The following is a 224,843-nucleotide window of genomic DNA, read 5'->3' as shown; positions in this document are numbered from 1 at the left end:
TTATTATTCTGCTTTTTATTAAGCTGTAAAGTTCATTTTTTACCGTGTTATTTTATGTCTTATGTTTTTATTTCTCACCTGAAGAAGTCGGATCACCGATGAAACTAGTTGTGATGTATTAAAGGTTTTTGTTATATTTTCTCGGGTTCTAGTCAGTTAAATTTATTTTTATAAATGTATACATCCCGAGTAAATCCTAATTTCAACAATATATATATATATATATATATATACACACACAATCAGTTATACATATATTTTCATACTATATCATAATTTGCAATTTAGTTAATATATTATTAGTTCAACTTAATTCAAATACACAGCTTATTCTGGACACAAACAATGCTTGTTTCTGAAGATACATTTAGAATTACATATATTTTATTATTATTATTATTATTATTCAGGCCTCCAAGGAGTCAAAAGAATCATCGAGGGAGGTCCTTCCTAAGACATAAAGTCTGTCAAGACTCATCGAGGGGAGGTCCCCCCCCCTGAGAAATACAAAGTCTATCATACCATTCTCGCTCCCACCACTCCATCAGGCAATGCATTCCACGGCTCAACCACCCTCCACACAAAGAAACCACTCCTTACCCTCTTGCTCACAGTTTCCTTTCGTAACTTCCAGGGATGGCCTCTTGTCATCACTCCTTCCTGCTGTTCAACCAAGCGAAAGAAATCCCCAGTGTCAACCCTGTAACCACCTCTCAACAGTTTAAAAGTCTCAATCATATCACCTCTCCTTCTTCTATCCACCAAACTCTGCAGTCCACATTCTCTCAGCCGATCCTCATAACTATCCTTGTACAGTCCTGAAACCATCTTTGTCATCCGTCTTTGTATCCTTTCCACAGTTAATTTATCCCCTTCAAATCCTGGGGACCAAATCTGAGAACAATTGTCCAAGTGTGGTCTGATCAGAGACTTATACAACGGAATGATAACCCTCTTATCTCTGCAGGTCAGTGTCCTTCTCATAATTGCAGCAATCCTCTGTGTTACCTTCACCACCTTTGCAGTATGTCCTCTAAACTTCAGGTTTCTATCAATCATCAACCCCAGATCTCTTGTCTCCAATACTTCCTCTGGTATAACTCCTCCCATAGAGTATGCAGCATCCCATCGATATTTCCCAAACCTCAAGACCTTACATTTTGCTGCATTAAACTGAAACCCCCATTCATTTGCCCATCTATCTAGCTTATTTAAATCCTCTTGCAGGGCTACCACATCTGCACTATTACTAATAATCCTTCCCAGCTTCGCATCATCCGCAAACAACTGAATATCCTCCTGCAATCCACTGGCTATGTCATTGATATAAAGGTTAAACAATATAGGTCCTAGTACTGAGCCCAGTGGGACCCCACTTGTAACCCTCTGCCTTATGGAAACTGCTCCACCATACACAACTCTCTGATACCTATCAGACAGCCAATCCTGAATCCAGTTGACCAATCTGACATCCAGACCCATGTGCTGCAACTTAAATATCAGCTTATCATGTGGCACCCTGTCAAATGCCTTCGCCAAGTCTAAGAAAATTGCAGTATATGCCTTTCCCTCATCTAATGTTCTTGTAACTTTATTATAAAAGGCTAGCATATTGCTAAAACAAGAGCGTCCTTTCACAAATCCATGTTGATTCTCACAGATAACATTACCCTCATCTGCCCAATGCTGTATGTATACGGTCCCTCACTACTTTCTCCAAGATCTTAACTACTGATGACACACAGACTGGCCTATAATTAGACACTTCCAGTCTGCTACCACCCTTATGCAATGGCACTATCTTACCTTCCTTCCATTCCCTGGGCACCTTTTCTGCAGCCAGACTTTCCTTGAAAAGCCACGTTAAAGGCACTGTGAATTCCCTAGCACATTCTCTCAAAATTCATGGTGAAATCACATCCCACAGCTTTACTGACATCCAGAGTACTCAGTATCTGAAACACACTCTCCTCCTGTACCTCCAGACCTCGAACCAGTCCTATCCCTCTAGCATTAAAACTGACTCCTCTAGGATGAAATACTCCAATAAAGTGTTCATTGAACAATTCCACTATGTCCTCTGCATCAGTCACTTTATTCCCATTTTTATACCACAATATCATTCTTCCACAGTCATTTCTCCTCCTACTGGCCACATAGCTAAAAAATTCCCTAGGATTTTCTTTGGATCTTAGGGCCAATCTCCTCTCATATTCCAGTTTCGCTTTCCTTACCACACTAGTCACTCTTCTGGCCTGTGTCTTATATTTCTCATGCATCTCTTCACCTGTCTCCTTATATCTCTTCCATAGCCTCTTTTTCGCATGCAATTCCTGTTTAATATTGTTTGTCATCCACTTTACTCCAAATTGCGTCCTCTTCTTCACTTGTGGTATACAACTTACCATTGCTGATAACAAATATTCTTTTACAATTTCCCACGCACTAGTGATATCCCGGCCTTCCAATTCCTCCCTCCATGAACCTTTCCGAAGTTGACGTCTAAGACTATTATAATCACCTGCTTTATAATTCCACATAAGTTCCTGTCTCTTTGATACTCCTGCATGTCTATTCATTTTCCAAGTCAACACCATATGGTCACTCTCTCCAACTGGTGGGAGAGACGTCAACTCAGTTATTATCAACTCTTCTGATTCTATAACCAAATCCAAAACTTTTGAACCTCTTGTTCCCTCTGTTACATGTTGCCTAAGACATTTGTCCCTCAAGAATTCTAGAAATTCCATTCCCGTATTGCTACATGCATCTTCCTCTCTCCAATTTATACTACTGAAGTTAAAATCTCCCATAACAATCATTCTTCTTGCACTTGCCAAACTTAGCTGTCTAAACATCTCCTGGTCCCCATCCTCTGTGCTCCTGGGTCTGTAGCAACACCCCACTAAATATCCTGTCTTGCCTACCTCTACCTCACACCATACGCTCTCAAAATCATTTGTCTCACTTCCTTCCAAATTCTCCACTCTTAGAGGACATAGGTCATCACTTATCATAAGCAGTACCCCACCACCACGCTTTCCCCTCCTATCCTGACGAAAAATGCTATACCCAGCGACTTCTATTCCTGTTGTTATATCCCCTTCTGTCAACCACGTCTCAGTGATCGCAATAATTTTTGGCCAGGCTGATGCTATCTGCACCACCAATTCCTCTCCCTTATTCCAGATACTCCTGGCATTAGTATACAGCATATAAATGCCATTGTTTCTATACCCAGCATTATCCCTTGTAGACTCCACTGGGCTCAGTGTTACTTGACATTGTCTCCCTTCTCCCAAGTATCCATTCCCACAAGAGGCCACCCCTGCTATCATCCTTACTCATTCAAATGTAAACGGTCTCTCGCATACAATTCCTCTCTTTCCTCAAACGCACTCCAAGCATCCACATATACCAGTCCTCTCTTGTCACGCATTCTCGCTATTATGCCATTCAATATCACCGCTCTTCTGCTCAGCTCATCATTATCATACCTAGGCAACACGCACACTATTTTTCCCCTCTCTGTCTTCTTCTGTACAGTCTCAAGCAAAAATCTCATATCTCTCGCTGCCCGACTTACATTACCACTCAAGTCATTCGTTCCTACCATCACAATCATCTCATCCACCCTTTCACCTCTCTTAATTGCCATAGCCACCCTTTCTATTGTTCCTCCTGGCAAACACTCCTCGCATCCTATCTTGAACACCACGGATCATTGAGTCGCCATACATTATACCTCTTACCATTCCCTCGCTCCTAGTGTTTCCATTCTCTCCTCTTCTTTCATTCCCATACCTCTCTCTCTTCTACTGTTTCCATTTTCTCCTCTTCTAGCACTCCCATACATCTCTCTCATTCCCTCTCTACTACTGTTTCCATTTTCTCCACTTCTAGCACTTCCATATCCCTCTCTTATTCTGTCTCTCCTACTACTGTTTCCATCCTCTTGTCTGCTAGCATTCCCATACCTCTCTCTCATTCCCTCTCTTCTACTGTTTCCATTCTCTCCTCTTCTAGCACCCCCCCATACCTCTCACTTATACTCCCTAAATTCTCTCTCTCTCTCTCTCCTACTCTGATTAGCCTTGCATTTATCTCTTCCATTCTCCTAATCTTATCTTTCATACTTCTGCTCTCATTCACAAGACATTCCACCTCCTCTTTCAACTCATCTATCTCCCTCTGCAGGTCAGTCACTCTTAATCTAAATTCACTCTCCCAAACAAAACCATCTCCTAAACTTTCACAGTCACTCACACCTTCCACACTATCAACTATTATTTTCTCATTCTCACCTATCACACTACTTGTCTTCCTACATTCATTCTCCGTTCCTGGAGCAACAAAGTCGGATATCGATATATCTAATGTACTTATTTCCTCCAACTGCCCGCATTTTGCGCACATACGCTCTCCACTCTCTTTAACAAGCCACATATGTATGTAATTCCCGAGACGTATACATGCCGCAAGTACTGCATGCCACAAAGTCCCTTATGATATTGCTAATAATTGAGTTCTTAAATGGCGGAGGACTTGGCGTTACGCCACTTGCGACTGCTGCTGAATCCACCATCATTCCTTACTGCCGAGTAGCGTAATCTTTAATAATTATTCAATTAATAAATAAGAGGGGAAAAAAATACAAACATCAGAACATTTAAGTACTAAATATAATTAAATAAAATGAAATATAACTAAATACAGTAACTTGCTTCGTTTTGTCTTCCACCGTTACGCGTTCGATTCCGACGGTACCAAAATATATTATATCGCGACAGCAACTCTGTTATTATCTATCAAGAAAACATACATGTATCTTGGCAATATATGTCTTAAACTACATATATATATATATATATATATATATATATATATATATATATATATATATATATATATATATATATATATATATATATATATATATCTGTTTAATGCAATATCTTATATATATTCATTTAATCATTCTTATGTTGCTATTTATTCACAATATTTTTATTACATATATACATTTAGATGTATGTATATGTAGCATACTTATACCCTTATATATATGTATGTTTACCTAGTTTGTAGCTTTGAATTTTTTTTTTTTTTGTTTTCTGATTGTAGTGGATGGGTTTGATTTTGTTTCTCATGGTGGGTCTTTTATTTCTTGTATACATATCTGTTCATCCACATCTTCCGATATGAGTCGTGTTTTGCGCCATTGGTTTCTTGTAATCTTTTTTCTGTGTATGGTGTCTGTAATGATTTCTTTTAAATATGTGTTCAGCTTTGTAATTATATCTGGACCTTCTTCTCTTCCATAAATTTTATCGCATCTGTAGGTCCAGATAGCATACATCGCTGATATGATGATTATTGCTGTAGTGTTGTTGATGTGTCCTTGTAACCAGAAGAGTGTGTGTTCTGTGATAGGTAATTACACTTGTATCCTTCCGATGATGACCTCGATACAGGGGTCGAAACGTCAAGTTTTAATCTATTAGTAATTAATAAAATAATCTGTTCAACACGTGTATTTTTGCGTCCCTAAATTTACAAATATGAATCTTTACTATAATTTTTTACGAAATCCCTTGAGCGGTTTTCTAGTTCATTTTTTGTCTAATGTTTTTATATCAATGATTAATTTAAAATAATAAATAACATTGGGTATATTTTTAAATCTCTCATCTATTTGTACAATAACAGTATCAATCACAACGTTGAAAAAGTGACATCTAAATTCCTCTACCGGGTTTAGTAAAACCTCATCTTCTGCTAGTTCGGAAAATAATCTTTTTCTTTTTCGAATTCTTTTTTTAGGGAAATCTTCGGAAATATTCAAGTTTCGTGCTTTCATTTTTAATTTTATTCACTAAATTAAAAGCAGAGTCAAGAACAATTGTTTTTGCTTGAAATAGAGTGTTGACACTATTAATTTATGACAATATTGTAAACCACACCGATAAGCTTAAAATAAATGGCATTTCTTGTAATGAATCTAGTAGACTTTTAGCTTCGAATACTGCTGTGTTATCGTTAATTGCACCAATAAATTCTTCTAAGGCATTATAAGTTTGTTCAAACTGTGTATATGTTACCGCTAAAGTGCAGAAATCGGTTATTCTGCAGATTATCTAGGTATTGTGCAGATTAACTACGGTGATCCGTTAATGTGCGGAAAATTGTTTCATTTCTCAAATTACCTAGGTAATCTGCACATTACCTACTAGGCACTCGTTAAAGTGAAAATAAGATCTTTGCTGGAACAACAGCAACGTTTCTGTATGTTTAAATTAAGATAATGTTATTTATTTTTCGATATCTACAGAATCAAGTTAATACAATCAACAAATTAGTTGATAGAATCAATCATCAATCAATTAATATAATACAAGGAATCAAACGGTTTAAAATATTATTACAATTAAGAAAAAAAACATGATAAAATTATGTTTAGTTATTAAAAAACCAATGTGCAAACGCCACATCCACTGAGCTACACAGGCTCCCTTAATTAACTCTGCTGGGATTTCATCTGCACCTGGGGCCTTATTGCTGTTGAACTGCTTAACTGCTCTTTCAACTTCATGCCTAAGTGGAGAAGGTTCCAAACCAAAATTTTCTTGGTGGGAGGACTCCACATTTTCTTTATCCACTCTGCTGTACAGTTCCTCACAGTATTCTTTCCATCTATTTTTGATTTCCAACTCTTCTGTTAGTAATGATCCATTATTAACAGAAGAGTTAGTAATGATCCTGTCTTTGATGACATTCAATTTAGGCTTGAACTTGTGCTTTAAGTCACAAACTAAATAAAACATCCTTTTTAATAATTCTTGCCACGCAATAAAAGAATTAAAGTGACCAACAGAAAGCTCATGATCTCGAATTACAGATGACAGTTTTCTCCATTTATTAAAACCATATATAAATCGTGTTGATTGATCTTTTCCTCTTCTTTTGAAAAATAATACATAACAAAAGCAAAATACTGAGTCTTCAGTAAACTAACCAGCTGTGAAGCTTAGTTTCACCATTTGTCATTTTTTTGTAAATAGTACAATGTAGAAAATGATCTACCTTCAACATTCTTAACGAATGCGTCTTGATGATGTTGTTTATGTCCGGTTTTAACACAGAATAATCTAAATTTATCAATTATAATATTTGGCCACAAACCTGGATCATTTATATTCACTTGATCACCATCGTTATTGTTGTATTCATCATTATTTGTATCCAAAACGTTTGTATAATCAGACGAATCTTTTTCAACGAATTCCAGTTTCTACATTTTCGTTGAAAGGTTGTGTAGCTTGTTTGGAGTTTTCTTCTTCAGTTGAAGTTTTAATCGCAATTGCTGAAGTCGTAGCAATTTCGTTGTCAGATTTATTTTGCAGTCATGAAAACAAATCTACTTGTGACTTTTTGAGATTTTGCTTTTCTTTTTTCTTTTCTGCTGATTTCCTTTATTGACACCCAGAGGGATACTTTCTTGGCATGGACATTATGGTTTAGGCTTTGCCTTTCGAATAAGTAAATACAGGGGTCCTCGCGTATAACTCGCACCCCTGATTTTACTTTGCGAAAGAAAGAAATTTAAAAGTTCCGCGTAACCTCGCACAATAAAAACAAGTAATAACGTTCACCTTATGACAATAGTGACTCGCTTCCCGTGGCAAACCGCACGCCCTCACTCTAACACAATAAAAATCAACAGAAAGTGTTAAAATTCACAAACGTGTTAAAGCTAGGAAATATATAGTGAATATTGTTATGGCACTTTCAGATATTGAATTTGGTTGAAGAGAATTAGCATTTCAATTCAAAAATTGTCTGCTTACTTTTATCTTTGACTCGCATGATCTTTTGTTAATACAGCACCAATCATATGCACAGGAGCCTGTGTAGCTCAGTGGATGTGGCGTTTGCACCACACGGCGCTTGGCCGCACGAAGGAAGACTTGGTTTCGAGTCTAGTCGGCGACTAGAGGCCTCTTTTCGACTGGTTCCCGAGTTAGTTGATCTCTGGCACGAGCAAGCGAGTTTTTCCTCCCGGAAACTCGGATTTTTCGTCCCGTAAACTCAAGAAAATCGACCGTAGAACCCACATTATTTCAGACATTATATATTGTGTTAGAGTTAGGGACCACGAGATGGCGGCATATTTGAGCCGTCTCCACTGTGTACCGCTTAATTAGTGATAGCCTTGGGCCATATATCTCTGATTGGTACCAGTGGAGATTGAACTGCCCACTCAGTCTCCAAAAGTTTTGGATACAAATAATGGGAAAGCAGATGGTGCTATTTGGGTAGGATGCACTCAAGGAAACTGCTTTCTAGGCAGGAAATAGCAATTGCAATATATGCGAGGATTTTACGAAAAAAACACATTATATCTTTAGTTTCCGAAAAACAATAAAGGAAATTTGCTTTTATATCTAATAAGTTAAACATGTTGACAATAAATACTTGCAATCCATATTTTATATGGTATATCACGGAGATATATCGATGGCTTGGAAATAGGATATTTATTTCTAATTTTCTTATTAATTATTATGAAGCAGTTGGTAGAGTTTAATTAATTATTGCATTTTTATTTGGAATAGCTGTACTTAATAAAATTATATTATGTTAAGTTAAGGGAGCCTGTGTAGCTCAGTGGATGTGGAGTTTGCACACCACGGCGCTTAGCCGTACGAAGGAAGACTTGATTTCGAGTCTAGTCGGCGACTAGAGGAAATTGTTCTAAGCCTTTTTTCGACTGGTTCCCGAGTAAGTCGATCTCTGGCGTGGGTTTTTTCTCCCGGAAACTGGGATTTTTCGTCCCGTAAACTCAAGAAAATCGACCGTGGAACCCACATTATTTCAGACATTAAAAAAGCGAGTGTTAGGGACCACGGCACTTGTTGAGCCGTCACTCTTCACTGCATGCCACTTAATTAGTGATAGCCTTCGGCCAGCTATCTCTGATTGGGTAGCAGTGGAGATTGAACTGCCCACTCAGTCTCCAAAAGTTAGATAGGACTAAAAACGGCCTCGCCTACTCCCTATATATATGGGAATAAAACGGCGTTAGCTGATTTTTTTTATAGCTGATATGTTAAGTTAAAATATGTGTTAGCAAAGATGTTTGAAATGTATTTTTTTTATTTAATTATTTTTTAAGATGAGCCCTGGGTTGTGTGCCAGAAAAAAAGTCATTGGTGTGCCACATTTGGCAGGCCTGTTAAGGGTCGTCCACCCCTGCTCTAGACTAACCATATATAAATATAATAAATATTTTTTCGACGGCTTCGATAACGAGACAAATGATATAAATGTGTAACAGATTAGAAAAAAACATGATGAATCAGGCATTTTAGGGTAAAAACGAAATCATGTTTGTTAATTTTTATACACTGCATAAACTCATCAAAAGAAACAAAAACCCTAATATAATAGAGAAACACAGAGATATTATTATTATTACCGGGGGCCCTAAAATCCTGTCGATGAAATCCCGTTATAAGCAAAATTAGAAGAAAAAATAAAATAAAAATACGTTTCCGCAAATGTGTACCGACTGTGCCTACTCGATCATAGGGCCCGGATTCATTGCACCCCTGAGATGGCCGGCCCTGCCTATACCATTCATTAAAAGCATCTCTGAACATTTGGCAAAAATTATGAAAAAATATCAACTCTGCCACTTACAAACCCATCAATCAAATTCACAACTTGCTACCCTCTCCAAACTTCTTCCAAACCAATGATGCTATCTAGTGTATACGAAGTACCATGTTTGTGAAACTTGTCTTACTTTGGACAAACAGGAAGATCTATAAATAAATGTATCTCTGAACATCAAGACCACATCTGCCTTATCAAACCTCACAAATTTGGCCTTGCACATGGAATCAAAAACGCTAACCACAGGATCTAATTGCAAAACGTTAAGCTACTACATAGATCCTTTACATAAAGACTAGGGGACTCCACCCCCCCCCCTGGTACCTACGGCTCCCAACCGCCGAGTTCCGGGCTGGTAAAACAAAAAAAAAATGACACAAAAGCGTTTTAAATTTAGGCTTATCTTTTTATACACAGGGGTTCTGAGTTACGTTGGAGATCCATTCCTATGGACCGACGTAGGGCGATTTTCGATGCAAGTCGGAATTACCATAGCCTAAGTTACTTCCCTAACCTAAAACACCCTAAAGTCATACGTATATATCAAGAAACAGAACTAGGCTATAGGAAAATGAAAGGGAGAACATAATTACTGTATAGTACAGAAAAATGACAAAAATGAAACTGTAATAAAAAAACAAACAAACATAAAAATGAGAACAATCCCCAAAATGACAAGTGAAACTGTACATTCTGTACAGGTGATTTAAAAAAAAAAAATGAAAACAATTATGTAAATTGCCCCGAGCCTTAAACCGCATAAACCAATCTTTACTAGCATTAAACTCTTCACCTACACTCGTTTCCCCCATTTCACTTTTCAATGCCTCAAACAATCTTTTCGCCTTTTCTTGAATTATCATGAGGCTAATTGGGGTACGGCATTGATGCTGGTCTTCCAGCCAAAGAACAAGAAGCCTTTCCACCTCAATCATGAGCCTACTACGTTTTTTCGTAATCACAGTCAATTTCATGGGCGCCAATCCTTTCACGTGTTCAAGGATGCGAACTTTATCCTTGATAATAGTCCCGACTGCGGTACGACTTAAGTTCAACGCGCGGCTGATGTTCGTTGGCGTTTCTCCCTTTTTTGCTCTTTTTATAATGTCTAATTTCACTTCTAATGTAATGGCTTTCCTTTTCTTCGACACACTGCCATCAGAAGAGTCTTCCTTACGTTTGGGAGCCATATTGAAGGGTAAAAAGTCACAAAAAAAAACCACTAAAGTGAGAGAGCGGATGTAAACAAAGCACGCAGTACCAAAGAGTGTATGCTGGGACCCAAGCGACGCCACCTCTCCCAAATAAACGGCGCGTAACAGGTATTCTTCCGCCGCGCTCACAAACAAGTTCGCCTGCTACATCTGAATTTTACGTCGCGCTGCTTCAAGTCGAAATTTATTTTTAAAATTATTTATGGGATTACCGCCGTAAAGTTGAAACGACGCATGTCGAGGACCCCCTGTAGATAGAAAGAAAGTGCTGAAGCCTTACTTCATAGACTTAGTATTGATTGGAATGACTGCCTCACTATTCCAAAAGTTTGGGAAATTATTCTCAGTTGTATTAAATAATTATCTGCTATATTTTAATTAAATTGAATTAATTTTAGCGCAGTAATTAAATGAACACGTGACTGTATATGTAGAGTGATTTCAACAAAAGGAACCGAATTCAATTCAATTCCTTTTGTTGTTCGATGACATCTGATGATGTCTTATGATCCATAAGACAAAATATTTACCTAATAAAAAAGTTATTTACTGTGGCATACATGTTATTCTATAGTTATGGATACCCCACAGGTTTCACTATTTAAAAAATTATACATAAACTGTAATACCCCCCCCCCCCCTTCATCAACCCTAATTACAAACAAACAGAACCTGGATAGAGTTAGTGAAACTGGCTTTTGCGAAAAATTCTGTAATGTATATATTATTGACCAGGTGATCTTTAGAATCGCCTAACCAATAATATATAAATTTGAGAATTTTTTAGAGGTTCCTAAGGGAGGGAGGTCCCTGATGCTTTATGTAAAGATGGTTTACATAATGCATGACGGTTTAGAGATCACCTGCTGACTGATGATTTAAAATAAGAACAATTATTATTTATTATTATTATTTTTTTGACACCTCCAGGGAGTCCAAAGACTCATCGATGGAGAGTGTGCCGACAGCATCGAACGATTGGTCCTCTTCCAACTACTAACCGCGCTCAAACTTACTTAACTGAGCCATTAGTAGCAGAGGCTCTACCAATCGACCAACCTTCCCCGGCATTGAAACTCAAAATAGGTTATGAAAAATCATTTCGTACTTTGGATTCATGGTAAAACAAACTACTACTCTGAGCACTTTTGATAAACGAAGAATAATGACTTAGGCACAGGGAAGAAGAATGCAATTTGATGTTACATTAATACATATACACTTTTTCAGGTTATCTTGGAAGTAAAGAAATATACTACAGGCCATACAACTTCCGAAGGTAGGGGAATGTTAGTTCTCTGTTACTAGGCAACAGTGAAGCGCATTGCATTTGTAACTAAGAACATGCGTAAAAAATCCCCTAAAAGCCGCCACTGCCCAAATCACACCATCTAATTATAACATTACATTATGATTGCTAATATGAAATTGCACTGCCAAGAGGCAGGCAGGTGGCATCTGTGAGTAAGTTGCTTCTATAGACCAGGGGATATAAAGAACGACGAGGATAGTATGCATCAGCAATTATGAGCAGAGGACAATTAATTATTATGGGGGACCTCAACTATAGAATTTATGCAGTTTAGGCAGCATGTGATGGAATGTACTAGGAGTTTTAGTGCGCTAGATCTGGTAATTAGGAACTTCAACTATAGAATATGAAATCGCACTGCCAAGAGTCAGGCAGGTGGCATCTTTGAGTAAGTTACTATAAACTAGTGCTCCAGCATTTTATCGCTACTGCAAAAGGAAATCTGAACAGCGGGTACCAAGACGCAGATAACCTCAGCACAAGCTGTAAGTACTTTTCGTGCATTAAACCAGTTAATTTCGATCTAAAAATCAGCTACGTGCAAGCGCCTCTATGACCACCGTACGAAGCAAAGATGGCGGCAACAAAAGCCAACGACAAACATGCACCCCGTGTCTCGCCAGCATAGTGCTGTTAATTGCTGACAAACCCACAACGTGCCGCAGCTGCAAAATCGATATCAGAGATTAAAAAAAAAAAAAAGTATAATGTGCGAGTTCTGCTGCCACTGGTTACACGCTTCCTGCGCAAAACTGGACGGAATGGTGCACAAGTTATATATCGACCTTAACCAGCCCTATTTCTGTTCGCTGTGACTCCCGTCTGAAAAACAGCTCCTGACTTAGGCAAACGACTAGAAAACCTCGAGCAACACATCAGTGTTATGAGCGAAACTCTTTCCTCCAAAATACATGCTTTAGAAACCAAGCTCGAATCACCTGATGATCAGCAGTGTAACGCAAGTTCGCTCTTCCCCACGAATGAACTCCGTGAAATAATCGCATCAACGGTGCACGACTCGATGGAGGCCAAAAACAACAAATTCGATGCCGTCATTTTGAAGTTTCCAAAAGAAAGCGAAAAAGCACTAAAAGAAGACATCATCAAACTAGCTAAAGAATGCGACATTGACCCTAAAAATATCGTCAGGTGCCATCGTTTCAGACTTATAAATAAAAGAAAGGCTGGAACGAACTTTCCACGCCTCGTAAAAAGTTTTTGTGCTTGTGCGACACGCCGACAAGCACATAAAAACTAATGGTAGCAATCAACAAGTTCAAATACACTTGTCCCAAGTCGTGCTCGACCAGATCTGTCATTGCACAAAGGGAACAAGGCCGCCATCTTCGAAGACAACTTGCAGAAAAACGTCAAAATGGCGACTACAGTTGGACCATCGACTTAAATTGGTTCAAAAACCAAGAGACGTTACTATGGTGACCAGTATGCAGGCATTGCATAGGAAACGTGCAGGCTCCCTGCAGTCAAACATATGACTCACAAAACCCTACAAATCCACTTTACCAAATAACCTAGACCTCTTCCTGACCAATGACCCATCCAAATACAGTGAATGTAGAGGGTCCACTAGGCAATTCTGACCACAACCTAGTGCTCATCTCCTCCCCCATGCAACAATAATTACACAGCCACTCCCATACAAGAGTATTTTGGCATATAACAGTGCCAAGTGGGAGAGCCTCTGCAACTTCTATGCCTCATTCCCATGGTTACACTATTGCTTCTGACCTCCCAACCCAAACACATGCACTGAACTCATAAGCCAAAGTAATCCTCATTGGCATGGAATCATACATTCCCCACAGTACTCTGACCTCCCATTCCCTAACTAAACCCTGGTTTTCCAAAAGATGCACCAAGGCAGTACAAATAAAAAACCAAACACCATCACTAGCTCAGATCAAGAACCCCGTCTCCCCTTAGAACTTATAACCCAAGCCCGAAATAAATGCAAAAAAAACAATCGATGCTTCCAAAACAGAGTTCAAAAAGCAGGAAATTAGCAGCCTGGCATGGAACTTTGCTTCCAATGCATGCATTATCGACAATGGCAAATGTCCCCCAACCATTCCAGATGCCCACCATATCCTTTTGCCAGAAAGAGATCAGCAAAATACTGTCTAAATTAGACACAAGTCTCCTGGCCCTGATGGCATTCCTTCAATTGTCCTGAAGGTTTGCGCACAAGACTGTCTCGTGCCCTATGTCGCTTATATATACCGTCTTACTCCACTGGTATCTATCCCACAGCCTGGAAATTGGCCTATATTTCAAACCATTCCCAAAAAGGGCAACAAGTAACTGTCCAGTCCAACTACTGCGCCATCTCACTCACCTGTCCTGTCTAAAGTAATGGAAAAAATCATCAATTCCCAACTACTACATTATGTTGAAGCTACCTGTCTAATAAAACAACTGCCAGTATGGATTCCATTGCTGCTGATCAACAGATTTACTCACGTCACCATCTCTGGTCAAATGCCATGGAGAAGTTCGGCGGATCCCAAGCAGTTGGACTTGATATTTCCAAGGCGTTTGACCGGGTCTAGCAAAAGGGCATACTAAGCAAGCTGCCATCGTTTGGTCTATCTCAAGACCTCTGTAATTGGATTGCCAGTTTTCTGTCTGGATGCTCACTATGTGTGGTGGTGGTGGTGGATGGCTCCTTATCCTCACCAACCCTCTTCCTACTATATACAGGGTGTTCGGGATAAATTTGACAGTTTCGTAAGGAAAAAGAAAATCTTCTTTGTATCTATTAAATTTAATGAATTGACAAAAGAACATTACAGGCAGAGTTAATTACAATACTATCAACAAGATTTACTCAAAATAACCACCATTAGCATCGATCACAGCTTCAATTCTGCTTCGGAACCTCGAACAAGCTGATGCTACAGTCTCCCTGGGAAGGGCCGCAAAAACTGTTTTAATTTTATCCATTAACTGGGCTTTTGTATTACTGGAAGTGCGATTGGTGTCTTTTTCAACTGCGCCCCATACAAAATAATCCATGGGGTTAAGGTCTGGGGAGTTTGGAGGCCAAACATTTGGACTGGTGAAGTCGTAGAAATTTTCAGACAACCATTTTTGACTTTTCCCAGAGGTGTGGCAAGGGGCCGAATCCTGCTGCCATACATACGGCCTACCATTGGCTACCCTTGTTATCCAGGGCTTGACTACAGTTAGCAACTCCACGAACAAAGCCCGAATTCCAATGCCAGGGTTCTTCAACACCTGTTCCTGCAGATTTGCGAGGAATTCTGCTGTACGAACGCAATCAGATCGTCTGCTAGGGATCTTTCTTCTTGCTACATCCTCGTAGTCACCATTGCAAGTCTCTAGTTCATGCCTGATTGTTTTTACTGTATTCAGGGAGCATTGGGCAGCAGTCGTAATATCCTTATTTTGATGGCGGGCACGAATCATCATGATACAAGTTATTCTCTTCCATGATTCAGGTGGGTTCCAGCTATCCATCCTTTCTGACATCTTGTATATGAATGAAGAAGGGTCCAAACTTTTAAATGAAGAGAAGTGTGTGTTAATACATGTAACTTACGGAAAAATATAATTAATTATAAATATGTCAAATTTATCCCGAACACCCTGTATATATATATATACACACACACACACATCAATGACCTACTTCAGTTTACCTCCAACCCAATACAGTTTTGCAGACAGCACATTGCACTCCTCCCTTTCTTTTGATAAACCTTATTCCACACAACTCACCTCAACCTACAGAACAGCATACCACTGCCCTCAATTCAGACCTCCAAGCTATTCTCCAATGGGGTTGATAACCTAGTCAATTTCAATGCCATAAAACCCAGTACTCTCTCATTTCTCATAAAAAAAGAACCATTTTCTCCCAGTATTATTTTTGACAACACACCCAAATTTCCAGACAATCTGAGATTTCTCTTCTTGGAATTACCCTGACATCAAGCCTCTCCTGGCATAAACACATAACCATTGCATCCTCAGCTTCTAAAAATCTAGGATTTCTTTTTCACTCAAGATGTTACTTCACCCCTGAATAACTATTAACCTTATACAAATCACAAATCAGCCCAACCATCAAATACTGCTCCCACATATGGGATGGAGCCCTCAAATTGCTTGACTCCATACAGAGGAGAGCAATCAGACTTATTAATGACCCATCTCTTACCAACCGATAAGTTGTTGTTAATGAAATGTGAAGATCTTCATTGTTTACAGCAGTCATTACCTTATATATCGTAGGAATTTCATTCATTTGGAAGAAATCTTGCACTTTCTGACGAATTGATGACAGTGTAAAGTTGTTGTATTTCACTGAGCGTGTGTGTGCAATTCTGTGACACTAGGCGTGATAGACGATTGCATTTACTTCCCCAGTGTACGCAGTCGTCCCGTGATGGTCCATTCCTTCTTCATGCGGCATACTGCTGTCTTGCTTACACCTGTCAGTTGTTGTCTGCTTCCCTATGATTTCTCGTCTGTAAACCAGCATAAACATTTAGTATGATGCACTAAAGAAACACTTTCAGAGCTTCTCAGAGGTTTGTCTTTAGGATTACCGCAAGTGGGAATACAAGAGTGAACACCACTAGTCATCTCTGCCATGTTTAGGGTAAAGTTGGCAGTCATCAGAGACCACATGATAGATAATTGCATTTTCCGAAAATAAGTTCCCTGCAACATTTTAATGATATGAAACATAATTCTAGCATTGGCAAGTAAGGAAGTAGTAAAATAATTATATAATTATAAAATAAGTACCACACGATGTGATAACGTAAAAAATTTAAGGAACTATTTTATGCAGCATAAGCCTATAGTGTGAATGGCAAGAAAAGCTGGAAATGTAGCTCATTCTGCTACTTCCAAGATAACCTGAAAAAGAGTATCGTTGCCTTAACAGTAGCTTGTGAAATCAGACTTGCAAGGTAAATTGATGTGACATATAGATGCTGCAGTGCATTTAGAAATGTGCAATATTCTATAATTTTTACATGTTTACTTAGTATTAAAAAAAAAAAGGCTAGTTATTTAATGAAATTTGCATTTTGCACTATGTCTATTGTTAAGATATTTGGGATATAAAACTTTAGAACGATTTTAAGAATTTTAAATTTCATGATTATATATTTCTTTCACATTATATATTAACACATTCATGGCTACAATAAAACTTACTTTGGTTTAAGACTGCACAGTTTAGTATATAGGTTGGAAACTGTTTTTCACCACAGGGTCAAAGCTGTATAACTGAGAGGAGATCTCCACATAGCCTTTAAAGGAATGTGGAGAACCGACCAGGGCTTCTGACCTAATGTCCAATCCTCACCTTCTCGTGGTGCACCCTGTTGGGTATCTACCTAGATAATGAATGAACGACGATGGCCTGGCAGTTTGGGATTTAGCCAACCAAATTGTATTCTTATTGGTTCAAACCAAAATACAAAATGATGGAACAACATGACAGAATTTCATGCCAGCTGAGGCGTCGCCCGGTTAAACAAGGCCCCCGTTGTTTTCGCCAGGAAACCAAGGCAAACAGCGACGAGTCAGCTACTAGAACAAATCCTAAAACACACCCCAACTCAACATCACAAGAGTTCAAGATCAGTACTATCAACATAAGAAGCCTGAATGACAAAGAAATGGAGCTAGCTGAGGGAAACAAAAACGACAAAAACTGGTGAGATCTTTCTGAGCAATAAATACAAAATGTTATATTCAGGCAATGACAATAAAGGAAAAGGAGTAGCCATAGTATTCAACACTAAATATGAGGCTAATCTTCTTGAATGGCAGGCAGTCTCAAGTAGAGTGATGTGGGCAAATATCAGAATGGGGAACTGGATAATGAGACTTATTTGTGCCTATGGTCCCACAGAAGGTTCTACTAAAGTAGAAGTGGAGGAATATTTTGAGGCTGCAGAGAAAGCCACTGACACAATGAAAAAGGAAAAGTTGGTCTTTGCTGGGGATCTAAATAGCAGAGTAGGAAATGATTGTCAGACATACAAAAATGTTTTGGGAAAAATTGGAGAAAAGAGCAAAGCTAATAATAATGGCAAATATCTGTTGGATTTCTGCTGAGGACATGGACTGGTTATTACTAACACCATGTTCCAACATAAAAATGTGGCACAAATTCACATGGAGAGAAGAGGCTAGGTATAAGAAAAGTCTCATTGATTATGTTATTTGTTGATAGTGATGTTTTCCACCTGGTGCAGGACACCAGAGTGTACAAAGGATTTGAAATTGGAAGTGATCACTATTTAGTCTTGAGCAGGATAAAATTGAAATTCATATTGAAAAGAATAACATGTAAGAAAGTTTTAAAGCAAATAAAAGTTGAGCAGCTCTCAGAGGTGAACTGTAGACTAAAATACACAAAGATTATTGAAGAAAAAAAATGAAAGAGTTTGAGAACAGGAACCAAACCTTGGAGATTCAGTGGCAAGCCTTGAAGAAAACCCTGATTGATTCATCCAGAGAGGCATGTTGTGAGGTTGTCTGCAAGGATAGAAAAATCAAAACCCCATGGTGGACACAGGAAGTTAAGGAGGCAGTGAAGGAAAAGAAGAAACCATATCAAAAGTTCCTGACACATAAGTTAGCTTGTGCTCTTAGAGAATACAGAGACAAATGTAAGAACATAGAAAATAAATATCAAGAAGGTGGCAAGATATTCTAGGTTGTTGAAGAAGCTCAGAAATGGAGGAAAGAGTGTTGTAGAAGAAATTAGAGATGATAAGGGGGACATGAAAACTGGAGAAAAAGATATTCTTGACGTATGCCTTTCCCTCATCTATAGGGCACCCTGTCAAAGGCATTTGATCATGTGGCACCCTGTCAAAGGCATTTGACAGGGTGCCACATGATAAGCTGATATTTAAGTTGCAGCACATGGGTCTGAGTGTCAGATTGGTCAACTGGATTCAGGATTGGCTGTCTGATAGGTATCAGAGAGTTGTGTATGGTGGAGCAGTTTGAAGGAGGCAGAGGGTTACAAGTGGGTTCCCACAGGGCTCAGTACTACGACCTATATTGTTTAACCTTTATATCAATGACATTGCCAGTGGATTGCAAGGGAATATTCAGTTGTTTGCGGATGATGCGAAGCTGGGAAGGATTATTAGTAATAGTACAGATGTGGTAGCCCTGCAAGAGGATTTGCATAAGCTAGATAGATGGGCAAATGAATGGGGGTTTCAGTTTAATGCAGCAAAATGTAAGGTCTTGAGGTTTGGGAAACATCGATGGGATGCTGCATTCTCTATGGGAGGAGTTATAATGGAGGAAGTAGAGGAGACAAGAGATCTGGGGTTGATGATTGATAGAAACCTGAAATTTAGGGGACATATTGCAAAAGGTGGTGAAGGTAAGAATTATGTTTCATACCATTCAGGACTGTACAAGGATAGTTATGAGGATCGGCTGAGGGAATGTGGACTGCAGAGTTTGGTGGATAGGAGGAGGAGAGATGATATGATTGAGACTTTTAAACTGTTGAGAGGTGGTTACAGGGTTGACACTGGGGAGTTCTTTCACTTGGTTGAACATTGGAAAGGAGTGATGACAAGAAGCCATCCCTGTAAGTTACAAAAGGAAACTGTGAGCAAGAAGGTGGTTTCTTTGCATGGAAGGTGGTTGAACCATGGAATACATTGCCTGATGGAGTGGTGAGAGCGAGAACGCTCAATGAGTTTAAGGAGTGGTATGATAGACTTTGTGTTTCTTAGGGGGGAACTCTCCTCGATGAGTCTTAAAAGACTGTTTCTTAGGAAGGACCTCCCATGATGATTCTTTTGACTCCATGGAGGCCTGAATAATAATAATAATTACTTCGAAAAATTGTTAAATGAAACGTCAGGAACACATATCCATACTTGAAGTAGAAAAAGCCATCAAAGGCTTGAAATGTGGAAAAGCAGCAGGAATAGATGATATTCAACCAGAAATGCTGAAGTATGGAGGTATAAAAGTCTTACAGTGGCTGCACTGCATAGTTCAGAAGATCTGGACGGAGGGACGAATTTTAGGTGTAGAGTAGAGCTCTCATAGCACCCATATATAAAAAGGGAAATAAAACTGAATGTGAGAATTACAAAGGTATTTCCCTACTGAGTGTTCCTGGTAAGATTTATGCAAGTATACTTGAGAAATGGTTGCAAAGATTGTGGAAGAAAAGCTCGGTGAAGAACAAGCTGGTTTCAGGCCAAATAGAGGCTGTTAGGATCAGATCTTCACTTTCCGACAATGGAAAAATCATGGGAATATAACAAAGATCTGTTATATTCTATTCAAAACGCTACAGTTGTATGGTGTCGATGGGGCATTATATCAAGCAATACTTAGTGTTTATTTGAGTTGTAAGTCAGCAGTTAGAATTGGAGGAAGTACAGGAAGGTGATTTAATGTTAAATCTGGTGTGAGACAAGGATGTACATTATCCCCTCTGTTATTCATTATCTATATGGATCACATTATGAAGGAAAGTGTGGCATTAAACCTGATATCAAAATTGGAGATGTTAATGTCAGCTCTTTGCTTTATGTGGACGATGTTATGCTTCTAAATAAATCTGCTACAAGTCTGCATGATTCCCTGACTAAATTGAATAACTGTTGTAATAGATATGGTATGAAGGTCAGCAATAACAAGACAAAGACAATCAGCAGAATCATTGAAAATGTCAAGTGCATTGTGAACGGAGAACCTGTGGAACAAGTAAAATATTTCAGCTACTTAGGCACGATTTTTAGTGAAGATAGTAAATTAAATATGGAAATAGACAACAGAATCAACAAAGCTGGTATGGAATAAGAGAGAAATTAGTCGGAACACTAAATTAGCTGTATACAAGACAATGTTCAAACCAGTTTTAACTTATGGATCTGAGAGCTGGGTCAGAAGTAAAACACTTGACCAAAGACTCAAGACTGTAGATATGAGAGAGTCCTGAGAAAGATTAGGGGCACAAATAGATGGCATCAATGGCAATGTCATATTAAAAATGAGGATATTAGGAAAGAACTTGACATTGTCAGCATCCAGGAATGTGTTAGTAGATCTATTCTCAAGTGGTATGGTCACTTAAACAGAATGGGCGAGGAAAGATTAGCAAAACAAGTGTTCTCTTCCAGGTTTGCAGGAAAATGACCCAAAGGAAGACCAAGATAGGTGGATTGATAAGGTAAAAAGTGCCTTAGACGACAGAAATATAAGATCTGATAATGTTGGAGTCTTGACAAGTAATAGATTGATTTGGAGGAAAATTGTAGTTAGGAAGTTAGTAATGATGTAAAATTTTCATGTAGTACTATCATATCCTGTACACCCCATGAGGGTACATGGCAGGAATTCTGATGAGGATGAGTTATTTTCATTCCACTTTTCTCTAATTACAGTAAATAATACTTCTAATATTATTACTCCATTTTTCACTGAATTGAATATACATTGCCTATCTCTATGTACTATTTTTAGTGCTACAATGAAATTTTACTTTGTTTTGCTTGCATCTGTGCAGTATGGTTTCTGTAGGGGATGGGTTGTTTTTTTACTATATACTGACATTATTCTAGTACTAAGCTACCAATATACAATATATTGGATATGCAAACAGAAAGCATGCTACAAATTCTTGTGTCCTGCCTCAAAGTCAAGTACAGCACATGATGATTTTGTCCTTATTCCCTTGTGAACATGTTAAATAGATCATTTTACTAGGTTTTATCTTGCTTTTGCAGATGTTCTGTTCATGTGAGAAGTAATACAAATGTTACACATAATCTTGAACATAAAGTAAAACATGAAAATATTTACTAGTTTCTTTTCCCATTATTTCTTTTCTATTTTCCACAGTTAAGAAATTAAAAAAAGTGATAAAATGAGTGAAGACTTAACTATAGAGAGTCTCAAAAACTATTTTTTTTTGCTGATAGTATTTGTGTCCAACAGTAAGGGATGACTGGCTAGGTTGCTAGCTGTTGATCAAAAAACTGACTTCTGTGCAAAGTATACTGGCTAAACCGTCAGAATGCATATAAACTGACTTGGATGTGCATTATGTCAGTGAACTGGAAATCTTGGAGTGAAAAAGAAAATGGGAATGAAGATTTCTAGAGAATGGGCAAACAATGAATTCACCTATTGTGGCAATGGGAAACAATGCTGGGACATAAAACTGCATACAGAAGTTGAGAAAAAACCCCTTGAAAATATGTTTAAAAAGTTTATATTGTGAAAAATTAATGACAGCAACAATTTTGTGCACTGCATATAAGTGGTCAAAGAAAATCAGAGATTGACCTACAAGAATTAAATAGGATTAGGAGGATCATATTCTTCATTCAGCTAACACTTCTTAACATCTTGAACCACATTAGTGAATAAATGCAGAAAAAATTGGCTAAAAAAAATCATTATCTTGAACAGTAAAATTTCATTGGTGATTGATGAATCACTGTTGTTGAATAACAAATCCACTTTCACTGTGCACATTTGAATTGTATATTGGATAGTAGAATGAGCTTAGCCATAAATTTATTTATGGACTTCAATGCACTGGAAGGTGTTACTGTAAAAAGGGATATTTGATTCTCTACTTAATTGACTTCAATTGTTTGGTGTGACATACATAAAAATTATTTAAAATCTCACATAATTTGTATCACATAGGATGGTGCATCTGTTATGATGGCTTGCAAATGTGGGGTTATCAAACTAAAGGAAGAAAAACTCCATTCATTAATTGTGTGAACTGTACTAATCACCATTTTAATTATCAGTTGATGATGCTGTAAAATCCATTGCAGGTATCAGTAGACTTAAAGCATTATTGACAAACCTTATATAATGTATAGCATGTGGCCATAAAATATCAGAGAATTATAAGTATGCACAAACTAATTTGATATTAACTATTAAAAATAGTTAGAGATAGAGACCAGCAGAACAAAATATACAGTTGGTTGCTTAGACCAGAGGATGTAAAGAATGACGGGGATAGTATGCATCAGCAATTATGAGCAGAGGACAATTAATTATTATGGGGAACTTCAACTATAGAATTTATGCAGTTTGGGCAGCCTGTGATGGAATGTACTAGGAGTTTTAGTGCGCTAGATCTGGTAATTGAATCAGAGAATTTGTCTATAACCACTGACTTCCTTGCCACCAAGGAAGTCATATTGGTGAGAGTACGATCACTCTCACCTTGGATCACCAAGATGAGAGTGATCATATGATCTTGACTTGGGAGGTGGCTAAATTCATGAAAATTCAGCTTTGTTTAAGGGTAGAATGCAAGTAGCACCAATTTGTTCACATAAAAGGATGAAGCTGGTGCATTTGTATATGTGGAGAGTCTTTGGCAAACTAAAGTGGTGTCTCAATTAACACAGTTAGGGCTGACATTATCCTGACAATGTTTTAGAAAGGCTAATCAGTTTGGTTGTCTTGAAAGCTTCAGTTTCAGCTTACTGTAATGATGGGCTTTGCATACTATGGAATCTTCGTGGATTATAGTAAGTCTGGTGTAATAAATTTAGTTTAATCCTTTATCCAAGTGTGAGCAACATAAAGTTTGTGCCTGAAGGTATCTTCAGGACTGGGGTAAGATACTACAACACCGGGCAACTCATTGCAAAGGTGGAGCAAGCTAACATCACTCCTATCTCAGTATCTCCCATAATGCAAAACACATCTCCTTGCAGATGTTTATAATGTTATGCATTAAGGGAAGGGCCACTACCCAGACTAGTTTCGACCTTTATTGAGGTCTCTTCAGTGGGAGTCAGGCCCAGAGTTGGAGATAACCAGGCAGAAGCAGTAGCAAGGTCATCTTTACCTATAGGAGTTGCCAAAAGGTTTGCCACCTTTTTTTTTATTAAATTACTCTGGATTTAGAGAAAGATGTTGAAAGTTTATTTTTCACTAGGTTAGAATATAATAAATTTAGTTTAATCCTTTATTTGTAAGCAAACAAAGTTTGCACCTGAAAATATCTTCAGGACTGGGGTAAGGTAGTACAACACTGGGCAACTCATAGCAAAGGTGGACCAAGCTAACATCACTCCTATCTCAGTATCTCCCATAATGCAAAACACATCTCCTTGCAGATGTATATAATGTTATGCATTAAGGGAAGGGCCACTACCCAGACTAGTTTCGACCTTTATTGAGGTCTCTTCAGTGGGAGCCAGGCCCAAATGGAGGTACTAGGTAGAAGCATTAGTAAGGTCATCTCTACCTATAGGAGTTGCCAAATGGTGTGCCACCTTTTTATTAAATTACTCTGGATTTAGAGAAAGATGTTGGAAGTTTATTTTTCACTTGGTTAGACTATAATAAATTTAGTTTAATCCTTTATCCAAGTGTGAGCAACACAAAGTTTGCTCCTGAAAGTATCTTCAGGACTGGGGTAAGGTAGTACAACACCGGGAAACTCGTTGCAAAGGTGGAGCAAGCTAACACCAGTCCTATATCAGTATCTCCCATAATGCAAAACACATCTCCTTGCGAAGGATTATACATTGGCTATTCATAACTTTGAAACCCACAAAGGATTTGTGAGCATGGTCAATTTCACTAGAGAGAATACTGTTATCTGACCAATTAATTTAGATCTGCTATATAGATTTTTAATAATTCCAAATTTTGGGGAGGAAGGAGGGTAACTGTTTGTGACTGTTTCTACCAGTGTGTGTGTGTAGGTTTTCTGTAAACAGAAAATGCCCGAGATCCATCAGGCTGACGTTAATTAAAGCATCTAGGAAGGTGTCTATTTAAAGTGTCTGTTGTTAATTTTTCTTTTCTAAGTGAACTGGATCCTGGGATGTTGATTGTTTAGAGATGTGTTAAAAAAATAATGAGAGCATCCTGACTGGAGAACACATCAACAAACATAGCCAAACAGTAGAGCAGAGTTTATGGGTTTCTCTTCAAAGTTGTCTACAAAGTAAGTAATTAGCTGGGGAGGGGGGATCAGAGAGAGCCAGTGACTATCCCCTCTATTTTTTTCCCAAACGAATAATCCAAGTTCCTTTTAAAAGTTAAACATGGCTGAAATATCAGGAGAAAATTCTGCATTTTAAAAGCATTTCAGATTTTAAAAACTTATTATTTATATACTTGTACAATAAATATATACTTAATAAACTTTGTCATATACTTTGTGTTAAGGCTTAAGTGCTGGGAGGATATCATGTTGGAGGTTTAATGGAGTATAGACAGCACTAGGAAAGGATTAAAAACTAATTTTAATGCTTCCAATATTTTGTCTCAGTCACTGAGACATCTTCAGTACAATTAACACTTGTAAACACATACACAAAGACAACACTATACTAAACGAAACACAAGTGAACCTAAAGTCATATCAAGGTGGTCTGCCCTCTATGGGCGTTTGTAGGTAGCCTAAGATCTAAACTCGGACCTCTAACAATTATTGTTTCCTAAATTTTGGGATGTTTAATACATCCATATTTGTTTAAGTTACTTTGACTTGTGAGTGCCACTGCAGATTCCAAAAACAGCATAACACAGAATTTCTTTTTTGAATTTACTATGGTGGAGCATGGTGGTTTTTTTTTCCAGGAGATCCTGTGAGTTATATCCAATACATGGTCTGCAAGGCTGGATTGACCAGTCATGATTACAAATGTTAGATTTGTGTTCTAACTGGATCGTGGCTACTCTACCTGTCTGTCCAAAGTAAGCCAACTTGCAAGAACAGGATATTTTGTATACTCCAGGCACTGAGAGAGGAGGGAGCTGATCTTTGGTAGAACTGATAAGGATAGCAAGTTTCTGGTGGGGCTTAAAAGCTGTGTAGAGGTTGTAATTTTTCAAAGACCTGGCAATTTTTTTGGAAGTTCCCCTGACAAAGGGATGGTGATGGCATTTCTGAATCCCTTCTGAAGGAAAGGCCAAGGAATGGGAGAAGAACTGATTATTTTTTGAATTGTGAGAATTGTATCCATTGGATAGCAAGGTGTTATTATATGGTTGAGTTCAGTTGAAAGAGAGGTTCCACTGTAAAAGATTATAGACTGTATTGGTTCGAGTTTTAATGATGCTGTATTGTTGAGCAGGGTAGTGGTGGGAGAGTTTGTGAATGTATGTCTGTGTGAGTGGGTTTTCTATATATAGTTACCATTACGAAGGCGTGTTACTAAGGTGTCTAGGAAGGGTAAACTATTGTTATTTTCCTTTTTCATCATAAACTGGATTCTTGGATGTAGACTGTTCAGGTAACTGAGAGGAGTCTAATGTGTCTGGGCCATGAGGCCAAATAGAGAACACGTCATCTACATATCTTAGCTCTTAGCTAGATAGAAGATTTGAGATGGGCTTAGTTTATGGCTTGTTTTTAGAAGGATTTCAGAAATGCTATCACCATTCCCTATGTCTGGGGCATAGGGAATCTGAAAAATATAGCCAGGTCTTTGAAAAAGTACAACCTCTACACGACCTTTTTAAGCCCCACCAGAAACTTGTTACTCTTATCTGTTCTACCAAAGTACCCTGTATCTGCAAGTTGGCTTACTTTGGACAGACAGGTAGAGCAACCACGATGCAGTTAGAAGAACACAAATCTTATATCTGCAACCATGACTATGGTCACTCCAGCCTTGCAGACCATGTATTGGATACAACTTACAGGTTCTCCTGAAAAAACCACCATAGTAATTCAAAAAAGAAAGACTTTGGAATCTGCAGCAGCATTCACAAGTCAGTCTAACTTAAACAAACATGGATGCATTAAACTTCCCAAAATTTGGGAAATAATAATTGTTAGAGGTCCCAGTTTACATCATAGGCCATTTACAAATGCCCATAGAGGACACACCACCTAGGTAGGTTTCATTTAGTATTGTGTTGTCTTTGTGTGTGTTACAAGTGTTAATTGTACTCCTGAAGATGTCTCAGTGACTGAGATGAAATATCAGAAGCATTAAAATTAGTTTTTAATCCTATATTACTAAAATAATGAGGGATTTATTATCCCCTTAACTTAATTTATGCTGCCGGAAAAATAGCCTCTTGGCTCTTTATCGTAGTAATAATAATATATGGGTACACCAGTCTGGCAATTCATTAGTAGGGGTATACGTAAGTTCGGTTCACTTAAACCTTGGTATTATCCAGGTTTATCTACTCACTGACAAGACCTCAATAAAGGTCGAAACCGGTCTGGGTAGTGACCTCTCCTCATAACGTAAAACAGTAATACATCTCCTAGGAGCCACGTTTTACATTATGAGAAAAATATTAAGGATAGCGATGCAGCTTGCTCCACCTTTGCTCCGAGTTGTATACTACCCAGGTGTTGACTTATGCTTGGACTCGCCGATAGTTCTTTGGCATGAAATGCTTAGATTTCAATCTCCGAATTTCGTATCCAGCTTTAAAATAATGAGAGATTTATTATCCCCTTAACTTAATTTACGCCACCGTAAAAATAGCCTCTTGGCTCTTTATCATAGTTTTTAATCCTTTTCTAGTGCTGTCTATACTCTATTAGACTTAATTTGTTCTTATTCCAAAAACATTATCATACCATTAAGTAACAAATATCAGTTTTTTTTCCTTAAACAAAAATAAAGCACTTATTATTATTGTGCGGGGCCCCTCCATGGTGCCCAAAGACTCATTATGAGATGTTCAAACCATTCACTCAATATGCCATACACTCCTTGAACAAGAGCCACCACACGAAGTTCAGGTTGTGCACAGCACAAAAGTACTACATCCAAGGAGTTGCTGAAAATTTTTTGTCTCTATTATAGCTTTGATGGCCCCAAATATGGACAAAGTGTATATTCACAAATTTAAAGGAATACTCTGTGTATTCTCCAAACCAATCTGTCCCCCCCCCCAAAAAAAAAATCCATTGCCATTCCTAACAACCACTGATTGCAACCAAGGAATCTCAGGAAAAAGTTAATGCATTTTAAAAAAGCATGATATTTGGTATGGCTTAAAGACTTCCCCTTAAGCCATACCAAAAATAGCTACTCTTATCTGCTCATAAAATATCTTCTCCATCATCTAGCCCATCCTGGAATGTATAGCATCCCTTGTTCCTGCAAGTCATGGGAGGACTTTGGCAAGAATATAGAATATATAAATATCAAGAAGGTGGCAAAATATTCTGGAGGTTGTTGAAGAAGCTTAGGAATGGAGGAAAGAGTGCTGTAAAAGGAGTTAGAGATCATAAAGGTGACATGAAAACAGGAGAAAATGATATCATTGAAGTATGGAGTAATTACTTTGAAAAACTGCTAAATGAAACATGCAGTGATGACAGCACAGTGGTAAAAAACACTGACCAGGCATGCAGTCAGGAATATATATCCATACTTGAAGTAGAAATAGCCATCAAAGGCTTGAAATGTGGAAAGGCAGCAGGAGTAGATGATATTCGACCAGAAATGCTGAAGTATGGTGGTATAAGAGTCTTACAGTGGCTGCACTGCATAGTTCAGAAGGCCTGGATAGAGGGACGAATTCCCGATGATTGGAGTAGAGCACTCATAATACCCATATATAAAAAGGGAAATAAAACTGAATGTGAGAATTACAGAGGTATTTCCCTACTGAGTGTTCCTGGCAAGATCTATGCAAGTATACTTGAGAAACGGTTGAGAAGAATTGTGGAAGAAAAGCTTGGTGAAGAACAAGCTGGATTCAGGCCAAATAGAGACTGTCAGGATCAGATCTTCACTTTACGACAAATAGTCGAGAAAGCATGGGAATATAACAGAGATCTGTAATTAAGTTTTGTCAATTTGAAAAAGGCATATGACAAGGTGCCAAGAGAGAAGCTAATCAATACGCTACAGTTATATGGTGTCAGTGGGGCATTATATCAAGCAATAATTAGTCTTTATTTGAGTTGTAAGTCAGCAGTTAGAATTGAAGGAAGTACAGGAAGATGGTTTAATGTTATACATTAAACCATCTTCCTGTACTTATCTTAAATCTGGTGTGAGACAAGGATGTACATTATCCCCTCTGTTATTCATTATCTATATGGATCACATTATGAAGCAAAGTGGTATTAAACATGATATCAAAATTGGAGATGTTAATGTTAGCTCTTTGCTTTATGCAGATGATGTTATACTTCTAAATAAATCCGCTACAAGTCTGCAAGATTCTCTGACTAAATTGAACAGCTGTTGTAATAGATATGGTATGAAGGTTAGCAATAAAAAGACAATGAAAATAGGCAGAATCATTGAAAATGTCAACTGTGTTGTGAATGGAGAACCTGTGGAACAAGTAAAACATTTCAGCTACTTAGGCATGATTTTTACTGAAGATGGTAAATTAAATATAGAAATAGACAACAGAATCAGCAAAGCTGGTGTGGTGGGAAGTCAATTGAATAAATTCATATGGAATAAGAGAGAAATTAGTCGGAACACTAAATTAGCTGTATACAAGACAGTGTTCAAACCAGTTTTAACTTATGGATCTGAGAGTTGGGTCAGAAGTAAAACACTTGACCAAAGACTAGAGACCACAGATATGAGAGTCCTGAGAAAGATTATAGGCGTGAACAGATGGCATCAATGGCAATATCATATTAAAAACGAGGATATTAGGAAAGAACTTGACATTGTCAGCATCCAGGAATGTGTTAGCAGAGCTAATCTGAGGTGGTATGGTCACTTAAACAGAATGGGCGAAGAAAGATTAGCAAAACAAGTGTTCTCTGCCAGATTGGCAGGAAAATGACCGAGAGGAAGACCAAGATATAGGTGGATTGATAAGGTACAAAGTGCCTTAGACGATAGAAATATAAGATCTGATAATGTTGGAGTCTTGACAAGTAACAGACTGATTTGAAGGAAAATTGTAGATAGGAAGTTAGTAATGATGTAATTTTTTTCATGTAGTACTATCATATCCTGTACACCCCCTTGAGGGTACATGGCAGGAATTTGATGATGATGATGTTCCTGCAAGTTATCTCATTTTGGAAAAACATGTAATATCTGTCTGGAGGAATGCAGAAACTATGTCCATTACCTGCATTACAGCCATTCTTGAGTGACAAATCATGTCATGCCAAGGATACAAATTACCAGATACAATGGAACAAAATTCCCCTTTTATATAAAGAAACAGTTATAAGTTGAAGAGACGATTTCTAGAATCCACGACAATCACCAAATATGAATAAATTTGGCTGTCTTACTTTATGAAAAATCTGAGAGACCGTTATCTTGAGACCTTCGGCAAGATTTGATCACTGCACCTGAAAAGCTTGCCAGTTAGGAATGTAGTTCTTCCTTTCACACTCTGTATTTGCCTTTCTGTAGTGTGCCTGTATGCATATGCTTAGTTGTAGTTGTATTTCTTTGTGCCCATAAAGAAGCCTTGGTGACCAAGGCTCACCTGTTATCGATGCTTCTTCAAAGCATCCATAACAGATTGTTTTGTGTATATATACTGTTTGTCAGCTTGGCTTGAAATACTGTATAATTTACCGATTGATATTTTTTTTTCAAATCTTAAACAAAATTAAACTTGCCAAGAAATTATATTCTTGTTTAATCCTTTATCCAAGTGTAAGCATACAGTTGGTGTATGAATTATCTTCACAACTGGGTTACTTACATATAGAAGTGTTGAACATCTGTATATGCATATACTAATGTTCTATACATTACTGTTCTACAGTATTTTAATTTAATTAAATAAATGAAAACTTAAATATTCTGTTTCAAATTACCAGTTTCTGTTGTTAATGAATTTATATTGTGAGAAAGCATGAAGTAATCAATATTTTTGTTTGTGTAGTTGTGTATTGTTTATGTACATTCATATGTAGCGTTAATTTTTAATGAAGTGATCTGCGTGATTGTAAGGTAGTTTATCCGGAATAAGTATTATAGTTTAATGTTTGGCTATTTTTAATATAGAAGTTGAAAAGACTTGCTTAGTTCACTGAAAGTGTGAGATTTTACTGCTTTCAAACAAAGCGCTGGGAAGACAACATATAATGATGATGGCTTGCCTCACTTCACGACTAATCGGAAATTGAAAGTATTGTGTGTACTGGAGTATGCACGAGTGGGAAGAATATGATAACTAGTCAACAGAGAGAGAAGATATGTAGAGATATGGAAGAATTTTTGGAACAAGTCAGTAAAAGTCCTATTGGTAAGTCTTTCATAAAGAAAGAAGCTTAAAAAATATTTAGCTGTTATGTTACAAGGTAACTGGAATAACAGTTGTGGAAGAAATTTATAGGACTTTGGAACTTGATAAATGAAGTTTTTCATATAGAAGGAGAAATGCTTATCAGATATATAGCAAAGTAGAGTTGTGTGCCCTCCCACGATGAGTCCTTGGACTCCCTGGAGGTGTCACATAATAATAATAATAAAAGATATTAAAAGTTCCATCAGAACAGTAATTATGTGTTTGATTAATTTTCCTTGGAAATCCTTTGTAGAGAAAGAGGAAAAAGGTGAATCTCGAAAGGAGAAAATAATGAAAATATAAAGAAGAAACATTTGTGTGTGACTTTTCTAGAAAGCATTAAAGGAAGAACACTGGACAATGTTTGAAATTGAGCATTTTATTGTCCAGTCTGAATGTTTCGTGTCTATGAATAGGAAATACACAGTTAGTTGCAAGAGATTCTTAAGAGAAAAGTGGTTTTAATGATAAGGAATTGTTTCTCCTGAAGAGATAAAGAAACAATGTTATTTTTAGCTGGCACAATTTTCGTCCCTGACAAGATGTAATTTCTTTAGATTTTAAGATGAGTTACTGTAGTTAAAGTTCAAAATAATGTATACATCTTTTAATGTATCTTAGTATTATTAAATTGTTTTCCCTTTTTATATATAGAGGCATGTAGACTCAGTTTGCTTAATTATTGAGGAAGTTAAGATTAAATTTCAGCAATAGAAGAGAATTATCATAGCAATATATACAACAGACAAAACATTAGACATGCCTACCTAATAGCATGTCAGTCTTCCTCTATCGTGAATAACAGCCTGTACTCTCTGAGGCATTAACTCCACTAAATTTTTTACTTAGGTTAAGCGATTTTTGGTTGGTCTCTTGTGTATTCCTCCTTACTTACAAATTTAATTAAAACTGAAAACATAATATTTTATTTATCATTATTTTGTATTATTTTTAATTCGCTTTAAGTTTATTGCCATTGTTTGTTTATTTTTTTGTTAAAATTGTCAAATCAGTAATTTTCGTATAAGTCCAGGTAAATGAATTAATTGGGATCAGTGGAAGTCAAACAGTGAGCCGAGTGAATACGATTATAAGCAAAGTGTAAAAACTCGATTGTAGCTTAAATATTAAATATTCCAAAGCACATTACTTAGATTTTTTACTTAGGTTAAACCCCATGTGAATATTGTAAAAAAATAAACTTTGTTTGTCTTGGTATAGTTTGTATTAGATGTTTTTGTAAATAACTCTTTTCAAGCTAACTGTATATACTGCTTTAATAAGAATATGTTAGAGTGTTAAAAACAAAGGCAATGTTTTTGTCGCCGAAGCTGTACATAGCGGCATTAGAAAGATTGTTATTGAAACTTGTATGCATGAGAAAGGCTTGCAGGCTCTAAGTGTAAACATCTCCGAAGTCAGTCAGAAAGAGTTCAAACAACTTTCCGATGGCCGGCAACTTACAATCAAAAGAAAGCGGAGGAGAACAAAAGGCGTGCCGAACTTGAAACCTAAGATGAAAGACTCATACCGATTCTTCGGGGGTTGCCAAACTTCATGCGAGGTCTCAGAGGAAGCCTAATAAAAAGGGACTGAAGCAAGCAGAAGGAGTCCCGGTTCCAGAATTGCTGTCAGAGGGGAGGCCGCCCGGTCCAGAGTCACCATCAGAGAGACTGCACGGATCCACGTTGCTCAAGAGTGGAGTTTCCCGCTTCCAGAAAGGAGCTTCTCGGTTCGAGATGTCACTAGAGAGAGACTACTTCTAGGCCGCAGACAAGGTTTCAAATTGCCGAAAGGAAGAGTTCCAATTGCTGGAGAAAAGTTTCCAGGCCTAATGCCCAACATTCACCAGTGTGTTGCGTTTTCATTACAATTTGATGAATCAAACGACTTCACTGATATTGCTCAGTTAATGGTATTTATTCGCATGGTATTTCAAGATTATTCAAGTAAAGAAAACTTTTGAAAATTTATACCATTATTGGGAAGGACTAGGGGAGAAGACATTTTTCCGGCATTTGATGAATTTGTGAAACAACACGAACTTCCGCTTTTTAAACTTGTGTCTATTACTACTGATGGTGCTCCTGCAATGATAGGTTATAAATCAGACTTCATTTCATTATGTAAAAACGATGACAAATATCCAATTTTTTAATGTAACACTGTATTATTCATCAACAAGTACTGCATAGTAAAAGATTAAACACAAAAGATGTTTTGAATATTACATTTAAAATTGTAAATTCTTCGAGGAAAAGCCCTGCAATGGCGGTTATTTAAATTACAGGCAGATGATGATAGGAAACGTCTGTTGTACAATAATGTTTGCTGGCTCAGCAGAAGTCAATTTTTAGAAAGATTTCTTGTATTAATTAACGATATAAAAATTTTCTTGATGAAAAAGGAGATATTTATCCACAATTGAGTGATAAAAGATGGTTGTTACACTTATCATTTTTAGTAGATTTCTGTATGAAATTAAGCAATTTAAATTTAGAGTTACAAGGTAGAGATAAAAATTTAATTGACATGTTAAGTTCAATAAAAACTTTCCAACAACACTTACTTTTATTAAAGAAAAATATAAATGACCGCGAATTTAGACATCTCCCATATTTATTAAAATTTTTTGAACAAAATCAAGAAATGCTTTGCTATGATTTAAAAGAATTTATTCGTGAAATAGAATTAGTTGAGGAAGAAATAAATTCAAGATTTAAAGATTTTAATAAAACTAAAATGATTGTATCTTTTATCAATAATCCATTTCAAGAAAACTTGAACATCACAGAAATTTCAAATAAAATTAGTGGGCTGTTTGATATAAACCAAGCTGAAGTAGAACTTGAGATAATAAATATTCACAATAATTTACATTTAAAATCAATAAACAATGAAGTCTCATTTGGAATATGCACAGGAAAAATTACCAATATCAACTGATATTGCACGAAAAATTCTGTCATGTTTCGGATTGACATACTTGTCAGACTCCACTTTTTCAAATATGACCATCATAAAAAATCAATTAAGAAACCAAATTACAAATGATAATTTGGATGATTGTCTGCGATTGGCCACTTCTTCATATCAACTTGACTATGAAAATATTGCGAGGTCCAAACAATGCCAAATTTCACATTAACTTTTTTTTTTTTTTTTTTAAATCAACCAGCATTTCCTGTAACTTGTGAGTTTGTAATCAATCTGTTGTTTTTTCTAACTTTGGTTTTCCAAAACAGAGAAATAAATATTTTATTTCAATATATTTGTTTTTTTTTGTTGTATTAAAATAATTAAAAGTGATAAATTTTTTAAATACAAAGTTTTTAGTTGTGTATTTTTTTAGTTGTTTATTTGTGCATAATCAGATATCAGGTTCAGGGAACGTGATTTATATAAGAGAGTAGATCGGCGAATAACTTTTTATAGAAAAGTAGCTCGCGTAGTAAAAAAGGTTGAACACCACTGCCCTATGGCATCCCAGAGAGATTTGATCAGATTTAAATCCAGGGACCTTGGAGGTCAATGGATGGTCCCAAACTCAAATGAGTGTTCCTCAAGCCATTCCTGGGTAGTTGTAGCCCAGTGGGGCAAACATTGTCCTGCTGAAACAGACTGTCGGCTGCATGAAGGCCATGAAAGTGTGTAGGTAATCAGCCAACACATTCTGGTAGCGTGCAGCATTTTAAAGACTTCTCCAGACACACTAAGGACCTAATATGCCACATGTGAAAGTTCCCCAAACCATCACAGAGCTGGGGGCCATGGCTGCATGCAGTTGACACCACACCCGCAGCCTCCAGTCAGCTTGGTACAACTGAAAATGGGATTCATCAGCCCACACAAATTTTGATGGCCCCGACACCAGGCGAGGCACAACGACGAGCTGTCAACAGTGGTACATAATTAAGGCATCGACTCCCATAGCCAATGGTATGCAGGGTATGCCTTACCGTTTGCTTGCTCTTGCTGATGTAGCTTGGATCTCCAACATTGAAACTGAATGTGATTTGTGCTGCAGTTGATCTGTATGAGCATGGATAGTCTACATCAACCCGGGTCATCAATGGTGTGTTGTCAGTCACCATTTGCTCATTGTTAGGTCCACTGATGGTATACTCATGGTAGACCCTCGATACAGTTGCCCTCGAGAATCCTAGGGTTCTTACCACTTGGGCAATAGAATGACCCATCTGTCTTACTCCAATAATATGTCCACAATCAAAGTTGCTGAGATTGCCACATTTACCCATGCTTATTGATTGTGATACACTGTTGGGAAGCCTTGATGTCTGCCTATTATCACCTGCATTTGGTTTGGGTATGTTTCACTCTGAACGGGAGACGCCAGTGTCAACTTCCCATAACCCCTATCTAATATTTTGTCCACTTAGTGTACATATATCTAGGATCTCACTTGTGTGCTTAGATTTCAGTATTGAAATTTGATATCACTTACAACTTACTTCTACAAATGGTGCAATAGATAACAGGATTTAATTAAACTAAAAACTGACCTTCCTACAGAGGCCAATGACTTCACATCATTTGCCTCAGTATCCCATAATGCAAAGCACACATCCTTTCGGATGTGTGCTTTGCATTATGGGATACTGAGGCAATCGATGTCCTATGTCTGTAGATGCGTGTGTTCATGGAGCCAGCTTGCCTGTGTTTTGCCTTATGACACTTCACATGCAAACTTTCTTTGTTTACATTTGGATAAAGGATTAACCAAGAATATAATTTCTTGCAAGTTTAGTTATAAATTACAGGAAGTGTGGGGAGGAAAAAAAAATAATCTGTAATCCAGAATATTTTAATAATAAGGTGATACACCTTTTCACTATTTGTATATAGGAAATATATGATTTCTGCATTAATTTAACTGCAGCGTTCTGGATCTGGCTAACTCTCTCAGGTCATGAGTGATGAGTCTAGTTAGTGATCCTTTAGGGTCACTCAGTGAGACTTAGAGTGATCTTGTAGACCACTCAGTTTTTGGAAAGTTACCTCTGCACCTGAACATTACCTCAATAAAGATCAGAATTGGTCTGGATGGTGGCCCTTCCTATAATGCACAGTGTTATACACATCTGAAAGGAAGTGTGCTTTGCATTATCGGATACTAAGGCAATCACCATGAAGTAATTGGCCTCTATATACAAGTAGCCTAGTCATGACAATACTTCATGGGCATACTTTGCTTACAATTGGATAGGGATTAAACAAGAATATAATTTCTTGCTAAGTTTAATTTAATTTATTACTGGGAGTGGGAAGGGGGGAATACTTTCTATGGTCTTAAATAACTTTGGCATATTTGTTAAATGACAAAGAATAAACGTTTTTATCATCATCATCATCATCATCATCATCAGTGGTCCTAGCAGACACTCAAGCACCCACAACCTTCCAACTATTCTTGGACTTTGCAACCGCAACTTGAGGATAAGGTGATTAGCCATATGCCTCCCGGAGTGTCCTATGTCTGTAGATGCGTGTGTTCACGGGGCCAGTCTGCCTGTTCTTGGAGACAAAAAACCTGAGTTTCTGGGTGAAAAAACCCCCCCTACCTTGGTATGAGACTAGCTAACTCACTTTCATCAAAAGAGGCCAAATAAAGGTTCCTCATGTCACTAATAGGAATCGAACCCAGGTCTTTCCGACCAACGGGCTTTGTCTATATCAACTGTGCTACGGAGGCTAAATGTTTTATACCTATAGGATTTGTGTTAGTGATGCAATCAGTGCAACTGTTTGAATAGGTGACTGAAAGCAATCACCTATTCAAGGAAATGAAGACTGAAAATTTGGATTAGAAAAGAAACCAAGTGTTAAAAGAAAAAGAAAAAAAAACGGATGATCTGAACTTCTTAGAAGACAGTGAACATCTGCAGAAGGTCATGTTGAAGAAAAGATCCAGTATTTGGAGAGTGAATAGGATTATGTGGTATTCTGGTAAGTATTTGTGCAGTTAAGTTCATTTATGATATCGAATACCTCAAAATGTTTATCTGCAAGAGCTGAGTGTAACCGAGGAGAAAGAAACAAAAAGTTGAAGCTGTGAATGTTAAAATCATTAAGGAAAATGACATTGCTATCAGGAATGTCAACACCAGCAAAGTTCATATTTAAAGAAAGAAAATAAAAAAAAAATCAGAAAGATAGGTGGCAGTAGAAAAGCAGCAGAGCCAGTAAAAATGAGAGAGGACATTTACCAATAAAGATCAGAAAGAGTAGATTCTAGACTGGAAATGTTCTAGTATTCGAATAACAGAATGAACATGTGCACAAATACTGATCTATGAGATGGAAAGCAGAAAATTGAGATGTGTAGTAATCAAGACAAATGATAATTGAGTTCTGGTTAAGGATAGATGTGGCTTTGAAGATTGGAATTGGACATCATTGCGGTTTCAACTAAAATCATGTATATTTGTGATATGGATCAGGAAGTTCATGAGTTGGAGAGAACATGAAATATATGGTGATGGATTCTTTGATACATGAACTTCTTCAGTGACTACAACCTATCAGTATCACTCATTGCTTAGAAATAATGAAATTATTCACTAGCTGAGCCTGAAGTCTTCTAAAGTTAATTTTCATTTGGTTTGCCCGAGTGTACTATGTGGAACTGCTTAATGATCCTTATGATATATTAATTACCTGGTGGAATTCTTTCAATTTATTTTATCTCCTAAGTAGGGAAGAAAATAAACAACTGTAAGAATGTTCTGGAGGCCAAACATGACTTTGGCAAATATAAGCTGTAAAGAGATAGCATTACACTTGATGAAATTCATCTAATACCTAGTGGTATATTGTACCAAATACTTACTATTTTCTCTGTGGGAAGAGAGAATTACACTTCAACTTCTGCCTATACTTTTTCACTCTAAGGTAGTTTCCTCTAGAATATGGTTTAATATGAGTTCACTGAGAATATATGCAAAGTTGCTAATAGGCATATCAATATATAAAATTGTATGTTGAGAATGTAGTTGCAACAGATCTAAATTGCTTTCCAAGTTATTGTGCTATTATTTTCTTTGATGATTCAAAAGAAAATAAACTGTAATGTGTACATTTTAAAACCAGTTATTTTAGTGTTATTCTCCATAGTTAATATTTTTTAGAATTCTTGAAAAATTAATGTGCATACAATGTGCAAAAGAATTAAACGAAATTTATTTTTGAATACTAATTATCAAACATATGGAAAAAGTCTTTATAATGTAATTTATTTTGAATAATTCTTGTAAAACTCATTTACATGAGATGGAAGTGGCTTCCAGTCACTAACAACCAGTTCTAGTGTCCTTAATAATATAGTCTGAGATTCGGTATTGCAAGAAGAATCTATTATTTTTTTCCTCAGTTTAAGAATTACGTCTTGCAAGCAGTTGGTGTCACAGATTTCCAGTTCCTTTCCATGGAGTGTCAACTGCAAATACAATCATATGCAATGGGTGTCATTTTAAAGTAAATAATTATTTTATGGAATAAAATATGTATACTATATTATTTATAATTAAATTTAAGAGTCACATAAAAATTATAAAATAATATGATCATGTTTGTATACTGATTGAACCATTTAGTAGATAAACTGCATTATGGATTAATGTGCACATAGCTAGAGGATAATTTGCATGCATTTCAACAATATAATGGGATAATAAAGTGATCTAAGTAGCTAGTAGTGAAACAGTTACACAGTGAGAATAGAAATTAGCTTAATTTCCATTCATTATACATTTTACCAAGCATCAGTATAAAGGAACCAAAACTGTGAGCATTCAAAATTAAGTGAATAGCACTGCTGGCAAAGAATGCCTATCATCTAAGAATAAAACAATATACTATTAAGAAATATAAAAAAGTATTAGTATAATTCCAATAGAATTTTTATACTGCATTAAAGTAATCAAGTTTTATTAATTATATTAATATTATTATAGGTAAATTAAATATTTTAAAGAATTTAATATAACAATTTCCCAGACTGTGGATGAAGAAAGTTTATTATTATTATGGCTGAGATTTAGTGGTATATTATATAAGGCTCCTGAACTTTTTGTTTAAGTAAATATTTAGATTTAAATGTTCTTCTGTGTAGTAGTTTGGTATTTAACCAAAGGAGCCCATGACTTGCATCCATTCCATGTTGTGCAAGACCAAATTGATGTAGCTTAATAAGCGTGATAAAAGTGGCTGTTAAATTGATTTTTTTAGAATATAAGTAACACATTCAGAAATACCTTTAGCATCCACGTGGAACTGAAAATTGGGCGGAGGGGCTATAGAACGTACTAAAGTGAACACTATAACAAAATGATGCACTATTAATGAACTATGGAAAAGTCACTGCCTAAGTCCCATGGAAACATTGCTCACTAACTGCAAACAGAAAAAGCTGAAAAACTTCATTATAGCAAACTGAATTTCCTAGCAAATGTTACAAGAGAAAATTGTAAAATTTGCTAGGAAATATAATAAAGGAAGTGGGAAAAGTAAATGGCAAGAAATTATGCATTGAGGACACAAGAGAAACTATACACAAATCACACAAAATGACAAGATGAAAAAAAAAGTACAAATGCAAACAATAATACAAGACATAAAACTAGAAGAGCGTGGAATATATAAAAATCTAGTAAATTTCAAAGGGTATTACATTATTTTAAATTAAAGTCACTTACCTAAAATCATAATGAACTATTATCAATACACATACTGATTATAAAAATTTAGGTTTTACAATTAAAATTGAAAATTTAGGTAAAAAATTCGAAATCAGAAATTTAGAATTTTTTATAATTTTGATTATAAAGAATTATAATATATCTTATAAAGAATCTTCAAAACACAAATGAGCTGCTACCCAAACAAATGTCATAACTAACTTTGAATTAAAGAAATACTATATATTGTACTATATTTCTTTAATTTATAGCTCTAAGAGAACAGTATCGATTTATGCCAGCTACACATCATTGGGTCTGTGTTCAATCACGCAGACATTCACAACAGCTATGTATCACTTTTCCTCTCAGGCTGACTAATATTCATCATTTCTGTTCCGTTCCTCATTGTAAATGGAGATGACAAGGGACCAACTACTGAAGTTTTCAGGTTATTTTTGATTTTAAGGTACAGACTGTATAGATTTACTTTATTATGAAGTTTTTAGGTAAGTGACATTAAGCTAGCATAACATTTTGAAATTTAAATATTAAATCTGGATTATCATTTTTCATACTTCTAGTTCTTTCCTTTGGCCTACTATTATTGTTTGCATTTTTACTTTTTCATGTTGTCACTTTGTATGCCTCTATCTATAGTTCATGCTATTGCTTCGTTCTGTCATTACTGAACTAATGTATGATTTCCCATCATTTCCTTTGTTCTGTTTCCTCTGATTTCTTTTGTTCTACTTCTCATGACTCTTTTTTTTTTTTTTTTCAATTTCCTTTGTTATATTTTTCTCGATTGTGTCGTGACGTTCTATTTTCATGTTGTGTTATAATCTGCCATCTTGTTTCAAGTCACTCTTATTAATAAAACAACTAATTGCAAATTGATCACCGATCCAAAAGTAGGGAAATTTATAATTATACTGCGCCACCCTATTTTTAGATTAGTCTATATAAAACAGTAGGATCAATTCTTAATTAAGTTAGCAGTCTTCTCAATTATTGTGGGTGATTATTATGGGAGATTTCAACTATGGTCGCATTGATTGGAGTGAGGAGAGGACACACGGGAGGAAGGAACTGGATTTTATGCGGTTATTAAGGGATAACTATCTGCGACAGCATGTAATGGAAAATACTAGGGGTCAGAGAGGGCTTGACCTAGTAATTACATCTAAGGATTTGGCTGTAACAAATATGACCACATTGCCACCAATCGGTGAGAGTGATCATAGGGTCTTAACTTGGGAGGTGGCTAAAGGTGTAGAATTTTCAATTAAGACAGGGTACATGTGGAATTATCGGGCTGGAAAGTATGACAAACTTAGGAGTTTGATTGGTTCAGTGCCATGGCATGTACAACTGCAAGGACCAGAAGTTGATAGTGCATGGGAGGTAGTTAAGAAGTGCTTGCATGAAACAATGGCTGACTATATACCTAGAGTCCGAATAATAAATCAAGTAGGGGTTAAATGGATGAATAACACCATTAAGCTTGAGTTGCAAAAAAAGAAACAACTATGGAGGGAATTTAAGGAGAAGGGTGACCGGCAGGCACATGAACGGTATAAAGCGCAGGCCAGAAGGGTGACGAGTGTGGTAAGAAAAGCAAAAAAGGATTACGAAAGAACATTGGCCATGCAGGCTAAAGAGAATCCTAAACAGTTTTTTAGATATGTAGCAAGTAAAAGGAAAAATGTACATGACAGATTGATTTTAAAGAATGCCGATGGTAGGGAGGTAACTGAATCAGTTGAGATAGTTGAGTTACTGAGTGAGCACTTTGCAAAAGTATATCATCCAGGTGGTGACATTGCAGAAACGAATAAACCAGTAGATTATACGGGAATTGTGGTTAATGAAGTGGAGGTGAGTAGTCTATTGCATAACCTCAATACATCTGTGGGATTGGATGGTATACCAGCTCGTGTTGTACGAGAAGCAGCTAAAGAATTGTCAGTACCCTTGACCATTTTGTTTAATTTGAGTCTCGGGTCTGGGTTAGTCCCGAGCGGGTGGAAAGAGGGGAAAATAGTTCCACTGCATAAAGGTGGTTCCAAGACTGCTGTTGTAAATTACCGACCGATTAGCATATCAGGAATCATTGTCAAGGTCTTAGAGAAAATAGTCAAGAGGAAAATACAAGATTGGATAGAAGAAAATGGGATACTGTATCGGGGACAGCATGGTTTTGTGACGGGTAGGTCATGCCTCAGTAACTTGCTCACATATTATAACACAGTGACAGCTGAACTGGATAAGGGTAATGGGTTTACGGTGATTCTACTGGACCTTGCCAAGGCCTTTGACAGGATTCCACATGGAATTCTAATCAGTAAATTGCAGCATATGGGAATGGACATAGGGTTGGTGAGATGGATAGGAGGGTGGTTGACGGAGAGATATCAGAGAGTGGTTTACTCGGGAGTAGAGTCCACAAGACGGCCTGTGACTAGTGGTGTGCCACAAGGATCTGTTCTTGGACCACTGCTGTTTAATTTGTTCATAAATGATATAGGAAATGATCTGAGAGGAACAGTTCATTTGTTTGCGGATGATGCGAAGTTGGGTAGGGCAATAGTGAATGCAGATGACGTCAAAATTTTGCAGGATGATTTGGATAGATTGGAGGTCTGGGCTAAGGAGAATGGATGTCAGTTTAATGTGGCAAAATGTAAGGTTATGCATTTTGGGGTGAAAAGATTGGCGGCAGTTTACTGCATTGGTGGAACCCTGCTCCAGGAAATTGATGAGGCACGAGATTTAGGAGTGTTGGTAGATAAGGAATTGAAATTTAGGGGACACATTGCAAAAGTGACCAAAACAACTCATCAAATCACTTGGTTGCTGAAGAATACGTTGACAAGCAGAGACAAGCAGGTTATTGTTCCTCTGTATCGAGCCTTGATAAGACCCCATCTAGACTACTGTGCTCAGATTTGGTCACCTAGGTTTCTTCTTGATGGGGAGGAGGTGGAGAGGATCCAGAGGCGAGTGACCAAGATGATAGCAGGTCTGTGGAATGAACCGTATGAGAACAGGTTGAGGATTTGAGGGTTGCAAAAATTGGTTGATAGGCAGAGGAGGGGAGATATGATTGAGACATTCAAATTACTGAAGGGTTTCTATAAAATTAATTCAGAAGATATTTTTGAGAACAGGGCTGGTTGTGGGAGGACTAGGGGACATCCATGGAAACTGGGCAATAGTGTGGTTAATAAAGGTGTTAGAGCTGGGTTGTTTACTTTTAGAGTAGTGAATGAGTGGAATGCGCTCCCTGAGTCTGTGGTGGATGCTGTGACAGTGAATGAGTTTAAGGCGAGGTATGATAGATACTGTATGAATGTCAAATAGTTGTGATGAATATGATTTGGGGCCTCCCTCGATGAGTCTAATGACTCCCTGGAGTTGCCCGTAATAATAGTAATAATAATAATTAGGCCGAATTATTTACTATTCTACTTGGGGCACCCACAAGATCCGAATTTTTTATGAACGGTGCAATAAAAGGGAATTCAGGCAAACACAATATTTAGATTAACAAAATAAAACATTTAACATATGATATATAACAAATACAAGAATTCTACTTTTAAATGAAACAATACAAATAACTTAATACATCTTGCTAAGTCACTCATTCCAGTTCAATGTTCTAAACTTTAACATACAATTCACAGCTTCAAAATTACAAGCTTTCTTAACTCAAGTTAATAAAACAAAAACTTCTCATTTGATCAGTCTGCACATATCTATCAGTTGTACTTAATGTTTAAATTCACAGCAGGCACTAATCAAGGTAGACAATATTCCAAGCAATCTTATTTCGGACCTTGAACTTCGAAGATACGTTATAGTTAATGTTAGAATAAACAAACATGTATGACTACTCTTACCAGATACAATCTTCAATCCATCAATTTATTGTGAGCACACTTATGAATTAACTTATTTAAGCTAGCGGAACACATTAAATAAAATTCTCCAACGCTTTAACTGAACTACTGTTAATCGTGCTTCACTACTCTAAACAACAGCAATAAGGTACTGATATCTTTCCTTGTTTACTTTTCTCCAACTAGTTAAATTCATTATAATTCTTCCCAGGGCAACATAGAATTAAGACGTAATCCTAGACTAACTGGAACTAATCAGAATTTCCCATTGAATGTCCAGTTCTTTATTTATCCGATTACGACATCAATTTTCCTCTGCAACAACAGCTGATTTCACTTAGAGCTGAGTATATGATTCACTACGTTTTTGCTCACTTCTAAAGACTATTCTCATGAATTTCTGCCCTAAAGAATTTATAATTTTCTTTCACTTCTTTGCTTGTATCCTACCTTCCTTCAGGCTTCGCAAAACTCTCCCCTTTTCTCTCATTAAAATTCTTATTGTCCCTCCTTTCTCCTTTTGGTTCCAAGGTCACGCACTCTTCGACTCGTGCTTGTTTATTTCATGCGTGTCCATGACAACCAATGAACGCAAACATTTCGCTAATGTAATACAACGCTCTACTACTATATAAGTGATTACATAACGTTAAATTTTTTACAAATAAGAATAAACAGAATATTTGAGCTACTTAATCAGCTTTTTCATTACGTATACAATTATTTATAATAACACTTTTCGTTACTTTATATATATATTTTAGTTATCATAAATTCTAGACATATTATTATTTAATAAATTAATAGTAGGTTAAGTTTAGAATAAACATTTAAATAGTAATCCTTAATTAAGGAACAATAAATAATTTTTATACAAATCATGATTAATATATAACAAGCAATGTTAAATGTGAATGAAAAAAATAAATTACACAACATAGTTTCATTCACAATTTAACAATTGCTTTTGTGTTATTTTTCATCTTTTATTTCTGGCAATTTCCTTTGTTTTCCCACAATTTTCTTTGTTATGTTTCTTGTAATTGCTTTTATTATTATTATAATCATCGAACCTCCATGGAATGACACGCATTCACTCTATGGAGTTGAATGTGTGTGAGAAAGTCAACTTTCTCACATACATCTTCATACCATGACTTAAACACATTTACTGTCTCTGCACTCACCACACTTTTAGGCAATGCATTCCAATTAACCTATTACTCTATGAAAGAAACCTACTCCTCCTTCTTATACAGTTTCCACAGATGGCTTTTTGTTCTCCCCATCTGCATCCATTCTATGAAAAATCTCATCCACATTAATCTCTTAAAAATTCCTTAGTAACTTTTTCTCCAGCATGTTTCCCTCACATGCATGCCTCCTATATCTATTAGACTCTGCAATTTGCATTCACTCAGCCTATCTTCCATACTCAACATTCCAGAGTAAAAGCCACCTTGGTCAATTATCGAGACCATTTCCAACATCTCTTCGTATTTTTGAAAATCAGGTGACCAAATCTGTATGTGGATGAGATTTTTCATAGAATGGATGCAGATGGGGAGAAGAAAAAGCCATCTGTGGAAGCTGATTAAGGAGGAGGAGTAAGCTTCTTTCATAGAGTAATAGGTTAATTGGAATGCATTGCCTAAAAGTGTGGTGAGTGCAGAGACAGTAAATGTGTTTAAGGCATGGTATGATGAGATGTGTGAGAGAAAGTCTTGACTCCATGTGCAGTCTGATCAAAGCCTTATTCAATGGAATCACATTCACGTCATTGCCATAAACTATTCTGTTGTCCACACAAATTTTAGCAAAAATTGTCCCCGAAATTTCAAGTCCCTATCCACCATCATCCCAAGATCCCTCATCTCCACTGAGATGAGGGATCCTCTTCTAAGATATCTCCACTAATCTTAAACTCTGTATCCCATCTTTGCTTTCCAAATTTTAAAACCTTACACTTTGTAGCCATGAACTGGTAACCCTATGCACTTACCCATTCATCAAGTCTTTTCAAGCTACAACTTCTGTTCTATTTCTCAACTGCATCTCACCATGCAAACCTTCATCAATATCATTAATATGGTGGTTACACAGCAACAGTCCCAAAGAAGATCCTTGGGGCACACTATTAGTGAACTTTCCTCACCTGGGATATTGCACCCTCATACACAAATTGCTGATACCTATTGGACAGTTAGTCTCACATCCAATACACTCATCTAATATCTAATCCCATCCATTCTACTTTAAGTACCAACTTATCATGTGGCAATGTATCAAAGGCATTTGAAAAATCTAAATATACCACTGTGTATGTATCTTCCCTGTCCAATGCACTTGTCATCTTGTTATAATGAATAAGTAGATCACTGAAACACAATCTTCCTTAAGTAGGCCCATTATGTCCATCAAAGAGAATGTTGCTGATAACCCAATTCTGAATCTTAGTCATCACTAACTTCTCTAACACTTTAGCCACAACTCCCAACAAACAGACTGGCACCATTTGAAACCTTAGTCCTATCACATGCCTTATGAAGTAGAACAATTTTGTTCTCTTTCCACTCCTTAAGAACTTGGCACAATCAAACCCATGTTAAAAAAGATACCGGTTGTTCAGGAGTTAACAATAGATGTTTACTCCCTGGAACATTCCCTTAAAACTCATCATGATATATCATCAAGTGCTACAGTCTTGTTAACATCAGGTTTATTTAGTTCCTCATATACTCACTCACCATCAGTGGTACCACCCTCTCCACTGCTCTCAAGTTCTACATTAAGTTTCTTTTGCAAGGATGAATTATCTTTAGGAATTGCTTATTTAACATCTCAATTATATCCTCCTTAGTGGTTATCATTCTACCATTTCCGTCCATAATCATTCTTTCTTCTACTGGCCACATTATCGAAAGAACCTGTTAGCTAACTGCTGCACATACTGCAATTTGCTAAGATGCATAAAGAGTAGGTGAGTCACCTTTCTTACCTACCCTTTATACATCTCATGCAACCTTCTTTCATCCATTTCCCATTTACCATATGTAATCTCCTGACCTTTGGTGCATTCAGACACTGCATCTGCCACATAGTTCCTGAGCTGGACACAAGCAACACTGACCTCCTTTCCATCTAATTCTCATTCCATGATATAGCTACAAGCCATCAACTGAGTTTGTCATAATCACCACACATATATCCCTTTCTCACATAAGTCCTTATATGGCTGGCCCTATAAAGACGTGTAAGAATGGGATCATCAAACTGGAGGAAGATATGATTGATTGATTTTTTTCAGAGGATGTTATTGTAACATCCTCTGAAGAGAATCAAATCCTATGATCCTTGCATATCCTCTGTTATGTGCTACCTAAGGTAGTTCTCTCAAAAGATCAAGAAATTCATTCTCTTTGTCCCCAGATGCTGTCTCTTCATTTCAAATTATATTATCATAATTAAAAATTCCTTTTATTTTGATTACTTTGGGTATTTGTAAACAAGCATAATAGCTCATTTCAGTTTTATAACAAGTCCCACCACCTCTCAGATGTAATTCCTCCATACCATGACCCTTCCAGCCATTCCTCTCCATTCCTGCTGATCCTACATCCCTCCAAGGCCTAAATGTTTCTCTCACCTCCCTGGCCATCTCAATATTTTCTTGTCCATGTGTACATCCACTTCTCATACAGTGGCTTCCTGATCCCCCCCCCCATTTCAATCTTGTGTTCTTGCATTCCTTCTCTCTCCCCTTCACTCATGCCACTCACAACTCTCCTACTCTACTTTCCTATTCTTCCACATCACCTCTTGCTAGTCATTACTCTGCCTTCCAGCAAAAGTCTCTCTCACATAAAATCCATGTACTACCAACTCTCACATGTACTACCAACTCTTTTGTCCACTTACTCCTCATATCCAATGCTTCAATCATTCTGCTCATTCTATCTCCAGGAAAATAAGCCTTATGCATCTTCTCATTCACCACATCTCTAATAATTGAATCCCCATACAGAACAACTCTTGAATCATTTGTTCCCTCTTTCACTATCTTTTATTCCAATCTTCCTCGCTCTTCTTTTCATGCATGCTCCACTAACATACCATTCATAATCTTTGTTTGCCGTCTCAATTCATCACTACCATACTCAGACAACACATTACCTTTCACTCAACAACCTCCTGATATCCAATTCTTATATTCTCCTTGTTACAAACCAAATCATTTGTTCATACTACCATCTCATTTGTTCACTTAGTCCTCATATCCAATGCTTCAATCATTCTATCTCCACGAAAACAAACCTTATGCACCTCCTCATTCACACACATCTCTAATAATTGAATCCCCATACAGAACAGCTCTTGAATTTGTTCCCTCTTTCACTGGCTATCTTTTATTCCAGTCTTCCTTGCTCTTCTTTTCATGCATATCTAATAATTCTCTTCATTTCACTATGCATTTGCTTCATCCCTTGCCTCATCTTCACCAACTCTGCTTTCAGTCTTGAATTACTTTCTCACTGACATTCACACTCTGTACCTTGTCAGCCACACTCTCTTGTTGTCTTTTGCACGCTGCCCTACTGTTTCTTTCAAACGCCTCTTTCATACTCTCATTCATGTTTCTTTTGCCATTGTTCACTTCTTCAACTCTATTATCTACAACACTCTCAATTTCATGCCTTTCACAATTAACATTTTCCAAATGTTAATTGTGAAAGGCATTTTATTTCACATTCACTTAATTTTCCCACTTCCAGCACATTTCACATATCATGTACTTGCACATAAAACACACATTCTGGACATCCTCTTGCTTCCATGCCACAATTCATTCTTCCTTGGTAGAGAATCCACACACACACACACACACACACACACACACACACACACACACACACACACACACTACATCTCGTGTAATCTCTCATGTAAAATCCTGAACAATGTCTCTTGGCCACCACTATTCTTGTTTGCATTGGTGCAAGAATGCTACCATTTATGCAATGTACCCTTTACATATCCAGCAAAATCTTTAGAGCTATCAACCAATCTCGCATTTGGTTGATGGCACAATCACATTTCAACTATGTGGTTCGAACAGTTTGCATTAAACTTTAAATTTGAATAGTTTGAACCATGTGGGTCAGAATGCTCCTAAATTTCATTAAATATCTCTATTAAATCTACTGTATTCATATTATATTCATATAACTAAAAAAAAAGTTTCATCATCATCATCATCATCATCAAATTCCTGCCATGTACCCTCAAGGGGTGTACAGGATATGACAGTACTACATGAAAAAAATTACATCATTACTAACTTCCTATCTACAATTTTCCTCCAAATCAGTCTGTTACTTGTCAAGACTCCAACATTATCAGATCTTATATTTCTATCGTCTAAGGCACTTTGTACCGTATCAATCCACCTATATCTTGGTCATCCTCTGGGTCGTTTTCCTGCCAACCTGGCAGAGAACACTTGTTTTGCTAATCTTTCCTCTCCCATTCTATTTAAGTGACCATACCATCTGAGATTAGCTCTGCTAACGCATTCCTGGATGCTGACAATGTCAAGTTCTTTCCTAATATCCTCATTTTTAATATGATATTGCCATTGATGCCATCTGTTCACGCCTCTAATCTTTCTCAGGACTCTCATATCTGCAGACTCTAGTCTTTGGTCAAGTGTTTTACTTCTGACCCAGCTCTCAGATCCATAAGTTAAAATTGGTTTGAACACAGTCTTGTATACAGCTAATTTAGTGTTCCGACTAATTTCTTTCTTATTCCATATGAATTTATTCAATTGACTTCCCACGATACCAGCTTTGCTGATTCTGTTGTCTATTTCTATATTTAGTTTACCATCTTCAGTAAAAATTGTGCCTAAGTAGCTGAAATGTTTTACTTGTTCCACAGGTTCTCCATTCACAACACAGTTGACATTTTCAATGATTCTGCCTATTTTCATTGTCTTTGTCTTTTTATTGCTGACCTTCATACCATATCTATTACAACAGCTATTCAATTTAGTCAGAGAATCCTGCAGACTTGTAGCGGATTTATTTAGAAGTATAACATCATCCGCATAAAGCAAAGAGCTGACATTAACATCTCCAATTTTGATATCAGGTTTAATACCACATTCCTTCATAATGTGATCCATATAGATAATGAATAACAGAGGGGATAATGTACATCCTTGTCTCACACCAGATTTAACATTAAACCATCTTCCTGTACTTCCTTCAATTCTAACTGCTGACTTAGAACTCAAATAAAGACTAAGTATTGCTTGATATAATGCCCCATTGACACCATATAACTGCAGCGTATTGAATAGCTTCTCTCTTGGCACCTTGTCATATGCCTTTTCCAAATCGACAAAACTTAAATACAGATCTTTGTTATATTCCCATGCTTTCTCGACTATTTGTCGTAAAGTGAAGATCTGATCCTGACAGCCTCTATTCGGCCTGAATCCAGCTTGTTCTTCACCAAGTTTTTCTTCCACAATTCTTCTCAACCGTTTCTCAAGTATACTTGCATAGATCTTGCCAGGAACACTCAGTAGGGAAATACCTCTGTAATTCTCACATTCAGTTTTATTTCCCTTTTTATATATGGGTACTATGAGAGCTCTACTCCAATCATCGGGAATTCGTCCCTCTGTCCAAGCTTTCTGAACTATGCAGTGCAGCCACTGTAAGACTCTTATACCACCATACTTCAGCATTTCTGGTCGAATATCATCTACTCCTGCTGCCTTTCCACATTTCAAGCCTTTGATGGCTTTTTCTACTTCAAGTATGGATATGTATTCCTGACTGCATGCCTGGTCAGTGTTTTTTATCACTGTGCTGTCATCACTGCTTGTTTCATTTAGCAGTTTTTCAAAGTAATTACTCCATACTTCAAGGATATCTTTTTCTCCTGTTTTCATTTCACCTTTATCATCTCTAATTCCTTTTACGGCACTCTTTCCTCCATTCCTAAGCTTCTTCAACAACCTCCAGAATATTTTGCCACCTTCTTGATATTTATTTTCTATATTCTTGCCAAAGTCCTCCCATGACTTTTGTTTAGCTAGTTTTACACACTGTTTAGCTTTCTTACATTTGTCTCTGTATTCTGTAAGAGTAAAAGCTGACTTATTTGCCAGGAACTTTTGATATGCTTTCTTCTTTTCCTTCACTGCCTCTTTAACTTCCTGTGTCCACCAGGGAGTTCTGATTTTTCTATCCTTGCACACAACCTCACCACATGCCTCTCTGGCAGAATCAATCAATGTTTCCTTCAGAGTTTGCCACCGAATCTCCAAGGTTTGATTCCTGTTCTCAAACTCTTTCATTTTCTTTTCAATAATCTTTCTGTATTTTAGTCTACAGTTCACATCTGAGAGCTGCTCAACTTTTATTCGCTTTAAAACTTTCTTACATGTTATTCTTTTCAATATGAAATTCAATTTTATCCTGCTCAAGACTAAATAGTGATCACTTCCAATTTCAAATCCTCTGTACACTCTGGTGTCCTGCACCAGGGAGAAAACATCACTATAACATAGTCAATGAGACTTTTCTTATTCCTAGCCTCTTCTCTCCATGTGAATTTGTGCACATTTTTATGTTGGAACATGGTGTTAGTAATAACCAGTCCATGTCCTGAGCAGAAATCCAACAGATATTTGCCATTATTATTAGCTTTGCTCTTTTCTCCAAATTTTCCCAAAATATTTTTGTATGTCTCACAATCATTTCCTACTCTACTATAAAAAAAGTTTCATGTGTCTGTAATTTATTACAATGTTTGAATGACATTGTAATAAATTAAAATAAATTAAAATTAAATTCAAACTTGAAATAAATTACAATTTATTTCAAGTTTGAATGACATACTGTAAAATCTCTCATGATATGTAACTATGTAACTTATCATGTTTGCTTTTACATGTTTTTACAAGGAGATTGCACTTAGAGAAATGTTACTTTCGTCTATAATAATCTTTTATTTGTAATAACTTAACCATGAGCCTTTATTAAAATGATGTGCCGAATGACGTCATCATGTAACGCTGTTAACTCATGTTTAATCTGTAAGTAATGCTAAGAATTGACATATATGGCAATTTCAAAAGATGCATGAAGTATGACGTCATCATATCTGAAAGTCAATACGACCATATATGAAAATTTCAAGAAACGCATGCATGCATGCATACATACAATGGAAGTCCTGTCGTATATAAGGCAACATGTCAAGAAGGAATGGGGTTTAGGGTTTTCACCTTCTCTTACCTGAGTCTGCTGTCACATTAGGTCCATTGTTAGTCATTGAAAGAGAAGTGTCACTTGTCTTAGAATTTTCACCTTATACTATTATGGGAAAACTAAAGGACAATACAAAGTAGGATTCCTAATTAAGAAAACAATTACACACCTTATAGAAGAATTTAATTATACAGATGAAAGAATAATAGAAATCACACACTTAAAATAAACTCCAAACTTACAATCAGGATCATCCAAATATATGCTCCCACCTCATCCCACTATGGTGAGGAGATAGAAGTATTTTATGACTCAATGCAGCACACTAGAAAAAAAAAAAAAAAAAAAAAAATAGAAATAGCAGAACAAGCAGGATTCCGTAAAGGCTTTAACATGATTGTTCATATTCATGCAAGTAAAACAAATAATACAAAAATAAGAAGAAAACCAATCGCCTCTCTGTTTAGCATTCATTATGAAAAAGCATTTGACTCCATCAAAACTAATGCAATAATCAAAGCACTCCAGAATCAGGGAGTTCCTGGAGAATATATAGATCTCCTACATGAAATATACCACACTGCAACAGCAACAATCCAACTTCACACGAGTAGCAATAAAATATCAATTGAAAAAAGGTGTCTGACAAGGAGCCTTTCTATCACCCAAAATCTTTACAGCAGCTTCAATAAATATTTCATAATATAAACTGGACAAATCTTAGTATAAAAATTAATAACAGAAACTTAACACACCTAAGATATGCAGATGAGATCATAATTTTTGCAAATACTCCAGTAGACCTTAATATAATGATAGAAAACCTATATCATGAAAGCAGAAAAGTTGGTCTAAAAATAAACAGAGAAAAAACTAAAATCATTTTGCAACACCAAAAAACATAATAATAGAAAACAATTTCTTGGAAAGAGTCTCTTCATATACATACTTAAGTCATCTTATTGATCTAAACTGTGGAATCCAAAAGGAAATAAATTGTAGAGTTCAACTTGCCTGGAGTGCATTTAGAAAATGGAAAAGCATTTTTCAACACAATAATGTCTTACTTTGTTTAAAAAGGAAGGCATTTAACCAGTGTATACTTCCAGTCATCACATAAATCTTTAATGCTAGGCATTACATAAAAAGCAAAACACCTGACATCATTGACATCATTCTTCACCACAAGTGACTAAAATGGAAATGGGCTGGACATCTATCCAGAAGAGAAGATGAGTGATGGACCATCATACTAACGAAGTGGATTCCAAAAGAAGAGAAATGAGGCCGAGGACATCCTAAAAGAAGGTGAAGTGATGAATCGTCAAATTTTGTTGGGAAAAATTAGTCAACTATTGCCAAGAACAGAGAAAGGTGGAAGGAACTGGAGAAGGCCTTTGTCCAACAGTGGACAGAAAATAGCCGAGAAGAAATGTTCATGTGAATCAAACTGTAAATATTCCTTTTTGATTTAATTAAACAGTTTGTGACCAGCATATTGGACTGATTCTGTCAATGCACTATCCTGAAAATTTCCAACCTGCATAAGATAAAGTTTAGGTGTTCAATAATCAAGCCACAGCTAATTAACGGTAAAGCTTAACAGAAGTGGGGAATGCTAAATAAATCTGCTTTGTCTTTAGTTTAAAATCTTATAATCTTGTACTCAGTGTATAGTCTAACTGGCACAGTCATAAAACAAGTAAATTTGTTAGACTATAGAGCATGAAAACATAAGATCTAGTAGAAATAAACAAGTGAGGCAGTCGATCATTCACACATTTTAAAAATACATCTAGTTTCCAGAGGGCAAAAATGAAAAATATGACAAATGTAATTGAAAAGCAAAAAAGAAAAGTAAAAGAGATGGTTGTTCTGGTAGGTACTAATAATTTAAGTAATGACAAATATAGTATGAAAGAAGATATGAAAGGTCTGTTGGAAGAAGCAAAAAAGAAATGTGAGAGAGTAAAAATTATAGGTTAACCCAGATATGACAGTAATAACAAATGGTGTCATGTGCAAGCTGTGTAGAAGTAATGGATGCGAGTTTTTAGATGTGTGGAGTGTGTTTGATGGCAGAAAAGACTTGTATAATGCACTTGAATGGCCTGCACTTGAATTCATTTGGCATCAAGAGCCTAGAGAAATTACTTTTTGGTATGAGATCTAATGCAGAGTCAGAGAAACTACATCATCAAGGGAGGAATGGGAAAAATGTGTGTGAAAGTTCAGCTGTGGTATGCAGACATGAATGTCTTTGAACACGGTTATGTATGTGGAAAAGTGGTGGGAAAATATGCTTTGGGTTTGAACCTTTTAAGTATGTCTGGAGAGGGAAAAAAGAAAATTCTAGAGCAAGACCAAATAGATTGCATATCTAATTATAAGAATAGGCCAGATGGTAATTTATTATGTCTATACACAAATGCCAGGAGCATTAGAAACAAAGGGATTGAGTTTGTTGCTTTATTAAATACGATGTGGCCTAAGATTGTTAGCATTAGTGAAACCTGGCTATCAGAATCAGATATGATAAGTGAGTTCGAGTGTAATGGGTATACTATTTTTAGGAATGGCATAAGATGAGGAGTAGTACTAATGATATTAGATGACTTAAGTCCTTCTACCAGTTGGTAGAATCACAAGAAAACAATGTCCCATGTAGCAGTAGTTTATGTCTATCTTATGTGAAGTGGAGGTTAACAGAATGAAATATATGGTGGTGTCTTGCTACAGACCTGGTGGCTCAGTTGCAGGGGATGAAGAAATGCATCACCAATTTAGCCTTATGGGTACCAAACGAATGATCATTATGGGTGACTTTAATTTTCCAAACATTGATTGGGTAGAGGAGAAATCTCAGGATAAGAATGAAGCAGAATCTCTGTAATTATTTTCCACCACCAGTTGATTACAGTGATCATGCCATTTTTTCCTGGGAAGTAGCTAATTATATTGATGTTCCAATTAGAACTGGTTACATGCTGAACTACAAAGATGGAAATTATGATTAACTTAGCAGAATACCATCTTTGGTCACATGGTATCAGTTACTGAATGGGTGAAATGTCAGCAATGCATGGGAATCTTTGAAAAAGGGCTTAAATGTGATACCTGAATGTAGTGTTCGAAGAATGAATAGGTTGGAAGTGAAATGGATGTGCAACCTTATTAAGCTAGAGACCCACAAGAAGATGATATGAAAAGAATATTGTAAGAATAAGGGTGAATAAGTTATGAAATATATAAAGCTCAGGCCAGAAAAAGTAATGAGTATTGTGCAGAAAGCTAAAAAAAAAAAAAAGATGAAAAGAAATTGGCCGTGCAAGCTAAAGGCAACCCAAAAGAATTTTATCATGATGCCTATGCAAAAGAAAGAATGAATGTCAAAGAATAACCTTATTAAATGCAGATAGTGCTGAGTGTCAGACGCTAATGAGATTGTTCAGTTAATGAGTGCTCACTTTGCTAAGATATATCAACCAGGTGTATGTAACATGGTGCACAGTGCTATTGCTACATTGGTTGAAGAGTTAGAGGTTCATGAAAATGAGTTAAAGAGTTGTTGCATAACCTGGATAAGAATTTGTGTGTAGGGACAGATGGAATATCAGCCCATTTCCTAAAGGAATGTTCAGCGAAATTGCCTAGGCCTTTCACATGTTTGCATAACTTGAGTATTAGCTCAGGAATGATACCACAGGAATGTATGATAGCTCCATTGTACAAGGGTGGTGCAAAAACTGATGCATCTAACTACTGACCTATCAGTATCTCTGGTGTGGTAGTGAATATTTTATAACAAAGTTACGGCCGAGTTGGATAAAGATAATGGATTTTTCTAAGGCATTTGATAAGATACCACACAAAAGACTGTTGCATAAACTGGAGAATATGGGATTGGAAAATAAACGCTTGACTTGGATACAGAGTGTGAATCTGCCAGATTTAAGGTGACCAGTGGTATACCTCAGGGTTCAGTCCTTGGGTCATTATTGTTCAATCTTTACATTAATGGCATCAGGCAGGGTTTAACATCAGATGTGCAATTGTTTGCCAATGATGCGAAGATAGATAGGGCAATCAGGGATGGCACTGATAGTCAGCACTTACAAAATGATTTGAATAGGCTAGAAATTCGGACAAACAAAACTGGCTATCAGTTTAATGTTAGTAAGTGTAATCACTCCCAAGTCATGGACTTTGGAGTGATTAGAGTTCTAGCAGCATATTATATTAGTGGGATTATGCTACAAGAAACTGAGGAGGCAAGGGATCTTTGTGCATTGGTGGATAGGAATTTGAAGTGCAGCGGTCACATAGCAAAAGTTGCAAATACAACTCACAGGATAATTGCGATGTTGAAGCAAACCTTGACATGTAAGGATAAGGAAATCATGTTGCCTCTTTATAAGGCTTTTTGCACAGCCTTATAAAGAGGCTTCGACTCGTTATAAGGCTGTGCACAGATTTGGTCTCCTGGGTTCCAGGGGGATAAAGAAGGTATGGAAAGGGTGCAACGATTATATCTGGATTATGGGATTTAGATTATGAGGACAGATTGCGAGCATGTGGATTGCAGACTCTGGTTAGCAGAGTTAACAGAAGAAAGAGGGGTGATATGATAGAGGGCTATAAATTTTTGAATGGGTGTTATAGGATATCATCTGATGAAATTTTTCGTTATATGGAAGGTGGGGAGAGAATACGGGGCATTCATAGAAGTTAAATTTATTTGCAGTCTAGAAAGGGGTAAGGGTTAAGTTTTTCTCCCAGCGAGTAGTGAGTGAGTGGAATAGCTTGCCTTTAGGGGTAGTGAGCGCATCTAGTGCGAATGAATTTAAGGGAAGGTATGACAGCTGGCTTGGGTGATTTATAGCCTCCCTCGATGAATCCTTGACTCCCTGGAGGTCTCATAATAATAATAATAGTAATATTATTATAACTTCTCCCAAATTGCCTCTGCCTAAAAGGAATATGCTGGTGTTACTAAACTTTTGAAAGGGATACGAGGATATTTTTTGGAAAACTGTGCTAGAGTAATAGTAATTAAAAGGAGTGCTTTCAAAGAAACTTGGATTTAGATTCTTGATTTGAGATGAAATAAGAGAATGATTAGATACAAAAAACATCAGCAAAATTGGCTACACCACATAGAAAGGATGAATAATAATAGGATCCCCAAATTAGCATATAAATATAAACCTACAGGAAGAAGAGACTGCGGACGTCCAAGATTAAGGTGGAAAGATCAACTTTACCTTAATCTTGGACGTCCGCAGAGCAGGAACAGGACATAAAAAGCCTATACCTGGATTGGTCAGACGACGACGAAAACAAATAAAACAAATTTTCACTATAGGGACCATTAATTTTTTTAAAAATTTTTTTAAAGTAACATTTAACACAGTGTCATACCATTAGTTTTTGTCTGGACTTTTTTTTTTCAGTTTTTTTTTTCTTTTTTAATAGAGGTCACCTTGGAATGAATGCACCTTGCTTCCCATGGGCAAGAACGAGTCACGTTTGTAGCCATATAAATTGAAGAAATATGATGCTCCCAAGCTTGTGGAAGCTTGGAAAGTTGTGTTTTGGAGTGATGAATCATGCTACACTCTACCAAGCAGATTTGGTTGTGGGTGTAGTAGATGCCTGGTGAACATCTCTTACCAGTGTGATAGTGCCATCCTGGTCTTCTCGGTTTGGCCTCGGACCTCTGTGGTGCCACAAACAGTGAACTCTGAGAGGTATCTGAGCGTTTTGGACAAAGCAATGCTTCCTACTTTGTGGTGTTTCAACAGAAATGACCACTGTCTCTTTCAGCAAAACAATGTATTGTGTCATAAAGCTGCTTCTGCTATAACTGTGTGGTTTGTGGACATTAACATCACCACACTTGACTGGCTGCCACAGAGTCCTAATCTCAACCCTATTGATCATCTTGGGATGAACTCTAACTTCAGGTGAAATTAAGGGACCTCCATCCCATAACAGTCCTCATTACATGCCTACAGGAAAAATGGCCCAAAATTCCCACAGATCGCTATTGTACTTGTGGAAAGTATGCCCTGTAGGATTGTTACAATCATTCATTGCAGCAAAAGGAGGTCCTACATCTATTCAAGTGAGTGCCATGGCTGTTTTTTTCTTACACTATGGTGTCCATTGATTCCGTTCCAAGCAGTGTATATATTAAGGTTTAATTTTTTTTTATTTTATGTAGCCGTAATTTCATGGGTAGGTTTTTTTTACATAATCCAGAAATCCTCCTCTAGAGACCAAACATAAGGTTTTTCAGGCTCTCAGAAAGTGGGACCCCAATCAGATGATGAAATTTATCTTCCATGTTCATGTCGTGAGCTAGTTTCAAATCTATAGCCTGTTTTTTTTTTTTTTTTTTTTGGAGAGTGGGTATGCTAACCACTTGGCTGACCAAGCCAGCAATGTTGCATTAATTTGAATCATGATGGGAAGTTCAGTTTTCAAGAAATCTCTACCAAAGTTCACTAGGTCTAGTGGGAAAGAATTCATTATAGCAAATGTCCACTATAACTATTTCAGTGGTCTGATGGGCTTACTATATTGAGACCAACTATACTTAACAAACAAAAAAAAAAGTGAATTAATTCTCATTGAAAGGAGAACACCATTAGTTAATTCTCTCTTAAAATGTTGGACAGTGTACAGCGATCGTTCTGAATGGAATAAATGTGATTAACAGTTCATAATGAATTATTACACTTGATCTTTCGGCCTGTGTTACATCCACACACAAAAGAATACATTTAAAAATACATAAGCTCATAAAGTGCAATTCCATGAGACTTTGCCTATTGATGCACTAGCAAGCAGGCCCATCATCATTCTCGCTTAACTGTTCTGAATAGGAATTGAGCAAGTTTCTCATATCTTCATTATCAAGGTCATTAAATCCAAGTTCTTTTCCAATTGTATTTCTTCAATAATGTCAGATCTTGGATTTTGTAAATGATAAACTAACAAAGACTTGAGTTTAAAGTCGCCTTCTGGTTGAGATGCTTCAGGTTTAGCTAGGGAAGTTTTTGTCAGCATACGCTTCCAAAAGAGATCAATTTTGTCTACGTTGAATATTTGCTGATCATCATAATCACCCTCCTGAATTATGCTTTGCAATTCTTCAGGAAACTTGGCCGCAGAATCTTTATCAGCACTAGCAGATTCCCCAGTTATTCTTACGTTATGCAGTCCAGTTCGATTTTTAAAACAGTCAAACTAAACTCAGAGTAAAGCTTTCACATTCCTCTTGAAATTTGGTGTCTTTTAAACGAGGTAAAAATATTGAGACCTTTTGCCTGAATATTCCCTGTACTAAGAGGTATTCTTTTTGGTTATAATCCTCAATCCAGAATGATAGAAGACGCTCCATCTCAATCAGTCAATGGCTTCTATTTTGGGTGATCTGCATGCTTACAGAAGCAGTAGCAACTTTGTATTCTTTGCTCTTATTTAATATAATCCAAACTGTAGACTCACTGTATCCCAGGTCTTGCACAATCATTGAATTACTAGCACCACTTTCATGTCTCTTAATGGCTTCCAGCTTTTCCACTCACTGCAGATTGGTGAAAAAAATCTCACCTAATTTAAAATTTCTCATAATGTAAAAATTTCATGTTAACTGATTAATCACTCGCTTAAAGCGGGAAATAGTATCATTTCACTCAATCGTGCTAACTTATTATCGTGCATATCGAATTCGTGTTAAGCGAGATTTTCCTGTACTTCAATTTCAAAACCTCATGAAGGAAATTACAGACTGCTGAATAAGCAGTTAGCTAAGTAGTGTTTTCTACCATATGTAAGTGATCCTTACAAAATTTTGAAAACAAGTGCTTGATAAGTTCATCTCTTGATATTAGAAACATAGCTAGAAAAAAAAAAAGGAAGAGAATGACTATACTCCCTCTGTCCAAAAAGAAACCGAACGTTTGATAGAAAATAAAACACAGGCCATTATAATTATTCAAATCATTTATTTCAATCAACATACTCTCTCTCAGCTTTGATACAGCGTTTGGCAGGATCAATAAATTTGTTAAATGAGTTTTTTATATTGGTTTTTGGGATACTGTTGAGGGTCGTGGTTACTGCCGCTTGAACGTTTTCAGTAGTGTCATATCACTTTCCTTTCATCAGCATATAAAGTTGGGGGAAGAGAAAGAAGTCACAAGGTGCTAAATCAGGTGAATACGGCAAGTGATCCAACACACAAACTTGATTTTTGCTCAAAAACTGTCTCACAATATTCTAACGATGAGATGGTGCATTATTGAGCAAAAGTCACCAGCTGACTGCATCACAATATTCATGCCATACGCAACGAATTCTCGCTATCAATCGCTTAAAAACTTCGAGATAAAACTCACCATTGACTGATTGGCCAGGCAGAACAAATTCTTTGTGGATAATGCCCTTGGAATCGTAGAAACAAATCAGCATTGTCTTTACTTTTGACTTCTCCAAGCGACTTTTTTTTTCAGATGCCTCTCTTCTGGTGATCTCCACTCAGCAATCTGGAGCTTTGTTTCGGGCTCATACTCAAAACACCACGTTCTGTCACCAGTAACGATCGTTTCAAGGAAGTCTGAATCCTTATGAGCAGTTTTAATGAGGTCCTTGCAGTGTTCAATTCGATACATTTTTTGGTTGTCGGTCAACTTGTGGGGAATAAATTGCGAATTCAATTTAGGAAGGCCCAAACTATCAGTCAAAATATTGTGCACAGTTGATTTTGGAATCCCCAATTCATCTTCAATCAATCTCACAGACGATTTCGGGTTTTCTTTGATGAAATCATGCACTTTTTGGTTGTTAACTTCGCTCAGTCCAGTTTTTGGACTGAGCGAAGTTAACTTCAATGAAGTGAACCTCAGGCTTCACTACATTGATGATGTGTTCGCTATTTGGCCACATGGCTCTGATACACTCCTCTCCTTAACACACTTAAACAACCAACACCCCAGAATCAAGTTCACCCTGGAAAAAGAAGAAAACAACAGCCTCCCTTTCCTAGACACACTAGTCACCCACCAGCCTGATGGAGCCTTGGGTTTTCTCAGTTTATAGAAAACCCAGCCAAACAGGCAGATACATTCACCGACAACCCCCCCCTCTCAACAATATGGAGTTATTAAGACACTACACAACAGAGATAAACTAATCTGTTCAAATGACAATGCCCTAACCACTGAACTAAATCACATCCTCAACACTTTTTCAGCCAATGGCTACTACCCAAAAAATATTGAAACCAGTAAACCACAACCCTCCTCCCCTTCATAACAAGGATTACTCTAAATCCATCACCATTCCCTACATCCGAGGCACCTCGGAAAAAATTACCAAAATCTTAAAAAAACATGACTTGACCTCTTGTTACAGACCATATAGAAAATTGGCATCCCTTATCCGCTCCACTGAAAACCAACCACTTCCCCTAGACCTACCTGGTGTATACCAGGTCACTTGCAGCTGTAAGCTATCCTACTTTGGCCAAACAGGCAGGACAGCGAATATCAGAATTTCAGAACATAAGGACTACATCTGTTTTCACCAGTATAGCCACTCTGGTCTTGTAGACCATGCTCTGGATACACGCCACAGAATACGGCAGAAGAAAGCCACAATAATACACCGTAGCAAGTTCAAATTTGAAAGACTTTTCATGGAATCAGCCTCAGCCCTAAGAAACATGCCAAACCTCAACAAATTTGGTTGCATGAGACTGCCCCAAATTTGGGAGACTTACATCAGGAGACCTTCAGCCCAACAGCCAAGAATACCTACATAGCCCGGTGGGGGCACCACGAGGACTTTTAGGAGAAATGATAGCTTCCTCGCTTCATCCTCATTTACTGTGTATAGTGCCTGAGTGCACGTCTTTATTTTAAGTTAGTTCCTTTGAAGAGATGGCAACGTGATGCTGCCGAAATATTGGAAATATATATTAAAGTTTAATTTAATTTATATTCTAGTGTACGTTGTGATTTCCTTAAGTTAATTAATAATCATACACTGTACTTTGCTATATTTATTTTCTACTTTAAATTTCGTTTGTAACCTTAATTCTTGGTGAAGCAGAATACCTTACTTTATCAATGTAAAACCATATGAACTGAAATTTCCAATAAACATGGACTAAATATGATTTCCATTATAGGATGATGAGCAATTTATGAGATTAGAATATACCCAATTCTCCATATATACGGTAGATTGGTTCTGAAAAAATCCGTGTAAAAAAAGAATACAATGCCTATGAAAAAATAGAAGAATGGTTCCAAATGTGAAAACCCGATACGAAATTTTAATGGAATATTTTTTTTTATTTTAAATCATTATTTAAAGTATATACATATGTATCTTTCTTAAAGAAAATAGTGTGCCACTAATAAAACAGAAATTCAAAAAGGTCCAAATACACCCACGCATATAGTTATTAGTTAAATTTTATTCACCGCACTTTCTGATAGTAGCTGCATTCTTTTGTGTGAGACTGGAATTAAATCACGTCCATCACTTGAAACACTTTCGCTGTCCTGTTCATACTGCAATAGCGAAATATTTTCTTCGGTAAAAGGAACTAAATTAGCACTAATTTTCAATAATTCTGAAGGTTGATTTTTTTTATATTTTTTTATCATGAACTCTGTAATTAATCGTTGATATCCTGTTTTGACCAGATCTTTGTATAATTCATCATATCGCACCATATATGACTTCAATTCACGTTTAAACTGTTCAGCTCGTTCAATATTTAGATCATGTGTAAGAAAATGACTTTGCAATTTACTAACCATTTGAAGCCCTTCTTTAACCCTGCGGAGGTCGCTGATGATCAGACATACACAAACAAACTGTTTTAATATAAATATTCTTACACATATCCAGTTATAGCTTGGAGGTCATGACTAGCTGTGCATACATATATTACAAGTGATATTCTGCACTGTTTATGCCATCAGTTTAGTTTAACACGTGTTATGTAAAGGTTTGTGATATTTGATAGTAACTTGTATCTCAGAGATACCGCGAACTCCAATGTCAATATAATCATCATCAACTATGGGTCCAATGCCCATAGGTGCTGATGAAGAGATTCCACTCACCACAAGATTAATTAACCCTGCAGAGATTGCAGTCGAAAAAATTGCAGCTTAGGTTGCATGTATCTGAGAGATACATTCGTTACTAGTATGTGCTGAAATGCGATAAAACTTTAAAAAAAAAAACACTGCAAATATATTACACGATGGTTTATTTATTTTCAGTTACAATTTAGAAATTATTGAACAAAGAAACAAAGAAAAAAAAACAACTAAATTTATTATAAATCAATACTATACTGACATCGGAGTTCGCGGTATTTCTCAGATATAATTTACTATCAAATATCACTTTCACATTCAACTCTATCATTCTCATCATCGGACTTGAGTAACATTCGCTGAATCTCCTCAACATCTGATGGATAATCCAATTGGTATATTTTTCCAGCCGTTTTCAACAGTAAATTAAAAAAAAATAAACCAATACTATACTGACATCAAACAAGATCAGTAGCAATCAAAGATGAAAATGGTGAAGTATTGATGGACAAGACAGAAATCATACACAGATGGACAAGATATTGCAGCGAACTATATAAGAATCAACTAAATGATACTGCAACAGAAGTAATCAAAGAACTAAAAGCAATCTCTCCACCAGCAGAGATCTTTGAAAATGACATCTTGGAAGAGGAGGTGAATAAGACTATAAAACATCTCAAGAATAACAAGAGTCCTGGAAATGACAACATAATAGGCGAGATGCTAAAATATGGGGGGAGAATCAGTTGCAAAAGAAATACATAAGCTATGTAATGAAATATGGAGATCAGGGTATGCCGCCGAAGAGTGGAAAAAATCGTTCTTGGTTGGTCTAAGGCAGTGCTTTAGAATGCACCAATTACAGAACTATTGCATTAATAAGTCATCTTGGCAAAGTGTTGATGAAAATACTAACAGAATGCCTGAAGGTGCATATGGAGGCACATCTTCTGGATGAGCAAGCCAGATTTCGACAAGATCCAAGTACAGTGCAACAAATACTCACACTAAGACTAATAGCAGAGAAAGCTCAAAGAAAGAACAAAAAGATATATTGCTGTTTCGTGGACTTCCAAAAAAGCATTTGATAATATTGACCAAAAAATAACATGGGCTGTCTTAGAATCCTATGGTGTGGACAATAAATTGATCCACTTGCTGAAAGATATAAACAGCCAAACACAAGCAAAAATCAGAATAGCAGGTGAGACTGGAGATTGGTTTGCCACTAGTCAAGGCACAAGACAAGGGATCCCAATATCACCAATCATCTTCATCACACATCTGGGAAGAACACTAGATAAGATTAAAGAAGAAGATGGAGGCATTTCAATAAATGGCATGAGAATAAGCTACCTCTGCTTTGCAGATGACATCGTCCTGATTGAAGAAGACGCAGAAAGGCTGGAACAGACATTGCAAACACTATACACAGAAGGAAAAAGATAAGGACCAAATGTCAACTTTGAAAAAAAAAAAAAAAAAATGATATTCGGACAACAGGAGTTACTGAACAGAGTTACGATAGACAGATTTCAACTGGAAAATGTGGAACACTTCACATATCTTGCATGCCACATGATGCATGACTTGGACCCCAAAAAAGAGATAAAAATTAGAATAGCCAGAGCAACAACTATTTTAAATAGTTGTTGCTCTTTGTGGATAAAATATGGAAGAGCTGAGCTATAAAGATGAAACTAAACTGCGCATTGTAGAAACCTGTATCTTCAGCAGCATGCTCTATTTTGGATTGCATCAAACTTGCCAACTTAGCAAGTTTGATGCAATCCAAAATAGAAAATTTCTTCCACACCAATAATTGTCAGTAGATTATTCTTATCCAGTTTATCCAAAATGTATTGGAACGCTCTTCTTATTTAGTAAGTTTTGAAGGTAGCAATCACACCCTGATCTAGTGGTTGTATTAAGGATGTCGCATTAGGTGGCAGAAAACAAAATTCCACATTTGGGTGTTCTGAAACATCATGGCCAAGCATAGTCTATAATCAATAAAACTTTAAAGTCCAGATTTTTTTCACCATCAAATAATGTTTAACTTCTGGAACAAAACATTTAACCATTCATGAAATAATTTCTTTTGGAACCAAACCTTTTTTGTTTGCCTTCCAGTGCACTGGTAACGTGCTAAAATCCATACCTTTCATTGCACTGCCCGTGTTCTTAGGCACAAACTCTACTGCACGAACAAAACACAAGACGTTAAACAAGAAATGATTGTTTAGTAAACAGCTTAACTCCTTCCAAGCAGCTTTATTTAGGCAGGCCTCCCATAATGGACCAACTTAACTTCGAGGAATCAGCATAGCACCCTTCTGCTTCCAGGAACCAATGGCAAGTGAATATAAAGGATCATCTGTCGGCTTAACTTCGAGGAAATCGAAACTATAAAAATTGATTTTTTTGTTGTCGCTACAGTTGTCTACATTCTGTAGCTTAGAGTAATCCCTGATATTTAAAACATCAAGGGAATTCCCCAAAATTCAAATTTAAGAATTCCATTATAATCATCATTTCCTAGAACGGAACATATGTACCATTCTAGGAAATGATAATTATAATGAAAATAACCTATTTAACAGAACTGAATCCAAACAGAAATTTTTAAAATAAGCATGATTTGAACCATGTTAAATTGCCATGTAAAAAGAGAATTAGCTGTATATGACAATTACATGAATATACATACGTGATATCACCAAATTCCTTATATTTATCCTCAAGGAGTGTAGAGGATACTATGATAGTACTACATGCAAATTTTACGTTATTACTATTAACTTCCTTTTGACAATCTTCCTCGTTGAAAAAGCTAATACCCCCCCCTTCTGTTTGTTAACCACCTTGGATTAGCTCCGCTCACATATTCTTGAATGCTAACAATACCAAGATCCTTTCACCTGATCTTTCTCAGAACTCATGTTAATAGTATCTAGACTCGGATAAACTTATTTCTAATTCAACTCCCATATCCATAAGCTAAACTTGGTTTAAATAAACCTAACACAATAAAAGAATATGGACAATTAAAACAAAAAATAAACTTTTTTATTCTTTTATTTTGGTAAACATACTACACAAATTCCCACTTTGACATTTTTTTTATCTGCAATATTCTGAAAAACAAGACTCATGTATAAAGCTCCACAAGTTTAATGTCTCACTTTTTTTAGACAGGGATTACTTATAGTTTATACTCACAGCTTAAATTTCGAGAGTATTACTCAAAATGATCTCAAATTGACAAGACCCTGAGTAAAGTTTTCACATGCCAATGTAGATTTCCTTTGAAATCAACAATTCAATTATAATATTGGCCACATACTTCCAACCTTATCTAAATAAACATATAATCAAAGAGAATATTCAATATATAGCAAACCTGTTTACTGTGCACATTCAAAGCAAGATCTTTTTTTTTGTAACTCCCCTCTAAGTGTGTAAAATAAGTTAATAAACAACATAATAACAATAGCTACAACATACTCTTAAACATTTATTAACTTATAGTATTTTTATTCTCTATTATTTATTTACTTATTTTGAATGTTCATGAAAAAATAAATTCTTAAAATTTATTATCTTGAATTCAGAATTTACCTGATTTGCAAAAGCAGTTATTTCAATGGCTGAGTTGCCATCTATAAGCATGCTCAGATAAGTAATAATTGGTTTTACTAAACATTTCAATGCTGATCCATCCTGTAATCTCATATAATGAAACACATTGCATAAAAAAGCTGAATGACTCAGAAATTTCTCCAGTTGCTTATGCATGTGACTTTTATCTGAAAAATAGAAAAATCTGAAGAAAAATATACAAGAATTTTCCAAAATTAGAAAAGCTGAATAGATACATAACTAAGTATGATATTCCTGAAAACAGCAGTTTGTAATATGCAAAAGAATATTTTATAGAAAAAAAAAAAAAAATGCAAACCTTCATCAGTATATGACATCAACATGAAAATTTGTTAATCATATTGTCTAATAGTTGCCATGCCTCTGCGTCAAGGTTATTAGAGATATCTGCGAATAAGTTACAGCACCAAAAAAAAAAAAAAAAAAAAAAAAAAAAAAAAATTGTTTATTTCCTCACAAACTTAACTACAATTATGTAGCTGAGATAAAAAAAAAAAAAAAAAAAAAAAGATGCTTTCAAAATATTCAATAAAGCCTGTATTCAGAATTTAAAAATAAATGACGTGAAGCTTAAATTGCTGTCAGTTTTTCTCTCTTTCTCCACAGAAAATCTTAAGGACCAAAAAAACAGTTTAAGAAAAATGCCAATATAGTGAATTTTCTTTAGAATAGCACTGATACTAATTGGACTTTGGTCAGATGAGTAAGTTTGCCATGATGGTATAAGAGTTGACTGGTTGCATCAACTGTATTGCTGTAAAGTATAATGGTTATAATTTGAAAATTTTTCATTAAATCATTTATGTAGTTGATATTAAATATTAAAATATTTAATATAGCAAGTTGAGTAATATTTCAGATTATTAGAATATAAAGCTCGCTGAAAGTCTTTGCTGCTAACATTATTACTATTATTACGGGAAACTCCAGGGAGTCATTAGACTCATCGAGGGAGGCCCCAAATCATATTCATCACAACTATTCAACATTCATACAGTATCTATCATACCTCACCTTAAACTCATTCACTGTCACAGCATCCACCACAGACTCAGGGAGCGCATTCCACTCATTCACTACTCTAAAAGTAAAGAACCCAGATCTAACACCTTTACTAACCACACTTTTGTCCAGTTTCCATGGATGTCCCCTAGTCCTCCCACAACCAGCCCTGTTCTCAAAAATATCTTCAGAATTAATTTTATAGAAACCCTTCAGTAATTTGAATGTCTCAATCATATCTCCCCTCCTCTGCCTATCAATCAATTTTTGCAACCCACAAATCCTCAACCTGTTCTCATAAGGTTCATTCCACAGACCTGCTATCATCTTGGTCACTCGCCTCTGGATACTCTCCACCTCTTCCCCATCAAGAAGAAACCTAGGTGACCAAATCTGGGCACAGTAGTCGAGATGGGGTCTTATCAAGGCTCGATACAGAGGAACAATAACCTGCTTGTCTCTGCTTGTCAACGTATTCTTCAGCAACCAAGTGATTGGATGAGCTGATTTGGCCACTTTTGCAATGTGTCCCCTAAATTTCAATTACTTATCCACCAACACTCCTAAATCTCGTGCCTCATCAATTTCCTGGAGCACAGTTCCACCAATGTAGTAAACTGCCACCAATCTTTTCACCCCAAAATGCATAACCTTACAGTTTGCCACATTAAATTGACATCCATTCTCCTTAGCCCAGACCTCCAATCTATCCAAATCATCCTGCAAAATTTTGACGTCATCTGCATTCACTATTGCCCTACCCAACTTCGCATCATCCGCAAACAAATGAACTGTTCCTCTCAGATCCTTTCCTATATCATTAATGAACAAACTAAACAGCAGTGGTCCAAGAACAGATCCTTGTGGCACACCACTAGTCACAGGCCGTCTTGTGGACTCTACTCCTGAGTAAACCACTCTCTGATATCTCTCCGTCAACCACCCTCCTATCCATCTCACCAACCCTATGTCCATCCCTATATGCTGCAATTTACTGATTAGAATTCCATGTGGTATCCTGTCAAAGGCCTTAGCAAGGTCCAGTAGAATCACTGTAAACCCATTACCCTTATCCAGTTCAGCCGTCACTGTGTTATAATATGTGAGCAAGTTACTGAGGCATGACCTACCCTTCACAAAACCATGCTGTCCCCGATACAGTATCCCATTTTCTTCTATCCAATCTTGTATTTTCTTCTTGACTATTTTCTCTAAGACCTTGATAATGATTCCTGTTATGCTGATTGGCCAGTAATTTTCAACAGCAGCCTTGGAACCACCTTTGTGCAGTGGAACTATTTCCCCCTCTTTCCACCCCCTTGGGACTGACCCAGACCCAAGGCTCAAATTAAACAAAATGGTCAAGGGCACTGACAATTCTTTAGCCGCTTCACGTACGACATGAACTGGTATACCATCCAATCCCACAGATGTATTGACATTGAGGTTCTGTAATAGACTAGTTACCTCTACTTCATTCATCACAATTCCAGTATAAGCTGTTGGTTCTCCATTCCCGCAAAGTCACCACCTGGATGATATACTCTTGCAAAGTGCTCGCTTAGTAATTCCACAATATCGACTGATTCGGTTACCTCCCTACCCTCAGCATTTTTTAAGATCATTCTACCATGAGCATTTTTCCTTTTACTTGCAACATATTGAAAAAACTGTTTGGGATTCTCTTTAGCCTGCATGGCCAATTTTCTTTCGTAATCTGCTTTTGCTTTTCTTACCACCCTTGTTACCATCCTGGCCTGAGCTTTATACTGTTCCTGCACTTGATGGTCACCTTTCTCCTTAAATTCCCTCCACAACTGTTTCTTTTTTTGCAGCTAGAGGTGTTTATATTTATTATAAATTGAGGCAAAACTCAAAGCTGTGTATTTTAAATGCCATCCAGAAAGCAAAAAGTCAAGAATTTGAAGAAAATTACCTCATAATAATAAAAAAAAAAGTTGTTAAAATTATATATTATGTAAAATATTTGCAAATACAGTATAATCATTCATTCTGGCCTTTGATAATAAATTTGGCAAACTGTGCACATACAGTTATGAAGCAAATAACATCAAATCACACTTGTGTGGTCACATGATCAGAGTATATCTCATTTTAGGAGTGAAAAAAAGTATAAAAACACATCACCTGATCTTGAAAAAAAAAAAAATATATATATATATATATACACAGTGGTATCTCGCTAATCTGAACTTTTCGGATTAGCCCCAAGACACAACAATAACTACCATTTAACAAAAATAATATTTTTGTTAAATGGTAGTTATTGTTGTCAGATTCTAACGGTACATCAATTTAATTCTGTAAATAAATGGAGTAATTGATAGAAAAAAAAGCTACTCTACCGTAATGTAAAACTTAAAAAATAATACAGTACACAAGTTTATTTTAGTAAAAAATTTAGTTTGTATGTACCTTATTGTTGAGATTCTGATTTAATAAAATTGCATAGTTCAGTACATAACTTAATTTGCTTAAAAAAAAAATCACTTTCTTGTACATCACAAAAAAATAGGTTTTTTTTATTTCTTTGTAAAAAAAGTCACTGATTTTCTTTTGCTCCTTCGCAAAAGAAAATCAGTGACTTTTTTACTTTTTTAGCTTCTTCGGCAAACTTTTTTCGAATGCTTCTTCTGGAGCTGCATTAGCAATAAAATTTTGTGGAATGGCATATCATTCTGCTCAGCCCATTCTATACACATATTAAAACTGTCAACTGCCTCTTCATGTTTTACTTTTTTTTTTTATCGAGTTATCGTCTTCTAATTCATTCTGTAGCATCATATTTATAATTTCAGTATCTGATTTGATTTCAAATTCACTTTCGGTTCTACTTGTAATCCATTCCATAACATCTGTTTCTGAAATTTACGTTTGTGTACAGCAGGGGTTCCCAACCCTATGCCCGCGGGCACCATGGTGCCCATCGACCAATTTGTGTGTGCCCGCCACTGTTCAACCGTGTGTCGTATAGTATGAAATAATCACGCAACAATTCATGGCATGCTATATGATGCATGCCTTAATGACACATGAAAAGTATTAAATGCATACAATGTAAAGTAGACACGCATTTGAAGTTGTTCATTCCAGTTTAAGAACTGGAATATCATCATATTCTCCTAATTATGAAGCACTGGCCAATGAAATGCAATGCCAAAGATCACACTAACTTACATATATATATATTTAAATTTTTATATAATGTAAACTTTTAAGTAATAAAACATTTGATTATAATGTAAACTTTGTATGTATTAATTTAACAAACGAATTCAAAAAATTTGCTCGAAAAAATAAATGGTGCCCGTCGCCCTACCGATATTTTAGAATGTGCTCTAAGAAACAAAAAGGTTGGGAACCCCTGGTGTACCGTATAAAAAAGCAAATGTGAACACATAATAAATCAAAATAGGCTTACAGTATAACCTTACAATCGACAGTATGAAAAAATACTGTATTGTAATAATATTAAAATAAATAATAATAGTTAAAATAATAATTATTAAATAAAAATAATAGTACACAAAATAATAATGCATAATAAATAAAACTTTTTTTCTTTCCAACCGCAGTTCGGATTACTGGAGGGTTCGGATTAGAGAGATACCACTGTATATATACGCTGATTTATACAAATCTTATCTCGTAATATCAGACTATGCAATCATTCATTCAAACTAGGCTTAATTCTGTCTTTTATCTACAGTTATGGTGTTAGTTCCACTTTTAATCTTGGGTATGACAGAATGGATTTAGAACTGCATCTGATCTTAATATATGATTATTCAACAACAAACCCTTCCCAGATTTAAGAAAGTTGGATGTCATGTAACTCTCTATATGACCACACTGATAATGATGAATTAAATAATGTAATAACATTAGTTTTTGCTGAGTGCAATCAGCATAATCATTTTTGGTGCACATCTTCAGTGGATGTACCACTGAATAAATGCACTATGTTGACAACAGTATTTGGACATCTAGTTGTGGTCAAAATTACATTTCTAGTACCCAGTGAGACCACCTTTGGCCTGAATGACAGCAGCTACCCTTCAGGGAAAGCTGTGAACAAATTTCTGATACGTTGCAATGGGAATATTCTTTCATTCCTAGTGCAAAGTATCCCCATTGTTGATGATGGCCACTGTGGTCTAGAGCGAATTCGATGTCCTAATTCACCCCAAAGATGTTCGATGGGGCTGAGGTCTGGAATCTAAGCCAGCCAGTCCAACACTTCAATGTTGTTTTGTGGAAACCAGTCTCAGACATGCAGTGCAGTATGGACCAAGCCCCAATGAAACACTCAATACCATTACCAAACCTCCACCAAATTTGACAGTTGCAATGATGCAGTACAGCTGCAACCATTTCCCAGTTAATCTCTAGATCCAAACATGACCATCGGAGTGAAACATTTGGAAGTGTGATTCGTCACTCCACAGAACCCTTTTTCAATCATCTATGGTCGAGGAATGGGGTGATTGTGTGGCTTGCTCTCAATAGCTCTGCTGTGATAATCTAAGGCGTGAAACTCTGCAGACAGTTCTAGTGCTGAAGGATGTCCATGCAACATTTTCATTGACTGAGAGGTCCTTTTTGAGCATCTTGCACTTCTGCAGGATGCTGAAACATTCCGAGACAGAGCTTGTTGATCTCAGTCACTGACTGTTGGTGGCCACCCAAGGCATTTTCCTGCTGTGGTAGCACCATCAACTTTCCATCTACAAATAACATATGCAATGGTGGATTTTGATATACTGAGATGGGTAGCAATGTCATGGACAGAAAGACCACTAATGTGACATCCAACTACCACCCCACGTTGAAAGATTGTAAGTTCAGCTGAATGTAGCATATCGATATTGGGTACAGTGCAAAACATGCAGCACATCTCACCTTTTATTATAAGACTTATGCAGACACTCTCCCTGAATATTTGCATGGCACGCAAGGTGTCCAAATATTTTTAACAGTGTATATTATAGCAGTCTTACAATTAAGATTTCATCACTAGTTTCTAGATTTATCAGTTCTTATATTTTGTATTTATATCTATTTCTTATATATTATATTTGTACTCCAGAAGCAAGAAAAACAAGTAGCACTATCAGAAGCAACTGGAATGATACTTCATAATGAAAAACATGTCTCCTCCCACAGACACTAGGCTGAATGCATACAAACAAAACAGTTTTATTGTAGCACCAAACATAATATCTAACTAAATAAATAGGCTTCTAACTTCCTCTTGCAAATTTTTAGTTGCAGAAAATATGTGGGAACATCGGTTTGTAATGTAGTCATTGGATGCAGAAAGAAAATTATTTATGTAAAGCAAATAAACACGTGTATAACTTCAAATCAGTTCGAATTGCATTTGAGATTTTTGATATCATTAAGGCAGTTCACAAATTCTGATTTTATTTTTTCATATGTCTAATGGCTAAAAAATCAATCACAAAATTGGATAACCTCTATATTCACTAGCTTTAGTCCCTTGTGACTTTTGGTTGTTCCCAAAACTGAAGTATACCTTCAAAGGACACAGATTTTTTGACATTTCTGATATTTAACATCATGTAGTGATGGTAATAAAAAGTATTCAAGAAAATTAGTTCCAAAAATGTTTTGAACAATGGCCTGCATCATCTAACAGTGTGATGAGATTATTTCAAAAGGTGATAAACCACTAGTCTATAGGTAAGCAAATATAGTTTTTACGTGTGCATTCTAAGAATTTAATTGTCATACTCTGTATAATCCCAGATATAAAATGAATCATGCAAAATCTCTTCACCAACTTAATGTATTTATTATATCACTTTTCTGCCACGTAGAAATTTAAATTTACTCAACCGCACCTCATAACCAACGTTTCAGAGTGATAATGCCTAAGTCACATGTTTGGACCATCTCCAGAGTTTCCTCATTGCATACAGCAGTCCAATGTATGTCTGATCAAGGCTTTTTTTTCTCTACTTGTCAGCATTATTTATCACATTGTGCTGTCCGAACTTTAAATCTCTGTCAACGATTATCTCCAAATCTTGAATCACATCCATCACTTGGAACACATTTCTATCAATATACAGTATAGATATGCATCTGCACTCCAAAGTGTAATTCCTTGTATCAGTGAACATTAACAGTAACCCTACTCATATGTCCAAGTTAAAAGTCTAAATTTTCCTGAAGAGAACTTAAACCTGCATTGCATCTTATATTTCTTCTCAACTTTGAATCATCCAATTCAAATGGAAAATCGTATAATAAGACTAGTTTATACTTATGCCTCACAGAAACTTCTAATAGGAAAGAAGTAGAGATTTTTGAGTCGTGAGAGAGAGAGAAGCAAAAAAAGAAAAGAAAATGACTGGCTCTTGTTGAAAACGAACAACAGAGCAAGAAACAAATTCCAGATATATACAAAAATATTTTGGAAAAATTTAGTGAAGAGGCTGAAAATAATGGTGAGTATCTACTAAATTTCTGCTTAGGACAGAGTCATTACTGTCCTAAGCAGAAATTTAATATCTCCTATTTGAATTGATATTCAAATAGGAGATATTAAGTTTACCACTTTATTCAGATGATATTATTATTATTATTATGTGACACCTCCAAGGAGTCCAAGGACTCACTGCAGGAAGGCGCTAGTTTATTTTGCTAACTACATCTCACCCTCTCCACTACTACTTAATTCTCTTACTACGACACTATTACCACAAATGCCATCTAAGACCCATCATCACTAACAACAGTATTTTTGTCTGTAAATTGCTTGCGTTCTGAAGGCCGATTTCTCTACATACACAGGAGAAAAAACCCTGCTACCTCCGAATGAGATTGGCTAACTCGCCTTCAATTGAAAATACCTGTATAAGGGTCCCCCTTGTCATGACGAGAATCAAATGCAGGCCTTTTTCAATTGAAGAGCGCAATGTTCTGCTGTTCTTCCAATTGCGTTATGGAGACACCAAAATCCTCTTAAATAAATCTGCTAAAAGTGTCTTTAACAAAATTAAATAATTCAGTGACAAATTTGGTCAAAAAAAAAACATCAATTGCCATATATGGCTCAAAACAATTAGGGGGTATTTCAGTTTCCATCGGATAATTATAAATTTCTGCAAATAATTATAACTATTGGGTGCTTTATACATGAATAAATATTTCTTACTTATCGATAGGGTGTAATTGATGAGATATTGTTTAAATAAAGATATTTATTACAAATTGAGAGCAATTTCAAGCTCTTGAAGCAATCGTGGTGGCACCAGTCGAGCAGAAACATACCTAATTAAGCATCCCAGGCATGTTCAATTGGATTACAATCCAGTGAACAGGCAGGCCAGTCCATTTGTTCAATACCTTCTTTCTCAAACAACTCTTGTACCAAATTTGCATGGTGTGGACGAGCATTGTCATCCATAAAAATGAATTCTTGGCCAATTGCAGCAGCATATGGATGAACTATAGGTTCCAAAATCTCATCGCGATACCTTTGGGCTGTTAAGGAACCATTTCTGATAAAACAGAGATCAGGATGGCCACCTATTCTTATTTCAGCCGAAACCATCAAACTCCCACCTTGATGTTGGGGTCTTTCACGAACAAACTGTATATTATTTCTTGTTCCACTTTCACGCCATATCCAGCTATGTGGGTTATCTGATTGTAGCCTGAACTGAACTCGTCACTAAAAAGTATACACGAGCCCAATCCTCATTTGCAGTGTTCCTGTGCCCAAATTCTTCAGGCTCTTTTGTGATTTGCAGTAAGTGGAATGCAAACCATTGGTGTTCAAGCATTTAAATCTATGGCATGAAGATGATTTCGTACTGTCTGTGTCGATATCAGCCTCCCTGTTGCTGCGGCAAGTTTGCTTAGAAGTTGTGTCGTGTTAAACATTCGATTTCTTCTGGCAAGTAATGACAAATGTTGATCGTCTGTTGGAGTTGTTGCTGATGGGTGACCTTGAGCTTGCCTTCAGCAAACATTTCCTGTCTTCAGAAAGCAATTCCAAAGTCTCGAAATTACGCTTTGAGATACACGACATGCTTGAGCGACAACTTGCTACGTTTGTCCAGCTTCTAATCGACCAATGGCTCTTTAAGCCATGGATTCCAGGATATCATGTTGCTCTGCCATTTTTAACAAAATAATGGGTGGTAGGTGACACAAGTTTACAATTGAAGTGATAATTATACACTGTGGAAGCGAGCACAACAAGCCATGCTTTCATACCCCCCCCCCCACATGCTAATACAGCTAAAACATGTTTCGATAAGTCTTAACATGCTTTTGTACACAGTTGCGTGTTCTACACTGTTGTATATTAAGAATATTTTAAAATAAATGCGTTACACATGTAAATTATTTTTATAACTTTATAATTTACAATAAAACCAAAATATCCTCTAATTGTTTTGAGCAGTAGTAGAGGATACATATTTTAGTGATTTAGCCACAGCACAATTTTTAATAAATTTATTTTGAATAGTAAATTGAATATGGAAATATACAAATACCATAAGCTGGTATGGTAGGAAGTCAGATAATAAATTCAGTTTTATTTCTTGCAGCAGCTTATTGCTTAGTAGAAAATCTCATGAACATAGTTATGTTTATTAAAAATACTAATGAAAATATTATTAAAATCCTAGTTAATCAGTACATCTTTTTAATTTTTGTTGCATTTTCCCCCTTTGGTAATCGAGTATTATAAACACAAAAAAGTATATTAAAAATACTAATGAAAATATTATTAAAATCCTAGTTAATCAGTACATCTTTTTAATTTTTGTTGCATTTTCCCCCTTTGGTAATCGAGTATTATAAACACAAAAAAGTATATTGTTTTAATCCAATACCCAAGAATAAGCAAAACTTACATATGAAGTATCTTCAACAACTAGGCTACTTGTACTATAGGGTAAATTATAATAGACAAGAATATAATTTCTTGTCTATTTTAATTTACTTCATTACTAAGAGGGGAAAAAAAAAAAAATTAACAACTATCTCTGATCCAAAGTATTTTAAAAATATGATGATTCTCCATTCTGCTATTTGTATATGAAAAATATATGAATTCTGCATTAACCTCAGCATCTTCCTGGGTCTGTCTCAAGGCAGCTAATGAGGCAGCTGATGTGAGGTCAATAGTTTCTATATACAAGTGGTATAGTCATGAAGATACTTCACATACAAACTGTTTGCTTATGCTTGGGTATCCAAATAAAACAAGAATATAACTTTGTCTGTTATGATCTATGATTATTGTTATTATTTTAAAAATTCTTATTCCTGTATTGAACACAAGAAAGCAAGCTATATGTGGAGCTAGAGAACACTGATTTTCAAAATATTTTAAATATCTTTCATCTCATCTTTCAAATGAAAAATCAAACAAAACACTAAAAATGTACTTCTGGTGGTTGTTTTCTAAAATACTACCAGTAATTTTGTGCTGGTAAAAACAAGTCCAAAAGTTTATTACGTCAAAATTAAAAATGAATATTACATACCTTCATAATCCTTTTGTAACATTCCAAGCAAAAGCGTCCTAAATTTGACATCATTAACCTCAAAGTGACTGAGCTGCTTACACACCATGGCACCCAAGTAAGCATTTTTTTCATTCTTTATACTAAATTGATATATATTATGAACTGCAATTTTAAGCTTTTCTTCATTATTAGAAAATGATTTTATTGCATCCACTACACTCGAAAACTGATCTGCTTCTGCATTATCGACATGAATTTTTTGTAATCTTTCAGAAAGAAGATGATCAATATTTGATTCCTTGAAATGAAAGTAAAGAAAATTAATTTACAAAATAGAGTAATTACGAAGTTATGTTCAAACATAGAAGATAATATTTTGATATTACTGGATAAAAGCATTTATATTTATAATCCTTTATTATTATAATAATATAATTATATCTCATTATATATAATATAATTATATATCATCAAGTGAGAGAGAAGACTTTCCTGCTTAATGTCTCTCTTTAAATGACAAAACAACATACTGTAAACTTAGTCATTTAGCTGTCCTTTTTAAAATAAAACTGACTTCTGGTGCCATATACGTGGGTGGTCTGAAAAGTTCTTGGCCTCGACCACAGATGGCAACACTATCGGCAAGATTTTTTTTTTCCTAAGTTGGTACATCTGTCATAAGCATCCATGTGAAATTGCAAGTCATTCTATCAAGTAGTTTGTTTTATACAGCTGTTATAAACATAAGTGTTGTCTGTATCTCTTGAAATGGATAAAATTGAGTATCGTGTGGTTATAAAATTCTTTGTAAAAGAAGGCTTAATGGCAAAAGAAATTCATTTAAAGTTCATAAAAGTTTCTGGGCACTCTTCTCCTTCATTTTTGACAATTAAGAAATGAGCTGCTGAGTTTAAAAGTGGTTGTACCAGTCTTGAAGATGATCCACGTGAAGGACGTCCAAAAAGTGTAAACACCAGAAATCTTTGATCAAGTACACAATATGGTATTGGATGACCAGCGAGTCAAAGTGCATGAAATTGCTGAGACTATAAGCATTTCAAAAGAACATGTAAGATATATTTTGCATGAAGAATTGCAAATGAAAAAGCTTTGTGCAAGATGGGTGCCGCACTTGCTCACAGCAGATCAAAAATGCACTTGCATGAAAATCTCTGAACAGTACTTGGAGCATTTTAAAAAGAATAAAACCGATTTTGTGTGTCGATTTATTACTATGGATGAGACCTGGATTCACCACTACACACCAGAATCAAAACAGTGGACAGAATCTGGTTGTTCAGCGCCAAAGTCGGTTCCATCAGCAGGAAAGGTCATGACATCGGTGTTTTGGGATGCTAAAGGCATTTTGTTTATTATCTTGAAAAGGGTAAAACAATAACCGGGGAATATTATTCCGATCTTTTAACAAGACTACACAAAAAAATTCATGAGAAAAGACTCGGCTTGCAGAAGAAAAAAATCATCTTTCATCAAGACAATGCATCTGCCCACAAAGGTGTTTTGGCAATGGGAAAATTAAGGGATCTGCACTATGAATTTTTGGAACATCCACCCTATTCCCCAGATTTGGCTCCCTCTGACTTCTATCTCTTCCCAAAACTAAAACTCTTCCTTGCTTGACGGTGTTTTTCTTCGAATCAAGAGATGATTGCAGCTGTAGAGGAGTATTTTGTAGGTCTTCTTACTGAGAACCACTACAGGGATGGGATAATGGTGCTGGAGCATTGCTGGAATAAATGTATTAGTCTTAAGAGAGCTTATGTTGAAAAATAAAACTAATTTTGAAATTATAAATTTGTTTTTTCATTGTTAGGCCGAGAACTTTTCAGACCATCTTCGTAATTCTTTTATCTACAAGTATTAGTCAGGAAATATCCACAATATATTTGTTAAAATTTAGTTATTAAAATAAAAGAATATACAAATAAGTCATTTCTTGTCTGCCTAGTTTTGGATATACACCTGATCAAGTGGTGCACAAGATTTTGTATACCTAGGATAATGGGTGGAGTGCCAAACTGATGATGTCCAGATTGAGCAAGGTCTGGGCTATATGGAAGGTACTATATATAGTATCTCAAACTGAAACATCTAAAGTGTTTCAACAGTTTGGTCCATAGCACAGTAGCAGGTGTTGTCACGAGTCTTGTGATAGCATGATCTTACAATAACTATAGCATTATCTTGCTACCCCCATGGAGTCTGATGACTCATCACAGGGGATCCACTCTAAAGATTATTTGCACAATGCTTCTCCTTTAATTCATTCAGTGACAAAGCACAAATACTTCTGGTAACTTGTTCCACTCATTCACTACTCTCCAAACAAAAATTCTAGACATTGCACTTGCTAAACCTTCTTACACATCTTCCAAGAGTTACTCCTGTTTTCCATTTACCGAAAAATTTCTTCTATTCTCATAGTAATACACACACACACGCACATATAAATATATAAAACCAGCTAATGCCTTTTATTTCCTAATAGGGAGTAGGCGAGGCCATTTTAGCCTCATCTAACTTTATGGAGACTGAGGGGTGGGGGAGTTCAATAATAACCGATAATAATAATAATAACCATTCAACCGATAGCCAATCAAAGATAGCTGGCCCAAGACTCTTCACAACTCATACATGGCATCTGGCAAAGAGAGGTGGCTGACAAGTGCTGCCATCTTGTGATCCCTAATCCTAAAACTATGTTTACTAACTGAAAATAGTGTGGGTTCTACAGTCAATTTTCTTGAGTTTATAGGACAGAAAAACTGAGTTTCTGGGAGAAAAAACCCACTTGCCTGTGCCAGAGATTGACTAACTGGGGAACTGGGCAAAGAAAGGCTTAGTAGAAGTTCCTCTAGTTAGTGACTAGAATTGAATTTGTGATGCTCTTTCTTTGGACAATCTAGTGCCATGAACAGCACTCCACTTCCAATAAACTACTCAGGCACTAAATAACATATATTTCTATCATATCCCTTCCCCCCATCTTTTCTATCAACGATAGAAAAGATGGGGGGAAGGGATATGATAGTTTTTATGCTGTCCTCAGAGAGAATTGCATAGACCTATTATCCTCATTTCATCCTCTACTACTTCCTCATCCACAATAATAAAATCTGTAGAGAACAACATTCCAGAAGTAACTTCTTTTTCCCTACTTTTCATTGGGTTTTTCAGTATCCAATTATCCTCCGAGTGTCAACTCCCTGTTTACTATCATCTCCAAATCCATAGCCTCATCAATTTTTTTATAGTCCAATCCATGAATGTAATATATAACTTGCAATCTTTTTCATTCAACTATGCCAAAGTAAACTGGCAACTATTTTTCTATCATTTGGAAAATAAACTGGAGCAGTCCAAGTATAGGGCCTGTGGCATCCCACTTGTCATTCTCTCCATCCCCTTGATTGTACTCCATCACATATTATCAGCTCTGCATGGCATCCTGTCAAATGACTTTACCAAGTTCAGCAATATCATGATAGCCATTCCCTTTATTCAACTCTACAGTCTGTTAATTACATTAATTAATTAATAACATACCAAGGAATTATAGGATTATAAGGATATCTGTATATAAGATTGTTGATCTAGAAAGACATATGAAAAAGTGTAAAGATAAAAGCTATTCAAAATACTGTAATTGAGGTTCCAAGATTTTGCATACAGGTATCAACCAGATGTTATATTAATTAGTGAATCACACCTAAGACCTTCAGATAACCCTAAAATAAGAAGTTACTGCCTATACAGAAACGATAGATTGGTCTACAGAGGTGGCGGTGCTGCCATCTTTATTAAAAATTACATCAAGCACAATTCTGTGAACAACCCCCAAACAACTAATCTTGAGATCACAGGCGTGGAAGTATTCACCAGCTCAGCTGGCAGACTGAAAATCTACTATGCTTATAACCCACCCCTAAAATCTCTACTACGCTCTGACCTAAATGCCATCTTATGTGTCAGAGAACCCACCATTATAGCCGGAGATCTGAATTCCAAGCACCCTGCATGGAATTGCAGATCCATCAACCAGAACGGTTGCATCCTTTCCAACTACATAGGATCAAACAATGCTGTTGTGGCAGGCCCCACCAAACCAACTCATCTTAGTACGTTTGGCACTGCGGACATCCTGGATATAGCTATCCTGCAGGATATTAATCTGCAATACAGCCTAAAATCAATAAATGAGTTGTCATCTGATCACAACCCAATTCTACTACAGCTGGGAAAACAAGAATATCTGTCTCCTCCTTCTCATTCCTATATATAATGGGAAAGACTGTCAACAGCACTCAAAGATTATATTGGACCAGTTCCTCGCATATGTACAAAAGAAGAAGTAGAATCTGCAGTTACAAACCTCACCCAACAAATTAATTCTGCTATATCGGTAGCCACCTTCTACAAATCTGCCTGCAAGCCAGGTTGTTTGCCCGAAGACATTATGAACTTGATCAGAGAAAAAAACAGAGCCAGAAAAAGATTTCATAACACTCGTGAACCACAAGACAAAACAGCTCTAAATAGACTAAATGGGGCAGTGAGAGATGCACTCAAAGCTCATAGAGACCATGTATGGGAAGACAAGTTAGCTTCGATTTCTCCTACTGATCACTCTATTGGGGACTACTGAGAAACATCAAAAAAAAAAAGAATATTGAAGGAAGGGATCCTTCAATATTCTCTGACCAGGGCCTTTCTCACACAGATGTAGACAAGGCAGAAGTTATCGCAAACAATTTAGAAGAGCAATGCAAACCTTCATATGAAAACCTAGATTTTGATCACTTGTATAAAATTCACAGACAGGTCAGACACTCACTCAAACTTCCAGATATCAGTACTGACCATATTGCACCTACATGCTGAAATATATGAAATTATTAAAAAATCAAAGAATAAAAAAGCTCCCGGACCAGACAGCATTACAAATAGGGTGATCAAACTACTTCCCCGAAGTAGTCATATTTCCAAATACGAGTTATAATTCCTTGGCATCTTTAATTTATAGCCCTGGCTCTGTCGTAAATATTGCTAACCACATTCTTATACAACTTCCACTGGTGATCTCTTATTCTCTTCCTAATTGCCATGTACCGAAAGTCTAGTCAATCCTATAAGTTGCTCCTTTAATAACTAAAATCAGTAATTGTTTGACTATGCTATTAGATGATGTATTTGCTATTTAGCCACATAGCCCAGACATGTTACATTTTACATGATAGGTATTGTATGAATGATGGCTAGTGTGTGAATAATGTATCTCCCACAATGAGTCTTCTGACTGCATTGATATACCTATATAATAATAATAATAAAATGGTGAATTTGAATAACTCAAATATGTCAGAAAGGAAATGGGTTTGATAATGTCAAGGGTCTCTGTCAATGATATGCTGGTGAATGAAGTAATATCAAAGCTGACTATGATGTATAAATCTTTGAGGTTAAGATTTTGATTAAGGTTTTAAAGTGAAGAAATTTGATAAAAGGGAGAGAGAGAGTTTCCAGTGTGTGTGTGTGTGTGTGTGTGTGTGTGTGTGTAGGAAGGGATTTTGATAACTGTTTGGCAAGTTTGTAGTGAAGGGTTTGTGATTTGTTGGGACCCATATATCCAAGGAGGTACGACATGGTAAGGAGGTTGAAGTTTATTGGTAACTTCATAACAAGCCATAACTTTAAGAATTTATACACTTTTGAGATCCAATGAAATCCTGATCTATAATCTGGTATATGAAGGAGATGTTAAGAGTATTCATTGTTTGTGTTATATTCAGTTTGATTCATAACATCTTTATTCTGTTATCTGTAGTGATCAACAATAACTCTAATTGCTGCACAAGTTTTTTTAAGACATATTTCTTTAGGTGCAGTTGCTCTTAGGAGATTTGGATTTTGTAAAAAATCCCAGCCATGTCCAGAAGGATATTGTTAGCCACTATGAGAGATAAATTGTAGATACCACATTCAATGCCAATCATGACTTCTAGGACAGGTACTTGTCTAGAGAGGATGGCAAAATCATGACCTTGCCTAAGGACACTGATTGCGATTATAAATTCATTATAAGTTGAAATTCAATTATAAGTGGCTGCAATTATAAATTCATTACTATGTGATCCTGACATAGCTGTATAAGGGATGTGTCATGCTGTTATAGAGCTTCAAATATTTCCAAGTAACAATTTCAACTTTTTTTCAAATTCTTCAGTTCTTTTAGTTCTGGAGATGGTGTAGAGCAGGGGTAGGGAACCTTTTTAGTATCAAGGGTGAAAATTGCTAATTTAAAAACTTCCATGGGCGACTGGCAAATTTTTTTCTCATGCAGTACTCGCAGTACTGCACGAGAAAACCAAGTCAAAAGTCAATATGTTTTGACATGCAGGAAAATGTCATGGCAGTAATTGGGAAGCAACCAATTAGAGAAAGTCTGAACTTTGCCCGCGAGAAATGCTCCTGATTTCTTTTTATTTTAATGGCTGGTCTTGGTTTGATGGTTGCGAGATGTATGACGATCATATTTTATGTAATATAGTTATTTTTGATTTTGTATATTTAAATTTAATTATAATAAATTTAAATTATTATAAAATTTTATTTACATGTAAGTACATATGAGTACATCAGCAAAGGGGCGAATTGAAATAGACTCGCGGGTGAGGGGTTCCCCACCCCCGGTGTAGAGGGCTGACCACAGTTCTGGATCTAGTCCTGCAGATAATTTTTCATGTAACAAAGTGAATAGTAGCATTGATTTTGTGAGCTTAATGCAGGTGCTGCTGATCTGTTTATGAATATTAAGTTTTAATCCCCTCCCCCTCTACAATAACACACAAGGTTAGCAAAACTATTCCCATCTCTTATATTCAAGGTACTTACAAAAGACAGCTAAAGTTCTCCATAAATAAAATCTCTAAACCACACATCCAACTAACAACCTTCATTTGCTTACTGGATATTTACTTAAGAATCAGCTTCACACATCCTGGAGTGTATAAATTTCCTTGTGCCTGCAACTTAGACTACTTTAGAAAGACTGGTATATCTATTAACATTCACCTCAAATACATAGATGATCATGGACGTATAACAATGCCCATAATTGTCTATATGGCAAGTCACGACTCGTAGACCTTGCTCTGGGCATTCCTTCATACAGGATTAAATGGAGGATGATTATGCTGCACTAAAGTCGCTATAGGTCTCAAAGATTATTTTTAGAATTAGCAACAGCTATGAAGCACATCCAACCTCAACAAATATAGCTGCATTAATTTGCCAAAGATATAGGAGACAGCCTTTCTAAAACCATACTTAGCCTGAGACCTTCCTGAATTAACATAATTTTTATCCATTTCCCTGTCATTTTTTGTCCTAGCATGCCAGAAGGTAGATGGCTTGTTAGGGCATTAGGTCCCTTTCAGTTACAAATGGAAATGTTTCTATAAATATCTAAGTATTGTGTATGACCACATTTATAATTTTGTGCTCTGAGGCTGCTGTTGAAAACTGGTAAAATATTAGTGAACTCAATAAATTATTTATTTCCCTCTAGGGTTATTTATACTGAACCTCTAATTATATTATTCATACTATGTCTCTAAATATTCATGACTGTATCCCCATGAACACACAGGGATACAGTCATGAATACTTAGAGGCATAGGGGTGACCATCCTATCCTCATATTTCAGTTACGAAATCCAAGCATGCTTGGAAGGCTGTGGGCCTTAAAGGCCTGTTAAAGCCATTGGGATAGGATAGTTATTTATACACTTATGAATTTAAGCACTTATGAATTTTAACCTAATTCTCAAAGAGTATTCTGGCTAATTTTTCTCTTATTCCATATAACTTTATTCAATTATCTACCAACCATTCTATCTTTCCTTGTTCAATTATCTAGTGATTTCTCAATTATCTAACACTCAAATAAACAAAACTTCAGCTACGTTTCATCAATGTTTAGTGGAATTGTAAAATTAATTGAAGGAACAGTTAGCCATTGCTGTATACCCAGAATTAAAGAACGATTTTGTCATCACAAATGCTGACAAGGGGAAAGCAGTAATAGTTCGAGACAAATGGAATACTACAGAAAACTTACCTCATTGTTATTTTACACATCACCCACTTTTTGATGATCCAACTTATATTAACTTCATGCTAATAAATATCCTTAAGGCAAAAAATTCCAATGTCACTACTGAAGTAAAAGTCTCTGTATCAAATGATATTTTGCAAGGAATACCTGCAAAAAAGCCTTTTACTATATTTAAGGATTCTTCTTCTGCACAGACTCAAGTAGGTCAACATTTTTTTTTTTTTATCTGAAAGCTTTGAGACTGATCAGTATATAAAACTTTAGAGCAAGACTTTACATTATCTGTTTTTGTACTGTATTTAATGAGATGAGAAGAATTATGAGAATGATTTTTCATTATATCTGGGCAACTTAGACAGCTCTGTAGGGCAAATTCTTCAAGTATGCCCCAACCACTGCATCAGTAGTATCTCATCTGCCATTTTCTGAAAATCTTTTACTTCCTTCTGGATTCTGATGATGATCCTCCTTTCTCAGAGTTATCTGACCCCTGTGGGAGACAAGATTTTAATTCATTAACCATCTTCAAAATCTTTTCCTGTGTTATAGCAAGATTTTAATTTTAAATTCATCTCTGATTAATTCGGTCTTCCTTTTTTGACTCGGTCAAAATTGACTGAATCTATACAAGAGGCAGAAAGCATCTTATGTATATTTTTATTATTATCTGAGATTCTCCAGGTAGTCAAGGACTCATCAAGGGAGCTTATACACTACCCAAACTGGCTGTTATACCTTCCCTTAAATTCATTCACACTGCATGAATTCACTATTTCAGCAGGCAAACTGCTCCACTCACTGCTCTATGAGAGAAAAATCTAGCTCTTATCCATTTCTTAACCAAGAACAAACTTAACTTCTTGGAGAGAGAACATGGGGCCATCCATGTTCTGACCACAGGAGTCAGAAATATGGATGTCCCCCATGTTCTATCCCCACCTCCATATAATGAACAATTTCATCAGATATCTTTAATACCCATTCAGAAGTTTATAAACCTCTATCATATCACCCATCTTTCTCCTGCAACCAGTCTGTAGATCAGAAACAATTTGTCCTCATAATTTAAATTCCATAATCCTGATATAATATTTGTAACTCTTCTTTGCACCATTTCCACAGCTTCTTTATCGCCTTTTAACCCAGGAGACCAAATCTGTGCATAATAGTCTGGGTACGATCTTATCAAGGCTTTATAAAGAGGTAAAATGACTTCCTTATCCTTACATGTCAAGGTTCACTTCAACATCGCAATTATTCTCCATGTTGTATTTGCACTTTTTATTATGTGACCTCTGAACTTCAAATTCCTATCCACCATTACGCCAAGGTCATTAGCCTCATCAATTTTTGATAGCATAACCCAGCTAATATAATAAGCCACTGAAAATCTCATCATGCCAAAGTGCAACTTCACCCTTAATAACATTAAACTGATAGCCATTTTCATTTGCCCAAATTTCCAGCCTATTAAAATCATTCTGTAAGTGCTGGACATCAGAAGAATCCCCGATTGCCCTGCCTATCTTTGCATCATTAGCAAATTGAAACAACTGAATATTGCCTGTTGAATCCTTCTTAATGTCATTAATGTATATATAACAACAATGGTCCAACGACTGAACCCTGGAGTACGACTACTAACCTTAAATTTGGCAGATTCACACCCACTGTATATCATTATTTTGATATCTACCTCTCAACCATTCACTTATCCAAGTCAAGAGTTTATATTCCAAACTCACATTCTCCAGTTTATTCAACAGCCTTTAATGTGGTATTCTATCAAATGTCTAAGCAAAATCCAACAACATCATAATGTATCCATTCCCTTCATCCAACTTAGCCATAACATTGCTATAAAATATAAGAAAATTGCTAAAACATGATCCCTTTAGTAAACCTATGATGTTCCTTGCACAGTATAGTTTGTCTGTCTACCCATTTCTGTATGGGAGTTCTTACCAACTTCTCTAAAATCATACCAGAGATACTGAAAGATCAGTAGTTAAACACATCAGTTTTTGCACTATTTGTACAATAGAACTGTTATACATTCTTTCCATTCCTGTGGTATCTTTCCTAAGCTGAAACTAAAGTTATACAAACATGTCAAAGGCTTACTCAATTTGGCTGAACATTCCTTAAGCATATGTGCTGATATTCATAAGAATTTGGCAATAGGGACCTATTGCTAAATTCATATCCATGTTATGCAATAGTTCAACCTCATTCTCATGCAGAGTAATAGCACTGTATACCATGCTACATACACCTAGTTGATATGTCTTAGCAAAGTGAACACTCAGTAATTGAACAATCTCATTAGCTTCTGATACCAGAGTACTATCTCCATTCAGTAAAGTTATTCTTCCACATTCATTATTTCTATTACTTATTATCATTATTACTACCCCAAGACCTCATGGGGTCAAAGACTCATCTGGGAGGTCCTTTTATCTCTCTCTCTCTCTCTCTCTCTCTCACTCACACACACACACACACACACACACTTCATCATACCATGTCTTAAACATGCTCTAACTCCTTGAACACCACACTCTCAATCGTTTACAACTCTACACGAAAGAAAACCAGCCTCTCACTCCCCTACTCACACCCTCTTTATACAGTTTCCAGGGATGACCTCTGGTTCTCCCCTGATCTCCCACTATTTTCTGTAGAACTTCTCCAGCACTGATCCTATAACAACCACTTACCAATTTGTAGGTCTCTATCATATCTCCCTTCTTCTTCCTGTCCACCAGACTCTGCAAATTACATCTTCTCAATCTTTCCTCATACTCGACATTCCAGAGGTCAGAAACTACCTTAGTCAGTCACCTTTGGACCATTTCCAACATCCTTCAGAAAACCAGGTGACCAAATCTGGGCACAATAGTCCACGTGTGGCCTAATCAAAGCCTTATACAAAGGAACAAGAATCTCCCTACTTCTACACGTCAGTGTCCTCTGCATCATTCCCAGAAGCCTTTGTGTTGTCTTCACAATTTAGATCTCTTATTTCCTCCACCTCCAACAATATATCCTCATGGGATGCAGAATATATCCAAGCATAAATTCTGCATCCCATCATTGTTTTCCATAGAACATAGAACATAGAACAATTTTAAAACCTTACATTTTGCAACATTCAACTCTCATCCCCATTTCCGTGCCCAATCACACACTTTATTCAAGTCTTCTTGTAAGGCCACAACATCTTCACTACTGTTCATGGTTCGTCCCAACTTTGAATCATCTGCAAACAACTGAATATCTCCATCCAAATCTTTGCCAATATCATTAATATACAAGTTAAATAGTAATGGACCTAAAACAGACACCTGAGGCACTCCACTAGTGACTTTCCTTTTCCTGGATATCGCTCCCCCATATACAACTTGTTGATACCTATCAGATAGCCAGTCTCCAATCCAAGCACTAATCTAATATCCAACCCCATCTGCTCTACTTTGACTCAACTTATCATGAGGTACTCTATCAAAAGCCTTCATGAAATTCAAGTATATTACTGTGTATCCTTCTCCTCTGTCAAAGGAAGCAGTCACTTTATTATAGTAACTAAGTAGATTACTAAAACATGACCTCCCTTTAGCAAATCCATGCTGTTCATCAAAGATAATACCATTGTTGTCAACCCAATTTTGGATCCTAGTTCTCATAAGCTTCTCCAACAATTTAACCACAACACCTGACATATAGATAGGCCTATAGTTTGATGCTTGAGTTCTATCACCTCTTTTATGAAGTGCCACAATCTTGCTCTCCTTCCACTCCTTAAGAACTTGACCAAGTGCAAGACTCGTATTAAAAAAATATGTCAAGGCAGGTGCCAACGCCCTGGTACATTCCTTCAGAATAGGTGGTGATATATTATCAAGTCCCACAGCCTTATCAACATCTAGTTTACTCAACTCCCCATACACTTCTTGCTCATTTACAGCCAGTCTCTCCTCTTCATCATCAACTGCTCTCTCAATCTCTCCATGAAGTCACATTCACAAGATTGAAAGACCGTTATGAACTGCTCATTAAGTATCTCCACCACACATTCCACAACAGCTGTCTTTATACCATTTTCTCCATTCAATGTCATTCTTCCATAATCATTCTTTCTTTTGCTGGCTACATATCGAAAGAACTCCTTAGGATTCTTTTTGGCTTCATTAGCTAACTGCTATTCATACCTCTCTTTAGCTACCCTCACTAACCAAGTCACCTTCCTTGCCTGATCTTTGTAGACCTCATGGAATTGGATATTTCTACTTCTCTTATGCTGCCTCCACAGTGCCCTTTTTCTCTGTATTGCATGCTTAATCTCTTTATTTATCCATCTCACACCTACCTTATTTAACCTTCTCACCCTTGGAATACATTTAGACATTGCATCTACTAAACAGTTTTTGAAAATCCCCCAAACTGCATTGATCTCTTTTCCAGTTAACTCCTTGTTCCATGCTACACCAGCAAGCTGTCTCCTGAGCTCTTCATAATCACTCCCTTTGTAGTTCCACATATACCCTTTTCTCACAGAGGTCCTCACACTGCTGGCAACCACCCAGGTAATCACCTCATGGTCACTCTCACCAATTGGTGGATGATTTGACACCTCATTTATAATTACATCCTCTGATGAGATGACCAAATCCAAGATCTTCAATCCTCGTGTGTCCTCTGTTACATACTGTCTGAGGTAGTTATCCCTCAAAAACTCAAGAAACTCATTTTCTTTACTTCCAGTTGCTATCTCATCATTCCAGTCTATATTGCCATAATAGTGAGGTAGTTATCCCTCAAAAACTCAAGAAACTCATTTTCTTTACTTCCAGTTGCTATCTCATCATTCCAGTCTATATTGCCATAATTAAAATCACCCATAATGATCACCCTTTTCTTATTTGCTTGGCCAATTTGATTATACATTTCATTATCACCACCATCCATACCTGGTCTATAACAACATCTCACCAAGTATTTACTTGGGGCATAACAATAAAATTCTTTTGGACTGCCTTTAGCTTGCATAGCCAATTTCTTTTCATATGCTGATTTAGCTTTCCACACAATGTGTTACTTTTTTGGCCTGCACTTTATATTTCATAACTCCTCTCACTGTTATTCTCACAATATTCCTTTCATATGATCTTCTTCTTACTAATTTCTTGCTTAATGAGATTGCACATCCATTTCACTCTCACCTTATTTGTTCTTCAAGTTCTATGGATACATTTAGCCCCTGCTTCATTTAAGCACTTTTTCAAAGATTCCCATGCATTGCTGATATCTTTCCCATTCAGTAACTGATAACATGGGACCAAAGATAGTATTTTCCTAAGCTAGTCATAATTTCCACTACAGTTCAGCATGTAACCTGTTCTAATTGGAACATCAATATAATTAGCTACTTCCTAGGAAGAAATGGCATGATCACTGTAACCAACTGGCAGAAAATAACCACAGAGAGACTTTCTGACGCTATGAACAAATCTAATACTCTATGACCTCGATTCCTTCTTTCACGTGATACTTGAAAAAGTTCTCGCAAGAACTCAATAAGTTCTTTTTCATTTTTATCCTGAGATTTCTCTTCTATCCAATCAATGTTTGGATAATTAAAGTTGTCTGTAATGATCACTTATTTAGTCCGTTAGGATAATTTAGTGATAAATCTCATCATCCCCAGCAACTGAACCACTAGGTCTGCAGCCATGTATTTCATCCTTTTAGCCTCCACTTCACACCAGATATTATTGAAAAAATACAATATTTTCAATAAATTCAAGCACTACCCTCTTCTATCCTAAAACTGTGTACTAAAGTGATCAGCTTACCATAAATGACTGACACATTTTTGCTCTGAGTTTGCACACAAGAATAAACTTTCAAGAGAATATAAACAAAGTCCAAGCTTTTTAGAATATTCTTCAATGAAACTTTTCTTGAATTATGAATAAGTCAAATTTGTCCAAACCTTATGGAAATGTGAATAAAAATCATTGTTTGCCCTGAAACTTAAGATTTTATAACAAGTATCAACTGATCATCGGACCATTTTTCAATCTGTCTGACCTTCTCTATAGTTTGAAAAAAAAATGTTCAATATTTTCATTACATTGTCCACTGAAATTCTACAGAATATATGCTAGATATGGGGGTGGGGAATCTTTAGGCATTAGAAGGCTGGATATCACTTAACGAATTCCTCATAAGACTGCACATTTCATGTATACTAGATTTTACTAAAATTATAAAGAGCTCACACATCATGAATATTGATATCACAATATTAAAACTCTCAAAAGTATTTTATTTATTTACAAAATACTTTTGAGATATATATAATACTTACAAAAAATTAATAACTCAAGAACGGAGTTCTACAAACTAAACATCTCAATGATCTCAATTCCACATCACTATATGGCTTACTTTTTCTCCCAAGTTGAATAAAACATTTTATTATATTCTAAGAATACAAGCTTTATGTTAATTTATTTAACTAAGTGGTACATAAATTAATGACTTATTGAGAATGCATATTGCTGGATAAGAAGTGGAATATTTGGTTTTGGCATTGTTGTTTCTAGCTTCAGTTGGTCTTCCAAATAAGTGTTCGTAATTTGTGATCTCAAGCATGTCTTAATTTGAACCATGTGTGAAAATGTTGATTTACAGCAGTAGGTTGTACAAGGCAGCATACATTGAGCATGTCGATGTATTTTTGGATACTCAACAGCAGTCTTCCATATTTCAATGGAATCTTTCTTTACTGTCAGAATATTATCTTCTGAGAGATCAACCAACTCCATTTGCAAATTTTCAGGTGCAGTAGAGGCATCAACCAGGTATGATTGGAAAACCAGTTTTAGTGTAAGATAATGTTTCTCAAAATCTTTAAACACACCACTGTATTCTTTGATCAATGAGTCAAAGACACTGCTATATTCATTAAGATCACAGTTTCTTAAGGTTTCATTAGTGCACTATTCTTCACCTACATTTGCCAATTCAGGAAAATGTTTGACTGAAATCATATTCTAAATGTTTGAATATTCTGCCACATTTCATATATTGATTTAGTTTTGCCTTGCAGACCAACATTCAGCTGGTTTTCTTTTGATATTAAGTCACATAAAAATGCAGCATTTCTGCAGAAATTCTCTTTACAAAATTCACAAGGTATATTTTGTTTCATGTAAAAATTTGTGATTTGTTTTCATAGTGCTAAGACTTTTTCTAGAGCTTTTCCCTGTGACAACCAGTGTACTTTAGAGTGATAAGGAAGATTTATACTTAATGTTTTCCTATCAATTTGAAGCATATTGCAAAACCCTAGCAATGCCTTCAAGCATTTTGTTCGAATATAGCTAACAATATCAATAACTTTCCTTAATGTGTCTTTTAAAACAGCAAATTTGGTGTAAAGATTCTGTTTATGTAATATACAATGAAATAAAATCAAGTTATTGGAATTTTGTATTTCATTTTGTAGCAATGCAACAAATCCTTCATGTTTTCCACTCATAGGAGGAGCACCATCTGTTCACACACTTATTAAATTACACAAATTAAGCTCTACTTCTGGACACTTTAAAAATATTAAGAACATCAATTCCACGTGTTCTCCCATGAGAGTAACTAAAGTTAGTAGCTCCTCATAACATTGAAAATCTGCAGTTATAATACAACTATAAAATAAAACTTGTGATCAGTCAGTAATATCAGTGTACTCATCTAGGGCAAGTGAAAAATAAGTATCTTCATTTTGGAAAAATTTTTAAAGCTGTTCAGTAACATTGCCAACTAATTCATGTTGTTGTTCAGTTATAGTTTTTTATGAAAGAGGAAGTTGTTTGTATTTATTAACTTTATCTAAATCCAGACAGGCTACAACTTTGACAATGCACTGTTTTGTAATTTCCACATCACTATATAGCTTGCTTTTTCTCCCAAGTATATATGCTACTTTATAAGATGCTTTTGTAATTTCATTACTTCATCCTGTCATCAATTGAAATGACTGTTGTTGGTTTTTTTTTTTTTTTTTTTTGAAGCTTCATATTTATAAGTATAGATTTTCTTGGTTCTCCTTCCAATTTTGCATATTTGTGGTCTTTATGTGTACCATAATACTGATGAGCACTGCATCTTTTCACTGTTGAAATCATAGTATCAAGAATGTAGCACTGCAGCTCCTATACTTTATTAAATACTTGATTATCGTACTTAATTGTTCTTTTCTTTGCATTTGGCATATTTAGGATATCAAATAAAATTTATAAAAAGTAATAAACCAATTAAACAAAACTTCTACCTCATGCAGCTAGTTATACATATAAAAAAAGACACATACGACTGTACTGCAATATAGCAACACACATGCAAAACTAAACTTAAAAAATAAAAAAAATCAAGCTGATGTGCTGAGTACTTGTAGTGCCCTCTAGTAACAAATTAATATATGATAGTGAGCTAACCAATGAACAATTGATAAGGATGAAACACAAACCACAGAACAATGCATAGATTGGTAATAGCAGTTGATTTTTTAACACTGTGCTTTAAAAATGATTTTTTGAATATAATTAATTAAAATACATGCTATTTAGGAATATATAATTTATTAATGTTGAAGATACATTATTATTATTTGTCACCTCCAGGGAGTCCAAAGACTCACCGAGGGAGGGCATCTACTCTACACCCTGTCTCCACTACTTCACAATCCACCAACTGACTGCAACTACACCATCGCTGGTATTTCCACAGACAATCACAAACATCCATGCCACGGCAGGAATTGAACCCGTAGTCTTTTGGCTAGGGAGCAGATACGCTAACCACTCGGCCAGCCAGGCTGGCATATATAATTGACAAAATATGAAAAATAACAGCTGCAGATTCCCCATCCCTGTGCTAGGTTAACATGTTTAGAGAATTCATCATTCTCTAATATATGTACTATCCTCCTGATTATTGGCCATAATTAAGCAATGCATTAAAAAATAAATAAAATAAAAACAAAAAAGAAGGTATCTTAAATTTTTCTCAATCATTTTCTTATAAAAAATCAAAAACTTAAATTTTAAGCGATGCTGTTAACTGCCATTTTTTTCAATATACTGAGTGGTTTATTGACTAGATTTCTTCCACCTACCCACCAATTAATAAGACAGATTCGTACACTAGATACTGTTATGATAATAAAATGAAATCACTATTTCAATCGAGTGTTTTATTTCTAACCCAGCTCTCAGATACACAAATTAATTGGTTTGAACACTGTCTTGTACACAGCTAATTTAGTGTTTTGACTAATTTCTTTCTTATTCCATATAAATTTATTCAGCTGACTTCCTACCATACCAGCTTTACTAATTCTGTTGTCTATATCCATATTTAATTTGCCATCTTCACTAAAAAATTTTCTCCATTAATCTTTCTGAACTCTCATATCAAAGGTCTCCAGTCTTTGATCGAGCGTTTTATTTCTAACCAGCTCTCAGATACACAAGTTAATTGGTTTGAACACTGTCTTGTACACAGCTAATTTAGTGTTTTGACTAATTTCTTTCTTATTCCATATAAATTTATTCAGCTGACTTCCTACCATACCAGCTTTACTAATTCTGTTGTCTATTTCCATATTTAATTTGCCATCTTCACTAAAAAATTTTCTTCATAAAAGTGATCCAAAGTGTCTTATAAAATAAACTCATTTTTATTTAAATAAAACCTCTAAAGAGAAAAGGCCCATAAACTTTACATCAGACACGAAGAAAATCAGAACTCCATGTTTGACTCAGGAAGTTAAAGAAGAAAACATACCAAAAATTCCTGAAAAGTAATTCAGCATGTGCTCTTAGAGAATACAGAGAAAAAATGTAATAAAATGAAAAAGTGTGTAAACCTAACTAAACAAAAGCCATGCAAGACCTTGATAAGAACATAGAAAATAAATATCAGGAAGATGTCAGAATAATCTAGAAGTTATTGAAGAAGCTCTGAAACAGAGGAAAGAATACTGTAAACGGAATCAGAGATGATAAGTGACATGGAGACTGAATATTAATGTTATTTTACATGTGTGAAGTAATTGTTTGAAAGAATTCATGTTGGAAGTTTAATGGAGTATTGACAGTACTTAAGAAAGGATTAAAGAAGGCATGCATGCATGCACGCACACAAACAATACTCAATGAAACATGTGGAGGACTCCAGTCCTATCTAGATGGCGTGCCTTCTATTGGCATTTGTAGGCAGCCTAGGATGTAAACCTGGAACTCTGATGATTATTGTTTCCCAAATTTTGGGAAGTTTTATGCATCTCTATTTGTTTAAGTTAGGTTGATTTCTGAGTGCTGCTGAAGATTCAAAAACAGTCTTTTCTTTTGAAATTTATTATGGTGGAGCATGGTAGTTTTCTTCCGAAGACCATTTGAGTGGTATCCAATACGTGGTCTGCAAGGCCAGATTGATCATAGTCGTGAATGCAGATGTAAGATTTGTGTTCTCAGTGAAAATGTCGCAGTAACTGAGGCAAAATATTAGAAGCATTAAAATTAGTTTTTAATCCTTTCTTAGTGCTGTCAATACTCCATTAAACCTCCAACATGATGTCCTCCAGCACTTAAGCCTTAGCACACAGCTTTGAAAGATATGTATCAAACCAGATTAGATTAAATTTGACTACAAATGCTCACACATGGAGATATAAAAGTTTCACAGTGGCTATGCTGCATAATACAGAGAGTCTGGTCCGAAGGTCAAATTCCATGATTAGAGTAGAGCTCTCATACCACTATCTATACAAAGGGAAATAAAACAATGAGAATTACAGAGGAATTTCCCTACTGAGTGTTCCTGTAAGATTTATGCAAATATATTTGAGAAAAGGCTAAGAAAAATTGTGGAAGAGAAGAACAAGCTGGGTTCAGACCAAATGTGCCAACCTGGTTGGCTGAGTGCTTAGCATACCTGCTCTCCAACCAACAGGCTGTAGGTTCAAATTCATCTCTCACCTAAAAACATTAGGTTTAGTTATTATAAAAACAATTGCACACATCCTGGGCATGGATGTGTGCAATTGTATTTCTTTCTAATCTTTCTGAACTCTCATATCAAAGGTCTCCAGTCTTTGATCGAGTGTTTTATTTCTAACCCAGCTCTCAGATACACAAGTTAATTAGTTTGAACACTGTCTTGTACACAGCTAATTTAGTGTTTTGACTAATTTCTTTCTTATTCCATATAAATTTATTCAGCTGACTTCCTACCATACCAGCTTTACTAATTCTGTTGTCTATTTCCATATTTAATTTGCTATCTTCAATAAAATTGTGCCTAAATAGCTGAAATATTTTACTTGTTCTAGAGGTTCACAATTCAGAATACAGTTGATGTTTTGAATGTTTCTGCCTATTTTCATTGTCTTTGTCTTTTTATTGCATTTTCACACCAAATTTATTACAACAGTTATTCAATTTAGGCAGGGAATCTTGTAGAGTTGTAATGGATTTATTCAGAAGTATAACATCATCTGCATAAAGTAGAGAGTTAACATCACCAATTTTGATATAAGATTTAATACCATTTTTCTTCATAACGTGATCCATATAGATAATCCAAATAGATAACAGTGGAGATAATGTGCACCCTTGTGACATACCTGATTTAATATCAAACCATCTTCCTGTACTCCTTCAATTCTAACTGCTGACCTATCACTTAAATAGACTATGCGTTACTCCATATAATGTCCCTTACACCATATAACTGTAGCATTCTGAAAAGCTTTCCTCTTGACACCTTGTCATATGCCTTTACCAGATCAACAAAAGTTATATACAAATCCTTGTTATATTCACAAGATTTCTCAACTATTTGTCTTAAAGTGAAAATTTATTATTATTATTACGTGACACCTCCAGGGAGTCCAAAGACTCATCGAGGTCTTTACAACTACTCTGTTTCCACCACTCAATCCACCAACTACAACTAACTGCAACTACACTAACGCCATCTACTGCCCACCACCATCATTAGTATTTCCACAGACAATCACAAACATCTATGTCCACGGTGGGATTCTAACCCATAACCTTTTGGCTGGAGAGTGAATACGCTAACCTTCGGCCAACCAGGCCGGCGAAATTTAATCCTGACAACCCCTATTTTGGGTGAATGCAGCTTGTTATTCACCAAGCTTCCCTTCCACAATTTTCTTAGCTGTTTCTCAAGTATACTTGCATAAATCTTACCAGGAACACTAAATAGGAAAATAACTCTCTAATTCTCATATTCAGTTATATTTTCCGTTTTACAGATGAGTACTATGAGAGCTCTGCTCCAATTATCCGGAATTCAACCCTTCGACTATGCCTTCTGAATTATGCAATGCAGCTACTGTAAAACTTTTATACTTCCATATTTGAGCATTTCTGGTCGAATTTCATCTACCTAGCTGGTTTTCCACATTTCAGGTTTTTGATGACTTTTTCTACTTCAAAGTATGGATATGTATTCCTGACTGCATTCCTGTTGGGAGTTTTCTACCACCATGCTATCACTGCTGGTTTCAATTCGCAATGTTTCAAAGTAATTATTCTAGAATATCTTTATCTTCAATTTTCATGTCATCTTTATCATCTCTGATTCCTTTTACACTTTTTTCTCCATTTTTAAGCTTTTCAACAGCCTCCAGAATATTTTGCTACCTTCCTGATATTTATTTTCACTGTTTTTACCAAAGTCTTCCGATTACTTTTGTTTAGCTAGTTTTACACAGTGCTTTGCTTTCTTACATTTTATTCTGTATTGTCTAAGAGCAAGTTGACTTACTTGCCAGGAACTTGTAATATGTTTTCTTCTTTTCCTTGACTGCCTCATTTATTCTGCCACGGAGTTCTGATTTTTCTGTCTTTACAGACAACTTCACCACATGCCTCTCTGGGTGAATTAATCAATGTTTCTTTCAATGATGTTTGTGTATCTCAGTTCATTTCTGAAAGCTGCTCAACTTTGATTTGTTTTAAAAATTTCTTTCATAAAATTGAATTTGATGTGAAATTCAATTTTATCCTGCACAAAACTAAATAGTGATTGCTTCCTATTTCAAACCCTCTGCATACTTCTATGTCCTGAATGGACCAGTAGGAAAACATTGCTATCAACTACAACATAGTCAACGAGACTTTTCTTATTTCTTGCATCTTATCTCCATGTGAATTTGTGCACATTTTTATGTTGGAAAATGGTGTTAGTAATAACTAACACCATGTCCTGAATAGAAATTCAGCAGGCACTTACCACTATTATTAATTTTGCTTTTTTTCTCCAGATTTTCCCAAAACATTTTTATGTCTGGTAATCGTTTTCTACTCTGCTGTTTCCTACTCTCCAACAAGGACCAACATTTTCTTTTTCATTGTGCCAGCTGCCTTCTCTAATGCATAAAAAAAATTCCTCCACTTCTTCTCTGATAGAACCTTCTGTGGGCCCATAAGCAGAAATAAGTCTCATTGTTCAATTCCCCATTTTGATATTTACCCACATTACTCTACTTGATATTGCCTGACATTCAAGAAGATTAACCTCATATTTAGTGTTAAATACTACAGCTACTCTCTCTCTCTCTCTTTATCCCTCGATTGTTATTATCTGAATATAACATTTTGTATTTGTTGCATAAAAAGATCTCTCCTATTTTTTTTTTTTTTTTTTTTGTTTTGTTTCAGGCATTTCTATTATGTCGATCTGGGACTTATCCAATTCTTCTACTAGTTCCATTTCTTTTCTGCTGATGCTGCTTCCTACATTGATTGATAATACCAATCTTGAAATCTTCTGATGTTCAGATGGGATTGGTTCTGGTATTTGTTCCAGTAGCTGACTTTGCGCTGTTCACCCTGGTTCCCTGACGAAAACAACATGGAGCCTTGTTTAACCAGGCAATGCCCCAGCCAGCATGCAATTGTCATGTTGTGCCATCATTTTACATTGTGGTTTAAGCCAATGGGAATACAATTTGGTCAGCTAAATTTTAAATTGCCAGCTCATCCTCATTCTATAGGTTTGCAAATAACCTTTTTTCAGGATAAAATTTTCACTTTAAGACAAACAGGTGAGAAATCATGGGAATATAAGAATCTGTATTTGAGTTTTTTGTAGATCTGTAAAAAGAATTATGACAAGGTGCCAAGAGAAAGGCTGTTTGAAATACTACAGTAATAGGGTGTAAATGGGATATTACACGGAGCAATTCACAGTCTACATTTCAGTTGTATATCAGCAGTTAGAACTGAAGAAGGTAAAGATGGTTTGATGTTAAATCAGGTGTGAGCCAAGAGTGCACTGTTATCATTTATATGGATCACATCATGAAGGAAAGTGGAATTAAACCTGACATAAAAATTGCAGATATTATTCTCAGCTCTTTACTTTATGCAGATGATGTTATACTTCAAAAAGAAAAAGAGTGCATGATTCCTGAACTAAATTGAATAACTGCTTTAATAAATTTGATATGAAAAAAATCTATATTAAAAAGAGAGATTATGAAAATAGGAAGGGACTGAAAAGATCAACTGCATCTTGAAGAACCTACAGAACAAGTAAAAGAATTCAGCTATTTAGATGCAGTATTTAATGAAGATGGTAAATTAAGTGTAGAAATTGACAACAGAATTAACAAAAACCAATATGCTTGGAAGTCAACATAATAAATTTATATTTAATAAGAGAGAAATCAGTCAAAACATTAAACTAACTGTATACAAAACAGCATCCAAACCAATTTTAACTTCTGGATCTAAGAATAAGGTTAGAAATAAAACAGATAATCAAAGACTGGAGACAGGAGAGTTCTGAGAAATATTATGGAAATGAAAAGATGACATCAATGGTGGTATCATATTATAAACAAAGATATTAAGAAAGACCTTGACATTGTTAGCATTCAGAAATGTCTGAGGAGAACTAATCTCAGGTGGTATGGTATGATCATTTAAACAGAATGGGAGAGGAGAGGTTAGCAAAACAAGTGTTTGCTGGAATGACAAGAAGAAAGCTCAGAGGAAGATCAAGATCTAGGTGGATTGATATAGCAAAAGGTGCCTTCAAAGGCTGAAATACAAGATCTGATATTAGAGTTCTGAGAGATAAGATTAATTTGGAGGAAAACTGTTCATAGTGAATTACTAATCATGTAAACTTTTCGTGTAGTGCTATCACAATATCCTGCACACCCTTTGAGGATACATAAAAGAAATTTGATGACCATGTCAACTTAATTGTGAATACTAGAATGGATTCACAATCTGCCAAATTTTTTAATTCTGCTTAAAGACAGCATCCCTTTTGAAAAATACTATGGAGCAAAATTCAATGTTCAATGAAATTAACATTAGACAATCATTATGACAGTAATCATCTCAAGTCTTGTTTGGCAATGAACAGCTTACACATGACACATCACACTGCTCATACAGCTCATCATCATCAAATTCCTGCCATGTACCCTCAAAGGGTGTACAGGATATGATAGTACTACAGGAAAAATTTACATCATTACTAACTTCCTATCTACAATTTTCCTCCAAATCAGTCTGTTACTTGTCAAGACTCCAACATTATCAGATCTTATATTTCTATCGTCTAAGGCACTTTGTACAGTATCAATCCAAATATATCTTGGTCTTCCTCTGGGCCGTTTTCTTGCAAACCTGGCAAAGAACACTTGATTTGCTAATCTTTCCTCACCCATTCTATTTAAGTGACCATACCACCTGAGATTAGCTCTGCTAATGCATTCCTGGATGCCGACAATGTCAAGTTCTTTCCTAATATCCTTGTTTTTAATATGATATTGCCATTGATGCCATCTGTTCACGCCTATAATCTTTCTCAGGACTCTCATATCTGTGGTCTCTATTCTTTGGTCAAGTGTTTTATTTCTGACCCAGCTCTCAGATCCATAAGTTAAAACTGGTTTGAACACTGTCTTGTATACAGCTAATTTAGTGTTCTGACTAATTTCCGTCTTATTCCATATGAATTTATTCAATTGACTTCCTACCATACCAGCTTTGTTGATTCTGTTGTCTATTTCCATATTTAATTTACCATCTTCACTAAAATCGTGCCTAAGTAGCTGAAATGTTTTACTTGTTCTATAGGTTCTCCATTCACAATGCAGCTGATATTTTCAATGTTTCTGCCTATTTTCATTATCTTTGTCTTGTTATTGCTGACCTTCATACCATATCTATCACAACAGTTATTCAATTTAGCCAGGGAATCTTGCAGACTTGTAGCGGATTTATTTAGAAGTATAACATCATCCGCATAAAGCAAAGAGCTGACATTAACATCTCCAATTTTGATATCATGTTTAATACCACTTTCCTTCATAATGTGATCCATATAGATAGTGAATATCAGAGGGGATAATGTACATCCTTGTCTCACACCAGATTTAACATTAAAACATCTTTCTGTACTTCCTTCAATTCTAACTGCTGACTTACAACTCAAATAAAGACTAAGTATTGCTTGATATAATGCCCCATTGACACCATATAACTGTAGCATATTGAATAGCTTCTCTCTTGGCACCTCGTCATATCCTTTTTCCAAATCGGCAAAACTTAAATACAGATCTTTGTTTCATTCCAATGCTTTCTCGACTATTTGTCGTAAAGTGAAGATCTGATCCTGACAGCCTCTATTTGGCCTGAATCTAGCTTGTTCTTCATCAAGCTTTTCTTCCACAATTCTTCTCAACCGTTTCTCAAGTATACTTGCATAGATCTTGCCAGGAACACTCAGTAGGGAAATACGTCTGTAATTCTCACATTCAGTTTTATTTCCATTGTTATATATGGGTACTATGAGAGCTCCACTCCAATCATTGGGAATTCGTCCCTCTGTCCAGGCTTTCTGAACTATGCAGTGCAGCCACTGTAAGACTTTCATACCACCATACTTCAGCGTTTCTGGTCGAATATCATCTACTCCTGCTGCCTTTCCACATTTCAAGTCTTTGATGGCTTTTTCTACTTCAAGTATGGATATGTATTCCTGACTGCATGCCTGAAGAATGTTTTTTACCACTGTGCTGTCATCACTGCTTGTTTCATTTATCAGTTTTTCAAAGTAATTACTCCATATTTCAAGGATATCTTTTTCTCTGGTTTTTCATGTCACCTTTATCATCTCTAACTTCTTTTACAGCACTCTTTCCACCATTTCTGAGCTTCTTCAACAACCTCCAGAATATCTTGCCACCTTCTTTATATTTATTTTCTATGTTCTTGCCAAAGTGCTCTCATGACTTTTGTTTAGCTAGTTTTACACAGTGTTTAGCTTTCTTACATTTGTCTCTGTATTCTCTAAGAGCCCAAGCTGAGTTATTTGCCAGGAACTTTAGATATGCTTTCTTCTTTTCCTTCACTGCCTCTTTAACTTTCTGTGTCCACCATGGAGTTCTGATTTTTCTATCCTTGAAGACACCTCACAACATGCCTCTCTGGATGAATCAATCAGGGTTTTCTTCAAGGCTTGCCACTGAATCTCCAAGGTTTGGTTCCTGTTATCAAACTCTTTCATTTTTTTCTTCAATAATCTTTATGTATTTTAGTCTACAGTTCACATCTGAGAGCTGCTCAACTTTTATTCACTTTCAACTTTCTTACATGTTATTCTTTTCAATACGAAATACAGTTTTATCCTGCTCAAGACTAAATAGTGATCACTTCCAATTTCAAATCCTCTGTACACACTGGTGTCCTGCACCAGGGAGAAAACATCACTATCAACAATAACATAGTCAATGAGACTTTTCTTATTCCTTGCCTCTTCTCTCCATGTGAATTTATGCACATTTTTATGTTGGAACATGGTGTTAGTAATAACCAGTCCATGTCCTGAGCACAAATCCAACAAATATTTACCATTATTATTAGCTTTGCTCTTTTCTCCAAATTTTCCCAAAACATTTTTGTATGTCTGACAATCATTTCCTACTCTGCTATTTAGATCCCCAACAAGGACCAACTTTTCCGTTTCCATTGTGTCAGTTGCTTTCTCTAAAGCATCAAAAAATTCCTCCACCTCTACCTTAGTAGAACCTTCTGTGGGACCATAGGCATAAATAAGTCTCATTGTCCAATTCCCCATTCTGATATTTGCCCACATCACTCTACTTGAGACTGACTGCCATTCAAGAAGATTAGCCTCGTATTTAGTGTTGAATACTATGGCTACTCCTTTTCATTGATTGTTATTGCCTGAATATAACATTTTGTATTTATTGCTCAGAAAGATCCTACCATTTTTTGTCTTTTTTGTTTCAGTCCCTCCTATTATGTCGATCTGGTAATTATCTAATTCCTCTGCTAGCTCCATTTCTTTGCCATTCAGGCTTCTTATGTTGATAGTACTGATCTTCAACTCTGGTGATGTTGAGTTGGGGTGTGTTTTCAGATTTGTTCCAGTAGCTGACTTTTCGCTGTTCGCCCGTTTCCCTGGCGAAAACATTGGGGGCCTTGTTTAACCGGCCGACGTCCCAGCCGGCATTAGTTCAGTATCTAGGTAGATACCCAACAGGGTGTACCACGAGAAGGTGAGGATTGGACATTAGGTCAGAAGTCCTGGTCAGTTCTCCACATTCCTTTAAAGGCTATGTGGAGGTCTCCTCTCAGTTATATAGCTTTGACCCTTTGGCACCCAGCTGCAATATTATGCTATTACATGTTTCAATATTATGCTATTACATGTTTCAAAAATAATTGATATTAGGAATTCTCAGTTCATTTTTGTATATTCTATGGTATGTTAATTCGTAATAAAGCTGTCAGACAGCAGACAGTGAAATGTCTTTATAAACATACAGTATATATTTTATTGTATGTGTTTACAATATAAACATATACAATAAGCACTGTTTGTATTTATTATACATTAAATCTATGAGTAAATTTCATAATTATTATATAGTTATTGTTACTTGTTGGCCTTGTAGTTTAGCTTCAATACTCTATCTTTATATCAGCTTGATGGTGCCTGCCTAATGATTCAATAATTCCTGTGCTTCTTTTCTATTAAAACCTCCTTTGGCCCCATAGACACAAAGAAGTTGTCTGCTATCTGATTTCAAAATATATCTACATCACTGCACTTGAATCTGGGTGAAACCAGCTTTTATTCAAGACGTCTCTTTATGTTTTGAGTTTAATTCTATAGCCAGTCCTTTCTTTCTCTGATTACTACTGTGTGAGTATATCTTCTTACAATTCTTATTTTAAAGAATAAAAAATCAAAAAATAAATCAGCTAACACTTTTATTCCCTTATAGGGAGCAGGCAAGGCCTTTATACCCTATCTAGCTTTTGGAGACTGAGTGGGCAGTTCAATCTCCACCAGTAGCCAATCAGAGATGGCTGGCCCATGTCTATCACTAATTATAGCAGCCACCGATGAGAGGCTACAAACAAGTGCTGCCATCTCTTCGTACCTAACCCTAACAAGATACGTCACTGTCTGAAATAACGTGGGTACTAAGGTTGATTTTCTTGAGTTTATGGGATGAAAAACCCGAGTTTCCGGGTGGAAAAACCCGCTTGCCCATGCCAGAGATCGACTAACTCGGGAACCAGTCGGCGACTAGACTTGAACTTCAGTCAAACTTCGAGTGACCAAGCGCCACTTCCATTGAGCTACACAGGCCTATCAATTCTTATTAATATATTTATAAAACTTCTTCTCTCGGGGGGGACCCTGTAACCCCCTAAAGTGCACGTCCCCTGGGTGGTGAATAGTGGAGTCCACCATGCGTGTGTGCATGTGTGTGTGTATGGTGGGGTGGTCCGAATATACAGAATAAGGACCTGTGGACCAACACGGCCATAAGGGGCAATCGTCTTGATTGTAAGGGAAGTGGCACTCCCATGGATCCCTAGTTGGATCTATCCTCTTCTTCTATTTTGAGGAAGATCCACTTACTTTAATTTTAATCTTTCCTATAAGGCCTTATCAGCCAACTCTTATTTTATGACCCTTATGCTATTAGAGTACTCGAGGGCCATGGGGCCTTTTCATTTCTGGCCTTACAACTATGCCCTCTCTATAAACCTAACTATAATTCTTCCTATAATCTACTCTCCCCCTTCAATATACCCTATTCCTCCTATGGGTTTAAATTTGGAAGAAGGCTAGTTCAGAAGCTTTAAGGTAGCAGCCCTACCACTGAACTATTCCCTCATCAGGCTAGTCCCCTGACATAGAGAACATAATTCTACTTGTAAGCTGACAGAAAAAGAAATCGGATTGAATCTATGGAAAACGACCCTGGAATGGAAAAGGTAAAACAAAAATGGAAACGACAAAATATAATACACATAGCAAACTGGAATGTAAGAGGAATAGCATATAAAGAAATAGAATTAGACCAACTATTAAATGAAAGAAATTTTAAAATAGCAGTAATTACTGAAACAAAAAAGAAATTAAAAGGAACTATGAGAACCGAAAATTTTAATGTGATATACAGTGGAGTTGACAGAGACCAAAGAGCACAAGCAGGAGTCATAATTTGGATTCATAACTCCCTTTCAAAACAGTTAAAACATTATAAATTATGGAATGAAAGAATAATAGAAGCTAGAATAAAAATAGATAGAGGTTATTTAACAATAATTGGTTTATATGTCACAGAAGAAGGAAGAGAACAGGATAATATTGATTTTTATAATCAGCTACAAAACATATATAATAAAATAAATAAAAATGATTATGTAATTTTAGCAGGAGACTTAAATGCAAGAATTGGAAACACGAAAATTAATAATAATATAGGAATACATGAAGAACATACTCTAAACAGGAATGGTAAAAAAATTGATTGACTTTGTAGTTTATAATAACCTAAAAATAATGAATTCCTTCTATAAACATAAAGACATACATAAATATACTTGGGCAGCAAGAGGATGGAAATCATTATTAGATTATTTTATATTAAATGAAAAGACATCAAAATTTTTGCTAGATGTTAGAGTTTACAGAAGATATGAAATAAGTAGTGACCACTTCCTCGTTAAAATAAAATTGAGATTATCACCTAAATGGCTATAAGTAACAAGAACAGAAAGAAAATTTGAAACATTTGTTTATAAACCTAGACTATTGAATGACACAAATGTATAATGACTATATGAACAAAGAATTAACCAATATCTAGATAAAATAAAATAAAATGAAGAAATAGAAATAGAATGGCTTAATATAAAAACAATACTAAATGCAGCAGCAAATGAAAGCTTAGGAAAGACCCAAAAAATTCAATAAAAGGAAAAAACTGAAGATCTGGGATGATACAATCAAAGAAATAATCAAAAAGAAAAAAGAAGACCATCACAAATGATTAAGCAGTAAAAGATTAGAAGATGAAATAGAATATAAAAGAATAAGAGCCATAGCTAAAAGAGAAGTCAGAGAAAAAGACAGAGAATCATGGAACAAATTTGTTTCTAATTTAGAACATGATTTATATAAAATAAGACCCAATATATATAAGGTTTTGAAACACTTAAATGCAGATACCAAAGAAAACATAAAATTAAACACCGAACTGAAATTAGAAGAATTTCTAAATTACTGCACAGAATTATGAACAGACAAATATTTTAAAAAAGACAACTGGCAAACAATTAAAGAAAATGAAAAGGAAATAACTAAAGAAGAATTAGAAATCAGCCTGAAAGAAACAAGAAATGGAAAATCACCTGGAGAAGATAAGCTAGGTTCAGAACTACATAAATACGCAGGAACAAGATTCAAAGAAAGACTCTTATTATTTTTAAATAAAATTTATTCAACTGGTATCCCCCCAATAGAATGGAAAAAAGCAATTGTGATTTGTATCTTTAAAAAAGGTAATAGAGATGACCTTAAAAACTATTGAGGTATCAGTATACTAAATTGCTGTTACAAAATATACAGTACAATCTTAAATAGCAAACTAATGAAATATTCCGAAAACTTTATTTTAGAAGTACAGAATGGATTTAGAAAAGGAAGATCGTGTATAGACCCGGCCCTCTGCCTAAAATTAATAATAGAGAAAAGAAGAGAATAGAATTTAGAAACACATATTGCATTTATTGACTTTGAAAAAGCATTTGACAAAGTTAAAAGAAACATTATTTAACATATTAAAAGAAAGACAAATAATATCTTAAAAGCTATCACAAGTATATATGAAAATAATCAAATACAAATAAGATTAAATCGCGAGCTATCATATACGAGAGAGATAAACAAAGGTCCGACAGGGATTTCCCCTCTCAGCAACTCTTTTTAATATTTACCTACATGAAATAATAATAAAATGGAATAAAAATTTACATGAAGGAATTAAACTTTCTCCTACAGTGAACTTAAACACTCTCCTTTTTGCCGATGATCAAATAATAATTACAAATTCTGAAGATAACTTACAGAAAGCTATTTTAGATCTAAATGAGATATCCAAAGATTATGGTATGATAATATCAACAGAAAAATCAAAAACTATGGCCTTTAAAGGACAAGATCCAGCAAGAATTAAAATAGTAATAGATAACAAGATCTTAGAACAGGTAAATTCATTTAACTACCTAGGATGTATGATCACATATGAAAATGAAAAAGATATAGAAAGTTTATTTTTCACTTGGTTAGAGTATAATAAATTTAGCTTAATCCTTTATCCAAGTGTGAGCAAACAAAGTTAGTGCCTGAAAGTATCTTCAGGACTGGGGTAAGGTGGTACAACACCAGGAAACTCCTTGCAAAGGTGGAGCAAGCTACCAACACTCCTAACTCAGTATCTCCCATAATGCAAAACACATCTCCTTGCAGATACGTCTAATGTTATGCATTAAGGAAACGGCCACTCTTATACTCTAACCAAGTGAAAAATAAACTTTCAACATCTTTCTCTAAATCCAGAGTAATTTATTAAAAAAGGGTGGCACACCATTTGGCAACTCCTATAGGTAGAGATGACGTGCTAATGCTTCTGCCTGGTATCTCCACTTGGGCCTGGCTCCCACTGAAGAGACCTCGATAAAGGTCGAAACTAGTCTGGGTTGTGGCCCTTCCCTTAATGCATAACATTAGACATATCCACAAGGAGATGTGTTTTGCATTATGGGAGATACTGAGTTAGGAGTTCTGGTAGCTCTAAATGTAGCATAATACATTTAGTTTAATGAAAAAGATATAAACGTAAAAATTGCAAAATATTTAAAAATAACAGGTGTAATTAACTCTATATTTAAACGAAACCGGGGTGCTTAAGAGTCAAAGCTGTATAACTTAGAGGAGACCTCCACATAGCCTTTAAAGGAATGTGGAGAACCGACCAGGGCTTCTGACCTAATGTCCAATCCTCACCTTCTCGTGGTGCACCCTGTTGGATATCTACTTGGATACTGAACGAACGAGGACGGGGTGACAATTTGGGATTTAGCCAACCAAATTGCATTCTTATTGGCTAAACCAAAATAAAAAATGATGGTACAACATGACAAAATCTCATGCTGGCTGGGGCGCTGCCCGGTTAAACAAATCCTCCATTGTTTTCACCAGGGGAACCAGGGCGAACAGCGAAAAGTCAGCTACTGGAACAAATCTGAAAACAAACCCCAACTCAACATTACCAGAGTTAAAGATCGGTACTATCAATGTAAGAATCCTGAATGGCAAAGAAATGGAGCTAGCTGAGGAATTAGATAAGTACCAGATCGACATAATAGGGGTGACTGAAACAAAAAAGACAACTGGTGAGATCTTTCTGAGCAATAAATACAACATGTTATATTCGGGCAATGAAAATCAAGGAAAAGAAGGCGTAGCCATAGTATTCAACATAAAATATGAGGCTAATCTTCTTGAATGGCAGTCAGTCTCAAGTAGAGTAATGTGAGCAAATATGAGAATGGAGAACTGGACAATGAGACTTATTTGTGCCTATGGTCCCACAGAAGGTTCTACTAAGGTAGAAGTGGAGGAATTTTTTGAGGCTCTAGAGAAAGCTACTGACACAATGAAAAAGGGAAAGTTGGTCCTTGTTGGGGATCTAAATAGCAGAGTAGGAAGTGATTGTCAGACATACAAAAATGTTTTGGGAAAATTTGGAGAAAAGAGCAAAGCTAATAATAATGGCAAATATCTGTTGGATTTCTGCTCAGGACATGGACTGGTTATTACTAACACCATGTTCCAACATAAAAATGTGCACAAATTCACATGGAGAGAAGAGGCTAGGTATAAGAAAAGTCTCATTGATTATGTTATTGTTGATAGTGATGTTTTCCACCTGGTGCAGGACACCAGAGTGTACAGAGGATTTGAAATTGGAAGTGATCACTATTTAGTCTTGAGAAGGATGAAAGTGAATTTCATATTGGAAAGAATAACATGTAAGAAAGTTTTAAAGCGAATAAAAGTTGAGCAGCTCTCAGATGTGAACTGTAGACTAAAATACACAAAGATTATTGAAGAAAAAATGAAAGAGTTTGAAAACAGGAATCAAACCTTGGAGATTCAGTGGCAAACTCTGAAGAAAACATTGATTGATTCTGCCAGAGAGGCATCTTGTGAGGTTGTCTGCAAGGATAAAAAAATCAGAACTCCCTGGTGGACACAGGAAGTTAAAGAGGCAGTGAAGGAAAAGAAGAAAGCATATCAAAAGTTCCTGGCAAATAAGTCAGCTTTTACTCTTACAGAATACAGAGACAAATGTAAGAAAGCTAAACACTGTGTAAAACTAGCTAAACAAAAGTCATGGGAGGACTTTGGCAAGAACATAGAAAATAAATATCAAGAAGGTGGCAGAATATTCTGGAGGTTGTTGAAGAAGCTTAGGAATGGAGGAAAGAGTGCTGTAAAAGGAGTTAGAGATGATAAAGGTGACATGAAAACGAGAAAAAGATATCCTTGAAGTATGGAGTAATTACTTTGAAAAACTGATAAATGAAACAAGCAGTGATGACAGCACAGTGGTAAAAAACATTGCTCAGGCATGCAGTCAGGAATACATATCCATACTTGAAGTAGAAAAAGCCATCTGAGGCTTGAAATGTGGAAAGGCAGCAGGAGTAGATGATATTCGACCAGAAATGCTGAAGTATGGTGGTATGAAAGTCTTACAGTGGCTGCACTGCATAGTTCAGAAAGCCTGGACAGAGGGACGAATTCCCAATGATTGGAGTGGAGCTCTCATAGTACCCATATATAAAAAGGGAAATAAAACTGAATGTGAGAATTACAGACGTATTTCCCTACTGAGTGTTCCTGGCAAGATCTATGCAAGTATACTTGAGAAACGGTTGAGAAGAATTGTGGAAGAAAAGCTTGGTGAAGAGCAAGCTGTATTCAGGCCAAATAGAGGCTGTCAGGATCAGATCTTCACTTTACAACAAATAGTCAAGAAAGCATGGGAATATAACAAAGATCTGTATTTAAGTTTTGTCGATCTGGAAAAGGCATATGACAAGGTGCCAAGAGAGAAGCTATTTAATACGCTACAGTTATATGGTGTCAATGGGGCATTATATCAAGCAATACTTAGTCTTTATTTGAGTTGTAAGTCAGCAGTTAGAATTGAAGGAAGTACAGAAAGATGGTTTAATGTTAAATCTGGTGTGAGACAAGGATGTACATTATCCCCCTCTGATATTCAGTATCTATATGGATCACATTATGAAGAAAAGTGGTATTAAACATGATATCAAAATTGGAGATGTTAATGTCAGCTCTTTGCTTTATGCAGATGATGTTATACTTCTAAATAAATCCACTACAAGTCTGCAAGATTCCCTGGCTAAATTGAATAACTGTTGTGATAGATATGGTATGAAGGTCAGCAATAACAAGACAAAGATAATGAAAATAGGCAGAAACATTGAAAATATCAGCTGCATTGTGAATGGAGAACCTATAGAACAAGTAAAACATTTCAGCTACTTAGACACAATTTTTACTGAAGATGGTAAATTAAATATGGAAATTGATAACAGAATTAACATAGCTGGTATGGTAGGAAGTCAATTGAATAAATTTATATGGAATAAGAGAGAAATTTGTCAAAACACTAAATTAGCTGTATACAAGACAGTGTTCAAACCAATTTTAACTTATGGATCTGAGAGCTGGGTCAGAAGTAAAACAGTTGACCAAAGACTAGAGACCACAGATATGAGAGTCCTGAGAAAGATTAGGGGCATGAACAGATGACATCAATGGCAATATCATATTAAAAACGAGGATATTAGGAAAGAACTTAACATTGTCAGCATCCAGGAATGCATTAGCAGAGCTAATCTCAGGTGGTATGGTCACTTAAACAGAATGGGTGAAGAAAGATTAGCAAAACAAGTGTTCTCTGCCGGGTTGGCAGCAAAACGCCCCAGAGGAAGACCAAGATATAGGTGGATTGATATGGTACAAAGTGCCTTAGACAATAGAAATATAAGATCTGATAATGTTGGAGTCTTCACAAGTAACAGACTGATTTGGAGGAAAATTGTAGATAGGAAGTTGGTAATGATGTAATTTTTTTCATGTAGTACTATCATATCCTATACACCCCTTGAAGGTACATGGCAGGAATTTGATGATGATAATGATGATTAAACCAAACCTAGTTCAAAAACAAATCAGACTAAAAGTATACAATACATTAGCCCTACTAGTCTTAATGTATGGAAGCGAAATCTGGACAATAAAACAAAAAGACAAAGATTAATAACAGCAGAAATGAAGTTTATGAGAAAAACTGCTAAGTATACCCTATTTGATCACAAAGAATCGAAGAAATTATGAAAGAATTAAATCAAGAACCAGTAATAGAAAAAATTAAAAAATATAAACATAAATGGATGGAACATGTTCAAAGAATGAAAACAGAAAGATTACCAAAACAAGCCTTAAAGTACAAGCCATTAGGAAAAAGAAAACCAGGACGATTTAACGATGACTTCTAAGGCCGGAACAGGCCATGCTAGGCCTAAATCTTTGATAAGCATGATGATGATAAAACTTCTTAAGGGTTAAAGTTATATAACTGGGAGGGAACATCCACATAACCATTTAAGGAACATAGAGAAGACTCGGTTTCGGATCTAATATACAATTCTCAATTTAACAACCATGAGAGTAAGTATCCACCTTGATACTGAACAAATGAGAACAGGCTGGTAATTTAGGATTTAGACAACTGAGTTGTATTCTGTATTGGCTTAAACAAACAAACAAAAAAACTATAGTACAACATGATGAAATGTCATGCCAGCTAGAATGTTGACTGGTTAACACATTCGCTGCCACGGTCCTCAGGCATGGTTTGTTCCTGCACGCCAAGCGCCTTCGCGTCTTCAAGGTCACTATGAGTGATTTTGTAACAGCCTTCTCAGACAGAATTTTGTTTCATACGCCAACTAAGAGTAATCTCATATCACCTCCATCTTCAAGGTCAGTACGAGTAATCTCGTAGCCGGCTTATCAGACAGAATTTTGTCTTATAGGCCAACTATGAGTAATCTCGTATCACTTCCACCTATATATTACATGCGCTGACGACGGTGTTTATTGCGTCAAGTCTAGTTTTAGTTTTCAGTCTCTAAGAACCTTCAATTTCGACATGGCCAGTAAAAGAAAACTTATTGATACAGAAGTAGAAGCTTATGCTAATATGAGCGATGATGAATTTCATGAAATATTTGTTCCGATTCGAAAGATGATCCTACAGACGACTAGCGGCGACTCAGATGAAGAAACTTTTGAAGATGAAGTTAGCATCCAGCCAAATACATTAACATCTACGTATTGGGAAAATTCAGAACAAGAACTCCCACAATTTGACTTTGTTGAAACTGCAGGTTTTAAAATTGACACTGGAAATTTCAGTATCAAAAGGTTAGTCGAATTTTTCTTTTCTGAAGATTTTCTGGCAATTTTAGTAAAACAAACCAATTTATATGCTTTACAAAGCCGAGCGCAGATCAAAAAAAAGTCAAAGAATTTCAAACTGGAAAGCAACAGACATATTTGTGTTATATATTAATATTTATAGGATTTATACTTATTTTGTTTACTTGATTATATCCTTTCTCATTTAAAACCTTATTCAATTAAAATCCTACCAGCTGTTCTATTGTGTTATCACTTTCTCTATATTTTCTGATTTATCTCTTCGTATTCTATCTTTCTATTGCTATTTTACTTCGTCAGATATCGGGCCTAATATGCTTACATCTAGGATTGTTTCCTCTTTGGATACTGGCGAATTTATATTTTGCTGCGTCAGCCAGTATCCTATAGCAGAAAAGGATCCTTGCTCAGGGAGACAATACTAGATTCTGAGGCTTTCTTACACAATATCTTACTTTAACACCATATAGATGATTCAGATTATTGCAGTCGTGACCTAAATCTATAATTATATACACTTCCTAATTCCTTCCTGCCAAAATAGGTTCTATTTTTATAAGTGGTAGTTTGGAATCGTAATCAGGCATGACTCAGGTTTAGGTAAATATGACATGTTTATTCGAATATCTAAACAGAATACACAAAAAATTCATACACTTAATTTGACTCAATACTAAATGAAAAGACTCGAGTTAAAAGGTTAACATGCTCTAAATTAAATCAAAGGTTAAGAAACATCGTAAAGTATGCAAAACACAATAACTGCATACTGGGATAGATAGCAAATGATATGAAGTTAAACTAAAATTAGTGTCTGTAATGTTATTCATAAGATAATATAAACAAACATTCTAATGTTATTCAGTTACTAAAATCCACAATTCTGATCTCATTAAGTTAATCCTATCACATACAATTACTAAAGATCTTTTCAAAGCAATTCTTCTTACTCTCTCTCAAAGGAGGTTAACTTTCTAATTAGAGACTGTCCACAGAGTTCTTTAGAATACTGTTCTTAATTTCACATTTGCAAACAATCTTCTCTCTTCTAATGAATTTTATACATAAAAATAGAGTAATTTCACCTTACCGAACTTTTTCTGCGTCTTTCAGCACCACGTGTACATCTGGTTAATTCTTGTCTATTGGCTTAATTCTTGGACTTTTACTTCATATGGGTCCTTGTAATTTACCATCTATTGAGCATTATTGGAGTACAAATCAACTTTACAATTTGCCATTTTGGCGCTCTAAAATGAGCCAAAATCGATTTCAAATTTTATTGCATCATTTGCATTTCGCAGATAATTCCCAAGCAGCTAATGATAAATTGCACAAATTAAGACCAGTCCTAGATCATTTTAGTAGTGTAATGCGAAACAGCTACACACCAGACAAAAATTTATGTATTGATGAGTCAATGGTGTTGTGGCGTGGTAGACTGGCGTTTCGCCAATATATAAAAAACAAAAAACATAAATATGGCGTGAAATTCTATGAACTATCCGAATCGAATAGATTGGTGAAAAAAATAAAATTTATACAGGAAAATCTGAATCATCTTTAGCGAAAATGGGTCACGCATATGATATTGTATTCCACTTGATGGAAGAATATTTAGACAGGGGTTATGTAGTGCATATGGACAATTTTTATAATTTTGTAGCTCTGATGGAATTGCTTACCGAAAGAAAAACGTATGTGTGTGTGGAATGCTGAGAAATAATAGGAAAAACAATCCACCCAGATGTTATTCAGAAGAAACTAAAGAAAGTGGAATTTGTCTGGCAAAAAAGAGGTCCTGTTGTAGTCAGCAAATGGAAGGATAAGAGGGAAGTTCTTTCCATTTCAAATATGCACAAATTTGAAATGGTTGAAGCGCAAAATCGGAATGGTAAATTTCAATTAAAACCAAATATTGTTAGGGATTATAATTTGGGTATGTCAGGCACTGATCTTTCTGATCAAATGCTTTCTTACTATTCCACCTTACGAAAGGCAATTAGATGGCCAAAGAAATTGTCAATACGCATTTTTGAGGTATACATTCAAAATGCACAAATTTTATAACATGATTAGTGGAAATGCAATGCTGCGTTAAAATTTAGAGATCAATTTATCTCAGTTTTTGTTGGAATGGATGAGCTTACAGCATCAGAAAATATCAGGAGAAATTGGGATTTTCATTATTTGGGAATTTTACCGCAAACAGCAAAAAGAATCGCCCGACAAAGCCATGCCATGTGTGTACACGAAACAAACGATGATGCGAAACACATTATTATCCTGTTTGCCAGGAAAAAACACCATTGTGCATAGAAAATTATTTTAAAATGTACCATTCTTAATTTGAATAAATTGTTTTTTTATTTTATTGATTGTTTTTTATTTTTATTGATTTTATTAGTTTTAAATTGATTTACAAATTACGTGTTATACTACGGATTAACTCGCGCTTGGCATAGGAGGTTGGTTATCGACATACGAGTATATTCGTAGTTGGTTTCTGAGACACATATATAATATATTATATTTTAGTTGAAATTATTTCCCTTCTACCAAACCCCCAGACGTGCTCTCTGCTTTATTCAGAATCCAAGGGTCCAAATTAAGGTAATTATACTAAGGGTTAACTCATGTTTGGCATAGGAGGTCGGTAAATCGACATACAATATATTCGTAGTTGGCTTGTGAAGCTCATATACGAACTACGAGGATACTCGTAGTTGGCAGCGAACATGTTAAACAAGGCCAGAACAAAAACTAAAAAAATCAACTACTCAAACAAATTCAAACTCAACATTAGTAGAAGCAAGACAGGCACCATCAATATAAGAAGTATCAGTGGAAAAGAAGAACCACTCGAAGAATTAGAGAAGTATCATATCATCTTAATTGGTATTACCGAAACAAAGACCAAAATGAGATTTTCTAAATAACTACAACTTGTCATATTCAGGCAAAGGAAAGATTAGCTATAGTATTCAGTGAAACATGAAGATAAGTAGAAGATAACCAGAAGAGCTATCAATGTAGTGTATGCGACACTGAGTTCACTGCTACCTCTTGAAGAAACTCAGGTGTATGAAAGGAGGTGTTAGAGCTGTTGCACAAGCTGAATAAGAATTCAGCAATCGGGACTGATGAGATATCAGCACGGGTGCTAAAAGAGTGGCATGCTGCAAATGATATTGGAAGACTTGAAGTTGAAAACTATGATTGTAGTACCAGTAACAGCATTTCATTTGGCAGTGAATTTGAAGCCATCAGGTGTGAGGTAGAATCTAACAAGATCAATTACATAGTAACGTGTTGTTACAGACCTGGTGGATCGGTTGCTAGTGATGAAGAAATGCACAACCAAATAGAGACGATGGACCTGAAAACAGTAATCATAATGGGAGACTTTAATTATCCAAACATTGATTGGGTAGCAGTAAAATCTCATGAGAAGAATGAAACTGAATTTATTGAGCTGTTGCAGGACAATTCCTCAAGCTGCATGTGACAGAAGGAACTTGAGGTCAAAAAGTGTTAGGTTTGATTATAGTGTCAGATGGATTAAAGACGTAACTATTCTGCCTCTGGTTGGTGAGTGATCATGCAGTACTCACTTGGGAAGTGACTAAGTTTATGAATGTTCCATTCAGAAAAGGTTACATGCTAAACTACAAAGCAGAAAATTATGACCAACTGAGAAGCATACTGAGTTCAGTAGAATGGTATCTGTTGGTGGATGGCAAGAATATCAACAGTGCATTGGAAGCATTTAAAAAATACTTAATGAAGCAACATCAGAATGTGTCCTGAGAGTTTGAAGAATAAACAGGGTAGGAGTTAAATGGATGTGTAATAAATTAAGAAATAAAAATAACTAAAGTAATATAGTTTTAAGCATTTTTGACTCAAAATTCGAACAAGCAGATGTTACCTAATTTTTGCCAAAAGGATATCACATCTATATTAAAGAATTTCATATTCTAACATTTTTCATTATGGACTTCATGAATATGGAGAAATGACTACAATATGAAGTGATCATTATACCATAAAAACAATATCATAGTAAAGGAATATTTATCTGAATACTATCAAGTTTCATCTATTCAACTGACTCAAGATTTATACATATAAAACGAACTACCTTGAATTTATTCAAGCTGCTTTCGAAAGCTTCTTCACCAGGCCTACGAAGAGGAGTTCCTAAACTTACAGCTCTACCTCGACCAAATCCCCTGCCTCTGCCTGTTGCCATCTTGTTTAACTGAAATATGCATGATTTATAAAAGTATGCATTAAATTAAAATTTATAAAATATAAAATAACATGGGTTTACACAGTTTAGAGGATCTAAAAAGGTATAATTTTCATTTAATAATCTGAGTACGGTGAGCATGAACTTAACTATTTTTCTTTTCACAAAATATTATAGACTCTTCTACTATATTTGAATAAAATCATTACAATTATATTTTACTTGTCTGCACACTTGTTTATTTATATTCTTTCTTTATTTTATTTGTCAGTGGCAAAGTTGAGAACCATTTATTATGGTAATACCTAGCATGCTAGTAATAGAAAAACATTTTGTAACATGATGTAACAAATAGTAAAAACAGGAGGTAGCATAAGTACACATGTACTATGGATATTGCAATTTCTTATATATAGGAATGATATATAAATGGTTAGAGATTTACTATGTGAGTACTGTTTTCTGTTTCATAACAGGATCTGATTTTTTTGAGACTCACATCCACGCGGGCTATGGTATTAGGTACTAGCATTACTTCCAAGCTTTTATGAAGCACGAAGGCAAAAGACTCACAGACCACAATAACTATCATACCTTGCCTTGAACAATTCAGTGTTAGAGCACTCACCACCCACTATGGCAATGCATTCTATTTGTTCATTACCCATCAAGCAAAAAATCTCTTCTTCCCTTCTTTACTCACATGACCTTTGTGCAGTTTCCAGGGATGATCTCTTGTTCTTGCATCACCCATTAGCCTATGCAATAATTCCCCTATATCTATTTGATCAGCTTCTCTTACCAACTTATGTCTCAATCATATCCCCACCACCACCATCAAGCTCTGAACATCACATTCTCTCAGTCTGTCATCATGCTCAATATTCCATAGTTCTGACAGTCTTAGATATTCATTCCTGTACTTTCTCCAATATTTCCTTATCATCAATATAGTCAGGTAACCAGATCTCTGCAAAGAAATCCAAATATGGCCTAATTAGTGCCTTATACATTACCTCCTTATCCATACATGAGCATTCTTCACATTAAAAAAACAATTTTCTGGGTGATCCTTAACTTTTGCAATGTGTCCCCCTAAACTTCAGTTCCCTATTCACCAAGATATCCAGATCCATTGCCTCCTCCACTGGAGAAACTTTGCTTCAGGAGGTAAACCTCATTCCATCTTCTCTGACTAAACTACATAACTTTACACTTAGCAACACTGAAATGACATCTTCATTCTTCAGAACTTCCTGATATTACTCTTCCTAAATTAGCATCATCAGCAAACAAATCAATATCCCCTTTCACACTGTGAACTACAGTACTGATATATAAGTTAAACCAAAGTGGTCCCAAAACTGAACCTTGTGGCACTCCACTCGTCACTTTCCTTTTTTCTGGAACACTGCACCTCCATACACAACTTGCTGGTTCCTATCAGTCAACCATCCCTGTAACCAATCTACCAAATGACTATCCATCCTTAATCTCTGTCCTGCTCAATTGCAATGGTAGTTTACCATGAAGTACTCAATCAAATGCTTTAGTGAAATCCAAGTAATTTAAATATGCACACACATATTACATAATTCTGCTCTGCAGAGCAAACATGGAACTTTTTTTTTTTTTTTTTTTTTTAACTATTTCAGGCCTCCATAAGCAGGGCACTAGTCTCATGCTGGACAATGAAATTCGTCTCTCATCTAGAAATATTCATAAATCATATATGTCTACGGTAGGATTTGAACCAACAACCTATTGGTTAGAGAGTAGATATGCATTATTTGTTCAGCCAAACAGACCAGAAAAGAAAACTTCAAGCTTGGGATACTGATTCAGTTTGAATGTTTGATTTTTGGTTAAACTTTGTTATCATCAGCAGTGCAGCTAAGCCTTTAGCATCCTTGGCAAATTCGTAGCTATGCAAGTTTTATAGTATGATGTTTCTGATAACTAGCAAAATATCTGGACATTGGCACTCTTCTGACATCTCCATCCTTGGCAACTGCCCCAATGCCAAAGTATTCCATGTCATCAGGAGTTCATTCCAGGCACATTTCATTACATTTTGTTAATAAAAACTATTTAGTAATTGGTGCGATCTAAACCACAGCAAGATATGATTAAAGAGCATTCTGCACAGACCTTGGGACTGAGCCACAAATCCAAAACTTGTTTACATAAAAAACTTCATTTGCTTGCAGATAAATGGTAAAAATGAATTTCTACCTTACTTTTCAAAGAAAGATTCGTTTGTATATTACAGTGATACTTCTGCACTTATATAACCAATTTAGATGTAGAAGAATACTGATCCAAGCAGTGGCATTGCTAGAGCTTTTATCACCCTGTGCAGTCCCTGAATTTGCAGCCCCTCTTGATACACATTGAAAATGCTATAAAAAGTCAAAATGACGTATAGGATAAGGTTCAAAGCGCCACCCAGGGTGGACCGCTGCTCCATACCCCTCCCCCCCCCTAGCTACGCCACTGGATCCAAGACAAAGAAGGCTGATCACTGATACATTATTATCATTGTTACCTCCAAGGAGTTCAGAGACTCATCAAAGGTGGGCACCTACTCTACAACTCTCTGTCTCCACCACTTAATCCACTAAATACAGTGAACTGTCACTATTATCATCAACACCAGCTACTGCCCACCACCACTAGTATTTTTGTCTGTATATTATGTATGGGCTCAAGGCCAATTTGTCTGTATGCAGGATGAAAAACCCACGTTTCCAAGAGAAAAATCCTGCTACCTTTGTATGAGATTGGCTAACACATTTAAAAAGAAGTTTGAAATGTGGTCAGCTACAAAATGACAGTATATTCATTTTACAGTCACTCATTCTATTCACTTAAAAGAGAATTATGAAAACCCACACTGCTAGAAAGCTGGGGGAAGGGGATTGCAAATAGAAGTACTTATATCTCATACAGGAAAATAAAGTTGTTACAAATTCTTGGTGTTTGCTGAATTCACAATATTCTCATTGGATATTTTAAAATCAATGTGAAATAATCTGCTTTCCTGGATAAGTTTTGTGCCATATGGCAGACTTGACTAAAAGTTTATGATATACTAGCTTTACCAACTCTGCTATATGGAAGTGAAATTTGGACAATAAAACAAACAAACAAAAAAAGCCAAGATTAAAAGCAGCTGAAATAAAATTTATGAGGAAATCAGGGGAAAAAAATGATACCTATATTTTATGAAAACATGAAAGAAATGAAGAAAAATGAAAAAAATTAACCAAGGAACCAATACTAGAGAAAATAAAGAACCATAAATATAATTGGATGGAGCATCTTAAAAGAATGCAAATAGAAAAACTACCCAAACAAGTTCTTCATTATAAACCATCTGGAAAAAGAAAATCAGGTTGTACATTGAAGAGACTTGTCAATGGCTTTTGAGGCCATAATAGGCCTAAATCCTTGAAGCGTATACATGATGACGACGTATATATATATATCAGTGGATCTTTTTTTTTAATTATGACAGTATTTTTTTAAATTTTTTGAAATAAAAGAATATCTTGAATTTGGCATTCTATCTTACTGCACTAAGCAGTAAATTGCAAAATAGGTAGATTGCAAATATTGGGAAAGAAGTACAGCATAATAACACCCACAGATATAATATCAACTATTACATTGCATTAGTCTTTGACATCCCCTTTATTTTGCTACACTTTATTAGGTATTTTATTATTGGTTCAGAAACATGAAGCATTGCACTTTCCTAACAGTTGTATATGGTGAAATATGAGCCAGTATGATTCCTTAATACTCTTAGTGGTATTACAACGATTTAACTAATTTTCTAGAACCATCATCATCAAATTCCTGACATTTACCCTCAAGGGGTGTACAGGATATGATAGTAATACATGAAAATTTACATCATTACTAACTTCCTACCTACAATTTTCTGCCAAATCAATCTGTTACCTGTCAAAGCTACAACATTGTCAGATCTTATATCTATCTTCTAAGACACTTTTTACCATCACTCCACCTATATCTTGGTCTTTTTCCTGCCAACCTGGCAGAGAACACTTGATTGGCTAATCTTTCCTCACCCATTCTGCTTAAGTGACCATACCACCTGAGATTAGCTCTGCTAACGCATTCCTGGATGCTGACGATCTCAAGTTCTTTCCTAATATCCTCGTTTTTAATATGATATTGCCATTGATGTCATCTGTTCATGCCCCTAATCTTTCTCAGGACTCTCATATCTGTGGTCTCTAGTCTTTGGTCAACTGTTTTACTTCTGACCCAGCTCTCAGATCCATAAGTTAAAATTGGTTTGAAAACTGTCTTGTATACAGCTAATTTAGTGTTTTGACAAATTTCTCTCTTATTCCATATAAATTTATTCAGTTGACTTCCTACCATACCAGCTATGTTAATTCTGTTATCAATTTCCATATTTAATTTACCATCTCCAGTAAAAATTGTGCCTAAGTAGCTGAAATGTTTTATTTGTTCTATAGGTTCTCCATTCACAATGCAGCTGATATTTTCAATGTTTCTGCCTATTTTCATTATCTTTGTCTTGTTATTGCTGACCTTCATACCATATCTATCACAACAGTTATTCAATTTAGCCAAGGAATCTTGTAGGCTTGTAGCGGATTTATTTAGAAGTATAACACCGTCTGCATAAAGCAAGGAGCTGACATTAACATCTCCAATTTTGATATCAGATTTAATACCACTTTCCTTCATAATGTAATCTATATAGATAATGAATAACAGAGGTGATAATGTACATTCTTGTCTGACACCAGATTTAACATTAAACCATCTCCCTGTACTTCCTTCAATTCTAACTGCTGACTTACAACTCAAATAAAGACTAAGTATTGCTTGATATAATGATCCACTGACACCATACAACTGTAGCATTTTGAATAGCTTCTCTCTTGGCACCTTGTCATATGCTTTTTCAAGATCTACAAAAATTAAATACAGATCTTTGTTATACTTTTCAACTTTTTGTCGTAAAGTGAATATCTGATCCTGACAGCCTCTATTTGGCCTGAATCCAGCTTGTTCCTCACCAAGCTTCTCTTCCACAATCCTTCTCAACCGTTTCTCAAGTATACTGGCATAAATCTTACCAGGAACACTCAGTAGGGAAATACCTCTATTTTCTAGAACCAATAGTAGTAATTCATTTAAAAGTAATATAAATTAATGGCTAATTCTAAAGGACTGATCATTTTTTGTTTATTTTTTAACATGAATCCCATACATAAGTGGCTGCAAAACTTACAGTGTAGTGAGGAAGAAAGAATATAATATTCTTCTTGAATAGCTGCAGGTTATATATAGAAACCAGTTTGTGATGAAGGCTTTTCTAAGGAATAGGAACAGATAGAATGAAAGAGGAAAGGAAGAAGCAGAATTCAGTGGATTTATAGTTAGACTATAAAAAGGACTGGAAGCCACTGCTCATGTTATGTAGCAGGCTAAGTAGAAAGTGGAAGGATGATGGATACCTCACCAGACTAGTGATAGCATGAGAGCAAATGAAGCAAGTCTGTGAGAGGGGATCAGCAGTTAGTTGAACAGCCCTCTTCTTACAGCATCATAAACATTTCAAATGGTTTTTGGTGCATCATCTCAAACACAAGAACTGTCTTTTAAGGTTGAGTGAATTTTGGATTTGCAAAAAATTAACAGTAGCTGAACAGGTGAAAAGTATCATCTTGAACAGAAAGTGGTGCCAAGAGTACAATTATTGAACAACAATAGGAAATGAATTAAAAAAAACAGTAGCGTGCATGCTTAAATTGGAATCTCTCTACATATACAGTTGTGTATTAATGGATTAAAACTAATGGGCTGAAATTAAAACTAAATTAAATTAAAATATAACAGATAAATTTATTCAATACAAGTGTGGATAACAATTTCCCAAACTTTTGGAATAGTGAGACGGTCATTCTGATTAAAATTAGGTCTATGAAGCAAGGCTTCAGCACTTTCTTTATATAAATGTACATGTTTATATATGGATCTATGTAGTAGCTTAGTGTTTTGGCATTGGATCCTGTGGTTATCATTTTCAATGCCATGTTGTGCAAGGCCAGATTTGTGAGATTTCATGAGATAGATGTGGTCTTGATGTTCAGAGATAGATTTATTTATAGATCTATCCATACTAAGACAAGTTACACAAACATGATACTTCTTATATTATTTACATAATAAAAAAGTTATTTACTGTGGCATAAATGTTATTCTACAGATATGGATACTCCACAGGTTTCACTATATAAGAATGGCATGAAGATCTCTGTTTAAGGCACTGACTGAAGAAAATCTTGAATCTTGGAAAGTTAGTGCACCACAAAGTTTGTCAAATGAGTAGGAGGAATGGAATAATATCCTTTGTAAAACTATGGACAGAGTACGAGGTCAGGTCATTTATATATATGAGAAAAGAGGTAGGCAATAGAACAGAGCTCAAAGACACTGCTTCATTGGCAAAATATTCAGAAGATATGAAGCCATCTTCCATAATATACAGTAAACAGTCAGAGAGAAAATCAGCTACCCAAACACAGAGCTCTGACTGAAGGTAGACAAGAGGATGGCAATTTGCTGAGCAGGCCTCAATGCCAGACAAGAATAAATATATTGAGCAAAAGTTCTGGAGAAACTTGTGCTTGATATCTCAAACCTTTTTACAGTCCATATCCAGAGGTTGGTGATCTACCGCACAGAATCCATACTGGTAAGCCTTATGGTGGTTTTAAACTTGACTGTTAATGATCTACTCCATTAGTTTAGAGAAGACCAAGGGAAGGCAATGGGTCAATAGTCTGATAAACTTTTTTTTTCTCTTTTTTTTTGAATAAGGGGGACCAAATATAGAATTTCCATGCTGGGGTAGCTGAGTATAAGAGTCTTAAGATGAGAACAGAATGGTTATTAGTTCCAGAGTATAAGTTTTAACAACTGCTAGGGATATAACATCAGGAGACCAGAAGGCTTTTTTTAAAAATAATTGATGATACTGGATTCATTTTTAATGTCTTATGGTTTTTATAAATGTGTGCTTGTGTGTGTGTGTGTGTGTGTGTGTGTATACACACACACACACACACACTGCTTATTATAAATCCAGCACATACCAGAACAATGGTGTGATTCAATATGCAGGATTTTGCTTGCTGCAGCATATGCAATATTGATTTCAAAGGATGAAAAATTTGTGAAAAGAGTCAAAATTATGAATGTGTTAGCAGAAAGGATGTTAGCAGCATATGGTAGATAAAGAGTGTTTGAAGAAAACTGTATCAGAGAGAGAGAAAATGCCAGAAGTTTGACTGAATGATACACAAGGCAAGAAAATGTGAATGAAATGTCAGTGAGATGGTTTAAAGTATATTGGAAGTGAATGAGGTGAATACAGTGTGAATGACAGTATGAAAGAAAAGATAGAAGATGAGGAGAATGATGACATCATAATGAAAGAAATAGTATGCTTACTTGGAGACCTACATAGAACAAAACATGAGATACAACAGTTGGAGAAATACCTCAGTGGTATGGGAGAAGTGTAAGATTAGAGTGAGAGAGAGCAGAGTATGAAAAAGCAAAGGAGGGAGTGTAAAGAGAAAGAGAGAGAGAGAGATGTGATGGAAATGTGTTACTCTGGATAAAAATTAAAGATGTTAGTGATGTTGCTAGGATGCAGACAAGGAAAGTGAAGGAGAATTATATCGGCAGGTACAAATTATCTGGAAGATGATAAGCATGATATGGCATAAGTGAATGAAAAGAGTGAGAGAACAAAGACTATGAATCTGATGCCACAGTACGAAAAAAGCAGAGCTGGGAAAAAAAAAAAAAAGAGAGCTGTGATTGCAAATTAGTCAATTGGTAGGGTGTGTGCAGGAGGAGTGGTATGGAGTTTGCAGATGTGTGTGTGGGGGGAGGATGAATTTGATGAAGGAAAGGACTTATATAAAGCTAATGGTTTGCATTTAAATGGTTTTGGAGTTAGGCACTTTGAGAAAATGTTGTTCAAAAAGTATAAAAGAGTGTTTTGGTGGGATGGGCAGGAGAGCATGTGTGTAGGCAGCCTTGTGGTGAGTGGATAGAATAGACAACATAAAATGTAAGGGAGGTTGAGAGCCGAGGAAGACACTATTGTTTATGAATACTAATACCAGAAACATTTGGAACAAATGGGAGAAATCTGTGGCATTGGTTCATCCAATTTAGCTGAAGATTATAGGCATCAGTAAGACTTGGATGATACAGTCAAAGGGATAGAATCCAATCAGTATAGTATTTTCAGACAGGTTAGAAGAAACAGGATGAGAGAGTTGTTAATAACAGAAGAATTAAAGCCAAAAAGAGTAGTTCAGTAAGAAAAGAGGGATAAGGACACTATTTTTAGGACATCTGGTATGAAATGGAGGCCAACAGGGTAAATTAATATAGTTGATTGCTGTTATAAACCAGGAGTGAGGTTAAAGGAAGAATGTGGATGGCATACATTGGCAATTAGCATGAGTCAAGAGCGAGTAGTTATTGTGTATCTGTGGGGAATTTCCATTATGGAGTACAGATTATTATTATTATTTGACACCTCCAGGGAGTCCAAAGACTCATCGAGGGAGAGTGTGCCAACAGCATCGAACGATTGGTCCCTTTCCAACTACTAACCGCGCTCAAACTTACTTAACTGAGCCATTAGTAGCAGAGGCTCTACCAATCGACCAACCTTAGAAAGAAGAAGATGAATGGTCACAGAGGGGGAAGGAAAATGGAATTTATATAGCTACTCAGCTAAGAATAATTACTTGAGACAGCATGTAATGAAGGGAACTTGAGGTCGAGAATGCCAGATTTTATGATAGTATCAGAGAACATGGTAGTAACCAAGGCTGCAACATTACCTCTGATCAGAAAGAGTGATTATGCGGTTTTGACCTGGAAGACTGCAAGATGTGAATTTTCACAGTAAAGAAGTGACATATACGGAATTACAAAGTAGATGATTATGAAAAACTGAAGAGCTGGCTTGGAGCAGTGTCATGGCATAAGAATTTGGAGGGGAAGAATCAGAAGCATAAATCAGGTAGGTTAGATGAACGAATAGCATCATCAAGTGGAAGTCGTGGAGGATACATAAACAGAAAAGCAATCAGCAAACTCATGAGTAGTACACAGCATAGATAAGAAATATTACCAGTATGGTAAGAAAGGAAAAAGCAGATTATGAGGATTTTAGCTGAGCAGGCAAAATAATTCTTTTGCTATATGGTGAATAAAAGGAAGAACTTTAATGAGTTGTGATGTTAGGAAAGAAACATAAGCAGATTAATGTGAAAGAGCTAAAAAATGGTGAATTATAAAAATTTTACTTAATCTACCTAATGTATGCCCACAGATGCGAGACCCTTCGACACTTCTGCACATGTCAAAAGGAGAATCCATTCCGATATTAGGGTAATCAATGTGTTTCGTGGGATGAGTGTTAATTATTGTATGTCAGAAAATTAGCCTTTCTTTTATGAAAATTCTAGTTCTTAAAGTGGTAACTATTTTGCTTGTACAACAGTTGGAAAATTTATCTATAAAGCATGTGACTTGGCGTGTTGGTGGCCAATTTATGAATCCTTTATTTCTTTCTCCCAGTCAGTATGAAATGATTATTCTTGGCACAAAGCCGGTCGGTTCTTCGAAGTGTGGTGTACAATATGTCCACGAGACAGAAAACCCATGTAGCAAATGTGTGTACTTTCCACATGGAACATACTATATTTTTAATGTTTTAGTGCTGCATGTTATAGTATGTGCAAGGATACTAAATGCCTCATGATTCTTAAAAGTCAAGAGAGAAATATGAGATAGGTTCCAAAAGTTTCTGGCCTGACATTCAAAATTCGAACCAATTTTAAAACAGATAGCACCATCTATGGGAAGGTTAATGTACCAGTTTCAACTCTCTATCCGTGTCATTCAGTTCGAGGCACTCGTTTGACTAGCATGTGGCATGATAAATGGCTGTAATGTTAAAAATTGAGTACCACACTGGGATAAACTTTTTCACCAAAGAGGGGCTTCTCCAAGTGCTATCGAACAGCGATTGGATGGCGTTTATGGGAAAGGAATGGGCTAAATAGTTTTGCCTAGGAAGAGAGAGAGAGCATCGAAGATGAGATTCATGTTGGTTGGCCTGCAGAAGTCATGACTGAGGAAAATGTCTCTCTTGTTAAGGAGGAACTACTCAATGACAGATGGCTGAAGCTCAAAGAAATCTCAGCAAGGTTGGGGCTTTCTATAACAACCATCTTTTGCATCATTCATGAGAAGCTTCACATGACAAAGGTCAGTGCAGGTGGGTGCCCCAACTTCTCTCTCTTCAATTCAGAAGAAGCATCATGTGACCTGTTCCTGTAAGTTTTTAGAGCTTTGCCAGGGAATAAGAGAGAAGTGCTGGAATCTATCACTGGGGATGAAACTATGACCCTTTATTATGATCCTCTTTCCAAAAGGGAATCCATGGAGTGGCGCAAACCAGGCAAAACACCACCAAGAAAAGCCAAGGTCACTCGGTCCACCAAAAAGATCATGGCAACAATCTTTTGGGATTGCCAGGAAATTCTCTTGACCTCAAGGAAAGAAATACCACTGTGAATGCAAAATATGATGCTTCACTCATGCACAAACTGTGTGATGCCATAAAGGAGAAGAGACAAGGAATGCTAAGTCATGGTGTTCGTCTGCTTCACAAAAATGCTTCAGTCCATATGGCTATTGTTGTGAAGGCTGCAGTGAAGGACTGTGACTTCCAGGGGATTGAACACCCACCCTACAACCCAGATCTAGCACTCAGTAACTACTACCTCTTCTCAAAACAGAAGAAAGACCTTCAAGGAAGAAAATTTGCAGATGACAATGGAATGAAAGATGCAGATTAAGGCCATTTTGCAGACAAAAGTACAGACTATTGTTTTCAAGGATATAGAAATGTTAATTCAGAGATGTGAAAAGTGTTGAAGTAAAGGGAGTTTATGTTGAAAAGTAACAATTGTTTTCTTTCTATCACCTCTAAAAGTTAGTCAGACTGGAAACTTATGGAACCACTCTTATATATGATATGTTGCCTGTTATTGGAGAGATTTATGAAGCCACATTCAGTTTTCTCTTGATAATTTCATACGAAAAGTTTAAATGACCAAATTAACATTATTTTTTCTATTTTCTTATACTATTTATATTTTGTTATATTATCTTGCATTAATAATTACATACTGAAATCTAATTTGTGTGTGAATTCTATGACTGAAACTATCAGAAATAACCTTTAAAGCATGTTAATGCATTATCATACACTGTACATGTACTTATAAACGTATAAGCAATAGGGTGTGATTAATGGGTGAAGGGACTAAATCCAACTTACATAAAATTAAAGGTATGTAAAGATTGTGGAGCATAACTTTTACATAAGTCAAGAAATGCCTGTAGTTAAATTAGAGTGATCCCTTTGCAAGAGTGTATGCACTATCTAGCTTGATGTGACATTAACTGATGGGAGAACAAAGATAAACAAATTGGAAGTGTTTACAATATTACATAACCTTAACACAAATATGGCCATGGGATTACATAGCACATCAGTCCATATATTGTATTACAAGGGTTTAAGTTTCAGTTCTGGAAAGGTGCCTTAAAAGGAAAGGGCAAAATAATTCCATCCCATTTCAGGTTGGACACAAATTTCATTGTGAAGTGTGAGATCACCACCCCACTAATTGGAGGCCTAAAGTATCTTGAATTTTTCAAACATTGATTGGGTAGAAGAGAAATCTCATGATAAGAAAGAACAGGAATTTATTGAATTGTTGTGAGACAACTTTCTCAAGCAGCATGTGAAAGAAGGAACTCGAGGTCAAAGAGTGTTGGATTTGCTCATAGCGTCAGAAGGGATCTTTGTCAAGAATATGGCTATTTTACCACCAATTGGTGACAGTGATCATGCTGTTCTTTCTTGAAAAGTATCTACTGCTTGTACTGAAGCTCTGATTAAATCAGGCTACATGCTGAATTACAAAGCTGGAAATTATGATCAACGTACTATCTTTGGTCCCATGGTATCAGTTACTGAATGGAAAAAATGTCAGCAATGCATGGGAATTTTGGAAAAAGTGCTCGAATGAGGCGGCATCTGAATGTATCCCTAGTGTTCGAAGAATAAATAGGTTGGGAGTGAAATGGATGTACAGTCTTATTAAACGAGATCCACAAGAAGAAGATGATGTAGAAAGAATATTGTAAGAATAAGAGTGAGAGGAGTTATGAAATATATAAAGCTCAGGCCAGAAAAGTAACGAGTATTGTGAGAAAAGCTAAAACGGAGTAGGAAAAAGAAATTGGCCATGCAAGCTAAAGACAATCCAAAAGAATTTTATTGTTATGCCACAAGCAAAAGAGAGAGAATGAACGTAGAAGAATAACTTGATTGAACACAGATGGTACACGAGTGTCAGAAGTTAAGATTGTTCAGTTAATGAGTGCTCACTTTGCTAAGATATATCAATCAGGTGTATGTAGCTGGTACACAGTGCTACTGCTACGTTGGATGAAGAGTTAGAGGTTCATAAAAATGAGGTTGAAAAGCTCTTGCATAACCTGGATAAGAATTTGTCAATAGGGAAAGATGGAATATCAGCCCGTTTGCTAAAGGAATGTTCAGCTGAATTGGCTACGCCTTTCACACATTTGTATAACTTGAGTTTCAGCTCAGGAATAATACCACAGGAATGGAAGGAATGCATGATAGTTCCATTGCACAAGGGTGGTGCAAAAACTGATGTGTCTAACTACCGACCTATTAGTATCTCTGGTGTGGTAGTAAAGATTTTAGAGAAGTTGGTAAGAACTCGCATACAGAAATGGGTAGACAAGCATTCTATACTCTGCAGGGAACAGCACGGGTTTACTAAAGGAAGGTAATGTTTTAGCAATTTACTCATATTTTATAACAATGTTACGGCCGAGTTGGATAAAGGGAATGGATACACTATGATAATGTTGGATTTTTCTAAGGTATATGATAGGATACCACATGATAGGCTGTTGCGTAAACTGGAGAATATGGGATTAGAATACAATCTAATGACTTGGATCAGGGGACGGCTGACAGACAGATATCAAAAAAGTGGTATACAGTGGGTGTGAATCTGGGTGTACCTCAGGGTTCAGTCCTTGGGCCATTATTGTTCAATCTATACATTAATGACATGCAATTGTTTGCTGATGATGCGAAGATAGGCAGGACAATCAGGGATGCTACTGATATTCAGCAATTACAAAATGATTTGAATAGACTGGAAATCTGGGCAAACGAAAATGGCTGTCAGTTTAATGTCAGTAAGTGTAAAGTTATGCACTTTGGCGTGATTAGAGTTCCATCGACATATTATATCAGAGGTTATGCTACAAGAAACTGAAGAGGCTAGGGATCTTGATGTATAAGAATTTAAAGTTCAAAGGTCACATAGCAAAAAGTTGCAAATACAGCTCAGAGGATAAATGCTATGTTGAAACAAAACTTGACATTAAGGATAAGAAGTAATTTTGCCTCTTTATAAGGCCTTCATAAGACCACACCTGGATTTCTGTGTGCATATTTGGTCTCCCAGGTTCCAAGGGGATAAAGAAGCTGTGGAAAGGTTGCAAAGAAGAGTTACAAAGATTATATCTGGATTATGGGATTTAGATTAGGAGGACAGAGTGAGAGTATGTGAATTGCAGACTCTGGTTAATAGGAGAAAGAGGGATGATATGATAGAAATCTATAAACTTTTGAATGGGTGTTATAGCATTTCAAATTATGAAATTTTTTGTTATATGGAAGGCGGGGAGAGAACACAGGGGCATCCATAGAAGTTAAGCTTGTTCTCAGTGAAGAAAGGGGTAAGAGCTAGGTTTTTCTCCCAGAGAGCAGGGAGTAAAATAATTTGCGCTTAAGGTAGTGAGTGCATCTAGTGTAAATAAATTTAAGGGAGGTATGATAGCTAGGCTGGGTAATTTACAGCCTCCCTTGATGAGTCCTTGACTTCCTGGAGGTCTCAGATAATAATAATAATGATGTTTGATCTTCTCTAAAGCAGGGTTTCTAGATTATATAAAAAATAAAATAAAAATACAAAAACATATATAAAGTTACTTAAAAATAGAAAAAATCCTTTATCCACCCACATTACTAATAGACTATATGTTTGATTGAAAAAAAAAAAAATAAATAAAAATATATATATAAATAACTATTTATATTTATATAAATATATATATATATATATATATATTATATCTGTATGCAGATTGACTTGGTTTATGAACATGTTCAATAATTTTAATAACTTAAACCCCAAGATAATTAAGAATAAAAGTTTAATACAGACAACTAGTTTCGTTGGTAAACCAACTTCGTTGTTGGCTTGCCATTATACACTAAGAACAACTTTGTTATTGTTAGTGTATAATGTTTCTGTCGGTCATTTTTGTATATATCTTTATACTTTGACACCTGACGATGTTGGCTTACCAACGAAACTAGTTGTGTCCGTATTAAACTTTTATTCTTAATTGTCTTGGAGTTTAAGTCATTAAAATTATTGAACATTTATATATATATATATATAAATATAAATCAGCAGTGGTGATTATGGTCTTGAAGAAGTTGGTAAAAGGCAAAATTCAAGACTGGAAGGACAAGGATGCAATGTTGTATGGTGAGCAGATTACCAAGCAAGACCTTCACCAAACCATGCAGGAGGAAACACAAAACAGGATTGGCAGCACATACAATAGAAATCAAACATCAAGTATTATGGCAACAAACAAAAATGCTCCACATAGATTACAGATTTTTTTATTGTTCAAAGAATAGGCTGAAATTATTAAACATTTTCAATAGTGCAAAAAAAAAGTATGATCTTACATCAAATCTGGCCTTCTCTAATCCAACACGACATGCAAGTAGTCTGCAGCAGATGACGAACAAGCAAACAACATCATAGCAAATGTGCACTTTCCATTGTTATTCCTGTTCGAATATTTTCATTATGTAAGTTACCTGTTAAAGCTTTTTTTAGTTTATTCACATATTTCTCCTGATGAAGTGAAATAAGAATTTTCATGCAACCGGTAGAGTAGTCAATCCCATCTGGTTCTTACTTGCAGAGAAATACCAGCAAAAAAAAAAAAAAAAAAAAAAAAAAAAAAATCTAGTATATCCTCTCCCCACAGAAGCCTACACAACAAAATCTGCTCACTTTTTATAATGTGACACTTCAGTTGGAATAAGGAAATATGGTGATACTGCTGGACTTTAAGGCATATAACAGGATGCCACATGGAACTCTGTTACATAAACTGGAACAAATGAGGATGGATATGAAGCTGGACAACCTTCATATAATATATGAGAAGACTGAATTCAGGATTAGGCAGCTGATCCTAAGTACTGAGCCCTGGTGTACCACAGGGTCAGTATTTAGTCCACTGCAGTTTAATGTGTGCATCAGTGGTACAGAAAATAATTTAAGAGGAATTATTCAGTTATTTGCTGATGATGCAAAACTAGGAAGAACACCAATGATTAGAGAGGAGAGCGGTATCCATGCCAGTGTAGTAATAGAGGACACGAAAGTTTAGCTCTACTGAGGAATAGGCATAGCTGAGTTGGCTAAATGGAATGGATACACTATGATACTGCTGTACTTTGAATAAATTTATTCAAATTTATTAACTCTTGAATAAATTGAAGGATATGGGGGTTAGAATATGAACTACTGAACACTACATGTGTTCTCCTAGCAAATTTGTTTGGTTCAATATCTAATATCATGATACCAAACATAGTATTATCTTGAGTTTGTCATAATTTCCAGCTTTGTAATTCAGCATGTAACCTTTTCTAACTGGAAAATTCATATACTTAGCTACTTCTCAGGTCATGATCAAATCCAACATTCTCTGACCTCTCATTCTTTCTTTCACATGCTACTTGAGAAAGTTGTTTCACACCAGATGAGTAAATTCTCTTTTATCCACATCACAAATTTTCTCTGCTATGCAATCAATATTCAGAATAATTAAAATTAATTTTAATTGATAATTAATATCACCAATAATGATTACGCAGAGAGCACCCAACACAGTAATTTTGCAATACATTTTTTCATATGTAGTACAGCAACTGAATTGCCCAGTCTGCAGCAACACCCTGCCTTATATTTCATCCTGTTAGACTCTGCTTCATACCAGATAGCCCCAAATTTACTGTTACATGGAACATTATATTATTGCTTTCACAAGTTACTATCCTCAATTGGACTCAAATCATCTGATATGAGAATTAATATCATTAATAGTATCCCCCCCACACACACAAGGAGACTTGTATCCTTGACTCAATTCCAGTTTACCACATCTAACTTTGAGTACAAGATTTTGCTAATGCAAATTCTTAGATCACAACATATTCACCAAGGCAACAAACTCCACCTGTTTGTTCCTGATGCTCCTGGTATTTGTACTTCTCGTAAACAGGCTTATACATTGGTTATGCATTACTAAATCACTTAAGGAATTGACAATGTAGATATGAATATAAATTAAATTACACTTTAATAAATATTTCTGATATTTTGGCAACATCCCGTTACCATCTTCAAAAGGAACTTACAAAAAAAGGCATGTGCACGTAGGCACTACAACACAGTAACTGAGAATGAAGTGATGAAGCTATTGTTCTCCTAAAAGTCCTGATGGTGCCCCCTAGCAGGCTAAGTAGGTGTTCTTGGCCGTTGGGCTGAAGGTCTGCTGATGTAAGCCTCCCAAATTTGGGGCAGTCTCATACAACCAAAATTTGTTGAGGTTTGGAGAGTTTCTTAGGACTGAGGCTGATTCCATAAATAGTCTTACAAATTTGCATTTGCTACGGTGTATTACTGTAGCTTTCTTCCACCGTATTCTGTAGCGTGCATCCAGAGCATGGTCTGCAAGACCAGAATGGCTGTACTTGTGAAAATGGATGTAGTCCTTGTGTTCTGAAATTCTGATATTCGCTGTCCTGTCTGTTTGGCCAAATTTGGGAGGCTTACATCAGCAGACCTTCAGCCCAATGACCAAGAACACCTACTTAGCCCGCTAGGGGGAACCATCAAGACTTTTAGGAGAACAATAGCTTCATCACTTCATTCTCAGTTACTGTGTTGTAGTGCCTAAGTGCACATGCCTTTTTTGTAAGTTCATTTTGAAGATGGCAACGTGACGCTGAAATATCGGAAATATTTATTAAAGTGTAATTTAATTTATATTCGTATCTACGTTGTCAATTCCTTAAGTGATCTAGTAATGGTATTTGTAATCAGATGTAATCTCCTAACATGTTATCTCCTAGCTTTTCCATATACTAACATCTGCAGTCTGCTTGGCCCATTTGGCAACTTTGTCCTTCCTGTCCCTACATGTGCACACAAAGTCTGAACCAAATATGTATAGGTCCACCTTTTCACCAGATTCATAATCATGCTCATTGATATTTATATCATTATCATGTTTGTGTGCCTCAGCTGTGCTTATGCACATATTCTCATCATTCCTGATGATGATCATAATTTCTTCAGGCTCCTAACAATACCAAATACATTCAGGTATAGGGGCCATCCTATACCTGAATGCACAGCCTGCACATCGAATCATTTGCTATCATAGCCCTTCTTAACTCAGTACTATCATATCTTGGTAACTAACAATTTCTCTCTCACTCTTTTTTCTCACTTCTACCAAAAATGCTAATAGTGTATTTATCACTACTTAAATCATTTGTTTGTTCCTATAAGCAACAATCTCTTTCACTTCTCTTTTCTGTTTATTGATTACATTCGTCACATCCTTAACTTTTATACTTGGAAAGCTCATTGCCTTGAGCTTTCCAGGTATGAAAAAACTCAAGGCAGTGACTCTTTTGTCAAGCATAAATTTAATCATTGTTAAATTTATGCTTGATTAATTAAATTTATGTAACAAAAGAGAAATAATATGATATTATTTCTCTTTTATTACATTCCACTTTACTTGCCTTATAATTATTATTATTGTTGTTATCATTGTTATTTATTGACATCTTGCTAATTTTTGGGGTTTTGTTGCTCTTAATTTTTCTTTTCTGAAGCTTTTCTAAATATTCTAATTAGTTAAGAAATCATCAAGAGCTTAGGAAGAGTGTAGAAGGCATCGGATAGATAGATTTTCATCAGTTCATTACTTATAGCAAATACTTCCAACTTGGCCGATGGAACTAGAGAAGGAAAATCATTTGGAGTGGTGGACATTAAAATCACCTAGGAAAAATACATCATTGGGTATCACGGGTCTGCAGAAAATCAAGGTTCAAGGGTAAGAAGTCAAAAGACGATAAAGTAATTTTTGGAATCTGGAGAACAATAAAGACAGATGATATCACTGAACAAAGCAAAGAAACTTTAAGACAGGAAAGTCAAAAAGAGAATGCTTCTAGAATGGCATTCTCTGGCACAGGATATCAGACTAGACAAAAGGCTCATGTGCTATACTTGAAATGATAGAAATTTGACTATCCAAAATTACACTCTGTAGTTTGAATAGATGAACAGTAACTGTTGTAATTACTGTTCAAGGGTTCGGTAAAAAAAAAAGAGGTCAGTTTAGTTGCCTGTAAGTGGTGATGGACATGTTTATGCTGCATATGTTGCTGAAGTAGATGTGGCAAATCATTTTTAGTAGCATTTTTTGTATATATTATATCTTGGGTGTTATTTTTCAAAAGTTTTTTTTTTTTCCTAACCCAGTGAGACTATATAATTCTTGTTTTGTTTAAATATAAAGAGCCATTTAAATAACTTAATGGTTGCACCTGGTTGACAACTCGTATAGCAAAGTATATAAGTTCTTTGCGCTATACCCTTTGGTATCTTTTGGTCTAGCTACTCACTGATGAAGCCTCAAAAAAGGCTGAAACCGGTCTGGGTAGTGACCTCCCACCATAATGTAATAACAGCATACATTTCCTAGGAAATGTGTTTTTACATTAAGGAAAATACCTAAGAATAGCGATCTAAACTTCCCCCTCCTTTGCAACGAGTTGCCCGTGATTGTACTACGTACTAGGACTACTTGCATTAGCTCACGCTAGTAATTCGCCGATACTTTATAGTTTACTATATTCGGCATGAAACTCTCTGATTTCAATCTTTGAGTTTCTTATTCGGTTTTAAAACAATGTGGGATTTAATATCCCCTTAATTTGGATCTTGTAATGACATGCAGTGGGAAGAGATAGGTTATGAGCAAGTCACCCATACAGAAAGCACTCAATCTCTTTGCCACAACATGGCTTCAACTATGCTACACTACCCACTCACATGGTTTCTGCAGAGTAGGCAGCAAGAGGATTAGGCACACCAGGCTGATTGGGAACGTCCCAATGTATTACTATTAGGTTCAACCCAAATATACTACTAGACAGCAAGTCTGCAAAGTCACTTTGCTGCTGTGCCCTTAAGGAGAACATTCTGGTATCCACAGTATGTATGGCATGCCCTCAAAGAGTATTTTACTGCATTAAAAACAGCTGGGAGATCTAGAAGCTTGAATCTGCAGACCAAACATAGCATCAGTCACTTAAGTCATCCAATAAAAAAATTATCTACCACCTATAATACATTAAATAAGAAATTTAACATTTTTTTTTTGATAATCTGTAACAATTATCAGTGTTAGACATTTCATTATTTAAGCCATTACTCTTGACTGCACAGACTAGTTAGAAAGATGGGGAAAATTTTTTGTGCCAGTAACAAATTGCTTTGGAATTATGGCCATTGCAACTAAGCTACGAGGCCAGCACGTTATGTTAGTTATAAAGTTCTACTGGTTGGTTTGTATCTTTAGTGTGATGAAAAACCTAACCTGATCTCCAACTTACTACTACTATGTTCACTGGACATCTACAGATGCCGTATGGTCACTCCGATGCTCAGTGATGTTCCACACCAGGCCTCGCCATGTAGTCCTGTTGTTTGCTTTTCTGACAGCCTCAACTCTCTGAAGATCAGTCACTCCGCACACACCATCCATCCATCTCATTGATGATCTACCCCTGAATCTTTTTCAGGAACTTTACCTTCTATTACTGTTCTGAGAAGTCCTCCTTCCATCATTTCTGTGTGTCCAAAATATTTTAATTTTCTTCTGTCAATATCCTTAAGGAGCCTTAAAGTTCTATTGATCTTTTCTAACGCCCATTCATTTGTACGCCTTTCAGTATATGAAAGGCGTACAAATGAATGGGTTTCAGTATATCCTCAACAGCCTTCTGTACCACCATCACAACTCAAAAGCAGATACCTGTTTCTTATATGACTTCTTTAGGTTCCAACTCTCACATCCATAAGTCGCTGTTGGAAAAACAACTGCATCCAAAATCCTCAACTTTGTTCCTATGGAGATAGATCCATCCTTCCAGATTTTAAACAGGTCTCTGAGTGCTGACATTTTCTGAACAGCAATTCTTCACGTTAATAATGGATCCCAGGTACTCAAACTTGCTGACTTCCTCAATTCTTTCTCCATTAAGGTACACTTGTTTCTCAAGAGCTTCTCTGTTTGTTTTTCCTTTGAGAACCATGATCTTTGTCTTGCTAGGATTGAGTTGAAGTCCTCTGTTATTACTGATCTTGTCAACTTTGTCAAGAATTAGTCCTAGTTCTTCCATGTCATTACAAAGGAGTACTGTATCATCAGCATACCTCAGATTACTGATCAATCTACCTCCTATCCTAATTCCTGTCCTGAACTCATCCACTGCTTCACACATGTCCTCTGCATATATACTAAACAAGTGAGGAGAAAGTAAACAACCTTGCCTAACTCCTTTCCAACTTGAAACTAGTCAGTCAATCCAACGCCTGTTCTTACCGTGGCTTCTTGCTCCTTATACAAGTTGGCTATCAACCTGATAGTGTGTTGAGGAAAACCCATTCTTTTCATTACTCCCCATAAAGTTCTACTGGTTGGTTTGTATCTTTAGTGTGATGAAAAACCTAAGTTTCTGCTAGGAAAAACTTAACCTGATCTCCATATGAGATCAACTAACTTGCCTTAATATATATATATATATATATATGTGTGTGTGTGTGCTGGAGTTCCAATTGAAGTTGACTACGTGCATGTGCTGTCACGAGTGCACCAATACTGGACAGTGGCAATGTGTGCATCAGAAAGATTGTAGCTAAGGCCGTTGTTAATATGGGAAGAATCGAGCAATATTTCTCTAAATTCGAAAATCTTTCTTTCGAGTTCATCATAACACATATGGATATTAGAAGTTTGCAGCCAGTCTATGAGGTGTTGGTGGCCTTCATCCGAGTTGATAGAGAAGAGAACATAGCTAGAGAGAGTGCTGGCCCTGGTCCTATTGTAGGAGATATCTCTTTGGTGTTCTTCCATACGTAAAAGGATGGATTTAGCTGTCTGGCCATAACATGGTTTGCCACATTCACACAAAATCTTGTAGACTTCTGGATACTGAATAGGAAGATGTTTCACTTTAGGTCTACTTAGTATGGAGCAAAGTTTTGGAAACGTAGTGAAGCAAGTTCTAATGTTGAATTTCTTAAGAATTTTTGTCAGGTTTGGGGAGAGAGCTGATGTATGGCAACGATATAAAAGCTCTTGGGGGAGAAGAATTTTTAATAGCAGTTGAGCGATGGAGAGAAAAGCCACTGTTGACAAAAGTCCTTTTTAGTAAATGGAGTTCACTTTCAATTTCTGTTTCATCTGTTAGTAAAGATCTGGCTAAATGTGCCAGGGCTGAAATAATACCAAATTTTTGCAGAGGGTAGTGATGGGAAGAAGCATGAAGGTATCTGTCTGTGTGTGTGTGGGTTTTCTAAAAATGGAGATTTTGATATTTTCAGCACATCTCGTAAGTTTTAGGTCCAGAAAGGGGAGACAGTCGTTGGATTCCAGTTCGTAGGTAAAATTGATTTTCTCATGAAACTTGTTAAGGTGGTCTAGAAAAAAATTGAGGTTGTTGACACCGTGTTCCCAGATGAGGAATACATCATCTATATAACATAGCATATTTTGGGTTTTAGAGTCAAGGAATTAATTGCTTTTTCTTCAAAATCCTTAAGAAATATGTTAGCAAGAATCGGAGAGAGCGGACTGTCCATAGCCAAACCCGAGTTCTGTTTGTAAATCTTGTTTTCATATTTGAAGTATCCTGAATTTATACAGTGAGAAAGTAAGGAAAATAATTTCTTGGATAGTTTGTTCTGGAGAAGATGGAGGACTTCTTGAGTAGGTACATTCGTGAAGAGAGAAACTATATCGAAACTTGACATTAAATCTGATTTGTTGAGTTTGATGTCTTTGACACAAAATCAGCTGAATTTTTTATATGAGAAAAGGAAGTTCCGGATAGGTTTTTTAAAAAGGATGCGAGGTATTTAGATAGGTTGTAAGTAGGGGAGTTTATGCCCTCAATGATTAGTCTGAGTGGAGAGTTTAATTTATGGATCTTTGGGAGTCCATATAATCTTGGGATTAGCATATGAATTGACCTCAGGGAAAGACGGATGTTTCTTGGTAACTCTGGTGGTTTTCAGTAAATTGTTGGTTCCTATTGTGCAGTTCTTTTGTAGGGTCACTATTTAGTTCAGAGTAAGTCAGTGTTCAGAAGTTCCAAAATTTTGTTATGGTAATCAGATCTGTTTAAGATGACAGTAGCATTCTCTTTGTCTGCAGGGAGAATAATGATGTCATTATTATTTCTTAAGTTGTTTATAGCTGATCTTTCAGAATGAGAAATGTTGTCAGATGGCAGCCTTTTATTTAGCAACAATGTAGTGGCACCAGTGCATTCAGCGGCAACCTCTCTCGGCAGTCAGCACTTGGCTTCAACAGTTCCTCTGTTGATTTTCTGTTTGAAAAATATGTTATTTGTGAATTTATCATTAAATATTTTGTGATATGTTGTGCAACATGGCCCCTACATGCCCATTTAAAAAACCTAGTGAAGAATCAGAAAAAGAGGCGAACTTGCTACTTCGTTTCAAGTTCAATGATAGTGACGAAGCTACGACAAGGTCCTATCAGTGAATGAAAAAGCACTTGCATCATGGATAGAGGCCCTGAACCAAAAGCGCACACCTCTTAGCACTATGACCATAACTGTTAAGGCACTAAGTCTCTTCAACATGTTGAAAGAAGGGAGAAGGACCCAATTATGACTACAAATTCAATGCTTCTTCTGGTTGGTTCATGAGATTCAAGCAGCGTTTTTGCACTGCATAATGTGAAAATGTATGGTGAATCTGCAAGTTCCAATGAGAAGGCTGCCAAGGAGTTTGTGGAGAAATTGGATAAAATTATTACGAAGGAAAATTATTTGCCACAGCAAATATTTAATATGGATGAGACCTTCTTGTTTCGGAAAAAAATGCCCGAGCAGACAATTCATCGACAAAAAGCTAAAATCTATGCCTGGTTTCAAAGCTCTTAAAGATCATGTTACGATTCTGTTAGGGGGTAATGTGGCTGGATATAAACTGAAACCATATGTGATATTGCACAGTGAGAATCTACGAGCCTTCAAAAACACTAGGAAGCATACTGTTCCAGTTCATTAGCGGAGATATAAGAAGTCATGGATGACTCAAAAATTGTTTGCAGATGCCTTAAGCAACTGTTATGCGAGTGAAATGGAAAACTATTATGTGAAAGAAAATGTAGAATTAATTTTATTAATTCTAGGTAATGCTCCAGGTCATTCATCTTATATCTGTGATCTTCACCAAGTTCCAGGTCATGTTTCTTCCTACAAACACTACTTCATTGATCCAACCGATGGATCACAGAGTTCTAGTAGTGTTTAAGGTTTATTATCTATGGAGAACTTTTTCACAAGCCATTTATGCGAATGAAGGAAACAACCAGGGGGCGCTAGTGGGTCAAGCGCTACGAACGTGTTTTGAAGAGCTCCTGATTCAGATAAGTTTTACTAGGAATAATTAAGTATATATGCGTAATTGTTTAAGTAAGAGCGGCTGTAAACGTTGTACGCTACCGATATTATTAGTGTGGGTTTTTTTTTTTCTTGCTTAAACTAAATACGAAAACGTTAATATTAGACCTAGTAACCTGCAGAGAAAAAAAAAAAAAAAATGGCAGCATCATTGTCATTCCAGGATTTTAATTTGGATTTCAGTCGGTTCGTTAAGTGTGAGGTCTGTTATATGTATTCCTTCGACTACGTAAATGATTTGTGGATGTTTAGTGCGGATGGAAGAAGGGTGTGTACGAAATGTGACCTGAACGAGGAATTGATGAATGCGAATATGAAGTTGATGACAGAAAGTGCTAGTACCGATTATGTCGCGAGTGCACGTTTGAAAGAGGATGGCGAGAAAGACAGGCGAAAAAATGTTAAAAAATCAGGAAAAAAGAAAAAGAGCAATTTGACAACCGTAACGGATGTTAAAAGGGACGAAAGTGAGGCGGAAAGAAACGAAATTGAGAGAACGAATGAAAGTAGAAATGGCGTGGTGCAGAAATCGCAAGTAAAAAAAAATCGAAAGAATGAATGATAGTGAAAAAAGAATGACGGATGGCGAAAGTTGGATGCATGTTGGAACGAAAGTACTGAACCAAAGAAAGATGAATGACAGTAAAAGTGAGAAGAATTATAGCGAAAGTTGGACGCATGTTAGTCCGAAAGTACGGAAACAAAGAAAGATATGTGAGAGTGAAAGTGAGAAGAATGATAGTGAAAGTTGGACGTATGTTGGACCGAAAGTACGGAAACAAAGAAGGATGAATGAGAGGGAAAGTGAGAAGAGGGGGTCGAGAGTTAGAAAGTTAGAAAGATTTAATGATAGAGTGAATGTGTCGCGAGGTTCAGAAGGTGAATTGGATTGGATGAAGCAAGAAATGAAATGGATGCGGAATGAAATTAAGAGAATTCAGGTCAAAAGTATTAAAATAAATCATGATGGCATGAAAGAGATAACAAAAGATGAGCGAGTGGCATTGTATGGCGACTCCATTATTAAAGGTGTGCTAGAGGATAAAATGCACAAGGTATGTTTTCCAGGCGGTAAAATGAGTAGAGTGATTGAGGCATTGAATATGAGGCGGGAACGAGCAAAAGAGTTAATTGTATTAATTGGTACGAATGATTTGAGAGAGAACAAAGAGCATGTCAAAATGAATGTCAGGAGACTGCTTGGAAAGATAAAGGAGAATAGTGTGACAGGAAGGGTGGTCAGTGTGTTGCCTAGGTATGATTGTGGTGAAATGAGGCGGAGAGCAAGGATTATGAATGATATTCTGGCTGAAATGTGTGAGGAGATGGGAGTACAGTTTGTTAATGTGTGGAATGAGTTTGAGGGACGAAGTGAGCTGTATGGGAGCGATGGACTGCATTTGAGTGGTTATGGTGTGAGTCGCTTGGAGAGACTGCTGCTGGAAGGTAGAGAAGTGAATAGAGAGAATGAATCAGATCGAGAGGGGAGTGATGTGGAAGAGCAGGAGAGTAAGACAGGAGAGATTGAAGGAGTGGAAATGAATGTGGAAGTGAGTGGTATGAGTATAGAAAATGAGAGAATGGGTGTGCAAGAGGAGCAGGGAAACGGCGAGGCTCAGGGTGGACAGGGATACGCAGCGTGAGAAAGGTGGATGCTCCAAGAGGAGGTGAGAGAATGTGTAGGCAGGAAAGTAATGGGATGATCAGGGATCAAAAGGAAACAGATGGAATTGCAAAGGGTTCTAAAATGAAGAAGCAGAAAGGGAAATGGCCCCAGTCCAGCATGGAGAGAGAGAGAGATCACATCGAGTGAGTGGTATCAGTGGAACTAGCTGTAGATCCAGAAATGAGTTGTTGTATTTGTATACCAATGCTAGAAGTATAAGAAACAAGGCAGATGAAATGGTTGCACTAATTGCGTCTGTGCACCCAGAGATTGTCGGAATAAGTGAGACATGGTTAGATGAGGATGACATCCTGACAGGAATAGAGATGGAAAGGTATGATGTGTTTCGTGAGGATAGAAGGGGTAAAAAGGGAGGGGGAGTGCTATTGATGATAGAGAAAGAGTTATGTCCATACAAGGTAGAGATGCAAGAGGGAAATGGGGCCAGTGGTTTTGAGGCAGTATGGTGTGAGATAGAGGTGAATAGAATCAAATACTTGGTGGGATGTTGTTATAGACCTGGTAATGTGGATGGTGGTGATAGTGAAATGTATAGTCAAATAAGCCAAGCAAATAAGAAAAGGGTGATCATTATGGGTGATTTTAATTATGGCAATATAGACTGGAATGAAGAGATAGCAACTGGAAGTAAAGAAAACGAGTTTCTTGAGTTTTTGAGGGATAACTACCTCAGACAGTATGTAACAGAGGGCACTAGAGGATTAAGGGTCTTGGATTTGGTCATCTCATCGGAGGATGTAATTATCAATGAGGTATCAAATCATCCACCAATTGGTGAAAGTGACCATGAGGTGATTACTTGGGTGGTTGCCAGCAGTGCAAGGACCCCTGTGAAAAAAGGGTATATGTGGAACTACAAGGGGGGTGATTATGAAGAGCTCAGGAGACAGCTTGCAGGTGTAGCATGGAATGAGGAGTTAGCTGGAAAAGAGATCAATGCAGCTTGGGGGATTTTCAAAAAATATTTAGTGGATGCAATGTCTAAATGTATACCACGGGTGAGAAGGTTAAATAAGTTAGGTGTGAGATGGATGAATAAAGAGATTAAGCATGCAATACAGAGAAAAAGGGCATTGTGGAGGCAGCATAAGAGAAGTGGAAGTAACCAATTTCATGAGTTCTACAAAGACCAGGCAAGGAGAGTGACTTGGTTGGTGAGAGTAGCTAAAGAGAGGTATGAACAGCAGTTAGCTAATGAAGCTAAAAAGAATCCTAGGGAGTTCTTTCGATATGTAGCCAGCAAAAGAAAGAATGATTATGGAAGGATGACATTGATTGGAGGAAATGGTATAAAGACAGCTGTTGCAGAATGTGTGGTGGAGATACTTAATGAGCAGTTCATAAAGATCTTTCAATCTTGTGAATGTGACTTCATGGAGAGATTAAGAGCAGTTGATGATGGGGAGGAGAGACTGACTGTAAGTGAGCAAGAGGTGTTTGGGGAGTTGAGTAAACTAGATGTAAATAAGGCTGTGGGACTTGATAATATATCACCGCGTATTCTGAAGGAATGTGCCAGAGTGTTGACACCTGCCTTGACATATTTTTTTAATACGAGTCTTGCACTTGGTCAAGTCCCTAAAGAGTGGAAGGAGGGCAAGATTGTGCCACTTCATAAAGGAGGTGATCGTACTCAAGCATCAAACTATAGGCCTATCTGTGTGTCAGGTGTTGTGGATAAGTTGTTGGAGAAGCTTGTGAGAACTAGGATCCAGAGTTGGGTTGACAACAATGGTATAATCTTTGATGGACAGCATGGATTTGCTAAAGGGAGGTCTTGTTTTAGTAATCTACTTAGTTACTATAATAAAGTGACTGCTTCCTTTGACAGAGGAGAAGGATACACAGTAATATACTTGAATTTCATGAAGGCTTTTGATAGAGTACCTCATGATAAGTTGAGTCAAAGTAGAGCAGATGGGGTTGGATATTAGATTAGTGCTTGGATTGGAGACTGGCTATCTGATAGGTATCAACAAGTTGTATATGGGGGAGCGATATCCAGGAAAAGGAAAGTCACTAGTGGAGTGCCTCAGGGATCTGTTTTAGGGCCATTACTATTTAACTTGTATATTAATGATATTGGCGAAGATTTGGATGGAGATATTCAGTTGTTTGCAGATGATGCAAAGTTGGGACGAACCATAAAGAGTAGTGAAGATGTTGTGGCCTTGCAAGAAGACTTGAATAAATTGAGTGATTGGGCAAGCAAATGGGGATGCGAGTTCAATGTTGCAAAATGTAAGGTTTTAAAATTTGGAAAACAAAGATGGGATGCAGAATTTATGCTTGGTGAGAATATATTGTTGGAAGTAGAGGAAATAAGAGATCTGGGAGTGATAGTGGATAAGGATCTAAAATTTAGGGGACACATCGCCAAAATTGTGAAGACAACACAAAGACTTCTGGGAATGATGAGGAAGACACTGACGTGTAGAAGTAGGGAGATTCTTGTTCCATTGTATAAGGCTTTGATTAGGCCACACATGGATTATTGTGCCCAGATTTGGTCACCTGGTTTTCAGAAGGATGAAGAGATGTTGGAAAGGGTGCAAAGGCGACTGACTAAGGTAGTTTCTGACCTCTGGAATGTCGAGTATGAGGAAAGATTGAAAAGATGTAATTTGCAGAGTCTAGTGGAGAGAAGGAAGAGGGGAGATATGATAGAGACCTACAAGTTGGAAAGGGGTTGTTATAGGATCAATGGTGGAGAAGTTCTACAGAGAATAGTGGGAGATCAGGGGAGAACCAGAGGTCATACCTGGAAACTGTATAAAGAGGGTGTGAGTAGGGGAGTGAGAGGCAGGTTTTTTTCGTGCAGAGTTGTGAATGATTGGAATGCCTTACCTGAGAGTGTGGTGTCTGCAAGGAGTTTGAATGTGTTTAAGACCCGGTATGATGAGATGTGTGTGAGATAAAAGGACCTCCTAGATGAGTCTTTGACTCCATGAGGTCTTGTTTTAATAATAATAATAACCAGACTCTCATGCAATTCTGGAAAGCATTCAATATTTATCATGCTATTCAAAATATTGTAGTTTGGGAAGAAGTGATCTCTCAATGTATGAGTGGCATATGGAAAAAGACATTAAAAAGGTTTGTGCACGATTTTAGAAGTTTTGAAAAAAATGAAAACCTTTGTAAATTGAGTGAAGAAATAGTGGGCCTAGCAAACAATCTGAATCTCGAAGTGAATGATGACTGATGACGACATAGCTCAACTCATAGGAAGTACCCCGAAGAGTTGACCAACGAAGAATTGGGCGAACTGGAGGAACGATGTTGCAGAAGAGGAAGAACAAGAATAGGAAGAAGAGAAACAAGGAGAGATAGTTAAACAATTCACAGTGAAGGGTCTTGCAGAAATATTCTCTACAGTTAGCGATGTTCCCAAAATGGTTGAAGACATGGACTCCAATGTTGAACGCTACTTATTAGTAGAAAGGAAAGTACATGATGCATTTGCTTGCTATAAACAAATTTATGATGGAAAGAAGAAGAGGAATAAGCAAAGCACATCAGACATTTTCAATAAAAAAATAAAAAATAAAAAAAAAGATTACACCAGAAGAGCCGCAGTCTGGTTGTGCACAGGGAAGGTAATGAAGATATGATTGTGGAGGAAGATTTGGGTGATTATTCTCCTATTTTATAGTGGCAGTAATGCACAGTACAGTTTTATAATAAGGTTTAAAAATTAAAATGATAGTATACTTATTACTATTAAGTCCCTAATCCCTATAACTCTGTTGATTTAATGTACCGACTTATGTCCGACCCGACACACATCCTGCCTTTTGGAACGGAACCCCGACGAGGGATGACTGTGTTTGCAAATTTCACATCTGACTGACTTTACAGAATTATAAAAACAAACACTCTTTTTGTTCTTGGAATAATCTTTATCCAGGTGATTATCCTCCCTGCATCTTCTTGTGATTCAGCTATCACCTTCTATTCCCTTATAGGGAGTAAGTGAGCCCTTTTTTTTTAATCCTATCTAGCTTTTTTTGGAGACTGAATGGGTAGTTCAATCTCCATCAGTAGCTAATTAGATAACTAACCAAAGATTATCACTAATTATAAGCAGCAAATGACGAAGAGATTGGAAAACAAGTGCTGCCATCTCTTGGTACCCAACCCTAACATGATATGTTATTGTCTGAAATAGTGTGGGTTCTAAAGTTGATTTTCTTGAGTTTACAAGACGAAAAACCAGAGTTTCTGGGAGGAAAAAACCTGCTTGCCAGTGCCAGAGATCAACTAACTCAGGATCCAGTCAAAGAAAGGCTTAGAAAAAGTTCCTCCAGTCACTGACTAGAATTCAAGTCTGTCTTCAGGTGGCTTGCAGAGGATGAAAGCACTACTTCCACTGAGCTACAGGGCTCTCTCTCTCTCTCTTCTCATGATTAGAATTAAAAATGTTAGTCTTGTGGTTTTTTTTACTTCTCTAATACTGTACTAACTATATATTTCTCTTTATTATACAATTACTAATATCACAATTTTAATAACAAACTTCTGTGAGTCAACCAACTCATGGTACAACAAACCTTGGAAATGCATTCGACTCATGCCCCAACCCAGATATTTAAAAAAAAAAAAAAATCATCATAAAATATTACTACCAGATTCACTTACATTTAATATTTTTATTTGTAAAATGTTCAGCTAAGTTTCAAAGTCATTGTCAATAGAGTTATAGTAAAACTAAAAATCAACAACAACTTGATTGAAAGCACATGATATTATTGTGCCCTATTGGCTGCAGGAGAATAGCTCCATCTGCATTAATAGATATTCAAAATAAACTGCAATAAATTTAGTTAATTATTTTTAAATATAAATGAAATTTAATTACAACTAAGGAATTGTAATTAAATTTTTGAGAAGTTATGCTTCAGGCAACAGTTTTTGTTCAGGTTTAGATTGTGAATGTGTGCTTCACATCTTTCTTTTTAGTCTTTCCAGAAGAAAATAACTTACCTAACATTTTAGTTTTATTCCACTGAATCCTGCATTTTGTAGATAAAGCATGGCTTGCAAAACTGGATTTGTCAGGTTCTTTAAGAGCCGTGGCGAATTGCTGTGCAAACTCATTAATCGAGAAAGAAGTAATATTTATTTGTTAATAAATGCATGCATTTATAAGCATTCCATTTAGGCTTTTATTTTTGTAGACAGAACACATCTTAAGCTTGCACGGCAATAATTGAGCTTTGCGTTGTGTATCGAAGGCTGATGCTTGCTCGATTGTAGGAGCTTCCAAGTCCTCACTGCAGCACTGTGATTTCATGCACGTGCATAGCAATTTCTGCTCCCTTTACGTCGTCTTAAACATAAGGCCATACGCAGTCAAAGTAGCTCTAGCCAGTGAGCTTCAACCAGCCTTTACAAGTGTGTGGGAAAATTAAGTTACAACCAACATTTTATGATGATATTATACAGTTCATAAAGAAGAACCATAGGGTAGAATTTGTATTCAAGTAGCTAAACTGAAAAAGATAGAATATCATTTGTAAAATAAATGTTGTATTTGTATGATTAAATATACATAAATTTCTAAATATATAGTTTTAAATGGTCAGTAATTCATTATTCCGCTAATCAGACTTCAATCACACCTCTCACTCCCTGAATGATAACAAGAGCAAGCGTGAATTTCAAGACTAGCATTTGCCTCTGTTTAAGAGAAATATATTCTGTTTATCTGTCAGGAATACATTTATATATTATATAAATGTATTCCTGATGTTCTTCATCTTGAAGAACATCAGGAATACATTTCTCTTAAAGAACCCTACAAATCCAGTTTAGCAAGCCATGCTTTATCTACAAAATACAGGATTCAGTGGAACAAAACCAAAATGTTACAAAAACGTTATTTTCTTCTGGAAAAACTACAAAGAAAGATGTGAAGCACACATTTACAACCCAAATCTGAACAAAAGTGACTGCCTAAAACTTTCTCAATTTTGGGAAGTTATATTAACTAATGCTCACAATCCATGCGTTCCTTAATTGTAATTAAATTTTGTTCATATTTAAAAATAATTATCTAAATTAATTTATTGCAATATATTCTGAATATCTATTAATGCAGGATGGAACTATTTTCCTGCAGCTGATATGCCTTCAATTAAATTGTTGTTCTTTTTAGAGTTTTCCTATAATTACAAGAGTGGTCTGAAAAGTTCTCGACCTCGACCATAGATGGCAACACTATCGCCAAGATTTTTTTTTCTAAGTACATCTGTCATACACATCCATGTGAAATTGCAAGTCATTCTATCAAATTGTTTGTTTCATACAGCTGTCTGAAGCAAAAGTGTTATCTGTATCCCTTGAAATGGATAAAATTTAGTATCATGCAGTTATAAAATTCTTTGTAAAAGAAGGTTTAACGCCAAAAGAAATTCATTCGAAGTTCATAAAAGTTTATGGGCACTCTTCTCCTTCACCTTCGACAATTAAGAAATGGGCTTCTGCATTTAAACGTAGCCGTACCAGCCTTAAAGATGATCCACATGAAGGACGTCCAAAAAAGTGTACCACCACCAGAAATCATCGATCAAGTGCATGATATAGTATTGGATGACTGGCGAGTCAAAGTGCATGAAATTGCTGAGACTATAGGCATTTCAAAAAAACGTGTAGGATAGATATATTTTGCATGAAGAATTGCAAATGAAAAAGCTTTGTGCAAGATGGGTGTTGCGCTTGCTCACAGCAGATCAAAAACGCACTCGCATGAAAATCTCTGAACAGTGCTTGGAGCGTTTTAACAAGAATAAAACTGATTTTGGGCATCAATTTATTACTTTTGATGAGACTTGGATTCACCATTACACACCAGAATCTAGACAGCAGTCAAGACAGTGGACAGAAGCCGGTTGTTGATCAGCGCCAAAGAAGATAAAGTCGGTTCCATCGGCAGGAAAGGTCATGGCATCAGTGTTTTGGGATGCTAAAGCATTTTGTTTATTGATTTTCTTGAAAAGGGTAAAATAACCTGGGAATATTATTCCGATCTTTTAACCAGACTAGATGAAAATTCGTGAGAAAAGACCCAGTTTGCAGAATTAAAAAATCATTTTTATCGGGACAGTGCACCTGCCCACAAAGGTGTTTTAGCAATGGGAAAATTATGACAGATTATAACAGAGTTGAAAAGGGAGAGCCACTGCCCAGTGAGTTTTCATTCCTGAAAACCCAACATATGGACGATGATGGGCTTCTACTGTCCAAGCAGGAAGGGATGGGAAAATGGAGAGATAAGATACGGTCCCAACATTCATGATCCTATGGGTGCTTTATACATTTCATGACTCTGACCTGGCAGGGCATCAGGGGTTGAAGCGTATGTTGCAACGCATCTCCGATAGATATCTGTAGAAGGTGTGAGGAATGTGCCTTCATGTGTCCTCCTGCCACATCGACCCTTCCAGGCAGTGGCCGTGGACATAATTGGGCCCCTACCCACTACACAGAAGGGAAATGGATACATACTGGTCGCAATAGACATGTTTACCAGATTCCCTGAGACAGTGGCAATGAGAGATCAGACTGCACAGACCGTAGCTAATAAATTCTTAAAAGTCTTAAAACAGGAGAGTCTGACACCTCAGACTCTCCTGTCCTACCAGGGTGCAAACGTTACAGCAGAGATTATGCTGCAGTTACGCAAGACACTCAAGATAAAAAAAGGTATTCACTACCCCATATCACCCCCAAGGGAACGGGATATGTGAAAGACTAAACAAGACTGTGAAACAGACATTGGCCAAGCTAGCTGACAATAAGGTGACGAGTTGGGATACGTATTTACTGCAAACATTATTCGCCAGCAGGAATGCCATTCATTCAGCGATAAGAGAGAGCCCCGCAGTTGCCCTTTACGGATTTGAACCAAGTTTCCCTTGTGATTTAAAATACTCTCACATCGACTCTGGTTTCGCGGACATAGACAAGTATTTGAACGATTTGATTGAGCATAATAAGATAACTCACGATATGGTAGCAGAATCCAGCAGACACAGTTCGCAAAAAAACAGAGCGTATGTCAACAAGCTTAGAAAGTATAAGGAATTGAATCCTGGTTCTCCTTGAGCAAAAATCAATCCAGCGGAAAGGAGGAAAATTTGGAAGTTCACTGGGCCCTTACGAGATCCTGGAGAAACTTTCTCCAGTAAATTTCAGAATTCGAGATGTAAAAAACTCTGGAAAGGTCACTATAGTACATTCGGATAGGATAAAGCTATATAACAAAAGAAATGACAGGCTTGTGTGACTCAGACTCATTGTTGGAAAAAAGGACCTCCAGCCATCAAGAGAAGAGGAAGGCAAGGGCACACTATGCTGATCAAGGAAGAGGGATAACTTCATATCCGAGGAGGATGCAGCCCAATATCACAGGTTCATGAACCAGGAGGTTTGCAATGATAATGAAAATGAATGCTACAACCCCCCAAGGGAGGGTGGTACAAACTATACAAAGACAACCAGAGAAATTAGAAGGAGAGCAGAGTATCATAATGGGAAAAAATGCAGAGAATGTGATAGAAGTGAACACCTTAGAAAAAAAATGATAGTGGAGGTCACCACCCAGTTAACGGGAGAAATAGAAAGGGAGCAAGAGATCAGAAGGGAATTAGACACCCAAGGGATAATGACGATCATGAAGCACATCAGTCGCGCAAAGAAGAGCCCACAGGTCAGACTAATGGCTGTCCCTGCTCAAAATTAGATGACAAACCTGAGTATAGTCCAATCCAGAGAATGTATGACCCACAACACAGAAACACCATATTCAAAAATTTTTATCCATATTCATGGTTTAAAAATTTTTCATGAAGGGGTGGGCCTTTGTAAAACTCGATGTAGCTTGGAAATACCAAAGCACTTTTACATTGATTTTTACAGAGGTCAAGTCCCATGAGAATGTTACAAAAATAACCTTGTTTGTCTCTATATGTTTTATGCTAAATATTACTGTAAATAACCCTATGGGAATTAACTGTATTTACTCCTTTAACAAGAATATTTTAGAATGTCAAAAACAAAGGCAATGCTTTGCCACCAGAACTTTGTATAATAGCTCTATATGAGGGCATAAGAAAGTTGTTTAAGATTTTAGTGTATGAGAAAGTTGCTTACGAGCTCTGCGCATACACACCTTCAAAGTCAGTACCTGAGAGATCTGAAAGGTTCAGAAAAGTTTCTGCTGCCCGACAAGATACGATCAAAGGAATGCACAGAGGAGAAGAAAGAACGGGTCAGTCTTAAAAGAAGATCAAGGAGTCGTGCCAAATTCTTCAGGGGTTACAATCTTTCATGCAAGGTCCGGAGAACGTGTAATAAAAGGGGACTGAGCCGAACATCGAGAGGGGAGCCAGTCGGTGGCAGTTACAGTCATCGGAGGCGGCAGTAAGAGCTATCAGAGTTGGCAGTCAAGGAGCCAGCCGTCGGCAGTTAGAGGCAGAAGTATTGGGAATAGGATCCAGAGGACCAGAAGTTACAGTGAGCCCATTCCAGAGGAGAAAATTGGGAATGACGAGAGAACAGCCGATGTAAATACCCGAGGCAGTTTCACTTGGAAGTCCTTTTGCCAGAGGACTTCCAGTACCGCAGGTTGCAGTCCACAGCCCGCTAATTCCCAACGAGATACTACTTATATAAGATACTCCTGAAGGAAGCCTAAGACCCGAGATGAAAGAAAGGCCATAAAGACTTTAGTGCAAGACTTTTGATTGAATGTGCGATACAGAGCCTCTGTAAGTTTGTTCTTTTTTTTTTTTTTTTGTACATTTCCTTTTATAATCTAGGAGATATGTTATAGATGGACTGATAAGAATTAGCTTAATAGTAATAAGAAGTGTCCATAAGAGAGTCATTTGGAATGGTAATCATTGGCATAAGATTTGTGAAATAACTTGACAGTTAGCTAACCTCTTAGTGAGCAAATCAGAGTTTTCAATAATTTGATTGAATAAGCAGAGAAGTAATTGTATTGTATAGTTAATTAGTATTGAAAAAGGAAAGTTTGTTTCTTTATTATGAAAGTCTAATGGATAGGTAGAGAGAGTAACCTCCCTATTGTTTAATTAATGTACTTTGATATTAATGTGTTAAATTAATATCAAAGTACAGTTATACACTGTATTCAAATCATTTCAAGAATTTGAGATTTTTGATATCGTTAAGGCATTTTATAAATGCTAATTGTACAAATAAAATTCTGTAGAGAAAGTTGCAACTAACATGCCATAAAAACTTTGTGAAAAGGCACCTGCCCAATGCAGGAGTGACATACATAAAGTGAAGTTCCTGTGGGGAGTGGTGTTAACATATTAATATTAACACAGTGATACTTGAGATGCTGTGTTAATATTATATCTCTTCTTCACTAAACTCTGTAGATCCTGATCCAAACTTTTCTCATCTCAGTGGAAACTATTCAAGGATATATGCTTGAATAGTCTCCACTAATATTATTATGACAAATATGCACACAACAATCCATGTGGTCTGATTGTGGCCTTGCACAATGGTACAATTACCTCTATGATTCTATTTATCAGAGCAGCAATGTGCTGCATAATCGTCTTCAGAGTACTTGAGTACTTGCAATGTGACTTTGAACTCCAGGCTTTGTTGACCATCACTTCCCAATCTCAAATTTCATCCACTCTTCAGTCTAGTTGGCAGGTAGATCAGTGAATAGGCACCTGCCCTCTCCTGCCATGGCTGCTTGTGAATATCTTTAATTGGTAGACGAATTTCACTGACCAGCATGAAATTATAAACCTGCTTATTGAAAGGTCACGTGACTTGAAAAAGTGCATTTCTGTCTCTAGATTATTATCTCATCCTTAGTCCATCCATGGCACTAATATACAGCAGATTTAAGGAGAGATATGATAGTTTTATGTTAATTTCCTTTCAATGGGAATTAACATAAAACTAATTCACAGTAAACAAAATTCTCCTGGCATGTAGGTTCCTCAATATAGTTACTTCTACACTTCACAGCGCAACACCTATTAACATTAAAATGTATTATCATCACTCATTGGGCCAAAGACTCCTGGAGGTTCTCATTATGACACACAAAGCTTATCAATGTATACCGTAGCCTCACTCAGTGGTTCTGCACTCAACATGCTCTCAGGCAATCCACTTACCAACTACTCATATTTTTGCCCACACCTTCCTTATATATAACTTCCAGGAATAGTCTCTTGTTCTGCCCATGTCTCCCTCAATTCTATAGAAAATCTCATCCACATTAATCTGGAAACAATAAAAAAATTAATGTCACTTATTATCACTCTATATTAGTAACAAGATACTCTTTACTCTTGAGTAATATAAATTATTATTCAAGTGAAAAAACTGTATTTGACACATACAATACACCTCTTAAGGGTATATACACCAGAACATGATGTAATATTTTATACACTAAAAATGATTGATCTTTCACTAAAACCTTGTGTCTTTCATTTTGGAAGACAGTAACATACATAAATGCTTCTGAACACATCTCAGGGATGACAACATGGATATTTACTCTAGCCACACTACACAAAAAAATTTCAAGTGGTTATGTTGAGTAGTAGTAAGTGTGAAAGCCACACCTTTCAGCCATAATTTTCATATTCAACATAAATTTTAAAAAGAGCTATTATCACTTCCTACCATTTTCCACACATTTTTTAAGGTTCTGATACTATTAATAAATTCTTCATTTCAAATAAATTCACCTGAATTACATAACTAGTAACCAAGAGATATTCTGTAAATAATACACAGTTGATCCCCTGCTTTTATGATCTTGGTTCCTGAAAACCTTCATTAAGCAAGTCACTGTAATTCGAACTCTAATTTCCCATAGGCTTTGCATCATGAATTGAGGTTTCATTCCTGGAAACAGAGTTTGAACTATATAATACCAAACTGAAATGGGCACCAAACAAAAACACTGCAACGTAAATAAAGAAATGAAATGAAATTAATCATTTATTTAATTATGGAAAAGTGAAAATGTTACAAGATTTACTGTTTAGAGCTTTGTTATATGTATACATATAATAAAGTTGGAAGGGGATCAATTATTCGATGCTGTTGGCACACTCTCCCTCGATGAGTCTTTGGACTCCCTGGAGGTGTCACATAATAATAATAATAATCTATATGTAGTTTCTTCTAAACTCAATAAATTTCTGTATAATGTAACAAGACATTCTTGACTGTGGCTAAGATATCTGAGCTCTGCTCCACCAGTTTCGAAATTTCCAAGATCAAAGATAAATTTTTTTCAAAAAATCAGATGACTATGGAAACATTACCTGTTAAGAGTACCTAAATTACTATAAACTGTAATGCACATAATGCATGGCACTGTATCTATATGACTCAATTTTCTGAAATGAGAAATAAATACTTAATGCTTACTGAGTGGGGAAGTTTTAAGCTACATTTTGGCCAGTTCTGATAGCAGTCAATAATGTCTTATCACCACTCACCAAATTGGTTGTTCAAATCTTCAGCAGCTTGACAATACCATTCTTGTTGAGATTATGATTGTAGAAAATAATCTTAGAATCTTTTGTGTCAGAGGATATGAAGAGGATGCAATAGTTATGCCAGTTAACTCCACAACCCATGGCCAGATAATTCAGACTTGTGTTAAGAAACAATGTATCTTATGTGTGTGTGTGCACACACACACACACACACACACACACACACACACACACACACACACACACACACACACACACACACACACACACACACACACACACACACACACAGACTGAGACTGATTAACCATTCTAACTGAAGTACAATATATACAAGTTCTTAATAGTTATTACTGTAGCTGAAATTTTTAGAGTAACAGCTGAGTTGGATAAAGGAAATTGCTATACAATAATCTCACTGGATTTTGTAAAGGCATTTGACAGAATACCACATGGAATTCTGTTACCCAATTAGAACAAATGGGGATAGACATGACATTGGTTAAGTGGATAAGAGGGTGCTGCTAGATAGATATGAAAAAGTGATATATGAAAAGGAAGAATCGAGATGAAAATTATTATTATTATCCAGGCCTCCATGGAGTCAAAAGACTCATCGCGAGAGGTCGTTTTTAGGAAACACAAAGTTTATCACACCACTCCTTGAACCAATTGACCATTCCCGCTCCAACCACTCTCTCTCTCACGCAGTGCATTCCAAGATTCAACTACCCTCCATGCAAAGAAACCACTCTTCACCCTCTTGATGACCAGGGATGGCCCTTGTCATCGCTCCTTCCTGCCGTTCCATCAAGTGAAAGAACTCTCCACTGTCTACCCTGTAACTGCCTCTCAACAGTTTAAAAGTCTCGATCATATCACCTCTCCTTCTTCTATCCACCAAACCCAGCAGTCCACATTCCCTCAGTCGATCCTCATAACTCATATTGTACAGTCCTGAAACCATCTTTGTTATTCACCTCTCAATTAATCAACTTCAAATCCTAGGGACCAAATCTGAGAACAATAGTCTAAGTGTGGTCTGATCAGGGCTTTATACAACAGAATGATAACTTTTTTATCTCTGCAGGTCAGAGTCCTTCTCAGTATTGCAGTAATCCTCTAAGTTACCCTCACCACCTTTGCAATATACTCCCTGAATTTCAGTTTTCTATCAATCATCTATTTTCTATCAATCTATCAATTTTCTATCAAATAGCTGACTAGTGGTGTGTCACAAGGTTCAGAGCAGACACCATTGTGGTTTAATTTGTACATACAAAATATAGAAAATAACCTGAAAGGAAATAATCAGTTGTTTACTGATGATGCAAAATTAGGTACAGTAGTAGTAGAAGTGTGCAAGAGCTTGAAATGTAAAGTTATGCATTTTGGGAAAATAGATTACGTGGTGGTAGACAGAGAGCTAAAGTTCAGAGGACATATTGCTAAGGTAGCTCATTAGATTACTTGGCTATTGAAGAACACATTAACATGTAGAGATAAGGAAGTTGTCATTCCTCTTTATAAGGCCTTGATATGCCCACATCTGGAATGCTGTGCTCAAGTCTGGTCCCCTGGGTTTCTTGGGGATGAGGAAGCAGCAGAGAGGATTCAGGGCAAGTGACTAAGATGGTGAGTGACCTGTGGAATGTTCCCTATGAGGATAGATTGGGGTATGTGTGGATTGCATTAGTTGGTTGACAGGAGAAAAAGAGGAGATATGGCCTGGTTGGCTCAGTGGTTAGCATATCTGCTCTCCAGCAAAAAGGCCACAGGTTCAAATCCTGCTGTGGGCATGGATGTTTGTGATTGTCTGTGAAAATACTAGTGCTGGTAGTCAGCAGTAGATGGCGTTGGTGTAGATGATGAAGGTAGCTGCAGTTGGTGAAGAGATGGAAATTAGTAGAGTAGATGACCTCCCTCGATGAGTCTTTGGACTCCCTGGAAGTGTTACGTAATAATAATAATAATAATATGGTAGAAACATTTATGTTACTTAAAGGGTTTCATAGGATTTATGCAAGGAAAATGTTTCAGCACTTGGCTAGAGGGACCAGAACAAGGAGTCATCCTCAGTGGCGAGCTATAAAAGGCTCGTGGGGGCTCGTGCGAGCCCTTTGTTAAATTTTTCTCAAATTTACGAGCCCCTTGTTCTTCTTGTTTACTTTATTTTTTCAAAAAAATAAACAATTTTTTGAAATATATTAAGCGACACTCATACGATAACCTAACAAAATGATTTTATTAAATAAAATATTATAGTATGTTACTTCCATTTTACAAATAAGAATTCACTTTTGGTAATCATATAAATCAATAGGACTATAACATAATGCTCCTTCGTTGGTACTGTTGATTATCACCTGAAGTATAAAAAGAAGAGAAATATAGCGTATTTAAATATTATTGTGTTTAGATAATATTTATTTATTATTTATAGATTGTTTGTCATAAAAACTTCTATCGCATCGCAAACAAAACAAAATTATTTTGTTTATAAAAAACACGGATTATTGCATATGTGCGATTATAAAAGATTTTATTCTAATTATATTTTGATAGTTAAATGTTTTTCTTATGCAAGATAAATTAACACAGATGATTGTGTGCAAATATTTCATGTTCAGATCATGAGATATTTGTTTAAAAATGATAGCCTTTACAGGTTGACTGTCCCCCTCATACTTTTTGATTAGCATTTGTACACAGCTGTATTAATAAAATTTTTTTTGAAATATGGCTTTTATTTGCTCAACAATACGAGCCCTTTGTTAAAATTTCCATAGCTCACCACTGGTCATACTGAAAATTGAAGGTGTGGTTAGTAAGGGTGTGAGGACTAGTTTTTTGTTTGGCGAAATGGAATGAGTTGCCAGAGTCAGTTGTGAGTGCTTTGTCTGTTAATGGGTTCAAGGAGAGGTATGATAGATTGTGTGGATAAATTGGGTCTCCCATCATGAGTCTTTCGACTCCATGGAGGTGTCAGTATTATAATAATAATAATAAATTTCAATACAGCATTTGGAGTAGGAGCAACCAAAATGATGACCAGTCCTTGGAGTTTTCCTAATGAGAACTTGTGGGTTACAAAGTTTAATTCATAAACAGTAAGGAGGGCAAATTATAGCAATATTTTTATTTATTAAAGAGATTTTAACAGAGTAAATGCGAAGACAAAGAAATGGAGAGATTTGATCCACCTGACCTGAACAATTTCTGTTTGAACAGATGTAGATAAGTAAAGGAAGAAATAGAGCAAATGCTGAGGAAATTTTCTAATACTAATGACCATCTGTGACAATCTATTTTAGATTGTCATAGATGGTCAAGAGTGCCCTATCATTGAATTAATTTATGGAGAGATATGATAGGTATTGTGTGAATAATGGTTAGTGTGGACCTCATGTGTAGTAATAATAATAATGTTAAATCTATTAAGAATCTAAATATGTCATCTGCATATCAATTGAATATCTGCAAGCATTAAGTTCATGAAAAGCAGTATTAATAGCATTTTGCTCAAATTTCTTCATTAACGAAACTGGTTGGCATTGTCCTGTATATCAGCACCTCCAAACTGTGGGCCACAGCCCCTTTGGGGTCCATAGGCTTTGTTCAGGGGAGCCGTGAACTCATAAAACCAAATTGAAAATGTTTTAAGACTAAGTAGATTTTTTTATCTTCAAAGAAACATTTAATTTTTATTACTGCTTTGTTATTTTTTATATTTTAATGGAAAAAAATAACACATTAGTGTTGGTTCACAATTCTGTTTCCTGGATATTTCGAAGCTTAATGAATATTAGTAAATATATGCTTATTCATATAAGTTTCATTTCAAAGCAGAAATCTAAGAATTGCAGTTTCAAATATTTCACTTGATATTGACTTTTTGTGTAGCAGTATTGAAACACATCGATCACATTAAATTGTTATTAAACTTCTTTTGTTTTTAATTCTTTCTTTATTACTAATCGTTTTACATTTCATGTGTTTGTACTGCAAATGTACAATAATAATATATCTATCTATATAAAAATATGAGATAATGTGCTATGTCAAATATGTATGTAAGATGCTAAAAATCTAATATTTGCATTTGATTTTTGCAATATTCGCTGTGTATGTTTTGTATTAAATATCATCATCATCATCAAATTCCTGACATGTACCATCAAGGGGTGTACAGGATATGATAGTACTACATGAAAAATTTACATCATTACTAACTTCCTATCTACAATTTTCCTCCAAATCAGTCTATTACTTCTCAAGACTCCAATATTATCATTATAAGATCTCATATTTCTATCGTCTAAGGCACATTGTACCGTATCAATCCACCTATATCTTGGTCTTCCTTTGGGTTCGTTTTCCTGCCAACCTGGCAGAGAACACTTGTTTTGCTAATCTTGCCTCGCCCATTCTGTTTAAGTAACCATACCACCTGAGATTAGCTCTGCTAACGCATTCCTGGATGCTGACAATGTCAAGTTCTTTCCTAATATCCTCATTTTTAATATGATACTGCCATTGATGCATTCTGTTCATGCCTCTAATCTTTCTCAGGACTCTCATATCTGCGGTCTCTAGTCTTTGATCAAGTGTTTTACTTCTGACCAAGCTCTTAGATCCATAAGTTAAAACTGGTTTGAACACTGTCTTGTATACAGCTAATTTAGTGTTCTGACTAATTTCTCTCTTATTCCATATGAATTTATTCAATTAACTTCCTAACATACCAGCTTTGTTGATTCTGTTGTCTATTTCCATATTTAATTTACCATCTTCACTAAAAATCGTGCCTAAGTAGCTGAAATGTTTTATTTGTTCCACAGGTTCCCTGTTCACAACACAGTTGACATTTTCAACAATTCTACCTTTTTTCATTGTCTTTGTCTTTTTAATGCTGACCTTCATACTATATCTATTACAACAGTTATTCAATTTAGTCAGGGAATCTTGCAAACTTGTAGCGGATTTATTTAGAAGTATAACATCGTCCGCATAAAGCAAAGAGCTGACATTAACATCTCCAATTCTGATATCATGTTTAATACCACTTTCCTTCATAATGTGATCCATATGGATAATGAATAACAGAGAGGATAATGTACATCCTTGTCTCACACCAGATTTAATATTAAACCATCTTCCTGTACTTCTTTCAATTCTAACTGCCGACTTACAACTCAAATACAGACTAAGTATTGCTTGATATAATGCCCCATTGATACCATATAACTGTAGTGTATTGAATAGCTTTTCTCTTGGCACCTTGTGCCAAGAGAGAAGCTATTCAATACACCTTGTCCTATGCCTTTTCCAGATCGACAAAACTTAAATATAGATCTTTGTTATATTCTCATGCTTTCTCAACTATTTGTTGTAAAGTGAAGATCTGATCCTCAAAGCCTCTATTTGGCCTGATATCTATATTACGATTTTTTTCAAGGGGGACAGTGAAATATTTTAATTTTTCAAAAGGGGTTCTGATATCCAGAAGTTTGGGAAGAACTGCTGTGTATGGCTTAGGTGTTGGATAACTTTTTTTTTCTTTTGTTTTCTTTTATGGTATTACAGTACAAAAACACTAATTTCATAAAAAAATGTTTACTGACTAGCTAGTCAATAAGTAGATGTTTTATAAATCAGTGTTTTTGTGTTGTAATATCTTAAAAAATTTTATGGTAAAATTCATTCATAAATTAATAAAATTAATTTATAAATTTATGAATTTATAAATTAATAAAATTCATTTTGCAGACACAAATTGCCTAAAACTTTTAGCCAAAAAAATTCTGAATCATGAACATAAGTTTTATAAATGGAGATAATTCAGAGACAATAGGTCTTATGTGTAGCATTTTAATTGTATTGATGAAGTATTTTGTGTTTTTAGGATAAGATTTGATTTTCCCTGTAACTTATTTTCTAAGTAGTAGACTGTGCCTAACAATATCATCAACTATGGGGTAATTATTTTTTTATATCAAAGTGAATTTTTTTCTTTTTATATCAATCCCATAAGACAAAAGATTGAAAAACCAATAACATCTTAGTGCCTAGCTGTAGGAGCATGAAAGTGGAGAAGCAGGTTTAGTGAGTTAGCAGCAGGACAACAAATGGAATCAGGCAGCTCCTGCTAATGTTAAAGGCTTAGTGAAAGAATGATGGATGTCATTTCAATGAAATTGCATTCATGGAATTAACTGAAGAGAATATATAAGGAAAGAAACAGATGTATGCGAGATAGCAGTTGGAGAAATTCCATGAAAGAGTGTGGTTTACACTGATTAGATAAACTCTCTCCCACCCCTGGAAGGCATCAAACTTTTTAGGGAGATTTTCGATAGACAGGTTATTTCACCTGTAATGCCTTGAGCAGAAAGCAACACTAAGTTTTTGTGAAGCTAGATACAATATGTTTGTGACAGAAAAAATAAGAAGCAAATGCCAACCAAAGAATGAAGATCTGATCTTGTTTGGAGATCTGGGTTTAGGAAAATAAAAAAAAAAAAAAGACAAAAAATATGTGTTGGTTGGTAGAATATCAGTAGCATCCTCATCTCACTGAAAAATTCTATATAGATCAGTATTTAAACCACCAGTTTTAGAAGATTTTGAAACTCAGTTCTGGTCAGTGAGAGATAGCTATGAATGCATAGGTGAAACATATTCCCAAGGCAATCCTATAATGGTGGAGAAAAATAAAGGTAACCATGACATGCAACAATGAATGGGAGGGCAGAGATAGAGAGAACCTATCCAATTACAAAGAGCAAAAGGCAGACAAATGGATGGCGCAATCTGCTGAGCAACCTTTTATATCAGACGCAGACAAATGCAAGAGTGACTACTTTTTCGAAATGCTTTCCTACTATAGTCCCATTGATGTGGACTAAAAGATCTGCTATGGATGAAGAATGATGGTAAATGATTTAAGTGTGGGGCTCCAGGCAATAAGACAGATTGCTAATGACCTTCTCCATTATTTTAGACAAGAGTGAAGCTAATAGGTTGAGAGTTTGATGGCAAACTTTTATCTTGTAATGGGATGAGAAAGGTACCACCAACACACAATGTCATCTACTGCCCACCACTGCCACCAGCATTAGTATTTTTGTCTGTAAACTGTGTGTTCTCAGGGATGATTTGTCTGTATGCTAGATGAAAAAGCCAAGTTTCCAAGAGAAAAAACCCTGCTACCTCCATATGAGATCAGCTAACCTTTATTTGCCACAACGACAATTATGACTTGTTCTTTGAGATGGAAGCAATTACAACAGATAGCATTCTAAATTTTGTAGGAATGATGATTTAATGATGAAATGATGAAACTCGGTTTTTTCATCCCGTAAACTCAAGAAAATCGGCCGTCAAACCCACACTATTTTCAGACATTAAAATATTGTGTTAGGGACCACAAGATGGTGGCACTTGTTGAGCCGTCACTCTTCACTGCATGCTGCTTAATTACTGATAGCCTTGGGCCAGCTATCTCTGATTGGCTACCAGTGGAGACTGAACTGTCCACTCAGTCTCCAAATGTTAGATAGGGCTAAAAAAACAGCCTCGCCTACTCCTATACAGGAACAAAAAAAAGGCAGTAGCTGATTTTTTTTTTTTTATGAAGTGAATGGTATACATATATATGCATGAATGCAAGAAAATGGAAGCCTGAGAGGAAAAAAGATTGAAAATATAGATTGGAATTCTTAAAATATTCTTCCTAACCAAATATTTTAGGCTCTTAGTCATCTAGGTAATTTTTTTTTTCATTTCACTCAGTAATCTAATCCTAGAATCACCAACACAGCATAAATTAACTTCTTGTAAAACTGACTACTAGGTTTTATGTACTCATTACATAAGTTTTAACATGAACATTGCACAAAAGTTTCTTGCATTCTTGACACCAATATATTGTCATCATCTTTTCTTTGCCTGGGATGCTTCAGTTAGTTTATGAAGTTCTAAAGCTGTGAAGAAGGGTTTGTCATTTGCCAATGACCAGATTAAATGAGAATGTGTAGTTATAACCATATAAATTACAGAATGTCCATAATATCCACTTTACTGAATGCAGATATTATTCTAGTGTCAGAAGCTAATGAGATTATTCAATTAATGAGTGCTTACTTCACTAAGATATATCAACCAGGATGTTTGCTAAAGGAATGTTCAGTAGAATTGGTTAGGCCTTTAACATATTCATATAACTTGAGTCTCAGCTCCAGAATGATACCACAGGAATAGAAGGAATGTATGTAGTTCCATTGTACAAGGATGATGCAAAAACTGATGTATCTAATTACCGATCTATCAGTCTGCAAGGAGCAGCATGGGTTTACTAAAGGAAGGTCATGTTTTAGCAATTTACTCATATTTTGTAATAATGTTACAGTCCAGTTGGATAAAGGGAATGGATACACAATGATAATGTTGGATTTTTCTAAGGCATTTGATAGGATACCACACAAGTTGCATAAACTGGAGAATATTGGATTAGAATATAAACTCTTGACTTGGATCGGTGCATGGCTGAAAAACAAATAGAAAGTTTTCAGTGAGTATGAATCTGTCAGATTTAAGGTGACTAGTGGTGTATCTCAGGGTTCAGTCCTTGGGTCACTGTTGTTCAATCTATATGCTAATGATATCAGGAAGGGTCTAACACGAGATGTGCAATTGTTTGCCGATGATGTCAAGATAGGCAGGGTAATCAGGGATGCTACTGATATCCAGTGCTTACAAAATGATTTGAATAGGTTAGAAATTTGGGCAAATGAAAATGGCTGTCAGTTTAATGTTAGTAAGTGTAAAGTTATGCACTATGGTCTGATGAGATTTCTAGCAGCATTCATCAGCATTTTGTAGTGGGGTGATGCTACAAAAAACTGATGGAGCTAGGGATCTTGGCATAATGCTGGATAGGAATTTGAAGTTCAAAGGTCACAGAAAAAAATGCAAGTACAACAAGGATAAATGAGATGTTGAAGCAAATCTTGACATCTAAGGATAAGGAAGTCATTTTGACTCTTTATAAGGCCTTGATAAGACCACACCTGGATTATTGTGTGCAAATTTGGTGTCGTGTTCCAAGGTGAAAAAGAAGCAGTGGAACGGGTGCTAAGAAGAGTTACAAAGATTATATCCGATTATGAGATTTAGATTAAGCGGGCAGATTGTAAGCATGTGGAATAGTTTGCCTTTAGGGGTAGTGAGTGCATCTAGTGTGAATGAATTTAAAGGAAAGTATGACAGCTGGTTTGGGCAATTTATAGCCTCCCTTGAAATGTAACTGACTCCCTGAAGGTCTGCAATAATAATAATAATAATAATCATTTTTTATTAATATGTAGTTACTATATCCTCATCTGTTCAACTGAAACATTAATACTGTATAAATTATTATTTTTACTATGTGACACCTCCAAGGAGTCCAAAGACTCGAGGGAGGGACCTACTCTACAATTCTCCGTCTCCCCCACTTAATCCAACAACTACAGCAAACCGCCACTACCATCATTACCTACACCAATGCCATCTACTGACAACCATGACTACTATTTTTTTGTCTGTAAATTGCGCGTGTTTCTCAATTGCAAAGGGTTACAAAGATTATATCTGTATTATGGAATTTAGATTATGAGGACAGATTGCAAGCATGTGGATTACAGACTGCTAAATAGGAGAAAGAGGGATGATATGATAGGTCTATAAACTTTTGAATGGGTGTTATATGCAGTGGCAGACTGGGTCTAAAAATATTGGTTGCCAAGAGACAAATGAGCCTCATCCACAACTATAAGGCTATCATTTAATTTTTATAAGAAATAAATAAAATTTTCAAAAAATACATAAGTGGAAAAAAGATACAATTAAAATTTTTGTGAAATAAATGTATATTTTTAGTAATTATAATGTACATATATTGTACATATTACTGGCAGTAGACAGTAGATACTAAATGTAAATACAGATTGTTATAATTGAATTTTTTAATTATTTTTTTTAAATTTTAAATAAATGGTGGATATTTTTAAATAGTTTGCTTATACTGAACATTTTACAGATTAGCATGTAGTTCAAAAGCATATTTCATATAGTCCGCTATATTAAGAGCTTCTGCATCCAATTCATCTAACAATTCCTTTTCATTGGATAGCAACATATATGATTCCAAATTCCCCTCAGACAGTGAATTTCTTAATCTTGTCATTATGATCTTTAGCTTTGGATATGTCTTCTCACATTGGAATGAGTAACTGATAGTGTGCAGATGACTTTATAGTGTTCATAAAGATTATCATATGCCTTGTCATGAAATCTGTTGGATGCCAGAATGTTTAGTACACACGATGGGCAAGTGCTACAAATTTAACACTTGTTGCAACTGGAATCCATATTCTCACCATCATTAAGCAAAAGCTTTAATACATCAAAGTTTGAAGCAAAAGAAAACAATTCCAATATTATTTGATCTTTGCTGATTTGTGGAGACAACTTAATACCTTCCAATGCTTCATCTTCAAGGCCCTTCCCTACAATAGTTTTAAACCTTGCTGGGTCTAAGCAAAAACAATTTATACAACTCTTTGTGTTGAACAAAGTATGAATCTAATGACTGGACAATGCGGTCCATTATTAGGTTAAACACATTTACTCGAAAATCAGCTAGAGAATCTGAGGAATTTCCTTCATCATCTATAATCTCATCTGCCATCCTTTTCTTCTTCCTCTGCCTCTTAACTGGCAATGCTGTTTCCGAAGAGTCAATTTCCAGTGTTTGATTTTCATCCATATTCAACTGTGAAATCGTGTCATTACATTTATTTACAAATTCCAATGCCTTGCAGTGAACATTATAAAATGTTCTTGTCTATTCTTGCAACTTTGTTGTAGCTCAATCTATTAAACCCCATGCAGTAAACATAGGTAAACCACTTGTCTGTAAATAACTTTATAAGGACTGTAGTTTCGTTATCAAGAACGAAATATATACTAGTAAAGGCTGTCAAAATTGTTTCAGACTTTAGAAGACTTTGAAATAAAACATTTGCTTCTTGTTTTGTTTTTGCATTAAACTTGTCTGAATCTTGTATCATGGAGAGTGGCTGAGCCGTGGAATGCATTGCCTGATGGAGTGGTGAGGGCGAGAATGGTCAATGAGTTTAAGGAATGGTATGATAGACTTTGTGTTTCTTAGGGGGGGGACCTCCACTCGATGAGTCTTGACAGACTTTATGTTCTTAGGAAGGACCTCCCACGATGAGTCTTTTGACTCCATGGAGGCGCCTGAATAATAACAATAATAATAAGAATGTCAATAGATTTACAAAAGTACTGCCAGCAGCATCATCAAAAAGTCCAAAATAGTTGTTACTGCATTGGATTTTCCTGACCATCTTGTCTCACCAATTAGCTTTAATCGTTTCATTTTTTCTTGTCCTAGATGTTTTCCAACAACGTCTATCCATACAGCCATTCTCGGGTGTATGATGTTTTCACAAAAGTTGCTAAATTTCTGATGAAATTTTTTGTTATATGGAAGATGGGGAAGAGAACACTGGGTCATCCATGAAAGTTAAGTTTGTTTCTAGTCAAGAGAAAGGTAAGAACTATGTTTTCTCTCACAGAGAAAATAAATTAGGAAATATGTACAATTTTTTTTAAATATCTGTTTAAAAAATAATTAACTTTTAATAAAATAATAAAACATTCAAGTTTCCAGTTTTACTGAGAGATTTGATTAAACATGACAATAATAAATTTAGTTTAATTAGATTTACCATAAAATTTTTTTTTTTTTTTTTTATCAAACCGGGACATTTCTGAGAGTTTGCTCAAAACATAAAGTAACGTCTTCTACGCTAAGTACTTACCGAGTGGTTAACAAAAAACAACATTTCATAGTAATAATTTTTAATTACTCTTAACTGAACATAACTTATTATTAAAAAGTTATTAATATTTATCACTACCGTGAACTTTCTTTAAAAATTCTTTGTTATCACGTTGAAAAATTCACTACAATTTAGTTCACTATTAAGTTTGCAGCGCAATACAGCTTTTACTGTTGCTTCAGTCATTCTACCTCTTTCTTCAGACCATATGTTATTCATTATTGAGAATATCCTTTCAAGAGGTGAAGATGTGCCTGGCAGGCTGAAAATGTATTCTATAATTTGGACAAGATTGGGAAATGAAATGTTCTTTTCTTTGAAATGACTGAATAGTTGTATCAATTTTTCCTCGCAACTTGCATTTTTCAAAATGTCATAGTTTGCCGACCAAAAAGCTTTTGCAATCACCACTTCATCAAACAGTTCATCCATGTTTATTGCATTATTTGCAAGAGTTCCATTAATTTTTTCACCTGAAGTTTTGATTTCCGACCAAGTTAATTTGTTGTTGTTTATCCAAGTAAAAGATTCTGCTCCACCAAAATTGTTTCCCCAAAGCTCAATGTAAGAAAGACATCGGTCATAAACTTTTGTAAACTCTTGTAATATTATATTAATACTTCCAGTATTTTCCAGTATTCTAAAAAGCTTTTTTGGCTTCTTGAGGTATAAATTTATTATCACGCCTTTCCTCAAGATTTGTTTTTAATTTTCTAAGTTCAATGACAATATCTGTTGGACTCGCTTTTGTACTTTCCATAATCAAGATAGATTTGTTAAACAATTTGAGTTGCCCGTGCACAAACCACAAATACATTTCACCACAATCATTATCAAAGAACTGTTTTGTTATCACCAGACAGTGTTCTTGTGAAATAAAATATGATTTCAGTTCCTCATAGATTTCAAGTATTCTGTCAATAGCTGGAAGTAGTGAAAGAAAATGGGTGTTGCCATGTTGAAGAACCTTTTTATACTCTACGTCTACAAATTCACAGAACACTTTTAGTTGAGTGACTCGAACTGTATAAATGTGCAAATATTTATAAATTTTGACTACTAAAGCTTCTATTTCAATAGGAAGAACATCAACTGCAGTTTGAAGACAGTTGTGAACGATGTGAGCACCACAACCAATGCCCACAATATTTCTTCCTAGTTCCTTCTTCAATCGACTAAATATTGTTTTTTCCTCTGTTTCACAACCCCAAAATTGGTATTGCAGTTATCTCCACAAAATCCAATAATTTTTTTTTGTTATATTATGAGTTTTCATAACTGACATTAAATGATTTGTCAGTATTTCTGCAGTTTCACCGGGAATCGACTAAAAGTCTAACTTTTACTCCACAATCTGGTGCAAAATACTACACAACGCATGGCACAGTTTTAATTTCTTTCCTCTTGGAAGAATCAATTGATATTGTCACAAAATTTGTTTTGTTTAAATCTTCACAAAGTTTCTGAAACAACAGTGGCTCAATCACATTAACAATGACAGCTTCACATTTTGTTCTACCCAGTCTAAACTTTGTTTCAAAAAGCTTTGATATCAATTTAGATGAACAATCGGCAGACTTAAAGCAGAGATTGTGAATAGCAACATGAAATGCAAAAGTTGCTTCTTTAGCTAGCAGCTATTAAAAATTCTTTGTCACTTGGATCGGCACCTTTAAAATATGACAATATCTTAGAGGAAGTTCCTGCCGCTGCTAGACTAGCCTTATGTTTCGCACATGTCAAGTGATTTTTTATGTCCGAACGCCCACCATGCCACAGAAAATTCTGAAGAGCACTGTTCACATTTCACTTTGTCAATATGACCACAAACTTTTTTTCAAAAACGAATAATCCTTTTTTAATTCATCTGTAAACACAGTTTCTTTTTGGCATTTTGGGGTTACATTAATTTGATGAAGTAAAAAAAAATCACAAACAACATGCCGAAAAGAAACACTGACTTGCAATCTAAACTCAAATAAGATTGCGCATGCTCAACAATGACTTGCGACACAGCGTACAAGCTAGAGTCAAAGTGGGATATTTGTGTTGCCTAATCGCTATTTTCCGAGACTGCACTTTTTGTACTACTGCGTGTATATTCTGCACTTTTAAATTTTTACCAAATAACCGGGACAAAATGACAAACTGGCCGGGACCATACCTTCAAACCAGGACAGTCCCAGTCAAACCAGGACGTCTGAAGTATCTTCAGGTGCAAACTTTGTTTGCTTACACTTGGATAAAGGATTAAACTAAATTTATTATAGTCTAACCAAGTGGAAAATAAATCTCCAACATGATTATACATGATTCTCTCAAGATTATGATAGTTATATTTAATTACTGCCATATTAGTTTAAAAAGTGAGTTAAAGTTAAAACTAATGCTGATTATATTTTTCAAACCTCAGGTTATATAATGTAAAAGATGTGGGGATTCACAGAAAAGAGCTCATATTTTCCTCCCTCCCACACATATACAAAATTTCAGATAATCATTGTTATTACAATAACTATCTGAAAGTTAGTTATCAGTAGACCTCATGGAGGTCACTAGACTTATGCAACACCTCCAGGGAGTCCAAAGACTCATTGAGGGAGGACACCTACTCTACAACTCTGTCTATACCACTCAATTCACCTACTACAACGAACTGAAACTACACCAACACCATCTTCCACCAACCATCATCACCAGTATTTTCAAAGAAAGACAATCACAAACATCCATGTCCATGGCAGGATTCGAACCCGCAACCTTTTGGCTGGAGAGTGGATACACTAACCACTTGGCCTGCACGTCTCTCATATTAAACTCTCCAATTTACTCTATTTAAATGGAATATAGGTAGGATCCTTTTTAACGTTATTATTATTATGTGAATGTTGAATTATAACTTAAATTAGAATTATTATCTAGTAATTTGCAAATAGATTACCAACTAAAGTCCTGTATACAACAATGGAAGAACCCAAATCACAACAAGCAACACCAAACTGGACAGAATTGTTCAGACTCCCCAAGGACAGACAGAAGTGGAAAGAGTTCATTCAGCCTCATCATCATCCACATAGATGATGGATGAGAGAAGAAGACTTTGCAAAATAATATTTTAAAAGCAACTAGGTTCTTTCAGACTTATTATTATTACTACACATGAGGTCCACACTAACCATTATTCATACAATACCTATCATATCTCTCCATAAATTAATTCAATGATAGGGCATTCATGACCACCTATGGCAATCTAAACTAGATTGTCACAGGTAGTCATGAATACTGGAAAATTTCCTCAGCATTTGTTCTATTTCTTCCTTTCCTTATCTACAACTGTTTGAACAGAAATTGTTCAAGGTCAGAAGGGTTAAATCTCTCCATTTCTTTGTCTTTGCATTTATTCTATTAAAATCCCTTTAATAAGTAACAATATTGCTATAATTTGCCCTCCTTACTGTTTATCAATTACACTTTGTAGCCCATCCTCATAAGGAAATCTCCAAGGACTGGTCATCATTTTGGTTGCTCCCAATCTTAATCCTCTCCAAATGCTGTATTGGTATAATACTAGCATTTCCATGGTGTCCAAAGACTCATCATGGGAGACCCAATCTATCCACACAGTCTATGATACCTCTCCTTGAACCCATTAACAGACAAAGCACTCACAAGTGACTCTGGCAACCCATTGCACTCATTCACAACTCTCCAAGCAAAATATCTAGTCCTCACACCCCTACTAACCACACCTTTATTCAACTTCCAGGGATGACCCCTTGTTCTGGTCCCTCTAGCCAAGTACTGTAACATTTCTGCTGTATCAATCCTATAAAACCCTTTAAGTAACTTAAATGTTTCTAACATATCCCCTCTTTTTCTCCTATCAACCAACTAATGCAATTCACACACATCCCCAATCTATCCTCACAGGAAACATTCCACAAGTCACTCACCATCTTAGTCATTTGCCTGTGAATCCTCTCTCTGCTGCTTCCTCATCCCCAAGAAACCCAGGGGACTAGACTTGAGCACAGTAATCCAGATGTGGGTATATCAAAGCCTTATAATAAGGAATAACAACTTCCTTATCTCTACATGTTGATGTGTTCTTTAATAGCCAAGTAATCTAATGGACTACTTTAGAGGACATATTACTTACTTTAGATTACTTATTCCCAAAATAAGTAATCTAATGGACTACCTTAGCAAAATTCCCAAAATGATATTAATCCCCAAATGCATAACTTCACGTTTCTCCACATGAAAATGACACTAATTACATTTTGCCCATACTGACAGCCTGTTTAAATCGTCTTGCAAGCTCTCCACATCACCTTGATTAACTACTACTCTACCTAATTTTGCATTATCAGCAAACAACTGAACATGTTCTTTCAGGTTATTTCCTATATCATTTAAATTAAATAGCAATGGTCCCAGCACTAAACCTAGTGGCACACCACTAGTCAGCTGTTTTCATCTCAATTCTGCTCATTCATATACCACCTTTTGATATCTATCTAGCAGCCACCTGTGCCATGTCCATCCCCATGAGATACTGATTGGTCCATAATTTGCTACTGCAGTCTTAGAACCTCCCTTATGCAAGGGAATTATTTTGCCCTTTGAACTCCCTTGGAATTCTACCAGAATTGAGGCTTAAATTAAAGAGCCTAGTCAGAGGCATTGCCAGTTCCCTTGCACATTTGCACAAAACCCTAGCTGACATTCCATCTAATCCCACAACTGTATTTACATTGAGATTCTGCAATATCCTAAGAACCTCCAATTCATCCACCTCTGGTCCCACATCAGTGTCTCTTACACACGTTAAAGCAGTAACCTCACAAAGATGTATACCCTTGCAAAGTGGTCACTTAGTAATTCAACTATTTTTTCTGCTTCTGTCTCCTCGTGACCATCATCACTCATTAAGGTTAATCTTCCATAGTCATTCTTCCTCTTACTTGCCATGTAATGAAAGACCTCTTTGGGATTGCCTTTGGCCTGCTTGGCTAAATTCTCATAATCTGATTTTGCCTTCCTTGCCATGCTGGTCACCTTTCTTACCTAAGCCTTGTATTGATCATGAGTTTGCTAGTCACCTTTCTCTTTATATACCTTCCATGGCATTTTCTTCTTTTGCAGCTCATGCTTAATGATATTATTCATCCATCTACTCCTACCTGATTAACATTCCTCATCTTAGGTATACAATTTAATATTGCTTCCTCTAGATGATCCTTAACTATCTCCCATACACCACTAACATCCTTATCATGCAGTGATAAGGATGATATGCCATGATACAGATTTAAGCTTCTTCCTAAGCTTGTCATAATCACCTGCCATGTAGTTTCACATATACTCCTTCTTGACAGAATATTCCTCATGTTGTACAATCTCCCAGGTCAAGACCACAATGTCACTTTCACCAACTGGAGGCAATATGGTCACCTGGTCATCCTATGACCAGGTCCAATACTCTTCCACCTCTATTCCCCTCCATCACATGCTGCCTTAAATAATTATCTCTTAGTAGGTGTATAAATTCTATTTCTTTCCTGCCATGTGCTCAATCTTCCTTCCAGTCTATATTTCCATAGTTGAAGTCCCCCATAATAATCACTGTTTTGTTTGTTTTTTTTATGTTGGGCCCATATACGAGAGGTTGGCTGGTCCATCTATAGTACTTCAGTACCATATATGGGTAGTGAGATGGGAAAGGAGAAACTTGTTGACTTAAAAGCCTGTATATTGTATTCCTTGGGAAATACATCAGGGGGAAGACTGTTCCACAGTACAGCAGTAACAGGGATGAAGGAGGAGGAAAAGAAACTTGTTCTGTGGGTTTCAAGGTGTACTGTGAAGGGATGTTGGGAGGTAGATGTACATGTTCCAATGGGTTTAGTACAGAGTGGGGGAATTATTGATGCTGCTTCAGATGAGCATTTTCCATGAAAATATTTGTAGAATATGCCTACTCACTGATGAGACCTCAATAAAGGTTGAAACCGGTCTGGGTAGTGACCTTCTCTCATAATGTCGAACAATAATACAGCTCCTAGGAGCCAAGTTCACATTATGGGTAAATATCAAGAATAGTGATCGGAGCTTGCTCCACCTTTGACATGAGTTGCCTCAGCTTGCACTACCTTTAGGGTCAGTTGCTGCTGTATCCAGGTATTTGCTTACGCTTGGAATCGCCGAACTCTAGGGTCAGTTGCTGCTGTATCCAGGTATTTGCTTACGCTTGGAATCGCCGAACTTTATATATATAGTTTCTACTATATTCGGCATGAAACTCTTTGAGTTTCTTATTCGGCTAAGAAACTATATGGGATGTAATATCCCTTAACTTAAACAAGTTATATATGTCGCCGAATTGAAGCCTTTGGCTCTTCATATATCTAATAATATAGAATATACAAATTGCAGAGACTAAACGTCTATGTGAAAGTGGGGGGAGTGAGTTGGTAAGAGATGGATCATTTATCAGTCTAATTGCTCTCCTCTAGTCAAGCATTTTGAGGGAGCTTTTAGGAGCCCCACTCCAAATGTGGGAACAGTATTCGATAGCTGGGTGGATTTGTGATTTATATAAGGTTAACAGCTGTTTTGAAGTGAAGTAACGTCTTGAGCGAAAGAGAAAGCCTAGTTTTTTGGAAGCTGAGGACAATGGTTGTGATGTGTTTATGCCAGGAGAGGCCTGATGTCATGGTAATTCCGAGAAGAGAAATTTCATCTTGTCTGGTAATTTGAGTGTTATCAAAATAATACTGGGGGAAAATGGTTCTTTTTTGTGGGAAATAAGACAGAACTGTGTTTTACTAGTGTTGAAGTTGACGAGGTTATCTGAGTCCCATTGGAGGATGTCTTAGAGGTCTGAATTAAGGGAAGTTGTGGTTGATGTTCTGTGGGTTGAAGTGAGTTGTGTAGGGTAAGGTTTATCAAATGAAAGGGAGGAGTGCAATGTGCTGTCATCTGCAAAACTGTGTATTGGGTTGGAGGTCAACTGAAGTAGATCATTGATGTATAGAAGGAAGAGGGTCGGTGAGAGAACTAAACCTTGTGGGACCCCAGCATTAGTTGTATAGTGAGAGGATAGGGAGCCATCTACCATTACACATAGTGTGCATCCAGACAGGAAACTGGCAATCCATCTGCAGAAGTCCATCGTCCAAATGATGGAAGTTTGCTCAGTAAGCCTTTGTGCAAGATCCGGTCAAAGGCTTTAGAGATATCAAGTGCAACTACTTAGGATTCGCCAAATTTTCCCATGGCATATGTCCAGAGATGGGAGATATATAAGAGCAGGTCACCTGTTGATCGGCATTGACGGAATCCGTACTGGTGGTCGCTTAATAGCTGGGTACCTTCAAGGTAGAGTAGAAGTTGAGAATTGATGGTTTTCTCCATCACTTTAGATAAGATTGAGGTGAGTGAGATAGGGAGGTAGTTAGAAGGCAATGATTTGTCACCCTTTTTGGGAATGGGTTGAATATAGGCCAATTTCCAGACTTTGGGATATATAGTGGAGTAAGAGAGTGTGTACAGACGGCACAGGATAGGAGTCAGTTCTGCTGCAGACCTTCAGGACAATTGGAGGAATGCCATCAGGGCCAGGAGCTTTTTTTTTTGAGTAATTTTGACAACAGGTTTATGATCTCTTTCAACGGGTTTATGAAAAGGATACAGGAGGCATTGTATGTTGGGCAGTTGGAATAACTGTGAGGCATTTGCCATTGTCAGTTATGCGTGCATTGGAGGCAAAGTGTGAAGCCAGGAGATTAGCTTTTTCTGTGGGTGATGTTGCAATTGAGCCATCTAGGTATGATAGGGGTGGGAGTAGTGTAGGGCAAAAGTTGCGACCAATTGCTTTGGCAAAAGACCAAAAGGCATGGCTGCCGCTAGGACAGGCTGCAAGTTTCCTGCTTAATGAAGACATACATTCCCCACAGTTCAGAGAAGTGTGGGGAATGTATGTTATTTACCTGTACTCATTGTGCTAATTTGGCAATGCATTTCTTCCAGATCATCTGTGGAACTCCCTGGCCTATAGAAACAACCAACTGTATATTTTGTCTTACTGGCCTCATCTCACATCAGACTGCTTCAAATAAATTGTCATCTCCTATTCTTTTTAGCTACAATTCATCTGCTATCATCAGTATCACCCCCCCCCCCATTCTATCTTCTCTGAAAATATCAAACCCTTCACATTCTATCCCAGTAACTACCCCATCTGCTGTTAACCAAGTCTTGCCAAAAATTATAGGCATCTGGCATTAGTTGCACAAATCAATGCCAAAAACTCCTCCTTGTTCCTGATACTTCTGGTATTAGTATATTGAAACTGCAGCATCCCTTTAGGCCCTTGCTGGAGAGACTAGATTCCTCACTTGGTCATTCTTGCACTCACTCGCTCGCTTCATGGGTGACGTCACACAATCTCACTTGCTTCTGCCCCAATGGCTTCAGTTTCTCTGAATTTGCACTTCAGCATGCTCAGTGAACAAAGCTCTCTAGACACCTGACCAAAACCATTTGGATGCAGTCCATCAGCATTGTACAAATCCTTCTTTCCATCAAACACAGACCATAGATTCTATATCATTCCTTCTAAATAATCTACATATAGACTCATTGGCTATCACACCCTCCTCCTCAGTTTGCCTGTATCATAACGTGGTAGGAGACTTACAAATCTTCACCTTCTCTGCTCTTCAGTTTTGACTCTTCTAAGAACTACTTAACATCCTCCCTCATACAATACTCCTCACCTCTCAAATCATTTGTACCAACCAAGACAATCATTTCCTTTGACTTAACTTTTTGCAAACAGATGACATGGCTAATGTCATGAATTTTTGCACCCAGAACTTCCTGGAACAATCCTGAATTAAATAGAATTTCTCTGCACTTTAAGAGAAGAGGAGTGTGATAAATAACTGACAATTTAGTAACCAGGGTATTATCTTTTTGTAATTCTTGCCTATAAGCTGCAATTTAAGGGATGTTTTTAGAAATAAGATTCTTTATCTGAAGTGAAGTCAGCTTCTTAAATATAACGCATTATATTCAATAATTCTATATGCTATAAAATACATATATTGCATATTATGGTTTAATATTATATGCATTATAATCAAAGCTGTATAACAATGCGTTGTAAATGCAGCAATCAGAGCTATGGTGATAATCTGATAATTATTCATTCTATAACAGCTTTATCAGGAGGCATATGCTTTATTATAAACAGAAATGTATTATTTTTTATTATCAACACAACTGTCATTTCAAGAGAGATTAGGCCTTATTCCATTATTCACTATACACCGTATGCTAATTTCGGGCTACGGGAATATAACATTTATAGAAGTTACTTTTAAAAAATTAACGATAATAAATACTACTATTATAACTGATTTACTTATTATAGTTCTTTCGTGTGTGTGCGTGCGTTTTTTTTTCAGACTTTACCTTTAAAATATGACTGACTTAACATGCTATGGTATATTTTCTTTACAGAACATGAAATCAAGACAGTTGTAATGACGCTTATATCCATCGCACAATTATTATCACTTACCTGATCACGCTTATATCTGATCTCGAATTTCGTTTACTGCATTCTTTACGTTATTCAGCCCATTTAAAAATAAATAAATGCATATGTTGTTACTTATATTATCATTCAGCCTTCCGCAGGGAAACTACCAAATACTCAATTCGTATAGTATTCTAAAGTAGGTAACTACTCTCCCCGCCCCCATCTTTCAAAGGGCAATTTTGTGAGGATTAAACAGGATTTCTCCACACTTTACGAGAAGCGGAGTGTCCTAAGTAATAGACCATAGCTTTGATTTTGTTATTTAATGAAAATCTTGCTATTTGAAGAATACTAATGAAGAAAATGATAGTGCCAACTGTACAATGGTAGCACAAAAGCAGGTACATAGAATTATAGACTATCTTGCCTTCTAGAGTGGTGATCAAGGTTATGGAGAAATTAGCACCGTCATTATGATTATTAACATCTGAATTCAGAGAGTCAAAGACTCATTACACCATCACACACAAAGTTCATCCAACTGCACCTTAAACCGATCCAATGTGTCTACATTCACAACAAACAATATACTCCACTCTCCATGGAAAGAATCTTCTGCTCAATCCTGCTTATACAGTTTCTAGGAATGGCCTCTTGTTCTAACTACCCCCCTACCATTCTATGAAAAATTTCTTCCGTGTTAACCTGGTAACAACCTCTGACTAACTTATATGTCGCAATCATATCTCCCCTCCTCCTATTCATAAGGCTTTGCAATTTACATTATTTGAATCTCTCTTCATACTCAACATTCCAAAGACCACAACTTACCACCTTTGGTAATCTTTTCTGTTTCGAACATATCCTCGTCACCACGAAACCCAGTGACCAATCGGTGCACAATATACAATATCAATATACAAGAATTGGTTGTGGAACGTAATCTTTAAGAAGCAGGATGAACTTTGTTACATGGCAACCGTGTTTTAATTATCTAGTTACATTTTATAAAAGAAAATAATAATCATAATTATAATCAGCTAACGCCTTTTACTGGGAGCAGGCGAGTCCTTTTACCAATCCAGCTTTTGGAGACTGAGTAGGCAGTTCAATCTCCACCAGTAGCCAGTCACAAATAGCTGGCCCATGACTATCACTAATTATAAGCGGGAACAATGAAGAGACGGTCAAACAAGGGTTGCCATCGTTTGGTACCAAATCCTAAAGTATGTCTTACTGTCTGAAATAATTTCGGTTCTACAATCGATTTTCTTGAGTTTATGGAACGAAAACATCAAGTTTCATGCAGAAAAAAATCCTCTTGTCCAGTTGGTCGATCTCTTAGCCAGCGATCGACTAACTGGGGAACCGGTCGAAAACAGGCTTAGGAAAAGTTCCTCCAGTTCAGCAACTATACTTGAACTAAACTCTATCTTCGAGCAGCCTGGCGCAGAGAATGCAAGAGTCACCTCACTGAGCTACACAGGCTTTATGATCGAAAACGGGTTCTATTTTCAAATAATATTTTATAATGGAATATAGCATGAACAAGAGTGGGGTGGGACGTCCAGGAAACTACATATAGTAAGTATGAGTGCTTGTTGTTCAGGCTATTATTATTATTATTATTATTATTATTATTATTATTATTATTATTATTATTATTATTATTATTATTATTATTATTATTATTATCATCAGTGCTTTTTCTGGCAGTACACAGTACCGGCACCTTTTTTCTAAAGTTTTTAAAAATTTGCGATTTATTGAGAGCAAAATGTATTATAATTATTCTGGTAGATGGTACTGTGTTCACGAATTGAATTTTCAGTTTGATTACTCATAAGTTGGTACCCTGCTTTCCTGTTTCATAGGTTGGTATGCAACCGGAAACAGGAAATAGTGTTCACTTCCGATTGCTTCCAATATCAGTTTATCAGTTCTATATTCACTCTGCAACAGGCAGGTGTTTACGTGAGTTTTAAATTAATCTAAGTTAAATCAGTGCAATCATTGTTCAAAATGAGTAAAATAAGTAGTTAATGACAATGAGTAAAAAAGGAAGGCTGAAGAAGCAGAAATTGTTGTATCTACTTGTGATCCTGTAAAACAGAAAACTAGCACCAGAAATACACTTTGGTGAAAAGGATCATGAAATTAAGACCGAAGATCCACGTGATCAAAAGGAAGCAGATTCTGATAATGATTGGCCCGAATGTTAGACACTTTATTATTATTATTATTATTTATTATTATTACGGGCGACTCCAAGAAGTCCTTAGACTCATCGAGGTAGGCCCTAAACATCATGTCCATCACAATTATTTGACATTCACACAGTCAGTGTCTATCATACTTTGCCTTGAACTCATTCACTGTCATAGCACCCACAGCAGACTCAGGCAGCTTATTCCACTCAGTCACCACTCTGAAAGTAAAAAACCCAGCTCTGACACCCTTACTAACCACACTCTTGTCCAGCTTCCATTGATGTCCCCTAGTCCTGTTCTCAAAAATATCCTCTGAATTAATCATATAGAAATCCTTCAGCAATTTGAATGTCTCAATCATATCTCCCCTTTTCCGCCTATCAACCAATTCCTGCAACCCACAAATCTTCAACCTATTTTTTCATAAGGTTCATTCCAGAGACCTGCTATCATCTTGGTCACTCACCTCTGGATCCTCTCAACCTCCTCCCCATCAAGGAAAAAGCTAGGTGAGCAAATCTGGGCACAGTAATCAAGATGGGGTCTTATCAAGACTGAATACAGAGGAACAATAACTTGCTTGTCTCTGCTCGTCAAAGTATTCTTCAGCATCCAAGTGATTTTGATGAGCTGATTTAGCCACTTTTACAATGTTCCCCCTAAACTTCAACTCCCTATCCACCAACACTCCCAAGTCTCTGGCCTCATCACATTGGTGGAACTGCACTCCATGAGATTGAGTTATACCAAAATGCATAACCTTATATTTTAGTACATTAAATTGACATACATTCTACTTAGCCCAGTCCTCCAATCTATCCAAATCATCCTGCAAAATTTTAACATCTTCTGCATTCACTATTGCCCTACCCAACTTAGCATCATCAGGGAACATATGAACGATTCCTCTCAGATCCTTCCCTATATTGTTAATAAATAAATTAAACAGCAGCGGTCCAAGAACAGAACCCTGCGGCACACCACTAGTCACTGGCCGTCTTTTGGACTCTACTCCTGAATAAACTACTCTCTGGTATCTCTCCATCAACCACCCTCCTGTCCATCTCACGAACCCTGTATCCAACCCCATATATTGCGGTTTACGGATTAGACTTCCCTGTGTTATCCTGTCAAAGGTGTTAGCCAGGTCCAGCAGTATAACTGTAAACCCATTACCCTTATCTAGTTCAGCCGTCGCTATGTTATAAAGCCAGAGAAGGTTACTGAGGCATGATCTACCCTTCACAAAGCCATGCTGTCCCCTGTACAGTATCTCATTTTCATCAATCCATTCCTGTATTTTTACCTTGACTACTTTCTCCAAGACCTTGACAACGACTCCTGATATTCTGATCGCTGAGTAATTTGCAACAATAGTCTTGGATCCTCTTTTATGCAGTGGAAACTATTTTCCCCTCTTTCCACCCCTTCGGGACTAAACCAGACCCGAGACACAGATTAAACAATAAGGTTAAGGGCACTGACAATTCTTTAGCCGCTTCACGTAAGACCCGTGCTGATATACCATCCAATCTCACAGATGTATTCACGTTAAGGTTCTGTAATAGAGTATTCACCTCCACTTCATTCATCACAATTCCCGTATAAACTAATGGTTCCTTCATTTTTTCAATGTCACCACCTGGATGATACACCCTTGCAAAGTACTCACTCAGTAATTCCACTATATCGACTGATTCTGTGACCTCCCTACCATAGGCGTTCCTTAAAATCATTCTGCCATGATTTTTTTTCTTTTACTAGCAGCATATTGAAAGAACTGTTTGGGATTCACTTTAGCTTGCATGGCTAAATTCCTTTCATAATCCGTTTTTGCTTTTCTCACCACACTCTTCACCCTTCTGGCCTGCACTTTATACCGTTCATGTGCCTGCAGGTTACCTTTCTCTTTAAATTCCTTCCACAGTTGTTTCTTTTTCTGCAACTCAAGTTTAATGGTGTTATGCATCCATTTAACCCCTACTTGATTTACTATTCAGACGCTTGGTATACAGTCAGCCATAACCTCCTGCAAATGATCCCTGACCACTTCCCATGCCTTATCAACATCTAGCCCTTGCAGTTTTACATGTCATGGCACTGAACCAAGTAATCTCCTCAGCTTTTCATACTTGCCAGCACGGTAATTCCACATGTACCCTGTCTTAAGCGAAAATTTCACACATTTAGTCACCTCCCAGGTCAAGACCCCATGATCACTCTCACCAATAGGTGGCAACATGCTAGAAATTTTGCAGAAAAATGACTTCTGCGAGAGAAACGAATGGTTGTATGTCAAGAATAAAATGTTGGGCTGTAAAGTGTATTGTGATGTCGGAAGTCTGGCCGTCGATAAACACATGGGAACGAAAATTTCAGAGGAGTGGTTAAATGGTAAAATCAGTCATTTTTGGAGAATCTCGCAAACAACAGTTAATGTCATTAAGGAAAAAGGTTTACGATTATAAGGAGGTTGCATCGCACAAAGCTAGCCAAAAAATAAAATCTGAAGCAAAAAAAACGAAACATTAGAGAAATAGTTTTCCTAAATACTTTGTCTCATAATAAAGACGTAACAGGAAAAGTATTTCGAACCGCTTACAATGTTGCAAGGAGAAATCAATCATTTAACAACTTTGAAGACGAAATAAATTTACAGGAACTTAATGGCCTAGGCATAGGATATATATACTCTTCATTCTGCAAATGCTTGCATTAACATTGTGAGCCATATCGCAAATGAAACGAGAAAAACTTTAATAGACAATATAGTGAACTCCAAGAACAAAATACTTATTGATAAATCGACAACTGGGTTGTTGTGAGTAACACAACATCATTGATTGTTATTGTTCGCGTAGTTCTTCCTGAACTTTCGGCTCCTGGGAGTCTTTTCCTACATTTGATCGAATTATCAGATATAACTGCTAGAGGAATTCTAAATGCTTTAATTAGTCATCTTGAGTGTTTAGCATTATCTGAAGATTTCTTAAAGGAGTGTTTATTGTCTGTAATTTGTGATGGTGCAGCCATGTTGTTTGGTGTGTGTAATGGTGTGAGGAGGCTAATGCAAGAGAGGTTTCTTAGTGTTATTTTCTGGTATTGTGCTATCCATAGGCTTGAATTATCTGTTAGTAACACAGTGAACAATGTGACAGGAGTGAATCGCTTTAAGAGTTTCAAGCAAACATTTTTTGTGACTTATCATGCTTCACCTAGAATGCTAGGGAACTACAGGAATGTGCAGCGACTAGAGAACTTCAACTTCTTAAAATTGGCAGAATTGTAAGCACTCGCTGGGTTGTATGTTGCTTTCGCACTGTTTCTGGAGTGTGGCAAGACTTTGAAGCCCTCGTCCATCACTTTCTGGAGGCAAAAGAAGACAGCAGAAGAAGCAAAACAGATCGCTTTCTTTATGAGGGCCATGTAAGAAAAATAACGTCATATGAGTTTGTTATGGATTTGGGTATTATTTGTGATGCTCTCCAAGAACGTAGTGAACTAAGTTCTAGATTTACAAAAGAGAAATATTGACTTGTACAAAAGCGGACAGGAAGATAAAGAATGCAGTTCAACTTTTTGAAGAAAGAATTGAAAATCCTGGTCGATACTACAGTATTTCTCTTCAAAGTCAGAAGAAAATGAAGGTCAAAGGGATTGAACTCCACAAAAATGAAAGACACAGTCCTGCAATAAGTTCATCTGCTTTCTATAAAAGTCTGAAAGGAGCAGTTGGAATGCGTCTGCTTGAAGGAGATGATGCTGATTTTCCTGAATGTGCTAAGATTTTAGATTCCAAGTATTGGCCAGAAAATCCTAGGAAGCATCTGGCATTTAGTGAAGCTGAAATTAAAAATTTAGCACGCATATTTCGCTTAATGAAAGAGAAGCGGTTTGTGGTTTTCCATAAATATCTTCAAGAGAATAAAGTCCCTGACATACTACTTCCTCGAAAGCACACTTTGGACACAATTGTAATATCTTCCAGTGAATATGAAAAGGATTTCTCTCAGACAAATCTTATAGTAAATTCATCTAGGTCATCTCTGCTTGGACAGACAACCTCTGCACTGATGTTCATCAGGATAGTAGGACCTCCTCTAACTCAGTTCAACGCTAACAAATATGTGGACTCATGGCTTCTCCGAGGTTGTCATTGTGCAGTTGATACCAAAAGCAAAAAGCGATCTAAAGATGACGAAGGTACATCGGAGGATATGTTAAAAGTATGAAAATTGTTGTAATAACATCTTCCTGGTGAGTACCGGCATCTTTTTTTTTCAGAAAAAAAAAGCACTGATTACTATTATTATTATTATTATTAAAAAAAAAAATAAAAAAAATCAGCTAACGCCTTTTTATTATTATTATTATTATTGACATTTCGGGAACTCAACAACTCATTGAGGAGCTGCCTCTTCCGGTCACATAATGTCTAAATATGTACATTTTCTCACTCTTTAAATATTAATCGAAGATATGCTGATCCATTGGTAGCTAATTCCACACACATGCTATAAGAAATAACCGGATATTGCATGCTTTCTAATCACACTATTTAAAGAAATAATAATTCCCTCGCCTAGAATGCGCGTCTTATAATGAAACATTTGATTCCATGGAAATATCCTGTAATAATAAGAAGCTATTCTGATTCTGATTTTCCCTATCACTCGTTTCCGACAGCAGGTGACTTTGTAGGCATTGTCCACAAAGTATTCCTGGTGAGATTTTTACAGGGTAGTTCACCATTGTTTTTCCCAAACCCACAATTTTATCCCGTCTCGGGACCGCATATGGCTGGGACGTATTCATGACCGTAATCCACGTGTGTTCATGGGACCGTTTTGCCTGTTCTGGGGGACGAAAAACCCGAGTTTCCTGGTGAAAAATCCCCTAGTTCCGTATGAGACCGGCTAACTCACCTTTAGTCGATAGAGACCAGATAAACGTTCCTCACGTCACTGACGGGAATCGAACCCAGGTTTTTCTGACCAAAGGGCTTCGTCTATACTACTGAGCTTCGAAGGCTCATAAGCTATTTAACACTGCCAATTACATAATGATCATGAGACAATGTATTAAATCAATATATCAATAATAATTGTCAATTATATAAGCAAAGTGGATATTAAACCCGACATTATCTCAAAGCCAAATGTAGAAACAATGAAAGTTTCGTAAGGTAAGTTTACCAGAGAGCTTAAGGAAATACGCTCACCGGCATTCACGAGTTGTCATAGTGTATTCCCGTAAGCTCTCTGATCAACTTATGCTACGAAACTTTCTTAATCTGTACATTCCGTTTTGAAACAATGTTGAATCTAATAATAACCATTGCTTATATAATTTTGTATCGCCGAAATGAAGCCTTTTGGCGCTTTATTTTAGTAATTAATTGTCAATAGTCATTTATAATACTAATAACATCACCAAAGGGTCCAAAACTTCTAAGGAAGGTAGGGAACTGGGGTATCTAACCCAAGCCCAGTCCTCACCATTCTGGGTGCAGGGTGTTCCGCTTACTAGCTACACACTTGATTATGGAATGAATACCAAAACTCTATAGTATGTCGAATTAATCACGCACAATATAAGATGGAACGAGTTGCCTGCGTTATTCATTAGGCTTTGCCATTGTTTTCATTCAGGCAATCAGAGCAAATATGCAAACCTAGTTAAAAGCCTCAAGCTCAACAAAAACTAAAAACAGTCAACATCACACACACACACACACACACACACACACACACACACACACACACACACACACACACACACACACACACACACACACACACACACACACACACACACACACACACACACACACACACACACACACACACACACACACACACACACACACACACACAAAGAAAAAGAAAGAAAGAAAAAACGTTTGAGGTGTTAGGGTGAATACAGAAATGCCAACTCGATTTAACACTGATGATACTGCACCAAAGAAGACAAAAACATTTGAGATACTGCTAAGTAATAAATATGTTTGGTGTTCTTAGAATAGCAAAAATCTGTAAGTAGAGTGATGCAGGAAATTAAAAATATATATCAAATGAGACTTATGGTGCCTAAAATTCCATGAAAAATTCCAACAGGTGAAAGTATAGCAATTTATCCATTAGAGATAACATTAAGGAGAAAAAAAATCTGTATGTATATATATATATATATATATATATATAATATATATATATATATATAAAATAGAAAATAGAAAATATAGAGAATAATAGAAAATAAAATAGAAAAAATTCCAGGTCCCTCTGTAGTCTTGTGGAAAATGACGTTTGACTCAACAAAGCTACACCACCCCTAGAAAGTCTATTCTAAGTTCTATTCCAGTCCCCGAATAGAGGAACTTTTTTCTAGGCCTCTCTTCGAACGGCGCCCATCGAAGAAAGACCTGGATCGATCTCTGTTTTCTGACATTCTGGCTTTAATCTTGCATTAAGAAAATCATTGTAGAGCATATTATTACAGATAATTATACGAGAGTTACGGTTTAGGGCTAGGAGGTGGCGGCAGTTGTCTGTCGTACTCTCTCTTGCAAAGCTTAAATTTGTTGATAATTCTGGCTTGGTATCAGTAAATGCTTGTAGGATTAAGATTCGCTGTCATCTATTCTTAACATTAGATAAGGATATAGCAGTCCGCCTCCTCCCTTTGGGGTAAAAATGTATTTGAGGAATATATCAAAGATTTTCAAATGAGGATTAATTGGTTTTATCGTAGAAACCATGCGTTTTCATCCCGCTGAGCAGGCAAATTGACATGAAGAGCACATGAAATTTACATAATAGGAAACCATGCAATTGATTACTCACTCAGTCAGTTATGTTACCTGGATAGGACAGGCCATTGACCATAACCAGAAAGTCAATCAGCCAAGAAAGGTTTCACCACGTTGCATTCAAGTTTGAAAGGTTTATGACAAAAAACTTTCATCGGATAAGTCTTAAATTGTGAGCATATCCTGGTTCCTTCAGCATCCAAGAGAACACCAAATAGCACTGCACACGAGGAGGAAACGAGGACTGGAACTCCAGCATCTACCTTCCACCCGCATTTAACTGCAATAAATAATATTCCTGTTTGGAAATTATACTGTACGTATACCTGAACGTGGAAGATGTATATGTACATGGGAAGAAGATCCCAAGTTTCCACAAGAAACAACTCTGCTAGAGCAGTATGAGATCGGCTGTCACCTTTAGTTTAAAACGCTCGTATAAAAATTTCTCTCGTCACGACGAGAATCACGCAGACATTTTTCTCTAGAAGGGCGCTATATCTTGTGTGTAAATGCTATGTAACTTGTTTGTATATGCTTCTTGCCATGATGACTGCCAGTGAGCATGAACAATAGCAAGCCTCCAATTTTTTCCCTAATACTGGCAAGTAGATTTTCTCAACATTCCCGCCCCAATTTTAGGTTCCTTTTCCCAGTCGCCTGCCACCAAACACAACACTTCGTCTCGTTCACCTTAGGAGCTGAGGCCTTTGCAAAGGAGTCCAATACTCTCACTGTTTCCTCCATGGAATTTTCATTTACTAGAATGAGTGTTATGTCATCGGCATAAGCTAGCAATTTTACTTTGTGTTCCTTGAATATGTTTATTTGTGTTTATTTCTCTAATTAGTGGTTCAAGTGCTAATACAAAGAGAGCCAAAGAGAGAGAGGGTCACTTTGTCGTATGGAAAAATTGATTTGGATGGGTGCAGACGTGTTTTATTTATGATTACACAGCTTTCTTCATTTTCATAAAATATTTTTAACCAGTTCTTAAAGTTTGCTCCAAATCCTATTTCTTTTATTACTTCAAAATGTATTCATGGCTTACGGTGTCAAAAGCTCTTTCGATGTCCAGACTTAGTAATATGCATGGTCTGTTGATAGTATTCGTATATACATGGTGTCCCATAAATTTGTGGATTAAAATATAATGGGCAAGTTATTTTTTCTAAATTTTGTATGGGTTCTATAGAACAAATTTTTCTTATAGCATTATAATATCTGGAAAAGATTTAAATACTTAGTTTACTAGTAAACTCTGAGTATCCTGATTTAGATCATTACAATTTAGACTCATAACTTTAATGGTATATGTTATTTATGTTATTATTCGTACTGATTTCTTTTTTCACTGCCTTTTTTATTTTTTGTTCTTGTGATATTTGGAGTGACATTTATTTCCCTATTTCTCTATTTTGGTTTACAAAGGCCACTCTGGATAACAGTTTAATAACTTTGTTGGATATCCCGTCAGGCCCTGGAGCTTTTTTATTCTTTAAGTTCTTTATACTGTCATAAATTTCAGCTGGAGAAGTAGGTGTGAGTTGGCTGGTACAGGTATCAGGCCGTTTTAACACGTGTCTGACGTGGCGGTGAATTTTATAAATATGATTGAAGTTTAGGTTATCGTATGAAGGGCTACCTTGTTTTTTCTAAATTTTTAGCTACAGTTTCCGCTTTTTCTGCATCTGTATAAACAATGTTCAGGTTAGATTTGAGAGGAGGGAGAGATTTGTTTTTGTTTTTGATGTTTCTCAGGAACTTCCAGACGGTTTGATCACCAGATGATATGGAGGCTAATTTGTCTTCCCATAGTTTGTTTCTGTGGGCTTTAAGTGCAACTCTCACTGTAGTGTTCATTTTGTTGAGATATTTTTGTCGTGGGGTGCGCTGGTGTTGTGGTATCTTCTTCTTGCTTTATTTTTTTCCCTAATTAAGTACATTATGTCATCTGGTAGTCGTTTAGACTTAAATGCAATTGAATTTGAGCTGATAGATGCTATGGCTGTGTTGAATTCATCAGTAAGTTTATTGACTGCAGAATCAGTTTCTTCCTTGGAATTAATATGAAGGACGAGATCAATGTAGTTTGGAAGTATTTTGGATAGTTTTTCCCAGGGAATGCAGGTGTAAGGCGAAGGGGGAAATCCCCTTTGATAACCCAGTTGGAGCAGAATAGGATTGTGGTCTGATGATAATTCATTCAAAGATTCCAGGGTGTACTGCAGGTTGACATTCTGAAGGACAGCTATATCCAAGACGTCGGATGAGCCAGTCGGACTGTGGTGAATTGGCACTGATGGGCCAGCCAGAGCTGCACAATTTGAGCTTGTGTAGTTAAAGAGGATGCGGCCATTCCTATTTATAGACCTACTGCTCCAAGCGTGGTGTTTTGCTTTTAAATCTCCGGCGATAATAACTGGTAGTTTAACTCCGAGGATAGCATCCAGATCTGTGGTCGGCAATGTTTTTGATGGTAGGTTATAAGCAGCTTAGATTTTTATGTTTCCGACAGAGTTTGTGCTGACACTGATACCTGTGACTTCGAGATTAGTGGTTGTAGGAATGGCTACAGCATGATGCTTGATGTGATTTTTGATGAGGATGGCTGTACCACCACCTTTATAATCCAACCTATCATTCCTGTAAAGTTGATATCCTTTAAAGTTAGGATTGTCAGCAGGTCTCAGGTGAGTTTCATTAATTAATCATATATCCGGATTATATCTGTTATTGAATTCCTGCACTTCTAGTATTTTATTTTGAAGGCCGTTGGCATTCCATGCAATAATCAATAGAGAATCTGGGGTGAAATTTTCCCTACGCATTGGAGAGTGCAGTTAAAATGGACTGTTTGCTGCAAGAAACTTTTTGCAGTCCTTAGTGATGGATTTGCGTTACTGAAATCCCGTAACATATTTACAAGAGAAGAGGTGATGACGCTGTTATATTTGAATGGATTTGGCATATTCTGATCATGGACTGCTTTTTTTGCGGTGGGCCACGTCAGCATATGTTCTTGTTTGGTGTTGAAGATTTATTTTCTTGGGGGGGGGGCTCAGTTGATTGTGGGTGGACACCTGTCATCTTGTTCAAACTAATAGGCGCCTGATGAACTTGAGCTTCTGGGGCTCTCGTTTCTGATAATGAGGTATATTGATTGATTAACTCAGTTTGCCTGTTTTTTGGGTGGCAAATACACCCACTGTAATTTGCAGGGTGGGGGGATAATCACAATTAGCGCACTTAGCCAGGGTGGTTGGCATGGAGCAGGTATGTGTGGGTTGGTGTCACCACATTATAAACATCTGTATTGAGCTTTGCACAACTTCTGGACATGACCAAATTTTTGGCATCTACGGCACTGCCCAGAAGAGGCCCTCTTCCTAAGTGGCTCCGATGAGACCTTAAGCCCACAGATTGTCTTCATGTGTAGCTCAGTGGATGTGGCGTTTGCACACCACCGCACTAGGCCGCACGAAGGAAGTCTTGGTTTCGAGTCTAGTCGGCGACTAGAGGAAATTTTTCTAAGCCTTTTTTCGACCGGTTCCCGAGTTAGTCGATCTCTGGCACGGGCAAGCAGGTTTTTCCTCCCGGAAACTCGGGTTTTTCGTCCTGTAAACTCAAGAAAATCGACCGTAGAACCCACATTATTTCAGACATTAAATATATTGTGTTAGGGTTAGAGACCACGAGATGGCGGCACATTTGAGCCGTCTCTCTTCACTGCGTACCGCTTAATTAGTGATAGCCTTGGGCCATCTGTCTCTGATTGGGTACCAGTGGAGATTGAACTGCCCACTCAGTCTCCAAAAGTTAGATAGGGCTAAATGGCCTCGCCTACTCCCGTATATACGGGAATAAAAAGGCGTTAGCTGATTTTTTTTTTTTTATAGATATTGTGTATTTCCACCAATACCAGAGGCATAGGGGTCTTCTTTGATCTGCACATTCTGATGACCTTTATGGGAGGCACATCTTGCATGTTGAGATCAGCAGCTCTTTCAGCTGCTTCAATGTCTTCTGATACTCCTCGGAGTACCACTTTAAAATTTTTCTCCCAGGTAAGTGGGAAGGTATTGCATTGCATACCTCTTACATCCAACTCCTTGGTTAAATTTCTATAGTCAGTCACTGTAGCGGGCTGGATTTTGATGCCCTCCTCTGTGTTCTTGGCAGTAAAGTAATTTATCTGTAGGTTGGCCATGGTGGTTCTTAAGGCTGTCCATCTCTGCTTTTCCCTAAGAATGACTGGAGGCACCTTTTCATTGGTGGAGGCAGAGGAATCTGTGTTGGGGGCATCTTCATCCATGCCATTTTCGTTTGATGACTCTGAGGCGAGAGTTTTGCGTGCGTGCATTTCTCCTTGATCTGAATGAGTAGAGTCCGAGATTACTAGATTTAATTTTCCCTCCATTTGAGGAGCGTCTTCATTTTGATCTTCATCAGTCTCGGGTAAAAAGTAAAAATTTAGGAATCCGGGTCATTCAAGCTCGAAGTTCTTAACGAGTTTCTTTATGAAGGTGTATGCCAGCCCTTTATCTAGAGCATTGGTTGCCAAACTTTTTCCGGCCACCGCCCACTTTGCAAGACATAAATTTTGTAACCCACCCCATTATAACAGTTTGAATAAAACCATATTTCAAATACTCAATACCGTACTGTCGACATTTCTTCTTATATTCAGACATAATGAAGTAATAAAATTTGCAAAAATATTCACAAAATAAAAGATTTAATTTAACTTTGTATGACTCCACTTATCTATCACAATTTCGACTGATGATTGTTGGCAAAACACACAAAAAATAATGAAACTTATTCCTAAACCACTGGTATTTATAGATTTGAAATCCAGCCCGAATCGACTTGCATGCATTGACTTGTTTGCGATACCATCGTACTCGTGCTTTGAACTAGTCACTGCAATCACCCATATTCCTGTCAAAACATGCTGAATTGAGTGAATTACCTACGTAATAGTTGATCGACATACTGCTAGTTAAGACTCGTCTCCTGCGTGGATAGACTAAAGCCTGTATGGCACGATCAATTTTTACAATAACAAAAAATGAATAACTTTTTTAAGTATATAAAAAATAGAAGTTAAAATATCCTGTATGACACGTTCAATTTTCTCATTTCTCATTGACATAGAAAATTGACATCTATTTTTATCTGATATGGTAAATTTTCAAATGATTAAATAATTTAAATAGAAAATTGATAAAAAAATTGATCGTGTAAGACGGCATAAGATGAATTAAAATTCAATATTTAAATTTTAAATGATTATCTAATCGCAAAATCACGAAAATAATTAATTTTTAAATATATATTATTAATTTCTTGTATGAAGTACCACCGACCTCCTGAACGCCCCCAAATGCTTCTGATCCCACTATAGCCCCCTAGAAGGCATCAGCGCCCACTGAGGGGGGAGGAGGTACCGCCCACTTTGGGAACCTATGATCTAGAGTGTCTATAATGATGTCAGGATCTATCATGTTTGATGGCCATTTGAGCTTAAACTTCCTTTGAAGTTTATTTACAAGAATTTGGCTCTTCATCCAGAGAATCTGTGAGGGTGCCCAAATCTAACACATTCATCATTAACGATTTGCATATAAACGCAAGTAAATCCTGCAAGTATATGGATCTGAAATAGACGTACTCACAATGGCGATTCTAGCGGCTGTTAGGCCTAATCGCCCTCGTCGCAATTACAGTCCACTTACCTGTGCTGGTGCTCTTAAATACAGTATATTTCCGCAATTTAATAACTTTAATCACATCTCTGCTAGTTAATTTAGCAGCTACGCTATAAAACCAGAATTTATCATATTTGATTAACACGTTCTACCGAGAAGAAATACACCTAACACCTCAATCTTGGTTCAACCAAGGCTCGAACGGTACACACAAGAAAATATGAGCGAATACAGAAACGTTGTTGGTAACTGTTAGGCAGTTAAGTTTGAACATATGCGTGATAATGCGTGCATGTTGAGTAGCTTCAGTCAGTGTAATGGATACGTGTTGTATGCACACGCGTTACATGATTTTTCGCGTATTGTAGTTCGGTTAAACAGAGTGAGTTGCTTAAGTTTTTCCATATATCTATCAGTATGGCACACTGATATCTGTTGAGGTTGTTACCTGTTCTTAATACCACTGCCGCTTCCTTGAAAATTCTGTAACCGTGATCATCGTCTAAGTAGGCATAGGCCTTTTTTCCCTGAGTCAATTTCATGGTTGGAAGTAGAAAAGTGATGTGCTAAGCCTGAGAAGACTGTCCTGTTGTGATTGACATCCCCAACATGCTTCTTCTGTCTGATTTCCAGGCTTCTTGAAGTTTTCCCAATATATGAAAGACCGCACGTACATGGAATTCTATAAACACCTGGATATTTAAAAAATGGTGCACTGTCTTTAGATCTTAATACTTGTCTGATGGTAGTAGTTGGCTTAAATACCACTCTGATGTTGTGAGATTTTAACATTCTCGCTAACCTTGAAGAGACTGAATCAACATACGGGATGACTACTGTTGAAGCGTACAGGGCAACTATTCCTTGTTGTTGTTGTTGGAGGTTGTCTTTATCAAGGAATTTGTCGATGATGTTCAACTTAACTGCCTAACAGTTAGCAACGTTTCTGTATTCTTTCATATTTTCTTGTGTGTACCGTTCGAGCATTGACAAAGCTAGACAGTCGCTAGCGAAACTAGTAGGCGGGATGATACTAATATATGTATTAATTAAAGAGCCTATGGTATCATAACCACAAAAAGTCTCGTTGTTTAAGTATTTTATGAGCAAATATGTATAATTTAAATAGATGGATGAAACACAAAGTACGGTGCTTCGAAAAAGAGAAATTCAAGAAGGCTAAGTTATTGAACCACCTTACATTTCTTAAGAGATGCGGAGATTTTTCAATCATCCCGAAGTTCTTAATAATTAAAGGATATTTTAAAGGATACAAAACTTCTTTGGCGCTAATTCGAGAAAGGATACAACACATCAGGTATGAACTGAATATTATTGACCTTAATTGCCGGAAGCATTTTGACGATATTTCAAACAGTTTAGACTACACCACCTGGAACAGTATAGACCACATGTTACAATTTAGCTGAGAAAACTTTCCAGTTAAGCAAGGTGAACCAAATTAAATAATTTGAAGAACTGTATAAGAAAAAATACCATTCTTATAACAACCTCCCAGATGGCAAAGTGATTTTCAACATGTCAGATCACGGCCTTACCAAACAGGAATCCGACATCCTAAAGAAAGGTTTCAACTTCTCCATCACCCCTAATTTCATTCCAAAAATGGACATCATTTGTGGAATTGAAAAAGGCCTCGTCCTCTCCCAGAGGCTACAGCTAACGATATTAGATTCCAGACCACCATTATCCTCGCAACAGCAAAACAACCGAAGCAGAACACCACTCCATACGATAGAAGGCCATTCGTAACTTAAGAAACAACAAAGAGATAATCATTACTAAAGCTGACAAGGGGAACTCCACAGTCTTTCTTAACTCAAAAACCATTTCACTAAGATAAACAATTTCCTGTCGGACAGTTCCACGCATAAAATACTAAAGAAAAATCCTATCGTGACAAACCACCACGAAATAAACCTGCTGATCAGAAATATAACCAGTTGTCCTGAGGAATTAAAACGAAAACTCAAATCCGCATCCCATACATCCTCGCCTTTATGGTGCACCCAAAGTGCATAAGGAGGGTGTTCCACAACGTCCGATTGTGGATGGCAGATCCTCCCCTACCTACATATTGGCTAAACACCTTGCCAACTTACTAAAAGGAAAAATTAGACAAACAGAGTCCTATACTAAGAACTCTCAACAATTTTTAGAGAAAGTGAAGTATGTTAAGACATCACAAATGGACATAATGTTCAGCTTGGATGTAGTTTCCTTATTTACGAATGTTCCAGTGGAGGAGGTCATTAACATTATTAAAGATCTCTTCCCTACAGACATTACACAGTTGTTCAATCACTGCCTGAAATCAAATTTCTTCAAAGTTAACAACACAGTTTACCAACAATTGGAAGGCCTAGCAATGGGTAGCCCACTGTCACCACCTTGTGCAAACCTATTCATGGAAAAGTTGGAAAATGAAATTTTTACCAAAATTACACCTAAACCATCGATATGGTGGAGATACGTTGATGATATTTTCATAATTTGGAATGAAACATGGAAAACCTACAGGTATTTTTAGAGAGAATAAACTCACTTCACAACAAAATTAAATTTACTCTAGAAGTTGAACAAAACAGACAACTCCGCTTCCTAGACATACTGGTTAAAAGGCAGGAGAATAATTTTAAACTTTGAATATACAGAAAACCTACAGGTGCTGGACATTATTTACATTATTCTTCTAACCATAGATCACAAAATCATAACATCATTCACATTTTACGAAACAGAGCCAAAAAGTTTATTTCAGACGAAGAAGAGATACAGACAGTACTTTCTCAAATTGCTATAACACTATCGCAGAATGGTTTTCCTACAAACATCATTCCTTTATAAAGACAACCTCCAACAACAAGGAACAGTCGCCCAGTACACTTCAACAGTAGTCAGCCCTTACGTTGATTTAATCTCTTGAAGATTAGCGAGAATGTTAAAATCTCACAACATCAGAGTGGTATTTAAGCCAACTACACCATCAGACAAGTATTAAGATCTCCTAAAGACAGTGTAAGACTTATATTTTCATTTCCAAAAACGTTTTCAGGCCCTCTCCTGTTCCTCACCCTGTGCAGCACTTGGTGCGTGGAAGGGATAAGGCAGGTCCTGCCCCCACTTCAAGTATAGATTTAATTATGGATTTACCATATGTGGATCTCCCTTTCAAGGAACTTATAGCTGTTTTTCGGCACAAAGTTAATATATTACACACGAAATGGCCAGGAAAGGTTGAAGTCCATCAGATTATGGAGGTAGAGACAGAATACCCTCAAACCTCTATACTTTCTCCCAACCTTACACATGACAGCGTCAATTCACCCCCTTCTACAACCGACGTAGATTCTAATGATTACCAGGAGGTCAGCAGAAAAAGAGTCTCTTGCTGCAGAACCTGAATTAGCACATCAAAAAATGGTTGTCACTTGCAGAAACGATGAAGAACAATAACATCAAGTTCTTATCAGCTAAAAACACCGACGATGGAGTCCGCATACAGCCCGAATGAGCAACAGACTACCGCCAGCTCACCAGACTTATGGATGAACAGAAAGTCCCATATCACACATATCAACTGAAAAGTGAAAAAAATCTTAAGTCATCAGAGGTTTGGTAGAAAACATAACATCTGAAGAGATAGCTACTGACCTCAGATCACAAGGCTTGGAGCCGATCGAGATTTCTCGTATGTATCGAGCAGACAAGCGCCCCATGCCTGTGGTCTTAGTGGAGATCAGTAAAGATCAGAGAGAAATTTATGATCTTATAATAGTCTGCAACTTGGTCACCAAGACCGAACCACTCAGAAGAAAGGCATCTGCTGGTCAATGCCATCGCTGCCAAAAATATGGGCATGTACAAATGTTATGTAGAGCAGATTAAGTGTGTAAAGTGAGATGGCAACCATCCCTCTCACACTTGCGTCAAGCCAAAGACCACACCTGCTAAATGTACGAACTGCAGAGGCCCACATCCTGCCAATTACAAGGATTGTTCTCTCCACCCATCCAACCTCCAAAAGTCTAGACAGGAGTTAGTCCCGCCCATTCAGAAAAACATCATGAGATCTGCACCTAAAATCAAAGCACGGGTAGTTATACCAGATAAATCTTATGCTTTTCTGGTTTCCTCGCATAACACCGAGGTACTCCCTGCAACTAGCAGTCGAAACTCCTCAGCAATTCTCGCTGCCTCACTAGGGGAGATGCTAACGGCCTTTAGCAAAACAAATCCCAGCCAGGCTGACACCAACAAATTCCTTAGGAATACCCAAGTCATCTCCATGATTAATGACTAATCCGGCTTCAACATCAAATTCTATGCAGATAGTATTCTGGAATTGAAATGGTCTCAACAACAAAATTTTGGAATTACAGGAACTTGCAGATCATTTACAAATTGATATTCTACTCATTAACGAGACTCACTTACGCTATCTCCGCAAGACCGTCGAGAACTACATAAAGCGTCAAACTTAATCTGGTATGCATTAAAAGATCACAGGAACTAGCAATGGGAAAGAAAACTGTTCTCTCAAAACTGAAGATAATTCTCTGTGGAAATTGACTAAAGCTCTCCGTATGGATCGCTCTAACATCCAGCCCAATCACGGAGAAAGAGGCAGAACGATACCGATTTGACGGGTGAAGCATAAATGCTTTTCATATTCCCCTCCATCTGAAAAGGGAAGTTCTTTGGGTGGAGAATTATTCAGCTTTAAGCTCACCCTGAAAGGGCAGTGAGATTACTGTGTTCACTTTACTGTGATTACTGAGCATCGAATTGATTTGGCTCCCTTGTATTTGCAGAAATCTACTTCATTATAGTCTGAAGCTTGCTTGATCAGTGGGTTCGGATGATTAATTGTCTTGATGAACTTTTCAGTTAGGTCGTGAAGGAGAGATGTGATGTAGGGAATGTTGCCTTCTCTGTGAATTTTGGAGTTTTTGATAAACCACGGTGTATCCAAACTCATTCTCAGACATTTGTTCTGTATTCTCTGCAGCTTTTGAATATTTGTTTTCGAAGTATGACTCCATGGAGGAGATGCGTAAGGGATGACTGGGCATATTACCATCTTGTATATGAGTAGTTTGTTCTGAGTATCGAATTTACTTTTTCTGTTGATCATGGGGTAAAGCTGTGCTATTACTTTGGGTGTCTTTGAACTTATATGTTCTATGTGATTGGTGAATTGTAGTTTTTTTAATCGAGAATTACTCCGAGATATTTGACTGTATTCTGCCATGGGATTTAACACCTAGTAAATGTATATCTTCCTTGATTTGAGGCTTTTTTTTTCTAGTGAACAGTATGGCTGAACTCTTCTGTGGGTTGGCTTGGATTCTCCAGTCCATCAACCGTTTCTCTAATGTGTGATACCGTTTTGGAGTCTTTTGACAGCTAGTTTGGGGCTTAGAGATCTTGATAATAATGCAGTATCATCAGCATATAATGCAGTGATTGTTGAGCTTGGGTTTTGAGGGATATCAGCAATATAGATAGAAAACAGCAAGGGGGCCAAGAGTGAGCCCTGCGGCACTCCTGCCAGAACCTCGCGTCTGGTTGATACAGTTTCGTTTATTTTGACTTGCATGTATCTATCTCTGAGGTAAGAGTGAATTATTTTAACTAGATTAGTAGGCATATTGAATGTGATAAGCTTGTAGAGAAGATCCTGATGCCACACCTTATCAAAAGCCTTTGCAGCATGTAAAAAGACTGCAGCTGTATGAAGTTTCCAATTGAAGCCTTCGGAGATGTATTCGATCAGCCTGTGGATCTGCTGAACGGTGGAGTTGTTTTTTTCTAAATCCAAATTGCTCATTTGGGATTATACGTAGTTGGTCCGTTTGTGATTGAAGCCTGGTAAGGATTACTTTTTCTGCGATCTTTCCAAGGTTAGGCAGAAGACTGATAGGTCTGTAGCTTTCAGGGAGTTGGGCGTTTTTTCCAATCTTTTTGATTGGTGTGACATCTGCTATTTTCCATGTTAAGGGGAAATACTTGAGTCTGAGGATGACATTAATTATGTTGTCTAGATGTACAATGGCTTTTCTGGGAAGTAGTTTAATTATTTTGTTTGTAATTCCATCTGAACCTGGAGCTTTATTGTTGTTCAAGTGGGTTATAATGTTTATAACTTTTGTTGGAGAAGTGGGTGTGAGAGGTTCTAGGTTATCTTTTTGTTGTGTTATGGCCTGCCTAACTTGGCAGTGAATCTTGTAGATGAGATTGATGTTCAACTTTTCATATGAGGGGTTGCATTGAGTTTCCAAGCTGTCAGCCAGAGCCTCTGCCTTTTCCTTGTCAGTATGGGCTATTCCTTTAGTGGTCTGAATTGGGAGTAAAAGTTGTCTTTTAGTGCGGAAGGTTCTCAGAAACTTCCAAACGGAGTTGTCTTCTGGGTTTAATTTCGTTTCTTTAGATTCCCATTCTTGGTTTCGATGTTTTTGGAGGGCTTCTCGGACTTGTCTGTTTAATTTACTCAAATTTGTTTTATCTTGAGGGGCTCTTGTGTTATGATACCTCTTTCTGGTTTTGTTTTTCAGTCTGATTAAATCCATGATTTCCTCAGGGATCCGACCACTTGGGAGAAAGACTGTAGTTTGGGTAATTGACTTTATTATATTTTTGATTTGACTGGTAAGGTTGTTTGCAGCGAATTCTATCTCATCTTTAGTGTGAATAGCAGGGACTGGGCCAACGTGATCAGGTAGGCTTATGGAAAGTTTGTCCCAAGATATGAAAGAGTGGGAAGGGGAGAATTGTTCTTGTGTACCAAGTCGAAGCAGAATAGGGTTGTGATCGGACGATAGTTTCATTTCTTGTTTCCAGCTGATATTGGTATCTGATGTTTTTGAGGATGACTATGTCAAGAACATCTGAACTTCCAGTTGAGCTGTGATGAGTGGGCTCTGTGGGTCCAGTTACAACAATAGAATGTTGCGTTGAGTAATGGTTTAGAGTTCGAACATTGTCGTTGATTGTGCAGCTATGCCAGGCTGTATGTTTGGCGTTAAAGTCACCAGCCATGATGACGGAGTCTGTAAAGCCGAGAATGGAGTCCAAGTCAGATATCAGCAATGGAATGCTGAGTGAATTATATGCAGCATTATCAAATAGATTTTGATATTGTCAGCATTGTTGGTATGAACTTCAATGCCTGTTATCTCTAGGTTCTTGGTTTGGGGATTGGTCAGAAAATTGTGGATTAGGTAGTTTTTAATGTATATAGCTGTTCATCCTCCGCTGCTGGTGAGTCTATCTGTTTTGTACATAATATAGTTCCGTAATTTGGGATTATTAGCTGGCCTGAGATGTGTTTCATTTACCAGTATTATGTCAGGATTGTGTCTGTGAGAGAACTCTTATAGTTCTAGAATTTTGTTATTGAGTCCGTTGGCATTCCATGCAGTGATCATGAGAGAGTTGGGATGGAATTTTCTTTTATTCATTATTGAGGGCTGTCAGAATTGAGTGGGTACCTTGTAGAAATCTTTTTGTGGAGGACGGCGAAGGATTCGTCAAACTGAATTCTTGTAACATGGTAACTAGTGAGGCAGTTCGTTCTGTTGTTAGATTTGAGCTTATATGTTCATGAGATGGAGTAGTCTTTGTTCGTGCTGCCTTTGCATAAGTTTTAGGCATTGGTATCCTTTCTTGAGTTGTCGAGCTGGAGATAATTTGGACTGGGGTGTGACTTGCACGGCTGTCTTGAGCATCGCTGAAATGTGTTGGAAGGGTAGTTTTGGCTGACCTTCGGTTATTTGGGTGTGTAATGCATCCCCTGTAGTTAGCGGGGTGGGGTCATCCACAATTGGCGCATTTTAAACACCTGTAATTTGCCTTGCAAAGTTTTTGGGCATGGCCAAACCTTTGGCACTTATGGCACTGCCCAGCTGTCGACTTCTTCCTTAGTGGTTCAGTAGAAATTCTGAGGCCACATATCGTTGTTAATTCATAAATCTCTTTCTGTGTCTTATCAATTTCTACAAGTACCAGTGGCATTGGCCGTTTATCTGCCCTGAGCATCTGCTCACTTTCACTGGTGTTAGGCTCCGACTCATAAGATCAGCAGTGATTTCTTCACAGGTTACACCTTCGGTCACTCGGCAAAACACTACCTTGAGATTCGTCTCACTGGGTAAAGCAAAAGTGTGATATGGAAGACTTTTTTATCCATTAATCTTGTCGGCTGTCTGTAGTCAGTGACTGAGGTTGGCTGGATTTTGACTCCATCTTGATTTTTAGCCCAGGAATATGAGATTTTATGTTCCCTAAGGGCTGATGTGACAGTGGTCCATTTGTCTTTGTCCATTAGTATTACTGGTGGAACATTTTCGGTGTTCTCGGGACATATAATGTTGGTATGTCTTCATCCATCTGGTCTTCTATAGTTCTTCTTTTCTTAGAGTCCTTCCCTTGAGAGATGTTTTGGCATCTTGGGGGATTTTGGTGACATAGCAGCAATGAGTTCATCTTTTGAGATCTCATTCTACTCCTCCTCTCCATCCTGATCATTAGAGTGAATATATTGTTTTATAAATCCTGGACAGTCAGATTCTAACTTGCCTATTATGAGTTTGGGTACCTCTAGGGACTGCTCCTTATTATGTATCTGGATCTGTTCTTTGATGTTTTCTATGTCAAATTGGCGATTTCCTGCCAGAAGAAATTGGTTAATAGCAGTATAAATAATCCCGCAGGTCCAGGGGCCTGCCAGCAAAGTATCCTGTAGACCTAGATGGACTACTAGCGGTGTATAATCCCGCAGGGCTTGAAGCCTGCCAGCAAGTGTCCTGTAGACTGAGTTGGTCTACAAGCAAAGTCTTGTTAAAACCTACTAATTGGGGAAAAGGAGTATCAATATCTCACTTGGCCAGAGTTTAGAAACCTACCTCCTTATAAAACCTTAATTCCATCACTGGTCCTCATTGTGGGTGGAGCCTGCCGGCCATTTGACCTCTTGCACATTTCGTGCAGAGGGGGAGACAGTAGGCATCACACTGTGTTAGCACCAGTGCAATGGTGCAATCAGGCTCAATCTATAAATCACGTCCGTTCTCATCAAAATCGCCATCGAAACTCCATTCTGAGAAAGAGGCCTTGTTTACAGAGACGATGAAAAATCCGAAGCTCTCGTTGACGCTCTTCAACTTCGGTGTCGTCCTAATTATGCACATGCGGATTTGGTCTTCATAGAAAAAATACACCGTCGAGTCCGTACTGCGCTCCGGCAGCCGTGAAAATATCTGTCCCACCTTGCCTAAAGAGGTCTACTCAATCATTAGGAAGCTTAACAACAAAAAAGCTCCTGGTCCAGATGAAATTACCAACAAAACAATTAAGGCCCTCCCACACAAACCAGTCATGTCTTTAGTAGCCATTATTAATGCAATGCTTAGATTAAATTATCTCCCCTCACGATGGAAACAAGCTGACATATTCCTTATTTTCAAGCCTGGTAAGGTACCTCAAATGCCACAGAGCTATAGACCTATCGGTCTTTTATCATGCATGGGGAAAATTGCAGAAAGAGTCATTCTCAACCGACTTAATGAGGAGGTGAATAAAAACAACATAATTGCGGAAGAACAAATTGGTTTCCGTACCGGACACAGCACTACACAGCAAATTCACAGACTGACAGAATTCATCACTGCAGGCTTTAACTGGAAACAACACACAGGAGCTATCTTTTTAGATGTAGCAAAAGCTTTCGATAAGGTGTGGCACAAAGGACTCATCTATAAATTAATTTCAGCCAACATCCCTCTTTACCTTACTAAAATTATTGACTCCTTTCTAAAGGACCGTAAAATCCAGATCAAGTTGCGCAGAATTCGATCCTCACTGAAAAAAATCACTGCTGGTGTCCCTCAAGGATCGCTGCTCTCACCGCTACTTTTTAACATCTTCGTTTCTGATGTTCTTAGCACATTACTAACCACTATAGCTAGTTATGCGGATGATATGGCAATTCTTAGCAGATCTCTCAGGCCGAATATAGATACGCAGCGCTTACGAACTGCAGCAACAAATTTAGAAAACTGGTTCAGGAAATGGAGAATAACTGTAAATGCCGATAAAAGCACTGCCATTCTCTTCACAAGAAGAAAAGCATTTCACGTCGGAGAAGTTAAACTTTTTAACACAGCCATCCCATGGATATCTAGCACCAAATATCTAGGCATTCAACTTGATAACCATTTAAACTTTAACTCCCACATATTTTATGCATGCAAAAAAGCAAACTCTGTAATTATGCAACTCTATTCTCTCTTCAATCGAAGAAGTCAAGTCAGCACTAAAAACAAACTACGGATCTACAATACAATTATCAGACCCTTGTTAACTTACTGATCGTCTGCCTGGGGTCACACTTCCCCCACCTACATCAAAAAGCTACAAGTTATTCAAAAAAAGTGCCTCCATATGATTTTCAAAGCTCCGCGGTTTGTCAGAAATGCTCTCTTACATCGCGATGCCGATATTACAGATATTCCCAAGTTTCTCCATGATATCACCACTGCTTATTTTGCTAAAGCAGCTGTTCATCCAGATCAACTCATTCAAGAGTCATCTAACTATGACGAACACGATAGGTGGAAACATAAGCGCCCGAAAGCAGCTCTGGTCATCGGTTTGTAGATCCGGTTCAGGCGCCTCCATACAGCCCTAATTAGGGTGAGCCAGGTGCTCGCTAACCTCTAATATAAGTCTATTTCATAGCGATGAAGGAATCAAAATCCATGGGATTGATATCTATCAAGCCACATCAGTTATCAGTTATCAGTAAATAACAAAAAAAATTACAATTATTATTTCAATAAAAAATTAACAGTAGGTGTTTAATTCACAATTTACATAGGAGCAAACTTTGCTTAGGAAATACAATATAGGTTAAATCATGAATGAAGTATTAATAAATCATAAATCATAGGCTTCTTGAAGTTGGACCTATGTAGGTAAGTCCACACGTACATGGTATGCTATAAACACCTGCGTATTTGTAGAAAGTGACGCTATCCTTAGTGGATCTTAATAAATGTCTTGTAGTTGCGGTAGATTTAAAAACAACTCTGATGTTAAAAGGTCTCATGAATCTTGCTATTTTGGTGGAGACTGATCCAGCATAGGGTATGACGATGGAAGATACGTACTGAGTCGTCCAAGGTTGTTGCTGACGGTTGTTTCTATAGAGAATTTCGTTGATTATATTTTGAGGGTAACCATTTTGCGATGACCATTTTTTAAACCGTTACTTCATTCTTTTGTTGTTTTTTTTTGCATTTAATACTAGAATTACCTTCCTGGTCTTGACAAACCTAGACAGTTACAGCTAGCGAAAAAACTAGCAGACGATTTGTATAAATGTTTATTAAATCCATGGTCTTAAAAATCAAATAATTTATTTCAATTTTAATGAAAAGGACCAAATAACATAATATATACACCATATACATATATATACACCATAATATTCTGTATTCACAGTGGTATTGTTTGAAGTCGATCAAGAGAATTCCTGGTAATCCCAAAAGAATTGCCATGATCTTCTTAATGGACTTGAGTGACCTTGGCTTTTCTCGGTGGTGCTTCGCCTGGTTTATGTTGCTCCATGGATTACTTTTGGAAAGAGGATCATAACAAAGGACCACGGTTTCATCCCTGGTCACAATGGATTCCAGTACTTCTCTCTGATTCCCTTGGCAAAGCTCTATAAACTTGAGGAACCAGATAACATGATGCTCTTTCTGAATTGAAGAGAGAATTCGGGACATTCACCTTGCACTGACCTTTGTCAAGTGCAGCTTCTTGTGAATGATCCGAAATACAGTTGTTATAGAAATTCCCAAACTTGCTAAGATTTCTTTGAGCTTCAGCTCTCTGTCATTGAGCAGTTTCTCCTCAACAAGAGAGACGTTTCCCATAGTCATCACTTCCACAGGCTGACCATCATGAGGATCGCCTTCGATGGTCTCTTCCTAGGCGAAACTGTTTTGCCCATTCCTTCACGGTGGAATATGAAGGAGAAGCTTCCCAATAAACAACATCCAATCGCTGTTTGATAGCACTTGGAGAAAGCCCTTTGGTGAAAAACTTTATCACAGCATGGTACTCAGTTTTTAACATTACAGCTACTTCATGTGCTGTGTTGAAACGGCTGCCTCCAACTGAATGATGCAAGTAGAGAGTTGAAACTGGTATACTAAGTTTCCCATAGATGGTGCTATGTGTCACGCTTGGTATTTTAAAATTTGAGCCAACTTTCTATGTGAGGACGGAAACGTTTAGAACATTGTGCATCATCATCATCACGAACCATGGTCACACTGCCCGTTGGTGTCCGATGCCTCCATCACTGTCTTCTTCCACATTTCCTTGTCCAATGCACAGTGTCACAGTTTCTGTTACCCCATTCCAAACCAGTCCTTTATGTCGTCTAATCCATTCTCTGTATGGTCTACCTCTTCTGTTTACACCATCCATAATACCATACATTAATGTCTTTATCCTCCGATCCTCGCTCATTCTGCAGATATGTTCAAATAATTGCAGCTTCAGTTGTATAATTTTCTAAATTAAATTCTCCTTTGGTTGTATCTTCCGATAGAGCTCTTCATTTGTGTTTTTATGTACCCATTCTATTCTTAGAATCTTCCTGTAACAAATTCTTTCAGATGCCAAAATTCTTTTTCTTGATTCCTTATTTATTACCAACGTTTCAGATCCATACAGTACACTGCTAAAGATGCATGTTTCTAGTACACTTAATTTTCAGGCTGATCGCTTTACTTTAACAGATGTTATCCATGCCTTTCAGATTTGTTCTTCCCTTTGCAATCCCGATTTTTATTTCTTTTTTACAGTACAAGTCATGTGTAAGTTTGCTCCTCAAATATGTGAATTGTTCTACATTTTCTATATATCAGTTTCCATCCACTTGTATCTTTTGTTTCATGTTCTTCTCACCAAATATCATTGTCTTTGTTTTTTCTCTTCTTCATTTAACAGTTTCGGTGTTTTTGTAGTTCTCTTTAATCTTCTTCAATAATATCAATGTCAACTGCAAATATCAGATTGTTAATTCTCATCCCGTGTACTGATATTCCTTTTGCATCTTCCTTCATTATGTCCATTGATCTTTTTAAATGTGCAATGAAAATGCTTAGTGTTGGATCATACATCCTGGCTTTGAATCCGCCATTTTGTTGGAACGTTATTCTTATTTAAATTATCCGTTTTTTTTTCTTATTTTATTGTTGGTTGATTACTGATCCAAATATAGAGAAATTTTATTATACTTTGCCACCCTATATTCAGATTAGTCTAAGTGAAATAGAGGAATCAATCTTCAACTACATTTATAATCTTCTTTTACAGGCCAAGGTTACTAATATCATATAAGGCTTCCGCAAGGTTCGAATAAATTTTATGAGCGGTGCAACGAAGAAAAATCAGGCAAACAACACATTGAATTCAATAAAAGAAACATTTAATACAGGGTTATAAAACATGTACATTTAAGCATACTTTTCTAAGCAAGATAATCTAAATGAACAATATTCAAAATATCTCTGAGACACTAGTAGCCACTCGGTTTGGTTTAAAGATTACAGTGAAAATTTACAGATCTTATTCTTCAATGCTTAAATACTACTATCACAACTTGTCTCTATTCAATGAGATAATTCAATTCTTTTATACATCAACTTAGTTCAAATATCCATAACAAACATAATACATTAGGCATCAAACATTCAGCTGTCAATTCTATATTCTTCCGAATAATTGAAAATGGTTCACACAGTTCAATGTTCCAGAATTTTACAGTAATTATTCTTAAAGTAGAATTCTCTAATTCACTCTTAGTAAACAAACACTTAATTTAATTATGAGGCAGTTATCATTTCAAGGGGGGAAACATTTAAATGTTCCATACCTCGGCTATTTTTAGTAGAATGCCATTATCAGGCGGAGCTAACTTTTATTTCTTCACGCTGAAATATTAAAAGGTCTGCTCTTACCGGGTTACATCTTTTGCACATTGGATTCACTACAGGCATACTTAAAACTGTAGTTAACTATTACTTTGAAGTAACACTATTCAAAAGAAATCTTCGCTATAATAACTGAATTTATAGACACGGAGTTATACAAGTCTTGACGCACTCGTTTTTAGTAATCTACTAATTCCTTATTTTCTTCTATGCATTAAATTCAGCTTTCCACTATTCTTCCTCAAAACATTTGGAATTAGTTGTAATATTAGAATTCCGTAGAAATATTCCGAATTGACTATTAATTCCGGGCCCTTTCGTAATCGATTTACGGCATTTCCAAATCCCATTACTGCCACCAGTGACTTCCTTCTTGCTGTCTTCTCCGCTTCTCCCCTTTACTTTCGTTTTCCAATCAAATATGCTTATTCAGGTTCTAAGCACCCACTAACTAAAAACAACTCAGTTCTCCGACTGTAACCAATCAAATCACATCAGCAGAATTCCACACATTTACATTCTCTTTCAGAAATAACAAATAAAAAAATAATCCGTAGTTCATATAAAATGCATTTAAATATGATAAATACAAATTCTTATAATATATATGCACAGCTTCTTATATTATTAACACAGGAATAAATAAAATAAATTGAATGATATTTTAACACAGAGTCCTTTCATTACTAATACATATCCCAGAATTATATAATTAAACAATAATAAAGAAACAGAATAATTATATGAATAATAATTTATAAGCAAGAGACTAACAAAAAATGATATTTACAAGTCTTGCTTAAGTTATGGCAGATTATGTTAAATGTGAATGAAGTTTTATAATCCCCAAATATCTTCATTCACAATTTAGCAGTCCATTGCTTTTTTAAATGTGCAATGAAAATGCTTTGTGATATTGGTCCTCCTGTATAGTATCTCTGCTTGTTCTCAACCATTTTCCCAAATTCTCACCTATTCTAACTGCTGCCATTGCATTCATTCTTATAAACATCTTTTAATATAGCTATTAGTTTTCTGTCAATTCCATAAGATTGCAGCACTGTTAATGTCACTTTCTGGTCGATGCTGTCAAATGCCTTCTGAAAATCAACAAAGCAAGTATATATGTCTTTGTTTCTTCTCCTAGCTTTCACTGCTATTAACTGCATTGTCAAAATCTGTTGAACTGTACTTCTATCTTTCCGAAATACTTGGACTTCTGCTTCCAATTGTGTTCTGAATTTTTCTGTGAATATCATCATCATTATCACTTTACCAAGGTGACTTATCAAGGCAATTGGTCTATAATTTTTACATTCTAGCTTATTTCCTTTCTTGTATAATGCCACTAATATGGATTTCACCCACTCCTCTGACATTTTCTCTTCCTTCCATACCATATTATTGGTGCATTTCTGTAATCATACTGTCGCTACCATATTTAATCATTTCTCCACTGATGTTATCATTACGAGGACACTTGTATTTTAGCTGTCCGATTGTTTTTTCTACCTCTCCTCTTAAAATATCCATATCATGTTCATTACCTGGTGGTGAAATCTGCTTCAATTCTTCAATCAGTTTCCCAACTCCATCTGAATCTAGTTTTTCTTCATATAGCTCACTACAGTATCTTATCCACCTCTGTACAATTTTATCTTTATTCATCAATACTTTGCCTTTTTTATCTTTGATTGTGATTTCTTTTAGTTGCCCCCTTCTATTAATAGTTCTAATAATTTTGTACACACGTCCCTAGTGCTGTTCTATATTATTGCATTAGGCTTCTAACCATTTCATCTTATCAATTCTGACTGTTTTTTCACCTCATTACACTTTCTCTTGTATTGCTCCTCTATTTGTTCTGATGTATCCCTTCTTATGTTTAACATTCTCTTCTCCTGTACTAACTTCGGTGTTTCCTGTCTAATCCACTTCTTGATCTTCTCTTCTTCTGGTACTGTTTCTTCAACTGCTTCTTCTATCACCTTCGTTACTCCTTTCACTCTTAGATTCGAATTTGTTTCTTTTTCCGCACTTTTTTAGTTTCTCCTCTAAAAATGTTCTGTACCTTCTTACTATTTCTAGTTCACTTATTCTTGCAGCATTTCTTCGTTTCTGATGACGGGATTTATATTTTCTTTTTAATTTCAACTCGATGTTTAATAACTTGATGATTTCAACTTGATGTTTGATAGATTTGGATCATAGCATAGTGATTACACTACGCAATGATCCGAATATGTATCTGCTCCTTGAAAAGTTTGACAAGCTGTACTGATGTTATCCATCTTCTTTTAATCGTAATCATATTGATCATGTTCTTGGTTTTCCATAATTTGATCGCCACGTCCATTTTTTACACTCCTCTTGCTGGAATCTTGCATTATAGATCATTATCTCACAGTCTATAGCAAATTCTAACATTTTTTACCTCGTTCTTTTCTTTTTTCAAAACCATATTTTCTCATGATGCTTTCCCGACCACCATTTTCTATTCCAATTTTGGCATTCCAGTCTTCTTCAATAATTAGTACATCATTTTTGGTATTGTTTCTATTTTCTCTATCAGATCTTTGTAAAATAAACAATATCATCATCATCTGGGCTGTCAGATGTAGGTGTATATATCTGGATGTTAAATAGTTTGCTTGAAATCTTGCTACCATGATTCGTTCCTTGATTGGTTTGTAACCTAAAAGTGCCACTCTAGCTCTTTTGTTAAGAAGGAAGCCAACTCATGCTTCATGCTTGGTATTCCCTGATCATATGACTTTGCATCCATTTATATCTCCTGATGATGTCCATCGCATCTCTGCCAGTCCTGGTATATCAAATCGATATCTCTTCATTTCCTTGCGAAGTAATTCTAGTTTTCCTGACATCCAAAGTGTCCGTACATTCCATGTCCCTACTTCGATTTCAGTTTCTGTCTCCTTTCGGTATCCCACTTTTCAATCCGATCCCGATCGCTCGATTGGCATTGCGGACCTTGTTTATCCGAGCGACATCCGAGCTGTCGTGTTTTAACCCTCCTCCTTTATTCAGACTTAGGACTGGCATAAGACCCCTAAGGAGACCCATGGAGGAGTTACCTTGCATACATTTGCATAAAGGTTTCTAAAGAAGTGACCTGTATGTGTAATTCACGTGCAAACTTTGTTGGCTTACTCCTGGATAAAGATCGAGAAATATATATAATATCTTGTCAAGTATAATAAGCAATCTGTAAATTTTCAATCCAAAAATTTCCACGAAAGGATGGGTCTTCTAAATAGAAACCTCAGAAGAACGATGGTCTATAGTTCCATTTGAGGATAAATGTTATATAATTTGCTATATATTGAATTTTGATGTCTTTAATGAAGGTTGAAGGAAGCATGGGAGTGTCTTAGTATTGTTAGATATATTCATAAGTTTATAAATATAAGATTACATGGTTTAAACTCCAATTAAAAGATAGTGCCCTTAAAAATATTTGCCCAGTTTATCCCTTAAGCAAGGGATAAATTATTATTAAAGTGGTTGCTCAAACTGGGTGGATACCTTACCCAGATCATGGGGAAGAGAAGAGATTTTGACAATAAAAAAAAAATAATATATATATACTGTATATCAACAGAGGCGACATGCTGTAAGATCTGATGGAAATGATATTCAATGTATTAGCCCTTGTGCAGGAACAATAGCCGATACAGCATTACCTACAGCAGAACATATCATATCAAAATGTTTCACATATGATATGATATGCAGTTTTTGTCTTTCAAATCTGTCAGGTGAAGAACTTTTTCGCTGATACATCATGCTCTTGAGGTAATCGCAAAGCCAAAAACCACAGGGATTAAGGTCTGGTGAATGTAGTGTGGCCATTTCATGGAAATAAGCAACTAATTACTCTATCCTCTGTGAAGTGTTCACAAAATAATTGTACTTCATGTCCTTTGCGAGGAAGTGCTCATTGCTCTGTTCACCCACTCTCTTAGCTGCAGTTGCAGGATGACAAAACTGCAACATGGTCCAAGAACGTATGGCCCTGCTCACACAGGTTGCTGCTCCAGTTCGATAGATTTCTTTGAAGAAAAACAGCCTGATAACAAACTTGGCTGTGTATCCTATCCAAACGCTCTAAACTGCCATGTCTGGCAGTTTAGAGCGTTTACTGTTCCACAAACATGAAAATGCACTCCTTAGGATGTTCCAAGACCAATTCTCTCTACCTCCATGCGTGCCAGAAATGACAACACAAACATTTCTCGAATGCTGAGATCTTCTACTATCATTGCTTTATACAAAGTTCTCCATACTGTTGCATGTGGCAAAATAATTATTTTGCTATGGCACGTGCACTGCAGTTACAACATCTTCAATCATTTGCAGAATTTCAGATTTAGATCCTCTTCTTGGTTGGCCTGTCAAACTGCCTGGCTCTTTAAATTGACAAACTATGCATCATACTGCATTTGGTTTCGGTGGGCCTTTTCAGGTCATCTGAATACTCACAAAGTGCTTCAGCAGATCCCCCTTCCTTCCTATATAAACTCTTCACAAGCAAGCAATTCACATTCAGGCAAAGTAAGGTCCTATCAGGGTGGTATGAAAAGTTCTCGGCCTTGACCATAGATGGTAACAGTATTGGCATAATTTTTTTTAAGTTGGTACATCTGTCATAAGCATCCGTGTGAAATTGCAAGTCAGTCTATCAAGTAGTTTGTTTTATACAACTGTCTGAAGCAAAAGTGTTGTCCGTATCCCTTGAAATGGATAAAATTGAGTATCGTGCAGTTATAAAATTCTTTGTAAAAGAAGGTTTAACGCCAAAAGAAATTCATTTGAAGTTCATAAAAGTTTATGAGCACTCTTCACCTTCGTTGTCGACAATTAAGAAATGGTGCAGAGTTTAAACGTGGCCGTACCAGCCTTGAAGGTGATCCATGTGAAGGACGTTCAAAAGGTGTAACAGCACCAGAAATCATTGATCAAGTGCACGATATGTTATTGGATGACCGGTGAGTCAAAGTGTGTGAAATTGCTGAGACTATAAGCATTTCAAAAGAACGTGTAGGATATGTTTTGCATGAGGAATTGCAAATGAAAAAGCTTTGCGCAAGATGGATGCTGTGTTTGCTCACAGAAGATCAAAAACGCAGTCGCATGAAAATCTCTGAACAGCTTGGAGCGTTTTAACAAGAATAAAACTGATTTTGTGCGTCGATTTAATACTATGGATGAGACTTGACAATGAGACTTGGATTCACCATTACACACCAGAATCCAAACAGCAGTCAAAACAGTGGACAGAAGCCGTTGTTCAGCACCAAAAAAGACAAAGTCGGTTCCATCAGCAGGAAAAGTCATGGCATCAGTATTTTGGGATGCTAAAGGCATTTTGTTTATTAATTATCTTAATAAACAATATTAAAAGACGTCTGTGACACGTCTTTGTTTATTGCACCAAAACTGATTTTGAATTTTGGTTTCACATATAAATACAACCGAATAGAGACGCTAGACAATCTTGTGCCTATTTCCTTTCAGCTGAGAAAAGTTGCCAACGGCGTGTATCGGCTATTTTGTTTGCGTTTGCACAAATTCATCATTATTTGAAAAATGAGACTTGGCAATGAGACTTGGATTCACCATTACACACCAGAATCCAAATAGCAGTCAAAACAGTGGACAGTTCGAAATATGCTGTCCTCAAACAAACGAAGAAATGAACATGCACGTTTACTTGTGTTGATGGAGAATTCAATTGTGTAAATAAATAGTCATAGATCAATTAAGTTTGCATGGGTAATAAAATATAATCACTAAAATTTTAATTTCAATTCATTTAAAATCAGCATAATTATGAACAGCCCTCATATCTATGGCTGAAAAACATCTAGGGACTAGAGGAATACTTTGTTATATAGATGACTTTTTAATAGTTTGTATATGGTGGTATTTGTTATACTGAGAGTTGATTATAGGGATTTACACATACATGTCACCAAATTTATACATCCCTGGTGGCATTACAAATGCCCTTGTAGTATTCATGTTACAGCCGGCATTTTTAACATGTCTGGTGTGCATTAAAATTACAAGTTGCATTTTCCAATAAGGCAGCGGCTCAGCCAGATCTGTGATTTCTTCACAAAAATTAAGTCAAGGTGTGAGGAAGGCACAAATTTGGTGACCTAAGCAGCTTATACATAGGAATTTTTACTCTCCTAATCTAGCTATCTAGAAACTGGTCATCGATAAAGGCTTTCACAGTGTAGAAGCCTTTCTGGATCACCATATAAAGCAAAACTGAAATATCTAAGTAATATTACTGCTTAGTTTATTTGCAATGAATTTCTGATACAACGTTAAATAATTCTGATTCAGAGTTAGAAAATATAATAATCAAATACTTGATGTTTAATCAATTTGCCTAACTTTCTTTGGACATGATAAACTTCTCCTGATGTTTACAACATTTCAAAAGTCACATGAATCAGTTTATACAAGTTTAAATCAAAGATAAAATATGCAAGATTTCATGTCATTAAGTGAAACTAGCAAACAAAAAGCAAGTAATTAAGTATCATGTACACGAAACATACTGAAAGCCATAACAGCAATAGAGCATTACCGGCATGGTTGGCTGAGTGGTTAGTATACCACTCTCCAACCAATCAGTTGTGGATTCAAATCATACCATAGGCATGGATGTTTGTGATTGTCCTTCGATTCTTTCCTTCATGTTTACACGGTGATCAGAATACACTACGAAAAATTATGGAGACAACTACCGTGTTAGAGCAAAACCAAAATGAACACTCGATGTTTCGACCTTCATATCAAGGTCATCATCTGGAGCATACACCTATATACAAAGAAAGCAGCTTGTTTCTTTGTATATATATATATGTGTATGCTCCAGATGACCTTGATATGAAGTTCGAAACGTCGAGTGTTGTTCATTTTGGTTTATATTAAACTAAAGTTTTGCTCTAACACGGTAGTTGTCTCCATAATTTTTCATAATCATACCATAATTTCCCATCTAAGGAAATGAATTTCCTTAGATGGGAAATGAATTTCATAGCCTGGTGTGAGTCAGCGACCCCACTTATTGGAAGCCTGAAGTGGATTGAAAAAGTTCCATGTTTGTTCTCTAGAGTCTAGACTATGTAAAAAAATTAAAAATAGAAAAAATCCTTAGTCCACCATTGTTCATAGTCAGTGTTCCAATTCATCTCAAATGTTCACTGAGATTCATATCAAAACTGTGTGCAGACCAGTCAAGTTCTTCAACATCTTTTTCATCAAACCATTCTTTCACAGATTTCATTTTGTGGACAGGAGCATTATTGTGTTGATACAGGAAAGGACCTTTACTAAATTGCTGCCATAAAGTTGGAAGCACAGAACTGTCTAGAATGTCAGTATATGCTACAGTGTTAAGATTCCCTACTACTGGAACTGGGGGGGGGGTTTCCATCTCAAACCATGAAAAACAGCCCTAGATCACATAGCCTCCTTTCCAAACTTTACAGTTGGCACAGCACATTCAAGTGAATAGCATTCTCCTGGCTTCTACCAAACCCTGGCTTGTCTGTTGAACTACCATATGATGAAGCATGATTCCAGAGAAAATGTTTCCAGTGCTCCAGCATCCAATGGTCACAAGCTTTATACCGCTCTACCCTACACTTGACACTGTCCTTGTCAATGTTAAGCTTGTGTGCAGCCATGTTCTTTAGCTCCCAACAAATGGGGGTCACATACCCTGTCTAAATATTTAAAAGTTGCAAATCAGGCTAACCAAGTGCTAAACAGAACATGTTCTATACCCTTACCTTGAGAAATATATCTTCATAACGGCAAAATTGTAAAAGATGTGTAAAGTTCATGGTTTTTATATGAAAAAAGTCAGCAAAATATCAAAGAGTGGCTACATAGGAATAGTTTAAAAAAATGTGGAATACGAAGCCACTTGGCCACTATGTAGCCACTGAAGATGGTCTGTAACATTCAGACCGAAATATTTGGTAAAATTAAACATTATTCTTGTGCAAACGTGTATATATTTCTAATCATTATGTCACAAGTATCGTTAAAAAATCAAATTTTATTCCTTCACGGGGAAGACTTCACCAAAAAACCCGATAAATTAGGTAAACTATCAGTAACTCAAGGTAAGTTACGAGCGAGGATCATCTTTTTACAAAAATGCCGCGACAACAAGATAATTCCTAATTTCGCTAAGATTAAAGAAACCATTAAATCTCCTGGAGCTCATAATATTTATTTACAGGAACACCAGTTTATCTTTAATCCGTAATCAACTCAGAGCAGCTAAACATGATCTGGCTATTAACATTGATCAAGTTTCTGATCTCCGCACTTATATCTCCACAAACTTAGAACCACTCTTTCAAACATAGTTCTGAATGTAGCTAAACGCTCTTTACAACGTTCCTATAAAAAACAGAATCAACATCTAAACCACAAATATGATGTTCTTGTTTCTAAACAAATCAAGCCGTTCCAAGTTCCAGAAAATTGGATCGTCAACGTATCCGGTCAGCCTTTAACTAATATAATGAAACACTCATCCTCTCAAAAGGACATGATTTCTCTCCCTAAAAAGATTCCATATCTAGATTTTCTAGTTAATATCGAACGGAACCTCATTCATCTGTCAAGTGAAAAAGCTAATGGTCCCTGTCTAGAAGTTGCTTCTTCGCTAATTAAAGCCAAGCTTCCTCCTTCGAACATATCTCCTTCTGAAAATAAAGCTATACATTCCTTAAGAAAGAACAGTCACCTCATCATTACCAAAGCTGACAAAGGGAAAGCGACAGTAATTATGGACTCTTCAAACTATAGAAGTAAAGTTTCCCTTTTACTTTGAGATCGCTCAACATACCAAGAACTCATTACGATCTAACCAACAGACAACTGAAGAAATTAAATTCCCTGCTAGATGAGGTTATACGTTTGGATGTAGACACTTTTGAAAGACAAAAAACTCATTTTGCAAGGCCTCCCAGGTTTCATGGTCTACCAAAAATACACAAGACAGATATTTCTCTCCGCCCTATAGTGGATTGTATTGATTCTCCTACTTATTGAATAGCCAAATATCTAAATTATTGAAATCACACATTGGAAACTCACTCTCGTTTTTGAAAAACTCTTATTTCTTAAATAAATTGAAAAATATCACTTTACAACCAACAAATCTTATGGTTATCTTTGATATAGAATCTTTATATACGAATGTACCTCTAAAAGAGACTTTAGAATTACTTGCTGATATCTTCCCACAAGATATAAAGTTATTTGATTTCGTAATGCACTCTGGATATTTCTTATGTCAAAACAATTTTACAACCAAGTGGAAGGAACAGCCATGGGAAGTCCACTCTCACCTGCTCCTGCCAACTTTTATTTAGAACATCTAGAAGAAGTCCTGTTCTCATCTATATTCCCTCACCCATCCTTTTGAGTTAGATGTATAGACGACATCTTTGCTGTATGGCCTCACAACAGAGACTCCTTACTTTCCTTTGTAAGCAGTATCAGTTCCTTACATCCTCGTATAAAGTTTACCATGGAGATTGAAAAAGACAACAAATTACCTCTTTTAGACGTTCTTCTCATCCGTTCACCTTCTGGTATTCTTACAACAGTTTACAGAAAATCAACTTTCACAGGTCGTTATATTCTCAAAGAATTTGTTCATCATCCTTGTCAATTTTTGCTCAACTTCTCATTTATTACAGAAAGAACTTTCGACTATCAAACATCACATTAAACTAAATGGCTTCTCCGAAAAGAGTACACATCAATTTCCTACTTGGACGTTCTATAGAAAAAAGAATTCAAGAGCATCAGTCATCAGTTCAATACTACAAACCTGAGCAATCTGGATTAGCTCAACATGGATTAGAAACAAGCCACAACATCCTTTGGTCCAAGACTCTCTTCCTACACAGATGTCGCTACAAATTTGAACGTTTATTTAAAGAAAGTGTGGAGGCCTTACTTCAACGTCCTAACTTGAATCGTAATGACTGTATATCTAATCAAAAATTTGGGAAAGTTTAATCAGGATAACACATTAATTTTTTTTTAAATTCCTATATTAGTCTAATGTTATTTAAGAGATAATATGAATTTCTGAATTAATATCTTTATTTATGACTTTAAAAATGTTTACTCTTTTAATGCTTAGCGATATGACATCACGCGGCTCGTTCTATGTGTGTATGATCAATTGTTCGTATTCCACTTTTTTTAAAACTTCCTATGTAGCCACTGAAGATGGTCTGCAATATTAAGACCGAAATATTTGGAAAATTAAACATTATTCTTGTGCAAACGTGTATATATTTCTAATCACCTTGCTTATTAGACCTGAAGTGGCTACACCAATGTTTGATCACTAGAGCAAGGGTCCTGGTTTCTGTCCCCCACTCTTCCCATATGCAGTGAGAGGATATCCTCAAAGACATACCACTCTCACTGTGGGGGACCTGGACCCTCCCCCCCATTTGAGGGTACAGCAGTAAAACGGTTCTGCACACCAGCCGCTGGTTAATGCACAGTACCAAACCAGATAGTAACAGACCTGGAGGCTTCCTGTGATCAGCTAGCGAAAATTCCTGCAACCACATACTTTGCCAGTTCGTGACGAGGGAGACCAAATACTGTGGTTACGGGGGTGGGGAAATTGTCGAAGCCACGTATGGACAGGAGACCGACTCTCCCTCTGTGATATGTTTGTGAGTTTATCACCTCTCATTGCATACCCCTCACTTCTTTTTATCAAGATTGCTCAATTCTATCTGGAGAGGACAATCCAGCTAATTAATGATCCTCTGTCAGACGTTCAGTTTCTGTCTTGTGCCTTTTCTACAGATACTTTCATGGACAGTGCTCTGCTGAATTGGCCACTATTATTCTTCCGAAATCATTAAAACAAAAGCCACTGCTAACCAACATCATTTTACAGTCATCTTATAAAACTCAAACAACTTCACTGCCTCCTCTTTTATTCCATCTACTTCTGTCCTTTGGAGCAGTCTCCCCCACACTGCCCTCCCCAAAGATTACACTCCTCAGCTGTTCAAGCAAAATGTCAACAGACTCATTTCTTCCTGAGATGCGTTTGCAGTATGCTGAGGCACGAAAAGCTGCTGCTAAGGCAGTAAAGACAGCAAAGCAGAAGGCTTGGGAATCCTTTGGAGAAAGATTAGACTCATCCTATGCAAATACAAACAAAGTATTCTGGTAGACCATCCGCCACCTTCGAGGGAGGAAATCGTGCACAGCAAGGGCAATTAAGGTCTCTGATGGTGCACTTTTAACAACCGAGAAGGATATCTCCACAGACGGAGGGAATACTTTGAGAGCCTTCTTAACCGGGTGGCCCAGCAGTTGTGGACATCCAAGAGGTGCAGATCGGGGAAATGACTAGTCTCACAGCAGAAGAGGTTCATTTAGCAACAAAATCGGGGCTGCTGGCGATAATGAAATTCGGCCAGAAATGCTAAAAGCCTTAAATCGAGACGGTGTTCTCTGGCTGACTTGAGTGTGTCAGGCTGCTTGGATATCTGGGCGAGCACCAAAGCAATGGCAGACAGGCATAATAATACGTCTTTAAGAAGGGAGACCAGAAGGATTGCAGTAACTATTGTGGCATCTCTCTGCTCAGCCTGCCCGGGGAAAGTGTATGCTTGGAAAGACGGTGCAGGAGCATAGTTGAGTCAAAGTTCCAGGAAGAACAATGTGGCTTTCGTCCTGGTATAAGCACAACTGACCAAATTTTCACTTTAAGGCAAGTCTTTGAGAAATCTTGGGAATATGCCAAGAATGTCTACACATGTTTTGTGGACTTGGAGAAGGCATATGACCGGGTTCCTCAGGATAAGCTTTGGCAAGTAGTACAGGAGTATGGAGCGGATGGTCAACTATTAGCTGCCATCAAGTCCCTGTATGAATGCCCAGAGTTTTGTGTCAGGGTAAACAGCACAAAGTCTGAACCTGTCGCAGTCTCCGTTGGCCTCCAAGGGTGTGTTCTGTCACCCTTCCTTTTCATAATATTTATGGACTGGATAGATAGGCACAGCCGAGGCAGTGAGTGCGTCAGAATTGGAAAATGTAGCATTGGGCGTCTGCTTTTTGCAGATGACCTAGTTCTGCTTAGCTCTTCCAGAGATGACCTCCAGCAGACCCTGGATAGGTTTGCAGCTGTTTGTGCAGACGCCCGAATGAAGATCAGTGTGGCCCAAACTGAAACATTTGTGGTCTGAAGACAACCATCTCAGTGCACTCTAAATGTAAGCAGAGTCCTAATGAGGCAGGTGGAGAAGTTTAAATACCTTGGGTCCATATTCACGAATGATGGAAAATGGGACATAGAGCTAGATACTCGAATTGGCTTAGCAAGCCCAATATTGCAGAAGCTTGGCCGTTCGGTAGTATTGAAGCAGGAGTTAAGCCAGAAGGCAAAGTTGGCTGTCTTCAATACAGTCTATGTCCCCATCCTCACCTATGGTCATGAGAGTTGGGTAATGCCCGAAAGAATGCAGACACGAATCCAAGCCGCTGAAATGAGGTTCCTTTGAGGGGTTGCAGGGATGACAAAACTCAGAGTCAGAAGCTCTGCAATTCGGGAAACCTTCAATACCCAACTGCTGCTTCTCCGTGTTGAGAGATCACAGTTACATTGGTATGGGCACCTGGTCAGAATGCCACAAGAGAGGCTCCCTCAGCAGGCCCTCTTTGCCAAGCCAGAGGGTGGGAGGCCACATGGAAGGCCAAGGACTCGCTGGATAGATTACATTCAAAACCTTGGGTGGACACGTTTGGGAATCCCACCAGAACACCTGATTTTGGTGAGAGGATGATGACTATTGGAAGTTCCTCTTGGAGATGTTGCCCCCACAACCCAATTAGGAAGAGTGGGCCTTGAAAATGTACTCATTTCTTCTATTCCTCTTGCTTCTGCCTCCACATTACATGCTGAAAATTATGACCAACTGAGAATATTAGGTTTTAGGTTCAATCCCATGGTATCACTAGATGGGCAACTATTTAAAAAATACAATGACACAATATCTCAATATCCCTAGAATTTGAAGAATAAATAGGATGGAAGCGAAATGGATGTGCAATCTTATTAAGCAAGAGATTAAGAAAAATATGTTGTGGAAGGAATACCATGTGCATAAGAGTGATGTCAGTCATTAGGTACAAGCTAGGAAAGTTACAACTATTGCAGAAAAACAATTTCAATGCTTATAAGCACAAACATTGAAAGAAACTGGCTCTACAAGCAAAAGACAACTCAGGAGAATTATATATCATTATGTTGCAAATAAAAGAAAGTCAATCTGATAGAATAACTCTGCTGAATGCAGATGAGACTGATAACTAATGAGTATCCCTTTGCTAAAATAACTAACATAGAATTTAATGCTACATAGAGAGATGAAGAAATACTAAAGCTGTTTCAGAAACAAGAATGGTTAAACAAATAGAAAGGCCTATGTGTTGGCAATTCATGTCAATTTGTTTTATGGTATAGATTCACAACACAAGAATGATAAGAAAATATTTAACTTATTTGCTCATCACTGGAGTTATATATCCATATCCAGCATCTGCAGAGTAGCACAACCAGTTTATCAGAGCAACAATTCCTTTATCAATGGGAGCAGTAAGAAAAAAAAAAGACAACACAAGGAACTCAAGTCCTAATTCATCATTGCCATGATCATGCCTAGAGCAGCCTGTTCTGGACATAGAAGTCATCGCTGAATCTCTTAAGAGGACAGCCTGGTTTTCTTTTTCCTAATGGTTTGTGATTTAACCCCTTAACGTACCAATTAAAAAATCAGAAAGTGGTCGTTTTTCTGCCAATTGTTTGGGCGAGGGCGATTTGCTGGATCAAATTCATAATTTGAAAAATAATGAATTTGTGCAAACACAAAAGTAAATACACGTCGTTGGTAACTTTTCTTGGGCGAAAGGAAATAGGCACAAGATTGTCTAGCATCTTTTCTGATTACATTAAGATTGGTAGGGATAATGTATTGTATACTTTTATCTTATTTGTTTTTGTAGTAGGTTTGGTTTAAATATAAGAGTTAATTACTCCTGTTATTTTGATATATTTTTCCTATGTAATCATACAGCCTGGGTAGTTAAATGAATTCAGTTATAAAATCTTGTCATCTATCACTATTTTAGTTCTTTCTGCATCTAGTCCTAAAAAAATAAAAAACTATGGTTTTTAATCTTTCTGTTGATTATCATTCAATAATCTTTGGCTATCTCATTTAAATTTAAAATATCTTTCTTTAAGTTATTTTCAGAATTTGTAATTATTATTTTTGGTCATCGGTAAAAAGGAGAGCGTTTAATAACTTGATGGAAATTTTTATTCCATTTAGATAAATATTAGAGTTGGTGAAAGGGGACATCCCTGTCAGACTCATCGGTTTATCTCTTGTATATGATAGCTCATGATTTAATCTTATTTGTATTTGATTATTTTCATATATGCTTATAGCTTTTAGAATATTATTTGGTATTTGTCTTTCTTTTAATATGTTAAATAAATGAGTCTTAACTTTGTCAAATGCTTTTTCAAAGTCAATAAATGTTTCTAAATTGTATTCTCTTCTTTTCTCTATTAATTTTAGGCAGAATGCCACTATACATAAGTCCTTTTCTAAATCCATTCTGTACTTCTAAAATAAAATTTTCAGAATATTTTATTAGTTTGTTATTTAAAATTCTGCTATATATTTTGTAACAGGAATTTAGTATACTTATACCTCTATAGTTTTTAGGACCATCTCTACTTTTTTTTTTTAAAAGATAGGGATTACAATTGCTTTTTTCCCCATTATATTGGTGGTTTACTAGATTTTATTTAAAAATAATAGGAGTCTTTCTTTTAAGCTTGTTCCTGTATATTTACTAAAGTTGCACAAACTAAATAAGAATTGTTAATCAAGTAGAAAGGCTTACTTATTTGTGTGTTTGACAGTTCCTGTTAATTTGTTTTATGGTATAGATCAGGGGTCTCCAAACTATGGCCTGCAATATGATTTTATCCGGGCTGCTAACTGGACTAATTTTTCAATAAGAATCTGCAAAAAGTTTGGAGACCACTGGTATAGATAGTTGGATGGTGCCAATTAGGACTAGTTCCTTGTTTTGTGCGTTACAATTTTTTAAAACAGGTCCCACTGTTAACTGAATTGTTACTGTTTGTGTTCTATGACAAACTGCTTTTGGTGCTCTGAAATGCTGAATATAATATGCACAAGTCCTAAGTGGCACCATTAATACTTTTTTTCACATTAATAAAATTAATTTTTTTTTCCTTTTAAAATTACTATCTCCCAGATTTTTGGCAAATTGATACAGCACTACTTGACATTTGGAAATGTTTTAAAGCTGCTGATGATTCCAAAAACAATTTAAAACATTTCCCCAACTTCAAGTATGGCTATATCAATTTACCAAAAAACTGGCAGCCATTTAAGATCAATTCACTCCCCCTCTCTAGCCAACAGATGTTAGATGATGCCAATTAGGACTAGTTCCTTGTTTTGTGTGTTACAATTTTTTAAACTGGTCCCACTGTTAACTGAATAATTGTTGCTGTTTGTGTGTGCTCCGAAATGCTAATATAACATATCAGCAAATAAAGTTAAATATATTTTCTTGTTATCTGTATGGTAAATCAATACCATTAAACTGGCATAAATAAGAATTAAGCAATATGAACTGATGGGATATCAGTTCAATGCTAATACAGCCAGTTCAGCTGAATGCTAAAAGTATTTAACTGAACTGGCTGCATAATTTGAGTCTCTGAACAAGAATGATTAACATTACACGAGTGGAAAGAATACAATAATTCCATTGTGCAGGAAGTGGTGCAAAGACTAATGTGTATCAATTTATCAGTATCTGGAGTGATGAAGATTTTGGAAAATAAGAGAGCACATATAGAAATGAGTTGCCAGAGAATTTGTTTACTAAGCTAAGAGAAGGTCATGTTTCAGTACCTTGCTCCTATTTTATAATAATGTTATGTCACACAATGCCATTTTCCAATCTTATCAGTATAAAGATGCCTTATCTCAAGTATATTATTCCAACTAATATACAGCAGAGGTGTAATATTTCAAGTTCCTAGCATGAATTGTTTTTTTTTTTCTTGTACTTTTCATTGTAGTAGAATGCAAATGGATGTACAATACTGGATAATGCACTGTCTTCTCCTATATGCAAAGGCACGTGTTAGATCAGATCCAAGTCTCAATATAACAGTTCCCTGTTATACTAAAAGTGAGAAAAACTTGAATGGTTTTGCAAACCTGTTCAACCCAATAGAACACCTGAGATAAACAGGAATGTTGGATGCTGATCACACCAATATAACAACTAAGATGTGATCTGAGGGGGAGAGGTCAAGCTGAAGAGAGAATGGTCAGAATACCTGATTCATCACTAATTAGGAGAGGAGGAAAGTGACAACCATACATGCACTATTAGACTTAATCTGTAGATTAAGTCTAATAGTAGACTTTGAAAGACATTTCAACACTATCTTATAAATAGTATTTTGCTTCCATCAAGTCTAATTAGAAGCTGTAATCAGGGCATCTGGTTTCAAAATTCAGACCTACCTACAAAAATCTGACTATTTTTTTTTACATGCCAAACAGAAGTAAGGTAAGATGGCCTCAATGAGGCCATCTTACCTTACTTTAAAATTTTTTACTTCTTAGAATTTTGTATCTTATACAGTTGTTTGCTATATCAACTATTGTACTGCTGAGCTGGTTAAGAAAAAAAATAAATAAAAAAAAATTGTAAGCAGATTTAGCTTGATACTTGATATTTTGCCAAATGAAGACTATGAACAGTCAAAATACTATGTTGGCCTTTCTCCATGTTTTCTCTAATTTGAAATAAAAACTGAGGGGTTTCCCTGCTGGAAAATGCCATAAGACCAGTTGCTCATTTTCTACTGAAAAGCCTACATAGAAGTACTCAACATCCAAGCAGCAGAAACATAAGTTTGATTCTTGTTCATTATAACTAAAAACTTCAGGCTTTTTTTTTCAAAAAATTTCAAAGTTGTTGATACTAATAGGAATATAGATAAATAAATACCAGTTAAGATTAGGAATGTTGCTTCGCAATATAACCGCTAGGAATGTACTCAACCCCAGCACTGATCAGAGACTGTTCTGCCAATCTATTTCCAAAGTAGGGAATGAATGCTTTTTTTTTTTTTTTGGGGGGGGGGGGGGGAATGTGGAAGCATTAGATGCTTTACTTAGCATTCAGTTCTGAATTATGGGGATAGTAGCAAATTATAAGAATTCCCCTTAACCATTTTCTATTCTCTTTAACATTTCTCACATATGCTAAACAAAAATATACATAATTCACAATTAGATCCAGGTACTGTGACATAATTCGGGCTCAGCTAATAAACTATTGACAGGCACTACGAGATTACACAGCTGGTCTTCACTGTGTCCCTAAGTAGCATTTTATGAAGTGACAGTTATGCTTCTTCTAAGTACTTAGATATTGTCTAAAACAATTTCAACTGCAATTGCACATTCAATAAAATCTGTTTGCCATTCAATTAGTGCCTTCTCTTTTGAATTACATATTCAATTTTCAGTTTAGTGTTATTCTACTTTAAAAAAAAAAATTATATAGTAGGTCAAATGGCCAAGTAAAATTACTTCATGGTAACTTAAATTTTCTCAACAAAAAGAAGTCCTCACCTCATTCCAGAGCTATCATTGCTAACTATATTAGAATTTTAAACAGAACTTCATACATGTATTCATAAATAAATCAACAAGTAAGTCCTTAAAGTCTGATACTACTTGTCATTGAGCAGGAAACATAAGCTATTTATAAAAGATACTCTTGCTTGGATGAGTTTTTAATGGCACTTGTGACAAGTTTATTAGACACAGGTATTCACAAGAATAAAATTTTTACTATTGCAAAGATTTCAACCAGAAAGTAACTGGTCATCCTTGGTGCATTAGCATGATCACAAGGTGAATCTAGAACAAAGAATGTTATCCTATTTACAGAGCTGAATAAGATAATATGAAATAAAATAAGATT

General features: G+C 36.4%; 1 protein-coding gene across 4 annotated transcripts; it reads right to left on the bottom strand.

The window, feature by feature from the left end:
• Positions 1-33,469: 33,469 nt before the first annotated feature.
• On the bottom strand, positions 33,470-178,635 carry LOC150094133 (CBP80/20-dependent translation initiation factor-like). 4 transcript variants are annotated; one of them, XM_090412240.1, is made up of 6 exons: positions 177,941-178,625; positions 117,973-118,092; positions 77,711-77,990; positions 67,110-67,297; positions 38,750-38,920; positions 33,470-33,551 (listed from the first exon to the last, which is right to left on the bottom strand). In XM_090412240.1, exons 2-6 carry the CDS (start codon positions 118,081-118,083, stop codon positions 33,537-33,539), a joined length of 765 nt encoding a protein of 254 aa, XP_090268366.1. In that variant the 5' UTR covers positions 118,084-118,092; positions 177,941-178,625; the 3' UTR covers positions 33,470-33,536. The 4 variants fall into 4 exon arrangements, with proteins under 4 accessions (XP_090268366.1, XP_090268367.1, XP_090268365.1 ...); XM_090412241.1 differs by lacking the exon at positions 33,470-33,551 and adding an exon at positions 52,599-52,681 and having other exon boundaries at positions 38,699-38,920; positions 177,941-178,635; XM_090412239.1 differs by lacking the exon at positions 33,470-33,551 and adding an exon at positions 155,672-155,831 and having other exon boundaries at positions 38,699-38,920; positions 177,941-178,626.
• Positions 178,636-224,843: the final 46,208 nt, after the last annotated feature.

The sequence above is a fragment of the Typopeltis vanoorti genome, chromosome 22 (genome assembly GCF_054136105.1).
Source record: "Typopeltis vanoorti isolate ZY-2024b chromosome 22, IOZ_Tvanoo_1.0, whole genome shotgun sequence".
NCBI lineage: Eukaryota > Metazoa > Arthropoda > Arachnida > Uropygi > Thelyphonidae > Typopeltis > Typopeltis vanoorti.
Note: the sequence above shows the minus strand (reverse complement) of the source record. Positions and strands in the feature narration are given on the sequence as shown.

What these genes read in the sequence shown, in the direction of transcription:
- LOC150094133 (XM_090412239.1), bottom strand. Translation starts at nt 118,083, where the DNA reads ATGGCAACAGGCAGAGGCAGGGGATTTGGTCGAGGTAGAGCTGTAAGT. An exon ending in GCAGCTTGAATAAATTCAAG is followed by an intron (nt 77,991 to 117,972) that starts GTAGTTCGTTTT and finishes TTTCATTTCAAG; the next exon opens with GAATCAAATATTGATCATCT. An exon ending in GTTACAAAAGGATTATGAAG is followed by an intron (nt 67,298 to 77,710) that starts GTATGTAATATT and finishes TCTATTTTTCAG; the next exon opens with ATAAAAGTCACATGCATAAG.